We start from the raw sequence: 288,358 nt of genomic DNA on the forward strand, positions 1-288,358 counted from the left end.
CATAGACTGTGAGAGGATCTCTGTGTTGACGTATTAGGTTGTGTGAAAGCACATAGCTGGTTATGGTATGAAGTAGTTTTTGATAAATGCATACTTGAGGGCAGCTGGTTCCTTGCTATGTTAAATGAACGGTATGAATTTAAATGTCTGATGACAGCTAGATTTAATGGCAAGCATTCCAGAATGAAAAACTATCTAAAAACCAATTTCTTATAGAGTGCCACAAGGTTTCTTCAGAAAAAAACTATCAGTAATACACTTTATGATTATCTTTTAACATGTATATATATATATATATATATATATATATATATATAGTAAAATGAGTTTTAAAAAACTGATGTTTCTTGACAAGCAAGATACCTTTTACGCACAACCATCTCAGTAAAAAATTAACTAAGGAATTGTTCACAGTAAAAAAAAAAAAAATCACTGACATGCCAAATCCAGCACAATACACGATACCATATTTGCTGTTGTTTCAAACACAGTGGGACAGGCTATATAAGATGCAACATCTACATCAACATCTGAAATTTATTTTATTATAATGTAAACAAATGTTAATAAAGCAAAACAGAAAATATATTGAATTGAATCTGATGTTATCCTTTCCAGTAGTACTGCAAGATTCAGATGATTGACCAGTTGCAGGATTGAATGACCTTCAGTATAGGCTAATACAAACCGACAACTCAACCGGGAGATGAATTACTCTTAATGAATTACTCTTAGATTGATTAGTCAGTGTTTAGAAAACAGGTCGTACACAGCAGCCAAAGCCAATAAATTAAAATACATTTTTTCAAATTGCATTGTGCAATTTGTGCAAGTAAATAAATAAATAAAAAACCCACAATTCTTAGGTTTATTTTCTTTATTTTGTTTGATTTGTTAAATATGAAATACCATAGGCATGATTTCATTGGTTGATTTATAGATTGCTGCAGAAAACTTATTCCATTATTGCAAATATTGCCATGCCATATTTGTATTGACATATTAGTACAATGTATAGCATGTCCAGTTGATTTGCCACAGGGTCATATCAGCTTTTTCATGACCGTCTGCCTTGAAAAATGGCAAGAACTGGACTCAATCACACGCTAAGATCTCTTACCCCAGTTAAAAAGAATTTGAGGATCTGCTGGGTGGCTCAAGCTTTTAAGGTTCTGTTCTAATGCATGGATGGGCTCCGCATGCTGGTTTTCAAAGCCAGAGTGTGCCAGTGCCAATGGTGGCTGGCAGCCTCACAGGGTGATACAGAACGGAATGGTTGGCTGGGATAACAGCGTCTCATTACTCACTAGTGACCCCCATTGGTTGAACCTAAAAGCTTTCATTTGGGAAAAGCTAAAAAAATATATACACTGAGTAAACACAAAAACATTTAACTTCTTATTTCATTTATTTAATGAAAAATGTATCAAATTTAAGAAATGTGTTTTGTGTTTACTCAGCTTCCCTGTGTCTAATATTACATTTTGAATTACAAACTGAAGTGCAAATTTTAGGTTTATTCAATGAAACTCTCTTTTCAGTGCTATGCTCTCACAGGAGGTTGTAGTAATGTATACACTTGGTGACTTCTATGTCACTAAGTAAGTTTGTATGTGATGTGTCTCCATCACTTCATGACTCTTAATGGAATTTTTTGCAACAGTAATATATGTTCTACCACTGTTCTGCGAATGTTTTCATCTTAACAGAATCTCAAAACAAACTCTTCCCCAGCATTCACGAAGCATTTTACGTTGCCTGGGTTGCAGTAGTTCTGAAATGCAGGGCATTGTGTACTTTTCTCTGGATTTCTCTGAAGTTTATGTTCCACGAGAGACGCAGAGGTTTAGTGTTTGCTCCTGGCCCAGAGACAAAGCTGGATTCCATCTGTGCCATCCAAACATGACCGTGGTACAGGTCGGACAGGTCTCAGCTCTGGGGTCGCGACCCTATTTGGGACCCCTACCCAAAGCCCCATAGAAAATTGCCCCACGGCAGCATCATCATCATTACAACAATATCATATTTTTCCAAAGCAATTAACATTTTGCTAGATAATTCACTCTGCTTGTCAGAAATAGTCAGTGAAATATTCTAGATTTGAGGCTTTTATGTTCCTCTGCTTTTTGCAAATGTCAGGAACATCTTTGAATGTGCTACGGTTTTAATGGCAAATGGTTTGCTAATTAAGGTCTGTCTCATATTAGTTGTGAGCTCTCTCAGTCTCAGGACCACTGCAAAGGAATGAAACTTTCGAGGCATGTGTATCTTTTTGGGTAAAAAACGAAATAATACACTTCCCATGAAGAGAAATAGGCTAAGACACCCCAAATTTAAACTCCCATAGTACTTAAGGTAATGTCTATGCTCCTAATACAAAACTATCTCCAGTTCACTTTAATTCAGTTGCCATTTAAAGCATGTGTTATGATTTTTTCCTATTCATGTAGCTGGCTTGACCTTTGCTTAAAAGCCCCTTTCTTTCCCTTTAAATGCATAGCAGAGTGGCTGCAAAATATTAGCACAGAGGTCAGGGAACCAACATTCCAACTGTAATGACTTAAGAATGTCACAAAAAAGCCCCCGTTTTAAAGGGAACCTATGGCGGTTATTTGAAACATGCTCCATACTTAACCTTTCAATTATCATTCATCACATATATGTAGATTTTCAAAATAATTATGCTTCTTATGGAAAAAGGCCGTCACTAAATGCTTGCTATAGCTAGCAAAACACTTCCCCTGGGTTTCATTCTCTCATAAAACCACCCTGTGGATGTGTGAAGCTGCTGACAAAATGCTCTCCAGTGCTGCTCCATGAAAGAGCATGAGAGTTTGGCCCTCTGGCTTTCTGGAAGAGCAAGACATAATTAACTTTATGTTCACAGTCTCCTCTCAAATACAGCCCTTTCAAGCCTGTTCCCCTTGTCACTGTTTGTTTTCGCGTATTCAGCGGAAAGTGGAGCGGACGTGGAGGGCACCACGTAAACATCATGATTCATTAGTCTGAATCCGCACTGGCCTGGCGAACAGGGGTGCTTTCGGATCCATCAGAGTCCTCGCATTGTTTGAAGTTGGGGGGCACCGATTTCCAAAGAATTGTAGACAATCTGGCGTGTAGAAGGCTATGTTTCCTCTTCTTGTCCCAGTTTGAAATGCCATTTCCCTCCCCTCCCCAGTTCTCATTTCCTCCATCTTCCCCAGGGCATCGACCCCTGGCTTTAAACAGTTTGAGCTCTTGTCTCAAGGGGAGGGTTTGTGGAGCGGCGGGCCAAACCATATATTAGGTGGATTATTGCCTTGTCACAGGGCTTCAGGCAGAACAGGAGTTAAATGATGAACAAAATTCCTAAAAAAGTTGGATCCAACTGATTTTAGGGGCGTCTTCCAGAGGACTAATCTGTTGTTGTCTGTCCATGAGACTGAATTGATTATTCTGTCAGTTATGTCTTTCTTTAAAACACTAAATATTATGTAAAATAGCATTCTGTAATGTTTGTATCTTTACATTTATGGAGGAAATATAAATAATACTAGTTGTATTACATAGAGTAATTGCTGCTGAGGTACTTTGTGTTTTTGATAACAAAACAAATCACTTTCAATATCATTCAATAAATAGACTGTCTTTGATTAAATTGTAAATTTGTGTCATTTGTGAGCATAAAATGCCATTCAGTCCTTTAATGATTGAAAAGCATTTTGTTTTAATATGTAAAAAAATTTATTCAGTTTAATCCAGTATATTTTTATTTTAGCCACTTTAAACACAAGCCACATCATAGAGATGATAATCCCCCTGTTGCTTTGATAACATTCATCATATCAGCAGATGTAATCTCAAGGCAATTTTTGTATGTATGCCAAAAGTCATATACAGTCCCTAAATTTGTCATAAATACAGTATGACTGTCCTTTCTCTTTCCTCCTCCTCTATAAAACAAAATGTTGATTTGCAAGCTTAATAGTGAGTCTAATGTTGGAGCTTGCAGGATGCAGGATGCATCAAGTTATCTCAGTGCAGTTGACCCACAGGAGCAGCCTCATGGAGAACAACCCAGACATCCATCTTAATTAAGGGGCGTACAAATATCCTGTGGAGGTTGCCCCTGTGAAAAAAAGGTTTTCTGGTTGTGCAGGGTCGGCAGACTTTCCTGCATGTTTTGGCTTGTGTGTGACCACATCGCTGGAAACTTGCAATTTGGAAAGAAAAACATTTTTCTTTTTCTTTCCCACTGCACACAACACACAATCAATGGTATTACTTTGGCTCACACTGTGCCATTCAAAGGAATGAATTTCTAAAATTAATCCAAAAGTGCAAAGACATTTATTGGCTGTGAAATGCATTTTGGTGATTCATTGTATCTCAGTTTGTGGAGACAGCCAAATGCATCAAGAACAAAGCCATAGGGTGGGAGTGCATATAAGAGGAATTTGAAAGGGAACCAGATTCACTTTGCTTTCCATTTTAATATAACATCCTGAAATGTGTCAACTGCAGAATAAAATGTTGTTGAGCCCATTAAAATGTTAATTCAAATAATGTCAAATAATTTCTGAACACATTAAAAGAAAGGCAACACATGTGACTCACAGTACAACAGAACAACATCTCTGTAAAGTGCAGCTTTTTGAGTTTAATGTGAAAAAATTGAACGACTACATTTCTCTTGGAATTCTGCTTTATTTTTTCTTTTTAAATTTCAGAATAAATACTCAGCAACTGAACTCCAGAGGTAGAGACAGACTAATACATCTTCATGGGATTGACTTACAAATGCATGGAATGTCCAAACTATCCCATATCCCATCGTTTTGCCCAAAGCAGTTTCCAACAGGTGTCCTTTTATCTTGTTTGAAACGGCATTTAAGCTGAAAATGGCCACTGCTTTTACATTGGTCAGCAAGCATCTGCTGAGGTCTCATGCTGACTAATCAGCAAACTAATCCGCCCTCACATTAAAGATACAGCTTGATAGACTTCCACATCAGCACTTACTGTTATGCAAAAATGGATGAGATAAACTAAGGATTATGATTGAAAAACGAATCCTGTTATTTGGGGGTGCAGACAGTACCTTACTCAGGGGCTCAAAGACGTCCCACTTGGGAGTTCTGCACCCATTTGAGTCTGACCCCCAGAGAGCAGTGCTCTACCAAATAGTAGGCTATTTGGAGTGCTTGACTCCAGAAGTATGGGCATTTCATGTACTTGTCTGCATGTGCTTCAGTCATTTGACCCAGTAACATACTAAGGGATACCTCTGCATTAGCTGTTAATTTTTTGTGCAAAGGGTGTAGGCCTAAATAAATATTCTCTTTCAGTTTACCTAAGGAATGTAGGCTAATTGGTGTAAGCAATTTAGTTTGAAGTGCCCGTGAACGGGTTCATGGTAAACAGGCAATATTTTCTTCCTCACCGCATTCCGAAACAATACCTCAACTAAAAAGAGGTGACTTTGCTAACTTGTTTCTCTCACCAGTGTATCTTTATTGGCCTTTGTTGCTGTGAGGTTTGGGGGTAGGGAGCACGAACGCGTTCCTCGGTTTAGGAATGCGATGCTGAAAAGAACGACTCAGTGGAAGCCCCCAGAAAAGCTGGCTAATGGTATTCAGTCACTTTACTGAGGAAGTTGGCTGGCAACGAGACTGCGAGTCACATGTCTCCCTTTAAAAAATGTTTTCATTCTGCAGAGCCGCTGGGGCAGAGCCGAGTCGAGACACTTGAGGAATGTTTAGTGCTGCAGTGGGGCGGCACACAGCAAGACGACCCCCGCGCACTCACGCACACACATACACATAATCCGCCTCAACTTCAAATTAATTAAAAACGACATGAATTGTCGTTAGAGCAGATGACACTATTTAAAATTTACTTGGAGAAGAAGCGGTGACGTGTAGGGGAGTGTTATATGAGCATGCAACCGAGCAAGCTGTGTGTGTGCGAGAGCGAGGCGGGGGTAATGCCGGAAGGCGGTCTCGGGACTCTGACAGCTAGTTAATAAACACCCGGCCGTCAACAGCTGCTCATGATGTAATGTGGAACTTCTTCCCCCTCCTTCTCCTCCACCCATTCTCCCCCGTATTTACAAGTAGCAGGGTGTTGCAGAGGACCAGTCTGGCAGCTCGGAGTGAGAAAAAGCCGAGTGGCTTTACAGCTCGGTGGGAATTTACGACGGCATGTTTTCAGCTGCCTTCAAAGGAAACAGAGTTACACTATCTCCCAGCAAGAAATACAAATCACATACTTCGAACGTCTTCGCATCAGCAGACCTGTTGCAGGGTTCTCTTCCGAGGACTTGGTAACCAGAAAGTAGGTTTTTGGCAACTTGATTATAGCTCTAACGAGACAAATGATAGAACGTATGCATTTAGCTAGTTGTTTTCTCTCAGAAATGCATGCAGTGACTTGTGTGGACTGAAGGTATCTCACCGGTTTCGAAATAGCAACGGCGTTTTGGGTAAATTATCAGTTGTCGCTCATAACTCGTGCAATTATTTCTTGTCATTATCTCAAATGTGTAGTTTAGCGCACGCGAACGTTAGAAATGCGTGGAACGTTTCTGATTACATGTAAAGCACATGCGAATAATGCGAAGCATTTGGACAGAAGTTGCTAAACTGTCGGCCCTGCGTGACAGTGCCCTAGATATGTACAGTGTGCTGAAAATTACGTTTCCATAACTAGCTGCCATGATGTGCTCATGTGAAATGCAATCTGCTGACTTAAGTGTGCCGTGGTATGTAGGTCTTCAGCGCAGGAAACCCATTTGATCCGGGCCAGGATGCAGCATGGGTTCTTTGGGGCGGGACGGTTGCAGGAATTTTTTAAAAAACCCACTTATGATTCCCATTAGAGCTAGCCTACATGACGTTATGGCAAGTGGTGACAAACTGTTGTTGAACTATCGCCCGACAAAAAATAATGGGTGCACAAACAAACAAACATTAAACATCCTGGTCAGGGCTGGAGGCTATCCCATCATTAATTGGGCGAGAGACAGAAATACACCCTGGATAGGTTGCCAGTCTATTGCAGAAATATTAAACAAACAAATAAACAAACAAACTATTGAGAGTTGTAAAATTCTGAGTACAGGCAGGTATACCACAGAAAGTGAGAGACCTGCTAAAAGTCACCCATGCATTTCAAGACAAGGCTGGTTTCACAGACACAGACTAAGTTTAGTCCTAGATTAAAGTGAGTTTTGTATGGATAATCTCTATTAAAAAATGAATTTAGTTTACGACTATGGTTAATCCATGTCTGTGAAACTGGCCCATACAAAATGAGAGCTATTCATAATTATCACAAATGTAACATTGTGAGTGGAGATTTTACATCGCATTGGGGCGGTTCAATTTAAAAATTATAACCCAGGGGAAGCACTTCCTTTGGTGTTGCCTGTACCAATTCACCAGAGCAAGTGTATCCAAAAGTATTGGGAGATAATTTTGCTGAGTGCTTGGGGGGCTTACTAGGCCCTTAAAAATCAAACCAGAAACTTTGCTGACTACCATGTGCAGGGTGTCACTCAGTGCCCAGCAGAGGCCAAAGTTTACAGGGCATCTATTTTTGAGTGGCATACCCAGTCATTTTAACTTCACCATGCAAATGTTATCTTTCTCCGGGTAAATGATACTCTGTGAATGAGTGTGTGTGTGTTTAAAATTTTGGAATACTGTGGTGTTTTGATAGATGGCATGTATACCTTTCTCGTCTTTTGTGCACTATGCTCTTTGATCAGTGTTGATGGCTACCCTGCTGTGGTGAACCTGCCATGGGATTGGATGCACACAGAGAAAATTGTGCGGTTGTGTAGAAAAAGTTGAAATTTTTCACCATGCGCTGGAGTGGCCTTTTGACACGCCCCCTTGTGATGCTCTTTGCTGTATGCCGCCAGATTGCCTTTGCTGAAGTCCATTATTTCTGCTACTGTTCCCTGCATGTGAACGTCTCTTGTCTGTGAGTGCCCTAAGCTTTATTGACACTACTTCCCCAACTGTCTCCTCTGCTAGCGGCCTTCACTGATATGTCAACACCTGACTCTGCAGACCATTTGAGAGTGTAGACGAGGGGGCGAGGGAGAAGTCTGGGCCAAAGCTTAAGGGCTATGGACTTGGTGGGTCCTTGCTACTCCAATTGAACACTTGCTTGTTGAACAAGCTTTTAGGATCAAAATGTGGATCAAATCTTTACACAAGAAAATCTCCTGGAGAGAAGTCATTAAGTCATTTTGGACTACAAAGACTTTTCAGTAACAGCAATTTACAGTTGGTCTCCAATTGCCTAAATAAGCCCTCTGCTCATAAAAAACATGATTATTGATGCCCCCATGTGCTGAGAATATTGTTCGGTACTGTCAACATGAACAAAGAGAGACCTAAGATTCTATTCTTAGAAAATTCAGTGCCAGAAAATTGGTATGACACTTACTACACTGTATATATCTGCACCGTTTTATAAGGGCTTTGCAAAGAATGATGGATTCTCTTTTCAAAACAAAACACAAGTTCTCCATAATAATGTATTCTCCAGTAAGTGTTATTTTTGCTCTTTAGACATGCCCAGATAACAGCTTGCTGTCCCTGCCAGAAATATTTAATCGGAGTCTCTGCTTTGGCAAGCTTGCAGGTCTTTGTTCCATTCTGTCATTGCAGGTCTTTATTCACTGCTACAGACTGAATGTGTTTAATTCCAAACCTGCTCCATTAAGTGAAGGTAACATCTGCTTTTTTTACAGTTGCCATTGCGATTGTTGTTTTATGTTGCGTGTGCAAAGGGTGAAGCAAGAAATTCCAAGTCATTAGCAAACCGTCCAAGTCAGGCTTTGACAGAAGTCACACCAGCAGTCATTGTTCAGTGAGAAAGTACAGAGGGTCAAGGATTTAATAAGAAATGGTCACCCTAACAGTCGAGATAAGGCAACATTAGAACGTAGCACTTATCTGCAAGTCCATCTCATTGAAGCTCGTTACAGTCGCACGCTATCAATACATACTGCACATTCATCAGCAGTATCATACAGCAGGACCTTTCAGCAGTGTCCTGGAAGCCTGTTCACACTCTGAGATAATTAACAGGGTGTGGGGGGAGTGGGGGTTTGTCTGCCAATTGAATGTTTAGCAGTTGCTTGAGCACAGGTTCCGTGCAACACCATACGTGCAGCTTTGCATATGGGTACTTCAAACATACGAAACATGCATGCACTTTGTTAATCAGTGCTTGTTTATACTGCACACATATGGACTTTAATTTTGCTTTGTTAATATAGTGTAAGAAGTATCTGGCCCTGATGTCATTGCCCCCTCCCCCACTCCTAGGAAAAGTGGTCAAGCCCTTTGGTAAGCATTGCAGAATTTATAATATGTGATTTATAGATATTCTGCCATATTAATTAGCACAGCGCTCCCTCCCTGCCCCCTCCCCTGCCTTTAATTTCCTCTCGCTGCAGCCCTGGCGTCTCTGCGTTTTCCTGTTTGGCTCCTCCCCCTCGTTCGTCGCTCGGCTCTCCCTCCCTCCGCCGTTCAGAAAGAATGGCGCCTGTTTGTTTTTCCAGGTCCCGGCTCGGCCCCGCCAGTGTGTGCACACAGTGCGTTGTGCACCCCAACAGAGGCTTGTCACTTGCTCGCCTTTCATTGGTCGCCGTGTCGTCCAGAGCGCACCCTTTGTCTAACCCGCGATCGAGTGAAAGGCGACTTTGCGAGACCCAGTAGGCACAAAGCCCTCGCAGCCTAATAAATGTGGTTTTAGCTTACGGAAAACAGTGCAGCCCTTTGTCAGATAAAACCGTATTGTTTGTTATAAAAAATTCAAAGCAAAACTTTTATTTAGCAACATTTTATTTTACTCTGTTTTTGAGAGTAGTTTGGAATGACCAGTTGTAATTATGGGCCAGTCTGAATGCTACATTTTCACAGGGTCTGCTGAGACACGCTTACCTGTTGTTGCTTGTGCCACTGGCTCAGATGACCCATACGCACCTGGTTTCCCAGACGGGTAGCTATTGGCTAATGGGGCAGGGCATATCCTATTAGCTGAAATATGGCCAGGTCATGTGTTGACATGGCCAGTTTTGTGTTGCCTGGAAACAGTTTGTGTTTAGGCCAAGACATTTCATTGTGAATCCCTTCCTACAATGCTTTTTTAAAAAATGGCTGTGTAGTATAATCGGTAAGGAACTGGTCTTGTGACCTGAACTTCCTGAAGGTCACAGGTTTGATTTCCAGCTAGGAGCCGTTGTACCCTTGAGCAAAGTATTTAACCTGCATTGCTTCAGTATATATCCGGCTGTATAAATGGATGCAATGTAAATGCTATGTAAGAGTTGTGTAATTTGCTCTGGATAAGAGCGTCTGCTAACCTGCAACTTCTGAGTCACAAGCCCAGCTGCTATAGTATTCTGCAGGTGCATCTGCATAAATGGAGAAGATGCACATCATCCTGGCTCCAAGTGCCTGGTTGACAGTAAATTAATGTAAAGGAATTTGAGGGTAAGGGGACAGTGCGGGGTGGGGAGGGTTTAGTTTGAGGTGGGGATGGGTTAGTGTAGTGTGTGGGTGTGTTAGTGCAGGGTGGGGAGGGGTTAGTGCAGGGTGTGGGTGGGGTTAGTTCAGGGTGGGGAGGGGTTAGTGCAGGGTGTGGGTGTGGGTGTGGTTAGTGCTGGGTGTGGGTAGGTTAGTGTGGGGTGTGGGTTGGGAAACTCTTGTGCCTCGTCATTGTTGTGCTCACAGACAGCGTATCTGGGGACAGGGTCCTACTGGGCCTGAAAGGTCAGCCCGCATTCCACACCCCCCGGGGCGATCCGGACGACTCATTCACAAAAAACAGGCCTACATCAATACCCCCCCACATCCATTCCAGAACACTCCTAGCATGTAGCCCCTGGGGCTTTAGTGCTTTTTCCCGTTTTTTGGGTCCTGTCGATCCGGTTGCGTTTGGGAGCTGCATTGGATCAGGCAGGTTTTTAATGGAGAGCTCTCCTGTGAACTTTTGAACTCTCTGAGTCATATTGTGGCCTTGCTGTGAGCACAGGGTTAGCCTTTCAGCCCAATGAAAAGGAACAGTGTGAAAGGCATTAAGGATGGTAAGCCAAGGTGCTGCAATAAGGGCTTAAACCCTTGCTTTATTTTCCAGAAACACACATGCAGGGAGGATATAATGTGAATTGTATTACTATATTCAGTAGGCTTATTTCTTCACGGAAAAGGCACCACTTGTAATGTGGCTCATAGTGTGGAAATGGTGTCTTTTACTTGTAATGTGGCTCATAGTGTGGAAACTGTGTGGTCATGTGGAAGTGTCTTACTTGTATGTGGCCTATGGGAAAGGTCTTTACTGTTGTGGCTCATAGCGTGGAATGGTTTACTGTAATGGTATAGTGTAATGTTTTTAATTCTTGTTGTTTACTGTAGCGTGGCTCATGGTGCTTCTGTGTAGGAGCAGATTTTGAGTGGGTAACTCCACTACTATGCTCTGCTTGGATTCACAGATTACTCAAGCGCTGTGTCTGTTTGTCAAAAGACCTAATTAAACTAGAGAAACATCAGCGCCCTTAAATTCCCCATGTTTATACCGAGTCTGCTGCCTTTTCTCCAGAGCTTCCTAAAATTCTCTTTGCCAGGATCGCTGTAAGAAGTAACATTTTATTGATTTGATTAATTCAGCTGGCAGTTGAATGCCACCTGGAACAGCAGGGGGTTCACCCACCCAACCGCTGGCTCTGATTAAACTATTTACGCTTGTGTTTGAAAGAAAACCAGAAGCTTCTCCATCTCCAGTGGAGACCACTGTTCTGCGGTTATATTTGTACAGTCAAGATCAATAAAGCTTAGAGTTAAGGAACTGGAAATCACATGGTTAACGGCTGCTTGTAAATACTGTTACCAGACCAAAGGTACGCCGGAAAATGAAAATAAAAGCGAGTAGGTGAATTTCTTTATGCACACCAAGGGCAGGGCAGCAGTCAGCTGTGGCGGTTGGATTGTTGAACTGTGGACCGGAGGGTCACGGTTTCCAGTAGTTTTCGGGTGTGGCATTGTGCTGGTGCCTAACCTCAGGTGCCCCACAAATAAATCTTTCTTTTGAGGAGCAAAAGATTTTATTGATTGACAGAAGGAACATAGCCCATACCTTGGGTTGTCATGAGAGTAAATAGCATAGCTGTGTACTCTGTAACATGCACAAGTTTGAACAGTTTGTTTCAGGCAGGTTGAGAGCAAAGGGCCAAATCATTGATATGCATCCATGTGTCATCAAGGAGCAACAAAGCAACTTTGAAGTTTGCCGGCCGCGCTGAGTGGAGAGGCTCAGGAAGCTGCTTAGAGAAGTGATACCCTCTCTTTGCTTCTCTCTCTTTATCCTCTCCTCTCCTCTCCTCTCCTCTCCTCTCCAGCTGTGCTCCCCAAACCCCCTGTGCTGCGGTCCCTCTCTCTGACCCTGGTGAGAGTTTGTCGTGTATGTCCAGAGCAGCTGACAGGCCTCACCTCTTCTCAGGTGTCTAATCAGCGGCTGCACAAAAGAGGGCTCGCAGATGTCATAATTGTCCGTACCTTTTAATCGCCATCGAGGCTCGCGGGTCACAGGCAGGCCGGCCAGGGTGTCGCCGCATGTCTCCACGGTGAATGGGGCGGCGGTTTTACACATTTGTAATTGGGGTTTCCTGTAAATGCCTCAGTCAGAAACAGTGTGTTTGAGGGGCCTCGCGAGGTGATTGACAATGAGAGAAAGGAGTGTCTGGGACAAAGTGAAAGCGAGAAGAAATTAACTTCTTTTGACTCATTCTGCGCAGACCATGTGTGTAGGCCTCTGACTTCACGGAGGATGAAATTAAATGCAAATTTGCAAAGAGAGAACTTCCAAATGTGTTGGGAATGGTTTTGTTGTGAAAATATTAAGACGTCATTGTGACAACAGTAAGAAGACTGATCCCACCGAACATAGAGAAACTTTGCTGGCGGTGAAGCACTAGTGAGATGAAGTATATAAAGCAAAGGAGTCTGGTAAACCAGCTGACAGAAACTGGATGCGTACAGTGCTTGATCGCTACTAACCGGTAAGACAAATGGTTTAATAGCCTGGTTTATGGCACTGCTCTGCTGATGGGCTGCCATGCCTTGGTAAGCTGTGTAGCTACTGTTTGCTATACGCTATAGAAATAAAATATAGCCAATTGCAGTACGATAATTTCTGCTGTAACTCAAGCACACAGCAGCAGTGCAAAGCATCGTTAAACCGTGTCTGTGAGCGATTTCGGTTTTGGGTCTGGTTTGGGTTTGAAATTTGGCAGTACCAAATTTCACTCTGCAGTAATCAAAGGAAATGTAAATCCTGTTTTAATCTTCCGCTGTGTTACTTACCATAATCCGCTCCAAGAATATACTGAAATGTAATTGCGGTGCAATTTTGGCATGACGGGAACACAGTTGCGCTGCAGTATCTAGATTGACAGGGGTTCGATCAGCCTAAAAGAGGCTTTAGAAGTGAGTGGGACTGCTTGGTGGGGCTTGCACAACCAGGCTCTGCTCTTTCAGCCAATGGGGAGTCAGCAAAGCAGGCAGTGCTGTGTGATTTGGCGGTTCAGTGCTGTACCAGTGTACCATTTCCCTGGGTTGAAGTCTTGAAGTGGTTGTCAGCTCACCCTTAACCACGTTGTATTCTGAATGTTATCTGCTTTGTCATTAAATGAAAGCAGACACTTGTTTCAATCCCAAGGCTCTGAATTGCTGAATGAAGCCCTTTGACTTTTGGGAAGGGGAGTGCAAGGCGATGACATGAATTTATCACCTTTGCGCTGCTTTTCAGCTGGAAGGGTACTTAATCTCTGCCTTTCGGATCGAGAGCAAAAATGTAAGAGGATAGAATGAGCTCAGGACACAAGCACGGTGGATCCTCAGGGCCCTGGCCTTTGACCCCTGACCCCCCATGAGGAAGGTCATTGCTCATGTTGTGGAAAGCGCCGGTGCCGGAGATGGCCGAGCGGGGGGCTTTGTAAAGGAGTAGTATGCGTGAAGTGAAGAGTTTATCTTCTCCTCTCCTCTCCCATTGGCCGGGTCGCCACGGTTCCCAGCGCTGTTTGGAAAAGGCTAGAAAAACAAAGTGCGGGGATGTGGGGGGAGGAAAAGATGAAGGACAGCTTCGGACGGGCGGATGGGTTGACATCCGGCTCCTGACGCCCGGGGCGAGCGGGAGAGCTGAGATAGGGCCGCTGCTGCATGGCAGTGTAGGGCTCAAAGTCCTTTAACCCACCCACCTGCTGCAGGAGCTGAGCCGCGGGGCGGGAACGTGAGCGGGCGGGGCTAACGGCGCGCTCTCTCCCCCCTCCCCCGCAGTGGTTCCCTGGGTCACGGAGCATCGCTGAGGAGACGCGGGAGCCATGATGACAGGGAAGAGTCACCTGCAGAGGAGGGAGCTGCTGAAGAGGCTGTCCCTGGATGGGGGTCTCGTGGTAAGGGCGCCAACACCCCCCCCCCATTTCCCAAAACAATGACTGTAGGAAGGTGGGGGGAGCAGTGGCCTTTGGTAGCACTGTTTTCTGCTGTCATTCGGGGTTATCAGTCTGCGTTTGCCTTAAACGATGGGTCCATGACTTCCTTTGTTTGTCAGCACGGCCTCTGTTTTGGACAGTATAGCACTGGCACTCATAACTGTCCTTATGTGATTGCTTGTATACAGTTCTGAAATAAATGACTGTAATTAATCACATTTAGTAGAACTGTGCTGAATTTTAGGAAGTCTAATATACTGTGTACAGCTGTGTTATGTACAGTGAAATGTAATGCCTGAACTTTCTTTTTCTCGGTAGTAAAAATGTATTGAAGAGAAGTTGAGCATGTCCATAGAATAAACTGATTTATTTGCTACTGTGGAATTATCTTTCCATATGATCTATTGTACTTTACTTTCTGGTTGATGCTTTTATCGTATGTGCCGTTGAGCAGTGATCAAATACACTTATTGACCCTCTCACAAAATAAAAGAACACAAATTATGTTTGGTGTTCTCTGAAGTGTTGGTTTGACAATGGTCCTGGTGGTATGTTGAATGAATGGAGAAATATGATTAATCTATCCACACTGCTTCAACACAATGGCAGATTAAGAGATGCGGAAGTTCTGAAGTGCACTAAATGCTTGTCATAATTTGCAACAGCACAATGGGCATGTCTGCTTCTATAAACAAATCTTCAAAGCATATTATTATCTTGTGTCATACCATGTTATCTTACCTGGTTTTTTTTTTTACAAGTGGCTTGATGTAATTACTTGTTTAGATTTAGGATGTTTTCCCAGCACTTTATATATATGTAATTGCTTGGCTTATCGATTTAAAAAGTGGCTGAACCAAAGTTCACATGGGGCATGGTAATTTGTTTGCGATAGCAAAGATTTATGCATCCTATGCCTGTGGCAGGGTGATATTGCACAAGCAAATTGGGGTCAGCGGCTCGGGTTTGGTAAGCAACATTTATGGGTTTCAGTGGACTTCAAAGTGAATATACAGTACTAAAGGGTAAAGAACTAAGTGTGTATTCTGATGAAAATGGCAGCGACACTGAAACGATACATTCTGAAAAGATCTGCATTTCTGGTTTAGACGGGGTCAACAGGTTCAGAAGTTCTGGCATTTTGCCTTCTTTAGTGGAATGGTGTTATATGCTGTTGTCTTACGTACCTAATTCTACTTCCTCATCACAGCTGTAAGAGCACATTTCTGTTTATGGCTTTTTGAATTTACTGCCACGAGTTAAGTACTTGAAAATAGAGACTGTGATTGGTAATACCTCTCTAATTAGCTTGTATACCTGTGGTGACGCTATAGAGTTGGCTACAGCACTGATTCAGGCAATGTGCTGAACCGTTTTAATCTTTTAGCCTCATCTCAACTAAAGATATCGAGCATGGAGTTTTTCAGAATACGCTTACTTAATTCTTTAGATCTCAGTACATTTGTTTTTTGAATCTAGTTACTGTATTATTTATATCTGTGCACCTCTCATTTTTTAAATTACTGTATTATTTAGATTTATGCACCTCTGGTTTTTGAATGTAGTTACTGAATTCTTTAGATCTATGCACCTCTGGTTTTTGAATGTAGTTACTGAATTCTTTAGATCGATGCCCCTCTGGTTTTTGAATGTAGTTACTGAATTCTTTAGATCGATGCCCCTCTGGTTTTTGAATGTAGTTACTGAATTATTTAGACCGATGCCCCTCTGGATTTTGGATGTAGTTACTGAATTCTTTAGGTCTATGCACCTCTGGCTTTTATCCCAAAAGGCTGAATTTGTTCCGTTTCTACTTAAAGTGCTGAAATTATATCCAGCCATATGGTCTAATGCATGAAATGCAGAGGAGAAAATGGAAGGTGTGTGGTGGAGTTTACGGCCTCCCCCTGCTGACGGATGCCTACACTGCGAGGGCGATCGTATAAAGTCATGTGGCGTCAGCGGGGGGCAGTTGGGGGAAACGCCCCTGGCTACAATGGAATGTGACTTCACCCTGCGAGGATCGCCCCGTTGGCGTGGAAACTGTTGTAAAGCAACAGGCGAGAGCTGGAGATATCATTTACAGTCCTGCATAGTTTTACTCGCAGGCTTAAACTCGAGGATCTGAACCAGTCAGGAGAAACTGAGCACGGCCGTCTTAAGCTGCTGTTTCCGAACCCTCTGAGCCACAGATCGACTTTATTACCCACAGCGTTTTGAATCCTGCTTCTTATTAAACTGCAATAATTGTATTCTTTGCAGTGCTTCTCTTCTTGGCACTCTGTAAAATACAAGTAAAACAGATGGATTGTGGGTAATGAGCTTATACTTCTGCCTAGCGGTTGCATTTGTGTGACATGACTCCTTAATACATGTAACAAACTAATTGGAGGCAAACGTAGCTAATGAGAGACAGACAAATCTGCCACTGATCGCAGATGCTTTACTCGCTAGAAAACCAATTGCTCTCATCCAAATTCGAAACTGAGGTGGGTTATTTTACCTGATTATCTGGGAGGGGGTGATCTGCCTAGACTGGAATCAAACCACATGCTAATGTCTAGAGCTGCAACATGGTCATCAGCATTTTTATGTTCCTGGTGACAATATTTTTTATTCACCATCTGTAATGAAGGTCTGTAATGACCTCATCACCCCCCTGCGGCTGAACTTTCGCGACACGTGTACCGCTTATTGTGCATATTTGAATTTCATTAAGAAAGCTAGCCATTGGAAGTATTCTGTGCTGTACTCTGTATGTCCACATCTGTTTCTGGGATGCAGCAGTCCTTCAGCTGCCACCACGTGACCCTGGCCTCCCTGCATTCTTCCTACTGAAGGGAGATTATTTATGTGCTCAGCAGACACGCCTAGCCAGGGCAGTTTACCTGACATTTAGCGTCACATCTTAACCAGCCTTCCAGCCTTTTACACAGTGCTCTGTTTTCTCGCAGGGTCTGTGGTGAAGCCTCGCATCCACCACTGCTGAGGTCCATCAGCCAGCTCCCTGACTCCCTTCATTTAATGTTGTTACATGCAATAGAACCCAGCACTGTAGAGAATCAATGCTCCATCAATGTACATTTCCGTTTGAAAAGGAATATACTGTACCTTTGAATTCAATAACTCAATGAAGTTCACTACATGCTAACATTAAATACATACAGTATATATTATATACGTTGGTATATACTGGAAAATCTGGCAGTTTCATATATTGATGTAAGGAACAATATATTTTTGAAATTGATCCTGGTGTGTATGTATTTTATCTATGAAAGTGGAAGTTAAATGAAATTTGTTTGTATAGCATCTTAACAATGTTTTAATCTAGTTTTGAAGTCCCTGGGTTTTATGATTTGTTTTGGTGGGGATGGAGCTGAAAGTTGGTCATGCTGTGCTCCAGGGGATGCCCGTAGTTGCGTGCGTGTGTGTGTAGGGGGGGATGGATTTGGTCCTGATGGAGAAAACGCCCTTAAACTGTAAACAAGCCTCTCCCAGGGAGGATATGGGCCAGAGATGCCTTTAATATTCTAGGCATCTGCTGCAACAGGAGGTCCTGCGTCGGACTGCCCTCTAGATACTCACTGGCTGGCGCTCTACAGCCCCACCCCCTTCTGCAATGTTCATTCCCCCCTCCCACAGGAGGACAGATCTGGGGCCATTTTTATGAATGAAAAAGAACCATTCCTCTCTTAAAGCATCATCATGATTATGATGGGACAGTTTTGTAGAACTACCCCTGGACAAGGTTTTTCCCTCTGACACAAAAAGCCCAGGGAAAGCCCTTTGGCCCATGCCAAATGCACTGATTCATTTGTATATTAGACAGTCTGCTTGATTGGTCCTTGTGCAAGTCCAACTTTTTGATTAGTCTGTGTACTTAACCGCATGGACAGTCAGCTGTAAATATTGTCAGTTACTATTAAATGCGGATCGAAACAACGTTGTTGCTTGGGTTTGAGTAGCTCACCAGGTTTCCCCATGAATGTATGTCCCTTGATTTCACTGTTGTGCCCTGTGCTACCTGTTTCACCCGGGGTTCAGCAGTACAAAGGCTTATTATGAACGATTGTGCAATACATAACATTGGCAGTGCTGAATGTTTCTCTTGGATATAGGCATCGTAAAGCCATTAATAATAATAAAAAGCATACTTTGTCTGATATTACCGTCTGATGCTTAAGCTGCCTGAGTGTGTCTGTATGTGTTTAGTGCAGACGCTGCAGCGTTTTCACCTGAGAGATAACGCATTGGAGATTTTCCGCCCCAAAGTTCTGGCTTAACGGCGAGAGAAACGCGGGCGCTCCCAGGCGCCGGGGCGTGCCGTCGTGAGATCATCCGGTACTCGTCTCCCTGCGCCGCCGTGCGCTGCCATTTTGCCGCTGCTTGCGCTCCGTTCTCCGCGGCCTCACATGACGAGGGGGCCTCTCGCTGCGCGCTACGAAAAGGCGACACCAGCTAATGCGGGAAATAATAAGGCCACTTGTCCTTTCGTTTGAAGTTCTTACACAGATTTTCAGCAGTTTCACAACAGAACACCTCCCTCCCCTCACCGCTGCTCTTCCCTCACACCCCCACAACACCTCACCCAAACATCAGTTCCCCAGATCTGGCCAAATCCCCCCTCACCTGCCCTATCAGTGTACATGCTGATGTGTATTTTTTATTTTCTTTTCTGGTCTTCAGTCACAGTGTTTTTTCCCTGTGTGAGGGCCTAATTTAACACCCCCATTGCCAACTCCAGGGTAAATATTTACTGGTCCCATCAAGGTGAGTGATATAATTGAGGTGCTTGGTGTGGGGTGGGGGGTCCAAAGGATCGCGCCGGTATTAATATCAGTTCACTTCACTTCCAGAGAATGATTAAACGCAGCGAGAAGCCCGGGCTTGTTTGTGCTCTCAGCGCAGACGAGACCAGGCAGACCATTGGATTAATGAATTACAGCGTTAAACTGAGCGGGCACCAAGCGCGAAAACACAAGATGGCTTAAAGGACTACCCCGGGGGATTTCTTCTCTTTTCCCTCTCTCCTTGAAAATAGCCGGTAGGATTTGAACACATGGCCCAATGTACTCTGTAGTTGTTGGATTGCAGTGTCCTGTGGCAGGTGGTCCAGTGTGTCCTGTAGCGATTGGCATGTTCTGCCCTGCCAGTTTTGGTATGATGTGCCCCATAGCCACACGCCCCATGTTCCTGGTAACACTGGGACTGCTATGCATAGATTCACTGCATTTCACAGCCTCAAAAACAATTCATTCAGTGTCTGTAAACCATAGAGAATAGGAAGGTTGTAGCCGGGGCACCTGACTGACTATGTGTGGACTGTTCATAAGGGTGTTTTCCCTGTTGGAATGAGGTGATACTACATTGGCTTTAGACTTAATTCAGTTACCAGTAAGATAAAAGATGACATGAGGGGCTAAGTGGCGTTGGCCCCAGATCTGTGCGCTGACTGGCGAGCCGCGGCTGTGGGAACCGCACTGATAAAGCCGCGAGATACGCCCTTCTCGCATCGCCAGCGTTCTCTGTGTCTGCAACGCTTCAGAGGAGGGCAGTTCTGCTTTTCTGGCGCAGTTTGAAAGGGGGGCATGAATGGAGGTATGCTGCCCTGATATGAAAGAGACGTAATCTTCAGAGGTGTGCCCATGGGAGACGAGGCCCTCTGCTTTCACCGCGCCGAAAATATGAAGGCATAGGGCCTACCTGCAGATCATACAAAGAGATTCAATTACATTACTGTGAAATATAGTCATATTTTACTAAATGTATTCGATATATACAGAATATTGCCCTTCCTGCAAGGGAGACGTTCCCTGTGCAACGCTTGTGATTTGTGCACTGTGCACAGACAGAAGGGTGTGTGTGAAAGCCTGAGTAATTGGTGAATGGCTCCTCAGTGGCCATTGTGGCTCCTTTCAGTACAGCTGCAACAAGCGGTCTCCAGTGACCTGCCGCTGGTGTCTTTGCAAGGCCTGATGGGACGTGGGTCACACACTCGGGAGCACCTCCCCTGCCAATTACATCAGCGTTTGCTTAGCGTCTTATTAGAGAGGGGAAAACAGCAGGCGTCCTTGGCTTTTGATGGATGGCGTTCGCGGGTGACATTGCTAACGCGCTGTTGCTAACCACGCCGACCGCTTGGCAGCTGCCTCACCCCCCCCCTCCTTATTCAAACACTACTCTCTGCTCTACTGGATTCTTATGTGTGCACATCATCGTCAAGAGTCGCATTGGTCCCTTGAGTTTTATTTCAGTGTGAAACTGGGACACTAGTGGCCTTTCGGCTGGATTTATGCACATTCCGCCAAGTCTGCTGGAACTAAAGGGAGCCAGCTGAAGGGGTGTAACCGGCTGTCTATGACGGCAAAAGGGCCTGTTCTGATCTGCGTCTTTTACCTCCATACTCTTAACTTTTTCCATTTTATGACTTATTGACTATTATATTGTGAGAAATATAAGGGAGTATGGATCTGTGTGTGCAAGGGTTTGATTATTTACTGGAGTGTGACCTTTTCTGTTGGGTATTTTGAAGATGGGGATTCAGAATCCAGTCCATTCAAGAGTCACATTTAGGTACTTTTTCATTTTTCAGTGCAGAAACTGGGATATTGCTGAATAAATTTAGCCCAGACAAAGGACACATGAATTGGAGGGCGCCCTGGGGTGGGGTGGGCAGAGCAAACATTCTTATGTCACTTATACTATCTGCACTTATCTTCAGCTGTTAGGCTGATACAGTCGTAATGTATCCACGGGGGTATGTGGCATACTGCAGCTCATGTTAGTGCAGGTCTTTTATCCCCATAGTGTAGAAGGCTTCCTCTGTGGACAGCCACCCTTGTAACGCCCGTTTCTCAGCAGAAGGGCACTCGAGAGTCACATGCCATTCTGCAGTGCACTGACCCTCCTCGGTCGAACACGATGACGGTCAGAGAGCGGTTAGTGACATGCCCTTCGGTCATCCGCTGTTAACGCATGTTTTCCGTAGCTGTGCTGCTTTTTCCACCTATTTACACAAACACATGCAAGACTGACGCAGTAGCCCTGATGACATTTATCATTGCTGACCAGCTTCCTGACCAGCGCATTGGTCAGTGCTCATTGCTAATGTGATGACACAGTCCGTAAACGATAACGGATAAATACCTCTGGACGGCTTGGTGTGATTGGTTTTAAAGTGCATCAGCTCACCCTGGGGGACGTGGCTTCCAGTAAATGACAGGCTTCTCGTTGTTTCTGTGTCGTCATGCAGCATTCCTTCACAATGTCATTAGAGCATTGAAAATATGATTAACAGCTCGCTCTAATCCCAGATGAGATCAGCGGAAAGACAGGCGTAGAAAGCTTCACATTTATTGGAGATAATGAAAATGACAATTTTAATTGCATTAATTTTCAAGTCGGTACACATGAATGAAAAGAGACTGTGTGCGTGTGTGTGTGTGTGTATGTGTGTGTGTGTGTGTGTGCGCGTGCGTGTGTGTATGTGTTCGTGATTGAGAGAGAGTATGCGTGATTGTTTGTTTGTGTATGTTTATGTGTATTTGAATGTCTGTGGAGGGAGGGTTTTTTGGACTGCTGTCTAACATCCTGATGGCGTGCAGTGGAATTATGGAAATAGGCCAGAGGAAAAGCCCAGCATAACTGGGGCATGGTGATCCTTTACATGCTTTATATAAGGAGGGCAGTACTGGGCTGCATGTATGTGTACTTCTATGTGAGTCTGCACAATACATGCATGTATGTGTGCGTGTATGTATGTATGTATGTACGTGTGTGTGTGCATGCATAGCTTTGAAAGTATGTACTATATAGTGTGTGTGTGCACTTGTGGGAAGGTCCGTACAGTAGCTGCGTATGACTATGTGTGTGCTTGTGCATGTGCATATCTATATACTGTGCTTGTGTATGTGTGCCTCTGCTGTATATGTTTGCATGATTTTGTGATTTGTGTGCGTGCTTGTGTATGCATTTATTTATGTCTGTTTGAGTCCTCCACAGCTGTGTCACTTAGTCATGAAATTATGCAGCGATGCAGTTGAGTGGATCAGAACGCGCTTCCCCCGGGCCGCCAGCGCAGAACAGCGCCCAAACTAGGTCAGAGTGGAGCGGCACACACGCTTCAGTCACAGTCCTGTGCACTGTGCTCCCCTCCCCTAACCAAACTGCATCCGTCCTGCACTGTGCTCCCCTCCCCTAACCAAACTGCATCTCAGTCCTGCACCTTGCCCTCCTCCCCTAACCAAACTGCATCCCAGTGCCTGCACCTGCTCCCCTCCTAACCAAACTGCATCACATCCTGCACTGTGCCCCCTCCCCTAACCAAACTGCATCTCTGTCCTGCACTGTGCCCCCCTCCCCTATCCAAACTGCATCTCAGTCCTGCACCGTGCTCCCCTCCCCTAACCAAACTGCATCTCAGTCCTGCACTGTGCTCCCCTCCCCTAACCAAACTGCATCTCTGTCCTGCACTGTGCCCCCCTCCCCTAACCAAACTGCATCTCAGTCCTGCACGTGCCCCCTCTCCTACCAAACTGCATCACAGTCCTGCACTGTGCTCCCCTCCCCTAACCAAACTGCATCACAGTCCTGCACCTGTGCCCTCCCTAACCAAACTGCATCTCAGTCCTGCACTGTGCCCCCTCCCTAACCAAACTGCATCCAGTCCTGCACTGTGCCCCCCTCCCCTAACCAAACTGCATCTACAGTCCTGCACCATGCCCCTCCCTAACCAAACTGCATCTCAGTCTGCACCTGGCTCCCTCCCCTAACCAAACTGCATCCAGTCCTGCACCGTGCTCCCCTCCCCTAACCAAACTGCATCTCAGTCCTGCACTGTGCTCCCCTCCCCTAACCAAACTGCATCACAGTCCTGCACTGTGCTCCCCTCCCCTAACCAAACTGCATCCCAGTCCTGCACCATGCTCCCCTCTCCTAACCAAACTGCATCACAGTCCTGCACTGTGCTCCCCTCCCCTAACCAAACTGCAGTCACAGTCCTGCACTGTGCTCCCCTCCCCTAACCAAACTGCATCTCAGTCCTGCACCGTGCTCCCCTCCCCTAACCAAACTGCAGTCACAGTCCTGCACTGTGCTCCCCTCTCCTAACCAAACTGCATCTCAGTCCTGCACCGTGCCCCCCTCTCCTAACCAAACTGCATCTCAGTCCTGCACCATGCTCCCCTCTTCTATCCAAACTGCATCTCAGTCCTGCACCGTGCCCCCCTCCCCTAACCAAACTGAATCTCAGTCCTGCACCATGCTCCCCTCTTCTATCCAAACTGCATCTCAGTCCTGCACTGTGCTCCCCTCCCTAACCAAACTGCATCTCAGTCCTGCACCGTGCCCCCTCCCAAACCAAACTGCATCTCTGTCCTGCACTGTGCTCCCCTCCCCTGACCAAACTAATCCTGTGGGTTCATCACCGACTGTGCAGACACAACGCAAAAAAGCCACGTCATTGTTTCCCAGCATCCGCGATGGCATCAACAGGGAGGCTACTGAGAGAAATGGAGTGTTTGGATTAAAAAAAAGATTCTCATGAAAACTGAAAAATGAGCAACCGCTTTTTAGCGTATCTCGAGCAGGCTATGACTCATTTGATGTATGGTTTGACAGCGTTCCCGTGGAAATGGTGTGGATAGGATGTGGGCCGGGGCTCTGACAGCCCTAACAGTTTATATTATGTGCCGAGTGAGTCAGTGTCGGAACAATGGGCTGTTCCATCAGACGTCTGCTGGGATGCACGGAGGCCGGTCTCTGCCGTACCCAGCGCTCCACATTCACCACGGTGCCTAATGGTGTGTTCATGTTTTAATTTACTCAGTGGTGCGTTCACGCACTGACACAGCCGGTGAAAAGCAATTGAAAACGCTCTCGGGTGGGTGTGTTCGTACCTGCGTGTTTTGGGGCGGGGGCCGTTGTCAGTGGTGTGAGTTAATAATTGAGTTCTCCAGGTCCCTGGTTAAATGTTCTCCATTTAATATAGAATTGTGTTCTGTAAACAAGGTCCCTGCCCGTGCTCCTATTGGGCGTGTTTATTGTGCAGAGTTCCCAGCTGTGGGTTCAGAAAGCCTGTCTTCATGCGTACGTTTTATTATTTTTTTAATGTGTTATTTTTTTACAGGCTCCCGTCTACATGTTGTTTTATTGGTCTGTACAGCCCAGCTCGCTCCCCGCAGGACAGACCATTAAAAAAGCACAGAAACGGGCACCATACCAAATAAAGCCAAATTAGTTTAGTCTACGCTAAATTTAAGTGCAAATGAATTGGAGGATACCCTGGCGCGGGGTCTGCAGAGCAAATGAGCCTTTTCTCCACCCCCGGGCGCCGTGGGTGCCAAGCCGGGCCAGGGTGGGGGTGAGGAGGGGGGGAGGGTAGAAGCGGGGGTTGTGTCTGCATCCTGAAATGCAGATAGCAGCATTGTGACTGCTGCAGTCAGGGGTGCACACACGGAGAGATGTTAATGACTCAACAGACGCGGCAAGAATCAGACCACAGGGCTGTGGAGAGGTCAGCGGCTCCAGGGCCAGGGGGTTGCAGGTTTGAATCTCGGGATGAGACACCGCTGTTCTCTTCTGGTGGCGCATTAGGGAACGTTAGTGGATGGGGGTACCCCTATGTGCTGCTGCTTTGTTGAAGGGGGCAACTATGAAGAAATGGATCCACAGGTTAAACCTGAGTATGCCGCACCCCTTTACTACTGGGGCTGTTCACCAATACAGGATCATTAGATAGACGACCAACCCCAACCCCTAAACAATCTTCATATTATTACTGTATGTTGCACTTTAAAGGCTCGGAGTTAAACAGAGGTTGTGTATTTAGGGAACTGGAGTTATAACCTGAAGGTTGTAAGTTTGAAGCCTCAGAACCTTAATGCCAAGGTGAAAAGGACTGGATGGACTCACTTTCAGAGATGAGCCGGTAATGTGATTGTATGAATAATGGAAACTACGGTAATAAAAAGTGGGGAGTGGGGACTGGTGCAGCTAGCGGGTTAATGTGGGAAGAGGAGAACCGCGGATATTCCTCTGAGTTTGAGCGCGGCGTGGTTTAAATTAAGCTCACTCCAGCGACCGCCTGAAGACAAAACCTTAAAGCCCTCTGAGTGGCAGGTGACGCGTCTGGCATACCTGTCGAGGGTCGCCGTGGGAACGGCAGCAGTCCCGGGGCTTCAAGGTCACAGCCGAGGCTTGTGTGGGAGAAAAAAAAGAAAAAGATCCCCTCGAAAGAAATGCTCAAGGCTCACAGAGAGCAGCCCATCCCCCCCCCCCCCCACACACACACACACACACACCCCCGCCACATCTCCCATAAACCGTAAACAACCTATTACGGCCTTGGCTAGTCATGTGACTCAAGTTTAATAAACTAAATGGCTTTACCCCATCGATGGCCACATGCTGAGGAAACGAGCAGTCAGCTAGCAAAGTTTGCTCATTAAATGAGTTTGATAATCCTAGATGTTCATTTGAGATAAATGGAGTGCATACCCCCCCCCTCCCCCAGATACAATGGTACGTGCCATATGCTCTGCACTGTGTAAACAGTCTGCTAAAGTGATATCACAGCCCTCCCTTGGTAATATGACCTCTTGCAAAGGAATGTTTGATACTCTAATTGTGTCATTTGGTGGAAGTGAACAGTAGGCTGAGTTATTTCACCCTTGACTTCTAAATGCAGATCTTGTGTGACCGTGACCTGTACAGGTCTCTACCTTAGTCCCACTGAATGTTTTCAGACACGACGCTTGGATTCAAGTGATTTTATCACCAAGAAGTATGCAAGTATGTCCTTTCAAATCAAAGGTACAAAAATGTTTACCACCCACCCCACCACCACCACCCCACCCCCCTCCCCCTCCGTGTGGAGAAAACGTGGATGTAAGCGACCGTGAAATAAGGAGCTGCTGGTGACATGCTTGGTGCGCTGGCTGAGTTATGACTTTGGCTCAACCTTGATATGGTTTCAACATCAAATTTCATATCCCAAGTACGCTCCACAGGAATTTATCCAAAAAGGCATTGGCAGGGAGAAAGCGTGAGCAGCACCCCCCCATAACACAGACGCCTCTACTGCCGTGCTTTATCGCTCCAACACAGAACGTTCCAGAAATTGAGAGTGCGACAGGCATGACTGATTCCCAGCTCCAGTCTGCAGGTGTTAGCCTTGGAGGAGCAGTGCTAGAGCACCGGCGTCTCAGCCTCAGGGCCTCTCAGTCTAGTGGCCTTTTCCAGGTGGGCGTGAGGACAGCGTCAATCTACCTGAATAAATAAAGCCACATCGATGGCCTTTTACAGGAAGCTTGCAAGTGAGCCGACATTGTTTTATTTAAAGCAGCGTGAAGCCAAAAATTTTTTCTTTAGAAAAATAACTGCATAAGCATTTATTGAGATGTATCACTTTATTAAACAATAATTGTCTCCCTCGTGTGTAGGCTGTAACAGTATGAGGACATAATGGGTTATATTCGCTGTCATTGTCATAAAGCATGGCTATGTCATATGAATATTTTAATACTGTAAAATAAATTAAATAAAAGGGCACTGTGAATTTGATCAGTTTTTCATAGTTTGACCATGGAAAGGTATTGTAGAATTCTGTAGTTCAAACACCTTAAAAGAGAGAGAGGGGTGTGTTTGACATGCAGTCTGTTATTCACAGGAATGGCTCAGATCTTATCGTAACGACGGAGGGCGAGAGAGTGGGGAAGCGGGGTGAAAAAATGCAGGTGGACTTTCTCATGACCTCATTTTCTCTGCTGGAAAAGCTGAAACAGCTGCTGGTGAGGGTGCTGTTTACGCCGCTCTCCCTCGGAGGTTACCACTGCGGTGTGTTCGGCGAAGAGACGCCCCTGAGCTAGCTGAGAGACGGCGCATGGCATGCGGCCTCAATTTAGAGAGGGCATTCTAGGGCAGCCTTTTTCTTTGTATTGTTCTGCTTTGAACTCTGATGATTGCTCTATGAGGAAATAGGCCTAAAACCCCAGGAGACGTCTCTGGTTGGTGATACCGTGCGTCTCTATGCAAAGTGCTGTTAGGCCAAATGTATTTCACTTGCAAGGCATGCTCACTCAGAAATAAAGACGCAAACTGACAAATCCACATGATGAGGGGTGCCACTACCCCCAAGGAGTTTAACTGACTCAACTTTATGAGGGAAATTATTGGGCAAAGGACATTTGTGTACTTATTTTATGAAAAAATGCAGTTTTAGGATAATCAGGATAAGTCCAGGATTGCTAACATTCCAAGAAAAAATACTTTGGACCTAATGGCTTCAATCCATCTATACAATACCCCTGTGAGGTTTCAGGTTTAAACTAAATGCTTTCCAACAGTTTATTCTCATACTTATGGACTTTTCTCATAATACCTGCATTTATATTTAAGCCATCATTAGCTGTACATGTAAAAACATAATTGCACTGTGGCCCTGCTGATGTGTATAAACATTTTCAGGGAGCAGCCCCGGGTGCCCTGCTGCAGCCCCGGCCTGGGAGACCAGTTGGCTCGCTTTCTGTTCTTTCTTTTGTTTTGATTTGGCAAATTCTTCAGGGAAATGCCTCAGAATTCATCAGAAAACCGTGCGCCTGTGAAATATAACGGTCGTGTTTTTCGATTGGTTGCGGCAGCGCCTTGAGCCAAGCACTACGGCTGACCTGTTTAGTTTACTGTACTGTGTTGGCTTGGCAGCAGGCCGTTCCCCCTCCTCCTCCTCCTCCTCCTCCTCCTCCTCCTCTTGCTTCGGTTCGAGAGGAGCGAGCCCTGCGCACCCTCTGGCTCTCGTTTTTATCGCCGTTTCCTTCAGCACCGAAAGCCGAACGCGGATTTCCAGATAATTCCTTTCGTTAATGCCGTCGTTATGGGCGTCGTTATGGGCGTCGTTAAAGCGCCAGCGCTGGGCTGCGGCGTCCCGCGGCGCGGTGCGGCTGAAAACAGCCCCGCTGCTTCTCGGGAATCGAGCGCACTCAAATGAGCTTGTGCAGGACGAGTAGAACACAAATTTCTCATTAAGCCTGATGGAAGAGGGATGTTAGCAGACGGCGCGGCGGCTAGGCTCCTGGAGTCTTCTGCCTCCTTGCCAAGCAGGATAGGGGCGAGCTGGGGCGAGCTTTGTTTTTAAGGTGAACTGTTGCTCTGATGTTGCCCCGGGGACGTTTGGGCTGTCCTAATTGGAGGATAGGTGCTGTTCCCACAGCTGCGATTGGATGGTGGTTCCCCCTCCCCCGAGTCCAGTGAGGTGTTCCTTTGTGCTCCCCCCACCCCTCCCAAATCCCACCGCTTCCAGTGTCAAGAGGCCCCCAATTAGTCACTTGTTGGCTCTTCCGTCATAGTGAAGATCAAAGCCCTGACTAGCCCGTGGCTCAAACTAACCAGCCCTTCTGCTTAGCCTCCCTGCGGGGGCTTCATCTGCACCCCAGCTGGACCTCCACTTCCCCCAAGGCCTACGGGTGGTCTTTAATCGGCCAGGTATTAGAAGCAGAGGGCGTTCAAGATCAGGCTTGGCAGAGTGCTGGTTATGCTCTGGAGTCTGGACCTGGGGGTCTCTATCCTGGACCTGGAGCTCTGGAGGGTCTGCTGGTTTTCACTCTTACTCAGTACTGATGGTTACCTTTTCTCACCACACCTGGTTTCTTGGGCCTGAATAGAAACCCGTAGATCCTGTTGCTCTCCAGGACCAGGCAGGAGGCAAAGTGGTGTGCCCCGGGGGGATAAATGGTATGTTGCTGTCTTACATTCTACAAGGTCATGTGAGATACCTGTAGATGTGCAAGTTGCAGTCTACAAGTCTGAAATAATGTCAGTAGGAGCATCAGGCTGTAGCACTGGGTAACTTCCCCTGTGCCTGGAAGGCTGCAGGTTTGAATCTCAGGTGGAGCTCTGCTGTTTTATTCTGGAACACGGTACCTGCATATATACCTGTGTAATGTCTGTAAATATCAAATTTATATTTGTGAAATTATACTTTGTGTAGTTATGCTTGAAATGGGTCCGTGGTGAGATGCAAAGGCAACATTTAAATACATAAATATATGCATGTACAGTCATGTTGTTGAAAATGACACTTCAGTGGCTTAGTGACATGGAAGGATGGATAGAAGGAAAGAGAGCATGTTGTACCCTTTGCATAGTAAATGAGTAGTAATGACCTGCATGAAAAACCTTAGGTTGCAGCCCTAGTGCTGGTGCATACCTGTCCAGGGCATTTGCGATTAATAATTGTGGGGTTTGCAGGTTTATGCTTGTTCATGATGTCATCATTTTACTTAATCTGCAACCTGGCACCTTCCCTGCATTTTTAGGAAATGAGTTGGAGAGCACACTGCTGAGCGCTATGTGCTGTCAATTTAGCGTAGGGTGGGTTGGTGGTGGTGCGGGGCTGAAGTTCATGTGTAACCTGACCCTCCCACCCCTAAAGGAAGGTGAGGAGCGGATGTGTGGTGTGCTTGGGCAGCCCGCAGGACGCGTCCGTGGGGGATGAGCGCTTTACGCTGGGGCATGGTTACCGCGCTGCTGCTCAGCCAGCCGCGCGACAGTTAGCGGCGGTTCGTCTCCCATTCCCACACCCCCCATCCAGCACTATGTGGGACAGAGCTGCCAGTGCCTGAGTGAATGAGAGAAACCCAGCTCAGTGAAGGTGACAGGATTGGACATTGGGATTGGGTGTGTGTGTGTGTATGTCTGTATGTATGTGTGTGTGTGTGTGTGTGTGAAAGAGACAAATTTATTTTGGATCTTTTTAGTTAGCATGAAATTGTGTAGTTGTCGAATGTATACTGTGTGTGTGTGTGTGTGAAAGAGAGGAGAGAGAGAGGGAGAGACAGAGAGAGGGGGGGAGAGAGAGAGAGAGAGCTTGCTTACTGGATTCACATAAAAACATTGCTGAGAGTTTTAAAACACGATTATTAGGACACAAGTTGGATGGGATTGTTGAATGTTTCTTGGAGTCACATTTTTTTGATTGATTGGTCCTTCACTTCTTCTTTCACTGAATGATGCAGGTGCTGTAGCACGCAGAGTTTGACGTAGAACCTGCCTTCTGGGGGTGTTCACTGTGAACTTGGAATTTATGTGTCAGAGCAGTAGATCTGAGTCAAAGAGCCTGTAACTGTCCTGATCACACCTGAGCACCTCTCTGTGAGGTGAGTTCCTGCTCCGGGTGTGAGGCCCTACCCTTGGTTTCGCATTGAGGTGTTGGTTGGCGGATGAAACTCAGGACCTGGTACAGTATAGCTACCGCAACAGCATTCAGGTACTGTTCAACATGTGTCTTTATCATTGTATTCCAATTAATTTAAAACAGGTGTGTCTTATGAAGGAGAATCAGCTGAACTTTTGTAAAATTTTGGTCTAAAGAATTTATATTATTTTTTTATAAATCAAAATTTTAAAGATATATAATTTTTAGTCACAGATTCTTGCATCACTCTTTCTTTTGTGTTCTTTCTGTGTTAATTTCATGATACCATTCAGGTTTGTAACTTGATATGACCATGAGTGAATGGAGAAATTCACACGAATGCACTGTGTAATTTAACCCTTGTTTACACGCCTCAGATAACTGCGAAATGTTCTGCTACTTCCTGTTCATTAGTTCTTGGTGTTATTAATGGGCTCTGCTTTTTGGTACTTGAGGTACATGTGGTTCAGGTAGAAGGTAGAGGCTTTTGATACACAATAAAAAAACAGTCTGTCTGCCCTGGGACTAAGAGACAGGTCCGGCTAATGCAGAACATTTTTAGAACGTTAGGGAACATCCTGCTTAGATTCCCATTTGCTTGTGAGAGAACGCTATAATGAGAATGTTCCCAAAACAGCCGCAGGACCTTAAACATTTTCCCTAACCTTTTGGGAAGTGTTGTGGAACGTGACACAGTGAAGGTGAAGGGAGAGAGCAGAGGTACAGAGGCGCTTTAGCGGGTCTCTCCTCCTGGTTTGTTTATGAAATGGCCCAGGGCTCTTCCTGGGCAGCCCTAGCTCCCCTTTTTTGGGCGTTAAGCATGTCAGGCCGACAGACTTGCAGGTGAGTGCCCTTCTCATGTACCTGCTGATGATCGCCACAGACAGAGACAGGTTTTTCGGGGTCAGACAGTTGGAGGAAAGCTCGATCTCACCGATTGCTAGTCACCCCTGCCCAATGCGGACAAGGTCAGTGGGCAGAGAAGGTCATTTGTGTCGTTTTTCCAGCAGCACAGTGGAGATGAGGGCATTTTGCGCATTGGTTTTAGAGCCCGGTGTTGCTTACTGCGTTAAAACCCACGGCACATTTAAAGGGCACATTAGCCCTTCTCTGGAAAACAATCAGCAGTTTACAATTATCCTGTAACAGCTAAGTGGAGCTTGAAATCGTTTTTCGGGGAAAAAGGTGCAAAGTATTTAAAGAATGAACCCTGGGGACAGTATTTAATGGAACGCACCCGGCCCATACCGAGTAAACAACTCTCACAAGTCTGATACAAAATAAATACCTGTTACACCCTACCAAATACTTTCACTTAGAAAACAGCCACACATTACCACCCAGTGTACCAATTCAATGCCACTATTGCATCCATGTTAGTTGCTGATATCCTTACTGTCTTTATATTCTGAATTCTGTCATTAGCATCTGTATGGCCAATCGACATTACATGCCATTGTGTAGCGATAATGTGACATGTATACAGGAGTCACTGAGTGCATATAATTTATGAAACAAGTTAAAGGTTGCCTAATCTAGGTTACGTGTTGGATTCACTGCCAGGGCTGTTTTTAATGGCTATTAACATGGGCGTTTCTGCCTGACGACACAGCGTTACTCACCTCTCGGTTACGGTGAAGACATGCTGGAGGTAGGGTGTGCGTTTCCCGCCGGACTGAGGGAGCATGGCGACAGAGCTGGATTCCTTTGGGCTCGCCGTTCAGGCCTGCTGGCTGACGAGGCGGAACACGACCGCAGGCCAATCCCAGCATCCCCTGCAAGCTTCTGCTCAAGGCAGGGATCTCAGTCAGGCAGAGCCATCAGTCAGACTCAATCAATCAATCGATTTCCTGTGTCTATTTCGTATAGTGCCTATTACAAAACACTATTGACATTGAAATTTTTATTTGCGTTGCATTTATCGCGAATGAAATGGTCACATCTTTGATGTTGTGTGTTTGTGTGGGTTTTAATGTTCATATAAACATGCGTAATATGCTTTAGCATAAATTAATGTTAATCTAGTTGTAACCTTTAGACTCATATCCAGAACTTTAGAAAGGCTCAGCACATGTATTTGTGTGTGCATTAGATACGACTATTGACATAGTTCTGTTGTCTGCATTGCGCAAGGTTTATTTAATGCATAACATCACGTTTTGATAATTTTAATTTTAACAAATGACGGCGGCAAAGAAAATGGCTTACGGCTCTTGTCTGTATAAACAAAAGCCTTCTTTAACATCTTTGTTTCGGTACCCAAGAAACTAAAAGACAAAAGGGAATGGGCGTGGTGTCTGTTACTCACACAAATGGCATTTGCATACTAACTACTGCATACGTGACTGAAGCCCGTTTCATCATTTCCTAAGATATTTTTCCCTAGGCCAGGCAAAGCCTGTTTAATGGGGGGAGGGGGATGCGGCTGATGGAAACTCTCTGTTCACTTCAGAACATGTAGCATTACAGTTTATAATGACCGTATTTAGCTATGCTGACTCCAGATTTGTAGCGCTCCAGTGCCCTTGTGGTTAGACTCTCTGCGGTTTGCTGTGACCCTGCGAGGCTGGGGTTCGGTCCCCAGTTGAGTCACGGCAAAGACTTTCTGCCTCTCTGCTTGTCACTCAGCATTACCGAGCGGTGGACTATGGGTAATGGCCTGCCGATTGGCTGGGGGCGGGGTTGTGTGCTGCTGAAGTCACGATGAGCTGAGACTGTGGAACATTCAGAGGAAGTGTAACAGAAAGCCGCCGCCTGAGAAAACACTGTCACCCTAACGAAGCGCGCCTCTCCAGAAGAAACGTCAAAATCCTGTGACTTAAACCAGCTGGGGGGATTCGTATTTATGCAATTTCATGTCAGAGTGTAGTCGTACTGCACTGCTGGCATCCCCCCCTGGATTTCAGACATTCCAGAGGTCTCTCTCTCTCTCTCTCTCTCTCTCTCTGTTTTAATAACATTCAAAGTCAAATTCAAATGCACTGGCTTTGCATAACAAGAGAACAGCTGAATTTAAAATGGGATTCCATTCTCTTCTCGATCTCTGTCTCTCTGTCTTGTCTCTGCTGGTTGCCTTCTTCACGCAGCCCTACTTGACATCTCCTGTGGCTGTGATCACGGGAGAGAGACGGTGAGAGAGAGCGTGATCACAGAGAGACTGAACTGCAGTCTGTGAGTAGCCAGCAGGGAGCGGAGCTGTTCTGTGAGGGGGGGGGGGGGGCGAGGGGATGGGGCAGGGCGGGGCAGGGCAGGGGGTGCGGGTGTGCTCTGCACATGTTAATGTTTCATATTCCCACTCATCCCCCCTGCCCCCCCCCCCCCCCACACACACTTGCACCGACATGCCTCAAAGTCTGCTGCCTCTAGGGTCCCCAAACAGGTGATTTAATCCAACAAGACAAACTGCTTAAATATTGAGGAGCGGAAGGGAGGGTCCGTCTTGCAAAGGGGGGGGCGGGGGGGGGGGGCGGTGGAGGCAGGGCTTTCTGCATCATCACTACCACCGCTGTCATCATCGTCATCTTCGTCCTCGGCAGCAGCGGCTGCATTCCAGCACGAGCGCTCCCTCTGCACGCAGGGGCGGAGGGGGAGGGAGAGAGAGAGCGGGAGAGGAGAGAGAAAAGAGGAGAGCAGGGGAGGAAGAAGAGGCGGAAGAGGAAAGGCTGGAAGGCGATGAGCCGTTCGGGAGAGCGCGCCTTCGCGTCCGTCCGGGGGAGGCTCCGCGGCGTTCCGCTGCTCCGGCTCCTCGCGGTGAGTCCGTCGGGCGGCTCTTACCGCGCGCTGGCGGGCACCTGCGCGGTTAACCGGAGAGACCGTAGGTGACCGCGCCTGTCTGCCACCCTGTTCTTTATGTAGGTCACCGCCTTCCTCAGACTGCCGCGGAGAACGCCCAAGAACCTGCGCGCTCTTTCACTGTCCCGCGAAAGTCTCGCGGGCGGGGTGACGGGAGGGCGACTTGCCTGTAGCTTTCGGTTTTAAACGGATTTTGATTTGAGGAGGGTCTGCTTGAGAGTTGGACCAGGTTGTTGGTCGTTTTGTGTGCTTGTGGTCTCTGCCCGAATAACGGTGAGCAATGGCTGCTCTGTGCGGGAAAAGCAATGGTTCTGTGATGGGAAAACACCGCAGCGGTTTTACAATGGGGAAACTCTTAGGTGTGGCTACTGTTTTACGTGAAATGTGCGATATAAAACATCTCAGACTGGTGGCAAAGGTGGGGTGGAAAATTAGTTTAAAACAAAAAAAATGCAGAGCAGGAATTCATAAAGTAATAGGAAGGATCTATTCATCAGCCATTCTTTCGTTCTCTCCATCTCTTTCCCTGTACCTTTGTCCCTGGTCAAATCCCACACACGCTGCTGCTTTGAATTATTTACCTGATTGGTTAAAACTGAAGCTGCTGAGTCTGGTGCTGGGAGAGGGACAGACAGAGAATGAGACTCAACATGCGGGCCTGCAGCTTGATTGGTCCCACAGTGCACAGGCAAGCTCCATTTAAAAGAAAGGGGGGAAAAGCCGAAGCCCAGGGATAGCATTCAGGTTGCCGTGCTAAGAGGTCATAAGTCATCCTTCTGCCAGGCCTGTTTCCAGGCACGCGTGGTGTTAGGTACACCTGGCCTTAGCGAAGGGCTTCTTCAAACGTCTGTAGGGTTCTGTCGTAGGGTGGATTATAGAGCCGGCTTTTGAAAAACACCCAATGGCACACAGCTTCAAAGGTGTGATTTCCCAGTGTGGTTTCCTCTGCTCTTTCAGATCGGCTGCTTTCCTGGTCCCTTAGGAAGTAGCCGTGAAAGCGGCTTTGTGCCCGGGTGGCGTCTGGGCAGTGTCACAGACAGCCCGCGATAAGTGCGGTAAATAAACACGGGGGTCCGAGGAACGCGTTGTTTTTCTTCGAAAGATTGCGGCGGGCCGCGGTTGACCTTCAGATCACCGGATAGCCGCGTCCTCCGGGGACTGGCCACACTCGAGGCCACAACTGGACGCTTTGCCCACACGAGATAGACGTGCGGGTTGGATTTAAATCGTTTTTAAACCTTTTATCCCAGGTTTTTCCAGATTCCCTTGTCCAACAATGTAGACTGTCTAGTTGTATTAGTGAGCCTGACTCTTCCCCTGTCTGCTCGGTAGTTTGTGCACTTTCAGAACCCCTGCTGAGCAGCCTTTGTGTGAGAGGAATACACTGCTGAATATGTCCCATCCCTGAAAATGTGCACTTCCTTATGTACGACTGGAGGAAGGCAATGAATGCACTTCCTGCCAATAAAGCACTGGTGGTACAATCGGGGAAGCAGAGAGACGGAGGGGCAGTGATAAGGAGAGAGATATAGGAGATGCTTTAGCATGTCTCTGGTTTGCTTTCTGGCAGGTCTGAACATTAGGGCTTGATTTCTGGCAGCAGGGTGAGAACAGTGTTTAGCTGGGGCTCTGGCTTCGGTCAGGATTTTGACAACATTTTGGATCCGTTTATATGGCTGTAGTTGGCTGAAGTGCGTAGCTCCTAAAGGCCACTCTGTGTACTGCCCAGGCTGCACAGGTGCCATGGATGCTGGGTTGGGAGCACTTCAGCTCGGTGATAAGCTCTGTAGTTAGGCCTTACCCGGTGAGCAGAACCTAGGCTCGGACACACCCTCTTCCTTATCGGCACTGCTACCAGCTGCAGCCAACCCTGATCTAACCCTAACCCCAATCACCCCAATCACATGCTCCACTCCTGCCCTGTACAGCACACATCTATCTGTCCTCACATGTCCCTCACAGCCCACTTCTCAGCTGTGTGTCTGTGCTGCTCTCGGAATGCTGTGCTTCTGCACGTACACTCCCGCCGACTGGGCTGTGTTCTTATTGTTGAATTATTATTAAACATAATAATAATAATTTGTGTCATGTGGGCTGTAGGAATGGGGAAGCTTGAATTTCGTTTGAAGGAAAGTGGTCATTGATTTTTACATTCTTGAAATATTATTCTCCCGACCATAAGCGTTCCGCTGAATCTCGTCCAGCGGTGAAAATCTGTTTCCGCTGCATGCTGTGTAGCAGCGGCCCCAGTAGTGCCTGCGTGTGGCCAGAAATGTGTCTGCTTTGAGACATGGAGCTGTGTTAATGTGCTGTGTTGTAATAAGGTGCTTGTTTCCAGCAGACACGTTCTCTCTGACACGGCTAATGTGTCCTGTCAGAAGCGTTGAGCTCAGGTTTAGTAAAAAAGCACACACTCCAGGACCCCCCCCCCCTTCCTGCACGTTTGCGTAGGGTGTGTTGACCTTTACGTCTGACACACCGCTTTCTCTGTAAACTACGTCTGCAAACAGTGTGTGTGTGTGTGTGCGCGTGCCCGTGTGTGTGCATGTGTTTGCACCTGAATGTGTGTTGGGGGGGGGGGGGGGGGGTGGAGCAGAGTCTTTTTGCTGTCTAACCTCGTTTCCGATGTCAGTTTAATTTTTAATCTAATCTTCAGCATTTTCCAGAATATCAGCCTGGACAGATCTCTAGTGGCAGGAAGTTAATATGTGCTGTAACAAGCTTCAGATCTGAGACATTTAATTAAACTGTTGCCCATGGCTATTTGTATTGCATTAGATTGCATGTATGACTGTCAGTCTTTTTAATCCGGGGGGGTATATTTGCATGCCGGGTGATCCAATGAGAAAATAAAAACCCTGTGAATGTGTTTGGCTGGAAAATCTAAGCAGCTCTAAATCAGACCTGTTGAGGCTACTGAAAATGATATGGGTTTGGTAAGAATGTCCATTTTTATCATGTTAATTAAGCATATATTTCCCTTCAGAAAACAGTGATTCATTTTCAAGCTTAGAGAAGACTGAGACTTTGAAGGTTAATTTTGAGATCAACTGCCGATTATTGTGTTTAGAGACAAGTCCTAGGTGTACTTTAACAGGCTAAATCCCATTGAACCAGTGACCATTCTTGTTATTACAGCCATGCTCTCTGTTGGAAAGAATAATGAATGTTCTCTTAATACCCCTTCCTTAAATTTTCTTTGCCTCTTTGGCTTAAAATATAATACCAGATATATATGCAAGTATATCTGTACCACTATATATGCCTGAAACGCTGTCCGACCCACATCTGCATCGGAGGGAAAGGTATGAAAAGTTCTAATTTCCATTCAGCATAAATTGAACAGGAGATGATGGCTCTGCCTTTTTCAGACTGCCCCAGCCTTAGCCCTGACCCTCCCCCAGCCGTATTTCTGCATGCCACGAGAACAGATTGTGCAACTTGACATTCTTCCCTCTGTTGGCACATTGCAGGTTTTATTTGGGTCACGGCATTGTTCTCCGTAATAAGACATACCGGTCGGAACTCCGCCATCCATTAAGGCTATTAAGTTGCAATGCAGAACGCCCCTCTTTCAGGAAAAAAAGCCAATGGTTTTTCTAAAGTGGCAATGCATTACCCATACGCTCTTTATCAGAGTGTAAATCAGGTTTATGGTCGTGTGCTTGTGGCAGTCAATGATTTCTTAAACCACTTGACGGGGCGCATAAGTGTTATGGGCGCGCTTTATCGGCGAGGGCGGGCGGGCGGACCCCCCTGCAGGTGAACGGGCTCGCATTCTGAGCGGGGGCCCGGGGGCCGGGGGCCGGGGGGCCGGGGGGCTTCCCCTGACCTCCCCGCCATTGTGCGCAGGGCCCGGCGGTCAGCGGCGGCCTTTGTGCGCGGCGATGGCGGTCAGCGCTGGCCATTGTGCCGGGCGGTAGCGGTCAGCGGGCTGCCGCGCTGTGTCCACTCGCTCCATCTGGCTCAGCAGCTGGCCGGCACACGGCCGGGGCCTGGGGCTTTTTGGGAGCCGGTGGGTGGGTGAGTGTGCATGACTCCTCCAAAAAAACGTCCTTTTTTTGCTGCCTTATGAATTTTCTTTCACCTAACATTTTTTTTACGTTCAGTGTAAGTTATAATGGATAAAATGCTAAATTCTATGTCATGTAAAATAATGGTGTGCGCTTCCACACTCTGAGCTAGAGATTAGCGCCGTGGTGACTGACCCTTGACCGCGCACGCGGTGCACGGTTCCGGTTGAACCGGTTGCCTTTTTTTGCAAGCGAGGCCCACGCCCCCTTCATTAAAAAGTACCCGACATCCTGAAGTGTGAAGAAAGAACATAAAAGAGCTTTCAATCACGCGCCGCCGGTTACGCGGAGCGTCGGCAGGTCACCGGAACGGCTGGGAGGCGGCCCCCGGGCTGGCCCAGAACAAACAAAAATATTGTGTGATATTTTGACTTTCTGACAGAGGCTTTGGATCAAAGGCAGAGCCTCACCTTGCAGGTTAAGGACACCTGTTTCTGTTGGCAACAGCGAGGGTAAGCACGGCCCTTCGTTCCGCTGCCCTGCGCTGAAGGTGATTGGTCAGGACACCGGCAGTTTCCTGCCAGGTACTTGGCCTGATTTCTGTGGAGCCGGGGGCCGGGGGTGGCGTGTGAATGCGAAGGGCGTTTGGTTTCTGACCTTGTGGAGCGCTCTGTGAAAACAAGCGCCACGGTTAAAACAATATGGCTTCTCGCGGGCGCGGGCTGACCCCGGGTGTGCTGAGGCGGCCGAGCCAGCCTCCACCGGTGTGAGAGGACTGCTCGGGTTTAGTTCATCTGCCGTCTCTCTTCCAGTTGGCAGCCTCCCCCCCCCCCCCCCTTTATATCTCATGCCGACTCTGCATCCAGCTTTCAGAATTCCCAGACTGTTTTTTTTTTTAGTTTCTGAAGACTCGTTCGCCTTCCGGTGATGAAGAAGGCTGTCTGAAGGCTTCGTCTGGGCACTGACCAAATCCCGAGCTTGTGGTCTCGTCTTTTATTAAATTATTTTGCTCTTTTTGTTTTTTCTCTGTGTTTTTTTTGCCAGTCTCATAGCTAATTTGCTCCCTTCCAGCTATTCTGTTCAATGTTTCTAAAAATAAGATTGGCCCGGGAAACTCTGTCTCAGGAGCACAAGCTAGCAGTTGCGCCTTAGCTGAAGGGAAGAGTGTGTTGTCCGTATGAAACAGGCTCTACCCCTCTCCCCTGTGATCACTGGTCTTCATATCTGCCTCTCCCTACCCCTCCTCTCCATGTGTGAATTCCATTTCGCAAGATGCACACCGTGTCCTCCAGGTAATCCCGGGATATTGAAGATCAGTTTTCCGGGTGTGAATTCTATCCCGACTGCGACAGCATTGACAGGATGAATGAGAAGCATGGAGAGAGGTGGTTATTTCCCCTCCCCTGCTCTGCTTGTACTGCTCCTATGGGCGGTAATAATGCACATTAACTTAAGCCAATGCATTGACTTTGTGAATGAAGCTCTGTGTGTGTGTGTGCGTGTGCGTGCGAAAATGGTGTTTTCAAAGTGACAGAAACAGGAGGTTGTCACTTTGAAAATGAATTCAGTAGCACTGAATATGCCGTGCTGTTGTGCTATGACAGTATGGTGTGTTAGTGTAATATGTTTGCCTAGAGATTGTAAACTTTCTCAAAGCCTAGAGATATTTGGAAGCGTCTCTGTAAGGGCTTTGCATTATGAATAACCCACAATATGCTGTTTAATATTGAAGCTCTGTAGCACCAAATTCTTTTAAGCTGCTTGGAATGTGACAGACTAATATATTTCACTAAAAGGCGCATTTTTTCATTTCTGATTTCAAAGTAGAGGCCACATTCTGCAAACATTTATGGGAGCAGTAGATGGAACAAACAGTGTGCAATGAGCACTTTTGCTGATACATAGCACATGTGAATATATGGTGAACATTTAAATAGCTGCATACATCCAGTTCATGCGAAGAAAAGTATTAAAAGTTCTATCATTGACAGTTTCAAATGTGTCATTTTACAGTGTTCATGTAAAATGTGTTTGCAGGGCATATTGACTTGGATTGTGAAGTTGTGAAGCAATAGGAGGGGGTTACCCAGTGGTGTTACCATAGAGTTCCAAGTTACCGAGTTCTGCTGGGTTTCCCACAGTAGTAACCACAATAACCACACACTCTCAGTGTCACCCGACAAGGCATGCTGTATGGGCATACATTTAGATAAACAGTACCATTTTAATGGTAAATGTGATACATTTTAAGCAAAGCTAAATGTCAGTAATGTAATAAATGCGGGCTTTCTGTGTTGAGCTCGCCGGTTTTATTGCATGGACCGTGAAAGCAGTGTGAGGCAGTGGGGCAGACGTGGCTTTAGCCGATGATTACAGGACTGATCCTCTGCAGAAGGGCCTGGGGGCTTTCCCATAAGGAGGTGCATGCACCCTGCGCCCTTCGTTCAGCCCTCATCGTGGGACAGCCGCACGGATGTGAACAGGACAAACCTGCGTGTCGAGCTCTGCGCTCATGTGGGGTTATTGTTAAAACCTGCTGATGAAACCTCGCATGTGTCAAACATCCTTTTAAAAGCCAGGCATTCTCTTAGCTGTGAGCCAGCAGCCGTGCCTGAAACAGACTTCTGAAACCTGCTTGTTATGAGTGACTCATGTGGGGAAAAAGGCCAGCTTGCCGGAGTGCATGCAGTTCACATCTCTCTCTCTCTCTCTCTTTCTCTCTGTCCCCTCCCCACCCCCCACAAATTTTCATTAGCCTAGTGGCTCCTGACATCCATAATGTTTTTTTTTTTGGAAACGCTGCTGATATAAATGCAGAGTGCTGTGTGCTCCACAGACGTGTGCTAATTCGCTCTGGATGAGAACGTCTGCTAAATGCCTGTAATGTAAAATAATGTAACGCTGCTTTCAGTTGCTTATTCCTCATAACCACGGCGGTGAAGCAGTCAGATGCGATTGTGGTGACCAGCCCCAGCAAAACCTTTCTGGCTACAAACCCGTTGTGCTCCCACGCACCCCAGTGTAGCCCCGCGACCTGCTGTGCCTTTCACTGGCGTGGCACAGGGCCAGCCTCTCTCTGCGCTAACCATATTAGCGGACAATGCCTGCGTGCAATCAGCGTTTCCCAACAGAAGCCTCAAAGCACTGGCGATTGTCAGGTCCCCTCAATGGCCCTGCTGTGACGTGACGAGTCTTTGTCTAACCTGGAGCAACTGAGCGCTAGCAGCATCCGCACTTCCGTCGACACTACTGCATGTAAATTGGCACGGTCATGCCTTTGGAGAACATGTGGGCATTAAGAGTGAGCACCGACAGCTCATCTGAAGCAGTCAGTGGGCTCGTGAATGTTAAATGACACGGTCACTACGTTATGAAGCGGAGTTCGCCAGTACCCATGGAATTTCGTCTAAAATGTTGAGCGTATTTTCTAACGCGCAAAGCATCAGGACGGAGATGGCGTGTTCTGCCATCAGGGTTCCGCTAACCCCCAGCAGTTAATCGTCCCGTCAGATTTAGCGACTGGAACTCATTGCAGCCGCATGACTGAATTTCATTCGATGGCAGCCAACTGCTGTGGCGTGAGAGGTCAGATTACGATAAGAACCAATGGGGATTATGCTGAGAGTTCTCTGAAACCGTTTGATTGTATAATGGGCAAATCTGACACATTTTATGTAAACTGAATTATGAATCCATTTAAAATTACACACACAGTTAAGGCACATTATTTTCTCTATTTGATTTAAACTCCTGTTATTATTGCAATATTGACTGTGAAGTATGTCATTTGTGCTGTGTTGTTAGTGGTAAGTGGTAAGTTTTAAATATTTGTGGAGTTACTGTCTTATTTCACTGATTTTTGACAGCATCACTTTCTGCTCTCTGCTGGTGCTTGTATATAAACTGGTTATTTGCTCTGGCGGTTGTTTTCCACTGTTTCGTTGGAGGAAGCTTTGCACGTCAGTTAAAACATTCTGGCTGATGCAGGGTCAGCATATACTAAAGAACAAAGCTAAAGTAAAAAGCAGGCTGATGCAGGTTCATCTTAGACAAAAGTATAAATATAATGTAACACGGCTTTGCAGTCAGAGGCACATGCTGATCTGCTTGGTTTGGATCCAGTAAGAGGTGTTCTGGTGGAAGTCTTTGTCTCTGTTTGTAGACCTGATCTGAGGATTAAACGGCTTTTATTCACGTGGAGTTAGCATCACGTGCCTTCAAACATTATTAGTCATTTTCATGAAAACAAGTAATGCATGCTGGGAATGCACCCATGCAGAATGTTGCATAGCCTGTGATTAGAGAAAATACCAAGATCCTTATCTTAAGCACCAGCAGGGGTTCAGTTCTAGGTAATTTACAGAAAAAGCCACCTCTAATTTCAGTTCAGGTTCAGTGCTTGAGTTTTGTATTCCACATTCCTGCCATTTATGATATTGTACTAATCACATTTGTATTTCAGATCAAACCAAATACACTGTGTATATTGCCAAATATATAAGCGGTTGCCATTTTAATATACAGTTCCAGCCCCAACCCATAGCGCTTGAGAAAGTGGCTGAAGTGCTGTGGTAGAGACTGTGATTAGATTTATCAAGGTCTAAATTGCTTGTTTGAACAGAAACTTGCCGGCTTGTAGCTTATTTGAACAGTGACCTGCTGGTCTGAAGCTCTCTAGGGCCTGAGTTTTAAACCCTTCTAATAGAATACGGCTGTTGAGCTCCTGCTTCCAAGATTTTTAAAGCTTTTACACATATTTCAGGTCACATTCTTACTTCATTCATTTTGTTTCATTTTTAACTGGATCTCGTTTAGGACTGGTTAATCTTCCAAGAGTCCTTACGATCATTAGAATAACATATTAAATGTTAAAATCATAATATCCTACTGTCTTACCTTCTCTTTGTCTCCCCCATCTCTGTATTTCTCTTCAACCCCCTCTCTATGTTTGTCTCAAAGATTCAAGGATTCAGACTGGCTTTATTAACATGACTGGAGTTATTCAGTACTATTCCAGGGCATTAACATACACAACCAACGTTGCGTCCATTTTGTGTTTCAGTGTGAACTACAGACGTGTATTATGACAAAGAACAAAATCACGAATGAGCTCTGATTAAATACAAATATTTTTAATATGATAACATCTGTCTCTCGCAGACCCCAGCCATCTCTGCATGGTGAACTAGATGAACTATTTGAATAAAGTTTTTTAGCACCACTGACCTACTTTGGTAGGGGCTGGACTGAAGACCCTGGACCACTCAGAGTTAAGAGAGCTTCATTGGTATAGAGTGCGGGAAGTCAGAAGGGCATTTAATTGGTCCAGGCTTAATGAGAATCGTGAGGAGTGATTTCATTGGTCCTGTCTGATCTGCAGTAGGATAGCTCTTTTTAACATCGCAGAGTCGCATTTGACAAACGGACCTTTTCATGAGGTTTCCCAGAATGCTGTGCTCTATAAATAGCAGTTGGATGGGAGCGCATGGTCTGCTTTATATTTAGAAGCCGCGCCGGTGTTTTTGTTGGTCTGTGTTTGTGGCAGTGAGGTTATTGATGGTGTGTTTGTTGGAGGCGCGGTGATACCGCGCTCCTGCGCTCCTCAGAAAGGTCGAAGGGTCAGTGGGAGCTGTGCTCGTCGCCGTGGCTGCGGGTATTTCCTGTGCTCCTGTTCGGTCTGCTCTGTCTCTCGCCGAGGCTCATTTAGAGTGCGGAGTTCTAAGAATGCCCTCCCCTGACATTCTATCACTCTCTATTATTTTATTCACACATGACCTTCTGCAGCCAGCCTCTGCACCTGCAGCATATACCCCGTATTTGTGTATTGGTATTCATATATTCATTGTGTGTTTTTTGTGTTATTTCTATCTACCCATTCCATAACATTTCATCTCTCATTCAATTCATTTTTTGATAAAAGTAGAAATATTTTGTTTATTTTATTTTTTGCATGACTCAATCTTTGTTTTTACTTAAAGCTTAGATTCCAACATGTGGATTTTATTCCTATACAAAATCGAGTTCTACTGACATGCAACAGTGCACTGTTGTTTTTCCTGACCCTACCTTCTGTTTATGCTTTAAATCATGAGAAATCCTCTAAGCCTAAGAAGTCTTTATTCCCCTGTGTTGTTTCTCATACAGGCTGCCAATGGCTGCATCGTAAGACCGGATGTTTATGTTTAATTATTAGAAAAGGAATTTTAAAAAATATATACATATACATATAACCTTTGTAGCTGGCACACCCTGTTATTAACTTATGATTCAGTAAGTGGAAAAATAACCCCCACAATAAAAACGGAGATGTATACACATCTGTACTTTTGGTGAGCGTTGGACATTCGCAGTAACACAGCCAAGACATCACTCAGAGCGAGGCGTGGGGGTCGGCTTCAGCCGGACCTGTCTGAACTGTAGGTGAAGCAAACGGTGCGTGAAACAGGCTCTGTCTTAGGAGACACTCAACACAGTCCGTCCGTCAGGAATTTCCCCCCCAGGCCATCCTGTTCATCCCGTAGCTTCCACAGCACAGCTGTGCGCTGGTTTCTTTTTTACAGTGACAACCGGGATTAGCTCCAGGTGTTGATACCCTGTATTTTACCGGATGGCCAAGCAGCCCAAAGGCACCGCCACTGTAAACTGTGTATTAATGGTTAATGGATTGTGACTGTGAGCTGGAGTAGGTGTGTGAACAATATGGTGGAAAGAGAGGATACGTAAGATTAAAGGTACATTCATATTGTATTTGAGTATTAATTTATCTTTCACCCACTAAGGAGTGGAGAAACTGGGTCTGTAACTGAAAGGCTGTAGGTTTATCTCTCAGGTGTGGCACAGCTATTGAACCTTTGAGGAAATACCTGCAGACCTACCGCAGTTCCAACTGTAGGCATTGGTTATGTATAAACATTTGAAAGCTAATTTTATATGGAAGAATAAAAAATATATTTATTTATTTAGTTAAAATTTATCCTGCACCCTTTTTTATCAGTAGTGCCGTAGGTGAAAGCAATGTCCGATGCCAACAGATCTATCGATTTGCTGATTGACCTTTTGACGGCTGACGTGTGACGTGATGCACCGTTACCCCCATGGCAGGCTGGCGTGAAAGCGCCAGTCACGCCTTTTCACCACGGGAACAACCAGCGCCGCTGGGGCATGAATCCCGTGTAGTTCCCCCTGCCGTGGTAACATCATGTGAACGCTTTCCAGAAAGGATGTAGGATGTTAGCACAGTCATCATCGCTGTGGGCCACCTCTGATAAAGGGGGCTCCACTTAATAAGTAAATAAATAATGATGACGATAACACGTTATCATTGTTTTCTTACGAGGGATAGGTAAGTAAATAATGATAATGGTAATGTGTTATCGCTATTTTCAGAGCAAATAGCAGGTCCAGCTACAGGAAGTGCAGTCCTCCAGGTTTGAGATTTCCCATGATTTCACCCTCTGAGACCTGTGACTGAAAGAAAAAGCGAAAAAACTATTTCACAAAAAAGGAACAGAAAGGAAACAGATGTGAAAAGAAAAATAAAGGATTAGCAGCCGTTGATTTGGTTTATTGGCTGTCTGAAAACATACATTTTTTCATGCTCCTGACGTGTGATTTAAGATGTAATTTGCTTCCTTTACCTTAGTATTAAGAACGTGTTTATATGATGACATGTTTCCTGTGTTACTGCAGCAACAGCATAAACTGATTTAAATGATTTTTCATTTAAACACAGCCTATTTTTATAATTACTAGACGTGCAACTTTTGTCCAAGGTTTGTTTTAACTTGGTATATATGGTATGTTGTCAATTAATTCTTGTGGTGTGTTCATTGACAACATAGCATATATACTAAGTTAAAAGGAACAAGGACACAAGTTGTAAATCCAGTTATAATAATGGACTGTTATAGCTCTTATAATAGATTGATGTGATATTTACTTAATTATTAGTCAGAAAATCCAAGCTTTGTGCGTCATCCATTTCAGTTTTGTTGGATTAGTTGCAGATTTTCTATGGATAGCTGTGTAAATTCAGGGATTCCCCATTGACAGATCAAAGCCTGTTTATCCCAAGACCAAGCGATTCTATTTGGATGTGTTGATGTCACCCGTCTAGCTCTTAATCGGAACCAGAGGTGGCATCCAGTACTTCAGACGGAGAACATCTGGAAGGTGTGGAAAATTGCATTGCTAAAAATAGACCTCCGTCTGTGGTTCTGATAAAAAGAAATCTATTTTAAGCAGTGGCCCAGAACTCTTGACCTGTTGACAACTAGACATGGTCATCTGAGTAGCTTTGTGTAGTTCTTACATTTATTATTCAAATCTACAGAGCTGTAAAAAAGTACTTGCCTCCTTCCTGATCTCCTCTATTATTGCATGTTTTTCACACTGAATAGTTTCAGATCTTTGGAGAAAATGTAATATTAGACTGAGGGAAACAGAGTAAACACAAAACACATTAAAACATTTTTAAAAATGTATTGAAAAAAAAGATTATCTTGAGGCAAAAGCAATTAACAAATGCATCTTAAATCAGTCTGACCTTTTGTTCTGTCCAGTGTAGGAAATCTGCTCAATTAAGTTACGAAAGAAGGTCTTGCACTGGAGTCTTTAAAAGCCTGCCCACTGGTTGAGAATGGTGTGGCTTTGAAACTGAGTGTTGAACATGGGTTTAAAGGCTTTACATAAAGTATGTCTCTTAGTTTTTACAGTCTGGCTCAATAAAACTGCTTTTGTTGCCTGTCTGTTGAATGAAAATATCATTCTACTCAAAGAAGGTTTGTGTTAGTGTGGTGCCGTGTGATCTAATGTCTTCCAGAGGGCCGCTAGATTTTTAGGCAGTCTGTCTGCCTGTCTGTCTGTCTGTCTGCCTGCCTGCCTGTTTGACTGTCTGTCTGTCTGACTGTCTGTATGTCTGTTATTAAAACCCTGTCATTTCTGCTGACAGTGCTTTTTCTTCTCTTTTTCCCCCTGATTTCTTATGGATTATACAGCATTTTCACACAATGTATGATAAGCAGATGTACATATGCACATATTCACACAGTCAGAGGGACTGGTCCAATGGGCTCTTGTTGTCCATCTGTTAGGCTGCAGATTACATGTATTCCTCTGACTGGCGTCTGTGGGAATGGAACTTGTAGACTGCAGTATGAGAGTATCAGCGCTTGGCTTTACCTGCTTCAGAGGAGAGCACATGCTTGTCTGCATTCTCCTGGATTAAAAAAAAAATTGCCTTCCATTGAATCCCAGTTATGCCGTTACTATTAAGAAGCCTTGGAATGAAATCTGACTTTAGATTCTATAGACTGAGGGCATAATTGAATGGGCTGGGCAAACTAATTACCACCATGCCTTGTTCTTAACTTGTGCCAGCATTGCATTTTTTCTCAGTACTTTCTCTATGCCCAATCATTCAGTTCAGCGTATGCTGAAATGAACTCAAACGCTCAAGCAGTTATCACTCGGTGCTCAGGAAGAGGGCATCATGGGAGTGAAATGAAATCCCTCCCCTGCCAGGCCTCTGTGGCTTGTGATTAACGGGAGGAGTCGGTGTTAATTAAATCCCCCTAAGTAGAATAGCAGGTGATGGTTAAATTGATAGATGATTCCTTGTGGAGATCAAGGAGGAGGTTCTCAGCGGTACTCCATCATCCCTCAGCTGAATGCCTGTGCTTGGAACAGAACATGTGCTTTGTTTCAGTTCCTCGTGCTATCCGTCAAACAGCGTCACAGAAAATAACCACACTCTTTACGCTGTAACAAAATTAATTATTGGCCGGGCACGGCTCTTGGCTAGCCTATATTTCAGCGTTTTTTGTTAATGAAGGTATAAGGTTATTTTTGGGCCCTGGAATCCATTGGTCTTCACTGCATAATGCTCTATGCTGTGCTGAGAAACACTGAGCGGTTTGTCTGGCTGAGTGTTATGTAAAGTGATGTCAGCACAGTAGGCACGCACACAGGAAATTGGCACTTTGCAAGGCCCAGTTTAGGCTACTACTCGTTAGGCGGCCCGGTTGTACGTGCATGCAGAGTTTGGGTTGGGGTTGCCGCTAAAGGCACACGGGGTGTAGGCTTCCTGCTGGTGTGAATGACTGTGTTCCTGCCGTTCACCATCTGTGGGTCTGCGATTCGTGGACATTCATTTACGGAACCGCTGACTCCTGACTCACCATTGGTCATCATCGCCCGATGATGCATTTCAAACCCTGTGCTATATGTGGTTGTTCTGTGTCAGGAGCATATTTCCCTTAGCCTTCAAGTCTTCAGTGTTGGAATAGTACAGTGAAATGCAGAACTTGCACATTTTCCAGAACACGTCCTTGGAGAATGGTGAGAATTTGCTGTACTGGCCTCCACAAAGATTAGCCTCCATCTCACCCCTGCACTGATGTGTGGGGACCAGGCTGTTCATTCATTCATTCATTCATTCACTCTGCCTTCAAAATCTCATTCACTTTGAACGCCTTTGACAAGTGCATTTATTTTAGTTTTGGGTGCACAAGCTCCCCCTTCCCCTCCCCCCAACAGAAGACATTTTTGTAGGTCGCTGATTTTTGTAGGTTTGTTTGTTTGTTTAATGACGGGGTGGGGGTTTTCAGCAGGACTGCCAGCCCTCTCCATAATGACTTGCATTAGGATAACTGACAATCAAATGTGCATCCTTACTTCTGTATGCAACACGACTATTTGGCTCAGAGGGAAAGGGATGCACTGTGGAAATGCAGATTTTATTCCAAATACATTATTTATTATCTAAACATGTACCGATTGAAGGGCCTGCAGGCATAGTGTTCAGAATTACAAGGCTTAGATTAGCACATGCCTGCCTTCTATACAAAGATACCATTTGTCATGTTTATATGACACGGCACATTAAAAATGTCACGGTAATGTGATTTCGACTAATGGCGTCCTCGGCTGCATCCCGGCTCGGGGAAAGCATTAAGCGATTGCTGTATGGATAAGAACACCACCGCAGACAGATCGGCACAGAGGTCATGAGCCACGAGCAACTGCACGTCTCCAGTCTCCCCATTTCATATTTCAGGAACAGCTTCAGCAAATCCTCGCCGTTGTTGAGGGGACATGTTAGCCTTGTCGCGCCGCTTGAAAAGAATTGGAATTGGCGCTTATCGCGAATTGGTGAGAACGTGTAAACTATTTGGGGGGAGGGCCTCTGCTCGTCCTCTCGCTCCATTACTCCTCCCCCTGTGGTTCAGTGCCCTTCCCAGCCCTAGCCCGCGGGACACTGTCCGCACCAAAGCGGGCTGAGGATCCCATTTGAACCTCTGTGCATTTTTCTGGAAGAATGCACCGTCTACCTCCACATCTGCTGTGCACATGGTTCGGCCGAAAGGACAGTCGAGTCAATAAATCACCCAACAGATTAAACACTGAACAACAGTAATAAACCTGTAACTGGCCTGAAGACATACAGAAATGTTGGAAAGCCTCCTGACTCCCCCCCTCCTTACCGATCCCCCCACCCCTTGGAAAAAAAGTGAAAATATGCACCTTGGGGGTCGCGAGATTGCCACGGAAAGCCGAAGCAGTATTTTACTGCTCCGCCCCATCGCCGCGACCGTATTCTCCCAACACTTCGCCGTAATTTGACACGAGAAATTTTCGAATTTGGTCGGACACGGCCGTGCTTTACTGTCTTCTGGCCTGTTGCCCCTGTAATAAAACACCTCACTTTAACTCTGCGCGACTGCTGGGGAATTTCGGTCTTGGGTGGGAACATAAATATCTCCCTAAGCCAGCCCCCTCCCCCCGCCCCCCGCCCCCTCCCCCTCCAGCCTACTTACACACCATCAGCATAATTCATTCCGCAAGCACGTGAAATCCAACGTATCGGGGAAAAAAAACCAAAAAACTCCTGCTGACATGGTGCAGGTGTGTGAGTCGGCCTGATTTGCAGCCCAACGAAAAGCAAAAACTTTCTTAGAAGTATGCGATAGACCCCTGGACAGAGTGATGGTGTTGTGTTTTAAAGGAGTCTCCCTGGAGCTGTTTTTTATGAAAAAATATCGGGCGCATACCTCACAGTTTTCTTTTAACACGTGTGCATAATCATCACCAGAAATAGACTCAATGTTTTCTGTTCAGTGCGTGCAATACATTTTTATATTTGAAAACAAGCACCAGGGAGAGTGTAGTCAGTCCAAAACAAATCAATACACCATTGTTACATCCAACAAAATACAATTCCAGGGATTTTGTCTTTTTTTTTTTTGATTAAACAACCCCAGGTGCCTTTTAAATCGCTGCACAGAATACCCACTGAAAGTCTTGATCCATGAGGTGAATGTGCCCATTTTCTATGGGAGCGCGAGAGGAAGTCCAGCAGATTATTGCAGCGGTTATTAATATTTTCGAATGGGGCGCCACATGGCTACATTAGGTGTGGCGTCTGCCTGTCAAAGCCTGAGTAAACAGAAGCTGAGATTCCCTCCAATGAATGAACATCTGTTTAGTGTCAGTGCTCTCCAGAAGGACTCCACTTCCTTTCGTTCCCTCCATCCCTCCTTCCCTCCCCCCCTCTCTTCCTCTTCCCAAGATGGACAAGGAGTCATTGATGTAGCGCTAATCCAGAGGTCAAGGACAATGTACAGACTGGGACTTGATCATCGTTCTTCTGAACTGAATGAGCCAGTATCTTAAGAATAAACTGGGAGTAATGCATAGGTGGTATGTGATGGTTGTGAGGGGGGGCTTTGGTCTTGTTTGGGTCTTGCTCTTGGGAGCGTTAGGCTGTGTGCAGAGCTGCAAATTTTATTTTGTGTTTCCTTCTTGTATTCTTGTCCTTGCGTACTGCATTTCTGACAGCTGTTGAATATTTGAAAATGTACATAATTTTGAAGAGAGGCTCATTTATTCTTTGTCCTGGAGCAGACGATCATGTCCTTTTGGTGCATTTCTGTTTCCAAGGCCCCTCCCATTGTGGTGAACACACCTGGTCTGGTATTAGTCCCCTGCCAGTCACAATGTTGCTGGCTCTGGCCAATGCTGCACCAGAATACCTGAACTGGGCCTTTTCATCGAACCCTGGTTTTACTTGTTTGGAATCGAATAGGTAGGGAATTAATGGCAGGAAACCCTGTTGGAGAGGGTTTTGGTTACTTTGTTTCTTTTCTTTGGCTGAACACGCCACCCTTAACTGTTTTCACTGAGGATTTAAACGGACTGCTTCACGTGCTTTTTGACAAAACACACACACGTACGTCAGAATCCCAGCCGCGAGGTCCGGGCTTACGGTCGGAGGAAAACCGTGCAAATTAAAACGGCGGACCCATCGCACGTTTATTTAACTTCAGATTAATCGCCGCGTTCCCCAACAGCCTCGGCTCTGTTTCTCGCGGGGCTGAATGCTCGCGCTGTGAGGCGCTCCATGTTTTGATGGATTATCCGGAGGATCGCGGACGCGAGCGGCGCGCCGCGCCATCGTACAGCCGGGCTCGGTTAGGGCGGATAACCGGGCCAGAGGGAAACCGAATCAGGCCGGCAGACAGGCCTCCTTTTGTGCCGCCGGTAGCGCGTATTCAGGAACGAGCCCCGTTCGTCCGAGGTGCGCGAGGGCAAGGAAACACACCGGAGACGCGCTTGTTTGTTTGTTTTTTCCTCCTCTCGTTTCCGAGCCGGTGTTCTTGGGGGACTGGGGGAGAGCCGGGAGCCAGCCTGATGTTTCCCATCTTTGTACAGCTGAGTGAGAGGCATGCATATATTAACCAGAGGCGGGTGTAGGCGTGACGAGGATGGTAACCTACAGTACACACTTTGTATGAGAGCCCATTGGTTGGTGGGGGGAGTATTCATGCAGGACACAGTATCTGTCTGTCACTTTCACAAATACTGTAAGGGTTTCGATTAAAGCTTTTTGTCATAAAGAGATATTGTTGTTTTCTTAACATTCATTGCAAATCACTTTTTTATATTGAGTTTTGGTGTGCTTGACTAGAAAGCAAATGGGGTTTGGGTTGGGAGTTAGAGTGCACTAATTAAGCGCACTGTGGTAGCCTCGCTACTTAACATACCCAAACAGTCTAGTCACAGATGGCCCTTTCCTACCATTTTATTTTGCATCAGGCTTCAAACAAATTGAATGTGCTAATAATAAAATAAATGTACAAATGTTTTTGAAAATGTACCAATTTTCTGTTCTGTCTCAACAGATTTAACGTTTAATGATGAATTGCAGGCATGTGGAGAAAGAGCATGAAAAAAAAAATTATACCCCCCTCCTGCTCGGTATGTAGCCCAAGGTTATCTGAAGATGTTAGCAGGTATCTGTGTGCTGATGAGTAACCCTGCCATAGCACAGGCTTACTAGTCTAAAAAGAGGTTACAATAATGTCACTGAACACAGAAACTTGCTATTGCCTGGAGCCAATCAAAGCCTTTTGCTGTTGATAGCAGGGTGTTTTGATTGGTTTAAACAAGGTCATGGTTGACAGTACAGGCCTGTCTGTTGTGAGGGTTAGTGGAGTCTCTCTCTGGCAGCTGTAGAGATGCAGCCTACCCTGAGAATGGAGGCAATCAGTGAGCCAGTACAGCAGGCTTATGCATGGCATGGAGACCTGGGTCATGTCATGTGCCTAGTCCCTTGTAATTGTCATAGCAACGCTCCCCCCCACATACACACACACACACACACACACACAAACTCAGATATGAAAGGAAAAAGTGCCCAGCTTGGTGTGGTGATGTGAATGTCATCCGGGGCGATGTTGGATATAGATATGAGAGGTAGATGGGGTGGAGGGGGTAAGCAGAGGGGGTGGCTGTTTGCAGTTAGGAAAAGGAAGCAGAGCTAAAGGTGATGTGTGCTGTGCTGGAGAAATCTGATTAAAAAGGTCTGCTTAGATCAGGAACTGGACGCCTGACTGCTCTCCAGCAAGACTGAACTGAAATGACCCAGGCGGGATCCCCATGGCCAATGACATGTGTGAACCTCCATGAGAAAGTACAGCTCAGTTACTGAGGACTGTCCTCGCCCCCCCTTCCCCACCAATGCTGTCCTCACAGCTCGCCCCCTCAACCCCACAGACACAACCCCCTCCGCTCCACCCCGCAACGCTGTCCTCACTGCCCCCTAACTCCCCTGCAATGCTGAACTAACTCCACAAGCAGTGAGGTCAGCCCCCTCTGGCTCATTGTGAAGTTCAACCACAGACACAGGCCTTGATTCAGTCAACATGCGCCTCTAACATTGCCTTACAAATACATGCTTTTACTTCACGGTTTGCCAAGCTAATTTTGTTTTTGTTGAATTCTGCCAAATTATGTTTATGAACAAAGAAACAAGCGCTTGCATTTAGTTGAAGACAAATGTTGATTGAATCCAAGCCATGGAGTTGGAGCCGTGGGGTGGAGGGGGAGGCTGGGTGAGGAAGTCATAACCTGGTTTGTGGTAACTTTTGCTCCCAGAACACAGTGGGCCCCTTTCATTACATTAGGTTACATTCGTTTAGAAGACACTCTTATCAAGAGCTGCTTTCCAGCCAGTTGTCCTCCATGCATACACCCACAACTTGACGCTAACCTTCATATTCTTGCTACGTATCTATTTAAATAGACATGCTTACTCAGTGTTCATGTTTCAGTAAACTTTTTGGTGGAGGTCAGTGGTCTCCATTCAGCCCCTCCCCTCCTTGTTACTCCTGCTCTGCTATGTATCTGCTTCTGTCCTTACTGTAAGTCCTGAGATACAGAGTGGTACCTGTATGGAAACAGGTCTGTTAAATGGTCCAGTGCGTGAGCAGTTTATTTGCAAGTGCCTTACCGTGATGCATTTAACATGGTTTCAAGCAGACGTTTTTCAGTGTATTTAGCGGGCTTGCCCTGTCAGTTACTGTCAGTTACAGTTGTGACAGACATCATGCTATGTGGAAAATGAACACTGCTGCACAGAACCATACATTTTAAGGATTCCCAATGATGCTCTCCTACCACCCCCTCCTCCCCAAACTGACTCTCTGCTACAAAAAACCCCAGTCCCCTGAGTGGTTTTAATGATCCAAAGGAATAATTCAGAGCAGAAACCAAAATTCAAGGTATTTCCCATAAGGTTAAAACGACTTTGTGTCTCTTTTCACATTTGCATTAGGCCACGCCCACATGCTGTTTGTGGGGGGTGATGTGTTCTGTAATGTCTAAGCCTTGGATCTGTCATTTTCCCGACACCACGGAAACTGAGACCCTCTTGGGAAAAGTGCGTTTTTCATACACATCGTTAAAAAAACTCCAAAAACTATGAATACGCACCCCTGCCACCCTTAGGAGTTGTCTTAACAGCCTTAAATCTAAGCTTTGCTTTCTGATCCCAAAGGCACCCATTTCATAAGATTTCCCCAAATCCATCCATAAATCTGTCACTCATTCTGTTCACCACCTGACAGACAGACAGACGCTCAGTGGAGAGCACGTTAGAGGTCTGCTCTGTGGAGGAGTGAAAACAAAGTGAAAACACAAGGCAGTGGCATGCTTGGCATAGCGCACAAGGGTTAGCTACTAAATCTATTCTGTGAGGACCCCCTCATTACCTTTTACAACCGACACGCTACATTTCTCAAATTCCTTTGTGCGTATGCAATACATTTTTTAAAAAGACAGTATGGTTGTAAGGGACCCAAGCACACGACAGCATCTGAGCTCTTCTCTCAGCAGGATGTAACTATTTGAGCTACGGTGTGCACTGTGCATCATGAAAGTTGGCTAACCTTTTTGTACAGAACTAATTGCGATGCTGTACTGGTGGAAGAGGTCAGATGGCTTGAAATGAATCACATTCATGTCCCTGAGCAACAGTCTTGCTATCCAGTAGATTTATATTTTCCTATTGTTTTAGAATGCATTCTGTGTATTTGCTCTCTCAAGTAATATTTTCTAAGTCTCACTCTCTATTAACGTAAACTAAATAATATATTCCAGTATCTCTCTCCTAAATAAAACTGGTCTCCCTACCAAAATAACATAAATTCTACTTTCCTCTTACTGCCTGCTATATAATGTGCTGTAAGAAATTCTTATCCCCTACTAAAATTTTCTCGACTGAGTTATGTGATGTATATTATTACTAAATAATTGGTTTCTGCCTAGTTTCTGTATAAAGTTAAACATATCTTGTTCCTTTAGTATTGTGATTTGATTCAAACTTTATATAAATTATAAACACATACGCATGATCAGCGTACATATGAAATACCATTTTATACCATAAAGGATGCCACTCACAGGTTTATTTCAGAACTATTGCGCTGTACTATTCACATTTTCCCATTGGTTCAGACAAAAGGTTTGCTAAATTCATTCATCTTTCCATTGTCTTCGGAGCGCGGCGATTATGCAGATTCTTATCGTGCGTGTATTAATCAGACGCCACAGTGGAAGCTTAGAGGCTGCGGGATTGCGGGAGTGCGGTGTCTGAAACGTGGGTTTACTGCAGGCCCGTGTTGACGCTTTGATTTTTCAGGGAGCCGGGGTGAACTATCAGACAAAGGAGAGTTTCTTCTTTGTTTGCGGACCTGCATCAGGGGAATTCGCGCGCGGAGATGGAAACTTGGCTCAGAACAGCTTTTACATTAAAGTGCCCTACAGTCAAAGGAAAAAAAAAGGAAATGTGTTGTTCTCTTTCTCTCGCAGACTGACATATTGATTGCAGTTGGTCTTGCATGTGGAAAATGGAGTCTTGGCCACTTTCCTCACGCCTTAATGGTCACCTAACGTGCGGTGCTGGCCGCGTCTACCCCCCCTTCACCCCCCCTTGGTACTCGGTCACCACTTTGTGTGACTGTTCCAAAGGAACATACCTATTAAGGGTTGGCTTGTGCTATTCTAAAGCAAAGGGGAATTTCATTGTTCAATGGAGCAAGTTTGAATGATGACAAATCCTTACAGTTGGTTGAGACAAAAGCATAAAACTGTACAAATGATTATTTCCCTTTACCTTATTATTCTAGAGGTCTCAGGATGTGGATACAGTCTCAAAAGTATTCTTTTATAGAACCAACTAAATTTATATATTGAATTATATGTAACTATAATGCAATTCTGTTACTTTTTTATCCAATCCTAATTGTTTTCAGGGGTAAGATGTCCTGCAGGCTTGCAGGCCTCTTCAAAACTTTTTGTTTTTGTTCTTTCTTTTGCAAAAAATGTTTCTTTCAAGTATCGAGATGACAGCCGAACACATTGTCTCTAACCCTTAGGTCAGGGCTAGTACTGTCTGTTTAGACATACTATTTTGTATGCATCTGAAAAAAGTCCAGCTCTAATAACCCTAAGATGTTTGAGAAACCTGAAAGGCTATCTTTTCATGGTCATGAACAGGTCAGTGAGTTTGTTTTCTTGGCTGAGCTATCGATCGCTGTTCGGTGCTGTACACTGAGATTTGGCAACCTTTCCGCACCCTTAATGGTCACCCGGCATGCCTTTGCCTGGCACCCCAGCGGGTGCCCTGGGCCCATCGCCATGCTCAGGTGGCACAAGGGGTGATTCTGGGTGGGTGGGCTTGGAGCAGCGGGTAAATGGGCTAATTGGCTGAGCATCAACAGTGGGAGAGATGCACCGCCCCAAATCTGGGGGTGTGGTCTTCGTGTAGGACATGGTCCAGAGGCGAAGAAGGGGGAGGGGGTTATTCACACTGCCTGTAGAAGGCATGAGTCAAAATGCATATTGCATGTTCGGCAAGCGCTGATGTGCCATGGCCTTTCCTCTGTCAGAACGGGCTGTGATTGTGTGCTGTAAACATTACATTACCGGTACTTAACAGTCTTATCCAGAGTGACTGCACAACTCTTGTAATATGCAAATGGCTATGTAGTATACTGAAGCAATTTAGGTTTAGTACCTTGCTCAAGGATAAAAGGGCAGTGTCCTGCCTGGGAATTGAACCTGCAGCCTTTAGGTTATGAGTCCAGTTCTTTACGCAGTATACTACACCACAGCTGTTACTAATGGGTAAGGAACTGGGTTTGGATGCAGGTTCTACTTTGTATTCAGTACTTGATACATAAGCTACCGTAGATAGGCTAATTACAATAAATGTACATTTGTTAACGTGGTCGATTTCCTGTTATTGATTTAATCTTTTCATCTGTGTCACTCCGCCAAGTCCCTTTTTCCATCGTCCTTTCTCAGTGGAGGGTTTTTACTCACCTCATTCATTTGATTCTCTGAAAACCCTGACCGTCTCCACCACCCCCTTATGTTTTGACATTTCATTTATTTGTTTACTCCAGAAATGTCACCGCTGGCCGTGTGAAGGGATGACCCCGGGGGCGGGGGTCTGAGCCGGTGCATCCCTGTCACTCTTCCTCTTCCTTGCTGCCACTGCCGCTTTCCTTGAGAGAGAAAATTGGTCTGGATTGTCAGGACATGGCACTACCTTGTGAAATGACATTTGTTCAAGAAAAAAAGTCTGCTCAGCCCTGCCCTCTTCACCCAATAAATGCATAAATACATTTTTATTTTATTTCTACAGGTTTTTTTTGCCACATGTTTCTTTGGGCAGAAGAACAAACAGTCAAAAGAAACCCTGATGATACTTGATACTAAGCACAAATTATTATTTCTAGGGTACCAGGTTGTCTGTAATGGCTTTTTGTCCCCTATTACCTTGGCTGTGTTGGATGTACAGTGGCAAATATGCATTTGGGATAAAAGCTGTATCTCTCAGTGAAAATAAGATGGAGAAGTGCTGCGAGGCTCTTATGATTTGAATAGCTCTGCCCGGTCGCAGACACGTCGGCGGGAATCGGGGAGCCGGGCCGGCGCTTGCTCGTTTCGCGTGCCCCGCCGTCTCCGCGCTCTATAAATATCCCGCGAGGTCTCTGTCGTCTCCTGTCAGCCGCACACTCCGAGTCGCTCTTGTAATGCGCCTTTTCTGTTCCCCCCCTTGAGTGATTTCTCTGATCTGCGGTTGCAAAGAGGGAGCTTACTGGCTCTAACAGCAGTTAGTGGGGGCTCCTCAGCCGCCTCCTCGCTTTTTAGTGTTCAAAGTGCGCCTTGTTACACCTTCACCAATGAGACACCGAGCCGAAATTCCGTTTATCGTATTACGCGAGGCGCGACGAACTAGGCGGCGTGCGAGTATCGCATGTGCAAACGTCCCTGCAGATTTAAACGCTGTGAAATCCCAGGGAGGACAAGATTTCTATCCGGTGGAAGAAGATAAGCAAGCAAAGCACGCATCATTACCACCCCCTTTAACCGAAAATTTGTTGTAGCTTGCATTTTTCTCCGTGAAGTCACATACATAAATATACGTCTGGCGACATTACAGACGCTCCACAGGAGATGAAATATTCAAATACACAAGTGTTTTCTCTGAATGTATTCTTGGCAGTTGTATGAAATCCAGACACCATGATGCAAGATTTGGCTGCTTTCGCACAGAAGGGCAAGAAATGTGTTTTTGTTTAAGACCGTGATGCATCATCAGCTAAAACATATTTGTGCTAAAAGCCTCAATTGCTGGTGTATGGATTTCATAGGTCTTTATTAATCCAGTCACAATAATATAGCCTCTGGGAATGAGGAACTGGGATATGATGAGCGGCTCATTTCTCTGTTCAAATGAGTCCTACATTAAACTATACCTGTGCAGGGCAAAACAAATTGGCATGTGGCATTCATGGACTTGACATATACAATGTGCTAAATGCGACTTGGTAAACATGATGCCAGTCCGGTCTGTCATCAGTCTTCATCGACCAAGAAAGGGCCTGTCAGTTGTTTGCATCCGACCGTTTGTTTGCATCCGACCGTTTGTTTGCATTCGGCTGTTTGTTTCCATTCAGCTATTTTCTTGCATTTGGCCATTTGTTTGCATTTGCCGTTTGTTTGCATTAGTCTGTTTGTTTGCTTTCAGCGGACGTTCGCCTGCCCAAAAGACCGCCCACGCATCTCCCGTCGCTGTCTGGAAGCAGCCAGAGTAACAGCTGCTGGAATGAAATATTTAATTGTTTTCCCCGTGTCGTCGCAGGGGCGAACCGTTACAGAGCGAGTCATTAGGCAGACAGGGCAACCCGAATAAGCGGAGCATCTGTTTGGCTTCCTGGCTCTCCGAGGCCATTCGTTTCATCTTCTGCAGCAGCGCAGTGGGAGAGGGAGACTGTGTTCCCTCTCTGTGCGGAACAGCCCGGAACAGCTGGCCCCTGCTTGGCAACCTACGGGTGCCTTCGGCCTTCTTTCCACACCGCTTTCCAATGGAAAGAGAAATCTCGTTTTAATTCATCTCATCCTTGTAGGAAGCACGCTAACTACATGCTTAAGCACTCCGTGCACTTGGTAGCCTTGTTTTAAGGAAATAAAGTTTAACCAATAAAATGCCGCAAATATGCTCAAACGATGAATAAAGAAGTGAAGAACTGTTTCGCACTCGTGTTTTCATGTCCGCACTTATTTTCAGATTGCCTCTGTTGGGGGTCCGCGGTCCCGTTCCAGCAAAATCATTCCAGCATGCTGTTTTCTTTTTTTTTAAGTCCCTGTAAATTATTAGCTAAACAACCTTGAGCCACAAGGTTGGTTGGGCAAATCTAGCCTTAATTGCGACAAGCAATTGGTCAGGACTGAGCATAAATCACAGCATTGAGGCTCTCAGGTCTTACTGCGCCCCACTGGCTTTCCATCACTGTAAATCTAGGCAGGCAGAGAAGGCGAGGCTCTCTAAGCCCGGCTCATAAGCCTGAGTGAGTTTCCTGCACAACCATCGCCCCTCTGCAGGGAGGAAAAGTGCGATGCTAAGTGGAAAATTAGTTGTATGATTAATACATGTTATTGAAATCTGCTAATGATAGCGCTTCTGTGTTTTTTTTTTTTTTTTCCTTCTCTGCAGGAGTATATGGATTCTAATAAATGCATCGAGGAGTTGCTCAAACAGCTGGAGGAGGAAAGGCGTAACGTTCGAAGGCAAGTGGCAGCTCTCGAGCAGGTTTACTGCATGGCTTGTTTTTTGTTACAAGGAAGTGCAATTCATTTGGGACAAAAGCATGCCAAGAGACGGCAGTTCACTTCTTGACTCAGAAATTAAAGCAAATCCCAGATTTATAGATTCTTGTTCACCAATTTTGTGCCTGAGATTAAAATCCATTGGTGAATAATTTAGTTTGTTTTGGTTTTGTTCATTTGGTTTCTTGCGCAAGCTAAGAAACCATGAATTAAGACATGTATATAGTGGACTTTTTAGTATCAGACTCTTCTGTAGCTTTTGATATAGTAAGAGGGTCAGGAAATAATAAATGGGAATGAGGACATATGTATGGTATCTGGTGTGAGTACAGTTTACTGGGCAGGGAGACAATGAAAAATATTTGGCAAAGAATTGTATTGTGACCAGAAATTTTACCACTGGGGAATTTCTCATGGAACTTTCTCCATTTGAAAAGATAAAATAGAAAGGGACAAAAGTCCAGGGTGGAGATTGCCCTGATGAGAGATTCATGACCCTGGCCCGTAGTGAATCCGATGCTCTCTCAAACCATAAAGCGCTGCATTGTCCTGGGGAAGGAGGCCATTTTTTAAACTTCACCCCCATTATATCTGAGTTTACATTTCAATGGGGCTGTGGTCCCTCCATCCACGGCCAATTTTCCCCCTCACTGGACAGTGAGGCCCGAGAGTGAGAGTCTGCGTATGTGTGTGTGTGTGTGTGTGTGTGTGTGTGTACCTGTGTGTGTGCGTGTATTTGCATGTTTGTGTGTGTGTGTGTGTGTGCGTAATTGTGTGTGTGTCTGTGTGTCTGTGAGTGTGTGTAAAGGCACACAAAGGTAGGTGTGCTGGCAGAGTCGGGAAGTGGCATGTAAGAGTGCTGCCGTCTCTCTTCCCTTGTCCCATGGAAAAGCCCTTTCCTCTCCCACACCCAGAGTGACCCTGCAGCCCCGCGGTGCCCGCCCTGCCCCCCACGCTGTGAACAGGACCTCATCCACATCTCGGGCTGCCGTTTGCAAACCATGAACTTGCACGCTCCCAGAGAGGCTTAGAGTGGTTGCAGTAGCTTTTGGCTCACTTAGCAGCTTATCTTAAATGTTGGAGGAATAGTTAACTTTCAGAATGTGTTTGATATTTGTCAAAACAGTCGACATTCGTTAGACAGCGCATTCAGTTTTCATCACTTTCAGAACCGAGATTTATGCAGATATTTAGAAAAATAAACATTCAAGCACACATCACACAAGTAAGGACTGAATTTTTACTGTAAATATCTGCAGTGTATTTTGTCATGTACTACACTATGATTCACTTGAAGCCTCCATTATTTTTATTATTTTGAAGTTATATAAATCCAGCACCAAATAAAACAGTTTTATTTCAATGTAAGGATGGGGATAGAGATCTAACACAATCTTATTGCAGTGTTTTGTTTGAAACTGATAGGAAAGGTTTTTTTATTTTATTTTATTTATTTTCTATCGATTCACTGGAAATCAAGTGGGAAGGCAAAGCAATTGCTAAAGTACTTTAAAAAGCCGAAGTGTTTGATTAGAACAGTGGTTGTCCGGCGGTCAGTGACTGTGACGGTCTATTAGGAGAGTGGCAGGGAAATCGGGACTGTGTGACCTTTCACCCCAATAATGAACCCAGGGACGCTGTACATTAAGGAATTTTATTCATTGTCACTCTGTAGCCCACTCTTACTGAAATAACCTTGCATATCTGGAATTCCTGGAACTGATTTTGGTATTATTCAGGGTCAGCTTGTCTGCGCTCTCAAAGGCTTCTTAACCTTGTCCCAGAGGTCTGTTCCCTAGCATTAGAGAGGACGGTGAGGGAGCCTCAGCATATCTGTGCTGTGGAATGTGCGCTGGTCCCGCCTCTGCCCTTCAGAGAGCTGATAACCAGCCCGGCTGCCAGGGACCAATGACAGCAGCCACAGCAATGCTACACTAAAGATATAATTACATTAATAACCCGTACGATGTCATAGAAAAAGTATGACTTTTACAGTGTGTGCATGTGTGTGCGCTCAACCCTTATATGAACACTGTGAAATAATAGCCCAATTGTTAGACCATATTTTGTGCTAATGTATTTATTATTATTTTTGTCAGCAGCATATACAGTACATGGGCACTATGGTATTCAGGTGATATTTCATTTATGGTTTTGCTGATCTATGTGTGTGTGTGTGTGTGTGTGTGTGTGTTTGGGTGCCTATCTAACAGATCACATTCAGTGCACTCTCAGCCTGCAGTGGGACAGATGTTCTCATAGATCATATCAGGGGTGGCTATCGCTGTTTGGTTGCTGTGGTGATTGGAGACCACCTCAGTCTCTCCCCGCTGGGGTCGCTCGATTCCACACCTGACAATGACAGATTACCCCCCAAATGTACTTTTGTCTGGCTCAGGATGTGATGAAGCCCTTTTCTCAGGCGTATGGAGAGACGCCTCTGAGGTCCTCGCTCACAGGGGATTAGTGCCTTCCTCCAGGGATGTGAAACACATCTGAAATGAAGCGATGCACTCCATCATAATGAGAAAGGGAAACACTCAGATACACACACACACGCATGCACACACCCATATAAGGTGCAATATGCAATACGTTCTTTAATTTAGACACATGTCTAATAATAATCATTTAAAATGGGGTTAAAAGCAAAGCCCAAGATTTCTAAGTATATGTCTAATCTATGCAGTTCTCCATTTTGGGAACAAAACCGTTTAATTTTTGAATGAAAATTCAATGTAAGATTATTGGAATATACAGTAATGTCTTCTGAACAATCAGAGCCTAGCACTGAATTATGAAATTGAATAGGCAAGATTAATTTTATACAAGTAGCACGAAAGACAATAGCAAATGAGCTCATGAATCAAACTCGAACTTGAACTAGCACAAAAGGGTAAACTGTCACAAAGACGTTGACCTCTGTTTTCTTCTGCCTTTTGTGGAGCGTTTAATGAAAACTCTAATTCTGTGTGAAGATGATGAGCTACTGGGTTGGTACCACACCTCTGCCTCTTCCAATGGTCTTTCTTCAAACAGCCAATCAAAATGTAGGATTGAGCCCTGTTTTTGAGTCAGAGCCCGGCCTTAGATCCTGGGTGCGATGCTGCTTTCTGACAGCTCACCTGGAGACTAATCCCATAACACAGTGGTACTGCTGGCCCAAACGCAGCTGTGCTCTGGGCCTTGGTGCCAGCCTATTAGCAGCTAACATTCACCTCACAGGTCATTGTGCTGACAGTCTGGAATTGCAACGTTTACTGCTGTGATACACTTGCAATGAGTCTAAGCGGGGGGGGGGACTAGCGCCCTCCCCAAATGAGTTACACTTCCAATGTTACCCCAGTCACCGAGACTCCAAACTTGGCAGGTACCTCTTGACAGGGGACCAGTTAATGTCAGTCTCACAACGTTTATAAGGCTATAAGTATCCATTTATGGCTAATAATTTGTAAACTGTGCAGCTAATAGGAAATTGAGCGGTTCTGTCCCACTGCTAATGGAGGAGTAGCAAGGTCCTACTAGTGGCTCTGGCTGAGCCAGACTAGTTTACAAATGAATGGGACTGTGCTCTATATGAGGCATAGAATGCTACTATTGTATGCTCTATCTTCTGTGCTTCAGTCGATTGGGTGTGTCTTGCTATGTGAGGAGAAAATAAAAGTAAATACTTTTATGCGTAAAGAATAATATTTTGTCCCAGGGCTGTGGGGGAAAGCTTTTAAGACACTTTCCTGGTTTCTGTGCAGAAGCTGGGCCCGGTGCTTAAATGAAAGGTAAACACTGGTGCGTACAGCCCTGGATTGTGCTCTCTGTTTTGGCCAGGGCTCTATTTTACGCGGCGAACTCCTTGCCCTCCCGAGGCTAGCACCGTAGCTGACGGACGCGGGGCGGGGTTTCTACGGGAACATATGGATGCTTTCGGTCGCTAAGTAGCGTGACAGAGGAGGAGAGGGGCCGTCCACTCGTTCTGAATGGCAGCTGTGTCGGATGGATGGAAATGCCTGTAGTTTGAAGCAGCGCACGGGTGTGTGTGCGCGTGTGTGTGTGTGTGTGTGCACATGTCCTGCAGTGTGTGGGCTCTGTGCAGTGACAGAGCTGACCTTGGTAAGGGCCTGGAATGACATGGCTGCCTGGGAATTGCTTGGCTCGGGCTTTGGTTTGGGGTTGAGCCAGGCTCACCTGTGCCCCACAACAGATGGTGCAGGGCAGTGTGGGGTGACGGGGTGGAGGAGGCACAGGGTATGGCCTCTGTCTGGCCCCAGGAGCGGAGCCCCCGGGATGGGAGGGGTGAAGGAGAGTTACTCAGGATGAGGTAGAGCTGCCACCTCTGGCCTTGCCTGTGATTCTGTGCTTGCTGCTTCATAGGAGGAATAGTTTTTTTGTCTTAATTCCTCACTGGGGTTCAAATTAAAATATTAATTTCAGAGTATAAATCATTCAGAGTAGGTGGGATGGGTGTTTATGTGTGTGTGTTTGGGTGCATGTGCACGTATACTCAATGTTATGTGTCAGTGCTGTGTGCTCATTGTGTTAGTTTAATATGTTAGTGCTGTGTGATCACACAGTGTTAGTTTAATGTGTCAGTGCTGTGTGCTCATAGTGTAACTGTAATATGTTAGTGCTTTGTGATCACAGTGTTAGTTTAATGTGTCAGTGCTGTTTGCTCAGTTTTAGTTTAGTGTGTCAGTGCTGTTTGCTCAGTTTTAGTTTAATGTGTCAGTGCTGTTTGCTCAGTTTTAGTTGCATGTGTCAGTGCTGTTTGTGCAAGGATGAAGCCTCAGTGATGCTTCTGTGCTTTCATCGTTCTTTTTTGAAAGGCTCAGCTGTGGGGGTGGGGGTAGCCTAATCCCTTTTTTGATGATGGAGATAGGTTTGAGGCCGCAGGAGATACAGTCCCGTCCGGGTGAAGGCCACGCGTTTCATAGCTTTAATGGGATAAGATGACCGCTCTCTAATTCCATAATTTGATAAGGCTAAGCTCTGCTGAGACCTAATACCTTCAATTGTATATTTATGAGCCGTCCCGAGAGAGGGACGAGTAGATAGAGAGAGAGAGAGAGAGGAGTGGAGAGAGAGAGAAAGGAGTGTAGAGGGAGAGCGAGAGGGAGGAGTGGAGAGAGAGAGAGAAAGAGAGAGAGGAGTTGATAGAGAGAGAGGAGTGGCGAGAGAGAAAGAAGTGGAACGAGAGAGAGAGAGATAGATAGAGTTGAGTTGAAGGAGATTTGGTATTTATAATCCATTGATTAAAAAAATCCATTTGCTGGATGAGTTGGGATGTGCAATAAATATTCATTCCAGTTATTTCTGAATAGCTCTTGATGCTTTTTTGAAGTTCCATTGAGAAGGATGATCTCTTTTAGCATAAGAACAAAGTGCTCTCTCTTGAGGTTTTTGAACACTGTTTATTCCGCACCACAATGGGGCTGAGGAGGAGCGTGGCATTTCTGTGATGAACAGAAGAGGATTCATGCAGGTCTCGCATGTGTTGCGCTCCGACACAGAGCCCAACACCCAACGCCTGACAACATTGAATGGGGAATACCGGGTACTCATAACCGGGAGGTTGCCAGTTTGAATCTTGAGGTAGTGCTGCATGGTGCTGTACATGAGCAGCATTGCTTAGTGTATCCCCTTGTATTCATGGGTTTTAAGCCAGTCTGGCTAAATACATCTAATAGTAACATAAATCATGAAATGTTTCTCATTCGATGCACCTGCACAAACATGCCTTTTATTCTGAGCAGAAAGGGGGAAAAAGGTTTTGCGATCGTATAGCAAATCATGTTGTACACAATATTTCCTGGTGATTTATGAAATATGGGATTCATTTTGAGTTGGAAAGTCACCAAAAATGTTGGGGTCTGGTGAATTTGCCTTACGAAGCCCAGCTAATGAAGCGGCGAGCTATATAAGGAGCGTCTAGACCCCGTCTCATTTCTGTGCATTCCTTCTGCCTCCCTGTAAATAAACGTCTTTTACACCGGCCTCAGATGGGCTGACGGGACCGCTCGGGGCAGCCGTTAAATCCCCGGGGCATCGGCCAGGCGGATTCCGAGGCCCCGTGCCACCCGACCCCTGCCCGAAGCGCGTAAATCTCCGGGATTAAGGACCTGGCGACGGCGACGCCCGCTCCCCTCCTCAGCTCTCTCCTCGTTTGGCCTCCTGCGTGTTTTAATTCCCAGAATTCCGCCGTTCCGTCCCGGCGTTCCCAGAGTCAGCAGATTCCTGACGGGGGAGCGCGTGCCGCAGGAACGCCACCTGGGTTCCGCGGGGACGTCTGGGGCCGAGGCCCGGGTCCAGACCTCATAACCACCGGTTACGGTTAGGGATTTATTCATGTTGTATTTTATGTGTCTTTATAAGGAATATGTTCAGTATCGTGGTCACATTTTTATTTATATACATGCAAATGATTTTGCACTGCAGTTGATAAGTACTGTTATGGAAAATTACTGTTAGTGCCAGTACTGCGTATCAGTATGATAATAGCGTGTATGTGTCTATGTGTCTGCTTGGATGTGCAGGTTTTAGCTATGTGACCTGGCAAACATCAGATGTGGTCATATTATAAATGACTGCATTAGTTTAATCACAAACACCATTACACCAAGTACCTCACGCAATCATACATATTTTATCATAAATATTTTACCACCCCTAAATCTGAATCATAATCTATGAGGGCGCACTCTGTGAATACCCAGTCTTGCAGCGGGTCTTTAATTAATTGACGTGCGTCACACTCGGGCCCCCAGTCGTTTCGGTTTGCAGGGTGAGCGCCTTCATGCGCCCATCGCTCACTGCCCCCGGCCGCGCGGGGAAACGGGCGCACCCCGCGGCGCACCTGTGATGGAGCGCCTCTTAGCCCCAGCGCCGCGGCGGATTTATGGACCCTGCCGGTCCCACTTAGCGCGCGCCGCCCTTTTCACGGCGCTCGGGAGAGGAGGGGGAGGTTAATCCGGCGGGTTAATGAAGCCTTTTATCGGTGCGTCCTCAAGGTCGCCGCTTATTTAATGTTTGGGCTGCCGCGCGCCGGAGCGGACGTGCCGTTTGAGCGCGCTCCCTGCGCCCCGCTCGGGTTCAGCACCGCACGGGCTCCTCTGTCACACGCGCTAAAATGCACTCGTGGTGTGGTGCCCAAGTCAGCCATCTTGGCTCCTCTTTTATACTATTTTTCATTGGCAGTACTCTGGCATTAAATTTCTCATGGCAAAATGAAATCCGGTTTATATAAACATAAAAACATCTCATGGTCAAAAGCGGAGGAGTATTATTACATCATCAGTTTTGTTCAGGTCAGAAAATCAGTGTTTTATACATTTTCCTCACCACAGGAGGAGATAGAGACCTGCTTTTTGATCGATTATATGGGTATAATGTGAATTATGTTAAACATCACCTTTGCCCAGCAGGCCCCAACCCCCCACCCCCAAAAAAAAAAATAAAAAACCAGCAGGGCCCCAGGAAATTGCCTGTGTTCCCTAATAGCTAAACACACCCCTTACAATTAAATGCAGCGAGTGTAACACTTGCATTTATTTGAAAGCCAAAGCTGAGGATAGGTGTTTATTGAATACAGGGTTATAAGAGCGACATTCACTTATTTCATATTCCCAGGGGGGCTCAGTGTTGTGAAAGCACAGTGCACATTGTGTACTACATGGACTATGTTTGGTTCACCTTCTGTGTGACCTTCCGTGATGGGACTCTGTGAGAAGTGTACTGTGAGCCCCTCTTTTAGGATGCAAGGCAAAGTCTGAACAGGTGTGTTTGCAGTCAGTTTGGGAAAGATGAGAGCGATCTCTCTTTCCACACCTCCGAATGTTATGACTGTGCGCCTTAATCGCAAAAATCTGGTGTTTACCACAATCTGTTCCACCTCTGTAATCTCATCCGTGGTATTCCAAACACAGGATTTGGCTCCGATTTTGAAGTAATGTAAAAACAACGTTTTGTTGCCTGTTTATGTTTTTTTTTTTTTTTTTCCCTTGCCGCTGTTGTACACTTGAGGGTTTAAATTTAGCATCATGGGTGATTGCTGGCGTTCCTGAGGTGTGCACGTCTTTTTCAAAAAGACTTAAAAACAAGGGGAAGCAGACCGTTAAAAAATCCACCGGGCCGGATGTCAGCTCTTTTGTGTTCCGTGAAGCTCATGATAGTTTTCAGTGTCTTGCCTGTGGGTTGCCTTAACAATCTTGAAAACATCTCTCAGTTTGAGATCTAGGAAGAGATCTATAACCAATCCTGGCTTTTACATACGCGGGCAAAAGTCAGAGGTGACTAAATTTGAACCGTTAAGTTTGCATTATTATAAACCGCTCCGGTTTCCTGTGTCTGGACTTTAAAGGAGCAGTGTGGGAAGCTCGGGTTATCGCTGTGTTTCACAGGGTGAAATGAACGACCGCGGGGGTGTTTGACTAGAACGCCGTTTTATTGGTCCATTGGAAAGGAATCAAATGCTCTGTTAATTTGCGGATTTATTTCGGTCTCTGCGCCTCTCCCCAGTGGTTGGTATCCCAGAGGCGGATCCTCAGGGGGCGTGGCCCAGGACCATCATCCCCTGGGCGCAACGCAGCATGACAGGCCTGCATTGTGACACGCGGCAGCGTCCTCCGCACTCCTCGGGGGGTGTATAATTGCATTAGCTCGTGGGGCCAGAGATCACACGGCGACCGGGGGGCGAGTCCGCGCGCGGTTCCAGAAAGATCCGCGGGAAGGGGAATCTCCGGCGGGGCTGGCTGACCTTGCGCCCCAAATTCTCCACGGCAACCGTAATCCCAACGGCACCCACCGCGCCGCGCGGAGACGCCCGGGGGACGGCGGAGCGGATGCTTTTAGTCACCTTGCAGTCACCTTTTCGCAGGATGGTGGTCCTATAAAAGAAGGTGACAATGAGTTAACTAAAAATGTCTCATGCGAATGACACCAGCCCCTCGGGGGAGTGTTATATACAGAGCCTGCCGTAAATTCTGTTCTGTTTACTACCACATGTCACATCGGTGCTATTTTTTATTGGAAGGTGCCAGCACTCCCTGGTACATTCACCGTTCCTGTTTTGATTCATTTTGAGTTTTATATCTTGGCCTGTACACTATCCCTGTGTTTTTGTCTGTCAGGCCTTTCCACTTGTAACTGTGAGATGCTCGTTGTCTTTTTGTATATAGTAATATAGTAATGATTGTCGTAGTAGAAGGAGGTCTAGTAAAGCCAACTAGGGCCCAGTGCCTTTCACAGAAGGCACACCAGTACTGGCACACAGGGTGCCAGGCAGACACTGGAGAACTTGTTTGATTTTTCTTTGGTGCCCCTCTGTGTTTAACAGCAGTGTTAACGGAGGGGAACTGATATCGCAATCTGATTGGTTTAGAGCTGAGGGCAGGGTACAGGGTCCCCGTCCTCCGGCTCTCCCCCCGTCCTCCGGCTCTCCCCCCACGCTGCCCTCTGAAACTCGCGCAGTACTGATGTGGAGCGCAGGGCCTGCAGTGGTCTTTGGAGGGCCGCACACCCCGCTCCATTTCAGCTGTAAAATATGAGCCGCGGCGCGGAGCTGGAGCCACCGTCAGAGCTGCCCGATCCGCGCCGTTTGAAAGCACCGTCACCCGTGTCCTTTGACGGCGCGGCTCTCTATGAGATGCCATGAAAAAAACAGCCAAAGTAAACACAGCGAGGCTAAGATGGCAAGGTCGTCGTGTGCGTGCGGTTTTTTTGTCAGACGTGATTTAAACATGAAGAAACGCACAGGGCCGTTGGTACGGTCGGATCTGAGGAACTTCAGCCAGTGAAAATGGCTGCCTGTACATATTCTATTTCCATTCCTCACCTGTGCTCAAAGCGTCCAAACTTTGGTGTCTTTAATGTTTCTGTGCTTTGTTCCCTCTGGCTCAAAGAGTACTTTTTCAGAGAGCCTTCGTCCTTCCGTGTCTATGCGGCTCAGGGCTAGCAGTGAAATAAAAAGCAAGGCTGAGTCTCCATATTTCTTGATTATGTCAGTAATGTGTCCCGCAAGTCTGGTTTGTGGCACATTGGTATATTTCATCAATATTTAATCTATTTCCTTCAATAGGAAGATGGAAGCTAATTGGGAACCACCTGCTTTGGAAATCAAATTAGTCTCACCCCCGATTATTGATTGTGGCACAAAGCAGCTGCATTTATGTTTAATTTAACTTTTCAGTGTAGTGAAGCAGACACATGCCTAACATTTCACTTTCAAGAGAGTTTTCTAGCTCCCAAGTCTAGATGGGGAGGTGCTTTAAAAACCAAGAAGACGTTGAAATAATTGTTTGATTGATTGTTGGACTGTTAATATCTACTTTATTTGCAAGCATGTGAAAATGATAAAATGTTAGACTTTTCCACTAATGGAAAAACAAAGTACGAAAAAACCATGGAATCAATCAACAAAGCTCCTGAAGCAAAGTAAAAAAAAAAAAACAGTTTTGGGTAACTCATTTCTAGTTATCTCCACATTACCACAGGGGAAGCCCCTTCCCTTCCACCTCTCCCTGGCCTCTCCCTGCAGAATGACTAATGTGATTAGAGTAATTGTTTATTTAGTACATTAGCGCTGTGATTGGGTAGGCTGAGGCTGGGGGGAAAGGCTCTCTTTTTGAACCCAGGGTCTCCGTATCCTGGAGCCATTTATAGCCCCCTTTCACCTCTCTGCTACACGCCCCCTTTTCATGGTGGCCCTCTTTGGGGGGAGACAATAGGCAGATCCCCCCCCGACACACACACATACACACACTCTCTCTCTCACACACATACACACACTCTCTCTCTCACATACACACACACACTCTCTCTCACACATACTCCATCTCTCTCTACACACATCTCTCTCTCTCACATACACACACACACATCCCATCTACTCTTCACACACGCACCTAAAACACACACACCACACACACACACACACGCACACACACACATGCACACACATTCTCTCTCTGTCACACATGCACATACACACATTCTCTCTCTCTGTCACAAACACATGCACACTCGCACACACATACATACACACACATTCTTTCTCTCTCTCTGTCACACACACACACACACCACACGCACTTCTCGCTGTCGGCTAGGTCTCTTCTCAGCAGCATTCTGATTGTGATATCAGCAACTAAAGCTACCTCTGCCCTCCCTACACACACACACACACGCGCACACACACATGCACACACATTCTCTCTCTGTCACACATGCACACATGCACATACACACATTCTGTCTGTCACACACACATGCACACTCGCACACACATACATACACACACATTCTTTCTCTCTCTCTGTCACACACACACACACACACACACACACACACACACACACGCAGGGCTCGCAGTCAGGGCTGTCGGCTGGGGTTCCTGCTTGTCAGGAGCGTTCAGTTGAGACTGATTGTGATTGCAGCAGATGGGCTGAAGCTGTGTCGTCCGTCCTGGGCCCTCCCTCCCTTTCCCCCCTCCCATTTCCCCCTCCATCTCCCCCTCCTCTCTCTCTCTCTCTCTCCTACTCTCTCGCCCCACAGTCACCACCCCCCCACCCTCCCTCAGAGAAAAGTGGCACCTTCAAAGCCTGCAGCCCTCCCTCCCTCAACACGTTACACCTCCTCACGGCTGTGAGGGAGAGAGAGGAGAGAGAGAGAGAGAGAGGGAGAGAGAGGGAAAGAGGGAGAGAGAGAGAGGGTAGTCCGTGCGAGAGAGAGAGCGGCACAGAGAGGGGAAGAGGGACAGGGTATACACACAGAGCGCAAGAGAGAGCGAGAGACAGAGTGCTTGCAGAGTCACAGAGAGGGAGGGAGCCAGCGAGAGACAGACAGAGACCGGGTACTTAGCAAGAGAGAGAGAGAAGTCAGAGAGAAAGGCAGGAAGGCAACGAGAGCGAGAGCGAGAGAGAGAGAGAGAGAGAGAGAGAGAGAGAGAGAGCGAGAGCGAGAGCATGTGCATGTGCACAGTGTGAATGAGACACAGACAGGGAGAGAGAGAAAGAGCTTAGAGAGAGAGAGACAGAGAGAGGAAGGGAGAGTGAGAGAAAGTGGCAAAGACAGTGTGAAGCAGACGGAGAAAGGCAGCGTGAGCGGAGAGAGTGGGACGGGACGGAGAGACGAGGTGGGGGGAGAAAGCCTGTTGTGACAGGCTGAGCTGTGTGGACGTTAACTTTATCTGTGGCCGGCCGGGGGATTACCATGCTCGCTGTGTGAAGAGACCCTCCTTCAGGATGGACTGCCCCGGTCTGGGTAAGCGCACGCCGCGGGGGGCGGGGGGTCTGGTTATGGGAATTCGGGGACGCCCTGAGCAGCGGTCCTTCCTGCCTGCTCGCTGCTCGCAGTCGTTCTGTCAGGGCAGGGAGCCTGGTAAAGCCATGTCATTTAAGGGCAGAGGCAGGGGCAGACACGATCCCCTACCCGCTGTTGCTGCCGTGTCGGAGAGGGTGGTAAGGATGGCGCGGGGTTCCAGGGGCGGGATCGGACCCAGCAGCGTGCTGTAGCATGGCTTCTGCAGGAGTCAGCACCCAGCGCCCGTGCGCGTGGAGACCGCTGCTGTCACCTCGCTGACACTCCGAACGAAGCCGTGCCCGAGTGCGGGGTCCGTGCCCGAGTGCGGGTTTTGTTTGCTTCGTGTGCGCACGTGCAGGCGTGAGTTTGCGTGCGTGAGCTCGGCGGGGGGCAGCTTAGGCAGGGCACCCTGCTGCTGAGGGGGAAGGGGGGGGGGGGGGTTTCCAGCCTGGTCCAGTGTTTGCGTCTCCGAGACAGAGCGTTCTCTCCTGAGCTGTGCCATTTCCTCGCTTCCGCGTGAACCGCGCTGTGCGGCTGCCAGCTCCTGTACCCAGCCGCTCCGGGGAGATTACACTCGACAGCCTTTCCTCTGGAGCGCTAGCCGTGTTTCAGAAACGCTTCGCTGAGAGCGCCTGGAAGCCGGCGTCCGTGGCGTCTCAGAGTATCGCTCTCAATGCCACTCATGTATAAAGGTCGTAAACATCGCTCGATGCTTTTCAGGAGTGTCACCGCTAAGGAAGACAGAACCGTAATAACCATGAATACAGAGTGGCTGGACTTCCCTGTAGCGCTGCTTGGGAAAATGCACGCGGTCCATAAGGATTTGCCTGAGTGTGCTACAAGGCGGCAGCTGAGAACTTTTTAAAAATGAAGCTTCTGCTTCTGTTCTTGCACACCTCGGAGAGTTGCGGCGTTTCGCTGACCAACGCCGTCACGTGTAAATGTGTAAGGGGGTGAGGGTGAAGGGGGGGAACCGGGCCACAGCTGTGTTTGAAACACTCCCAAACGGCAGAAGTCTCGCTGTCTGGACGCCTCCGACAGGGTTTGACTTTACAGCTTAACTGCCGTTCATTAGACGAGCCGGGGGAGGGGAGGCGGGGAGCGGGTTATATTTCCTCACGCATGGCTTGAGGGGCAGTTTCCTGGCCATTTAAACTTTTTTTTTAACAAGCAGCGTAACCTCCACGCTGAAGGGGCTGGGGCCTGTGGGCTGCAGACGCATGCAAATGACAGCAGTGCAACAAGGAACAATGGGGCTTTTTAACTCCTCTAAAAGAGTCACCCCAATCACTTACCACAGACACCTGCATTTACTGTGCTTCAGTACAATTCATTAAAAGGTGCATTCAAGTGGTCTATTGCACAAGATCATTTATTTTACCTATTTTAATTCTAATTTTAAAAAAGCAACCAACTTGTGTTTATATTTGTGTTCTTGCGGCACTGTCTGATATTGAGGTCTATACCCTCCGCATTAGAAATTGTGTGCTGGCAATGCCCGGTCTGCTCCAGACAAACCTGATTGGCCATTCCATGTGTAATGAAATGTAACTGCTGCTCTGATCCAATCATTGCTCACCTCTGAATCACAGTGCTCCAGGCTGAGATCTACAGGTAGGGAATGAACACACTTCCAGAGTATTTGACTGTTTGGCACATTGATCACGCCGAGGGTTCCAGCTTTTTGAAAAGAAACCGCTGCCAAAAAATTCTCTACCATTTTTATGGGCTTTCGCCTGCTTTTACTGAACACATCTTGGCCTGAATGTCTGATAGAAGTGTGCAGAATAAGCTCGTAAGGCACAAAGCATGTTCTTTATACATACAAAGAGCCTGGAGACATCTCAAAGAACTTGGAGACAAACCTTTATGTGATAGGTCCACTAAATAGAGAGAAAAGCCGTCCTCATTAGCTCACTGTAAGCATGACCGCCAAAAGCGTTTGAGGGCCTCAGATGTGCTCAGACTGCTGCGTGTGGTCGCTAAGAGAGAGAGTGTGACGAGACGTACCTGAGGCTTAGAGTAAGAGGATTGGAAGAGAAAGGATTTCATGGTGTGGAATTAAAAATGGAAATGTCCATCCGCATCACAGTGGGATTGGAGAAATGTCTGTCTTGGTGGTGTTCCCCCCTCCTCACCCCCCACAGAGCCTGCATACTTCCCCTTTTTATAGAGAAGTTTGGATGCTGGCCTATATTACCAGTGGAATTTGCTGTGCTTTGTGTGTTCATAGCCAGGGGTCAGAGAGTTGATGAAAAGGACATTCAGAGATGTAAATGTACACTGATTTAATAAAAGAAAACCCTGGGATGTTTTGACTGAGACTGCACGTTTGCGGAGAGCGTCAGTCAGGAAATCACGCCCCCGATCGGCCGGCCTCACCTGCGCCCACAGGTAGCGGTCGAGCTGAAAAAATGCAGCGGGGGTTTTTTTTGTACCGTAGCCAAATTCTCATTATTGAGTTTCTTGGGTCAAATACCAACTCAAAAAAAGAAATGCCAGGCATTCCAGAGCCGTTACTGACAGACAGCGTTGACAGGGGGGCAGACAGAGGCTGGGGACGGAGGGCCCGGTCAGAGCCGGGGGTTAAGGAGCTGGGTTAGCACCCTGATGATCGCAGGCTCCACAGCCGAGCGGGGAGGGGGTGGACACTGGAGCTCAGTGCTAATTAGAGCGCTGTGTAACTGGATGAGAATATGCGCTAAGCTAATAAACTGCGTGATGGGGAGCATGGGTAGTCTGTGTGCCAGAGGCTGCCCGTGGGAACCGCTGGCCTGCCCCGCCATTGGCTCGCAGGGGCGGCCGCTCTCCGCGAGGGCCACTGCGTTCCCTGACCCCCAGCCGCATATTTTAGCATTCTTCCCAGAGGAACGGACCCGGGGTCTTTCGCCCCCGTCCCCACAGAAAGACAGGCGGTATTCTGTCCCTCTTCTCCCTGAAGAAAGGGATGATCTAAGCTCCTTTCAACAAAATGAGAGCGGAGAGTCTCTGCTTCTTCCAAAAAAAACTGAGAGGGATGGTCTCGGCCTGTTCCCCAGAAAACAAGAGGGACGGTCCCGGCCTCTTTCAGCAGACTGACAGGGGCAATCTCCGCTTGTGAAAATTTCCTGAGCGCCTCCCTGTCTTTTCCCGCTGGGCCGTTTTAATTAGCCTCGGAGCCGCATCTCCGGGGAGTCTTATCAGCCCCCCCCACCCCCCCCAAACGGCGTTCGGCAGAGAGAGAGGCAGGGGAAACCGGAGTGATCAAACGCCTTGGTGGGGAAGCCAGAGCTAACGCCGTACGCCGCCGCCCGCGCCTCGCCCCGATGGATATCTGCACTTAATTTCGCTCTGCAGATAGCGATCAGGAAGTCCGTCCTCTCTGCCCGCACGCAGGAACCACAGGGCAGCGCGTCGGGTTTAAACTCTCTGCTGCTCAGAGGACATGAGTGCCACTGATAGATTTCAGATGCAGAAAGTGAAGATAGTTGGAGACCATTGTTTTGTTATCCATTTCTACGCCACAAAATTTGAATGACTTCAAAGGGCTGTGAAGAGCAAGCAGGGAGGCACTGCTCTGTTTTCCTCGGGGCTGATTGCGAATGTGACGATAGGGCCGGGACTGCCAGTGCGCTCACTGAAGCCACATCCAAGTTCTGAAGGTGACCCGAAGCTAAAAGTGTTTAAGCGTTTCTCTTTTTTTAACATGCTGAAATGCATTGCCTTTCAACAGCCGAGTCTCCTGCGTTAAACCCTATTACGGTTTCGCCTGGAGTCTCAGATTATCCCTGCCCAATTGTCAGTCAACTGCTGCTATGAAGCCAGCGCCTATTAGTGGTTTCTGTGTCTGGCCCTTTGCCCTGTGTGATTTCACCCGTGTGCAAGCCTTTCTTTTATTCTTCTTTCAAAAATGAAATACTAATTTGTTAATTATTATTTACAAGTTATGGCTTGCTCTGCCAGATGGTTCGAACAATGGATTATTTTTTTCTGTTCAATGCAAAGACACTTTCTTGGGTCTTCCTTATTACATTCAGTGTTGGCCTCACCATTATTATGTTCTTGGCAGTAACCCCTATTCTATGAGACCTACAGAGCTTCCTTTTTTGTACAGGTTGTCAGTTTGTGCAACTCTCCAATACAACTGGGATGAAGTGCCTTACTATAGGGCACCATCGCAGTTCCCCCTCATGGCCATGGACCGTGCACCCTTCTGATTACTCACCAAGATCTGTGTTCCCTACACTGCACCACTGCTCTAGAGAGATGAATTAAAGATTAATAAAGCCTGTGAATATGAATGTTCTTGGATCAAGATCGAAAGTGGATATTGTTTTAAGACACTGACAATATGGGGGTCACAGATTTAGATAAGCACCCTGACATGGGTGCTGATATTTAGTGATACAGCAGGCACTTACTTATTCGATTTTCAAGGAAAGTACACACGAGGCATGTCAAGGCTTCCATGCCTAACACTGCACCATTTTCCCAAAAAGCAATTTCCCAAAAACGTCACAAATGCAGACCTTGCAGTCACTATGTAGCGTTGCTGTTTGAAGGGTATTTGAACTATGCGTTGATCCCTGACTGCGGAAATCTCCTTAGAGAATCACGCGTTTGCGGCAGGAGCATATACTGGATTTATGTTGAGGTTCAAGAGAGAGAGAGTGGACGAGTGTCCGCAAACAAACATAAATCACCCGGCCACCTAAATCTTTAATTGTGGCGTAATTGTGGGAAAAGCGAACAGCCCCTGGCCGCCTTTGGTGCTGCTGTTTGTCTTTGCTGGGAAGACTGTGGCTCTCCTCTCACTGCATGTTGAAACATCGTGTTTGTAACGTTTCCCCAGGGAGACTCCAAACACTGGAGGCCGTGTTTACCGTCTCTCAAATTCTTGAGGTGGAATGTCACCTAGAACACCAAACCGCTTGGCTGGTGCCGTCTAACGGGCCATTCTGCTTGTGTTGGAACGTGAGAGCCAGCAGTGATGGGTAGCCTGCCATTAAATACCCCACAGTGGCTTTGAGAAGGCCTTCTGGAGGACAAAGGTTTCATTTCTCAAGGACAGGAACGATAAGAATTCTACAGAACGTTAGATCTGAGAAGATGCCCTTACCTAAGGCAACAGTACATGTTGTTGACCTCTTGTGCTGCCAGATATTTACTGAAGGTGAGGTCAAGTACCTAGCTCAAGGGAAGAACACTAACAGCTCCATGTCTGCAACCCTAAGGTTGTGACTACACTTGTTTTTTTTGGGGGGGGTGGGGGGGGGTGTTGGTGGCACATCCCTCATGTTTTGCAGAACGCTGTCCCTGGCCCTGGCCCTGTCTTGGTGGCAGCAGCCATATGGCACATCTGGTCCATCATTGTGCACCGGTTTGTGCTCTGGAAGGAATGTTTTTGGACCGCAGTTGAGCGCGGAGGTGAAATGAGCTGGCGAAACCGTGGGCGGGGGGTGGGAATCCGTGTGCACTTAGCGCATTCCACGGCTCGCCGGTTGCAGGTTGCTAGGCTTCTGAATGAAAGAAATCTTTCATAGCGGTTAAAATGCCATCCTGTAATAAAAGATACCTTCTTTAAATACCTCGACTGTTCATTAACCGCAAGCCGCCTTTAAAACACACTCCCCCCTTGAAAAAAGATCTGGTTTTTCGCCATGGAGACGGGGAGCGTGACATGCCTTAATTAAGAGTTTTGCTCAGGAGCGAGTGTAAATTGTATTTCACGTTCTAATCAGGGGGTGTAGGTTCTGTTGAGTTCGTATTTTTGTCCTGCACATTACGAGCAGTGCTACTGAATTTCGAAGGCTGATACAATGAAGTTTGTACACAGTCTTCCTGGCTATTGGTGTGAGTTAAGAATTTGGATTGATTAAACAGGGTCTTGTTACAATAAAGGAATCTTGTTACAGCAAGAAGATTTGGATTGGATGAACGAGGTTTGATTGTAATAAAAAGATTGGAAGTTTAATTTATTTCAAAACCAGCTTTTAAACAAGTTGGGACGATTCATATATGCTCGCGCGCTTGCCAATCTTGATAAGTGAACGATCAGGAACAAGTTTACTAAATAAATACACGCTCTCTGACTCCTCTGCCCGTGGCTCACACACTGTCATCAATGATTTAGGGGGAACGTGACGTGCACCGCCCGCATCCCAGGAATCCTCATCACATTAGCGCCGGTTAATTATTCATGCCCACGCTGCCAGGTATTGTTGTTTGGAAGGAGCTTTTCAGCAGTTTGCTGTGTCGCGGTGCCTTTGTTCCGCTTATCTCTCCTGTCTCCGAGCCCCTCTTTGTTCCCAGCTTGATCAAAGCCAGATCAAAAGAGAAATTCTGTTCCCAAATCGCGGGTTGGCCGCCCGTAGTAAACGTTATTACCGTGACGGCGGTGGCAGGCACCGACAAGTTTGACGAGAGGGATGGAGAGCGCTACACAGTTTCTCTAAGCCTGAAGGATGTGTTTACCTGTGGAGCAGTGGGACGGTTTGGCTAAGAGCAGCCTTAAAATAGTGACAACTTGTCTCATAACATAACATAACATAACAGGCTGTGCCATGTTTAAGTCCATTCAAAGTGCGATTGGGTGACTCTTAGGGCTCAGGTAAGCCTTGAGCTCAGCTGACTTGACCACAGCTCAAAGCTCAGCAGCCCAGTTGGTCCAAAACTTAGGTTTTGAGCTCTTGCTAACCTCATCGCGATTGGCCTACAGTGTTCTGCGGTCAGCTCTCTTGCAGTTCCCCAGCACGTTGCATAGTTTCTGACCTATACACCTCAGAGAGAAAGTAGCGGCACTGTTAGAGGTGGCAGATTAACAAATGGAATGTTTGTCTCATGATTAGCCCAAGATTATTCACCGTGGGTGGAGCAAAAGGAGGCATGCTCCATAGGCGTGGTCAAACTCAGTTTCAGTCGGTACAAACTGACATTGTTGCGCAAGTACAAACAGCACTGTGAATGTCTGGAAATGGCTAGCCATGACCAGACCAGGCAACATCATGCACATGCTCACGTCTGTATGTCTTCCATCATGATGAATAGTTTCCCCTGAGGCTGTCTCAGGGTTGCCATATTGTGTGTAGCTGTAGAAGGCAGCTTCTCCTCTGAGAGGAGTGGAGCCCTCGATGCCCAGATGTGGGTGGAAGTAGCTACCGAAGGTTACCGGTTTCACCCCAGAGAAAATCTGGTCTGCCAGGGCCAGATAGTTTCCATGGCTACTGTCCTTTGCGGTGAAGTAGGACTGGGGGGTTTGGGGGGATGCCGAGAGAGACATTTTTTCTCCTGTCCGTATCTGCTTCCCACACTTACTGGCTCCAGCCCTTGCGTGAGCTGCAACTGTAAATTTCCCCCCATCATCCCAGCACAGCTACGAACTTGCAGTCCGAGCTGGAATGACCTATTTGTGGACTGATGCAGCTCAGTGAATATTCAATCGTACACTGCTCTCTGAGCAGTCTTCGGTTACATGCCTGTAATGGAATAGCGCTGTGTGACTTACCAACCGTACTGCCATTTTCCACAGTGCCTCCCATGGAGGCCCCCATGGATTTATGGCATCCATAAAGGACTCTAATGGCCCTCTAAAGAACAAGTAAAATACCATTTACCTTAAGCTGTTCATTTAAAATCTAAGCATGCTGTGAAACTTTGTTGATATTCTCTGGAAAAAGTCGATAAACGTTTAAAAACGATCCCCAGAGAAAATGTTTGGCCGGACGTTTGGTGGTGGAACTCAACACCGTTTCTAAAATGGTGGGCTTTCCAAACCCTTTCCCTAAACTGTATCTTCTTACTGAGCTATACTCTTCCAGTGCTGGCTAATTTATCTTACCTGACACCTCTAAATTTGCCCTTTGTCCAACTGTCTGCCTAAGACTCTGCAATAGATGATCACCGATGCATTCCCAAGACAGAGCTGATTGGTTTATATGCAGTAACCTCAGTAGCTGCTTTATGCTTGGATGGAGATGTTCCCGGATCAACGGCAGGATTGCAGTAAGCGAACAGTGTACTGGAGCAATGCTCAGCTGGGTGGAAGCTAACTGGAATGAACTGAAAATTAAATGCTATTTAAGGGAATCTCAGCTGGTTCGTCAATGTCTTGTTTTCAGTGAATTGTGTGCATTGAGATATTTACGATTGAAAGAGCACCCTGGAAGATGAATCGTGTTTATAAATTTGATGTAATGTTCTTGTTTTATTTTTAGTCCTGGCTGCATGCTGTTAATAATGTGGAGAACGATAGAAATGGACTGGAGCTCAGAGATGGCAGGAGAAATAAACAGTGATCTGGCATACCTCCATGGCTGAGGCTCATCTGGATAACTGCTCCTTGTGATAGCCGATTGGCCAGCCCTCCGTGGATCGCTGTCACCTTGTTTAAGAAATCACTGTCCCCTTCAGAGGCACAAAACTACACTTGCGCTGTCAAAAAAGGCGTTTGTCACAAACTAAAGGGTCATTTGAGTTCCCTTTTCACTTGATGAAAGATTTGGATGTGTCCCAAGCTGTCAGAAGAGCCCAGGAGTACGCTAAGTAATAATTAGCTCAGATTAAATGAGGAAATGATCAGTAATACGCGTGTGAGCTGAGTGCACTTAGCGGACAGGTGCCTGACAGCTGTGTTTTCCACTTTTTCAGCTGCTGTGATGTTTAAATACCTCTGCTCAGAACCGCTAGGAAAAATGAAGCTGTTCAACATCTCAAGAAACGTGGCCACCGTATTTGTAGCTCATATGCAGCAGATACATTTTTTGGTGGTTAGTTTACTGAGAAGGTGTGCCTCTGATATCACCTGGATGTTATTTTCTCATAGGTGGGTGGAGTTTCCGCTTGGCTGCAGTCACATTAAAGATGTAGCAGCGCTCATAGTGTAGCTGCACAGGCAGCAGTGTTCTGTGAGCGAGAGGCTCGGTTTAATGATGTGGGCGGAGTGATGCTGATATAGAGCTTCGGTGCGGGGTGCTCCCCTTTGACGTTTCGGTTCGCCCTCCCCGGCGCGGGCGTGGGAAGCAGGGTGATGTTAGCGGGTGGTGCGCTCCACTGAAGCGTAGCCCCGGGCCGTTGGTTCTCCCTCCCTGGCACACAGCTCCGGGAGCCAGCACTGCCAGGCCATTCCACTCCAGTGAGAACAGCTGGAGCCCAGCACCATGCCAGTCTTTATTTGTTGATTGTTTTGATTGGCCTAATCGAGTTTACCCACTGAGTTCCGCTAATCACTGGGAAACAAGATGGAAGTGGGGGGTGAGTGCTCACACGGGCACACACACACATGCACAAACACGCACACACACATGCAGACCTACACACACACACGCAGACCTACACACACACACACACACAGACCTACGCACACACACACACACACACACATGCAGACCTACACACACGCAGACCTACACACACACACACACGCACACACACGCAGACCTACACACACACACAAACACACACACACACACCCACATGCATACGCACCACACACACACTCAGACCTACCACACACACACACACCACACACGCAGACCTCGCACACACACACACACACACACACACACGACACACACACACACACACACATGCACACACACACAGACCTACGCACACACACACACACACATGCACACACACACAGACCTACGCACACACACACACACACACACACATGCACACACACACAACTACGCCACACACACCACACACGCCAGACACACACACACACACACACACACGCAGACCTACACACACGCACGCACACACACACACACACACACACACACACACACGCAGACCTACACACACACACGCACACACACGCAGACCTACACACACACACACACGCACACACACGCAGACCTACACACAAACACACATATACACACACACACACACACCCACGTGCATACGCATGCACACACACACACTCAGACCTAAACACACACACACACATGTATACACATACAATACAAACGCATTCATGCAGGCACACATGGGTAGACACACATTTACACATGCATGCACACACAGACACGCACAGGCACACACTGTCGTATTCTGTATCTTCCTGTTAATCCTAGCAGTGATATGGGTCTGGAGAAGAGGAGCCACTGCCTCTAGCCAAGGACATCATGCCGGGAAACCCCCTCCCCATCTCCGGGCAACAAGGCAATCACAGCGGCCCCACCTTCTTCCCTGGGAAATCTTCAGACAGGCAGCCAGCTCTAATCAACGGTCCCCTAACCAGTGACTAACTGCTGACTCCTTCAGTTTGCGCTGGTCACGTGACCGCACATAACTGGCTGTTTGCGCTGGGCCCCTAACGCTGATTAAAGGGTGGGGCTGGCGTGTTCGTTTAATTCCGGGAGAGCTCCCAGACACTTCCAGCTAATCAGCGGCGCATCATAACAGTCCTCAGCGTGCCTTCCGAGCCCCCGGCTGCCAGCTCCAAACAGCCGGGCGCAGACGCTGGCTGCAGCGGCTGATTACGCGCCGGGCCGGGAGAGAAGCGACAGAGCCTCCCATCAACGCCTGCACATTCACCGGCTTTGTTTCGCAGACGTGATGTGAGGGAAAAGCCAAACCGATCTCACGGCTTGTGAGGAAACTTAAGTGTAATTAGGATGCTTTTCTCCGCCTGTCCTTCCGGCTTCCCGTTACGCAAATGCTCTGTCTGTATTGCAGCATTATTTAGTCACATGGACAGACTCCGGGGGTTGAATTTCGAAGGAGAAAAGGAAGTCAATACTTCCCTTCAGACGCCATGAAGCGCTAACTTATTTCTAGACTTAAATTTGCGCTATTAACGTACCCATTTGCCGTTCCCCTCGAGGAACTGAAATCAGATACCCGATGTTACTTTAAATGGGCTGCAGAGAAACTTTGTTTTGACTGCTGGTTAAATATGTACCAATTACTATAATTATGTTTTATACAGAATGTCAGATGATGTCTTTTTGGCAATGATTCTCTGTGGCGCATGAAGCATTTTTCCTTTCATGTTTGGCTTCTCTGGGTCGTGTCTGCGCATAAGCGCGCTGAAAGCCCGCTCTAATGGACAGGGCCTGGAGAAGGGGCCCCGAAGGCCCCGGGGCCGGCTGTGCGAGAACAGAGAAACCCAGGGCTAGTGATTGGTGGGACAAACTGGCGCTCGCAAGGGTGTTTGAGCGAGCTCTTTCTCCTCGGCATCTGTTCACAGTGTGCTCTCTGTGGTTTTGTGTCTTTGGTCTTTGGCGGCTCCCCAGCTGGGTCTCAGCTGCTGTGGGTGCTTTGTGAGGTGGCCAGTCTTGTGAGAAAAAGCTCTCAGAATGTGCTGATGTCAAAATGGGCATTTTTCATTGGCCAGAATGTTGCTTTGCCAGATGCTCATTTGTCACTCCATGTAACATTTTATGGTCATTTGTTGATTTTTCATACACTGTCATGTAATGCTACAGAATTGGTAAGCTTTTCATCATCTAAAATGCTCATTTGCTAAATGGTCATTTTCAGAAGCTGTAGCATTACGCTTGCCATTTACTGTGGCAGTTGCTCAATTGGCATTTTTCATCAGCCGGACTGCTATGTTGTCAAATGGTCAGTTTTCATTGGCTGATTGCAGTCCCTGTTTTAAGCTTAGCCCATTACATTTCAGCCTCTTTATATAATGTTCTGTGTCTCGGAAGAAAGTGAATTACAGTTCTCTGCCTCTAAGCCGACGGAGCTGTTTTCAGCTCTGAGATAAGAATAATCCCACCAAATGCACAGTGGCTATTATCTGGACCAAAATAGCACTGCGTACTCTAAGCTTGACTGTCATTTAAAAGAAAACCTTTAATTAATTTCATCCTCCAACTGATTATACTTGTTAAGTTATATTTGTAAATGGAAATCACTGATGATTGGCTTCTTAGACAGCTGCCCTAGATACCCTTTAAGTAAGGACAGTATCGCAACCTGATTATAAGAATGTCAACGTGGGACATGTCAAACGACATCTTTGGCCATCTTTGACTCCATGACCAATCAGATTTTGGCTCCACTAGCAGCAGAATGTCAAAGGTAGCAGGAAAAGGTTGACTGAAGTGGACAGGAATGTGTCTGCATTGGATGCGTGAGTCTTTATCCCCTGGAATCGAGGTGCTGGGTCATGGGCCAACAGCTTCAGCGTCTCTCATGTATACACTCTGTATGTTTTTACCACTGGCTTTCCCTCCACTCCATTATGGCTCCCCATACAGCATGTGCATGACTTGGCAATGCCTCATTGCACGTTAGCGTGGCGGATAATGCGTGCGCTCAACACATAAACACCCAGATGTAGGCTATACACAGCATTATTCATACCTGTGACTGTTTCTCTTCTCGAGTCTGTTTTTATTTTTTATTAATATTACTAGTACATTTTCCCTATTGAAGGCGGTACTTTTGAAATCCCACTCAATGGGGATTCAGCATTTGTGCTCGGTCTGCATTTTGCAGAATAAATGACTAAAGGGGAAAGTGCCATTTGCACACAACCTTGAGTTGAATGTTTTGTTTAAGGCTGAATGAGAAGCGTCACATATTTCAAGCCGATAAGCGAGATGTAATTCAGTCTGCTCGCCTGTTCCACGCCGACAGTGGGGCGAGAGTTAAACCGCGGTGTTAATTCTGGTCTGTTTCTTCCAGACATCAGACTATGAAAGGTATGCGTGCCTACAAGTAGCTGCCACTCAACAAACTGGAAGAAGCTGCACAGAGCGGTGTCTGTGTTAGCACATCAAAGCGAAAATGCTTAAGGCTTTTCATCAGATAGGCAGACGATGCGTGTACGTCTGTCTGCGTCTGTGTTTGTGTGTAGAGGGTGTCTGTGTGGGTAAGTAAGTGTGCGTGTGCGCATGTGTGTGTATGTGTGTGCATGTGTATGTGCGTGCGTGCACGCGTGCGTGTGTGTGTATGTGTGTGTGTATGTGTGTGCATATGTATGTGCGTGCATGCGTGCGTGCGTGTGTGTGTGTGTGTGTGTGTGTGTTTGTGTGTATGTATGTTTATGTGTATGTATGTGTGTGTGGAGTTGAACTCCAGCACACTGAAAGTAACATTAAGTGACCCTTTCTGTTCTCCCGGAAGTTGTGGCTCTCTGTAAACAGTGTATCAGGATCCTGTCGCGGTGTCTCAGGGAGAGTGTTGTCCTGACCTTGTGAGGACGTGGTGCTGAAAGTCACAAGCGGCTCACTCCCCTTGTTTTTTTCCCTCTGTCATCCAGGGAGAAACTGGCCGTGGCTCGTCTGCAGAGAGAAGTCACACGAAGCAAGAGCGAGGGAACAATGGTACCGTTTCCTCTGATTTTCTCTCCGATTTTATCCCTCTCTGCTTGAACATTTGCTCTTTATTTTCTCTGCCTGTCTCTTTCACATGTTTTCCATGCCTTTCTGTCTCTGTCTGGCCTTGTGCCTGCATTTTTATCTCTTTATCTCTCAAGTGTTTGAAAGGTCTTTCCCTTAACCTCAGTGGGACTTCCCTGGTCAGAGTGTTCCGCAGATGGATTTAAATAGCCACTGTTTACTTTGTTTTCTGAAAAATGACATGAAACTTTACAGTTAATCTGGGTCATCCAAAGCTCTGTTCAACCAATCTCCAAAGACTGGAATTTCACATCCCTGGTTTGTTTGTCTAATCGGAGCTCAAAATGAATTGCAGGCTCTTCTGGGAGGCATCAGCATTTTGGGTATGTAAGCAGGTTTGGCCGTCGGTAAGGGTTTTTACTGTAGGGTTATTTCCGCATGTCCGATTCTCGGGTGGCGAGGCCAAGAAGCTGATCTACGAGCTCGCACAAAGCGTCATTGTAAGAACTGCGGGGGGGGGGGGGCAGGCATTGGAGCCGGCCGCACATGAGGGAGACTCACAGCGATGGGGGGCGGGCGGGGGGTAGGGGAATTTCAGCTGGGGGGGAATCAGCTGACCGTGTCCGCGTGACGACCTGGCTGTGGATGCAGCCCCGCTCCGGCCGCAGGGCTAAAGCCCCCACGTGGGAACCACGCGGTTAGCGCGGCCTCCACCGCTGGTGTTAGCATTAGCGCCGCTAACTTTAGCACGGGGACAGAGGGGCCCTCGTGGGGCACGGGCGACGCATGGGCTGCAGACGAGGGGCGGAAATTCCTCACGCAGGTGACGCTGGGTATTTGGCAGGCGGGGTGTTTTTGCCATGCCGTGTGTGGCGCTGCAGGGTGGGTGTATAGTACGCGGGCTGAGATGAAAGCTGTGCTGTCAGGACCACGCGGGTCCGCGGGAGCTCTTGAGTGCCGCTTGGTGGGTGGGGAGAGGGGATCGCTTTTACCCATGATGCTCCTGAGCCTGTTCTTCTCCATGCTCTGGCTTACCAGTTTTGAAACAGGTTCAAGGGCTGTTGCATCTCACTCTCATGCCCCTCACATCATGTAAGCTTACCATATCAAAGATTGCCTTAAAACGCTTTGATCATAAGACCATATATTAGATTATTTAATAGCTCATCCATAACAGTGCAACAAAATAAAATAACTTACAGCTGCAATGATTTCTGCTAAATGCCTGTAATGTAATGTAATTTCACAAAAAGCATATATAGACCAGTGGGTGGGCTAATCAAAACAAAAAAATCAAAATCAAAATCATTTTCTCTCACTTGTTTATTGTGCAAGATGAGCAAAAATGGTTTTAGGAAAATTAAGAAATAAAGGGAAATTATCCTTTCCTTTCTCAAGCTCAGCAGCTTCTATTGATGCAGTCTAGCCAATCATAGCATTCCTCAAGGGATTGACTGGCTAATTACTGGCACATGAATATTGTGAGTTAAAGCTAATCCTTCCACCAAACCTGGGGGTTTACCTGAATCAGGGACATATGAAGTGGTATGTGGATCATTGCATTTTCCCCCACTTTCCTGTAACATCACAGAAATGGGGATTGCCTCTATTGACCAAGCTTGACCGAGTACCAGGGTTATTCTGAACGGGGGGGACGGTGTGCAGCACTGTGGGTCAAACACTGGGCTTAAAATCAGTGGGTGATGGGTCTGCAGCATGGATCACCTTCCCTTTAGCTCAGGTACCGTTCCAAGAATCACCCCAGCTAGGCTCCAGAACAGTCAGCAAGCCAAGCAGTTTGTGGAAGGGGTTGGTGTGAATTTGGAGTGGTGTTCTCTGGAAGAGAGATGTGTACTGGAAGCAGCTGTTGTGAGTTTAGGCAGATGTTGTTTTGGAGAGATTTGGTTTGGTGGTTTTGCAGAAGGAGTTGGTGTTAATTGTGAGACATGTTGTTTTGGAGAGACTGGTGTGTGACAGACACGAGCGACTGACTGAGAGACAGACATGCAAAGCAGCCATACTGCGATATGCATAACACATCCATATACAGGCTCTGGAATATAATGGCAGAAACACTGACACAAACTGTCTGTACTGAGGCTCAGACACACATACTGTCTGTACTGAGGCACAGACACACAGTGGCTGTACTGAGGCTCAGGCACACATACTGTCTGTACTGACGTACAGATACACACACTGTACTGAGGTTCAGATATACGTTGTCTGTGTGGAGCCACAGACACATACTGTTTATACTGGGACACAGACACTAAAACTGTCTGTGCTGAGGCTCAGACACACACTGTGGGGACAAGAAGCTGTCCGTCATAGAGAGGGGAGGGATTTTATCCAAGAATTAAGTGACTTCTGTGGGCTCATCCTAATGGCCCTTGTATGTCTTCCTTGCGTCCTTTCCTTGCGTGTGGAGTGAGGAAAGGAGATGAGGCAGAGATACAAGGAGTGAAAATGCTTTATTATCACGATGTGCAGTCATACAAATGCGTCTGTTGACGAACACACGCAGTTTTTTTTTGAAGGTGCTCATGTTAGCGGTAGTTCTGCTTCTTTTGATGTTTACTGGTGGTTGGCAAACATTTGAGAATTTGCGAACAACTTTGGATAATTTGCAGACCACCTGAAACCCTGCTCATTGCACACCTGGTCTATCACTAAGACTTAAACACACATACTGTCTGTACTGAGGCACTGACACACGAGGCACTGGGTTCCCTCTCTCTGCAGCTGTGCAGTCTCTCTACCAGTGATGCCACTCAGGCTCCTGCGAGTGGAGTCCATGCTAATTAGCGCCCAGAGTAGGGGCTTTACGGGCGACTTATCAGTGCCAGACAGAGGGAGAAGGGCGGGTGGGAGTGGGAGGGGGGGCCCATTGTGATTCGGGATTATCCTACTGGAGTCTCCACGGCGACTCTACGAAGCCGCTCTCAGAAAAGCTTATGGACTCGTTCTCCGAGGGTGGGAGTTAATAAAAAAGGGGGAAAAATGGATGCTGCTTCGGGGAGATAATTATCAAAGTGCTGGCAGAGCAACTCCCATCCCCGTCTGGCAGAGAAACCCCGAAAACCACATTGGGGGGGTGGTGGTATGAGGGGGGTACCCTTTGAAGTGCACGTCCTTCGGTTTGTCCGCTACCCCCTAAATTAGTCCCCATCCCAGCCCGAAGCTTGCCTTTTATACCCGTCCGCTTGCGCTAGATAGGCTATATTTAACTGGATTCTGGGAGCAGAAATGGGATTTCAGAGCATTGGTGTATCCCAGCTCAGATTTGTGGGGTGGGGTGGGGGGTTGTAACGCTGCCGCTGGATTATTCCAGATGGAAACGTATCCAGCCAGCTCTTTATTACTGGGTGAGGGCTGGGCTCAATGGTGGGGGATTGGATCCAGCCGGCTCTTTATTACTGGGTGAGGGCTGGGCTCAGCGGTGGGGGATTGGATCCAGCCCTTTTTAAAGGCCCGTTTTACAGCGGGCTTGATACCGGTAATTTGTAGGTTGGACCCATTTGCTTTTTCACTTTTATGGATCTTGTGAAGGAATACCTTTCTTGGCCTCTTTTTTTTCTTTCTCTCTCCCTTCTCTTTCATTTCCCTTCCAGTCTGTATCTTGTTACTGAGGGAAAATGATAAAATGGTTTATTTGTGAGGTGCAGATATCAGGAGCAGATGAAGGAAATATGTCAGTGTTTCAGATATGGTGTTGGCTCTGGGTCACCTGGACAGAGAATGGGGTGAGATCAGCCCTGTAAATTCCACTAGCTCCCTATTCCTCCCCTATAAATTGAATGGACAGATGAGTCCATTGATTAGTGCCAAACTGTTAATTAACAGTCTTATTCCCCCCAGGGTGGTCTGCTCAAACCAGCACCTTGCTATGTGATGAGCGGGCAGGCTCATAAAAGCCTTGGTTTGTGTTTACTTCCCATTTTTAATAAACGGCAATAATAAGAGGCAACAGTGAGGCTCTTGTTAGGTTGTGGCTGTCTGTGTCATGTGACCTTGCCGTGTGTGCTTTTTAGCCAACAGGTTTGGAGGAATGTTCCTCCGGTGCCTGCTCCAGAACAAGCCTCCCCTGTAGCTTTTACCCGTCGAGGAATTTAACGCCCACAAATCAATGCGTTTCCCTGATTGCACCCAGGTGATCCCGTTGAATTTCCCAGAAGGTGTTCGATTGCGATGCTCGCTCTGTTTGTTTTTTCTTCTGTGGTTTTTCCTAGTGAAAGGTGAAAAGGGAGAACACAGGCCGCAGTCTCTCCCCAGCGCAGCGAGCGTCGCGCAGGTTCCCCACCCTGGTTTCAACCCAAGCACATGACCAGGCGGCCGCAAGGTGTACCCCACGCCCGTGCGTTTCTTTCCAAACACCCACCAGAAAACCTCATAGCACTGTCAACCGCGCTAGGGCCGGGCCGCCTAAGAGCGCGCTCGCAGCGCCGTTCTCAAACAGCGCTTTGACAGGCTCTCCGGCAGGATGCGGGGTTTCCTGTTCCAAAAAGACCGGCCGCTGTAACGCCGCGAGCTGTAGCGAGGGAAAGTGGATTTTCCTGTGAAACAGGTAGGGGAATTCGAGCGTGAGGCTGTCACGCGCGTGAAATGAAGGCCGCGCTGCGGTGAGGCGCGCCTGCTTCCACCTGGCTGCTCGCAGCCTGATTGGGTCAACCGCGCAGTCGCCGCCCTGTATGCGCGCGGCGAGCGTGTTAGCGCACTGCGAGCGTGTTAGCGCGCCGCGAGCGTGTCAGCGCACAGTGAGTGTGTTAGCGCACTGTGAGCGTGTTAGCGCACTGTGAGTGTGTTAGCACACTGCGAGCGCGTTAGCGCACTGCAAGCGCGTTAGCGCAGCTCGTCTACTGATTGAAAATCAGAAAATCAACCCTTCTTAAAGGAAAGCACATAGTCCACCCTCCTTTGGTATCTTTTGCTTTTCTTAGACGGGTAGGAAGCAGAGGGGGTATCAGTTAGAAGGGACCACAGCTGGGAATGTGGAGGAACTGCATATGGCAGAGATTCAGCAGCCCTACAGACTGCACCACACGTCTCTCCTAACTGACACTTTCTGATTGGACCAGTGACAGTTTGGCAGAATGGCACACCATGAAGCATGGAAGGAAAAATGGAAGAGTGATGGCAGTGGGGGCAAACGGATGGGGTTATTGGGATCTCCGTGCCCCCCCCCCCCCCATCACGTCTGATCCCATGATTGGTGACAGTCCTGAGTGCCGTATCAGCGGACCACAGGTGCCCCGTCTGTGAGCTGCTCTTTATCAGGCCCCTCCAGCGCAGGACTGACAGGTCCCAGAACAACACCGCACGCTCAGAGGGCCTGATGGCTCCTGACAGCATAGTCTAAATTCTATCTGTGTGTGTGTGTGTGTGTGTGTGTGTGCGTGTGTGCGTGTGTGGTGTGTGTGTGTGTGTGTGTGTGTGTGTGCGTGCTTGGTGTGGCGGTGTGTGTGTGTGTGCTGTGTGGTGTGTGCGTGTGTGTGTGTGTGTGTGTGTGCGTGGTGGTTGTGTGGTGTGTTGTTGTGTGTGGTGTGTGTGTGTGGTGTGTGTGCGTGATATGGTGTGTGTGTGTGTGTGTGTGTGTGTGCATGTGTGTTTTGGGGGGGGGGGGGGGGGGTTGAATTCTCATGGCATTGATAAATGGGCTGCTCTACTGGTTTACCATATGCCTATTCCCTAGGTGTGTGCGATGCACACGGTTACTCTGGGTAAGAGATTGCTCTCTTACCGTAATGCTCTGCACTAATGATTATATTTTCCCAGACACATCAAAAGACAGCTCATATCAGATAATATATAATTTGTGGAGATTAATAATTTAACAGGGCTGTCTAGTATGTGTGCATACATTTAAATATTAAACGGCTGAGAACTACTCCATAAACTGCACATTCAAACATCTATTAACGATATTTCTCTACTTTATTTGATTTTGACTGTCTTTATTTTAGGGCTGGAATATCACTCCTGTCACATCTTTATTGCTGAATGGGCTCTGTAATGTTGTAACATCACACACTGAACCAGAGCACTGGACTTAACAGTATAACTGCGACAAACTGCACAGTTAAGCACATTGTGTGGACATTTTTGTCATTGGTCATGATTGCAACAATGAGCCTTGTAGATGATTGACAGTCGCAGGTGGAGCACGTGTACCTCCAACCACAGTCTGTGATGCTGTGTAGTGACTCTGAATGCACTTCCTCCGGGTCTCTCCACTGTTTCTACAGCCACTGGCTCAATTCAATTGTGTTAGAGCGCTGTTCTGAGGCAAACAAAGGCATTGATCCGCCACAAAAAGACTATAACAGGATTACATTCTCTTTTCTTTCTTTCTCTTTTCTCTTTCCTTTACTCTTTCTATCTCTCTTGTCTTTGTGCCCGAGTGCCTCTCTCCTCCCTCCCTTTTTTCAGCCGCTGTGGAGAAGCGTGCCGCAATCTCTCCATCTAGCGCCGCCGCTACGCTCAGCAGCCTTCCTTATCGCCGGGCGCTGCTTTTCAGCTCCGCCAAGTTCGCCGGAACCAGTGGCGTCTGGGGAGGGCGTGTTTATTAACTGTATCCCCTGAGCCCGTGTGCCCGGGCTGGGGGGCTACGCCGGGGGCTTTGATACAGAAGCGCCCCCACTGGGGCTTTAGCGTGTAATGAAGAGATTATGAACCCCCCCGGCTCCACTTCACACCTGCAGTCCTCCATCGCCCACGCACCACAGTGCAAACACTGGGCCCTCCCCAGAGACTCCGGCTCTAATTAATTTAAAGTCCCTCTACAGCCAATCAGAAAGCGCACTTGGGAAAGGGGTGGGGCTTGGGTCAGGGGGGCTGGAATGGGGGGGGGGGGGGGTTGGTAGGCAGGACTACAGAATGGCAGGGTAATGGAAACCCACAGCGATTAGCCGAAAGTGACCTGGCTGAATTTTATGACTTCAATATACAGTTTCCATGTAATGCCATTGTGACCGCAGTTACAGCGTGGCGAACCACATGTGGTAGAATGATGATGCAGTGTAGACATTAATTTTATTGTGTGTGCTTGCATGCATCGCTTGTTGCTTGGGGCCGCTCTTAAATCAATTTTTGGAAACTTTATTTGTGTAATCAAAGCAGATAAGATGAATGGGAAATGAAAGTCTACATGTATGCATGTGTATATTACACACTCCATTATATATATACACACACACACACACATATATGTATATATATCAGACACTGAGCTTGAAAACATATATCTAATGGCTGTTTTCCATTCAGATTTTCCAGCAGTGAACATAATAGTTTGACCTCACCGTAGGCTTGTATAGCAAATACAGAAACAGAATTATCTATCATAATCCTGCCCCCAAAAACTGATATCAGATTAATCCCCACCCTACAGCCACAGCTAGACATTGTGTGCGGAGGCAGGCAGTGGGGGAGCTGAAGCTGATTTGGGGTCAGTGCTTGAGGGACAGAATGACTCTGTAGCATTTACTCAGGATGAGAAGGCCATCTACAGGACAAACTGTGGAACAGGCTCCAGTCCAGGCTGCGTGTGATAGAGGAGGAATCACTCTTCATTTCTCACTGCCGCGTCACAATTCATAATTCATAATACAGTCTACTGTATTATTATTAAATTGAAAATATTACTAAATGGCACCATATGACATAGTAACTCAGTCCTAGTGTTGGATTTTGTTATATGTTTCCTGATTTAACCTTTCCATCCTACTTTTTTTTAATGGCATTTGCTGACCACCACCCCATTGAATTAAGAAACACGCTCGAAATGACTTATATTGAGTATGGTTCCAGTTAAAGAAGACCCAGTCCATTGTGATATGTAAATATTTCAGCTGTTTAACAGTATCTCAGGGCTACAGAAAAAAATTAATGTGGAGATTTAATAAGGCCAGTCTAATTAAAGGGTTTACATTTTTTAAATTAAAACAGTAGTGCATTTTAACACATTGTAAAAGTGCAGTGTTACTGAAGCTTTTGGCCTCGCTGTGCGTCTGCAACAGGTTTAAGGTTTTATGGTTGTGGGTTTGCAGCCCAGGGTGTGTTTAAAACCCCTGGGATTAGACCAGAGCAGCACCGCGGCTACTGTTACATTCCCCATCGCGGGCCAAACACGTTAACAATGCCACTGATTCGGCAACTAGGACCAGCCATCTTTAATGCTCTGTGTTGCTTACTGCTGGGATGTCAATCAGCTGGCTGCCATAGCTACGCTGAGTTTGGGGCGTAAAGTGCATCTGTTGCAAAGATCTCCGCGCGACGGCTTCGGAGACAGGATGTGAAATATAATTGAGGGTTATGTTCACTTCCATTAGTGGTTATGGGAGATTTTCCTTTTAGTGAAGTGTAATTATCCCAAAATATGGTTCTGTGCAAAAAAAGGTTATGGGATTCCTAATGTCCTTTAAGAGTTTTCCTCCTTGTTTTTTGAGATTAGATTTTTTTTTTGGATTTGATTCCCGAATTTGCATGGACTATTACACAGTGGATTAAATTTGATACTTAATAAGCTTTTTGTTGTTTTTTCCACCAGTTTAGGTTTGTAACTGCACCCATTAGTGCATGGAGCATTGGCTCTGCTATGCATTTACTGTACATGTCACTGATCTAACCATTCTGCTGTAAGGTTTCAGGTTAAGCAGGCATTACTTGTGCTCTTACTTATATTGGAACTGCAGCATCTCTCACTGTTATGGAACTGAATCTATAGCCAGAGGGTTGCATGTTTGAATCCTGGGAACTGAGGCTGCATTTTAAACAAGGGATTTTGAGCGTACTGTCACTGTGTCCATCATGTGTAAGCAATTTACATGCAAAGAACAAATGAAAGCTGTAATGGAACAAAGCAAGGAAAGAATGCGCTGTGGTGATGCATGGCCTGGAATGGGGGGGATGGGGAGGATGGGGGGTGAGGTGGGGGGGTTGAGTCTGGGAACCATAGCTGTAGGGGAATTCCTGTGAGCCTGTGATGACTGAGGCATGTTCTGCAAGCTGTACTGTATGCTGCATTACACGTACTTCAGTCCCTGCCTCTCTAAGGCTGGCTTCTGACAGGGCTGGTGTGATGGCGTAATAAGATTCAGCCCTAAAGCACTGACCCAGGATCAGTTTAATCTTACTCTTCATAATGTCAGAGGTTGGGATAAGGGCTGGGTATGCTGACCCTGAATCAGTTATTGGCAGTTAAAACCTCTTCAGCAGCACGTGAGCTACAGTAACTCTAAATGCTGGGCGTGGCAATGAATTGATTTCACCCTAAAGTGTTTTACAGGAAATCACTAAAACACAACAGGGAAGTAGTAATCCAGACATTATGACTGCTGTGCTGTCACTGTCATTCCTGTAGGTTGTGTTCTCAAGGCCTGTGACATGCCTCGGGAATTTGATGCTTCTCAGATATGCATCCGTGTAAAATTGTTTGATCAAACTCGTTGCGGTAAGAACTGTAAGCTGCAGCATACATTCATGTGCAGTTTTGTAAGAACTTTCTAGTGCAAAAATGTATGCCACTCTCAAAAGAAGTGTGATATCATCCTATAATGTGTGTGTGTGTGTGTTTGTGCATGCATGTGTGTGTGTGTGCATTTATGTGTGTAATTCCATGGCCTCCACTGTTCAGTTTTGCTGGCCTAAGACAGTCTTAGCTGAATTGTCTCCTTCTAGAGGGCGTTAAACGGGCCTTTATTTGAAGGCGCACATGTGGCCGGTTGGAATCCAGATGTTCTTCTCGCACTCGGGATGCCAGAGGAGGTTTATGTCACTGCGGCGGTAAATTTATAGCTGCCATTATGTCTCGCAAGGAGTCTCCCTGGAAAACCGTAAATGCGGGCTCGCCGAGCGCCCCGCGATTTACAGCCGTCTCGAAGACCGCGAGTCGTTTTAGTGGCGACTCGGGTTCATTGAGGTCCGGCTGCCCGCTCCACATAATAAAACCGCTGTTTGCTGGAATGTCAGCCGGAGCCGGAGCAAAGTACGGTCGTTCGCGGCGGCGAACGTCTCGCGCGGTTGCTCTTCAGCTCAGGCCAGAGGAAAATGGATGAGAGGGACCGGTGGAAATGAGGGAGACCCCACGCAAACGCACGTGTGCGCACAAAGTGTCCGGGTCGCTGTTCTTGTTGGTGTCCTTCTGTTCTTGAATTCTGTGCCCTTTTTAGACTGGTCGTGATATCTTGTTCTGGAAATCGTTGGTATAAATGGGCGATTTTTTATTTCACGTATCCTTTGGTGAGAGGGAAAAACTTCTATAATTTATTTTTTAATGAATCTTTTAACCATGATGTGGTGATGCAAGTGGTTAAATATGTTCTCATAGTTGTGTTATCAAAATAATCATAGAGCTCGGCCACCACAGTATTTAAATGTACAGTGTGTTAATCGTAGCATTAAAATTAAATTTTTTATTGCATCAACTGCTATTTCTACTTTTTAGCCAAGTGGAATGCCAGAAGCTATAATTGGCACTGCTATGATTTAATTTTAGGTATATTGCAGTACTTCATTTAATTTGCATTACTGTGTTTAAGGAGCGCGTGACTCCTTCATGCAGGACCCCCGGGGGTACCCGGAGCCCAGGTTTCAGACTGCAGCTGTGATCAGTTTGATCCTTCACTTTGATATAGAATGTGTTACAAAGTGGCCCCTGGCAATGAATTGGTTGGGAGTCACTTCTTAAATGCATTTTATGTCTAGGGTTTTCTGTGATGCCTTGAGGTTTATGCTTTGGTATGGATCTTGCTGAGGGTTTGATGAGCTGTTCCTGCCACTAGATGGCAGTGTTGGATCTGTGTGTAAATTCTTCCTCTGCAAAAGCCTCCTGGCTGCTGGAGGCCATCTCTAAATGCATTAACTATGGATGTGCTAATATATTTATTACACGCTGCAGAATTATGTAGATATAAAATTATGCACCAACGTTTGTCTGAGATTTTTCAGCAAGTACCTTAAATGCAATAACTGTTCTCAAAGTAGGATAATGTGCAAGTCATTCTACAGATACTACTAACAATGGTATTACTTTGATGAATACTGCTTCTATTACTGTTACTTCCACACACAAAATTACTGTTCTTACCCATGCTATTATTACTAGCAAAAATAAAAGTTAGTAATGTCATTACATGCGAGGCTGAGACCTTAAATTGTATTCTTCATTTATTGTTTAAATGTTGACCTTTAAAAGCTCACTCACATGTTCTCCATTTATACTTGAGGATGTTAAGTGAAGAAGTTCCTGCTTGCATGTCATTTTCAGCCACTTTAACTGTAGTTTTATATGAGAAAGATAGAGAGAGGTTCTTTCTTCAACAGAGATAGCAGATCATGAGAGAAAGTGGGACAGAGGGGCATACTGATATAGAGATTGATAGAAAGATGGCAAAAGAGAAGGAGAGAGAGAGGGAAAGAGACTGAATATGCATCTGTGGAATTTCCATAGCCATTTTGTCATTGGTAGCTGAACATACTCTCACCTTGACCTATGTCTCAATGTCCTGGTAAACTTCTGAACACTTTCTCTCAATGACACCTTTTAAAGGCAACAGAACAGTCAAGGAATCGACACATTGTTTTTGGTGTTTTTATTAGTATTATTATCATTATTATTATACCCGTATCCAATGTTCCCTCTAATTTTTCATGTATCTGGGCATACACACAAGCTCCCTGAGCAAACTGAGGACTACTGTGAGCAACATTAGATATGCACGCTTTATTTTTAAATAAGTAATTTGGTCCACTTAAAAAAAGACAAAAATCTGAAAAATGGGATGTGTAGATGTTATACAGTATGTGAGAGTCCTGCTTTGGCCATGGGAAGAGTCCTGCTTTGCCTGGCTGAGGGTCCTGTTCTGGAAGATATGAGACATATACACCTTTCAGACATAACATTTTGCTTACATTAAAACATTCACATTTTGCACAATGACTTGTGCTGTAGCTTGTGATACAGTGCAATTTCCTGTAACACTTTGTCTGTAAAATATCTAATTACACAGTTTTTCTTGGCATTTCTACTACCCATAAATGATCTAATAGTAACAACATTTAATGATTAATATCCATAAAGACAAAATCTTAATAACCGTCACTAGAATATGCACAAATCTGACTTAAATTTTACCTTATTTTTCACGTCTGTCCTTCTCACTTCTCCAATGGTTGTACACTTTGTCCAGGTTGATGGCTTCGTCTGCTTCTTGCTTTGACTTTATGCGCATCAGCTGGTCCAAATGTGTCACTTCAAGACGATTTCTGGATTTTGTTTTGATATGATTCATTAAACTAAATCCTCTTTCACAGTCGGCACTGGAAGCTTGAAATGTAGCACAAATATCCACAAGCTGTGAGATCTCCTTTAGCTCCTCACATCTAAGTGTTGCAGCAACCATATCTGAGAATGTGCTGATTGACCTCTGTTTAAGTTTTTGCTTCATTATGTACTTGAATTCAGCATACTGACTGTTAATGGTCTCCATAGACTGTGGTGGGTGGTGGAGAATGGCCTCATACTTCTTTGCCAGTGTGGCAATGTCTGCTGATCCATAGTCAAAACTGATGTCTGAGCTCAATGTTTCAATGTCAAATGCAGACCACTCCTTTAATTCATCCTCTGGAAAACGAGCATCCATGTGATCACACAGCTTACTAATAAAAAGAGTAATCTCACCAGTATTTCTGCCATCAGCTGATGAGGTCCCCATTGCCTCTTTGACACGGTCGCTCCACTGTACATCCTTCTCTTTCAAGTATTGGGAACGCAACTTCTCAATTTTTGCTCTAGCAAAGCAGTGTCCTTCCATCACAGTCAGGTTGCGTCTTTGTAAAGTGAGGCAGAGTTGTGCTAGCTCACCCAAAACATCTCCCAGAGCAGTGATAGTAACCTTGAATTTTGAATCACTCAGCTTTTTGTAGCAGTACTTTGCCACTGGATCTCTGTTATCGGTGAATTCTCTTTTACAGAATTCTGTAAGCACAGTGTAGTTCCTCAGAACAGCATTGACAGCTTGGTGCCGCGACAGCCATCGCACTTCGTTCAGAGGCCTGAATGACAGTGCATCTTCATCAAGAATCTTTGCCAGGTCCTCCATTTTGCCCCTCTTCACAGCGGACCGAGAGAAAGTGGAATAGACAGTTCTAAGAAGAGCTTCAACATCTCGCATCGAAGGCACATTTTTCCAGGCATCATCAATGCCCAAGTCCTCTCTGTGGGCCACACAATGTTGTTCAGTTAGGTGTGGTATTTGGCGCTTTAACAAAGCTGCAACTCCGTTGTGTTTTCCTAGCATTACTGAGGCACCATCGGAGGTCAGCATCACCATTTTCTGCATGTCCAGTCCATGTTTGGAGTAAAACTGAGTTATTCCTTGCACAATATCCTGAGCAGTGCATGCTGTCAGCTGGATGATGCCACCAAACACAGTTTTGTAGTTAACATCATTTTCCTCCCTGTATTTAATATATATGACTAGCATTTTGTGTACTGATATGTCTGTGCTCTCATCTACTATCAGGGTATGCCAGGGTGCATTTTTAATACTGCACATAGTCTCATTCTGCACTATCTCATTGATTGAGTTCACAAATTCAAAGGCATAGTTTTTGCTTCGCCAGCTTTCTGGTATACTCACATACTTTGCCATGTGATCGTGGATTTGTTGAACTGACAGAATTGATGCATTCATTTTGATGGCAAGTAAAATATTGTCAATGAGAACTTTAACTTGTTCAGGGTCCGATTTTGTTTTGTGTGACAGCTCGTTCCTTTTCTCTCGCTCTTTTGCGCTCTCCCGCAATAATGTACCAATCCCCTGTCCCATCTTGAGTCTTCGTACAGTTTCGACAGCTTTTAAATGACTTTTATGCTGAACGTGACGCTTGAGATAGTCCAGCTTCCATTCAGTCCACATTTTTCCCTCTGAAAACTCACTTGCTACTTTGGCATCGCTGCATGTTTTGCAGAGTAGACCTTTCTCACTTGAAAAAGAAAAAATCTCACCCAATTTCACCGCTTTTTCTTCAATTTGCACATACTCCGACAGCCATTCCATCTTAAAAGAACTGCATTTCTTTTTTACTGTGGCTTGCTGAGTGGATGTGTCGCTGCCTGTTCGTTTCGCCATGATGCGGGGTTTGTATTAGCATCTATTAACCTGCTAGCTAACCTGCACGGCGCATATAGACGGTTTCATCAGTGGCACGCGCGTTGCCAAGGTTGTGCGCTTGGCCCTAAGTTAACTTCCGGTCTGTGTTTGTTTATTATTGGGTTTGTGTTTACTGGCTAATATGGCACCGATTACAAATGGAGTGAAAGTTAAACTGATGAACAGACTGATGTTGGGCTCAGGTTGTTGTGCTGTGGGGTGCAACCTGACCTCAGGAACAAACTATATTTCGAAAATTAGTAAAAATACATAATTTAACTTTGTAACCTCACTAGGAAATTGTGAAACGAATTGATGAATCCCTGCGATTATCATAGCTGGTGCTTGCCCGTTGTTACTTCGTATTTTAGAGAAATAACTGGACATGGGGTGGTCGATACACGTCCCCTTAGCAACCAAATGCTAGCGCTGGACCACGTCTGACTTATTTGCTGGCACACAAAAAAACGTGAAAGTACTGAAAAAATAACCACAGGAGGATAACAAGGATATTTTTCCTACATAACTAGGTACAGGTTGTTACCGATATTTCGCCTATTTCATATATAGTTGCGAATCAGTTTACGCTTTCCTGTCTGTCGAACGAAGGTGGTCGAATAGGTGCTCTCACTCTAGCACTTTGTTTCAGGTAACAAACTCATAATAAGCGATAACTAAGCTGACCAGTAACACGCCTGAAATAGTTATGAATTAGCTAACTAAATTGATTGTAGCTTAATTAATTCATTCTAGTTAGCTAGCCAACTAGCTAGCTAGCTAAACGTAGCTACCATTTTATAAATTATGCACAGTAACGTTAGCTCAATGCTAGTAGTTCATACGCTTTAGCTACGTTTTTTACTAACGTTATGATACCTGTTTCCAATGACTTGACAGCGTTACATTGCCTGATCATTTTTGTTGTGGTAACCTAGCAAGATGACCCAAACTATAAGAGCCACGATGTTTTCCCATAAAACATCTAGGTTAAATAAATAACCTACAGTAATTGCATTGGCTACACATGCTGCCCACTAGCCCCAGTTTGTGCTTCTAATCATCGTTTTTAAGCAACATCATAGAAAGAGTGCACTTTTTATACAGGAATGAATGTGCATGTAACCCAGAACAGTTATGGATTATGTAAGGAATGTATGATGCTCAGCAAGGTGCAATACTGTGAACAGTTATCTGTCACTTGATTTTCTGGTAATGTAACATTGTCGCATTTCAGTTTGGCCAAGTAACGGTTCTTTTCTTCGACTGGTAACCCCAAATAATACGGACTAGACATAGTTTTAACTAGCTAGCTAACGTAATTTACTTGTTATTTACTTTGCTTGTTATCAGAAATAGTCTGGAGGGACTCTGTTGTTATTGATTGTTTGCGGAAGTCTGCCGGAAGTCAAGTTAGGGCCAGAACAACGCACATGCGCAGTAACGTTTGTTTATGTTGTTACCGTTGAAACCGTCTATAGGCAGGGCCCAGACGCAAGCACCGCCAATGCCATGATTGGCTTCGTACCGTAAGTGAACCGTATCGTATCATTGGCTGGACACCTGTCACTCACTGAGTGAGAAACAAAAAAACAATATTATTGGGCGAATTAATTAGATTAGATTAGGTCTAATATTAGATATGAATTAATACGTTATGTTGATGTTGTTTATGCGCTGGATAGATTTTCTTGTGCGCTGAGAATGTGCGGGCAGTGCGCGATTGCGCACGCGCGCAGCTTAGAGGGAACATTGCCCGTATCACAGCAAGAAGAGCAGTAACCTGGCTACAGAACAAATTACAACTGATTGGTGTAATGCTAAAAAATTCTGCTGTGATGGTGCCCAACAAATACCCTGAAGAATAATGTATAGCACTGCATTTGCTACTACTGCTAATATATGACCATTGCTGCTGCTATTATTATTATTATTATTTCTGGGAAAAAATGTCTTGGTTAAGATAAAACCTTGTCATTCTTGAGTCTGTCTCCACACAGAGCTGTGTTACTCCCTGCAGCCATTGCTGTGGCTGGTGGAGGTAGGCGTGTGTGTGGAGTGGGCGTTCAGAGAAGTGCGGGCATGAGCAGTGGGTTGGGTTCACTGCCTCTGTGCACCTGAGCTAGACGCCTGCGGCTACTTGTCTGAAGCGCACAGCATGCAGGAATAAATATACAGTACGAGGCCCACGAGCACCCTGTGAGATTTACAGATTTATAGATTGTAAAGTAAGTGTTAATATGTAAATCACGCCTCAAAAAACAATTTCCCACAAACTAATTCTTATGTGTTTCGGCAGCATTATGCTGAGAGGCGCGTTTCCTGTTGTGTCTCAGGCAAGGCCGTGGTTCTGTGAACTTCTGGCTCTGTACTGAAATGCACATGGATTTTTTTAACTTCAGGCTGGCTTTACTCAGGTGAGAGTATGCTTCATGAAAGCAGAGATGTGTATTACGTTGCCGCCGTTTCAGTGACATCAAATTAGCATAGCTTGTTTGATAAATTACAGTCATGAGTAGTTAACACAATACTCAATCCAGTAGCTGGTGAATAATTCATAATTAAGGGTGCATCGGTGAGAATGCTGAAGGCAGCTTAATTGTTCTGCAGTCTGTCATTGGGGAACTTGTCACATAGACCGGTGTTTTTGAATAAAGGAAACTCCTTCATCTTATCTCCGATTGATAAAATATACAGAATTCACAGTGGATGATATCTGTGTATCATACGTTGCAGGTTTCTCCTGCTCAGCTTTTGTTAATTGTGCAAGGTACCACAAAGCCTCTGTTGTATAGGCATGTGTTGCAAGTTGTATAGCAGTATTGAGCAGTTACACGGCAACCGAACAGCTATCGTGCTGCTGCTTCTGCTGCTGTTGCTGCAGCACAAATGCGTTCGCACTATAAGATCTGGTTTCCAGCTTTACTGTTAAGTTCCCCGTGCCTTATCATATCCCCTGAGATAGCATCAACACCACCTGCCTTGCATTCTGTGTCCAGTAGGTGCTAACTTAATATCAATGACCAGTGTCTGCAAACGGGAGGTTTCTCCGACTCCAGCTCCCGTGTCCCGTTTTAACAAGTTTTTTTTTTTTTTTTTGCTCTTGTTTGTTTACTTTCAAGCAGATAGTCCATCCAGTTCCCAGCTTCCCTCCATCCATCATTCTCAGGAGCAGCGTGGTGTGGGCCAAGCGGCAGAGATAACCGGTGAAATATAGGTTCATTAGTGAAAACCTGAAACGGCTCCAGCCCCGCCCTCACGCCGCGCGTGTCCCAAAACTACGCGCTCTCCAGCTGCTGGGCTTAAAAAGGTTCCTCTGTGATCAGTTTGCGATGAGCCAAACGGGCGCTGAGATTTCCCGCTCTTTTCAACGTTGCGGTTTGTATTGGGATGTATGTCCAACCGCCAGAGTAGCTTCAAATGCCTGGCAGCACAGGTTGCTTGTGCTGATATTCTGGAGCACTGCCCGCATTTCCTCCTGCTGGTGACTGTGGCGAATTGGTCTTAAACTTGCTCACTTAAAATCACTTTTAGGAATTGTGGGCGAGTAATGTTTCTCCCAAATACGATGCAAAATTGTGAAATTAATAAAAACAAACTATACTGTAAATAATAATTACATAATATTTAATTAATATAAAAATGAAATGTCTTACAAAATATATCAGTTATGTATTAGTTGTGCTTTGATCTCTGTGGCAGCAGACTGGTTTCCCGCACATTCTTTTTGGCCCCTCTCAGTTTGAAGCAACTGCTGTGCCATCTGCACCAATGCAAGGAGTATTAAGCTAATGGCTTCTGCACTATGTGAGCCAGAGACCATTTTACGCCATACTGGCACCACTGTACTACAGGACAATTGGCACTGATGGGAAGTGAGCCGTATCTCTGACTGACGACAGCTGGTAGGCTGTTGACTCCTGGGGCAATGCAGGAACTAATGGAGCAGGAGCCCGATGAGGCATGGCTGACCTAGACCTACCCCGTTCCTGGTAGGGTGAGGGCCACCGTGTTTCTCCAACTCAGACTCTGGGCTGCATGTTGAAGGCATGTTGTTTCTCAGCACTCTTACAGCATGCCTGTGTATTTTTTGTTATACAAAAATGTTCATGTTGGTTTGTTGGCTTCACGGTATAAAGGGCACTGAGATCTCAACAATAAATGGGAAATGGGTTTATGGGGCACATTCACTCTGAAGTGATCTGGTCAGTGTTGGAATGACGGGCTGTCAAAATGATCGACGTGATAACAGTCCTGGTAATGGGATGTCTGCAGGAAGAATGAATAGCTGTGATTGACATGCTCCTGTGAGCGTGTATGTGGGGCAGTGGGGGAGGGGGGGTTGGGCTCTAAGGCTTTAGAGGAGAATTTGATATAATTGTCTGAGTTTAAAAGGAAACCAATATTGAAGTTCAGGGAGAATGGAGTGAGTCCATTTTTTAGCTGAAAGTTTGCTGTCCAATTTAATTTGTTGCAGTTATATTTTTTTATTATATACATAGTATGTTTAGTGGTATTAGTTGTGGTATCTATTATTATTATTATTATTATTATCACCACTGCTACTACTAAAAACAGTATGTGTCATTGCCCTACAATAGCTGTGAAGTGAGCAGTACTGCACCTCATAGTAGTGTATGAATGGCACTTTTCTCAGGGTGATTCTTACTCCCTTCTTTCCCGTAGAACAGGTTGCGTAATGAGCTCGCACATGCAGGTGTGAAGCTGAGCTGAAGCTTGTGAAGCCGAGTTCGTGCGCGCTCAGACTCGTATTCCAGCCCGTCCACGCAATGTGAAGGGCAGCGATTAAAAACAAAAGGCCCTTGTGTGTGGCGTGCTGGAATCTGCCCTGTTAAACGCACGCGGAGTTCAGGGACAGCCCGTGCGTCTTTAAGCAAAGGGCATCTTTACACGGAACCAGCAACGCGGCACGCTTTGAGCTCTTCACCCTAGTTTACATATTATAATTACAAAGGGCTAATTACCGATTAGCACATTTCCCCTGTGTGCGGGATGGCTGTTTAAATTATTCTGAGGTTTCTTTTGCATATTTCATTATGGAGGGAGGCAACCTGTTTCAGAGCGCAGCATCTTTTCCCGTATTTCACATGAAGAAAAAAGGAAAATTGGCTGCAAACAGACAAGGTTCACATTCATTGTCCAGTTATTTCATTCCAAAATATGGATCATTTTAACAAGCATGAGAAGGTTATTTTTCTCTTTATCTGCATGACTCATACGAGATGTTAATTGTTACCCCAAAATGAGAAAGCATAATTGAAAGAGGCAATTAAAAAACAAGAATGAGTTCGACAACTTGTCTCCATTCTGCTAGACTCTCATTTCAAGATCCTTTGAAGCTACTGTATACAGTACAAAACCTGCAATAAAGTACAACATTATATATAAATATAAATAATATTTAAATATATGAGACTTTAAAAAAGCATCCTTCATAGGTTGTGATGCACTGTGGAGGATTCTTGAATTTCTTAATATATAAAAATCCTTTGAATTGGAATGTATTTCATTATTTTTTTCACCTTTTTCACCTTGAAGTTCTTTTTCCAGTGTGAAATTGGCAATATTGCAGCACAGATTTAAAAGCAAGTTACATCTCAGGTCCACGTAACAAATGGAGGTAGAAAGCACAAACTTATAAATACAGTACCGAAGCACAGTTTAAAAAGGGTGTATCATCATGGGTTAGAAACAAGAACTCATATCTTATAGCAAGTTTTGATAAAATGATGTATTTCTTACATTTATTTCATAGTGAGTAGGCCTGTTTGAGTGGTGGCCCACAGAAAATGCACTTGTTCTGGAAACCACTGCTGGGGTTTGTCAGTCTCCACTAGAGATCCACAGGATCCTGGTCTTTATTCCATCTCAGCACCTGTTTGTAAGATCCAATGGAAACTTGAGTCACCAGTTTTTCAATGAGTCAATCAACCACTTGTTAAGTGGTGTGCTAGCCCCCCCACCTTTCTGGACTGTGGGTCTCTGGGTACAGGTGTTCTTTTTGATGTAGTCTGTGCCGTTGAAATTTCAGATTTACTTCAGACAGCCCCTTCACACAGTGCTAGGAGCAGGTTCAGCTGGAAATCATTTCTGATTGGCTGCGGGAGGAAGAGAGAAGTCCAGTTAAAAAGCACAGAAGTAGTCAAATTAGCCAGGGTTCAGGAAGTCACACTGTTCTTCCTGGGCTATTTTCTGAAAGAAACTGACTTCTCCTTGGCAACCGGGAAGGTTACCATGGTTTTTGAAAGTGATCCGTGACCCGATATTTTCATTTTCGTCAAACAACTTTCTCGAGGCTTTTTTAAGTCTAGCTTCTGTTGCATTTATTACACTATGAAGTTTGAACCCCCCCTTGTGAACCCCCCCTTGTGAGTGCTTTTGGTGATGTTACTGGTACTTTTTAAAATGTGCATCTTATTGGCCTCTGTGGTGATGCCTGTTGTGGCGTGAAAATGTGTCCCTTACGGTTAAAAAAGTGGGTCATTTTGTGTGCCAAAAATGCCACCACAACCCCCCCCCCCCTACACGGAATAGGAAGGCTTACCGATGAGGTCACTTCTCTAGTGGACCATGAGCAGGACAGAGGAGGGCAGAGAAGTGACCTTTAAACCAATAATTATCCTGAACCGGTTTTTGATTGTGATTAATGAGCTTCTAAATTTAAATTAGGATTGGCCATCAGCAGACCGTTCCTTTCTGCTGATGCTATAATGTTATGCTGCCCTTTGCAATTAAAATCATTTTGATTGAAATTATTTTAATTATGGCAAAGACAATGGGGCTACTTTAAATGCCTTTAATTGTAATAAGAGGCAGGCAATCAAACAGGTGAAAAACTGGTTCCAGGCGATTAAATAAAGATCACCAAGACTATGACACATCTGTAATGCCAGTCTCTTTCCCCTGTGTTTTTTACGTCTGTAACACTGCTGTAACGCCCTCTGTTTTAAGGCCGTAGCAGCCCTGTAACGCCCCCTCCCCGTGTCTCCGCAGCGAGAGAAGCTGATGCAGGAGCTGGAGGAAGAGCGGGGACTGAGACTGCAGAGCGAGAGGCGTCTGCGGGAGGTGGCGGAGGAGTCGGAGCTGGGCCGGGCGCAGATGCTGTCCTTACAGCAGCACTTCTCCAGGTAACCCACAGTTAAAGGAGTCCTACCCACCCTGACCTGATTAATGGCAGCCAAGAAGCTGTACAAGTGGACAATGTGTAAAAATGTTAACCTATCTGGACAAGCGAGTCTGCTGGGTAGATATACGCAAGTCATTACTGCATCACATATCATCCCCTGATCTCAATGGCCCAGTGCTTTATGCTGGCTTGTATTATTACTGTCCTTTACTGTCTCAGTCTTATGGCACAGCATATACTAATGCAGACACGTATGAACCACGATTGTCAAACTGCAGTACTGGGCACTGCCAAGGTTGATTTAATGTGTTGAAGACTGAATGTGTCCTTCCCACTTACTGCTCGGCAATCTAGATGTGATTACACGGATCTGCTTTGTTCTGGTTGGAAACCAGTAAGGGAATATGCTGCCGACTGTTTGCTTCATGGCACGTTGACTTGACGTGACGTCGTTCAGATCTGGCAACAGTCCTATCCAATAAGCTGCTGGCACCACGATGTCGTAAAACCGGGAGAAAGCGTCGAAGGTTTGTGGACGCAGTCCTCCAGCCACAGAGGATAGAAACCGTGGCAAACGGAAACGAGCGCCCGCCTGGGAGAGAAGTCTCAGGCAGAGGTGTCATTCACGCGCAGATGGCGTGGGGATTTCTGGGTACGCCGGGCCCACTGCCTGCGCATGCACAGAGGGCTCACTGATCCCACCGCTTTATCCGACAGGGGAACGGTTTATCTTGCGTACGGTGGCCCGGCGTGTCCAATCTGGTGGGGACTCCGCCCCCCAGCCGGCCGGCTTGCTTCGTGGCGATGTGCGGTCTGGCACTTCCAAGTTGCAAAGCTTTTTAAAATGAAGCCGCTCAGCCCGCTTACTTTGGAGCAGAGCTATTGCATGGGGTTCTCAGGCTTTTATGTCAATGGATCTCTCGGCACCTTCCGTAATGTCCCTCCGTAAATAAGACTGTCATTTCATTTCCCTCTTGGGCCTCTTTCATGGGGAAAGCAGGCATGTCATCGGCCTGCTGGTGAGAAGGTGTGTCACTGCTGAGAGTGACTTTGCAAGGTGTAGCTTACTGTTTACTCTTCACCTGTGACTCTGACGTGTGTAAATCTGGTTTAGTATCTCTGGGTTCAGCTGTAAGGACATTAACTGAAGATGTGTTGTATTAAAGATGTTTCTTTTTTGTTCTTGTACATTACTCTGCCTTTCTGTGCTCATTGTGGGATATGTAAGCTGTCCCCTACTGCTTCCTGGCTTTTTTGCATACTGTAAGTAATGCGTGTCTGTTGCCGCTGCGCATTGTAATACACTCTGTGTTAAATGACTTAGCGGTACATTTCCCTTTATTGTCATTTCATTGCGCCGCCCGTATCGCTGCTTCCAGAACGTTCCGTGATCGGCCAGCCTTCGACAGGACACACTTCATTTTCCTGTGTTCATTGCATAGCTCTACCTTTTCACCTCTCCTCCCTCTGTATTTTGCGCAAGACACGCATGTGATTCTCAAGTAATGGCCTTGTCAGCTTACCGACGGCTAAAGACGAGTCCTGCTTTGAGAGTCAAATTCTGGCCATACGTGTTCAGCCGGGTGTGACATTAAGTGGAGAGATTCCCTTGTTCGGCTTGAGAGCGAGTTCATCGTCGATTCAAATTGGATCCATAATTAGATTGCAATTTAAGACCCCTTTGTGAGTAGCACTTACGGAAGTTTTTTCTTTTTTAAAAAAGGACACTTATATTGCTAATTCTTCAAAAACCAGCTTTAAGACTGCTCTTGAAAGAAGCTCATAAAATCAAATACAGTAGCAACAACTGATTGCAGTGGCTTGCGGTCTAGGTATGTGTGCATTTCTACCAAAAACACTATAATAAACTACAAAACACACACTACAGACTCCCTGGAAGTGCCATCCCCTAACTCTTCCCTAGATTGTGTCATTTTAATTAAATGTTGTATTTTCCATTTCATATTCCATATCCCACACCTGGATTTAGTCTAACAAGAATTACACTTGGGCCCCCTTAACAAATTAACCAAGTGTTACATTTTTGCAGCATGCATTATTTTTAATGAAACTTAGAGTTGAACAGACAGCGTACTCCCAAACCAAAGGGAAGATGTAGCTATAAATTCATCACTTCTGCTTTGCGTGACTAAAGCTGGTTCCAGTCTGCCCGACTCCCATTAGCAGCTGTACATTCAACACAAGCACAGTGCACATGTGCAAGCATTCAGCAAAACGTCAACACCGTCAAACCGAACTTCTACAACAAACCGGGCAATAAACTTCTTCACTGTGGGGAGGGGGCGTGCCTCTTGGACGCAATGACACTGCAGCTTGTTCCTCAAAAACCAGGAAAGGTGCATGTGGGATATGTGTGTGTGACCCTAATCCCAGTTACAGTCATTTTCTGCCTTAGTCCTGCCCTGGTCTCAAGAGGTTTAGCACAAGGGGAAACTGCATTCAGTCAACATTAGTGCGTAACTTTGACTTGCATGTAAACACAACTTTTTATGTTCAATTTGGTGTTCACTCAACTCTGTAAACTGGGCCTGTGAATAAAAGTCTTGGAAAATGTTTCCCTCGAGAAAGACTGGCGCAATAGTCCTCAGAAGATGTTGTCATCTCTGTTTCTTATGATTTCTTACCAGAATCTACTCCATTGAGAATGGCTTTATGTGAAAATGCAGAGACTTCACAAGACAGCCAAGTACACAAACAAAATCAAACAACGGATAAAATATTGGTTAAAAACATGATGTTTTTAGTGAGAAACATATTCTCTCTTAGATCGAAATGAAAGTGCCATTTGCTGTCATAACAGAAGGGGTCATGTGAGTTTAGTAATACCTATAGTGCTATCCCAGTCTGATTACAAGTTTCTAAGAGCTGTCACCCAATCTGCTGCTTTGAAACTCAGATTTGGTGCAAGTTTAGAACAGTAAGCATTGAACATTGTTCATTGGATTGTTTTAAATGGTAATGATGTAAATAGAATTTCCATCCCTGGACTTGAAATAGCCAAATGAAAATGAATAGTTATGCTAAAAAAAGAAGAAAGAAGAAAAAACTTTGAAAACTTTTTTGAAATAAAAAAAAACCGATAATGCAATCGGAGGCAAACTTTACGGCAATATTCCGCAGCAACTTCAAAAACCAAATAATTCAACAGGACGACATCTATCACCCCTCTCTCATTCAGAGAGGTTTCTCTCCGGAGGGCGCTCTGATTAATGCTGGGAAAAAGTGGAACCAAAGATGCGTGATGGGATTTGATGGAAACACGGCGATATGCTCGACGCATTGAGATGCCGGGCATTTTGCTTTCAGTTCCTGGTGATCAGGCCACCGGGTTCACAGGCCTTTTCTGAAAAAGGTCCCTTTTATAGAGCGAGGAAACTTTTGTGGGAAAGATATGAGGTGTAACCAATCTGGATCAAAGGGACTTTTACGGGCGCCCTCTCTGCACCCGCGCGCCCCTCTCTCGCCGTGCTCGTCCCACCATTGTGTGCGCGGTGGCTGCGGGCTCTGCGTTCAGCCTCACCACGGACGACCTTTGTCCTTCTTTATCAGTTAAAAACATTTTAAGTTTAGTTTCCTCTTTTTTTAGCACAGCGACATTTTCAGTCCATTTCACCGCCGACAAGCTGAGATTTTGGGTGAGCATCAAAAGAAGTGCAGAAAGGGTGATGCTGAGTGGCTCGTCCTGCTAATGCGTGGGCTTTGATGCATCCTGACCTCACTGGCAGGCTCGCTGCGCTAAGCTGTGACTGGTGGTGTGATTGCAAGCAGTAGGAGCTGGGTTGTCCCTGTCACTGGTCGCTGGCTATATTGCAGTCGTGAGTGTGAATGGATACAGAGAGGGATCACCTGGCAACATGTGGCCAATAGGAATGAAGCAAGCCTCAAACCTGTTGGCTGTCAATATGCTCGCACTGATTGCGCTCCCCTAACTGTTGCTCGAGTGAGATGCTAATGATCCTCCGCGTTAACAAAATTAACGGTATTGCCGTGGCGACAAGCCCATTGAGAGGTGGCCCATGCCATCGGTCTGAATAACTGCAGTAGAAGAGGGGTATAAAATGCGTGTGTGATTACTGTTCGCAGTTAGCACACTTGACAGATGCTTGTTTCTAGCTCTCCCCCCACATGCACACGCATCCGGACAGACCGACTGGCTCGCCAGAGAAGGCTTTGACCCGACCAGTCCGCAGAGAGATGACGGGGGGGCGACTGGCACGCGCAGAAGCTCTATTAAGATTGGGAGGGGCCGTAGGGAGAGGAGTGGTCCTGCCAGAAAGCCCTCGGCTGAAACGAAACGTTAGCATGTGGAGAGGAAGGGGGGGGGGGGTGCCCACAGCAGGAGAGCCCTTGCCCGATGTTCATTAATCTTGCTAAGTACGCTACGCATGATGCTTAGCGCCGGCTCCACTCGGTTTATCGCTCAGCTTCATCACCTAGTGCTGTTGTTCCGGCCCATTCCACAGTGACCACAAGGATACTTTTTGCATTTTGCTGGCGTTTCCAACCCAACTGCTTTTTTGTTTTGCATGTCGATGCAGTTATTTAGTTGAAGGATTTTGCTTGACTGAGCAGGAACAGCTGTTCGAGATTAGCATTTGTGATTCTGCAGAGCCATTTAAATTACTGGCCCTTTGTATACACTGACTACAGTAACTACGGCTCCCATTGGTCTAACCCTGATTAACCAAACACAAACTCTCATATGTCTTGATGTATTTCAGTGGTTAGGTCATAGTTGTCACTTCAAAGTGCGTAACTTCATGTGTGTATTGAAAAATGAGTACTGTAGAAAAGTAGAGTAAAATAAAGCTGTGATTTAAGTGTGATCGTCGCATTTGCACTTGTGTGTTTGCCCTAATAGAAGTTGGAATGCTATAGTGTGTGTGAAAGTGTCCCTGCATGTGTGTGTGCGTACCTGTGTGTGTTTAATAATATCCTAATTATCACAGGAGCAGAGGTGAACATCTGGCCAATCAGTGTAATTACAAGCTCCAGGTGCTAGTGTGCAACATCATCGCCATGGTGACAGCTCAGTCATCTCATGGGGCCCACAACTGGTGGCTCTGGCACTGCCGCCTCCACCCCCTTTCCTAAGACGCTAAAATCCAGGAAAGTGTTTGATTGGACAAACCGAGAGTTTATGATCAGCCATATAAGCGCGGTCCACTGGTTGACTGGTTGCTTTGTCTTGTCAGGCTCATTTCTTATACACTCTCTGAAATGGAAAAGCGCATACATGCACTTATTTCTCTCAGATATGCACCTTTTAATCATGTACCTTTTATCAGTACAAACACAGTCACACACACATGCACACATACACACGCATGCGCGCACACACACGCGCGCACACACACGCACACACTTCCTGAGTAGACTAACTGGCGCGGTGATTTAGTGAGAAGGCTGGAAACCCTGCTCATTGACTTCTCAGATGGTGAGGGCAGCTTCATCAAAGCAGTGAGTAAGTGACATGTTTAAGCTCTGTGAGTAACCATGTCCCTCCAGAGACTGAGGCAGATGAATCTCAGCTGAGTGGCAGCTAACGTTTCAAAATGGCCCACGGGCTCATTGCTGTTTCAGAGAATATACTGTGTCTCATTAGACAAAACAACAGCTATTTTAATTATGCCACACTGCTTGCAGTAAGCAGTAGGGACTCTTAGTAGCACGCGTATATTTTCTTTAGTAACCCTCTTTAACAGTGAAAGCGTGATAGTTAACTGCGTGTCCTCGTGGTCGCAGGCGTTTAACAAGTCTCTTATGTGTTCTTATGTGCAATTTGGTCAGGACCATGAAACTGTAAGACTGTAATATGTGCCAGAGTGCCACCCTTTACTGCTGAGTCATCATATTTCCTGACACAACAACAGCGTCTCTGTCGTAGGACACAGACTGACTCCAGGGTGCAGATTCATCTCAGATCTGAGTGTGTGTGCATGTATCCGTGTGTGTGTGTGCATGTGTCTGTGTGAGAGACAGTGTGTGTATGTGCTGATATGAGAGTGTGTTTTTTCATTGTCCCTTGCATGCTTACCACACACACATACACAGAAACTCTTTCAACATTTCCCTCTCCCCATCCCTCCCCTGTGCCAAGCGCCAAGCCAGTTGAAAGGGAGGAGCCGAAACCCTTTTCAACCCCTCCGACCCCCAAGGTCATGTGACCTGTGTATGGCTCAGGGCAGCCCTGGAAACTCCACAGTGTCTGTCAGTAAACTCTGGGATTACTGCAAGTCTCTGACCCCTGAGAGAGAGCGAATGAGAGAGAGAGAATGAAAGTGGTAGAAAGTGAGAGAAAGTGGGAGAAAGAGAAGAGACAGTGAAATGGGGTAAGGAAAAGGGACGAGAAAAAGAAAGAGAGAGCAAAAGAGAGTGAGAGAGAGGGGAGAGGTAGAGACTTGCTCTGTAATGGGCCTGTATTTAATTAGGGGAAGTGTTTGGTCCAGGTGGCTGGTTTGAACTGCGGTGGCCGTGCGTGTTTGAAGCACCATGGGGCAGCTGTGTGCGAGATCCCCACAGCCAGTCAGCCTCAGAGCAGGGCCCAACTAGCACCTGGGTCCCAGCCTACAGATCCAGTGCGCTGGACAAGATATGCAGGGGATGCCCTGATACAGGTGGAAGATGAGAGAAGCAGTAAGCAGGTACTGAACCCTCCGATCGTCCTCCCGTTCCCTCTTTCTTTCTCTCGCTCTCCATCCATCTCTTCATGGGGTCTACTCCCCTCTGCTTCCACCAGCGTAAATGACTGTGGAGAGAGAGTAGCACTCAGGCCTGGTTGCCTTTTCACCGAAGTCATTTTGCATTGCTGTGTGTATGTGTGTGTGCATGTGTGTGTGCATGTGTGTGTGCGCGAGTGTACATGTGCGTGTGCTTGTACATGTATCTGTGAGAGAGGGAGAGAAATCGCAGTGTGCTCCAAGAAATATTGCTGTTCCAGACATTGCAAGCTGTACCCTTGAACAAGGTACTTAACCTGAAGTTCTTCAGTAAATGTCCAGCTGGATGAATGCATTGCATGTAAAGTGTAAGCGGTGTTAGTCCTTCTGGATAAGAGCATCTGATAAATGCCAGGATGTAAATGTATGTGTTATTTATAAGGACACCGAGTGATGCAGATTCAGGCTCTCACTGATCTCCTGGTACTCTGCCAGACAGGTCTGGTCAGGCAGAATTTACCGGTGATTTCCGAGCGCATGCGCTAGCATTCGATAACGGACTCAGTTCCTCAGTACTGGCCCGTGACGCGCGGCTGAGGCGGTGGCTCCTGCTAACGGACTGGATAAATGCATTTGACCTTTGCCAGGTCAGGCTCTTTCTGGGGACCAGAGCCTTCTCGCACATCGAAATCCCCCCTCCTCCTGTTGCACCAAACTGTTTAATTGGAATGATTTAAAGAGCTTCCTGGCGCAGCAGCTGTGGAGTTAATTGAGGTTAATTTAGGCTGGCTGGGGAAAGAGTGTATTACTCCCCACTGTTACATCTATGTGTCTTAAAAAAGTGCTTAGTTTAAAATCCTTTTGAAGCCGTCCCACTGGTATAGTCATCAAACAGAGTGACTAGACAGTTAAATAAATAACATAAAGCTACAGTTCCTATATTTTAGATCCTGGCTATACATTTATAATGGCTGACTAATATTTTGCAGGGCTGCAGTATATTCAAACAAATTGATTGATGGCTGTTATCGGCACGTGCATTTCGGTTCTGAGGCCTATTTTTAAATAATATGTAAATATGCTTTGCCCTTCGGACCCAAATGTAGTGTTATTTTTCCTAGCTGAAGCCAATATCTTTACAGTTCTGTTACTATGTTGAGTGAGTCTGGTGATAAGTGAATGCTTTCTTTGATCTAACACTACAGCATTAGGGTGAAGTGTGTTACTGTTTGACTGAAGAGTCTTAGTTTGAAATTAGTTATTTTTCTTTTCATCATCTCAAGATCCTGATCCTGCTTTACTGGATTCCATATTTTCACATATATTGACATAGAGTCTGATGCACTTCCTCATGGCATTTACCCTGTGCATCAGCAAATAATTGCTTCACTGTGAGAAAGGTCTATTAGTGTCCCTTTTCCACAGAAAATGATGGGTAGCTCTGTTTCCAGTAGATGGGTGCGTTTCGTTTTCAGGTGAACGCTCACTGCTTTGTGACAATGTCATTGTGTGACACTGGGAGGGTGTGGTGGTCACCCTCACGGGACTGACCCTGACCAGGCACGGTCCATTTACGGTCATTATCTGCAGATGCATAATAGTTCTGCTCAAGCCCAGGGCTTTCAAACTGCTAATCCGAGGCAGTTTTTTTAGGCGCTGATCTAGTGTAAACCCTGAAGGCACAGATCCAGTTCAGATGCGCACACTTTGGGTTTATAAAGGGACCCTAAAGGGGCCTGTGAGTCTGAAGGCGTAAAGTGGGCGTGACACCCACCTTGACCCTAACATTTCCCTAGTTGTCTCTCCTGTTACCAAGTGCATCAAATTCCTCAGTCTTTCAGGGAAATCCAGCCTTTAATTGGGAAGCACAAAGGGGGAAAGAAAGCATCTGTGTCAAGGGTAACCGTGTTCTCCTTTTTAGCCAATTCCTGCCTGTGGATAAGTGTACTCGTGGGCCCACAGCGACTGCTGAAGACGTGCCGGGTGGTAGTGCATTAAGGAAACTGTAGCGGTAATTAAAAGCCTGGGGGGGGGGGGGTCACTCGACCGCAGACCGCTGCATTGTGGCCTGGGGCTGTGAAGCGGCTTCCGTCCTGGATTAAACAGCCTTGTTATAGTCCTTTATGTGTGCTGTAAAAGGGGTCAGATTATTGCCTTTCTGTGAAAGTAGGCCAGTCATTCACACATCATAGAGGCTAGCCTGGCTCTGCAAAAGGCTGTCATTGACAGGAGCCACACGCAGCAGAATGTTCTGGACTAGCGGCCGGGGAGCCGGCCGGATGAGGATAGTGAATAGTTTTGCTTTGAACTGCTGGGAAAACAAGACACACACACACACACACATACATACATGCACCCATGCACACACACACACATACATGCACCCATGCATACACACACACACATGCACACATATCCTGACACTCAGATGCTCACATTTAAAAACCACAGCTGGACACAAGTATTTTAGTCTGTCTGCCCCTCTGCCTGCATATAGGCTTGTCTGTGGGAACCTGTGTCTATAAAAGGCTGATTCATGGCTTTAATCATGCGTTGTTCAGATAGTCTGCAGCTTGTCACACGTGAAGTCTGGAGAACGTGCATTTTTCCACCTCGAGAGACTGGAGTAACGCCTCGGGCTGGCGGGGACCGCCCTCCCCCCTTCAGGGACCCGTCACCACAGCAGAGCCGGGGGCTCCGCAGGTTCGATGTGCCCGTCGAGGCGGCCAGGCGCAGGTTTGGCGCTTAGATCTGGCTCGGCAGATAACCGGATCTGACGGTCTGTACCGCGTCTGACGGGGACCGGAATGGAAGTTCGCGAGGGAAAGATGAATCTGCAGCGAGCCCTTGCTCACAGCACAGGTTGTCCAGGATATGGGTGACCAGGTGACCAGAATGGGACGCCACCACTATTACCCATGAGCTCACTGGCTGAGGTGATGCCTCACATACTGAATGCACACACTCTTCTGGGTCACAGAACAGCATCTGATCCAGACATTAATATGGTTCCTGTCCTCTTAAGTCTTTTGTGAAAGCATGCTGGGCAACATTTGTATCCCACATGTTTTATAATCCATTTTTGTCCCTTCATTGGCAGTAGCAGAATTAATTTGCAATCGCACTCACATTTGTATTCATTGGAAGTAACCTGCAGATTTATAATTGTGGCATCGCTTTTAAAAATGAAAGGGGGGAACCAGTGGTGTGTGAGAGGAAGGTCCCCCATCCCACGTCCCACATGGTCCATTTTTCACCATCTATTTCCCACGCGTGTCTCCTGAAGGGGAGATCAAAGTTCAACCAGAAAAGCTATTAGAGACCCACTTAAAAAGCCTGATGATAGCAGAGCACTAACAAGCGAGGCGGTCCGCCCTGGGGTTTTATGGCACTTTCAGAAGGCGACGCGACTTGAAACGGGCCGGGATGTGTATCCTGCGGCAGGACCAGAGCGCTCGGGAGCGCGTAACCCGGGAGACTCACGTCATTGGCAGTGGAACGGGAGCCGTCGTTCACAATGGCACATTTAGGGGGAAAAAAACTTTTAAGAGGATTAAGAGCTTAGTGTACTCAAGCTATTGGTCGCATGGGCAATTGTGCGCTCTTACAGTGGAAAGAGAGAGGGAGGAAAAGAGCATGAGGGCAGGGAATAATGAAGCTCTGAGTCGCTGAAGTGTATTTAGGATCCGGGGCAAAAAATAAGTCAATAATATTTATCCTGTCAACTGACGGTCACGCGTGGGGGTCCGGGTGACCCCAATCCCAGGACACAAGCGACCCTCTGTTCCAGCTCTGATGCCTGCTCCCCCCCCCCTCCCCACCCCCCCTTCTTGGGTTTTAAATTCTGACGGTGTGCCGTGTGAGTGATAGGCTCCTGGGAGAGCCGAGCTCGTGGGGCTGACAGGAATGTGGGCGTAGCCGCGCCGGCTGAAGCGCTGCCTGCGCTGTTGCCAGGCGATGGCCAGGTCGGTCATCACCAGCAGTGCAGCTGACCCGCTTTTCAGACGGAAATATCGGCCCTCTGTCCGTGATCTGCAAGCACACAGGATGACCACGTTCAGACCGTGCATCCGGTCGTCCTTACCGCTCCAGTCACGTGTCCTTTGCTGGATGAGCCAAGGTAGGCAGGCAAGACCCTTCATGTTCGGATAGTGAAAGGTGCTAAAACAGCTTTGTGACGCGTACATGGACCGGAAATTCTATTGCACACCATTCTATTGAGTCAATAACCATTCGTTACAATGACAGCAGAGTCCATACAGTGACCTTGAGTGGATCAGGGAGGGGGGCATCTTCTAATCTTCCCTGGTTGGGAGTCGTATTGCGCCAGAATCAAACACATCGTCCATGATGGCGGAAGTAAGTCTAAAGTGTGATCTGGCAGCCAGCATGGTCTACATGCAGGGGCAAGCACAATCTGATTACATAGGAAGGGCGTTGTAGATTTGTGAAAGCTGCTTTGATTTCTCCCTGGTTCCAGCTAGCGTCTGCGTGCGCGCTTGCTGTGGGAACACGCTGCCTGCCATTCAGCTCACTTGATTACAGGCAGCGCGTGTATCCCCCGGGTCCCCCGGGCTGAGCCTTCTCCAGGCCCCGTTTACGGCACCGCACATGACTGCTCGCGCAAGAGCCTCTGCACCCGTGAGCGAAAGCGCAGATTTATCACGAGATTTCATGTGCAGCTTTTTTTTCTTTCAGCCATAAATCAGGCAAACCATCTCCTCCGTGGTTACAGTTAATAACACCCAGTTACATTACACAAAATATGTGTCATCATTCATATCAAACTGAAAACAGTTTTCACATTGATAAGATGGATGACATTAGTGCACCTCTTACTGACTGGGTAAAATATCATAGCAGTGATTTTATTTACTAATTTTTTGTTTTTAATTTTAAGGGTACATGCAGTACATGGTATCCCTGTGTAATGCCTGGCATGTAATAATAAATGGTAAAATGGTAAATGGACTGCATTTATATAGCCATGGGCTTGCCCTGGAACCTGCGAGCAGGAAGAGTCAGTGCTGGGTTTGGTGATGGGTGGGGGGGTGTGGTTGAGGAACGCCTGTCCTGGTGTCTCTTAGCCTGGGCTCCTCATCTGACTGCCTGGCTTAGCATGGGACATCTGGGTAAGGCTGGGGCAAATATCGCTAGGTGGCAGTTTATGTGCATACCGCAGTGATCTAGCTTAGTGGTGGTTTACAGTATGTCCATACCATCGGTTTAGAAGTGCTAGAGTGTTTGTTGGATAGTGAAAAAATTCATGAAAATAAAAAAAATCTCAGGCTGTCTTCACCAGTGTTGCAAACCAGCGATTTAAACAAGAGGCCTTGTGAACGTAAGGAAAAGATGGCATTTGCAAGTTCTTCTTCTAAAAAAAAGCTTCAGTAAAAAAATCATGTTGCAGGGCTGGCCGGGTGTGCTTATGTTGAACTGATTCATTAGCAGATTTTTTACAGGTCTGTCATTAATCCACATTGTGGGCAGACAGGGCTGGTTCGTGTCTGTCAGCATGCAGTAAGATTTCAGTTCAGGTCTGGTGCTGAATGTGTCGGTGGCTTTAATGACAGGACGCGTCAGGTCTGTGGGTCTGAAAAGCCCACCGCCACTTCAAAGGCAGCGGCATGAGTAATGACCCGAGGTCCACCCAGGCCCCGCCCCGCCCCGCCCTCTTACAGCCGGACCCGTCAAAGGCACCTTTTAAAACGCTCAACAACGGAAGGCCCCGCCTCCCCCACCGCCCCGACATCAAAGCGCAGGGGAGCGTGTCTGAGCGCTCGGCAGGCGAGGGGTTAATTCCGCCCGAGTGCGTCTGGCGCTCCTACCTGAGGCTGAAATTGATCGGTGACATAATTACATTTCCTGTCTGCTCCCAGACGCTGTTAAAATTCAAAGTGTGCCGGGTGGCGGTGCAGGGGAGCCTCATCTAGGGTTTCTCTGCAGACTGCCGTTTAGGCTAATCAGGACTTTCAAAGCGAGGCGTGTACATTTTCACTGCATGTTTTCATTTATTTGGGGAAAGGGTTCAGTGTTTTGTAAATACGAGACCCACCTCTAAGCTGTCTTAACTCTTAAGTCGTTTGGCCTGCTCCCGTTTTCCTGTAATTACAGCTCTGCCTTTAGCCACTGGTATGGAACACATTTGTTAAGTGAGCAGAATAGATTAATCAGACAATGGCACCATTGAGTGCGCTTACATAGCCCTGAATGCAGCCCCAGCGCTCAGTGGGATGTACAGTGAGAATCACGGTTTTGTTTCATAGTGAAATCAGACAGGCTGGTGAACAAATCAAAGCGCTTTATCGCCTGCATTGTCTGATTAAAAGCAACTAATGTTATTAATGCTTGCACAGTCACTATCATATCTGCATGGACATGGTGCAGTGGAGTACATATTCTGTGTTCAAGCTTCACAATAATTTGATTCTGCATTTGATTGGATATCTGGGAGAAAATGTGAAATAGCATTACACACAAAAAATAACTTCTCTTCCCCTCAGTAATTGCTCTGGTAAACAGCTTCAGAAATTTGTTAGAATTTAGGATCACTGCACCATCAAAATGCGATTATTTGGGGGTAATTATCCGTGGCATTCCTATTTGCAGCGTTCCACCACATAAATCACGGTTGAGAATGCGATGGGAATTAATTGAAAACTCGGGCCCTTTTAAAGACGCCGCTGATTTGAAAGTAAAGGCGCTGAGTCGTCTCTTCAGGTTTGCCAGGACGCATCTCACACACGTGATGGAAAACTGATGGAACTGCTGCTCTCATCTCTCAGCACAGTTTCGTAACTTTATGGGACAAATTCACATTGATATATTCAGTGTCAAATATCCATAAGCTTTGGTTTGTTGTCTTTGAAGGGCACCTGGAGTGGTTTTCTGAACATTTATAGGTCTTGTACAGATTTATAAACGTATAAAGATGGCACAGTAATGGCCAGCTTTACCTGGCCATTACTCGACACAGCCCATATAAATATATTTCCTTGACATTCATTTTAAGGCTTTGTTCAAGTTAAAAATTAGAATGCCTAACTCTCTTGACCGCAATAACTAATAAATACCTGGCTATTTTGAGTTCTGCATTTATTGCCAAGTAGATCGCTGGTAGTCTTTCTCGGGGAACAGCAGTGGGCTTTGTTTTAAGCTGCTCCTGACTGGCCTGGTCGGGCCCGGCCCATCCTGCCATGTCTGCCTGTAAGGCTGGGTGATTACAGGATGCAGCAGTGGCAGGTTGGCGCACGTGACCTATGACGTGCCCGCTGAGGCCGCCGTCCTGGAACGGGTCTGGGCCAGTCGACCGGTCGTCCAGCCACCTGAGGGTGTGGTTAGGGGAGGGTGAGGTTGCCAAGTGCCTGCCTAATAAGGAATAATGAGTTGGGTGCACAGGAAGTGGCCCAGGAATGAGGAAGTAAAGCACAGCGCCTGCTGTCTTATTCTTGTCCACTGTACCACTGGCTCGGCAGCAGTGGAAGCCCTGACTGCGACCCACTGTGAGGGAACTTGCTGCGAGGAACTTGCTGATGAAAAGGAGGGATTTGCTGTGGGGAGACAGCTGTGGGTGTTGCTTGGCCTGTCGCAGTGGGGAGGAGATTGAAAGAGATGTTGTGAGCGCGTGCAGATGCCCGTCCCTCTGCCCAATCGTGTATCGGCAGCGCAGAGATGGAGGGTCTGCTTCTCGAAATCAGCACGCGCTGAGATTGTCCTTTCAGTCGTCCCGTTCAGTCATCAGATCTAGACAATGTTACAGAGGCACACACACAATCGCACACATACACACACACGCCGGCACGCACACGCACTCACACACGTATGCACGCACACACACACTTTCCTGATACGAGAACACACCATCAAAGAGCCAAAGGTATTGCTGTTGCTAAGCACCATGAGGTCAAAGGGGTCATTCTCAATAAGGGCGGTGTATCGGAGTGTGCAGAGGGTGTTGTGCGTGCTCTAACTCTCCTGAACTGTATCCCTTTAATTTGTGCCTTCACAGGCTGCTAAGAACTCATTCAAGCAATCAAGGAGTGGTCTCACGGCTGAAAAACAGCATTCCTAGGATAATGGCCGCTCTGGATGGCCACTCCGCAGACTGCACCGGGCATCGTGCCTGTGAGCAGGCAGCAGGCTTAGACAGTGGGGATCAGCGCTGGTCCTGCTCCGCTCCGAGGGCAATGAGCTCAGAGTGCGGTCACACAGACACCGAGCCCAGCACACGCGCCAAGCAGGAGATCGTAAAACAGGGGAAAAACACCCCAAATGTCACTGGGCATCGTGCGGTGGGATAAAAAAACCTCATTCCACACCCCCCCCCACAGCTCGAGGCGCCGAAGCGAAACCCGCAGCCGAATAAATAAGGGGGATGATTCTAAATAAGGGGAATTAGCGGAAATGTCACCGGCCGCACCGGCTGTTCGGAAAGGTCCCCGCGTCCTGGGTCTCGGGGCGCGTTTGACGCTGCCGTGGAGATGGAGCGTCGCCGTCTCACCTGATGAAATATCCCTGCGGCTCCGGTCTCCCGCCTTTCTGCGGCTCGTAGCCGGCCGTGCCGCGGCGAGGCGGCTTCGTCTCCGCAGCGCCGCCTGAAGCGAGGCGGCTAACGAGCCGGCGATGAAAGCGTGGAGCTGAGGCTGCCGCTGGGCGGCTCGGTCAGGCCGCGCTTCGGACACGTCTGCCCGTGTCCGGGGTTTAGCCTCCATGTCTGAACAGAGACGGCCGCATGCCATGCGCCACACACTGCACACCGCACACCGCACGCCGCACGGGCCCACCCTCCCCAGGAAGAGCCTCGCAGAGAGCTCCTTTTATTCATCTTCCAGGCCGGCCCATAAATTTAGCCAGCTGTGAAAAATGAACATAAAAAATACTTATTGTTCCGCTGGGCTATGATCATAACTTCAGATCTGCAGCGAGTTAAGTTGTGTTTGAAATGGTGGGAAGGGGGGTGATCCAGATTTGATTATTATTTGACCCACAAGATGGTATTTCTCCCTTCGGATTTCGGCGCACGTTTCGCTGCTACTTTTGTGCCACGCGGACCTTGGATTGCCAACGCAAGAACAAACAAGCTGTGCTGGCCCGGTTATATTTTTATCCTTCGTAGGGCTGGACGGATGCACGTGCTAGTTGGCTGGTTCCTGTTATTTTTCCTGTCCTGCTGTGGTTCTGACCCGGTTTCTGTGCCCTGCAGGATGGAAGAGACGGTGCGGAGCCTGCTGCAGAACCAGGGGGCGCTGGAGCACACCCCCCTGGACACTGTGGATCTCATGAAGGCCTACAAGGTGAGCTTTTATTGTATCTTGCTGTCAGTCACAATGTGTGTGTGTGTGTGTGTATGTGTGAGTGAGTGTGTGCATGCGTGTGCACTGTACATAAATGTATGAAAATGTACGCTTGTGTGTAAACTGGAGTTAAAACAAGAAATATTGTCATGCAGATTTTGTCGTAAGTTTGTTAATGCGCCACCATCAGCCCATACACTCCTTGAGGCTGATCCTTGTTTGGTCATTTGTGAAGCTACTCATCCTGCAGTTGTCACAGTAACAATATCTGTTGCCATGGACATGGTCCCAGGTGTGAACAGCAAGTTGTTTCAGCAGATGTTGACTCTTACATAAAACTTACTGTGTCACAAAAACCAGAACTAATTTCATGGGGAAACATGAGTGCTGCAGTTACCCTGGGAAATTCATATGCAGACGTTTATGGTGCCATGACTTTGTCACTTTGTGTGTTATTCTGGCCAAAGAAAAGGTACATATAATACCATTTAACTCTACATTATTATTCAAGGCTACACAGACACATATATAAAGTGCGTACATGTAGTAGCTGTAGTTTCTGAAGCTCGACTGTGGTTTTTCAGAACAAAGCAGAACTTGCACTTGCCTCAGACAGAATATTATATGCACTCAAAGTATACGCTTAAACATTGTGTCTATATAGCTATACAGTTATGCATACTGTGACTAATTACCATCAGCACTACCTAGGAGTCGTACATAAGTGAATAAACATTGATAGTAGTAGTTGTTGGTGTTGTTTTGTGGTTATCATAACAATTTGGTATACTTCTATAATTCACAGTGCATGGCACAGCTTGCAGTCACCACAAGCAGAATATTCTATGCATTATGTCACAATGGCTGTATAAATAGCACACAAGTAAGCAGAGTCACAGTCACCCAATGATTGACCAGATATAAATCCTGCTGTATTCTGGGAAATTTCTAGAAAAAAAAAACTGGATCAGGAGAGGTTCCAAAGCAGGAGGCAATGGTGGATCTTGCCTCACGGGCACTGAGAGGTTTTTCCAAACCATTTTCTCTGGATGTTAAACAGCCTTGCACTGCTTTGTTTGGGGAACACCTCTTCTTGCTGTTTTTCTGCTAATTGTTTGCTTGGAAGTAATTGAGATTGATAAAAAAAAAAATAAACACTGTTTGGAGTGCTTTGCCTAATTGATTTGTGTTGACCATTGTGTTGACTATTGCAAGGCAGAGCAGCCCCTCCTCCACTCCCCCACCCCTCCAACACTGAGTCACGTCCCACAATGCAGTTCGGTTTTTTCACATTCATGGACACCTTGCAATCGATCCGTCAGTCTGACGTGCTGCTGTCAGAAGATGCAAATGAGGGAGCAGCGAGGAGACAAAAATGTTGCAGGCCGTTAATGAATGATGGAATAGGGAGGGGGGGGGGACGATGTTGTATTACACATGCAAATTAGACTGGAGAGCCCTAATGCATATTTAATTAGCTGAAATATCACAGAGGCTTTTAAAGAGGGCCTGCGGGCCCCGTCGGGGCTGTTAGTGTCATCCCGGGACGTGGCTGCGAGCTGCCGGGGGAGATTTAGGGTGTCTGCCAGCCGTGATTACTTAAATGATGGCTTTGAGAGGGATAGCGGCCGGAGCCTGATCATCCTGAGTGGATTACAAAGGCCCGGCAGCCGCAGCGCGACGGCCAGCGGCCAGGTGGGCCACCTCACCCAGCCGCCCAGCGCGGCTGAGCCCGCGGGCGTGGCCCGCCCGTCGCCCGCTTCTTCATCACTCTTATTTACTCTTCTTCACTGTTTCTCTGCAGTGCCCACACCACTTTGCAGGGTTTGGCGAATGTTTTCATGGGAAAAGCTGGTCCAAGTGAAATAATTGTGCTGTTGTAACGAGATAACCAGTATGGGTCAACTGGCAATGTTATCAGTAAAATAGAAAATGCTTTTAATTAAAACGAATTTACGTGCAAGAGTATACTTATGAATGCTCTCAGTGATTAAGTTTTTTCTTCCCATAATGGAACTGTTTTTGCTTTGCTATTACTGATAATTTCAAATTAAGTGTTTTTTATAAGTACTGTAGAAAATGAACCCAAATGAAATTCAGCGAAGGCAGCCCAAGCACCATCTAGTGGTGGGGGTTCTCTGGAACATGAAATAAACGTGCTGCGCTAAGGTAGCGAAAGCAAACAAAAACCACACAAATCTCAGCAGTGAAGTCGCTGGTCTGTTACATCCATGATTGAGTAGGAAGTGTCACATTTCCACCCTCTGTGACTGACACACAGTTCACACTGTGACACATTAACTAGACATCTCAGCCCCGTTGGTCGGTACATGGAAGCACTTGTGAGTAGAAAACACCCAAATAACACGAGCTCTCTGTGCACCTGTCGAAAGGATTGCTACTATACACCTCTTAACAGGTGGCGCTTACACTTTTCTAGATGCTGTGAACTTTTAATTAGTTTGTGCAGCCTGGACTTCTGTTCGGTTGTAAAGGAGTGCTGCCAAACAGCCATTCAGGTGCTGCTGCGTACTTACAGAATTTCTCACGTCTGACTCCCTGGGGCAGTGTAATTTTCCCCAGAAGAGATCATGTTCTTAAATTGTACATACGCAGGCACATAAGATTGCTCATTGAGGTGCTGTCACGAAACACTTTGGCTCTATCTTGAGTTAATTGGAGCTCATAAGTTGAAAGCGCTGAAGTCATCCTGAAGAAACATTGTGCTGATGCCAAGGTTAAGAGTCGTCCTTCTCTGGAGAAAGAGGCCCAATAAAAGGACAGTTTCAAAGATTTCTCGCTGCGATTACCGCCAAGTGCCCACCCTTTAACTGCTTATTGTGAAACAGGTCATAAGTAAGAAGCAAAATGTTTTCTTTACCTCCCCTATCGAGTTTAAGATAAAATGTATAATGCATTTATATGAGGGAAAAGACTACTTTCAATTCATTAAATACTGCCTGGCGGAGCCCGACTCATCCATCATTGTTGTGAGCCGTGAAGCCAAACATCGTTTTACAGTGAAAGGAGTAATCACACTTGACAATTAAGCGTCAGTTAGAGGGAGGAATGAAAAATGTGGGGAGGTTTGCAGCCATGCAACCGCCAGCAGCCTCTGCTAACGCCTGGGCGGCCTGGAGAAAGGGGGAGAAGCATCCCCAAAAGTTCTCTGGGAAGCCCTGTGTGTGGTGCAGTCCAGAGAGAGGTTTCCAGCACCGTGGGTGATGAACTGCTGCTGCTTTTTCTGGCTTCACTGCTGGAAGCCGTATTTTTCATCCATTCTCACAGCATCGGAATAGTATCAGAACTATAAAGTTTCCTTCTACTTAATTTGTGATATTTTTGTGATACAGTAAGTAAATCGCACTGGGGATCTGATAAATACCAGAAAGTAAATTTTAACTAAAATCTCTTTAATGAGACATTTTCTGTACTGTGTGTGGTTTCATCATGGTTTCTCTAGTTCTGATGCAGTGGGCTTTCATACCTAATTAATATTTCACAGAGAGAGTTTTTCTGTCTTGTCCAGCAATGATTTATACTGTATTGCCTTTGTTGCAGTACCTAGTACCTCTTGTACCTCCTCATCACTGTTTCTATGCTTAGAGCTTAGGCCCTATTCACCACCTCACAAGATTTCATTTGCCCTCCTCTCTGTACGTTTATAAGAAGCGTGGGAACTGTGAGTTGGTACTTCCTTCACAGGGTGGAGAATGGACTGGAAAAAGGCTTATAGAAAGGAGCACAGATTCAGTCCTACAAGTAAAACAGTGGTCGGCATGGTGATGCGCCATGACTCGCTACTTCGTGGCTCAGCAGGATTTTTTCACAACTCACAAGATGGCTGCTGTAACACGTCCTTCGCGGTGGCGGCGGTTGGGTATTGGGCCGCACGATCGCACTGGGACTGGCAGCAGGTCCGAGAGGGTGGGGGGCTGGAGGGGGGACTGCACATGGCAGCCCTCTTCGCTTCTCACCCGCGGAAAGCGGGCACCCAAGGTCCCTTCAAGTCAGCAGCAAGACTAATGAGACGTGACTAGGGATCAACGGATGGTTTCATCTCTCTCTCTCTCTCTCTCTCTCTCTCTCTCAGGACAAACTCTCGGAGGAGGTGAAGAAGCAGCGGGAAGGCCTGGAGAACCCTGGGCCGCCAGCGCGCGAGGCGAAGCCGCTGAGCGAGGGTGACGTTGGCGCGGACGCAGACGCGGGCGATGATGGCAGCGGAGCGGAGGGAGACAGAGACAAAGAGACCCGGCTGCTGATGGAGCGACTGCGGACCCTGGAGGTATTCTCCTTCCTCCGCCATCCTCCTCTTCCTCTGCAGCGCTAATCCTCCCCTACCTCCATTTATTCTGTCTGTCTGCGCTCTGTTGTTGCCGTTGTTGTGTGAAGCAAGTCGTTCTCTGGAGCCGGACCCCACCCGTCCTTTCATATGGGAAACAGGCATGGTCCGGAGGGGGAGGTTAGCTCTCTGTCTCCATCTCTGTCTCTCCCGCAAGCCTCCGAATCGCTGCGGAACACAGACTCGATTGTCCCCGCTCAAATCACTCTCATGTCAGAAACGTATTAAACGTCATTATTCCTGATTCCTTCCAGCTGCAGCCATCAGACGGCACTCTTCAGATCTCCAGTAGCATTTTAATTCTGTCTGAATCAAATCCAGTTTCAAACTAATTACACCCGGGGCCTCGCTAGTCAAATACCAATTACAAAGCCAAGGTCTGTAATGGCCAAATCCTCTCGATCAAGAAAGAAATGAAAGGAGAAACAATAAAAACCCACATACTCGCAGCCCAGACGGGCCGCGCGGCCGTAACGACAGACCCGCAGTGCATTGTGGGAAGGAAGGGTCAGCCACCGGACAGCAGGCGGAGGTGCCGATACGCCGGCGTTGAGGCCGTCCGTACGGCACGGACAACTCCCACACCTCCCGCACAATATCACTGCAGGCAGTGCCGGAATCAATCTTCGCTGACACCCAGGGACATTAACCACAACACTGACAGTAATGGCGCCTGGAGGATAATTAGAACAAAGTGCTGGTAATTGCATGTTGCCTCGCGTTATCTCACCGGGAGTAAATCTCTCCCGGCCGCCCGGGGAATCGGTGAGGTAAGAGCCCGTTATCCGGGCGCTACATATTCGATGACTTTATCAAACGCTATCTGCCGCTCCGCTCTACATGGCGGTGCCGGTGATGAATGGCGGCTGTAGAAAAGCGAAGGAAAGGGAGGAGGAGCAATACATCACTGCCTCTGAGCTCATGTATAAACCGCATCCACATTACTTAGGCGTGCCGGCGTCGTCTTCCCTGTCAAACAGATACAATCCAAAAAAATATGTGCGACAGCCCCGGGCTAATAAATGGCCTAAACCTAAAACTTATTAAACCTAAAACTTATAAAAAGTGCATTCAGCCATGTTCAAGTATTTATTTATTTATTTATTTATTTATACTAAAATGAGGTGTATAATTTTTGATAGCTTGTATGGGAAGTGAAAAACAGAGTTTGAAATGAATCTGCAGCGTTTGATTGATGATGAGAGGCTCCCTGTGCAATCCACCCCAGAAAGCAATGTGGGATCTGTTTGCTGAGCTGTGATTACATCCCCCAGTCATTATCTGGCAAAACAGCTGTAACTGATCCCAGTTCAGTGCTTGGAGGCAGACCGCAAAAAGAGAGGGAGAGCCAGACTCAAGTACTGATCTTAAGTCAGTCAAGTGACTCTGTAGTGTAAGAAGTGGGGCCAGTGGGGTTATCAGCTTTGTTGCCTGAGCTTGTTGGAATGTCAAAAGTGTCAAGTACTTTTGTTTCCAACTTCAAACCTATATTGTAGGTGTCTTTCAAAGACAAAAAACAAGCAATGTTTTGAGTTTTTTCTATTCATGAAGACTATCAAGAGGAGGACTGACTCCGCAGTCACAGTGCGTTTTGTTCCTCCCCATAGAAGGTTGTATATCAAGGTTTGAGCACGTTTGAACCAGGACCACATTCTGAGCATTGCTGTAGATATCAGCTTCTCCCCAATTTGGGAGAGCAGACAAGCGAACACTCTCTTCCAAGAGTGTTGCCAAGCCCCCTCCCCCTGGTTATGGCCTGCCCTGTAGACCATTGCCCACAGCCAGCCCTGGACTCCATAGCAGGCCCCGGGGGTGGCTGCACCCTGGAACGGCATCAGTCTGATTAGCCTCACAGCAGCCCTGCATGCTGAGAGACTGGGCATCATGCCCCTGGGGAGACTGTAGGTTGGCATGGCAGTAGATGCAGAGCTTGCCTCAGAGCCCAACCTCTTTAGACTGGGCCCTGGTAGAGGCCTGGACTGGGGGGTGGGGTGGGGCGTCCTCAGATTGCTATCTCCGCCAGGGAAAGAGAAAGAGAACCCCTGATGTTGCTCATCTGTGACTTGGTATTTACTGTGTTCCCCTGTCAGGTGGATCCAGGGACCACCCCAAAGACAAGTACTGAAGGCAGGATGGGTGGGGTTGGATTATGATGGGTGTGGTTTTACATCCAACCCCACCCATCAACACGTGCAGTTGATTAACAACAGTTCTGCCTGTCAGAGCTCAGGATTGGTGGCTGTGAGCATGGGGGAGGGGCCAGCAGCGCTGAGGTCAGCTGAGGCACGAATCACTGTGGGAATCGCAGTGTGAAATATGTCATCTCGAAATGCTGGCATCATCTGATTTACAGCTGGTGAACAATTTCATTTGGTTGGCTGGTTTATACAGTTCACTGAGCTCAGGTGGGCTGGTTTCTGTAGTTCACTGGGCTCAGGTAAGGTTGTTTTTGTAGTTTTGCTGGGCTTGAATACATTGACTCTTATAGTTCATAAAGTTGATTTATGTTGTCCTGAACTCAGATGAGAGAGTGCATGTAGTTCAATGAGCTCAGATGAGTGAGTCTATATAGTTCACTGAGCTCAATTGAGTTGGCTAGTTCTTCAGACCTGAATACATTGCTTCATAAAATTAACAACCTCTGATGAGTGTGCTTTTGCAACTCTTGCACTGAAACAGTACCCTCTGATATTGAAAGATGTCACTAATTTTGTTTGTTGGACTCACTCAGATAATTTGTTTTACCTTTGATTTGATTTCAGGGACCTCTCTGTTGGCAGTAGGATTTAGACGTCTGTGACTTTACTATTAAATTAAGAAAAATTTAAATATTAAACGAATGTTCATGTTAAAATGTTATTTTTTGGATAGCTTATATGAATGTTACTGCCGTCATCTACATTGGAAATTACCTATGAGGTTTTTTTAGGCAACCTGACACAATGATTGGCAGTGAGCAGAGATTAGGTCTTGTTTTAGTAAGGGGCTGACTGCAGATTCACGGTCAAGGAAATTTTATCAGGCATGTGAACATCCTGTTTGTCCACCTAAATGAGCGAGGTGACGTGATGGAACAGAACAGAACCTCATTACCGGTGCAAGCGAGCAGCGAAATCTCCGCCGCCCCTCTGTTATCTGAAAACGTACACGGCTGCTGAGGCACAGAGACGGGTCGACACTCGACACTCAAAAATATCCTCAGCATGTCGAGGAGAGCCGCTGAATGTGCCAGTTAGCGAGCGGAGGGCCTTGTGATACATTCTGTGGGTGACTGGCAGCCCAAACGAAGCCCTAATGAACTCTTACACAAAAGCAGTCTCTCCCCGTGTGGGCTCCTTCTCGGTTGCTCCTCTTTGGTGATCAGTGAATAGCCAATTGTTGGGAAGTTTTTATGTTAATTAACTGCAGACACAAAAATTTCTTTGTCTTCGGCGAAAGTAATTTGTGTGCAAACAAAAAAAAAAAGAACGAAAGGACCATTTGCTGCCTCAGATCTCGGACCGCCGCTGGGCTAAGACAGCCTAGCCGGGCATCAAAGGCCTGCCGGTTTGGAGGCAGCATCGAATCAATGCGAGGGTTCCTGGCCAACTGCACCCTCTCAGGCGCAGAGCGCTGTAAATGCTAACGTTCGCCGCAAGCGGCTTGCCTCTCTGTAGTTAACGACGCTGTTCCTCATTAGTCCATCAGTGACGTCAGCGCTCAGTTCACCGGGGTGTGTGAAGTGTTTCTTTTGATTTCTTTCGGCTGTGTTCGGCAAGGAACGAGATCAAAACTGTGACCCATATCGCTGCCTTTCCAGCGGCCCCTTTAGATCCACCGGGCCTAATCGCTAACTCCTCTCAAGCTCAGATTCTTGCGTGCAGGGGTCAGGGATCATCATTATTCTTTTATTGGAATCGCCTCGACTTCGATCAGCGCGAGGGGACGCGTAGGTGTTCTAATAAAAGCACATACATTAACAAGCAAGAGAGCAGGGGGGTTCACTTTCCCTGAGCGGATTTACAGTGTGAAATATAAATGTAAAAAAGGGGGAGCTCTGGTCTGGCAGACAGTCAGGCAGGTTTCTGTAGCGTCTCTGTCTTTCTGTCACATTCACTCTTTCCATGCCTGAGTGCAGTTAGGAGCTCCATCCCAAGGTAGAGATATCAAGTACTGGCAGGGCTCCTCGTTATGAGTCTCTATCGGAGTCTGCCTTCACGGCTTGATGCATCATAATCTACTTCTTGCCATCACCAGAGGATTCTCCCCAAATGAAAATGGATTTCATTTAGCTGTCGGAAATAATGGACCTCAGCCTTCCGCATTTATTAAGCCTCTAATGATGCTGTTAGCTGGGAGAGTAGTCCGGAAATAAGTTCGAGACAATATTTTCCTTTGGAGCACTCCCAAAAGAGAGCCCCTATTCAGGCCTAGATTCTGCGGGAGATGTTTGCTCTTATTGGCGTACATGTGTAATTTTGATGCATTAAAAATCTTCAGCATGGGGTTGCTGGGTGGTAACAGGCTGCTCCAGTGCATGGCGAGGCTCTCTATAGTTTGATGTCATATCCTGGCTTTGATCAGCAGCACTGCGGAGCGGCACATAATTGGCCACATGACGTCACGCTTTTCATAGTAGAGCACATGCTTGCCTGCGCTATCTCTAATCAATAGAGGAGGTAGGAATGGTGGACGTAAACATGCACTAATTCAGTCCAAGTTTTGTGAAAATGGAGTGAAATTATTGATTAATTAAGGACCCAGGAAACTGAAATCTGTGAATTATTTACTGATATGTTGTTATTCAGAAATGTTCAGTAATATCATTAACGTACCATCATAACATATCGTGAGAACAAAATGTTTGGATTTCACTTTGGCTCTCAGCGTGAAGCGCTAAGATTCGCGGTTTTCAGTGTGTCTTCCATTCGATTGAATCACTAAGGGCTTCCGTCTGTTACTTAGACCCAACATCTGAAAAGTGAGAATGAATTTTTTGGCAAATAACCAATGGTGTTATGCATTATAAAAAAAGGTGCTTTGATTCTAACCAATGCTTTGAGCTGTAAAAAAAAAAAAAAAAGCGAAAGGAAATTGAAATTCATTTGCAGGGCATTAAAGGGGGATAATGAGGAAGGCTGGCGTACAGTTATGTTATCCATGTTTAAATGAAGAGCGGATGGATCGGCGAGCGGGTTGGAGGCGAAGCGCCGCGGCAGTTGGGACGAGTCTGGCAGGCGCTAATGCGCCACGCTCCGGCTGACAAACGAGGGCCGCTGTAAATCAATAGGCCGCACCCTTAAAGGTGAAGTAATATCACACCAATAACAAGGAAATATTCACATCCGTCTGTCTTCTAAAAAGCCCGCCGTGCCTTAAAGTTCAGCCTCATAACTTGGATCTCCTTGACCTTTTAAGAGGAGACGTTTTCGGAAGATTCTGATTGGGCTGCGTCTGCGGGCTGACACGTGGCCTTTGAAGACCGAAACTTCACCTTTCTCATCGCCGCTGCCAAATGCCCCCACTAACTCTTGTTCGCCGCGCGAGACATTCATGGCATTCGCCTCCGGGTTTGATTTCACCCCACCCCCTGCCAGGTGCACCAGCTCAGGAAACGAGGGGCATCTTTACATTCTCAGCATGAACAGAAAAGCAAAACTTCATGCCCCCATGCGATATGAATGATTGGCACTATCACCGGTCATCGATGTCTGACTTAAAATAATCACAGACTGGGATTCAATCAACATTTCTCCTGAACTTTGACAAGCAATTAAAAGCAATTATTATTATTATTTTTCAACAGACACAGTTTGGCGAGGTGTGCGATCACTAAGCCAACCTGAGTCTGCAAAGAAAAAGTGTAACTCTTACTTGCCTTATGGGGGTTTGGGGAGGGGGGCATGTGAGGTGTGATTGCCTAATTGGGTGCATGTCCGTATATGGAGCTTACCAGCTTAGCAGCATGAGCCATCCAGGATCCCTGAAGAAACAATGCTGTGCTCTGTAATGGCAAGCAAAGTTTTTTGATTGGTTCCCAGGAGCCAGCTTTTGATTGGGTCCCAGGAGCTAATGACGGACAGTACACAGAAGGCTTATTGGTACACACTGCGGCATCTGGCAGTCACTGTTTCCAGAGAGTGGCGTATACAGTATTGGAAGTGAGGCCCAGGATGTGGGCGGTCCCAGGTGAAATGTTCTTGTTGCCGGCGGCTGTGTGTCGGCTCCAGCCCGTGCCACATGAGCGCAGAATGCCGCGGGGTTGCCACGGTCACCAGGGACCAGAACAGGCACAGATGTTTACACAGACAACTATTTTAACATTTTCTGAGAAATTACTGAGAACCCTATCAATCTTAGCCAATCGCACACATCATTTTATCCTTTTCTAATAGCGGTTGCACTCATAGCTAATGAGGCCTATTATGTAAAATGACCTGATAATAATTAGTACTGCTAGTACAACTGATACCCCCCACCCCATTGAGAATATAATGTGGAAAAACCATGGCTGGAAACCCCAGTTGGGTAGTGTAATGAGTACAGTGTAGTGTGCTTTGTGTAATATCTTTGTTACAGATATGTATGCATATGCCACAGCCTTGCTTCTTGTGATTTTATCACCAAACGCGCAGTGACTTGACATGAAATATAACTGCTCATTAGATTCTCATAGCTGCATAAATTAGGTTATCGATCAGGATGACAGAGCAGTATCACATCGCATAGTTAATGGTAAAAACCAAATAAAACAATATAACACTGATGTGTGTTGGTGTACGTACTGTAATGCCAGCTAGTTAGGACAGGTATGCCAACTGCATGACGAACAGCGGGGTACATGAAAAGGACTGTGAGCAAAGGTTCTGCATAATCAGGTTTCTTATGTGCTAGCCTCTTATAAAGACATTAGTGTAAAGCCTACGGGGGAATGCAAAGCGAAGGAGCCCTGAATGTGGGCCCATGTCTTTAGTGAGTTTATAATGCGTGCTGCAGTAGCTGACACTTACTGGTGTAAAACACCCATGCTGCTCGACACAGGTGTGTTCTGCCTCTCAGGGCTGTTTGACACAGTAGGCTCTCTGCCGTGGTCAGTTGTGAACTGGGTCCTCGTTTAAAAAGTATCCGTTTTCCTCTCACAGCTGTGACCTGCAAACATATATATTTTCTGTTTCCAGGCGTGGTTTGTTGCATCATCCGTTTCAGACCCTGCGGTGTTACTGTACTCTTGGAATTGCTGGCCGCTGATTGATTTAGCCCGGGGACACCGTCTCCACAAATATCCAGGGCCGGCCGGCCCCGAGCCGCAATCGGGGAGAAAAACGGAAGGTGTTTTTTTTTTCTTTTTTTTTCTCAAGCACAGCCATTGATAGCGTGGGCTCCGGAGACCGGCTGAGTCTCGCTCCACTGAAGCTCTCTCACAGCACAGAGCTGCTCCATTCCCCTGCCTAAAAGGCAATTTAACATTTACATTGCAGCACTCTGTCTCTATTGGGCGTCTACGGGAGCCGGTGTGAAGGATGCAGGTCGATCGTAAGAACCAGGTTAAGACTTTAACACAGGCACTGACTGAGGCACTAAAGACAATTTCATTTTTATCAAAAAACTGTTGCCAGTTTATCATTTGTGGGTCTTAAGGTCGAGAACACTTGAGATGAGTGCTTTTATGCTTTCACGTAGCTGTCTGCTCTGGCACGGGAAAAAACAACTTTCTGTTGGTGTCATTAACACCTGATAATAACTGCAAATTGCGTGCATGTATTGCAATTTCATTTTCTCTCAATTTAGCTGTATTGTATTATTCATCAAAATAGATTGCACACATTCAGTCTACATTTACAACTTTGCTTCCTGCTTGGAGACAGAAAGACATTTGAAGAACTGCTGAATTTATGGATGGATGGGTGGAAAGATTTATTGATTGATTGGTTGGTTGCCTAATTGATTGATTGATTGATTGATTGATTGACCTGACTGCCGACTGTTTTATCTCTTGACGCAGGCAGAGAACTCCGCCCTGGCGATGGAGAATGAGAGCCAGAGGGAGCAGTACGAGCGCTGTCTGGATGAGGTGAGCTGGCCTTCCTCTCCCCTTTCATCCTCCCAGCAGACCCCAGTACCCGCGGCTGCGCCGTCGCCCGGGGAATCCCGCGCGCACAGCTGCTCTCATTGTTCTTTTGTCTGATGCCTCGCTCAAGGCTACAGTGGCAGATATTCGCCCTCATCAAACCTGTTCCATCCCACGCTGTAAAACAGCCGCCCACCGAGCCCGTGCCCGCCGGGCTTTAACAGCCTGATCCGCCGGCCTCTGTCAACCCCAGAGAACCCAGAGCGCCAACACGCTTCTCAGAAATGCATCTTCTGACTGCCTTTGCCTGCTGCTGCTGCCTGGCTCGAAAGCCTCAGGGTCTGCTGGTTATTACACTCACCATAATATCAGCAGCCAGGTTAGACTGGAGAACTGAGGTGCCTTATGCAATCGCCTGCTTTAATCATTTAAAGCCAAGTAACAATGAAGACCAGCGCCCTTTACAGCTCTCCAGAACACGGGCTGGTCAGCACTGCACTCGATTTTCTGACTGAACATTCCAGGTAGAACGCGCCCTGAAAGGATTTCCAAGCCCTCAGATTAAAGCTCGTCTGATACATCAGCGTATTACAAGTTAAAGCTGCGATGAAAGGAGAAGATGAAAGACTCCAGTCTCCCATCTCTCCCAAAGACAAGAAAACATTCAGCCGGTCTGAATCCAAAACGGCACCATTAGGCTCGGTGCGGACGGGGGAATGGATTTATTCTTTAGAAAAAGAGTTTGTTTTTCTCCGACCTACTTCAGGACTTTCCGTTCAGTCAACAGGCTGGGAGCCTCCTAACCGCCTTCACAATTAGCGTTTTTTCTGCCTCAGAGAGCGAGCGCCTCGGCGTAGCGGCTACCACGCCAGCGCGCGGCGCTTAATCTCAGCGAGGGGCGCCGCGCGTTCTGTGAGACAGCCCGCGTTCTCTCTGTTTACTCCTGCAGAGGGCATGACACATAATGAGCCATGTTCCCCGCTTGTCTGAACAAAAAAATAAAATCTCCCGTTTCTTTTTTCTTTTTTTTTAAAACCAACCTGCTTTCACAGAGTGTTGCCAGCTGATCAGGGGGTTCTTTCTGTACCTTGTTGGTTGTTATTTTGGTTTCACAAAATGTACACCTTTATACATATCATTTGAATGAAAATCTGAAAGTATGTAGGAAATTGTAAGAATGGGCTTGCCTATAAGAAGTTCACCAGTGTGAGGAGTCTAATTGGTGGATTCTTAAATAAAGTTTCCTTATCAGAGAAATGTAAAATGAGTGCATACAAAAGCCTGCCCCTTAATGCCCTGGATGTTCAAAAACAGTTTTGTTTACTTTTTGTTGATGGAAAGAAGGTGAAGATCAGGGCTGCCCAATCCTGTTCCTGGAGTTCTACCTGTAGGTTTTCATTTCTCAGTTTGGCACACTAGAGTCTACTAATTAACAGCTCAATGAGATCTCTAGCCATTGAATGTGGTGTGCTTTGATAGGGTTGGAGTGAAAATCTACAGGATGGTAGATCTTCAGGAACAGGCCTGGGCAGCCCTGGTGTATGTGATACTCATTAAACAGAAACAGGGGTAGGTGGAGTACAGTGGTGGATGGTGATACTCAGTGAGAGGCAAAAGGAATATGATTGCCTGAGGGGAGAGGACAGACTCTTTCCCGGCTCCTGTTTGCCGAGTCTCTCAGCTGAAGAGAGTGGACTCCGGCTGGCTCTCCTGCCTTCCTCCGGACCCAGGGCGCTCTGTTGTAACTGAATTTTGTGGCCGTCATTTCCAGGCTTGCAGCGCCTGGGGTGCTCTGTGATTCGTTAAAGCTGGCGGAGATGCAGGCTCAAATCCCGCTAAAGCTCGGCGGACAGCAGCTGCTGTGTGCTGTCTGGTACCGTGCGGATCCATGGGCCTCATAAAACAGCACTGCGGCCCTCATGCCCTCTGTGGCCTCGGCCTTTCACCACTGAGTCATTACCACCATCTCACTGGCTCACACAATTAAAATATCTGTGTGTTTTGTGCTGTTTGTCTTAGGCAAAGCTAATTTGAAATGTGCCCATCCACACACACACACACACACACACACACACACACAATCAAACACAAATGAAATCTCACTGACCTCGGGGACGTGGTTGCTGCTACCTGATAGCTGAGAAGGCTTTATTGAAAATGGGCCTAATTGCTTGACCGCAGTCCTCTGAAAGGGGATATGAGCAGCACGCAGTCGGTTTCCGCTAATGCCCCGCATTAAACAAATATATATCACATTCACACCCCAGCCACTCACCCCCCTCTCCCTGTGCATTTGTAGCCAGTGCAAGCTTACAGTGTATAAATGACTAATCAATGCGCTGTAACCCGATCGCGAGTCAATTATGCTCCGCGGCCTAAACCGCGCCGCGAAACATCACCGAGACCATCGCCCAGACACAACAGAGGGTCATCACCACATCTCTCCCCGATACCCTTACAAGAGCCAACACTTTGTCAATAGAGGATCAGAAAACAATTAAACACCGCCAGAATCTCGGCAGTCTAATCTGTTCTGCGTGGCTACACCCCCCCCCATCCCCCCCCACTACCACCCCCCCGTTAGCCTCCACCCTCCTCTCCTGTCTCGAGGGGGGGAGTTATTATTATTGCACCCATTAGAAACCAGCTCCACACCTTCCCGCTGAAGTGATGCATTGTCCTGTCCTATTGACAAAGCCTGTAATGTGTTTGTCAGCAAGGGCCCTTGGGTTATTTTAAAACTGGGAATCCAGGGGAAGGAGGCAGTGGGGGTTGGGGGAGGAGGTGGTTGGGGGGTGGGGCAATAGCAACATCAGCTGCAGAAACTGAGAGGCCATTTTGGTGAACCAAACTAACAGGCACATTCACTCCAGCTGAGATTTACTCATGGAAGGTGTTTCACTGATGTTTCTCTCTGTGCGTTTTAGAGTAGCCTGTGGTGTTCTTCTCATAATGGGGTGTGTGTGAAGGGCTATGAGCTGAAATTGAAACTGTGCTTTTTTGTGTTGTTTTTTTTCTCTTACAGGTTGCCAATCAGGTTGTGCAGGCCCTGCTCACTCAGAAGGTTTGTTTCTAACCTCTCAATGTAATACCAGTTTCCACCACATGGCAGCACCTTTTGCATGAGGCATAATAGAAATTGTGCAGCTTGGAAGTGTGCATATACCACACCTGTTTTCCTCAGCTGTGGTTTGCTTTGCCTTTTTTGAGTCACACTATAAGTGCATATTTAAACTGCTCCATATACTTATCACTGTGACTGCATCAATGGTTAAAAGTGTACCGTGTAGAGAAATCTCAACGTGAACAGAACCTGACCTCTACATGGTATAAAGGTAATTGTGACTTTCCACATGTTAAAGCATTCAAATAAACAAAACTATTCAGAACATTTCACTGATGTGAATATGGAATGTGCAAAAGTCACCCTGTTCACCCTGTCAGTCAGTAATGCTTCCCATGGCAGATATATCACAGCTTCCAAACATTTTCGGTGGCTTTTTCTTTGTTCATTTTGGAATTTCCCCCCCTCTTCCTTGTAGAACTCTTCTAGTTTAGTATGTTCTAAGGAGTCCTTGCATGCACTGCATGTTTAAGATCATCCCTCAGATTTTCAATCATATCCAAGTCTGGGAACTGTGACAGCCATTCTAAAACCTTCATCTTCCATTCCTCTCAGTACATCATGGTCTATTTTTAGGTATGCTTGGGATCATTGTCTTACTGGAAGATCCATTCGCTGCCAAGTTTGAGCTTCTGGGTGTGGGGATACTGGGTTTCTGTGTGAAATGATTCAGTGCTCACGATTCCACTGACAAGAGCCCCAGGACTAGCAGAACAACTCGCGAACATCCAGTACTAACTTTCACTGTATATATATATATTCTGATGCTAACGGCCAGTTTCTGTTCACTAAGAGACTCAAAGTACCATACACTTTGACCAAGAGTTCCAAGCTTTTGCATACAGCTGTGTTCTAGCATCATGTTAGTACACGCCAACAAGTCAAATGTACAGCTAGGACAAGATTTCCCCAGCTTTTGGAATCACAATTTGTACTATACTATTATATCACCATTACACCCCCCTGTGTGGACAGGACTGATGGGCTTGCCCATTAGCCACCAGTGTCTAGGCCAGTGAATATTACAGCATAGCTGCACTTCTCACTGCTGACAACTGGTCGCCTTTAAACTCCTTTGGAGAAGTCGGGGGTTGCTAATGCAGGGGTAACCCAAAGAATCCTGGTCAATGTAGTTGCGCACCACCCCTGCAGGATTAAGCCGTAGGAGTCCTGCAGGTGGTCACAGCAGGCTAATGAAATAGCTCAGACTTCCCAGGCTTAAGATCTGCTGGCTAAAAGGCTCAATCTGTGCTCATGCCAAGAACCTTTACTGGCCAAGCTGGAATGCACATTATAACAAAGATTTATTGTACATTATTTTCTACCTGGTTACTTCCCATTTTCCACTACCTAAAAAGATGTATGTTTAATAAATGTTTAATAGCCAGTCATTGCCGTGTATTAATCATGTTTTTTTTTTCTTTTATAAAGTTCTAAAGAGGTCATGTTAAAAACTTCTCTTGAGGACGTTTTATCTAAAGGTTGTGTTTCAAATTTATACAGGTACAAATTATAGTACGTTTCTATAGTTTGTGAGGGTGGATAAGCCGCTATGGCAAAGTTATTATATATCATGATATTTTCCCCCCTATAAAAGTCAGTGGAAAGGTTTTTCAAGTCTGAGAAAATGCCTTTTAGGCAATTGGCTTTTGAGTTTTTAAAAAAAAACTTAAAATGAAGTGCTGAAAGCAAGGTATTTGTCCTGAACTCTTTCTCATGTAAGGTAATGTGTAATGTATTTTCACGCATTAGGAACCACTTTTCTAAAAAAAAAAGAAAAAAAGAAATGTAACCCACTCAGTATCACACTTTACAGCACATTTCAGACTTGGATTTGGTTCATTAGTAAGCAGTGGTACCTTTTGAAAGTTCCATCCTCACCTCCAGCCATCTCTAGCTACATTTAAAAAACTAGTCCAGGCTTTAATCTTAGAATGGAAATCATCATCTAATGCTTTGCTTAACTTATCAACAAGAAGAACTGTTAACATAAAACAGATAATTTTATACAAGTCATTTTTGCGTAAATGTAGCCTTCACTGCTGCACAATTTCTTTTTTTAATTGCAATTATTCTCAAAACAGAAGTAGTTACATGGCAGAACAACAGATTCTTATGACATTTGCCCAAAAACGTTTTTACATAACTATGATTATTTGAATTAGGCTTTCAGAAATGACTTGAGAGCTAAAAGTGTTTCTCAAAAGAGAGGATTTTAAATGTCTCCATAATTTCATTTTTGAGAACAGTACATAGCTCTTTTCTCCTTTATGCTCCTTTCCTAGCTCCTTTCTCCTTTTATGTGTGACCTTCGCAGTTTTTCATGTGAATGGCTCTGATTATGTTTCCATTAGTACACGCATGTGCTGAACCGTGAAGCTGGTATATGTTAAGAATGAAATCCGGCTGAAGGATTATCAGGAGTGCCATATCTGTGCAGTATCAGTAGTTCATAGTTTTTTCGGCCTCTTGCACAAAAAAAACTGCAATGACCACGAGACCTCATACTTTTGCGCCATCTGACCTCGGCGCAACAAACTGACAACGTGAATACGACCTCACGAGCCCAGACAGTAAACGCAATACCCCCGACTGCTGTGCACTGTTTTCCCCCTTATCTTAGTATTCACCATCTTCTTTCCATCTTAACACTGCCAATTGCACAACCCGCAACCCAGTGTATGTTACAAGGGTCACAGTGGACCCCCAGCTTTCCTCAAGTGCATTTACAAAGTATGAAAGTATAACATAATGAATACTTTCATTACAAAATCAGCACTAGCCGCATTTCTATTCAATAACTGTTAACAATTCAACAGTTACGGAAACCTAAATGGTAAAATATAAGGAAAAAAAGTTTTATTTCTTGTGTTTATTCAAGTTGATGAAACTTGGTATGACAACTTACAACAAATAATTTTCAGTACAGGACCTCAGGCTGAGGCACTGTTCCAAACAGTTGTTACCCAGTGCTTCCCCTGTCCCTTTATGTACTTTAACTTGGCGCTGTTTTCTCATTTCCCATCTGAACACTGTTCTCTTAGAAAATGCATGTCCTCTGCAAGACATTGAGTACAGAAAATGTCCTGGGAGCTGGGACAGTTTTCAGTGAATATAATACCGGAGAATATGTGATTTGTATATGAGAGCAAGCTTTCATTTGTATTTGCTGAAAGTGGATTTTGTTGAGATATTGAACACTTGAGGGAAGACGCCTTCAAAAAAGGACATCTGAAATAAAAAGAACGTGTTCAGGAAATGTAGCATAAAATCAACTGTATAAGTAACATCTGTGTAGCAGTTCCCCCCTAATAAATACAGGGTGTTTTGGGAGGCTAAAAAACTAAATATAAACTTGCTGGTGCATTAGCGACTAGTACCTTTATATTCCACTGAAAACGGGCAGGGAATAGACTTAAGCCAATTACACGGCACACAGCTTTTGCTTTGGCGTGATTTCCCAATGGTTCCAAGATGGATTTTGTCATCATAACACCCTAGCGCCGTACACGCCATGCAACATTTCAACGAGGGTAAAAATACCAGAAATCACACAACCGCAAATACTGCATGACATGCAATTGATTTGAATGTCATCTGCCCCCCCACCCTACCAATAGCTGCTGGCTGAGGTTGCCAGTGTCATATGCCTCAAAACTGGCAACCTCTTCTGAGCTGTACTGTACTGGGATATGAAGGCTCTGTTTGTTTGGGGCTGGGGATGAGGTTTGGGAAAGGCTGGCATTTGCTTCAGCGGGCACAGATTGTACTGATAACTCACCTCTAAATGAGGCCGGTCATCAGTGCAGTCAGCTGCTTTAACTGATGATGAGCGATGAGCCCTTAGTTTGCCTGCCTTCAGCAACACCATTCTTGTGCTCACATCGATTCTGCACCCTGATTATTTGTTTCGTTTGGTTCTTCTGACTTTGGCCTTTGTCTGGGGCCCGGAGTGCACAGCGCATCAATGCCTGTTCCCCTGTTATTCTCCCAGGACCTGAGGGAGGAGTGCCTTAAGCTGCGGACCCGCGTCTTCGACCTGGAGCAGCAGAACCGGACCCTGAGCGTCCTGTTTCAGCAGCGGGTCCGCCCCGCCTCCGACCTGCTTCTCCAGGTGAGTCCACGTCGACGCCCTCGTCCACATGCCCCGCCTTCATTTCCCCTTCTTTCTCATTAGATTTTCTTGCAGCAGCCCTCAGGCTGTGCTCTACAGTGGACCCACAGTCCTTTAAACAGGAATGGCAAAAATAGGAACTGTGCTACAGATTTAGCTTCAGGAAGGTTCTGAGCTGAACACACACTGCCTCAGGTCCTGCATAATTCACAGGTCCCCTTTCTGAATAAAAAGGAAATAATGATGAAGTGTGCACCCATAGACAGATGTGCGTCTGACTCACAGGTCAAAGAGCAGCATTTACTCAACCCCGTCAATCATCGCGTCAAGGCATACACGTGTACCCTACGGCCTGCCCAGAGAGCTGTGGCATACACGTGTACCCTACGGCCTGCCCAGAGAGCTGTGGCATACACGCGTGTTTCCGGCGTGTGCGTGTCACCACTGAAGAAGTGACTCAGCGAGCTCCTGGCTCCTGCTAATGGAGAAACGATTTGCCGCAGAGCCTGAAAATCCATTCTGATGGACGCGCTAGACCTTATTACCATAACGTGCTGTGTAGAGGTTGCACCTGGGAATTTGTGCGACAGCGTGTCGCTCTGCTGCTGAACGTCAGCCCGGTTTTTATTGCTCTTTAAAAATGACTAGGGGTCAGGCGTAGCTTCCGTGCTCCAATTTGCCACAGGCTGCTGATTGTCTAATGCCCCGCTGTTCTGCTGGAGAGCTCAAACCAGGCCAGCGCACACGACCGCCGCATTGCCCTCAGCAACCCCAGCTGCAGCTCATGGCGTCACACTGAGCTGGTGGAAGCAACTGCTTGGCCCCTCGAGGCCAAAGTTCTCCCCCATGAATCCAGATTACTCCTCTATACCGTACATCTGGTTGCCTGCTGTGAGCCACTGGTGACACTGAGCTGCTGCCTCTAAAAATAATACTGATGATCACACAAAAAGGTCAAGGAAGAATTGATAATGAAAGTTTCAAACATTTCTATCCTCACTTTGTGAGCCCTCCAAGTGCTATGGCCTCATTCATAGCGATGCAGAGCAGAGACCTTTTATTGGTTAACACACGTGAGGGGTTGACATGGGTCAGGGTAGTTCCACCTGTTTTTGGGATTGTAGAGGCTCCCTCCCGTTGCTGCTGAGAGCAGTCCCATCGAGCCATTGCACAGTTAATTCCCAGAGGAGTCATAGAGCTATGCATGTCAGTCATGATTTAAAAAACCTTTCGTAAGTGGGCCTAGTTCTAATGAGACAAAGACGCTCTGTCACATTTGAGCGGGTTGTGCCTCAATTTGAATTTGAAATTGATGGTAGTTATTCATTAAACAGTGTTTGCTCCAATGGCTTAGGAAGTACAACAGTGCCTCTGTAATCACAGGGATTATCAGGGCCATTTGAGAGAAAACAAGCACTTCAGTAACCTGGTGAGAACCAATATACAAAGTTCTCCCAAGGACAGCCTCAAAATAGGCCTGTTTAAGCTGCTCTTCCCGTAAGGCAGTGGTTCTCAAACTCGGTCCTGGGGGACCCCTGGTTTTCATTCCAACCTCAACAGCAATCCCAGAATTTTAACAAGTTGTTAATTTTTCTTAATTAGGTGCTTTTCATGTTTTAGAGCTGGGGTTCCAGAAAGTGCCAGTGTGGGTACACACACCTGATTCTACTAATCAATCACTAGAGTCATTGCTAAGCACCTCGATTAGTAGAATCAGGATCAGGTGCGTGTACCCACATTGGCCCTTTCTGGAACCCGAGCTCTAAAACATGAAAAGCACCTAATTAAGAAAAATGAACAGCTTGTTAAAATTCTGGGATTGCTGTTGAGGTTGGAATGAAAACCAGCATACACAGGGGTCCCGCAGGACTGAGTTTGAGAACCACTGCCTTAAAGGGATCCTTCACCTTATTATTTCTAAAGTATTTTTTACGTTTTAGCGGATATTCTGGATTGGCCCAGGTAGCTTTTAAGTGCAGTGGAGGATATATTAGTTACTTACAGCCAACTGGCTTTACGTTAGCAGGTATAGGGGCATTCAGGGTATGTGGTCTAAAGAAATAAAAACACTTGAGGTAACTCCGGAACAGCTTGTACTGCAGTGTTATGCCGCCATTATTCATATGCATTTTACCTGATTTTTCTTCAAAAAGTTACGTTTTTGAAGATCAAGAATCCAAAGAAGTATCTAAAACTCCCAGAAATCGCATTATCCTTTTAAGATACTTTACCAGATACTTTTTGTGCTGGGCATTGGAGTAAGTCTCACTGCTCTCATTTTCAGGTTTAAATCTGATTTAAAAGTTGTTATATCCGCAAGCTGAGAGATGGATGGATAATGCAACTTCAAATAAATGTGTTGCTAGTGTCCAAAAACACATGGGAAATAACACAGGTCAGATTATATTTGCATGTCCAGCAGGGGGCTCCACCACGCTCTGGGGTTTGTGCAGAGCTGAAAATATGCAGTTTGTAATTTTTTTATTTTTTATTTATGTAAACCTTTATTTGACCAGCTAAAATTCTCATTGATATTAAAAATCTCTTTTGCAAGAGAGACCTGACTAAGGGGGTAGCAGAGAAGGCATCCAGCAAAGTTTCCTACGAGGACAACAAAAAAAAACACGCTTGGTTAAATATCAGAAATAAAATCTAAATTAATAGTATCAATAAAATAAAAATATAGTATTAAAAATAAACTGTGCAGAAACATTAACCCATAAGTTACTTGCTAGATTCTTTAAAATTGATGAGAATTCACCAGCATAAATCATACCGGTCAGTTTTAAGTCCTTTTGTAGTGTGTTCCATGTAGAGAGGGCTAGGAATATGGCTTTTTAGAATGTGGGACCAATGTTATCTGCTAAGAGTTTAATTAACACTGGACATTTTACTGTGCAGGGTACGTTGGGGTGTAAGAACTTTACACCCAATATTAAACTGTACACACAATGATAGACAGAATCTAACATCCGTAAACATCGGGCTAATGCTTCCCTTTAAGCAGATGCTCATAATAAAGAAATGGCAAGAATGTGTGTTTATAGTCTGATGCTGTAGTCGCCTCTGCAGACATGTCCAACAATGAGGAAATTATTGGTACCAAAATTGTCCAGATGCTGAACTTCCTAATCTTTTTTTTTGTTGTGGTTGTTGTTTTCAATGCTACAATAGCAACGCCACAGTGAGAATAAATATGTGGTTTCTTTGCAGCGTCATTAATTCAACTGAGAGCTCGTAATGTGGTTTCACGCTGTGTGATTTCAACAATATATTTACTGTCGGCCGTACAGGATTTTCCTCCTGATCGAGTTTCTCTGTGGAGGTCGAACGAGGTTCAGAGCACAAACAGTTCAGGTGTTTGATTCCATGGGCTTTTGCACAGCTGCTAATCGTAACTGGCTTTATATGAGTGAATTATTAGCTTGTCCTCGCACTCTTACTCATACTCTTATGGTGATGTGCGTGCTACTGGCGTAGCTTCTTTACCCTCGATATCCTCTGCATTAATGAACTGGCCTGTCATTCATCAAAACGGGCTTCTGCGCTGTCACTCTAAAGGGACACTGTGCTCCTGTGGATTGGAATAAAAACGTGATCAGACACAGCACGTGCGTCTTACTGTTTGATCAGACATCCTCCTTTTTCCCATACATGTTGTTGTTTTTTGGAACCAAAAATATCAGTCCAGCCAGGATTTCTAAATTCCTGAAAAGGTACATTCATGTTTGTTCATTCCATAGACCATATATAAATAAACAATTAGCCTATTATTTTCCTGATGCCTATCCACCCTATCCTCTTTTTCTGAAAGCCAAAATATGGACACCCTAGTTACTGCTGGCAAGGACGCCTCATTTGCTTTGCCTTTCAGTGAGATGCTTGTGAAACCTTATTAATTAGGGTACATTTATTTGTTTCCAAGGTGGCTGTTGTGATTTTCTGTAGTGAAGACTCTCACATAGCTTTGGAGGTTAGCAACGCTACCAGAATGCTGTTGCGTTTGCAGCAGGTCCACCATGTCAGTTTAGGGAAGCTGAATTAGCCCAGGTGTTCATGAAAGTGCATTAAATCGCTGAGTCGCTTTATGCCAGCTCATTAAAAGCACAGCTGCTTGGTGAATGGTGGTGTCACTTGGCAGGAAATGTAGGCCCGAGTCCATTTTTTTGTTCTTTCTCTGCTGAGATTTCTTCTTTGTTAATATTTTTTATGGCATCTATTGTTCCAGTGCTTCCTAGACGTACTTTTGTTTGTGTTAGCTTTGTGTGGGAGTCATCCTCGTTCCCATCATGCTCGTCAGCCTGATTCAATTGCAGTGCTTCAAAAAGAATTTTAAGTTTGTTTTCTCTGTTCTTTTAAGTATTTTTTCAAAAAACACGTCGAGCATACAGAAAGCATATCAGTTTGTCTGGTGTTGTGCCACACCGGCTGCTGAGCTGAAGCATCACGGGCCAGTCCACAGTTTTGATTGTCCGTTTTCAAAATTTTATATCTTGTTTTGAACATGAACCGTGAAAGGTCCTGAGGGCTGGGTGTCACGCCTTCACACCCCCTCCCCAACCAAACCCCCCACTCCCACTCCCCCCCCCCACCTCCAAATCCCCCCACCCCCACTCAAGGCCCCCGTGGCACTATTGACTAAATCATTGATGACTGTGCTGAGACGGTGAAATGCTGCACCCCATGATAAGATCGCCCTCCCTGTGACCGCGTGGTCCATTAGCGCATTAACCGTGTCCGGCTGCTGCCACGTGACTCAGATAGGCTAAAGGACACAGAAGAGGGTGTCGCTGGGACGCAGAATGACTCATGGTCTGCCAGGACCTCCTGGGATGGTTGATCATTTTCCAAAACAGACTAATCTGAATTTGCACTCTTTTTTAAAGGTGCGTCCCCAGGAGGTGGTGATGGTGTACACTAGCGCAGGCTCGTAAGCGAAGTTTAGCACGATAGCTGCGGTGTCTTCCTGGTCTGGGTGCGTTTGCTGTTTTGGAGTTGACGGCAGGCCTCTCTCCGAAGGCCTATGTGCGCGCGCAAGCCGCTCGTTTAGATGAGGACCCACGTCGCGGTTATTTACAGCTACCACTGGGGGGGAATTAGCAGAAATAAAAGGAAAGCATTACCTGCATGTTTGCCCCGAGGCAGAACCATTCCGTTTTAATGATCCTTTTTTTCTTAAGACGGAGCAGAGCAAACTCAAAAAGAGGGGTATGCCAGGGGGGACCCCGACACACACACGTCTGTGGGGGGTGGGTATTTGTATCAGAAGAAACGCCCGTGGACATTGTCAGGCGAAAACATAAAACAGATGCTTATTCATTAAAGGGAGACATTGATATCAGAGCAATTTGTGTTCAGGAGAGTAAATCAACTGAAGGGAACTTACAGAAAGCCCCAAAGCTTTACATAAACAATATAACAAACTGAATTACAAAATTAAAATGTTTATGAAGTGAAATATTATATATTATTATTATGTGTCAGTTGAGACTATATATTCAGGACATATGAGTTTCATTTGCATCTGCTTTTTGTTTACTTGTGGACTGGAATACTTGAGAAAGCATTGTGTAAAATATATTCTACATTAAATATACTGTATGAAACTGCACATTTGAGCTAGTAATAATTGACAGTAGGTCTTATTGTTATATTGTTTGGAGGAATGTTTTAAGGATAGAATATGTATTTCCTAGTTTGATGCAATATCTTCCCATACAATAAAATCTTTCATCAGGAACTGGAGCTCAGAGCATTTTTCAGTGTGCCCGTGGTGAAAAAGGAGCAGGTCATAGGGTGAAGTATCACTGTGGAAATCTGACCCATTAAAAGTCCAGAGGGCTGCTACAGTGACCCAGTCGGGCTCCGAGTTTCCCTGGCGACGGTCTGAGCCTGCGGTTGGCTTTTTCTTGCTGATGCCACACGGACATTTTCCCTGTACTTGAGGGCAGTGAATTGTCAGTCAGTCCAGATTTGTCTTACTGTGTGTTCAACTGAATGTATATTCGTAACTGGATCATCAGAACATCTTTCTGTTTTACAATTAATTCATCCCTTTACGACATAGAATGTCTGTGTGTGTGTGCGTGTGTGTGTGTGTGTTTCACATGGGATGCAAACACCACTAATACATATTATTAATTATTAGTGATGTTTCTGTGGTCATATATTTTATTATATAAGCATATATTATTAGTTGTAGTGCCATGAGTTGCCTGCCTCCAGACCTGTGAGGTAAAGGGAGAGATGTATTAGTTGTTTTTAAGAACAGCAGGGCAGTGTGCCCTCCTTTCATATCTCTGCTGCATTCAGGCGGGTAAAAAGGGGAGAGGGCACCGCAGAGACGGGCGCAGCGCTGAGAAAGTGCCGTGGCAGGGCATCGGACGCCCGCCTACTCTGGGAGACGGCTGCCCTGCGGACTGCGCCCAGGGTTAGGCTTTTAAAAAGCCACTGCGTTGAGGTGCAGTCTGAAAAGGGTTTTTTTAAGACCTCAGTGAATGTGACTTCCTGACTGATTCGGCCGTCGGGGGACGAGCGCAGGGAAGGAGCTGGGGGTCCGAGGAGGCGGGGCTTTCGGTGTGCAGAGGCACTTTAGCCCGGTGCATTTCAGCCCGGAACTTTCTCTTTCAATATCTCCTGCGTTCATGAGTACATTAGCCAGCCCGGCACGTTCCTTTCCTCTACCGCATCGACCGGCGACAGAGAATGGAGCGAAGCGCGGATTCCTTTACCAGCGTGACCCCACTGCTCTCCCAACTTCCCAGAATAGCGAGAGCAGCGGTCTCATCCGAAGCGCATCGACGCGGACATCCGACTCCCTGCCCCGCTCCCCGCTCAGCCCGGAGCAGAAAGGGCAGGGCATAACCGCGCCGTTTATTCGACACGACACCCCAAAAAAGCTTTTATTAGCGTAGCGAAAAGCTCCGGAGGGGCATTTACCGCCTGGGACAGCCTTCAGCCCGGGGATGACTTATGACCGCAGCAGGACGAAACCGTCTCAGAGTGCAGTCTGCAGTAAAGCCCGAGTCCAGACACTTCCTTTTAATGGACCGTGAATGGACCGTGTGCTCATCATATTTCAAATTACAGGAAAATATAGTAGTACGGGGTCAAGAATATCAATTATAAATTTTGAAAAGTCCGAAAAAAGGCTTGATTTGTCCCCCCGAATAAAACTGCTTTTGAATAATTGAATGCTGCTCCAGACCAGAGAGAAGCCACTTAAGCAGGATACATTTGTTACTATGTATCATTAGTGTTGCAATATAGCCATGTAATGTGAATTAACGGTTCCATTTTTCACCCCTTCAGACTGGGCGTATTAATTATAAACAGGAACAGTATTTCGGAGGACACATGAAACAATACAGTTTGTTTTTGGCTGAATAAGATTATTATGGTTATTTTAACATATTTGTGCTGTTTTCATGAATAAGTGGACATGGTCAGCTTTCACAGTCTTGGCTGTGTGAAACCTTAAATCAGCAGCCAACATTACAGACTTAAAGCTTTACGGACATTGTTTGAAGTAGTTATTGCAATCACTGAAAGGTAAATTACAGGATTATTATTATTATTATTACATCAGAGGGCAGTCCTGGGGGCCTTTACAGTGCATTTTTATTGTTGAATAAAATTGGAGATTGAGAGCTAACTCTATTTTAAGTTGCGTGCGTATGCACTTGCATGCGTGTGAGTTCCTGTTTGTGTGTGTCTGTGTGTCATTTACACCGTCCTGCTAGGTCTGTTTGCTCTTTTGTGATGTCAAACCTCAGTGAATGACAGCTTTGCTGTCGCAAAACACACTTCAATGAATTTTCATGTCAGATTATCTTTGCATGAGACTGTGCAGCATCTTTGCCTAGTGGCCTACAGATCTATCAGTTGGTGTCAATTTTCTGCCCATGTTATTTAATAAAATATGATTTTCAGGGGGCATTTGTATTCATGAATGTTTTTTTCTTTAAAAAATCAAAAAAAAAAAGGGAAAAAGAAGACAACTTAAAGTTAAGTTTCAGTTCTTAGGTTTCATTTTTTTAAAATTGTGGAAAAAAGTATATTTTGTTGTCAAAAGAACTTTCATTTTTATAAATGATTTGCATTACATGCATGGAGTTATGCATACTTATAAAATAAATCATTTTTTGGGGAGTTGTGGACCATTCCTTGCGTGTTAGAGGAGAGTGGTGTCTCGCTGGCAGTAACGCGACGAGGCAGCCTCTGATAGCAGCAGGCTATGTGATGAAATGATCATGGCAGGGGTGAGAACGGAACTAATCATGAGAATTGATCCGCTGCCTCCAATTCTGTTACCGCCGGCATCAATCAGTATTTCTGCCAATAGGCACAGCATGATTATTCAAGAGCTACCGTGCATTCACCAAGTTCTGGTTCCCCATGATATTGAACAGACAGCAACATATATTATTAATAATAATAATAATAAGAAGAAGAAGAAGAAGAATAAGATGGTAAATGGTAAATGGACTGCATTTATATAGCGCTTTTATCCAAAGCGCTTTACAATTGATGCCTCTCAAGAAGAAGAAGAAGAAGAAGAAGAAGAAGAAGAAAGTGTTTCTGCTGTTATTGTTATTATTTCCCTTGTTTTGTTCCACACATTTTAAAATCCCTTCTTCCGACGCTGCTGACACTATATTCCCTACAGGATTTGAACCCACAGCCCCCATTTCTGGAGCCTTAAAGCACATTCCTGTCTGGGATTTGGAGCACAGGGGGCCCAAACCGTGTCTTTTTAATGATGGAACAGGAGGCACTGCCTCCCTCCTCCACAAGGCCACGCTGGCTTTGCTTGTTCCAGACTGTGTCCAAAGGCTAAGTGTGGGCAGTGAGTTACTGTCTCTGAGGGGGTGTTACAGGGGAGAATAAGCATTTCTTAATCTCAGTTTGACTGAATGTATCCCCCCTTTATCTCTTTACCTCATGTCAGTTAAAGCCAAAATCATAAAAAATTAGCTTATTATTTATTTATTTATTTATTTATTCAGGAGAGAGCACTATTGTGAGAGCTGCTAACTCCCGCATGCTTCCTGTTATATCCTAAACATGTTCAGTGTGAGTGATGCCATCAGTCCATCGCGGTCAGACTGGCATTGCCCAGGGGCAGAGAGAACTACAGCGGCCTCGGCTCTCTTACAGACGCAGTGTGCCCACTTCAGCAGGTCTCAGCCATGGCTGTTTCCAGAAAGAAGTGTTATGGTAGCAAGCATTCAGCATCACCCTTTTTCAAAAGTAATAACATAGATAATATAGAATAAAACAAAGGATATATTTAAAGCACGCACTGTCTGCGTGTTACAATTCTATAAAAAAAATTATGACAAAAGGTTAAAAAATAATTACGGAAAAACGTTTATATAATTACAGCAATCATAATTCTAATGATAGAGAACTTTCAGAAGTCGATTTGTGAAAAGAAGATTCTGGGAAAAAATGGTTGTATAAAAAATGAATGTAAGGAAAATGAGACAGAAAATTCTGTGTTTTAGAATGCATATAATTCTACACAATTCTGCACAAAAATAATGCATATATACAATGAGTTGGACTATTCACAGAATGTCTGTTAACTCAAGCTAGCCATTCAGGAAAGCTCAGCCATACTCTTTTTGAGCCTTGACCCTTGGCTGCTTTTACGTAGCATTCAGTCCAGTGTTTATGAGAATAGTTCACTCTTGTATAAGATGTTATAAGATGAGGCTCTTGATCTGTTTTAAAAGAGGCTATCTGTGTGACTTTGGCCTTTCCACACATTTCTAGATTCCCTGATCATTACAAAGATTTCAAAGTGTGTGTGTGTGTGTGTGTGTTAAAACCCCCTGATAACATTGTTGAAATCAGCTGACATATGTAGCAGTTGTTGTAATAAAAAGCTGAGATTCTTCTTAGGCCCAAAACACATCACCCGCCTGCCTGTCAAGACTTGTCATCAGCAACCAACCAACCACAGAACCTAAGGACGGTTTCCGAACTGCCAGTGGATTCACCTAGTTAGCCGGCATTCACCTCACCGCAATACCGCAACCGCGCCGGCATGCAGCGGACGTTCGACTGCGGTCCTGATGATTTAATCCTCTCAGAGCGCCGCGAAAAAGAACCGTGTCTGAGGACACTGCGTGGATCCGAATCATTCCTCAAAGCTGACGAGGCTCATTCACTGGAGCGTCATCGGCACCCTGGAGTGGGTGTGGTTTTGGGCGGGGCTGTCTCCACTGGCGTATCGTCTGGAGGAACGCCCTCTGAACTGCCTCAGGGAAACGGCCAGGTGTGATGCGCAGGGCGCCGGACTGTGAGGCTCTGCTCTGTGTAAGGGTGGTAACGGTCGTTAAGCAGATGACTGATCCCTTTAATGGCCTGTTTCAGCGGGGGGTGGAGCTGCTGCACATGGAGCCGGCAGGGCGTTTTGAGCAGAGGAACCGCGTCCCCAGCCTCAGCCATTTCAGGCTCCCCACGTAGCAGGATCTGTCCCAGGGTCCATCCCATTTGAGTCATCAATTATATGAATGTCTGAAACCCTGCAGATATCTTACCATGGCCTTTCCCCTTTCCAGGAGTAATCCAGTGCCCTGGAGTATATTAAATGTTCTTGCTGTAACGCAGGGGCTTATGCTTTACTAAAAATACCCTGGCCAATAAGGGCTGATGTATTTGCCTAATGCCGCAAACTAATGGCTCTTAGCTAGTCTTAACGAGAAGGCTAGTAGGAAATAAATATTTGAAGGAGTCCAGGGGAGGAGGTTAAAGGGCGGTGTTAGGTAGTCACATGCGCTGTGTGGCCCCCAGCTCGGCCCCACACGCCACTGCGCCAGTGGGCTTTAATGGCAGCACCACAGTCACTCAAGGTGACATTCACTTATTTCATCCTCTGCAATATAACACACGAAATTCATCTTTTCGGCCTGCATACCCAGGCAAAAAAAAGGATTTTTTTTTTTTTTTTAATGAGTAGAGCAGAAATGTAACGGGCTTATTGTGTGCTAAAGATCTTTCGGCGCGCGATAGATATGAAAGCGAGAGAACGGGGTCCCCGAGCCGGCATTAAAGTTGCCCTCTGTGGGGACTGGTGTCATAAATCTAGTGTCCTATTGTAGCACATTTGTAGAGATCCAACAAGACCACTCTGAGAAACGCAGAGGTAATTAGCTCACAGATTAATAGGAGGAAATGCATTCAGTTAAGCATCCTTCCCCAGCGCACTAAAAAAATAAAGAACGGAACAGAGTATAAAGTCATGGGTGAATATTAATGACCGAGGAAAAAAATCAGCCGAGTCCCCAGCTCCCCAATGAAATTATTTTCCATTCACATTAATTATTCCTAACAGATGACATTAATGACTTTGAGTCTTTAAGCTATGGAGGAAGACCCTTATTGGGCCTCTGTTCTCAGCTGTTAAAAAAAGGTCACTTTTAAAATGGCTGTTTGAGTCCATTTTAATTTTACAGGAATTTTGGGCCTCTCAGTATCAGGAATTGAAATTTGCATGGACCGGTATAATGAGGCTTTGCTTACAAATGCCTAAGAGCGTGACAATAGATTGGATTTTTTAAAAGATATACACTACAGCTGTGGATGAAAGATGATTACAAAAATGTAAAGCATTTTTTTCATTGATTACTCAATATATTTTAATGATGCTGCTGAATTGTTTTTGTGAAATTCTTAATATCCAAGAATTTATCCACAATTTGTCTCCTAATTTAAAATACCCAGTCAGTCCGATTTGTACTGTAGATCTGCTCCAATGCTGCACTGGGAGTTCAGACACATGCCCGTCCCCCTCCAGAGCACGTCCCTCAGCCGCAGCTGCTGCCCATTCTCCACTCCATTGGCTGAGCCGCACTGATTGTTCATTTGCAGCCAATGGCCATTCAGGCTGCAGCTGTCAATCAACCTACATAGCCCTGATGATTGAAACCCTCCCTCCCTGGGCCTTAGCAACGGGAGGTCTTGTACTGTAGGTTGCTGGTCTCAGTCTGCACTGGCTTGGTTAGAACTTTGCGTTTGTTGTATCTCTTGGGACTAAACTTTCCTCCTCTGGGGAATTGCTGCACTTTGATCCCTGATCTTTGCACTTCTTTCTTCAGGAGTGTCTGCTAAACGCTAAATGAAAATGAAAAGGATTCAGAGCTTGTATGGGGGTGCTTCCTCTGGCTTTTGATGTTTTTGGGAGAATGTGGATGTGCGTCTTATTGGGCGGGGCTCTTCAGCTCAGGGCGGATGGATCCCTGCTGCTCGCACGTCTGACTCCCATGCTTTGCATATCTCCTCTTTTTCAGAAGCTCCACTCGAAAATCATGGGCCTGTCTTTGGGGGACCTGTCCCTGGAGCCGGAGAGGAGCAAGAGCTTCCTGCTGCCTCGGAACGCGGACTCGCCCCCACACGTGAGAATTCACCTCCCTAAATTCATGGATGAACAGGGATAAATACATAAGAGAACATGTTAGTGCATGAAAAAATGTCTTTGCTGTTCGTCCTCTGTCCTAACACGATCTTGGTCAGTTTATCTTAACTGAAGAAGGGCACCAAATTTCTTTTTTTTAATGTCCCTGCTGCACTGAAATTCAATCCCATGCTGCATCGCCTTAGGGGCCAAGAGTAAGGAAAAAAGATATGCTCGTCATATTCCTGCAACAGGGGAGTATTGATTACGGCTCAACCTAAGACGGAGGAGAGGATATTGTAGCTTTATACTCATTGGACATTTATGATATATTATGCATGAACTTTTGAAAAATGAATGCAATCTTTAAACCCAATAGGGAGAGGGAGTAAAGGGTCGTGCATATTATGTTGTGGTGATAGCAAGTGAGCTAATAAAAGTATTTTGGAAGCCAGTGTACTATGGCTTAAAGCTGACTGAATGTCCCGTTACTGAATCTTCTGATTCAGTGATGTTACCAAGCCTTGCACTGTTGTGCAGGTTTTGAAACAGCATAATCAAGGTTCACACGGTACACCTAGCCAGCCAATATGGGAACACAGAAATCGTATAAAATTAAATGCCCTCATTAATTCATTGTAAAAGAGGGGCCCTGTTTTGTGGTATTAGGTATTGCATTTGATTCCTCAGCTGGCCAGCGGAAGAAGAAAGTACACATTCTGATGTGATTTTTCTTCTTGCTTTCGGGCAACCGTCTGCTGAAATTGTTCTGGCGAATGAAAACGCAAAGCTGCTGAAAGCCCGTCCTTTCACCCCATGGTCAGGTTTAAAAGGCAGAACTCTATTTACGGTCCTGAATTACAGAGTGTAATGGAATCTGGGCTCTCTGACTGGCTTAACAACAGAGTGGAATGTCAAGCCCAGCCCAGTAAAGAGCGTCGACCGGCCACCTCTCACATCTGAGCTTGGAGCTCGCCGCATTCACCCCAGATCTGCTTCCCTGAGTGTAATTACCACGCTTCCAGGCGCTAGCGCTAGAGTGTCAATAAGCCGCAGTAAACTCAGCCATCCGGCTCTGACGGCCAGAAGAATCGGGCTTCGTCTGAACAGCTTTTATATAAAGAGCCGCCTCTGACAGGGCTGCCAGCGGTTGGGCTGCCATTGCGCGCTCTCCCAGCATGGGCCTCGGCCGAGGTTCTGAGTTAATCTACCTTGACTGGGCTGCAGGGTCCCGCCAGTCCTGAATGCGCTCTGAAATTAGTCCGCATCACTGCTGTGACTCCAGTCAGAGAAGACCAGGGCAGGGGTACAGAGAGACAGCACTACAAGAGCAGCCGTATCGCACTCCTGCCAAATCAAAGAGATCATCCTCACTTTTACTTTAAAACTGCAACTCTGCCTGTTTTCTCTCATTTTAGTTTCTTTTAAATTATCAATGGCAATGAGAAGTTCTATTCCTCAAGAAATTAAAAAAACCAATTAAAAGCAGGAGCAACCCACAGAGACTGTGGGGGTTGTTTTTTTATGGGAGTGTGCAAGTGCTGTAACTTCCATATCGATTCCTATGCAGCGGAAAGCTGTTCCACTGCCCTGGCTTCTGACAGACTGCCGTTCATTTGCTTCTTTCTCAAAAAAAAAGCCTGGCTTTTTTCTTAGCTGCGGCAGGGTGGAATTAATGTTTCAATTTTCTTTTTAAAACCACTATACTCTTAGCAGACCGAGACAAGTAGATTTTCATCTTGCATTTCTTACATTTAACATTAGTCATGCACTCGCCTGGCCTCGTTCTCTAGGATTTGCTGGGGTTTTTAATATGGAAATAACTGGGTTCATGCTAAGGACTCTAATGTTGTATCATGTAATCACACATACAGTGCAATGTTGATACAGGACATCTGTGTTGGCATGCACTTTCTTTCAGCTGTCTTAACTGAATTACCAGTGCTATGTCTATTGTAATATTACAATTTCACACCACTGTTTGTGTTAAATCTCCCTAAATCTGCCTACATGCATGCACACGAACACACACACACACACACACCAACAGTGGTTGCTGTCACTTTTTTTTTTTTACACATTTTGGGGATGTGTACCTTGCCCAAGTTTACAGCAGCAGTGCCCCAGCCGAGCTGTTGTTACGGTGCAGATTGAAGATTACGCCAGACTGCCCAGTGATTGTGGCAGAAAAAGCATGGAGATTACTGTTAGCCGTCTTCTCGCCGGAGTGTAAGCTGTTCGCCATCGATCCAGCAGTAAACATTCTGGCAGTGTCCTCACTGTAAGCGTGCCCCTGTCTGCCTTTCACAAACGGATCTGAAACAGTGACGCATGCCATTTGCGCGTGATCCTGAACAGCGAGAGGGGAGCATTGCTGGGTAGTGCTGGGAAAACCCTGCCGAAGCGCCTTTGGCTAAATGTTTGGATGGGTGAGGAAGCAGCTGTTAGAGCATACAGGGAATGAGGGAATGAACAGCACGTTTAGCGATGGTGTTGCTCACCCCGAGTGACCTCGCACATAACCCTAATCTGGCTGACCCCCCCCCCCCACCCCTCTCCACCAGCTGTCCAATCGAAGCTCCTTCTCTGCTGTCGGGGGTTATTTTGATGGACCCCCCCCCCCCCCAGCTGGCTCCCACCACCCTAAAAGCAGGGTGTAAACGCAGATATGAGACCGGACAGGCGTCTGGAGCGGGGGATCAGAGAGCACAAACACTCGCTCCCCAGCCGCAGGCGGCCTTGCGGAGAGGAGTCCAGTTAATTGTAAGCTGCCGCGCCACTGCAGTGTTCCCAGAGACCGCTACGCCGCTACCGTTACCCTCACTCTCTGTGCTGGAGCCGGCTGCTGCCGGGCATCCATCCCACCCAAGTCTGTATTTGACATTGCTAAAATGCTCCCTTGAAATTTCCACCGATTAGCCTTGAAGGGCTTGCTATTTTTACTGTTTTTTTCCCCCTCTGCCCTAAGAGTTCCCATTCCAAACGAAAGGCCCTGAAAAAATGAACTGTGATGCAACAAAAAGGTTTGAAATTAGAGGAGGACATATAATGGAGGAAGGAGAGGTCTTTTTTATGCTGTAAAAATATGAAATTGTGTAGAGGAACTGCCAATATGAACTGCACTGTGTATGAATGTACCACAAGCAGAGCTAAGTTTCGCAGGAATTTTCCAATTATGCATAAATGCCAGTGTTCCCAGAACACACTTGAACCCGGTCCTTTGTCCTGTATGAGGTGAAGGGAAAATGACAGTGACCATTCTGTAATAGTTCTCCCTCCATCTGGTACATTTATGCAGCCTTTCTTTGGCTAATGAATGACCGGGAAAGGAACTCAAGTCTTATTCTCAGAGTACATCGCATTCAGACTGCTGGTAACACAGGCAACTTGGACACACTGTCAGTAAAGTATATTCATCATATAGTTCATCTGTCAATGCATTATAATTACTTGGGAGCTACAAAAAGTACTGTACTGCTTAACTGAAGCACATATTTATTGAAGCGGATGTGTAGGGGCTGAGGTTAGCTTTAAGGTTAATGTTGGGTTTGGGGTTGGCGTTTTGCATTGGGGTAAAGGTTTTGGTTGGCATTGAGGCTAATTTTAGATTTGGGATTGTCGTTTGCCTTGTGGTCAGGGTTGGTTTCAGCATTGAGGTTAATGTTGGGTTTGGGGTTGACGTTTCGTATTGAGATAAGCTTTGCGGTTGAGACTAAATTATTTTGTGTTGCGGTTTGGGTTAAGGGTTGCCCCTGTAGTCAGCTACTGGGATTACAGATCTTGTGGTCAGTACAGATGTAAGAATTACATGCGACATGCGCACATAACACAGATACATGGTGGTACCAGCTGCTAAATGAAATAGTTGGCGCTGTTTTTGTACAGTAATACTGTTTGGGCATCTGCTACATCTGTGGTCCGGTGGGAACGGACAGTCCCCCGCCAGATTTAACAGCGTGTGTGTGTCTGTGCGTTGGCAGGACTCCCAGTTGAACGGGAAGGCGGGACTTCCTGCGGGAAAGTGCCTGGGCCAGCTGAGCGTGACGGTGCCGCTGGCGGCCTATCCCAGGAGCAGCTGCAGCAGCAGCGAGCTGTCCATCTCCAGCGCCTGCAGCGACTTCTCCAACAGCTCCTGCACCTGGAACGAGGGCAAGCCGGTAACGCCACGGCTCGTCCGCTGTCCCCCGCTCCCAGCTCGGTCTCCCTCGCGTCTTTCTGTCTTCCTCTCGGGGTTTTGTGCATTTCTCTTTTTTTGTCTTTCTTTTGCAAGCTGGCAACTGCCTGCTCACTTATTGTGCCCACCACTGGGGTTCCTCTCTACTCTTTTCTGTTTGTTTTTTTCAATTATCTCTTCCTTTCCTTTCTCTCATCCTTTTTTTACCCCTTTCTGTGTCTCCCTCATGCTCAAGCTTTTTTCTTTTTAATTCTCTGTCACTATTTTCCTCATATTCTCTTTTATCTTATGTTCTACATCCTCTGTTCCTCATCCTCTTTGTCGTTTTTCATGATTACATCCTGTCTGGATCTCCCTCTATCTTATTCAGTCTCACACTATTACTCCTCCTTACCTTTTATCCTTTTTGAAAACACCCCTTTTCGGAAATCTGAATTGACCCTGTTTGTTTAACAGTCTGTTAAATTCAACAGTGGGATCTAACAGGGCTCTCCTGGAATGTAAATCAAGAAGGATTTATCTGTGTCCACTAATTAGGGAAAAAAGTTTCAGTGGATTCAATTAACAGACAACCACACAGGCATTACGTACTGAAGCATGTGCAATGTGATGCCATGGCGAATGCAGGAGAGAATTTATATTCACTCCCCTTTGCTCCGGGTGGCGCACTCTGAATGAGCTATGTAGCTTCATATTCAAAGGCATTTTAGATGTCACAAATGGCACACTGGCTATTGGCTTTATCTGAACACAGTGCTTGTTATAACAATAACTAGGCACCAGCATCTGTGCTTAGCCTGTGAGATCTTATATAGACAAATCTCCACTGAGAAAACCTGCTTGGTTCGCTGAACGGCCTGGTCCTTCTCTGTAAAGGGGTTGGTCCTTTTATGTAAAGGGGCTGAACCTTTTGTGTATAGGGGCAGGTCCTGCTGTGTGAGGAGTTGGCTGCCCTGTGGATTGCACCACCCATCTCGCCTGAAAAAATGTTTAATTTTTAAAACAAATTTGAATTCAGAACATTATTTATTATAGAAATCTAATTTGATAAATTATTAAAATCATAATTATTGAAATCTTTACATATTTTATTATTGCACAATTACACAGCTCCACGGTGCAGAAGCGCAATAACCCATGAATGGAACCTGCAACCGCGGGGGTTATGATCCCTTTTCCTTATTCACTGCACCACACCAGCCACTGCACTCGTCCACCACACACGTCCCTTTTCTTCCTCCCCTCTTCCCCCGGTGCTTTATTACTTCAGCTGAAGATTAATTGGCAGATTTCTGAGGTTCCCAGTCCCTCCTGAAGGGTGAACCTGACACATTAGCATTGCCACCGTGATGCTTGTGGAGAGACAATTTGAAAAAATTCAACGTTACTGCTAAGCATTGGGTAGTTCATGTTACCAGGCTTATTCTCTCTCTCTCTCTTTCTCTCTCTCTCTCTCTCTCTGGCGTGATTTCAGATGATGCGACAGCCTGTCAAATTATTCATTTCAATCTTTAAAACCAGCTCTACAATTACAGTTGGAAAGAGTAGGGTGGGGGAATGGGATTGGGAATGGGCCAGGACGCCATCCTGGCTCACCACAGCTGAACCGCAGTCTGTTTCCCAACTACTGTTAAGCTCATGAGGGTAATCAGGTTGTCATTTAGGATTGAATTACATGCTGCATTTTTGGTGACTGAAGCCAGCAGGTGTGTAACTCTCTCCCTGCCTCTGCTCCGCAGTCTTCCCTGACCTGGGAGAAGAGGGGCACCCTGGGGTCTTCCACTCCCAGCAACATCTGTGCCCCGCCCGAGGAGCAGCCCCCCACCCGGAGGAAGGAGTGTCACATCCTGGAGGGCCTGAAGAGGCTGCAGAGGCACCGTCCCAAGGAGGCACCCCCCTTAATCTCAAAGTCGGGTTACAAGGACTGCATGAACTCCAACGAGGGCATTTATTCCCTGGGCCTCAAGTGCAGGGGCCAGGGGGCCCCCAAAGTCCCGGCCACGGGCACGCCCGCAGGGGCAGGCGCGGGCTCGGCAGGCGGCAGGAAGTTTTCCTATGACTCGGACGATGCGGACGACGAGTCGTCACGTGCCCCCCCGGGTCGGGACCGCTGGACGTACTCCAAGAGGCTGACCCACAGCCTTTCCGACAGCCTGTGCAGCTGGGAGGGGGGTTCGGGGGGCGGAGATGTGGCCCAGCACCCCCAAGCCACTGCCTATGACTCCAAGGAGCAGCCCGAGAAGCTTGTTCCCACTGGTGTCGGTGGCTTCCTGTATGACGGGAGGACTCGGGCTGCCCCCGGCTCCTTCCCACTGCCCTTTGAGGTGAGTCCCTCGGAGGCTGACCGTGCCTCGCTCCGCCTCTCAGACACAGATGAAGCGGACAGCTACGGTGACGGCTGTGAGCGGCCGGAGAGGGACGGCAGGTGCCCGGCAGACCCCCGGTGCGAGAAACGGAGCTACGGTAGGGCGCGTTCAGCTGACAGCAGGCCCCGGCCCCTCAGCCTGCTCTGGCAGCAGACAGCCGCCAAGAGCGCACAGTCAGAGGAGTCCATTGCTGCCGTTTGTGATGCAAATGGGGAGCCCATAGAGCTCAGCTCACAGTGTGCCCCCAAACCCATCGTCCCTGTGAGCAGCTCCCCTGCCACCGAGTACACCGAGCTAGTGCCCCAGGAGGCACCCGGCTCACAGGGCAACACCAGGAACTATTCTGTCCTAGAGTCCCCTGAAAATCCAGCCAATCTCCAATCCCAAGACACGGTGACCAAAACTGATGTTGGGGAGGGGTCTGCCTACAACTCACAGCATTTGCAGGCCCCCATGCCCCCTCAGCAGAAGCTAATAAAGACCCCCCACAGCCGTGCCCAGAAAGTCCACTCTGTTCCTCCCATGCACAGCATCTATACCTCGAAGACTAACTTCAGCAAGATTCCTGGCCGGGGGAGGGGGTCGCCGGTGAAGGTGGCGAAGGGCCCCATGGCAGAGACCCCCTCCGCCCCCTTGGGCCAGGAGCACTCACCCTCCTCCCCGCCAGTCAAACTGTCCCGCTTCATCAAAGCTCCAGGAGGTGGTGGCAGTGGTGGGTGCTCCCAGAGCTCCAAAGCTGCTCAAGCCAGCTCCCGGCTACCCAGCAGGACTGACTGGGCCAAAAGCCCCTCCTCCAACATTCCAGGGTCCCCGGTCCTACCCAGGAGGCACCTGGAGCACATGGACATTGGGGAACAGCCGACTCGGGATGGGCCACAACCGGAGGTGAGGTCCCCCTCCCCACCTCCACCTCCCGGCCGCACCACCTCCCTGCTCATTAGACCAAACTATGATGGCTCACCTCAGGCACCCAAAGCTGGGATCCACCCCCCAGTGGCCAGCACTGTGAGGGGAAACCCCCCCGTTTCCCAGACACACCCCCACCATCCGCTGACTGCACTTAAGGCCCAGGATGTTGCTGACTCAGACCAAAGCCACAGCTTGGAGCCCACTCCCCAGAAACAAGTGGACAGCTGTGGACACCACCAGCAGAAGTCCCCTGCTGCCTTGCCTCAGACTCCCACAAGGGGGTCCCCAAAGCGGGGTCCCATAAAACTCTTCCACCCTTCCCTGGCCACAGGGCATACCGCAGACCCCCATGAGTCTGGTGCCAAAGGTTCAAAAAACATCCTGCAGAAGGGCTCCTCCCTCCAGAGCACACTTAGCGGTAAGAAGGTGGGGCCGGAGCGGGAGGGTGGGCACCCAATGCTGCAAAAAACATCCGGCAGCCTGCCTACAACCCTGCAGGGGCAGACACCATGTACCCTGGAACCACACGTGCAAACGTTGCAAGTGGCTCCCAGCTATTCCGGCCTCAGGGTCAGCCCACAGAACTCTGCAGAGAGAGTTGCCAAGGTGACTCGTATCCCGATGGGGTTCAAGGCCCTGGTCAAGTCCCCACCCACCCAGAAAGAGAGCACTTTGGCTTCGGCTAAGCAAGAGAAAGAACATGTTCCCACAGCCTTCAAAGGGACTTCTATGCCTGCCACTCCTGATCCACTAACTCCCTTTGGCCCCGAGGCAGCAGGAGGGTGTTCCAAACCTGAAGGGAAACCCGAAACTCATTCTGGCTCCATGGAACAGGAGCCACTATCAACTCTGGTCAGTGAACACAATGTAGCCTGCGAGCGACTGGATGGCGGGAGCAGGCTGTTCAAGCGCTCAATTTCTGTTACGACTAAGCCCCACTTAAAGCCCGCCCTGGGGATGAACGGGGCCAAAGCACGTAGCCAGAGCTTTAGCACAAACTACATGGAGAGGCCCAACATCGGGGTGTCAGATGGACCTGGGAAGATCCGGACACAGATCATCACCAACACAGGCGAGAGGGGGAACTCACTCACCCGACAGAGTTCGCTAAGCGATGGCTTCCAGCTGAAACCTGCCGCTGGACTGGGGGAGACCTCGCCCCTTTCCGCCTTCAGTCGTGCAGGTCAACCTGGGGCCTCCAGCAACTACAGCAGCCCAACTGGTGCACCTGGCAAAGCTGCCACCAAAACAGTCCCCAAAGTCGACACGGCCCGAGCTATGCCCAGAGGTGAAGCCTGCGGTTTGGCACCCCAGAAGGCGGGCAGGAGCCTGTCCCTCACTGACCGGTTTGGTCTCAAGAGCTCTCGCCAGCCTCAGTCCGAGTCGCCGCACTCTCCGGTCTGCAGCCCCAGCTTGCTGGCAGAGGGCACGGCAGGAAGGTTGCCGATGAAGAGCGGCCTGAAACAGGGCCAGGCAAAAGCAACAGAGGGGGCGGAGAAACTCGCCAGCCCTACTACCTGTACCATCGAGGAGAAAGTGATGATGGGAATCCAAGAGAACGTGCAGAAGGGCCAGGTGCAGGACAGGTCCCAGGCACCCGAGCCCAAGCAGAAGTCCAGCTCGTCCCTGGCTAACTGGTTCGGCTTCCGGAAGACCAAGCTACCAGCCATGGGCAGCAAGAAGGTGGATGGAGCCAAGGGAAAAGAGGAAAAGAAGGAGCTGAAGATGGGGTCAGTGCTGGGAGGCGGCAAGCAGCCCAAACCCGATAAAAAGAAAGAGAAGAGAAAAAATGAGACGCAACGCAAAGACGGCCTGGAGCAGGCCGCCACAGAGAGCAGCGATAAGCTTAGCTTGATAATGGATCGCTGCAGCATCCAGGTGGGACAGCTGACGAATCAGATCCAGCATTCTACATCCTGCGTTGGGAAAGATCTGTTTATGAAGGAGCTCCTGAACAGGTAAGCATTGTTTTCCTGGTAGACGACATTGTTGCCCATGTCACAAACAACTGATATGACCAGCTAACATGATTGTTGGTTGCCAAATGCAATAACCTAGATAAAAAATAACTTTCCATATGGATAACTGTATTCAACCCTTTATAGAAATTGTGTACTGATATTATGTTCATTACCTTCTTGCTGTTCTCTATTAATGTCTACCCCTGCTGAATAGATACTAGTAAACAATAATATAGAAGGCAGGGTAGGACCTTTTAAAATGAAAATATTGACTGTTGCAGAGGAGATCTTTAAACTGGTTAATGTTTGTCCCCTGATGCTCACCGTTCTAATTGTTGCTATGACCAGATCCTACCTGGTGTTAATAGTGTTACTAGAACATGATTCTCAGAGGGCCTCTAGGTATAATGCTTTTCTTTTGAAAGGGAAATAAAACAACAGCAGCAGCCTGTTTGAGACACCATTAAAATTAAGCGATTGAACTCGTTGGCTTGAGCAAGCAAAAGCCACCAAACCAGTCGGCTCGACTTGATCCATGCCTCACATCTGTAGTCCTGAGGTTTCCCTGGCTGGGAAAACTATATCATTACCTCTCCTCCAATAAATTGATATACTAGCGCAAATTGTAACCAGAAGATTTTTATCAAGACTAGTTGGAAACATTTATCACTTGAAGGCATCCTGAGACAGAGAGATAGCGAGAGGTTATTTCAGCCGTTATGGTGTAGCGAGAAGCCGGGAGGATCGAAGAAGGACAAAGTCATTTATCAGCTCGATCGCTCTCAACCTGCAGAGTTGATATGGACGTGATGCGACAGACAGCAAACTGATCAGATCGTGTTTCCCACAGGAGTGCAGCAAAGGGTGATTCCCATGGTGCACCTCTTCCCGGCATTCCTGCCAGTGCCCAAGGCACCCCCAAGAATAACGGCGGGATGACGGGAGATTCAGGGACCCGCGTCGATACTGCAGTAAGTGAGCTGGTGCCCATTATAAACGTGACTGCCCCAGGGCTTTTTTTTCCGTCATACACACTGGTACATTTAATTTCCTCAGTGTGCTGTGGAGGTATATATGATATAGTATGCAATATAGAATGTGGTATCGAACTCATTCTCATTTTCTGCCTCACGTTTGTCTTATCTGAGTAACCTTTTAGAATTAGGTTTGGATTAATCCCTGTGCCCCTAGCCTTTTTTTTTTGGTCGCATGTTGGTTTCTTAATATATGCATGTACCTTACTTGTCAGAATTCTTTGGAAGCTTGCTCTCGATGCATAAAAAGGTCTGCTTCTCAGTTCAACACACTTACTAACTCTGGGACTGGTAGTCATTAGCACTGGATTTATGGGGTCTGAAAATGGCTGGATGTATTTGCTATGCCGAATTTTAAATGCGGGGTCATGAGGTATGCATGGAAACCCTTGAGCCTTTACTGTTCTACTGTTGGTGGAACTGGAGATCAGCCTGTCCAACCTGACTGTTAACACCATGAAGCACCGCCTTTCTCTGTGAGCTGTAATGCAATGGACCCTGATGTTAGTCACCAAGATACAAGCACTGACTTCCTCAGTAACACCGATTTCTTCCTCCTCTGTACAGATTTGTTCCGTAACGGTGTCCCTCGGTTCCGACGTTTCTCAAGGTCACTGTAAACCGTTTTCGTTTCGCTGCTCGTCAGCGATGTTGGCTTTGTGCTTTACATGCAGCTCTCGGGGAAGGGGGGGGGGGGGAAGAATGGCTCTCGCCTTGTTCCCGCAAAGACCCCGTTCTGTGCTGCGAGGAGAAAGCACATTCCACGAGACCCGTAATCTCACCGCTGACCTTGCAGGGTCTCAAAGTACAGCTGATGAATAAGGGAGAGGGTGAGAGAGACAGAGAGAGAAAGGAGTGGAGAGAGAGAGAGAGAAAGACAGAGAGAAAGGAGTGGAGAGAGAGAGAGAAAGGAGTTGAGAGAGAGTGAGAGAGAGAAGGGGGGCATGTGAGAGTGAGTGAGGGAGAGAAGAAGCTCGAAAGTGTACAGCTGCAATATGCAGGAAATTCAATCCAGGCTGATGTGGAACTCCGATAGTGAGGCGCAGGGCCCTTATCAGAAACACTCAATTCAACAAAGACCCCCATTTTATACAGCCCTGACAGGCCTTTCCTGTATCTCCCCCTTACAGGGACACAACAAAAGAACAGTGCCTTCGTCATTTGCTCTTTCCTCTTGTACCTGCAGGGGCAATCATTTATGAGGCTCTAGTTTCTCACATTGGAGGAAGGAAAAAAATTGTATATGAGATCTATTACTACACCCGGTATTTTCTGCATTTAAAGGTGGGGCTGGCATTTAATGCAGAACCAGGAGATGTTTGCTGTTGCTTTGTTTTTTTCTGTTTTTTTTGCCTTTGCTTGCAAATCTTGAAAGTCTTCTAAGGCAATTGTGGGCTTTTTTTGGATTCTGAGGCCAGTTTGATTCATCAGAGGCGTCACACCGAATTTCTGTCACACCGGATTTATTCAGTCTTAAACGGCAACCGTGAGGCAGGGGCACAAGAGGTTGTTTATTCCTGATGTGAATTGCTAGTGTGAATCACGTGGGGGGGGAGACGCGCAGTAAATCTATTCTGCAAATCTTTCGCTTCACTGGGTACCGTGTTTTCACAGGACCTCTGGTTGCGCTGCCCTCTCATACAAGGGTTATTTGTTTTTCCTCCCTACACCCTGTTCACGCACAGCTCTCAGTTTGCCTAAGACATAAGAACCAGCTTTGATATCACACATGACTTGGAGACCGAGTGCTGTTCTTTCGCTGAATGTATCCACAAGGGAAGATACAAAATCCATGCAGCAGAAATGAAGCCAATTTGCTACCGAGAGAGAGTGAGAGAGCGTTAGAGTGCAGAGGCTGTCATCTCGTTGCCAAATCTTATGTTGCCGTTTTTCAATCCGCTTGTTAAATTTAAAGGAGGGAATTTAAAACAAAGAAGCATAGCAAACTGTAACGTATTACGAAAAATACATTTTGTATGGTTCAATATGGACTCCAAAATAAGAAGACTACGTAAGATTACTCAAACGTATGCTGCATGCATTAATGGATGAGTTTTCATTCATATACTCTGGTATGGAATTATGTACTGTATGTACATGTCTGTCTGTGTGCGCATAATTATTTTCTTCCCTTAAAGTAATTGTTACATTGTATACCCCTAGGTCCAAGGTAGAAGCACATGCGTTCTCCTGTGATAAGAACCTGAAGCTAGACTGAAATGCAGCTCATTGGCTGTGGAGACCTTAAGCATAATGACCCCCCGATCATGTTTTAATTTAACTCCAGTGAATATTGTTTACTCGACACCACCCATAAATCAGCCACATTTCCACACGCCGAAAAAGGTCAATCGAATTAAGCCTCGTTGGCCCCGCTGCGAAACTGTCGTTCCAGCAATAACCCTCATGTCCTAAATGTTCCCCTCTGACGATAATTAACATCGAAAAGCATCAACCTTCTCCGTTTGTTCCCACATTTTTAAAGAACCCTTTCCCTTTGGTTGTAAGAAGAAAAGAAATCTTGTGCCTGGGTCTGCTACATTTTAGCTTTCTGTCAAATGTTTCAGAGAAAATTTTAATGTAATGAAGTAAATGTGAACTTGCCCTTGGCAATCGGTGGCTGCCACCTCCTTTGCTGGGTTCATTCTAGCTGCTTTCATGTGGGGTTTATAATGGATTTATACCATTCTGGTCAGGACAAAAAAAGTAAAATTGAAGCTAAAGTCTTAATCAACACTTAAAAAATTAAACAGCGCTGTTGGTATTTATTATGCAAAAAAGCTATTTATTTTTCTGGAGAAAGAGATATGGATTGAAGTTTGCGTGAGGTCACATCAATTTGTATATTATGCTCATTAGTTTTAATGAAACTCCAATTTCTCTGTTTAACTGAAAACCTGCATGAAAAACAGACCAGTTATTCAATTCTCACCCTCTATTTTGACTCTCATTGTAACTGCACACGTGCATGAGTTGCTTCAGTGATCAACCATCTGTTTTTGCTACTCAGACCAAGATCACCCAGAAAAGCAACCCCAAGGCTGAGAATGAAGACGACACCGTCCCGGAGGCCGTCTGCCAGGATCACATGATCGGTAAGGCCTTTTAGTGTGGGACGCACATCCTGTCAGCTCTAAAGTCGACGCGCCATCACCATCCAACCAACTCGTTGTCACTATTCACAAATTCCATCTCGCCTGACCTGATCTCAGCGTCAGCATTAGTGCTTTGGAGTGATAGAGAACAGAAGTGTGAAATGAAATTACTTTGGAAAGAAGGTTTGAGAGACACTTTGTACTGGTTTTCCCGTTACATTGCCTTTCGAAGTTAACCCCCCTTCCTCACTGAGGGATGTAATTAGTCTGAGAGCTAATTTGGCAGGGCAGCAGCGGCCACACGTTCTCTCATCAACGGATTATTTAGATGTTATCGAAGCCGCACCGAGCGTGGAAAAATGAAGAGTCCCAACTGAAGGCGTTTCGAGAAGACATGAAAAAGTTCTTCAATTTAAAAGCGATTACTATGCGAAAGCAAATCTCTCCCCCCCCCCCCCCCAATGAGACGGAACGCTTTCCGCTCGCCGCCCGTTCGACGGGGGCGTACTGACGGTCTCCTCTCAGATAGGACTGCCGCACGAGCGGCTTGCTGTTCCTCCATCCCAACAGCAGCCGTACGTATGGGGCAGCCCGAGGGCGGATAAAATAACCTGCAGCCGCATAAAGGAAGTGGGTCACGTGCCCTTCCTCACTCGCTCCACCTCTTTCTGCTGCTTTTTAATCTATAATTAATTGATTGTATTTATTTCTAATTATAATTAAAAGTAAGCTTAAATATCTGCACACTGGTCCGGAAGTAAGTCATTAATAATGACATAAACACTTCTTCAATGGCGCTGTTACTTAGGAAGTGTTTTTAAAAAAAATATTTTATTAATTTTTTTGTTGTTTATCTAGCCTGTTTATTTTTTGATGGTGAGTGTAGCAGTGGGAGAGCTTGATCCAAAATGCCATATTGACAAATTGCCTCTGGTGGCCCGCTAATTAAAGTGTTAAACATTTCTACATGGGTCGAGAGGCCGGCGTCCCGCTCAGTAGTTGCTTACTCCTCATTTTCCCGTAATTGAACGGCCTTGTCTGTGGCTGCTGTTCCCAGTCTTTAATGACTCCAGTAGATTAATGAATCAACAGATTAGTCAAGCGCGAAGGAGCCTGATGTGCTTTTTTTTACTTGTTGAGACCTTCAGTGGGAACAAATTATTTCATTGTTTTTTCTGTATATGTATATATATATATATATATATATATATATATATATATATATACACACAGATATACAGTATTTTTTTCCCTCTGCATGGCCGAGGAATTAGAAGTGTATTATTCTTATTATGTCTGATGCCAATAAAAGTGCCCTCTACTTACAGAACTGAAATTGCTTTGACTTGAGTTTTCCCAGGCCGTACAGAAATTAGTTGGGAGCTACATACAATGAAGAGAAGCATGAAATAAGACACCTAATTGTTTCTGTATTGTAATAACCTTGATGGAATTTTTAATTCTGCCAGCTAATCACATTCATCCCACACTCTCTTCTGCATTAAATGGATGTCTCATAAAGATTTAAGACACAGTCTAGTTTTAGCTCCTGGGATCGTTCTCTTTGTGCGCAGTGCGTGCAGTGAGTTATGCTGTGCCGTACCTCATCGCCAAGTCGCCCTTTGGTTTCAGACCCTTGTGCATTGTCACTATTTTGCTCACAAAGCCATTCGTGAAATAAATGTTGGTGTCATTGGCCATAATTTCACATAATAACCGCCTGTTTGCAATGAAGAATCTAATTCAGGATAAATCTCATGGAGCTCGTTCTTACTTTGTTTAGAATGAGGTTGTTGCTTTTTATTAATGCAGAATCTCTCTGAATTTGTTGATCTGATTTCTGAGACTAAGTTGAGCGCAAATGTTGACCGAATGCAAGGTTTGCTCGGTGGGTTCTCATCAGGTGCATTCTGGGAACAGCAGTCTGAGCAACGGCATGAGAGACCCTGCCACTTTACCGCGGTAATAGAAAAGCACACTTGTAGCAGTTGGCAGACACTTTTTTACAGAGTCACTAAGCTATCTCCGCTAAAATAGCAGCCACAAGTTAGCTCCTGCGACTGGGCAACAGTGTTTTTTTAAAGACTGTTGCGCTATCATCTAATAAACGGCTGCTTGGGCGCACCGGTTTTTTCTGCTGCTGATTGGATTATGGGGTTACATCACCTCTCTGAGGTTTTCATCAGCCACAAAGACTTCCACGCCCCGAAGGTTCGGTCTTAAACAGACGGTGGATAAGAATAACAGCCAGCACAGAGGACCGTGGAACAAAATCAATGTTCAATCTCTCCCTCTCTCTGGAACCGACTTCTCCCCATCGCCGTGAGGTAGCTTTACCTTGGACCTAATTATGCTCGGGACACAAAGACAGGCACTCCAAACGACAGTCCAGGAGTGATAAATGAACAGCGCTGGCTGGGTTCTCTGCTTCCCTTGCACGCGGTTTTTGTTCTCCAGACGGGCATGGGATTTCTTTTTTTCCCCCTCCCCTGCCTTTCGGTCTGTGGAAGAAAGGGTGGCTACCGCTTTATCGGCGTCCACTAATAGAGTCCTCCACCGGGGATAGCCACGTGTTTGAAATCAGCGAGCGTGCCGGAGGAAGACCAAAAGGAGACAGGGCAGAAATCAAAAGCAGTGACGTGGTTCAAAGATGAGGAATTTCCTTTTGTCTGGACCTCTAATCGGTTCTTCCCCCCCGCATCAGTTAAGTGGCTAGAAATGTCACCGCAGAGCAACCTCGCGTACTGGGTGCCAGCCACAGAAGTTTGAATTCTATATGAGAAGTCCAACATGGCTTTATGGGGGGGGATGAATGGGGGTAGCAATCTTCCAGCTCCCCTTGTGCAACTGAAGGGAGCAAGGCAACCAGAGCCCGTGTTCTGTATCGTGCTTTGCGTATCAAAGCCAATTTCTGAGATGGATATGGATTCCTCAGAATTTCCCCTCCCCCCCTGCATGCCACAGATCATTCTGGGTTCATCTGTTGAGCTGACTGAGCCGGGCCGTTTCTCTGCAGTCGCCATCTGTCGCGCCCGCGTCCCGCGTGCTCCGGGGCCGCGGGGCCCCTGCGGCGTCGCTCACTCCACATGCCGGCGGCGTGGGAGGCGAGAGGCATCGGCCATTTGTGACCGCAGTGGTGAACTGGAGGTGGGCTGACGGTGGCCGGGTGCCATCGAATGCCGGCGTGCTTGGAGCAGGGCACATCTGTCACCGATGCCGCATTCCCACCTGCTGAAATCGACAGGGTGGGTGGACCCCCAGCTGCACCCCTAACCCGCTTGCTTGGCTTGCATGACGTGTACATTCATGTGTAAGGTGAACCCGCATTCTTCCCGTGAATGCAAGAGCTGGAATACATTTTTAAGGTCTATATGCGCTGCAATGCGATGTTTAAAAGCTTTAGCTTTATTGTTCTACGTTGGCCTGTGAGCTTGTGACCACGGATGTATCTGCCTTTGCTATTTGGTACAACTCCTGATGTTGTTTTGCAGACATATGAGTTTATATAATGGGAGAGAGGAATACAAGAAGGTGAGAGTACACATGACTGAGTCCCCAGGCTTGTCTGCACCTTCGATAGCATGTTTCCCATGGCTAGGTATCACACCCAGTGGAGATTAAAGGAAAATCTTGAGAGGTTACTGCCAAAGGGAGACATAAACACGGGGGGTTCTGACAGAATGCGATTAAAAGCCCAGTGTCTGTGTTTTGATCTTACTGTAGATCTATCTGCACTATAACCTTCCCTGGGGTAAAGTGATCTGAGCAAAGAAAGAAAGGGTGAGCAAAGCTCCATGATAGCACAGACACTGGTCTATAATTCTGTGCTCTCCAAAGACTAAGGAAATGTAGAAAAGTTTTGTCAGTGTAATAGTGTTCTGTTAGCATTGTTCCATATTAACAAGTATACCTGCAGTATTCATTTGTTCACAATGAATTGGGAGGGGGATTCGTCTAACAACTGACTAATTATTCCGGAAGAGTTCTAAAGTGGTTAAGCATGGTACAGTAGTTTGGGTCGCACCTGCTCAAGTATGATAATTTGATCAGAAAGTGCATCACCATCGCTCTTTCTCTCACATCTTTCACTGCATCCCATAACTTCACCATTGCAATTCTATATTTTATACATAATTATAAAAATATCAATATCATAAAAAAGGGTTTTGAATGGCGGTGTCTTGATTGGGCATGAAAAGAATGCAGGAAAAGCTTGCTGATTGAGGACTCAAGACAATAAAGAGCCCATCTGTGTCAAATGGGAAATTGTATTCAAGGGGATTGTAAAAAACGATTTTACTTCCTTGATTTATGTTTACATGCTTGAAAAATAAGTGAAAAGAAGTCCTTGAAACTTTGTGGAAGCATCTCCACCCATATGTGAGATTTCAAATATATATGGAGTAGTTCTAGTGGCTTAAACGTTTAAATCAATTTTGTAATGAAGTGTTTCACTGTGGGCTGGTAGACGCTTGCCAAACCACTATTTCAGTATGAATAACAATGATACATCAATATTTACTATAATGCAGCCTTTGTTTTTTTCTTCATTTTTATTTAATACCTGGAACATTAAATACAATGTAATGTTTAATATCAGGAAATTTATACCAGGAATATCCTTATTCCCATTTTAGTTTGCTCTGAATGAGCAGTACAGTAGACTTTGTGAGTGATATGGCCCAAATGGATTATTGGAAATATGGATCTGACAACTTTTGGCCGTAAAAAAACTTATCTTTGGTGCAACTTGGTACAACTTCCATTTTAAGTTACCAATTAAGTGTCAGAATATGAAGTAGTGCCTATGCCATTGCTGGGGGAAATTGTGTTAATATATCCACTTGTACTAGACTTTTTTGACTTGAGCTTCTTGGCAGAATGTAGCGGCTCTTCATCAGCTGTGCAGAAGATATAGGGACCTATTGAGCTCTGTTGGGACAATTATATTGGGAGGCATTTTGGCAGGAAGGCCCTAGTTGAAAAAGAAATCTTACATAAAAATGCTGAATTGGTTGACAGTGTAAAAATGATTAGCTCTGACTTAGTTTTCTGCTCAAAATATATGGCAGGTGAAGAAGGTTTGCAAGTAGTTGAATTAATATATTTTCAAAATTTTAGTATATACACTACATGGCCAAAAGTATATGGATACCTGACACCCAACATCTCATCCAAAATTATGGGCATTAATAAGAAGTTGTTCCACCCTTTGCTGCTATAACAACCTCCACTCTTCTGGGAAGGCTTTATACTAGATGAGCGATTAGGCCTGACTTGCTTTCCAATTGATCCCGAAGGTGTTGGATGGGGTTGAGGTCAAGGCTATGTGCAGGCTAGTCAAGTTCTTCCAAACTGTTCTTGACAAAATCATTTCTATATTGACCTTGCTGTGTGTCTGGGGGGCATTGTCATGCTGAAACAGTAAAGGGTTCTCCCCAAAATGTTGGGGAAGCACAGAATCATCTAGAATATAGAATGTTATTATATGCTGTAGTATTAAGATTGCCTTCACTGGAACTAAGGGTCCTAGCCCAGACCTTGAAAAACAGCCCAGACCAAGGGCTGTTCAGATACTTTTGTTCATATATTCTCAAGCCAATTCAGTGCAACTAATAATCTTACCTTTATTATTGTGTCACAGGTGGGAAACTGGTATGTATACCACCATAGAAATAAATTAGAATGTGATGCTGACTTTGTGTTGCTACTTAATAGAATTATCTCTCATCTTTTCCATCCAGGCTTTTTCATTTTTATTATTCATTGTCATTCAATCCCATCCGCTCTGTTCTTTTTTATGTCTTTTATCTGCCTTGTTGATATGATACTCTACCAATATATGTAGTGTTTTCCTTTTCAGTTTTGGCTATTATGCAGCAATTAGCAAGGAATCGTTAGCCAGCATCATTCATGGTTACAAATAATTGGATCATAGTGAATGGCAATCCATCTGTTTCGCTCTGAGAAGGATCCTTCAAAACAGCAGAATGAAAAATAAGGAAAAAGAGAGCCATCTGTTGCGTAAATGCCCTTAAATTACCACACAGTGTGGAACATTTTTGAGTGCAAAATCTGTTTGTCTCCCCTGCGTATCATAATTACAATGTAGGAGTGAAGAGAAAATCAGGGACAGATTGACATTCGTGACCATGCTGAGGACTAAATGAGGGAGATGAGATTAGGAACATATCTTCTCTGAATTGGAAAAAAAAGATATCATCAGGATCCTCATGATTCAAATCAACATCATTGTGTTGAGTTAATGAAGTAAAATAATTCTTTTTCAAATTGGTCAGACATTTTTTTTTTAAAAATAATTTCTGATTTTTGATAATACTCTGTGAGGCTTGGGTGCCCTGTCAGTCAGTACTTAATGACACCTTCTTTGGGAGAATTCTCAGCTTCCAGATCTAAGTGGGCTAGAATCACCCAGGTGCATTCACAGTCTGGTAGTTCAGCCAAGATAAATGGGTGGGCCAGGCTACAATTTAGGTGACTGTGGCCCACCGTAGACCATACATCCATACATGGTTGTGCTTCCTTGAAAATCCTTCTAATTCAGAAAATAGAAATATTTTCAGGTCTTCCTGCATGCAATGCATGTTCGACATCTCCCTGCTGTTTCTAAATAATATCCAAGTCAGAGGACAGTGAGGGCCATTCTAAAACCTTACTCTGGCATTCCTTTTAGTTGTGGTTGATTCTGTAGTGTTTTGGATCATTATCTTATTGAAATATCCAAACTCTTTTCAGCTTCAACTTCCTCACTGACTCTGGGACATGAGCTTCTAGGATTTGTTGATATTTAGTTGAATCTATTATTTTTTCCACTTGCACAATATTTCCTGTGAAACTGGCTGCCACACAACTCCAAAGCGTAATAATTCTACTGTCTTGCTTAATGGTTGGTAAGGTGTTCTTTTCTGAAAATGTTATTTTTCGGTTTTCCTTCAAATGGACCTTTTGTGGTTGTGGCCACACAGTACTTTCAGTACTTTTCAGTACTTTTTTACCAAACATCTCTGGCTTATGTAAGTGTTGTATACTTTAGACATTGACTTTTGTGGTGAGATCACAAGAAAGGTTTCCTCCTGAAGGCTCTTCCATGCAGATTTTTTCTATGTAAGCAACACTGCACAGTGAACCAGTGAATCACTATTTCAGTGTCACTAAACCTTTATGCAGTTCCTTTGTATTGATACGTGGGCTTTGCTCTGCATACCTGAAAAGTCTTACAGGCAGTTCTGAGAAATTTTTCTCGATCTTCCCGATCTTGCCTTGCCTATAACGTTCCACATAAGTTTGTAAAAGACTTATCTTTATTTTCACGTCCTCAGTCAGCTGTCAGGAAGAGCCCATGGTTGTTGAGTACACCAAACATCCTGAGAGCTCAGAAGGGTCAGAGTATTTTATTAAGCTCTTATTTAAGTTGTCTTCACCTGCCTTCATTTAAGACCGAATCAAGTTTTGAGTCCTTTTTTTTTTTTTTAAGTATTAGTGGGTCAACCACAAACGAATTGTTATTGGGCATTAAAATCTTCAGAAATACATAAAGATGTCATTTTATATATATATATGTGTGTGTGTGTGTGTGTGTGTGTGTGTATATATATATATATATATATATATAAAACCTTACATGACTGGTCTGGATTGAGTGGTCATGTTGAGCATTAAGAGAAAAACCAGATCACATGCTTATGTGCTTTGCTCATGTGCTTTACTACTGTCTGCAAAGTAATGCTTTACTACTGTCTTGTTTCCTGTGTCTTTTCCTGTGTTTTTCTCTGTGTTATTTGAACCCTTCCAAGATGGCCTGTTTTCCCACAATCCCTTTCGTTGCTTGTGACTCCAGTGGTCCCTTGTTTCTCCGCCCCTCCTCCTCCATCACGTGACTTCTCCTCTACCTCAGGCTCCAGCTGCCAGACGCGAACTTTGGACAGCGGCATCGGGACCTTTCCCCTCCCCGATTCTGTTGCCCGGGCAACCGGTCGGCACCTCACCAAATCTGCGTCCACTCCCGAGCGGGCCCTGGCCACGCCCGTTGAAGCCCCTCAGGATCCTGTCCCGACCCTGCTGCCCAGGTGGAAAGTGCCTTCTCGTCCTGAAACACGCTCCCGCCCCCACAGCGGCGTGGGCGTGTCTCTCTCCGACCCCACTATGACCGGGAGCAAGGACCTGCCTGACCCACAGAGCCGGCTGCCCAAACCCAGCACCTCAGGTAAGGCCCAAAGCACCTACCTGACAACTGCGGTGTGCCATGGGAGCGAGCTGGTGAAGTGCGATTGGCTGAAGGAAGAAATGTGGGAGTGTCCATTGAGTTGAACATGCAATAGCTCTTGAACTACATGCGATAATTTTGAATCAGTTCTTTAAATCTGTTTTGAAAAAATATATATGCACTTATTGGCAATTGTTGAAGACAGTATCATACTGGCATGGCTGGTTATAACATGCTACATCATTTTATGAGAGTAAAGGTAGGCTTTATTGCATATCAATCAAGTGGGACAAAAACATCTTGCTGTGGGTATTACGGCACCTGGTATGGAGAGGTCAAATGTGACATCATTACAAATTGAAAGTGTATGAGTGTGCACTGGTTTGATTTAGATTTGTGTTATTTCAGATTGATTTTAAACCCTTAAAGAACATGTGAAATGTTGTGAAAGCAGTATGGAAGGATGTTCAGTCACATACATGTACCCAGGAATATCCTATTTTTTTTATTGTACAGAGCTAAAAAACACTGTGAATTTAATAAGCCATTGTAATTGATTCACATTTATATTCTCCGACCGGGTGAGAAGCATTTTGTGTAGAGGCCAGCGTTAGTTGGTTTTTGATCTCAGTCCAATGCTAAAAATATGCGTTCGACAAAAAGCTGAAAACAAGTCCTCTTGTTGCTCACAATGTGTTTTTCTGCATGCCTGCCAAGGCGCGTTTGTATTTAACGTGCGCTGAAAGGGGTTGGAGCGGACCGGAGCGAGCAGCAGGGGCTTGACATGCTCCTTTTTACATCTTGGCAGGCTCCCCCGTGCCACAGACGGCTCGCTCATTGCCAGATCCCCCCCTCCCCCCAACCACCATACTTACCTCCCTACGGTTTTCACCTTGCCTCATTTAATCGGAAAACTACCACGCAACCACCCCCCCCCCAAAAAAAAAAAAAAGCAAAACACCCCCTCCCCCCTTGCAAAGCGTTCTTACATCGTTTCAACGGGGGACCCAGCACGATTTACCCTGCAACGGCGGTCCCGATCTCTAAACGCGGCACGTGGCATTCCGCAGCTAGAGGCCGCTTCGGGAGATCGTGCGGAGATCGACGGGGGGGGGGGGGGATGACCGGCCTGGTAATTACGGGTAGCAACCCCCGCCTCACGGAACGGAGCGATTGCAGCCAGACGATATGCGGCCCCGTGCGCGGTGAATGCCTCCTTCCCTGACCTCAATTCCGCCTCTCACCACAGCCGTGATTAGGGCCTGTCATTATAACAAATCGGGGCGAAACATTACAGCAACAGATCACCTAATAAGTGCGGGATAAGATGAAAAAGAACACCCCTGATCTCCATGCAAATTTCTCCCACCGCTGCCAAAAGAGACGCAGTTAATTATACTGTCAGAGAATGCGGTTTTTTTTACATCGAGGAGTGAAAAAGAGCGGTGGAGGAAAAAAAGGATAATCATTGAAATTCTTGGCCGTGATTATGGATGGTGCTTTGTCACTCAAGGTGACAGTGGGCTGCTGCGTATTTGTTTTGCTTGAGTTTTTTTTTTTTTTTTTTTCCCCCGATCCTGTTGCATGCCTAAGACGCCAAGCTGATGTGAGCTATGGACAAACAGGTTCCTAGCAACAGGTCATAAGTGGATGCAGTGGGTTGGGGGTCAAACGGGCCCAAGCGTTGCTTTCCTGATGAACGCCTCCATCCATGGCTGCTTGTTGCTGTGTTTTCCCATGGCTGCTTCTGTATGGGGTCAATATTAGGATCTCATGTCCTGGAAAATCATCCTTTAAGGACACCTTAGTCTGTTCTCTGGAGATCAATATGGTCTGTTTGGGTTTTCTTTTCACCATAAAATCAGAAAATCATTTAGACCCACTAAACCAGCTAAGATGAATTAACTTGACTGTAACCAGCTGCTTAATTGATTGATTAAGTTGTGCGTAGCAGTGAAAAGCAGCAAGCCCTGGGGTTCCTGGAGGACCTGGGCTGGCGGCCCAAGTTACAGTCACTTAATATGTACGTCTAATTCTGGCTTATCCGCAATGAGTCTGAAAGTGTTTGAAATTGGACCCCAGGGACAGTATTTAGTTGGCTGCTCTATACTCAGAACACATCAAGCAAACCATTCTTACAAGTCTGATTCATGAACACTTGTTCAGACACTTTCCCCTTGGTGCGTTTCAGCATGTGAATGGATGAAGAGCTGGTGTTGCTGATTCAGTGTTGCTGCTTGCTCTGAAATGAACCCAGGTGATTTGTTTTTTTACTGACGCCACAGGTTTAATGAACCCGAAGAGGCGGACCCAGAGCGAATCGCAATCAAGCCCCACCCAGACCCCTGGAATCCATGACAACCAGACAGACAAGGGAAAGACCAGCAAGGACCACGCCTTGTCCTCTGTAAGAGCCAATCCCATTCCCCATTCTTTGGGTGTGTCCCTCGTGCTCCTCAGCCACTTTCTGCACTCAGTCAGCAGGTTGGGTGCCACGATCATCCTGGGTTACGAGTTTAAATTATCATGTGTTCAGTAAAATACACTAGTTCATGTATGGCACTACATATGTGCCCAAATGAGAATTTAGCCTGGTTCAACTCTTTGCAGATCACAATACTGTAAACATACATTGAAAAATGTATGTTTTTCAACCAGAATGAAGCGCCATTTTATATTAAGTCAATTTTTTATTTAAACACCAAAATTGTGTTTGGTTTAGATTTAGGATCTTACTGACTGTTTGGTACACACTTGTGAAGGGCCATTTTAATTTAATGTACAATGAATATGTATAAATACATAGACTTATAAACAAAATGTAAATATTTTGAAATAATTTCTCCCCCTCTCTTTTAGAAGGTAAATTGAAGACTGGACTAGTTCTCCCTGCACATTCCTAAGTGCACATTCCTTTGAATTATGACACATGTAGTCTGAAAGATGTAGAGTTTAGCTTTATCAGTGATATGTATATTTAGTAAATGTAATATCATCCATCTTTATTACATTACATAGACTGAGAACTTGAATAAGAACTGGTAGTTTTAACACTAAACAAGATTTGCATTAGCATTCCAGAATATTCTCTCCTTCACTTTATATATGTTGGTGAAAATACGTGTGATTTTATGACTTTGTAAATTGACTTTGCAATTATTTTTATATGCCTGTGACACATTATGAAAGTTCATGATTTTTTTAAAGTGAAATGTCCGCTTTTTTAACAAATTGCTGCAATTAATGAAAATAACTCTTAGACGCATAGCAGCAAGGATCAGTGTGAGTGTGTGTTTGGTAGTAGAGGGGCTCATAGCAGGATCAGTGTCAGTGTGCTTTTGGTGAGTTAATTTCTGTTGAACACGTGGCATTTAGCAGGGGGAGAGAGGGGAGTTGGCATCAGTATTGAAGCCTCTGTCTCCCCAAAGGGTAGGTATATTGTATAAAGCCGGTCTTAAAGTCCCTTGTCTTGTCTGGTGTGTGGAACAGGACCGGGCTCTCCACGTGTGCACGTACTCCGGCAGCAGCGGCAGTGAGGTGGAAACCGGCCCCGAGGACGACACCTCTGTGACACGCCCCTCCCGTGAGACTCCGCCCCCGAAACCCAAGAACAACAAACCAGGTGGGTCAGTGAGATTGTATTGCTGAATGCACGTCCATGCATTTGAACCTGTGAGGTTTTTCTGTTCTGTTCTCCCTTGGTTACATAAGCCTCTTTCTGAAGGAAATGACTATAATTGAGATGTTTTTGCTCACATTTTGTCCCTTAAGGCCATGATTTTCAAATGATTAGGACTGCTCAGAATAAGACATTGTGTATAATGTAAAGATAATCTACCACCAAAATATTGCATCTGTCTTACTACCTTCAGGCAGCTGAATGCATTCCAAGTTTTACATAACACACCTGCAGGTTAAGTTCTGAAGTCTTGGTGGCTCATCCGGCTAAGGCACTGTTCCGGTGCATGGACGGGCCCCACGCTCTGGTGTAGACTGTGGCCGGCAGCCCCGCAGGGTGACACACAGCTGGCTCTAGTGTCACCCAGGGCTGGGAGTGTTGTAGTCTACCAGCATGTCTCCTATAACCCTCATCACAGCTCCCAGTGGGGGTCGCTGGTGAGTCTCATCACTCGCCAGCAACCCCCACTGGTCAATCACAACCCACATGTTCTTTTCTGGATTTAAACTCTAGGTGTCTTCCTCCAGCTCAACTCATGGCATGAGCCTGACTTGTGAACTGTGGGGCAATAAGAAGTCGCAGCTTATGTCTGTGCTGACAGGAATCGACAGCTTAAGTTTCAATGAACATGATTGGACATTCCAAATTGTAGAAAAAAAGGAGGGGAAAAAACACATTTAAAATAAAAATCTATGGATTATAATTGATATTGTAATGAGCTGTAGAATGTAATTTTCTGTCATCATTAGCATTGTATTTCAGCCCTTCACTGATTTTATCCCTATTTATTCTTCCTTTTGAGTAAATTGAAAAACTTTTTCACAAGACTTTTTCTTTGCGTCATTTTGATTGATTTTTTTTTCATTTGTAATGAAATGTTTTCAGCAATTCCACTGTAAATACTGTGTACAGAACACGTCACAGCTTTTGTATAACTTAGTTTCTGGTGAGCCAAGAGCAAGATTCAGTGAGGCTGGGCTGAATTTTTGGCCAATCATTCTCTGCAGTTGACCAGGAGGGGATGAAGAGGAGCAGCGTGGGTAACCGGCTGTCAATCATGGACTACTACCAACAGGAAGTGTTCTCGCATTTTGAGGAGGAGCAAACAGCCGTCCCGCAGTACAGCTCGCCAGGCACTGAGGGCAACGCTGGAGATCCCCAAAGTGTGAGTCTTGTGTCCTTGTGTCCTACCACCATACGATGCGCTGATTGTTCCTCCCACTCTCACACGAATGTGCCATTTTAGCCTGATGCGTGTGCTTTCTGCACTGGCACACAAAGGCATCCAATCAGGTTTCGTTTGTCATTAATCTGAATCTTAACCTACACACGTTAGTGAACGTTTGCTTAAAAAATGGGGAACTTAGATTTGATTTAATCTGAGCCTGAAGTGTGGGGAAGAGTCACTGGCTTGTGTAGGGACAGGTGTATTGGAGCATAATTGATGATTCTTCAGATGGCTGACCAGCTGGTCTAGGATCCATCACATTGTCTGTTCGTCAAATGGCGTGACGCACTTCCTTATGACAGCTTGCAGAACAGGCATTTTTATGGAATGTCAAGAAAGAACAGTAGTCTTATCAGTGGAATGTATTTAAAGCTGAAAAAGGCTAATCTAATTGTGTCCACCCCGTGAATAGACCGTCTCAGAGCTCTTAGGCTTATTAGCTTGGCAGCCAGTCAGAAATATTGAAAAAGGTCCATCCCAAATCTCCATTAAACGTTGTTTATATTATCAAAATGTATGCACGCGTTCGGCGCACTGCATAAAAAATTATCATGTGTTTACGTCTGATTCAATCAATTCATGTCTGATCCCAGTAGCTCCATTAGCGAGAGACTTCTTAGACTACTGCTGAGGAAAATGTCCTTGTGGTGGAGAGCATTTCCCACTTCCGTCTATGCATTATTTTAGCGCTCGTGCGTATCTGCAAACAGGCCCGGTGGGGCCGTGTCAGGGCCCTGGTGTTTATTAACTTTTCAGTGAGGCGGAGGGCAGTTTGTTTGTGCGTGGGGACCGGACCCGGTCACACGAGAGCACAGTGCCAGCTGCATGATTTATGGCCTTCCCTGGAAACAGCGGGGGAAGATGTCTCCACAAAACGGCTCACTTTAGAATATGTGGAATACATACTTCTGCTCAGTAGGAAATATCTAAGTGAATGTGGAGTGGAGCACTAACCTGATCTCCTTTTTCAGGTGTTCAGAGGGGACAGTTCAACTAATTCAATAATTAACTATGTGATTACATTGTAGCAATTCTATATTTGCAGATAGTTACCGTTATGGAATATTAATAGCATGAAGCTTGCAGAATTATTCGTGTCATTTGAATAACCCCAGCACCTCCCTGAACCAAGCCTGAACCTTTCAGTATAATCGCATTAGTTATGCAGCAATTGCTTCTTGAAAAACAGTGAGGCTGTTTGTTTACATTTGCAGAACCCTTACTTTTCCGCATACTGTCTAATTACAGTGCATTACACTGTAATCACAAGGTCATCTTACCTGCGCTGTACACAAAGTGTGCTGATCTCAGGTGCTGACAGACTGCCGTGGCAGTCACAATGAGAAATTTCTGGGTTTTTTTCCACCACAGGATGGCTTTGTTTGCACTGCGGAGGCGAATTGTCCCAACCGGAATTTTCCGTAGCGAAAGCCGCGTAATTGCATAAGATTCCCTGTCCCCGCTGCGTCACATGACATTTACCGGCACGTAGCTAACTTCACAGTAACAGCACGGGGTGGGGGGGGGGTCGAAGCGTGCACATGCAGAAAACGTCTCTCCACTCAGGGGACCAAGAGGAAGCTGCTGTGATGTTAAAACAGCAGAAAAGGGGGGCGGATTAAATGGTCATTTAGACAACTGGAGCTTTTCTCTCTAAAGTAACAGTACGAATTATCATAACAGTGTTTTCAAGGGGAGCTGCAGACCTTTTATCCAATCATGTATCCAAAAACCGTTTTTGACAGTATTGTGCAATTAAACAAGAATGCTCATGTAAATTATTTTGAGCCACTAGCAACAGAAATCTTTTTAATTCTCTTGAAAGAAACATTTGTTTCATGATTTAAAAAAAAACCCACCATCAATGTATTTGACAGTCATAATTACTGAATATAATCAGAATTATTTCTTACAATATAAAATGACTAAATGTGGAATGCACCGATAAAGCTATTGTTTGTCACAGTTACGGAAAATGGGCCGATCCCTATTAAAATTGGCAAGCTTGTTAAACCAGGATGTACAGGCTCATGATTGTGATCAGTTCATCAGAAACTTCTTGGTCTTCTCTGTTTATAGCTTGCTGCTCCTCATTAACCAATTTGAAGAGGTGGGTGGGGTGTGTTGGAGGGGGAAGGGGCAAAGTCATCCTGTCTGCTAAGCCAGGGTAATTGTCAGAGACTTGCTAGTTGTATGCAACCCAAACAGCCCTTTTTTGGAGCCGAATTGAAATGCACAGCCATGCTGGAGGATTCTCAGTAGGTAGAGTAATTGCCCAGGGCTGTGTGTCTGCCCAGCATTCAGTCTGTGTGCTGTGTGTGTGTGTGCTTGTGCCTGCGTGTGTGTATGCATGTGTGTGTGTGTGTGCTTGTGCCTGCGTGTGTGTATGCATGTGTGTGGTGTGCATGCATGTTGATGTGTGTGTGTGCACGCGTGCGTGTGTGTGTGGGTATGTGTTGTGTGCATGTGCGTGCACATTCACACACACGCAGACCACACGCGCATGCACATAACTAAAAACGCAAACCTAAATAAGTACGCACACATCGACACTGACACGTGCACGGATACACACACGCACATACACACACGCACACACAGACACACTTGCATGCGCGCACACACATGCACACACACACTTAAGGATGCTGTCTGTCTGTGATGTTTATGGTAGGGCATGTTCCCATAGTAAGGCTGATGGGCATTTTGGCAAAGACTGGGCTCAGGTCACAGTCTGTTCCTTATCAGCCCAGCCTGTCCACAGTAGAATTGCCACATTACATACAGTCAGTGTAGTGGGGTGCCACATGTCCCACTGTTTTTCTTCTCACCAGGGCAAAATGAGAATAGAAACACTGATTTAAAAATTGCACAGAGGCGAAATCAATGAGCTTGTTGCAGACAAAACTCAAGTACAACAGGTTTGGTTTCCTTCAAGAAAGTCGAAGGAACAAGTAGCGTGTGTGTGTGCATGTGTATGCACATGTCTGTGCGTGTGCCTGTGTGCATGTGTGTGTGTGTGCATGGGTGTGTGTGTTTGTGTGTGCATGTCTGTGTGCATGTGTGTGGAAGCATGTTTTAGTATTTTGGTATTTGTGTGTCTATTTGAGGGAAGAATGGAGGAAGGGGAAATGATTTTGAGGTCAAAGCTGTGCAAAAGAAGCTACATATTGAAGGTGAAGGATCAGAGGTTTGAGAGTAGAGATCACGCCTGCATCAAAGAAAAACCTTTGAAAATAGGGAATGACAGCATGGCTAACCATTAGAATAATGATGTGCAATGATGGAATGGTTTCAGTGTAAATTCTTAAAATATGATCAGAATGATTTTAACCATGGATGAACATTTCCAAGATTGTTATTTTTAGCTGAACTCATATTAAAACTACCATTTTCTCTTCAGCGAGTTGATATTAAATCGATGAATCTGCTTGAAATTACCTTTTACGAGCAAGGGTGCAAGATTCCACAATACGCCCTGAACAGTTATGAATAATAAAGGCTTGTCATGCTCTGTAATTAAGTAACTGCATCAATGCTTAATGCAGATTATTAATATCTCACTATTTAAAGCACAACTGTCTTCCAGTAGTACTGTGACATATTGCAGGTTACCAACTTCTCATGTTCATCCCACCGCAAGCACTTCCAGGAAATCAGGAAGGTGTGTGTGAATGCGTGTGTAAGTGTGAGTTTGAGTGTGTGTGTGTTTGAATGTGAGTGTGAGTGTGCATGTGACTGAGTGTGAGTGTCAGTGTGCATGTGACTGAGTGTGAGTGTCAGTGTGCATGTGACTGAGTGTGAGTGTCAGTGTGCATGTGCGTGTGTGAGTGTCAGTGTGCATGTGACTGAGTGTGAGTGTCAGTGTGCATGTGCGTGTGTGAGTGTCAGTGTGCATGTGACTGAGTGTGAGTGTCAGTGTGCATGTGCGCATGTGAGTGTCAGTGTGCATGTGCGAGTGTCAGTGTGCATGTGACTGAGTGTCAGTGTGCATGTGCGCGTGCGCGTATTGAGTGCTTATCAGTGATGCTGCTGGCTGGTTCAGGCAGTTTGGGAAGGGGCCGGCGGTGTGATTTAAGTGCCTTTAATAACCTTTCACAAGCACTCAGGAGAGTGATGTGAACTTTGGCGGTTCCCATCAGTGGTCCCCTCGGCCCACGCTGGCCCCCATTCATCATCCCGACACCTCCTGACAGCTCCGCTAGCGGCCGTCCTCCTCTTCCTCACCCCCCTCCCCTCCCCCCGCTTCCCTCCTGTCCCGTGCCTGATCTGTAATAAAGATTGGCCCCGCCCCAGGAATGACTGGGGGAAACTGCCTGGCTCCGCCCTTTCTGTGGCAGGGGTCAAGGAGGGGAAAAGAGATGTGTCCCTCTGCCTCTCATTCCTCCTTACCTGGATGTTTAGTTTTCCTGTGATTGGAGGAAGCTGGACCCCAATACAATAGCATGACTGTCTGACTGACTTGCTTGCTGTAGTACTTCACGAGTAAGTGATTTTTCTGACCAACTAGCTGATTGACTCATTGGCCCACTGACTGTCTCACTCACTGGTCAAGTGACCAGCTCCCGCAGTAGCGGCATTCCACCACTAGAGCCCAGTAAAGCACTCGCAAGAGGATTTAGCATTGGCTGCATTCTGTTGTGTACACACATGACCCTGTCAATTAAGAATGTTCCATTGCCTTGCACTGGACCTATATTCAGTCACAAATCATCCTTAACTGTAAGTCATGATTAAACACATTTTATTTCTCCCACAATTACAGTTTCGTGAGTTCAGCAATCATCAGCACTAATTAAAATTAAGCCTAACCCTAATGCAGTTCTGTCCAGATGACAAGAGTTTCTGACATTATTTGTGTACCAAATTTTCCCTGCAGTAATGTCCTTACATTCCAGACATTGCCAGTCCTCAGCAGTACAGAATGATATGGATGTTCAGAAGCTGTCTGCCATTAAGGAGAAGGCAAACTAAAAACAGCATTATATTTTAAATATAATGAAAACCTTTGCTCTGTAGTCCACTCTATGTGTTGATTCAGACCTTGTCCCTGATTGGAGCATGTTTTTGCTTGTAGTCCTGCGTAGCGAGTTGCCAGACTGATAGTGCTGTTTGGCTGCTCCCCCGGCTCCCCCTCGCTGTGTGTGAATGGTGGCTGGCACTTTCCCCTTGCTGGAAAGCCAAGCTGAGCCGAAGAGAATGCCGTTATGGAGTGAATGGCGAAGGCAGCCAGTTGGCTCGCCAGCCTCTTCCTCCTCCTCCGCTGCCTGTCGCCTGGCTCCCTCGCTCCCGCACCGTGAAAACACCCCCTCTCTCCAAACCGCGGTGACTCGCAGCGGCACACAGAAATCCGTTAATGCGTGGCGCGATAACGCGTAGCCGATCCACTGGGTGAATGGAGCATGCGGTCGCAAACTGTGCTGCAAATAGAGATTTTACACTTTTAACAGTGGATGAGCTGGGCATGCCACCATACCATTTAGTGTGGTGGTGGGAAATGTCCTATGCATAATGATTTTTTTCTGTGTAGTTTATCCGTCCATTAACATAAAATGTAATTCCATTTGATAACGTGCCCGCATCTCAATTTTGACGATGGGAGTCTCTTGCCTTTTGCAAAGAAAGGCAAAGGGCTGTTGTTTTAACCCTTCTGCCTGGCATATGCAAGATATGCTACAGTAGATGTTACCATAGAGATAACAGCATTTATGTTGTTCATTTCTTCATATGAAATCATCTTTCTTCCCTGTAGATTTTATAACCATCCTTTAGAAGGTAGATGGACCAAAAATTGCATGTCTTTTGGCAGATAGTCTTTCCCAAATGGTTGTAAATTTATTTTCCCTTTCAGATTGTTGAATCTAAAATCCCACCATTATCCAATCTTTATTCTTTTGTGTTGAACTTAGATTCAGCAGTCTACAGTTTTTAGTTGAGGTAATTTTTTATTGCCTTACAATTTTATCTCTTCCTGTCTCCCCCTGACAATCTGCATATGCGTGTTGTGGGTTCATGTGTTTGACGTGTCTTTGTGGTGTGTGTGTGTGTGTGTGTGTAAGTACTTTGTGTCATGAACAATGGTAGCTTTCTCCTTGGTGCCATAGCTCGTGAAGACAATTTAAAACATGTTTTAGAAATCCCCTCTGGTTTACTTCACGTTTATTAAGTCATATGTCCCACATGTCAGGTTCTTCTCCTGTGGATTCATACATCATCGTCTCTGGGTCTTACCCCGCCCCTGTCTTCAGAGGAGCAAAACATTTCATTATTTGCCACCGAACCTTTGCATCCAGAAGCCTTTTTTACGGCGTTCTGCAGAATGAAGTCGATCGTTGGAAAGGTTCTCAGATACAGCCCCCTCCCAGGCTGCTCCCCTCACCCAAGTAATTGTGTTTTGCGGAATCAAGCCCAATCAGAGATAAGGACCTCTCTCCCACCGTAAGAGAATAGATCCCTGTGCTGTCTGGAAAACAGGAGGGGCGCCAGTTGTCATTCCTCAGCGTCACTGGCTGCGCACACTAATCACCGCTCACAATCACGCACAACAAGCTGCTGCCCCCGCGTTCGCTCCTGCAACGCAAATCACCGCCAGCAAAGCGCACAGAACGGCTTCTGCCCTGTCAACACAACTTAATAGAAGCCAGATACCTTCTCGCTCTCTGTCATTATTTTGTCATGTTTTTCTCTTTTTTTTTTTTTACTGTTTTTTAAATGAAATACAGTCAGTATCTCACATTTTTTACCTGGAGGTGCAGCATTCTGTGGTAAAAACACACATTTCTCTAATGGGACATGATTGCTTTAAATGTTTGATGCTTTTGTAGTTTTTTATCTTTTACTCTTGTCGTCAGTGTTTCGATCATTACGGTTCATTAATAAGCCTGTTATGAAGAGCTTGGCGCATTGTGCATATATTTTGCAGTCATTACACTGGAAGGAGACACTTTGGGATGTAGATTTTGATGCTGACATAGAATGTACATGGATGTGCTTTGTTCTCCGAGTTGAATCGTACCCGAACACCGGCAGCGGCAGATTTCATCCGTCCCAGCGATCAGCAATCACTCGGTCAGCCACCGCACAAAACATCTCAACTGTGAGCGCCTCACATCAACTGACAAGCCAATCTCTTAGCAGAGAAACAGAAAGGAGCACAGCAACAAAAGAGAAGCGCAAATTAAGGTGCTCTCAAGGTCAAATGTTACCCAACGACGAATGGCAAAGTCCCACAATCTGTAAAAGCACGAGGCGCCAAAAAAAGAGAAGTACATAGCATCGTATTTTCCATGTTACTCTCGATATTGCTTCGGGCTAGCATCGCCTCCATTAATGTACGGGGAGGGCTGTAAATATGCGGTTGTTCCTCATTTCAGTCTTTGACCCCCTTTGACCCTCGTCGTAAGCATTTGGAGGTGCTTATTTCTGCGGGAGAATAAGCTCCCGCCTCAGGTATTGACTTTTTGAGGTGGATATCAGATCAGATCAAGATGAGTTCACCGCTGTTTAGCGACTCCCCCCCCCCCCCCCCCCCATCACCAAATCAGTGCATTTCTGATCGTCTCACCCACCCCCACCTCCACCATTTGCAGCCAGAAGAAGAAGGTTATTGATAAGGTCCCAGTGTATCCCAGACATATGCATGCTCTTGTCATGTGATTATGGGCGGGGGAGGGGAGGGGTGGTGTAGGGGAATCCGATCACTTGTATTATCACAGAATGATGCAGGTGATCGGAGTATCCTGAATTTGAAGAAAGGAAGATAGGGTGGGTAGTGGGAATTGCCAGCAAATTTCACTGCTACCTATTTGATGATTTGCCAACAAGTCCAAATCCTTGCATGTTTGGCTATTGGTTTTCCTTGGAAAATGGTGGAATTCTATCAAGAGGGAAACACAGCACAAAAAGTGTAATAATGCCATTACCTGGGAAAGTGGTCTATGTAATGTTCCCATCGACACTGACAGAGCTGTGGTTTGACATTGGGTCCTGCAGGTAATCTCAGGATTACAGTTGCTGTGGTGTGATTTGAGAGAAAAAGAAAAGCATGCATGTCTGAGGGCTGTTAAATGAGAATGTAGCAGGTTGAGGGTGGACTCAAGGCTTGTGCTTTCAACGTTTGCATTATTTGTTGCCAACTGAAGTTAAAGTTCAGATTCAAGACAGGCAGTTTAGCTTGGAGGTGTTTTTCTCCTTATTTTCCTTGATGAGCAGCTACTGAAAATGCTTCTCTGACCTCATACATAACAGCCCTCTGGAGAGGTACATTTATTTTTTCTTTTCTTGGAATGGTATATTTTCAGGGGCTACCTGGGTCATTGTAGCTTAGCTCTGTAATAAAAATCAGAATCATTAGTAATTGGTGGTTGTGAATTCAGAAGCCCCCCAATGTGATGTCAGATGGTTTGAAATGGGTCATCAACTAAGGCCAAGTTTTGGATAAAAGTGGCCGTGTTTTCGTTTTGGATAAAAGCGTCTGCCAAATAAATGTCATGAAAATGTAATGTAAGTTATTTCAGTGGATGGACTTTGACCATAAACCAGTAAAACATGTTTTGATAATAAAACACACACGCATGCACGCACACACCCACACACACAAAAACTGCTGTTGTTTGGGAACAGGTTTTGGAGGCTCAGAGGTAATTTCTGACAGCAGTCATTTCTTACAGAGTGACTCATTATTCTTTTAACATTAGGATTCCACCAGAGAGGTTGGCCAAACATATCCATTTATCATTTTTTGTTTTTATTAGTGGCAGTTGTCAAAACATTCCACAGTGTTTAATTCCCTATGGTAGAATGGGGAACAATTTGTGGTTGGAAAACGGGACAAGAGATTTACTGTATGAGAACTTCATAAAGCTTCCAAAACTCTCAACAAATAATAAACAAACTTTAGGAAACACACATTTCATTTGACATACTTTACTAAATGGCACTGTATAATCATCTATATCATAACTAACACTGCTATGACGTGATGTTAAGTCTTATTTGACATGTAAGACTGTGACAATCTTTTGATTGTTTAAAGTGCTTATTAATATAAAGGTCTTATGAATGTGTTATGAAAGTGTATGTATGTATTTTATGAAAAGTGTTAAAATGTTTTTTTTACCATATTGTTTAAAAATATCGTTTATAAAAATTTTGCAGCTTTCTCTCACATCATTTTACAAAGTTGGTAGTCTTTTGTAATCAATAATTCTCTACAGTGTGTAATTAAGTATAATTAAATAGAATTCTAATTAGACTTTGCGGAATGGTTGGTTCAATTTTCATTTTGGCAATGAGGAAATAAATGGAATGCATGAACAATATTCTACTTTGCTTTAATATTTTGTAGAATGCTTGAAGAATATTCTACTTCATTTTAATATTTTGCGGGATAAAATTAGCTTGAGTTTCCTTTCTTTTTGGTCTTGTTGCAGTTGTCTGCTCAGTTAAGTTTATGCCGGTGACCATTAAATTACAAGTGTTTATTTGTTTTTTTCATTTCTACATTTAGATTGCTGTTTTAAATTACCCATATGGCCCCATTCCCCATATCTGAAGGAGTGCCAAGTCCAATCCTTTGTATATATATTGGAGGCAAGTGTACATTTTCAAGTTTTTGCTTGGGCGGTTATGCAACTTTCTAACAAAACAGTGGGCATAAATACGATGCATGCACTAAAAAACAGTCTGATTGCAACGAAAGCTCTCAGGCGTATGAGGCATTACGTCTTTAAAATCAAGCTGAGTGCTTCTAGTGTTTGCCCTTCTCATTTAGTAGCCTTTACTGTAGCTCTGAGTGCTGAATAAATGAATAACACCAGGCTTCGTCTCCTCCCCCTGCAGAAAACCAAGGGGCCGGACGAGACCACGGGCACGAAGAAGAGGACGCGTTTCTCCAGAGTCTCCCTGGAGTCTCTCAACAAGCTGAACAGCAACGGCGGGGGGGTCGTCCCAGACGGTCAGAGGAGGGCCGGCGAGGAGAAACCCCCCAGGGACGGGGTGGAGCGGGGCCAAACCGGCACGGCCCCGTCCAGAGTGGACAACCTGGGGTCCCTGAGCGACTCCCTGTACGACAGCTTCTCTTCCTGCACCAGCCAGGGGTCCAACGACGTGTAGAGCCACCCGGACACCTCATCTGTCCCGCCAACGAAGCACTTAAACCGAGAGCAGCGCAGACTCTGTGAGGACAACATGTCCACGCTGAACAGAGAGGAGCATGCTGGGGGGAGAAAGGACAACACTACATGAAATCTGCCAGGTTAATGCGGTTTTTAATCTCGATCCCGTTTGGGGATTCATTACCGTTGCACTGTAATAAATACTGTACAATGTTTCCTTGGAATTGTAAGTGAAATATAGTTGTAGCAACTATGACCACAAGGAACAGAAAGCAATACAAATGGACCACCCGGTGCCGACGCCCACATTTGCAAATTAGAACATCTGAAGTGACATGAAAAAATGCCTTATTTTCCCTCCCTTTATTAGTTTATGTGAATTTACATAAGTACATTGAGGGCAAATGTTACTGTTGAATGCGGTACTACGGAAGCTACAGAATCTTATGAGATATGAAGAGCAGGAAATGTAGATGTGTGCTATTGACTGGTGGAATGGTGTCAAGATGTGCATATCTGCATAGCTATGAGAAGACATAAACAGCTCTCCAACCCTCCCCATATTCTTCTTAACTTTGTTGAGCAGACTTGAACGAGCACTATTGGTTTTTATGACTTACCCTACAGATTTAGCCATTCACAAAGGCATTAACCACACAATGCTGTGTGAATAACAAAAGTTAAAGACTAAGCAGGAGTTTTATACTAGCCCCCTTAATCTGTTTAATGTTCACATAGTTGTGATTGTGCTTCCATTCCATTCCAGTTTGCTAAGAAAACACAAAATAACTACACAACACTACCAATTTAAAACAGTGAGCAACCACAAGAATAACTAAAAAACAATAGCCCTCACAGTCACACATTATTGTGACTCTTGCACCTGTGTAATTACACTGTCATTGACATAAGCAAGTACTCTGTAATACCTAATTACTCATGAACTCATATAACGCACCACTTATGCACTTTCTGTACGTACAGGGGAAGTTTCAGGTGGTGTTGGAGTAAGAAGAATGGCATAAACATTTGATAATGCTGTGAACCAGCATTGATAATAACTATGTGTTTACATAGTATGCTCTTTGAGCAATTTATGTGTAGGTACATGGGTATTACAAAATGTTATTTTTTAGACTCCCCAATACACTGTGGTCTCCAGGTAATGCATTAACATAAGGCCTTATGAGTTTTTGTGTTCCTTTCTTAAACAACACAATGTGCCATTACACATTCAGCTAAAATGCTTTGGTAATTACAGCTATTCATTCTTGTGTAAGAAATGCATTCATATTTGCTTTGAATTCTACTCTTGCATAAATACATAATTTGAGAATTTGAAGTTATGGCATAAGTGTGATTAAAGTACAATTTGTGACAAATAGGGGAAAAAAGCATCCCCTTTTTCCCTAGAATAATTTACTCCAAGTTTAGGTTGCTATGATATGGAACCTGAGCCTTAATATTAATCTTGTGAACATAAAATAAGATCACAGAACCGTACCGCACCTGGCCCCTGTGAATACTTACACAGCATTCTGTGGAAAGACAGGGCCATGTTTGTAGCTCAGGGAAAATTAACCAACAACAGATTTAAATGTGATTAACTAGTAATTATGAAGAAAAATGGTTTGCCTCATGTGAAAGACAAATATGAAATAGTGAAAACAAATGACATCACCAGAATGCACAGACTGCACAGCTAACCACAAACTTTGTGTCATCTCACAACACTAGTACTTTCATTCCAGTCTTATACATAATCTAACTAAATGCAGACATCTGTTTTCGTCATTTGGAACATACTTTTACGTTATTTGTTTCTGTTTTTTTTTTTTGTTGTTGTTCATATAAATATGAAGTGTTTGGTTTGAATGTTTCAGAAATATCTCTCGGGGTGGGCTCAGTCACAGTATCCGAACAGGCAATGCTGACTGACAAATGCAATTAAGTGTCTCAAAATATCAGTAGGACTATAGTTACATTATTAAATGTTTTACTCTGGAAAAAGGCTTCCTTATTTGAAATGTGTCTGTGCTCCCATGTGTGACAGTGTGTAGATATTTTAGCATAAAATGTTTTATTGTTCTTATTTTTAAATCTACTACTGCAACCATCATCTTAACTCAGTGTAGGGTCTGGGAGCATCATGCTAAATTTCCAAAATCTCACACATCTTAATGGGTGCTAATCAAAAAACAATACTGTGTTTCTTTGTCTCAATTTTTCTACAAAACTGTTCATATGTATGGAGAGTCTATTTCAAAGGACAAGTGTATTTTTCTAGCTGTTATGTATTTATACCTACCTTTTGTACATGAAACTGTATAGTGGTGTAATTGTATTATTTCTGATTTCTCCTCCGTTGTTCCATTTTAAAGAGAATCTGATACCAACAGTGTTACTTTGGTAATGATTTGTGCAATTTTGGCTGTTACACTAGACTTTTATGCTATATTTTATGCAATGACATTGTCAGAAAGAAATAAAACTATTTCCATTTTTAAGTTTTAAAATGGGTTTATGTTTATGATCCTCATCAGTACGTTCCTTTCTCAAATACTCCACTGTTTGTTATGTTTATGGTGTGTACAGTGGTGGTTGCTGCATTTACAAAGGTATGGTTTATTACCTCCTGAATGAAAAGTTTTTTGTTTTGCAAAAGAAAAAGAATGCGTATGTTTTAATATAAAAAAAATATATATATATATATATTTAAATCCCATGTTAAACTAGAATGTTCAGTATACATTCATGCTCATAATCAATATCTCAAAAAGGCTTAGATGTGGTCTATCAGCAGGAATGCTCCCATATAAAGTACTGCAACATTGAAAATTGAATCCAGAATCAATTTGATGTGATATTCAATACATTGCGATACTGCTGATGTTTCCTCAACAGGTATTGTCTTTTCTTTTAAAAGCGAATGACGCACTTATCTATTTACGCGTTGCCGTCCGTGCGCCTCGCTCATTTCCGAACCGCCCCGCAGCCGAGAGAAGGCACTCCTCAGTTAAAAGGTCAGTTTTTTCACTCGGTGTGATATTTCACGCTTAGATGATAACACGGGTTTAGTTGAGACAGGAGATCCGTTTCGTTTGTTAAATTTTTTTCCTGCTCCAGACTGCAAAGGCCACGTTGCATTGATTGGCGCATTCAGGGTCAGTCGTGCGTTTCCTCGAGCCTCTCCTGGCGCGGACGGCGCCGGGGATGTGGGAGCTGTTCTGTTTCTCGGTCTGCGAGAGCCTCGGGTCTTTTATTGCAGGTGGTCCGGGGGTATCTTGGCACAGACGTCTTTTCCCTGAGTCAAACAGACTAGAGGCTGTGTGCTGATTTTAATGAAGCAACACATCCAGACCTAGCTGAGGACCAACCTTGGCTGCACCAGCACCATCGTTATTACTGTTTACCTGGCAGCTGCCTTCATCAAACACACATGAAGGCAGTTGGGTTTATGTAAATCACATTCTGAATATCTTACATGGTTTCTGTTCAGGTATCATAATTATCATATTTATGGTACAGTATAATAATGAATCACATATAATCATAATTATCATTATTATCATTATTTTAAGATACTTATCATTACATTACATTACATTACAGGCATTTAGCAGACGCTCTTATCCAGAGCGACTTACACAACTTTTTTTACATAGCATTTTACATTGTATCCATTTATACAGCTGGATATATACTGAAGCAATTTCGGTTAAGTACTTTGCTCAAGGGTACAACAGCAGTGTCCTGCCCGGGAATCGAACCTGCAATCTTTCGGTTACAAGTTCAGTTCCTTACACACTGTGCTACACTCCGTCCTATAATTATCAAACCCTGCTTACTGAAGGTTGAGGTTTTTTAGGGTATGTTGTCATTTAAGTCTACCATTCAAACCCACAGCCCTTCAGTTTTTATACCCATGTTGATTGATACATACTTTAGATCAGGAGAGGAAAGCCATAGCATCTGCTGGTTTTTGTTTCCACCTTTAAACGCCCACCAATTCAGACTCAAAAAACAGCTGAGGTAACTTTGTAATCAACTACTTTAATTGGTTAATTAAGTGCTTATTAACATCGGAATGCAGCAGAACCAGCAGTCCTCCAGCAACAGAGTTGCATACCTCTGTGAGTTTACTACTGCAGACAGTCTAAATGATCACAGTATACTGCAGCATTACTAGTTTTAGCATTATCAGCAGATACCCTTACACTCACAGAATGAATCTATTATGTCTTACATCTATGGTGCTGCACTTCAAGAGGAGAAAACCTATTTGAGCACCCAGGTAGGCTATTATTGTCTGATTTTGGATTCAAACTCAAAACCTCCTTGACTGGAGAACAGCACTCTTTTGTATTCCCTCTCTGTTCCTCTTTGTGAGCCAACCCATGCAGAGCTGACACCAGAATGCATCTTCCTTTTGCACACTGCTGTTTCTAGCGAAGCTCCAGTCTGGTGTATTAGTAAAGGGTGGTTTGTGTGATCCAGACTTCTGGCTGGTTGCAGGGTTGCAGGTTTAAACATCCCCAGGGTTTAAACCTGCAGGTTCAGACTGTGCTGTTGTACCCTTGAACGTACTTGTTGTGTCAAAATGCCTCATGAAAATAGCCTGCTTTGTACATGGGTAGTAACCTACTGAATGTAAATGGACTGGACAGGAAAATATCACAGACTAAGAAATACTGGACTGAAAAGTTTAGCTTATTATTTCTGGTATTTACCAGTTGTAATACATAATTGGAGGGGATACATAAGCATGGACATATGTTAACCATGTATTATGTTAACTACTGTCAATGACAAAGCACAATTTCAAAAGAAATCTCTATATCAAAAATATTTCCAACTATACTTTCACCAATATGTTTCACAGAAACTAAACCAAAGCAATGCTATTCTGATATATACTACAATATAATTATTTTCTTCATTTTTCCATCAGTTTTAAATAATTTATTATCACTTTGATATGAGTGTCTGATTATGAATTATGCTTTTCACAGATGTATAGCAAGTGTTTGTGTAAGTAAGTGACATGGCCTTTTCACTTTGAAAAAGTTTTGTTGAGATATTGCTGCTTTTTTAGTGTAATGTAGCCTGCATAAATAATAATTATTCAGGGCATAACACATACAGTACGTTCAACAAGTTTAAAAGGTAATTTTAGAACGCCTTCTGCAGATCAACAGTAGTGTTATAAGGGATGATTTCACACAGTTATTTTAAAACCAGTCCATCTGTGCGTTTAACGGTGTTTTTGATTTTGTCTGTGCACTTTCATCTAAAACTAACAGCAGTTGGCAGAACTGACAGCAAATTAAGAAGACATTGCCGGCATTTAACAAAAGTGTGTAATACAGTAGCTTACATGGAATCAGAAATCATACTGTGTATTCTCTGTGAGTCAGTTCAACACATGAACATGGGTTCTATTATGTACCTTATATAGTCATACACTGGCCATCTACTTAGCTTCACACATTGATTGTGGTAGACAGTGTTACTTAAGTCAATCTTTACTAAAGGAGAATACAGCTAATAATTCTTTCCAGGTGACCACATTGCATTTGTTTTCTGCATAACGATAATTAAAATAAAAGTGCAATTTTTAAATGAGATGGTTTTTTTTCTCTCTGTTTTAGGAATAATTAGCCGTCCTTCCTACTCAAGTCTATTATAAGAACAGCCTACCTAGCTGATAGTAAGCAGAGAAAACCTCTAGCTAGCCACGTGTTGCGTTCAATAGTCCCAGTTTTTGTAACTGAACTCTTGGCAGATATTCAAATGAATGTGTCATTTTGAAGTGAATTGTTCTTTTGAACTGTAACGTATTTCATTTGGAAATGAAGAGCTATCCGTCCTACTTTAAGTCCAAAACATGTAGCAATTTAGCCTATTAAGAGCTATGTAGCCTACTATTGAATGATGACATAAGTGATGTGATAGCTGGCTAAACTTCAGTAGTTTTATTGTACAGTATTTTGGTTTCCATGTGACAAGAGGATAGCAAGCTAAAAGTTATCGAGCCAGCTGTTTCCAACTTTTTCTACCCAATTTGAAATGACGAAACATGAGCTATTTTATGCCCTGTTCAAGTGGATTCTGGAGAGCTCAGACAAATGTTTCCACCTCCTCTGAAGCATGCAATATCAGCTGCCTGATATCAATTTGTTTGGCAGGTTTGCACAGGCAAGAATATGAGGAAAATGCTTCTTGTACAGCGGAACGGGTGACCATTAGCATAAACCCGTCTTCCACATAGAGGCTGCCCAATCATACCTTAGCAACAGTAGGCCTACAACCCAACTTTTGTGCCATGAAGTACTATGTAGAAGTAGACTGTCATAGCTACTGTATGACAATTTGTGTCTGATTTTTAAAGATTGTGAAATGTGAGCTAATGTAATAGTCATAATGGCCATGGTAACATTTCAGCAACACTTGAACTTGTTGTCAATATATTTTTTAATTGCCAATAGCAATGATAATTTCAGATGTGTTACAAGTGTCAACATGTAACCTTCATGTATATGATTAACACAATCAAAATATTTTCCAAAAACATCCCATCCAATAAAAATAGATACAATCTTACAGGGAAACATTCGTCCTCTTTAAAAATTCTATCAAAGCAGTCATAGCATGACAAGGGGCAGTCTACTTAAAGGTAATACTGAAACAAGACAAGCAGATAAGGACAAGTACTCATTGGTTCCCAGGATATAACTGTGAGCTCCCATGTTAGGCTTGAGAGCAAACTCTTTCCATTCTCATATTGTGTCTTCACAGCACTGAATTCAGTTACTTATTTTGGCAATCATCAGGGGCAGCAGTCGTGATTAGAGTTGGTAGCTAATGCATGTAGTGGATCCAGTAAGGGCTAGCTTATGTGTTATCAAAACACCAGAGTATTGTGTATTGCGTTTCGGAACTAGTCTAACCTCACTGAAGGTTGATTGTCATGAGTAAGGTTAATATAACTTACCCTGCAGTGTGAGGAGTAGGCCATGGCCATAATTCTTCCATTTTTGCTTGCTTGGCACAACTTTGCATCCTGGATGTTACCTTCCATTGCATATTGCAGATGCTTTTGACAACTACTAGTTGACACTAGTGAGTATTCAATAGTTGTCTAAGGCTTGTGGTAGCATATAGACAAATGGTGACTTGATTGTTTTTCTGAGTTGGCAGCAGTAACTAAAGGGATGGGGACTTTGGGAAAGGCCAACTGTGTGTTGCACTGCAGGGCTGCTGGGGACAGTAGGCATTCGCACAGTCTGAAATACTAATCAATCAGGGGACCTCTCTGCACTTCTGTAGGCCTGTCTATGCACCAAAACAGTGCCTTAACAGGATGAGACACCTATAGAGGAAGCTCTCTCTACAGCTATTTTGAATATGCAGCTAAACATCTAACCAGCTTGAATGGGGATTTCCAGCTGGCCACACCAATGGGTGAAAAGCATAATTTTCATATCCTTACATTAAAAAATACATTTTCACCTGTGTTTCCTGCAAGGAGCAACTATGACAGGATGTTCTTATTCGTATTCTTGTTGAAGTGGATCTGAACGAATATTGTATTTGATTAAATCAGATATGTTGTGAAGAATGTTAATAATTGTTGGTTTGGATCAATCGCGGTGATGCAATTTGAAGGAAAATTAAGAAGGAGAAAGACAAGATGAAAATGGTTAAGAAGAAGAAGCAGATAAGAAAGTTAAGAAACCAACAGAAAATAACAAAATTACCCAGGTTTGAAAGAAGAAGACGAAAAGAAGAGCAATTAGACAAGGATGAATTGCAAAATAGCTTGGTGGATTGAATACCTGCTGTCCCAATTACAATTTGCAGGAGAAACGCAGTGTAACAAAGCACACTTCATGTATCACTGTACGATTTAAGTACTCTACTGTCATGGAGCCTGACATGAATGAAATATTCTGTAGGCACCTTGTCATTTCTGTCTCTCTCTAAATGTATACCTTGTGGGAGAACAAGTAATTCTTCCAAGGCAAAGGTCTCTTTAACCTTGAGGAGTGACAAGCTGTCAGTGCTAATGACTAGAGTCCTGGCTCCCGGCCGCTATGAAATATGTCTCCCCTTGATGAATTTGTGTCAATACAGCGCTGAAAAAGAACAAGCACCGAGGGTTTCTGGGTCTTGCTCAACTTTTTTTTATAATGAGTAAAATTTGTTAAGTGCTGGTGATATAAATGTCCATCTAAAAAAAACAAAAATGAAAAGCTGATGCCCTAATTTCCTATCAAGATCGCTTGATGAATTAAATATATTTTTGGGGATGTAAATGCAAAGTAATGGATCAATGTTTCGAGGACACGTAATAGCACTCCAAAGGTGATTGCTTCCTGCCTAGAGACCTGGGTCCTTTGCCTAGATAGGTGATAGTGTTATTTGGCTAGAGCTGTGCTTGAAAATCTGCTGCAGATCTACCTCTGTTACTATATGTCTATGGCTACACAAGTATCAGTCACTTGTGTGATTGCTTGGTGATTATCAGATGACTAAATGTTTATGCAAGTAAGAAGGTGTCAGACCAGACAAAGAACCCAGGAATATTTTTATATCCTTATTTATATTTCCAATATAAAAGAGCAAATATTGTACAAGACTAAATTCAAGCGTATGACGAGTGTATGTAAAAAGGTGTAAATGATTCTGGCAACACCTGACACAAACTTGTCACTGTTCACTTACAGTTTGCATGTATATCTAATGTATATAATTTATTTTAAGTTGCTTTTGCAGAATGGGGAAAAGAGCACATATCAACAGCTCCTAGTATGTGCAAATATCAGACCATTCATGCGATTTCTAAAACTGAAATCATTGATACTCTTGGGTACCTTCAACCTTATGACAAAGTTCCTCAGCACGGGTGGTGTACAACAGATTGCAATTAAAGTGTATGTAATAGAAATTCAGAAGGAAATTCCACAGCCAGGAACCAAGACCAAAGAGCTGTACTGAATGATGAGTAGGCAATTTACCAAAATGATCTGTCTGATGTATGAGCCATTATCTTTATTTTGAATATGACATGATGGCATAGTCATGCATATAACAGCATAGGCTATATTACCAAAATTATCTTAGTTGCTTCTTGGATCTGCTTGTGGGTCTCATGCATCATAATTTCACAATCTGCATATCAACAGACTTTGTCGTCCTGTATGGATATCTGAGCTAATGCATACGTGGTAGAATTTGTGAAGTGATTATAAATGCAATGCACATTCTAGCATTCGATCAAGAAAATGCTGAACTCTTCCTCCAAGGGATTATGAAGTAGATTTAGCTGTGTAGTGAAGTACAGCTTGCTTATATCTCTGTTCACTGACTTCTTATCATGCAGGTTGGTGTCTGTCAAGGGGAAATCTAATTGGTTTATCGACCAGAGTGAAAATAAAGCATGTTAGGATTACTGACAACCCATCTTCCCCAACAAGGATTTCTTGTGTGTGTGTGTGTGTGTGTGTGTGTGTCTGTGAGTGAGACAGACAGAGAGAAAGGGAAACACTGTGCCCTCCAAAATTATTCACACCCTTGATAAAGATTAATGAATTATAATCTTGTGCTTTCTTGATGTTCATATGTTTTGAATTTATTAAGGATTTAAGCATAGTTGTTGTACAATCAATCATGATTCAGTGTTGGTCACGGTGAAGATATTGGTGCTATTTCTGGATCTCAATAACAAAAAAGAAAAAGTAGAAACAAGAAAGTGGTTAGGCTGTCCTCTTGGTGATGAGCAGGGTGGTTGTTTTCATGATGTTTGTACTTACCAGGAGAGGAAGTGACCTGAAGAGTTCAGTGTTTCTCTGCATACATAATTCGAGAAATAAATAAGGAAGGAAAGGAATGCAAAATATAAAGGAAGACGAGTTTAAAAGTTTAGTTTAGAAGAAGACAATTTTAGAAATTTACTTTAGAAGACAAGTTTTGTTAAACTTTAGTTTCAGTCATTTAGTTAATAACTGGCTTCTCAAAAGCATGTTGGTAAACTGGCCTGTTCCCATTCACTGTGCCATAGAGGGTGCCAGTGGACAATTCAGTGATATTTCTTTCCTCAAGTTGAACTTTTCTCTGGGAAAAGAAGAACGCGTTTGTGTCTGTGCTCGACTACGGCAAAAAGGAGCAATGAAACGCTGGGTTACAGATTACAGGAAACTGAAAATTGATAGAGACAAATCACCTCCAGTTAAAAGGACAAAATAACTCTTCCACTTTTTGGTGCCTTAGCAAGTGTTGGAGCACATCGACCATATTGATCATGATTATTTTATGGTTGTACAGTTGGCGAAAGAGATGCTGACAGGTCCCACAATACTACAACTATTCATTATGCTTTACGTAATTCAGTGCATAATTAATATCTGCACTACAGCCGATTCAGCAAACCAGCTTGAGCTGTGAACTGGGCTTCCTACCAGAAAGATGCTCAGTCCTATGCAGAACACTGCTGACGATAACTATTATACTAAAGGCACTCTTTTGAGTTTCTCTAGAGAAGGGCATCTTCTAAACAAATGACAATGATAATAATTGCACCATAAAGAAGAAGGCTTTGATTCATAGAATCCATCAGGAATCTGGAACATGAGTCATTACAGCTTTTATTGTGATTCATTATATTAATTTATGGTGATGCATTGTGAGCTGAAACTTGTGAGCCATTGCTGTTGTTTTGCAGAGGCAGTAAAACAGTGTTTTATTTACCTTTTGTTACCCTTAATCGCACGCAGAGAAGAGAAGGCAGATTCACCATCGGCACCAACTGAAGCGCAAAGTGGGCAGACTGGATCTTGTGGCGATGCAGATGATCTGAGGTCAGATCTGACAGACCTGGTGATAAGACAAGCTTGAACAGCCTGTGATTTGTGGGGCCGGATGTGCAGCCACTTATCTGAGGTCAGATCTGTACAGACGGACCAGCTGATAAAGGTACACTGACAACAAATGTAGTTGAATCCCTGAATTGACTGAGAGAGACCCAAAGAGGATAAGGACGAGTAGGCAGGCGTTAGGCATAGCGACTGAGGATGAAGGACACAGATCTGGAGCAACATCATCACCATTTCTCAGAACTTTGACATATGACACATCTGAAAGGTGCCTGTTATCTGGAGGGTTACTGGCAGAATTAAAATGTCACGATGTCGGCAACGTTCATGTGATGGCAGAACAAACAGCCAACCCTCCAACCGCTTCTACGGCTGTACCCACGCGTTAGTCAGCCGATGCTGCACTTTGTTGCACTGACAGCACAGATCAGCTCAGATCGTCAGTCTGAGGCATCAGTCAGAAACGCCTCCATTTGCTACTGCTCTCTAAAAGAAGCAGGACCCCCTCCATACATACCCAGCCCCCCCCCCCCTCCACACATACACACTGTCCTAAGCAGAACCACAAATTACTGGGCACTGTGCATAAAGCTGCTGTCTGACGTTATCACACAATTCAAGAATTCATAACCTTGCAGCAAAGAAGGGCAATACTAATGTCTGTCTAAATAATGATGAATTTTCAAATTGGAATTGGCACTAATGAAAGCAATAATATGCATGTGCTCTGAGCTACTAACAGTAGCTGTGATCAGTTCATTAGTCAGAGCATGTCCCCACTTCCCAGTATTGTAATCTAGATCAGTTTCTCATAACCATTTGTGCAAAGGTTTGATGGAGCACGGTCAGTGCTTGGGGTGGGATCAATCTACTACGACATAGCTGCAAGGCATGTCATGTTTAAAATCTTTAGTACTGTACATACAATAATCTCTCTTTCATAATGGTCTGTAAGGTATTGCTGACATGCTCTGCATACTTACATTCAATATATGGCAGCGCACTACTGGGGGAAGTGCATTGTGGTTTACTGGGCTTAAAAGAAACTTGTAAATGGTGTATGTAAAGACGTGTGTTTCAAGAAGATATAGCATGCATTACAAGTGGCCTTCATGTGAACGTGTGACTAAAGCCTTTTCACTCTTTTTCCATAGATAGGCAATGATAGAAGTCTTTCAACCTGCAGAACTTTCGGAATCTATAACAGTATGTACTTACTGAGGGCAATTAACTTACTGTGAGCATTGCGGTCTTACAAAGCAGGGGATTTATAACAATTAGAGTCTCTTGATGGGCAATTATAGGAGTATAAATAAAGCTAATTAATTCAGCTAGTCAAGAGTGACTTTTAAAGATGCTGCTCTCGCTTTGTCTCCAAACGTGCTTTAAGCAAGCCGAGGGAAAAGGCGTCACAGCAGCGACTTGTCTTTCTTGGGAATGTTACATGTTAGACTAGCCCGTGTGTGGGGCCCTTGTTGAGTTATCAAAAACAATGATGAAATTGACAATTAATTTTTTTTTAAGCTTTAGATGACAATCAAATGTTATGTGCGATATAGCAACATACATCTATTACGGATAGTAAAATTATTTGTTCCTGGAATCAATGGTCGTTAAAAACGGAAGGAAACGAGAGATTTCCAAGTGTCCCACCTCGTTTTTACACCTCTCTGGGTGGTGGCGGAGAAATATAGGAGGATAAATACCGCTCTTATTCATAGCTTTATTTAGTACTGAATATACTTTTGGTGGAGAATGGAACAAGGAAAAAAGTTTTAGTCAACATTTTGGTAAATTATCCTAACCATCTGGAAAATACAGTTGGGCATGTATTTTGAATTTAATAAATATCAATAGTGAGAATATAGGCTACCTTTCTGTAACCACTCTAATGCAATGTTAATAGTATATATTAAAAAAAAACAACAATTTATATATATATATATATATATATATATAATTGAAATGAGTAGGCATACCGTTACCATGGATTTTCCGTTATGTCTTGCATATAGACGTTTATGAGAAGCTCGGTGGGGCCATATGAATGTGAATTTCTTGTAGACTTGTGACGACTAGTGTTTGTCACGTGCTTTTATGCCTCCTGCTCCTGTATTTCGGTCTGGACCCTGCCTGTCACTTCACAGTGAGAATTCCGAAATCACAGCCTGCGCGACACAGCACACGGCATGTACGCTCACAAACCGATGTCACGGATCCTGTTAAGAGCTTTGCGTTCCTAGTAAGTCTACGGGTCTGATGTTTTCTCTACAATCGACATCTGGGCGAGAATGCGGTTTCTTATTTACACAACTTTCTTTGGATTTTTCCTCAGAACAGGTAGGTTAAACTGCACACTTGCGGACTGTCCATATTGGAACTGTCATGGTCTTAACATTAAGCTATGATTATTTTTTTTATTTTTTTGCCGATCTCAATTGTCTATTTTTTAAGTCTACTGTGAACTATTGTAGGCTCCTGTTAAACAGTGATGAGCAACAACTGCCTTGCTTGCAGCGTGCTGTGCGTTGATTTACGTACAGGTAGGCTAGTTTAGAGCGGAGTGATTGCTTATCATTAGTATTTTGAAACGGCCAGAACTATAAAATTTAGGCTTTTGCATGAGCATGTTAAGCTATCAAACTCGAGAACACAGAAATTGTGTAGTGTGAGTGCGTTTATCGAATTATTGAGCTCACTGCCGGCTATACAACTGTAGTTTATCGTTTCCAAATTCCAAAGAACGTAAGTCTGTCTCCATAACTGCGCATGTTGTCAGTTCGATTTAGTAAAGCAACATGTAGCTTTACAAGTGTTCATTGTAAGGTGGCGTGCAACATTGAGGCAATGCGTTAAATAACGCGCTGTTTGAAATTTTGGAAGCATGTAGAAACCCAGGCAGTAGGAAATATTGGACATATTGTGGTCATTTCTATTTTTGCTTGTTTTAAGCGATCCTCCTTTGCAATACGTCGATAAAGCAAACACGTTGCTCGTGCAGCAAATCTCAGAAATGCCGCACTCAGGTATAGGCGCAGAATCTCTGAAACGTGTGACAACCTCAATCTTGACTGAAATCGGCGTTATTCAAACATTGGACAGTTTTGTCATCATATTTATCTAGATTTATATAGTTATCGATGACCAGCCACAAATCTCTATCATCTCTGAATTTAAGAGTATTTTCCTGTCATCCTCAAAAATGAAACCTGAGTATTGCAGTTTATTTTGAAATGATATTTCCCACTTCTGTTCTGATGTCGAAGCAAAGTAACTAGGGAAACAACTGATAATTTATGAGGCTGATAAAGGTACAGATTTCTGTCACATACTAGACTGCACCGCAGTGCATGGTAAAATAAACCTTCATTGAGGTAAAAAAATAAAATAAAAAATAAATAAAAACAATTCTTATTAATGCCGTGATATTTACTTATACATTTTTTCATAATTTGAGTTTGAATAATTGACATGTTTTTAATGTAATGTGATAATTACCAGTCATGCTTGGTGGCTTAAAAATAAAACTCTATACCACCTCAAACTTGTGAAGGTTCTGTAGTACTGCATTACTAACTTTTAAAAACTTTTTTTTGTTTACACTTAACGTAAACGTATGACGTTTTGTAGATGGGTAAACCATTAGAATAGCCTTGTCATTACCGAGAACACCACGAATACATATTTCGTTGCGTAAAGGGATACTTTTTACAGTGATGGAGCTAGTCAAAAAAAAAAAAACTCCAAAGTATTTGCAAACTTTTCTCTCAAATATTTATCCTTCGTCTCTCTGTGGTGTTCGGGAATTATATGAATTTTCTTGTCAAAAGGGCATGTACAGGACAGTCGGCTTATGAACAAATCGACATTTGGCTTCTTGTTTGAAAGTGTGAGCAATGGATAATCTGAGAGTCATTACTGTCTTTCTCAGGATGTTGGTATCAAACAACTAGGAAGTGTTGACTGTGTGGTCAGTAATTGTGCGCTTAGTGCTTCAGATGACATGGCTGATGCCAGGTCTGAAATGGTCATTTTGCAGTACAGATTTCAGGGCTTACTGATCCATACAACTGTTCTTAGGAACACAAAAGTGGAACCAATAAATAGCCATGTTTTCCAGTGAGTCCTGAACGGAGGGTTCAGTGCATTTCTTTAATCCCACCCACATTTCTGCTACACACCTTAAAGTGGTCTAACACTGTGCCCTAAAACAATCTGTGACTCACTGAAATGGCCTTGGTTAGTAGGGCAGGGATTAGAATGATTCTCCAGACCTGCTTCAAAGGGCCAGCTCCTAAATCTTGCTCTAGCTCTGAACCAGCCAGCCAGTCATCTCTCTTTGACCAACTCAGAAACTTTCCAGTGTGCAGCACTGCCATATATATAGTGCCTTTTCATAAAGGGGCACCACACATGGTGTGGAATTTATGTCTTGTCATTTCAGACATCTGCTTTTTGCGTGTACCCTAAAGCTTTAGTGTAAATCTGGGTTGGATAATTTAACATGCAGCCTTGTGCCAAGTGCTGGTGCATTGTGGGTGTTTCTCTGATGGATGCTCACCTGTTTGTTTTTTTATTATATATAACTGCGGCTTGCATCCTGTGATGGATGGATGTTTTAACGGGGGGTGGGTTGAAAAGAATTAATGCTTGATTTTGTTTTTCAGAAATGGAATTAGAATTTGGCAGCGCATGTCAAACTTATGAATGAGTGAATACCACCGTTTTTAACGAGTAAATCTGCAGCACCTGTCAGCCAGGCCTAAAAGGCTGAAGAATGGCATTGAAGTAGAAAGATTGCCTTCACTTCACAGTATGCTGTATATTTTGTGGGGAGACATTTTAAGCACTGTCACAGCTTGTTTCTTCTGAGTGAATATGTAATTGGTTTTGAGCAATTGCACCAGGTGTACTAATTATATTAACTGGCTCCAAATTTGCATTAATATTACATACACTATTACTCAGAATATTTTTACTGCCATTTTGAATACCATAACATATGTCAACATGTATAATTGGAACATAATTGAAATACATAGTTGTCATTGACAAATCACATATTTAATGCACAAGAGCATTCTCTGACAGTCCACTGAAAGATTGGTTTTTCTATTTAGTTTTAAATGGTATGAAACCGCAGTTGTTTGCGCCATCAAATATGAGAAAAAACTAAGCTGCACTTTTTATTTCATATTCAGATGGAGGCAAACAATTCTGATTATGTGTGGCTTCTCTACATTTGTTTGCATGAGTGCTCCTTTGCTCTCCTCCTCCAATAAGACTGCAGCAAGACTCCTCATGTACTTGTTAGTCACAAAGTCTTAATCTTGCTTAGTTTCCCTGCATTTCTCTGACTCTGTGATGTTTTTCTTTCTCTCTTATTTTCTTCCAAATGTCCCAGCATTTGTCTTGCTTCAGATGCCACTCACTGCCAATAAAGTTGAGTTACACCTCATGGGAGTGCCATCAAACTAGCATTTCCTGTCAAAATCAGGGATTTTCTCAAACTACAGAAGTGATTTACAGCATTTTTAAGGATTCACATGTGGTTAATATGAAATAAAGCATCTATTTCTGATCCAGGAAGAGGAAGAGATTATTCTGAAAGACACTCGACTGCACTTGCGAAGTGAATGGTCAATTTACGTATGTTCCTTCATTTTGTCTGTGTTAACCCTACAGGGCTGGCACTGCAGATCCAGTGCTATCAGTGCGAGGAGGTTAAGCACAATGACTGCTCCACCCCAGAGTTCATCGTCAACTGCACCGTCAACGTACAGGACATGTGCCAAAAGGAGGTGCTCGTGAAGGAGGATGGTAAGAGGAAACTGTGTGGGTGTTGCGAGTCCGCCCATTCCCCTCCCCCATCTCCCGTCCTTCGGGTCAGTTAGGCCATGCTGCATGAGGGTGATATGCTGCTTGGGATCAGGCTAGGGTCGGTCAGAGATCATGGCAGCCTGCAAGGTCCTGACCCAGCATTAGCTCATTGTGCCAGAGTAGAGAAACCTAGCACTGCCTCTGGTGAGCTCCAGTGGCTATTGGGCTACTCAGCCTTTATTATGGAGGGCTCCTGTTCCTCTGGGGCTAGTCAGCCCAGCTCCTGGAGGGCCACACAACTCTGAGCGGTTGGACCAACAGGATCTGCAGGCTTTAATTTAAGCATGGCTTTTAATTACCTCATTAAAACACATTGTTTTTCTTGAATGAAGCAATTTAGCTACCTTCCCCTGTTCCGAGACTGCTCGTTTAGTGGATTAAGTAGAGCTGTTTAATTTTGTTACTTCAGGATTCGATCTGAGAAGCTGAGAAGCATCGCTGTAAAAGCTGCTATGGTAGATAATACAAGGGCTGTCAAAGATATACAATATCTCTATAAGTCCAAGGTACAGTAACTTATAATAGTACTCTCATTGTGAGCACATTCGCGTTTTTGTCTGAGAATGAAGTTCAGCAATGGAGGCTAACGAGAGTTAACCTTGGAATTGTTTTTCCTCGGTGGGGTCAGCTGAAGTTCGCCAAGGGGATTAAAAGAGATGAGCAGTTGGCTGGTATTCTGTTACACCTGTAAGCAATGTTACTGGCAATGTGAAGCTAGTGACAATAAGGACTATCTGCGACGGTCTGAAATTGGCAAATTGAAAGTTTCAACGATAAAACCACTATTATGTTCAACATAATTGAATTAAGCAATAATCAAACCTGCCTTCTTACTGTCGCTCACGGTCACTCATTTCACACTACCTATAGCTATCCAGCGATCTACATTAAGTGGAGTAGCTTACTTGGCATGAATGGGTGGGGTTGAGATTGATTGTAAACACAGGCTAAGAAATCCTGCGTAGTATGCCTTTAAAACTAAATAAGGAATGCTTTGTGTGATGATACACTGTATACTCAAGTGAACATGTTGGACTTATTCTCTCCATGTGCGGCTAAAATCGGGCACGTTAATACTTTAAGAACACAATTGCAGTCTAGTTATGCATATTTATGCTGTAACAGCTAATAGATGACAATATGGCTGCAACCAGTCAAACTGACTGAAATTTAGCATTCCACCTGGCTCTCCAGCTTTTGTCTGATTTGTGTTTTTGTTTTGCGTACGCACTCACAGTTTGAACGAAAAAGCATGCAACTTCAAATCAGCCCTTCATTTGACATTTCTGCTGTTGTTTAGGCTCTTTGTGTGCTTTTTGCATGTTGGATAAGTTGACGCAGTCTTCATCAATACATCTGTTTCCCAGCACACTGGCTTAGTCAATCAATACAGACACCTTTGAACTTGAAACTCGAACTGATAGCAACACCAGCGTTTTTAGAATGCACCACGTTTTTTCTGCACATTTTTTCCTTTGTCATAATTATTGTTCTTGAAGTGAAACATTCCTTTCATCAGCACCACTATCCACTGCCATAGAATTATTTTTCATTTCTTTTAGTGGCTAGACCACTATTGCCTCACAGCAAGAAGGTCCTGGGTTCAAATCCTCTATGTGGCCTTTCTGTGTGGAATTTGCACGTTCTCCCCATATCTACATGGGTTTCCTCCCAATGTCCAAAGACATGTAGGTAGGCTAACTGGAGAGTCTAAATTCCCTGTAGGTATGAGTGTGTGAGTGAATGGTGCATGCGCCCTGTGATGGATTTGTCCATCTCTTTAGCCTCTCCTCCAATGCATGCTGGGATAGACTCTAGCCTCCTCCTGACCCAAACTAAGAATAAGTGAGTTGATAATGGATGAATGGATGGATAGTGGCTAGGCTCTATGTGATGATACATTGCCATACCATAGGTTTTGCTGAAATGATACCACTGGGAATTTGAATGTAATAAACTTGTTGTGTGGTAAATAGCACTACACAAATGAAGTTGAATTCATTGATTCTTCTAATGATGCATAATAATCACTTCTTTTTTAACTGCTGCCTGAATTTGACACATCTAGCTTGAATCAGTTCCCCCTGATAGTCTTTGAGTTGTATTTTGATCAAATTTGTTTAATAGTTGAATCTCACTATTAATTTGAGTAATAAACTGATTGCACATTTACTTAGCCATTAACATTATTTACGATTGCGTTTTGGGTGATCAGACGTCCCATTTTTTCCCCAGGACAGCCCCGTATTTCAGGCCTTTTTAATGTGCAAAAACTTGTTTTTTATATTTTGGTCTTACCATATTTCAATGAGTTTTCTGACCATAATAGCCATTGTTTTAGGCTGGCATTACCCCAGATGTTTTAATGTCCTGTCAATCATTAACACCACCTTTTAAACTCTTTTTGTTGAAAAACACGAGAAAATTATTAACTGTTGCATTAGCATTGTATTAATTTTATTCTTTAAACAAGTACATTGAAATGTAATATGGCATCTATTCTAATATGTATCCATTGAGGATGCACATTCATTAACCATTTGTCAAAAGTCTGTGGTACACACATACACCCCCACCTGCACAAGTTCAAGGAAAGGCGCTTTGCTATGCCAGTTTTGGAGTTGCCAGATGGAGTTGCCAGATCAATGACTAATCATACAATTGAGTTTCTAATCGAGACGTTAATTAAAACAATTCGTTGATCTAATATGGGGAGAGTCAGGAAGGAAAACGAACATGGATGGAATGCTATGATAAGCATGTGTTTGAGCCAGTGGCCCTCACTTTGCATTGTCTGCTGGCTTTCGATGTTACTCAGCACTTGAGTAGCACAGCAATTGATAAGATAAAATGGTTGATTACACAGTTAACTCAGGTCACCTGGTTTCTTGGACCTGAATCGGTAACTGATCTTAAGAAAAAAATTAAAATCCAGCTGACTCTGTGGCTCTCCAGGACCAGGATTGAGTATCGCTGCAGTAAAAAAAAAAAATGCAACCATATAAAGCAGGAGTGTCCAGTCTTATCTGAAAAAGGCTGGTGTGCGTGCAGGTTTTTGTTTTAGTCTAGCACTAAGACATCTGATTCTACTTAGTCTTAATTGAAGAACTCATAATCGAAGACCATGATTTGTTAATTGGTTGAGTCATGAGTTAAATTCTTTTAGTTAACTTTTTTGTGCAAGTTAAGTGTTATATAACTGCTCTCATCATCCACTGTACGACACTTGAAAATACTGCAGCATGTCCATGGTAGTAAATAATCAAACCAAATTTAACATGTGAGTGTTTCTTGTAAACATCACTGTCAATCATTATCCATGCTTAATGGATGGCAATTACTTTATCAACTTAGATTATTGAGATGGTGTGTGATAATTCATCCTATAACTTAATTGATCTATCACTGTTCAGATAACCTATTGTTTGCTGATGAAATGACATGAAGAGAGCATCGGGTGATCAAATATGCTGGCCATGTTCTCAGTGGAAGCTTGTCAGATTGAGTTGAAAATGGCACCTGACTAAGCAAACAGCATTAGTTTGAATACAAGCAGAGGCATTTCGGATGTAATGAAAGTGAATACAGTGTAAGTACATTGCACATGAACATTTAAAAGTTTTTTTCTTAATGGCTGGAGGGAAAGGGCAACACAAACATATGTTAATACAATGTAGGTTTGGCTTTTTGATTGCCCAGGTATTCACACTTTCAGTAATCACAACCAACTTATTTCACCTGTGAGCCAATAATCATAATTGGTTAAAAAAGGGAACCTCTTTGTAACCGAATCATTTCCCGTGTTACAGAAAATGAAAGCATTAGACTAACATCTGACTCGGATGTAAATATGGGAAATGTATTGTTCATGGCTTGCATAGTTATTTTTGAAAGAACGTAGCTCAATAAGATAAATCATTCACTGGACACTAAAAGAGCTATTGGCAGCCTTTTCAGGGGTCGACAATGTGGTTGGAAAAAACACCATCAAAGACAGACCCGCAGTGCAGGTGGAAAATGGGCTGGATTATGCTGAATATATTGTCACTGGGTGTGCTGTACCTGGATTTATTCAAAGTCAATCAAATTACCTCTTTTCATTTCACTTAAGTGCACTGCCAATTTCCATGGTCCACCACTGTGATGGAAAATGGGGATAAGCATATACTAATCAGAGCTTTCTCTCAAGGTGTTCTTTTGCTGAAGAGTTTCTAAAAATGTACAATTGAACAATCTATTGAATTGGTTAAAATTTTCGTCCATCAAAAGTCATATAAAACACTGCCTTAACATTTAATTTCCTGTTAAACTAGCTAAATATCTTAAACATATTATGCTATTACTATGAAATTATGACAAGAATATCTAATTTTATTAAACAAAATAAAATAAATAGGGAACATTATAATGTCAGTGATCCTGTTCAAAGCAGTAAATGAATTAGTATTGCTAAAACGAAATAAAGAAAAATTGTAACACAAATCTGTTCATTCATAGCAATGGCCTAACTGAACTAGGTCGGATTGGATGAGTTGTGGTTTTGTTATGTTTCAGTAAACTTATTTCAACAATTTATCTCCTGGTTCCAAATCTGCGTAGGTTTGACTTGTATTGCTTACGCACAGACATTGCTATGCACAAAACAAGTCTGTCCCCATGTGGCATGGTGGTAACATCTACCCTAAAACATACATATTGAAGGGTAAAGAGGTAAAACCTGGTTTTGACCTCACACATGATGAATAACAGGCCAGCAAACTGACTGAAAAAGGTTTCTTTACTCTCTCCTATTGACTTGACTACATACACAAAATAAATGTTTTAAAACATGACAAAACCACAACTCATCCAATTCTTGGACAGTCCCCTTGAAGTGTCCTGGTAAGGAGTTTTTTTTTACTCCTGCATACGTTCTGTTTTTTGGCAATAAAGGGAAAAAAATGTCCTCTTTAACGGGCTCCTGATTTAAATATCCATGCACAGTATGTTCTTTTGAACCCGCCAGTGCATTGTCCTGGAAATGTCGATATTGACAATGTATGCAGTTATTATTTGTTGTTACAACTGCACCACACCTCTGTTACAACTGGCCCGCACATACTTTGCAATTGTAACATCAGACTACGTTAATGTTTGTTTAAATTTTACATGAACCGTTTGTGATCACCTCAAACCTAATGTGACTTATTGTAGCAGACAAGTGTATGCTCTTTGTAGTGAAATCACAGCTTTATTTCTAAGTGAGTTTTACTTCTAAGTACTGTAATTCAGTAAAAAAAAGTTTTTTGTGAAATTTGTGAAAATTTTACAATTCTGCTGGTTTTCCCCTATTAAAATTATCTCCTTGTCCATGAGTGGTAATGACATTCTGTGAGCATCAGTAATTTTAAAATCAAATCTTTTTTTTTTTCTTAGCACAAATATTATAATTGTATGTAGAAAAATACTGGACAAAGCAATACATGTTCAAGCTGATTGTATAATTTCCAACAGTAAGATCAGTACATTAGACTGCTTAATTATGTTGTTATGAACTGATACATATAAACATGTATAATGGTTATTACTTGTTTAACACAAATGCTAATTATTTCTACCTTTTTGTTTTATGTTGATATTACATATTACATGTATTAGATTATAACATGTATTATTCCAAAAAGAGATATTGTTGCAAAATATTGCATCAATTGTAAAACTGTTTATAATGCAGTCTATCCATATTTTTTCCGGTATTGTAGCTATCATTTTAACTACAGTAAATTAAAATGAAATGATTGTTGCATTGATTGTAATTCTTCTCATTATAAATGGGTGTAAGAAAAAGAACAAAATACAATACCTCAGGGACCAACAATGCAGTATAAGAACAGCCATAAACAATAAAAAATAGAAATAAATACAGGAATTAAAATGAGAAAAAAAGAAATAAAAAGACAATAAACAATAAATGCAAAGTGCATTTTTCCTGCTTCTGGGATTCATATCAAAGTCAATTTGGGCAGCATATGATTCACGAAAACTGTTGATTGGCTTTTGAATCATTGAATGGGATTTCAATGACCTGCTTGAACTTGACTGACACACCTCCAGCAGTGGCTCTGCTTCCACTTTGGTGCAGGTTTTGGCACAAAATTATCAAAAGGCTCCGACATGTCTAAATCAATGGCGAAAATATCACTTTGCCAGTGTGACAGCTTGCAACACACCATGCGCTGGCCAGACAATAGACCCCATAATGTCACTGTTACATCACACGGCACATCACACAACCTGCTTAAGCAAAGGCATTAATTGGTTAAAGAATCTGCTCACCTTCTTACCAAAGCCTAAATTAATTGCTGAGTGAAAGGAGACCTCATAAACCTGCAGACAGTGTGGGCCTGCAGGACTGAAGTTTGAGACCCCTGATCAAGATGTTGACCATATGTTAATCTCAAATACATTTCTTGCATGTGCGTGTGTGTGTGTGTGTGTGTGTGTGAGTTGCATTTTCAGACACAGAAACAGACATTCATGGGTTCATGAGACTGGAAGAGCTTGTTAACGGACCCCAAATGGTTTGTGCTGTTGAACACAGAACCTTGTTTCAGTCGTCATTTACAGCTCTGTGGACAATAGCTAAGGAGGAAAGAAAAGCAAACCATTTTTTTCAGCCCTTTCGTAGCTCTCCCTGCGGTAATAGCCTCTCCAGTTTTGATGACAGAGATGGTCGGCGGCGGGCTTATTTTCAGGTGTTTGGATGGCTTTTTAAAAAAATGTTATCACTTTCTCTGATCAATTCTGTAAGTCCTTGCCTCCTTACTTTAAAGGAGGCGTACGCTGGGAGACAGACTGCGCCAGCGTGCGCTAAGAGCTAAGTGGTTATTGGCCCGATGTAAACGCGGGCTCGGATTGAGGAGAAATAAACAGCGCCTTCTCAACGGTGCCTCTGTACCGCTGAAATGACTTTTCCAGCGCTTAGTTGTTTTAACGGTAGTGCCAGTGTCGAGTGCCTCTCTGGTTACTGTCTGTTTAATAGGCCCCATAGGACTGCTCTCAAAAAGTGCCAAAAGTCACCACACAGTTATGATTTGATATGTGTTGTATAATTGGAGCTTGAGTGTTATGAAGCGTTCTGTCAGTAAGCACTGTATTTGGAAACAAACCCTCGGGAAGGTTTTTAGCTGGAAGCATAAAGTATTGTGGCACTACCAAGCCAAAGATCCTCACTGAATAAGTAGGCTTGATAAATTGTTGATATGGCCAATCAAGTGCTTTCCCTGAGTTTTATTTTTCATAGAACAGCATGTTGACACACGTTCATGTGGAGAGAGGTCTTAAAGTCATTTTTTGCTTTTGATAAATGAATAAAATTTCATTGGCAAAAAAGGTAGATAAATGTGTTTTTGGCACGCTGTGCCTGACTCCCAGTAGTCATTTTACTACAACTTTGAAATGCTTCAGAAGAGTAAGCACGCACACACATGCGTGTTTGTGTGTGAGAATGTGTGAAGACAGACGTGCGTGCACCATTTCTCACCATATCTCAAATGGTAACATTGCTACAGCATGAGAACATTAAAGTCAAGTTCAGGGGTCCAATATGTCTTTTGTTATGGCTGCCCTTCGTTTATGAAGAAGATGAGACTATTTCCACAGATGCGTTTGTGCTACATGTGGTTAATGCTGCTGAAGGCAGTGCCATTTTAAACTGCTGTGAGGCCCAAGCGGAACATACAGTATATTAGCCACAGGTGGATAGTATATAACAAAAACTAGCTCTGTCATTTTCGGATAACTTTTAAATTGAGTACATGTCTCACCGAGATTGCAGGGGAACGTTCTGGACAGAACAATAGTGGCCCACATCCCTCGTAAACACACTAAATATATTGTAGAGCACCAAGATATGTATCCTCAAACACAGACTGGTGCCAGTGTAACGGTTCCTGGTGTAGATCACCCAGGATAAGCCCCTACAGCAGGGCCAAAATGACTTTCAGCTCTTGAACAACATCTATTATTCAGGGTGCAGTGCGGACCGACTCTTTCCTCAGAGGACCTGACAATGACAGCTTGCTGAAGGGGTTGCATCGAAATGCCGTATTTTTCCGTATGTCTGCTGCCCTCGACGTCCGCGTTCTCCGACTGGTCGTAGCTCACTCCAGATCATTTTGGACCTCTGCGAGAATCAAAGGAAAACAAAACAAACAAAAAAAAAAACAAAACGTGACAGCCGTTTCAGAACTCGGGGAAAAATATTACCTGCAGTCATTGATGTCATGTCGCCGTTCCCCAGAAAGGACTGAAATTACAGTGGCAATCATACCACTTTCTTGTTGACATATCTTCCACGTTTGAGGACAGAACACACTGCAGGTGCGGACATTAATGTTTAAAGTGTGGCTGTAATCCTGAATGTTCTGGTGATTTTTATTTTTCCTTTTTTTTCAAAATCTTTAGAGCAGAGCATGGATTATAAGATCATCTACAGTGCGTTGGAACCTGCACATGCAGAAGTTGCGTGCATGTCTCTTGTTATTATAAGGGGTATAAACTAAAGGGTAGGATAACCTGTATGGTGTAAAGCCAGGAAGGAGGAAACATTCTTGCTCTGTGGGTTAGTCTCTCACCTGAATCAGGCCTGTCACTTCAACATTTTGTCACCGACTGATCGGATGGCGGTTTGTTCTTAATGAGAAATGTCTGCAGGACAGCATGGATCGGTGGTGCTCGTCTGTGACAAATAAATTCAGCTACCTCCCCACAGGAATTAATTATCCAGCAAAAGGCATGGCGAGGAACAGCAGTGGCCACTGAAAAGCAGCAAGGTCCTGTTGGTCTCATCTTATCAATGGTGCAAGCAGAGGAACCTGTACAGTAAAATCACTGTGTCCAATAATAATCACCAAATTAACAACGTCATATGGTATGTCACTGGCAGATACAAATTTCTCTCTCTAAGCATTACACTTCCATGGAAGTTTTGGCAGTGAATCTGATGTGTTTTTGTTCAGAATAGAATGCTTATCACATGTTGTGCATTGTAACATCTTAACCAACTACTCTTACCTGGGGGGGGGGGGGGGGGATGTGGATCTTTTTGAAGCTTGAGTGGTCTTTAGATCAGTATTCTCACACCCTCTGCTAATTTTTCACAGCACAACCTGGTTGTTGATCCATGTCCTTTCCTTTTAGCTTATCACATATTGTATGGAATTGCTTTCACAAGACAGACCACATTTACAGCTATTAATAATATTTACTGGTTTTCAACAGAGAGGTTTGTTTGATTAACTCTTTAGTCATGAAAATTTTCAGATGTTAAGAGATGTGTCAAAAATAAAATTGAGAGTCTTGTCTGCATCATATTAGAAAAGCTTTACATTAAATGCACACAAAACCAGATTGTAAGCAATATATGAAATGGCATTACCATTTCTCAAAGGGTGTGAGGCACAGAGAAAGGGTAAAGAGGTGAAAACAGAGGGGGGGGGAGAGGAAAGAGCTGAATGCAGAAGGAGGGAGTGAGGGAGGGTTGTGTTGAAAACAGAGGGAGTGAGGGACAAAGAGGTACTGAACTGAACCCCAAAAGTTGCCGGTTTGATTCCCCAGGTATGGCACTGTCATTACACCCTTGAGCTAGGCACTTAACCTGAATGACTCCAGTGTATATACAGCTGTCTAAATGGGTACTATATTTTTAAAAAAGAAAAATTGTGTGCTCTGGGTAAATGGCAGTAATTTTTATGGAAGGTAATATATAGTAAGAACTGAGAAAAGCGAGAGTGGGAGGGAAGAACTAAGAGCAGGGAAAGGAAAAAGTGCGCGGAACACAGTAGGAGGGAGCCATAACTGCCTTTGCTGTTGGTAACGTGACCTTCATCACATCAGCCTAAAGGGACTTAAGATTTCAGTTTTTTTTTTTTTGTTTCCCAAGAGGTGGCCATTTATGATTCTACCCACAGCGAGTAAAGAAAAGGTGGCAGCTTTGATAATTATACATTTCAGCTGATTAATATGGAATGCAACTGCAAGTTTTGGCCAAATTATACCGTGTAACATTTAAGAAAACTGTGTCGAAAGCTACAGCCAGAGCTTTTAATGTAAAAATAGTCTGAAGGGTTCAATCAGCTATACCTCCCAGATAATGTCGCACATAATAGCTGGAACTGAACAAAAGGTTCCTGATTGCATGTTCCAACCCGTGTCAAAGAATTTTACTAGATTAAAGAATTTAATTGCAGACAAGCAGAATTAAGCTCTACTACAATTATAATCTACCTTTTCCCATATGGTTATTATAGATATATAGAGGTATATTTATCGGCTTCTATATTGCTGAAATATCTAAATAAATGTTCCATCTGTCCTTTAACAGAAGACTAGTTATGGCCTGTGTGTCCTGCCCTCTGAAGAAGCAGCAGTATTATATTAGTATATTTTTGGGCTGGAGTGGCCCTGCCCTGCTGTTTATCCACTGTATTTCATTTGAACAGTTTTGAAGTACGTGATATTTGTTGATGTGATTTCTAATTCTTTGGTAGTCACCCTGCTTAAGAGAGCCTTCCAAAAAAAGAACAAAGATGAATTAGTTTGTCTGAAATATTGGTGTTAGCGATACATTTATACTGCCTTTCATTTCAGTCACACATTTTGAACCTGTTCTCTGGTTATTGTGTGCCCACTTGGAAAGGGAAGCCAAGTGTGACATTTGGTTTATTAATTTCCAGGAATGAAACTGGACAGATGGTTTTTATTTGAAAATAACTGAATTGAAAATGAGAGGACAATGTATGGGACAGTGGAGTGGTATAAAGGACAGGGGGACTGTCTTTGTTTGGAGACTGAGGAGATGATTTTGGCGGACAATAGCGTAACGTTGCAGAGATGCATTGTTTGCCACTGTCAGCTGCAAAATACCGTAAAATGTTGCTGAGGTGCACCGTAAGCCGGACAATACCATAAGGTTGCTGGGGCAGATCTCTCGGCATCATAAGTCAGACCAGAGGATGGATGTTTAGCAGGAACACTGCTGAAAACAAGACTAGGGAGAATCCATCAAACCTGTAATGGGGCAGCCTCCTATGTGCTGTCAATCATAACTTCTTTGAACCAGCTGAAAGGCTGCATTCACAGCAAAGATGCTGTTGATTGGTTGATTCAAATCAGTGAGTCACTGAAAACACATGATGGCTCCACCAATATTTTAGACTCTGTAAGCCATGTGCGGGTAGGGTGTGAATGAGTGATGTTTATGACATGTCATTATACTATTCATAGTTTAAAGCCCTATTCAGCCCTGTTCGAGCTGCATTTATTTTACAATGGGTTGTGCTGTAATAAGGTTTTCAAGATGTTTTGTCTGGTCTATTTGTATGGGAGTATTGTCTGGTCTATTTGTATGAGAGTAACAATTTCTGTAATTCCTCCAAAATTACCGGAGATAGCCCAGATGTAAATTTTACTAGCTTCACTTCTATGAGAAAAAAATGAGACTGCAAGCAGCTCGTTCAAATCTGCCAAAAAGTGAAGGCAAATACTTTCCATACACAATTACATCGATCAGCCACAACATTAAATCCACCTACCTAATATTGTGTAGGTCCCCCTCGTGCTGCCAAAACAGCTCTGACCCGTCGAGGCATGGACTCCACCTCTGAAGGTGTCCTCTGGTATATTTGGATTTCTGTATATATTTGTATCTGATATTTTGTATCTACAGTAAATTTGTATCTGATTGTGTTACTTTGTTGTCTTTGATGCTGCAACAGTGAAAATTCCCCCCGGGAATCAATAAAATACAGTACTACTACTACTACTACTACTTATTACATTATTGGTTTTTATTACATAAAAAATTTGAAATGGATTACATTATTCGAAGTTATTACACTATTGGTAGTTTATTACATTATTAGTTGCTACAAGGCTATAAAAGGCTAAGATATTGTTAGAGGGTGAATTATTTCCACATGATTTAAAAAACTCTCGTCGGGTCAGAGCTGTTTTGGCGGTTCGGGGGGGACCTACACAATGTTAGGCAGGTGGTTTTAGTGTTGTGGCTGATCAGTGTGCATTACTGCAGTGTCCATTCGAACTGGATTGCAATTGTTGAAGGACATCTGGTTTTTGTGAAACAGAAAATAATTTGCACAGGTGTTTTTACATTCTGGACTTTTCCTACTGGAAAAATCATGCATCCTGTCAGTAATCACTTAAATCATATCAGTTAACCTCCCTTGGTGAAACGAATCCAGCTTGAATAGGGTTGAAGTGTACATCGAATTGAGGTTCAGTAGAACCATTAGTACATAGAGTGCAGAAGCGTCTATCCACTGGGTTATTTCTATATTTGCCGGTTTGAATTGCTAGAGGTGCGACTCCACATATAAATTCTGCAAGAGTGCTTCTGTGTTGTCTTGACAAGATACTCTCGACATAGGATTCTGTTTCAAATGTGTTCTTTAACTTACGGTACGTGCACAATTTCTTTCCCTCTGGTCTATTAGCTGAAACCACTTCTGTTCCTTCCTCTCTGACAATGCAAGATAACTCCTTTGGTCATTTTCTGAATAGAGACTGTCCTTACATGCGAGGTGTGACATATTGAAAAAGAAAAAAAGGCTTTTTATCTACTAGTTCTTTATGTTCAGCTGGGAAGCCCAAAAAAGCATTCACTGGGAGATTCAATCATCAGCCATGCTTCAGAGTCTCTGCCAATTCCTAAAAATATAGAGCCACTGGCATTACCGTAATGTTTTACATCTCATATCACCTTGTATAGCAGTATTTTGGGTGTATTTACACACCCCCAAATAATATCTGCATGCCAAATTAAGTGCATTGAGACAGGATTAGGCTTTGTATCCATGCACTCCACCACCTTAGTTTGCTACACATTTATGTTCAGTTTACATTTCTGACACCAGCCGTATACTAGGTCCAGCATCACCTGTATGGATGTACAGAATTGTGAAAGTGTAATAGGGAGAGCCTGGGAGCTACCATTTCTCAAATATTAATTTAAAGCTCATACACCCCCCCCCCCATCCTTTTGTTTAACCAAATTTGAAATGACAAATTCCTCTACCAATTCAGGAGGGTGTATACTATCGCACGCACTCTGCAGAACTGAGGTTCTTGTTTTCACTCTGCAGTCTATCCCCTGAGCTACTGCAGTTGCAGTGGCGGAAGAATATGCAATTGACGCAGCTTTTGCAGGCACAGTGTAGGCACCTAATTAACCAGAGGGGTCACGATTGAGCAGCAAGGCGGAGTTGTACCCTATTGATGGAACACCTTTCTCCCCTGGGTGGCACTTTGGCAAAGTATACGAGACTCCCAGCCAAAATCAGGAACGGTGCAGTGTGGATTTAACCCTGGCTGTAGGGTTACTAGTTGCAGGTGACTCAAAGGGGCATGCCAATCTGGAAGTCTACTACTCCAACTCGCGTGATAACTTTTTAAAGAAAATAATGACCCAGCTGGGGCCTGGGTTAATGCGGTCCTCCTCCGCGAGTTTTTAAGGCTATATTTTGACTCAAACACTGATATTCCCTTGTGTATCTTGTTCAGATGAGAGTTGCAAAAAGCCCCATGATCTCAGCCATTGCTGTACAGGAACTTTATACAGCCATATCTGTTCAAGGATAAGTCGACCTCATGTTTAATTGCCCCCTGCCCCCACCAACTGCCTCAAATGTATGGTCTAAACGTGGGTAAGGATTAGCTGTAACACAAGTCTTATCAAACATCAGAGTATGAATTATTAACTTGAGAAAATAATACACCCAGCTGCATACTTTGATACAGAACACTTTGCCTGAAAACTGAAACGTAGCTTCCTTGATTTAGCTTAGATTGCTAATGCTCAGCGGTGACTTCATGGCGAGTCATTGGCAGATAAGGGAAGTTCTCGCTATCATATGAAAGCCTATGGGAGCTTGCCTCAAAAAGCCCAGCTCCAAGTTAACAAAACCCAACTTCATTTACTCTGGCTAGTAGTGATGTAAAATTATGAACCTGCTCTTCCTATACATAATACCCGCTTGACAGCAATTTTCAGGCGCTAATTTCTTGTTCATAAGAAATATGATTGCATTTATATAAATAGAATGACATCAGCTAATTGCTTCTTTGTTTCTTCATTGCTTCCTCTGAAACACAGAAAGAACCTTGGAAACACAGCCGAGCGGTTTAGTCTATCTGTAGAACACTACAATGAGTTGTGTGATTTGAATGTAATTCTTCTCAAAGTAAAAATTAATTTGAACATTGAAATTGAATTCCAAAAACAGTATTTTATGTGGAAGAAGTGACTTGTTTCCTGGCATAAAATGATGCTATTTAAGGTAGCATGTTATCATTCAACAATGTACATGGTGTGTATATGTGTGTGCATGGGGGGTTGATGGTAGGCCTACTTATTTATACATTAATACAGTTTAGTAGTCTGTAGATGTGTACAGCTCTGTGTAAAATCAGAAAATAAATTAAATAAATGACTAGTAAAAGCTATTTATATATGGTTTTACCTGTGTATATTTTGTATTATATAAATGTATATTTCATGAGAAAAAAATGTGAATCAAACTCTTTAAACTACACGATGAGATTAACAAATTATTTGTGTGTTAACAGCTGGAGTACAAACTGAAATAATTTAACATAAAATCTTAAGATCAATGTTCTGTAATACAGCAGAGAATTCAAATGTATACAGCACACATGGTTGACCAGTAGCATGTGTTCTGAGAGATCATTCAGTTGAAAGCTCACGTAGTTTCAAACCTTCTCTTCTCTAAATTATGTGTGAAAATGTGAAAATTGTCACTTTACCACCTCTCATCCATTCGGTTTTCTCTGGATAAACACATCTAATAAGATAATTGCGTAATCACGTGAAGGCATTTCCCACTCATCCCTATTATGGGGTTAATGCCCTACGGTGAAATGTCTAACCCACTGACACCAAAGCTTCTCCTTGGTTGGAGCACATGAACGCTGCCTGATAAAAGCAGGCCTACTGATGGACAATGTCAAAGGGACACATGGCTGAGAAGGACCCCTGAGGGTATCCTGGATTGGAGAATGACAGTCAAAAATGAATCAGTTGATACTAGATGACCGACTGGCATTGAGTATTTTTGTGTCAACAGCACTGATTTAATGAACTTCAAAACAATGGATAAACTCTCCTTTATGTTTAGTTAATATACTTCTGTTACAGATTGTAGTTTAATGGTGAAGTGCTTGAACACCACCATCACCATTTCCCATATTTATATTCCATTTGTTTATTTATATGTGGAAACCCGTTGGCTTTATTAAATATTACAGAAACTGAGCTATGATTTGAGAACGCCGTCATCGGCATAAATAAAATATGAAAATCATCTCATTTAGATTAATCAAACCGTCCGACCATCAGAATTGTCTGGCATGGTTTTCATCTCTATAAATCCCACAAGCACATTTCCCACATTTCCACTTCGGGTTAAACTCCCAGAGGTGGATCAAAGGAAGACTGACAGTGATGTCTACCCAAAATTTTAGTCGATATTTCCCTCGTTTTTTATTCTGATTATGGAGATGTGCACTTGCGCAAGATACTTTTCACGTGCCTATAAATGTGTGTAGTATTTGTAAATGCATTTATTTATGTAAACTCATGTAAGGACATTATTATTTCATGTAGCCTACATCATGCTTCTTCTTTTTTTAAGTAGGCCTACGGCTTAATTTCGACATAATTCCTTTAGTTGAAAATCAAATGACAGACTATGCGGCACTATTATCGGCTTTTTCGTTAGTAGCCTATACATTGTTTTCCCCCGACGTTCTTAATTCAACGTGAAATTATTGGTCATCGAATGATCAAAATATGGACATTAGGCTATGTGTCTGATTCTAATAATATTTAATTGGCTTTTGATGCTGTGCCGCGACATCGTTTTTTGTAACCTACTGTTCTGATGTGGGTAATTAACGTTGTCTCTTGGACTGCGAACAATTATGCCGGAGTCGATTCGTTATGGTGTCAAATAGAACTTTATTTAAAAGTTAAATCGAACTTCAGTTCGTGATCCTGGACCCTAAATGCCGACAGCCATCCGCGGGCGTTTTCATAATATATCCGCTGATTTGAATGTTTGCCGCTTACACACCAGAAAACAAACATTGACTGCAGGAATGCTGGCTCACGGAAGCGATTCAGCTGATTTGCGCACACAAATAAAGGCCAAATATTCTTTCCCCTCTCCCATTTGCCAACGCCTGCAAGGCAGTAATATCAGAGATCCTGGATTTAGTTTTTAATTACGGCGAAGGCTACTTCTACGTTTAATGTGATGTCAGCCTGCGCACAACAGCAGAGGTAATTATTTTTATTTGCGGGAAATCCTATGCATCAATAATGAATTTATGAATTGCTACGGCATTGGAAGTGAGATGGAACACCGGCACAATTTGTCAATGAAATAGGCAGGCTTTCGTTTCATGTTATTTCTGAATTCCAAGGGAAAAGATGGCTGTGCATCAGAATGCGCCTCACTTCTCGGCAAAGTGTAGCTATTTATTTTGCATTAACGTGTTGCCATTGGTACAGTTGTAATGCAATTTCCTCCCGCCCGGATAAATAAATTCAGTATTCATCCTATTACTGAAAACGTATCATGTCGGCTTCAATGCTGTATGCAAAATGGGGATACTTCTGGAATAATGTGGCTGGTTTATGAGGCCAAACAGAAAAAAAAAAATGTGCTCAATGAGTATTTTGGTAAGTGTAGTAGGTCTACGTAATTTGGTAGCTGCAAAGGTTAGTATTGTTAAATTGTATTATAAAGGTGTGCACATGTGTTGGGGCGTTAAACCTGAAGTTTTAAATAATTAAATAGATCAGCCAATTAATTTTGTGTCACAGGTCAATACTTAATTGCTTGCTGGTTCAGTTCCTTATGAATTTGTATATTTATTAATAAATTGTATTAATATTGCTAGCCAAGGGCTCTCTCAAATTGATAAATACCCTGGTTTCATTTCTGTAAAGAAATGCCTACCATTTTCCTCCAAATGTGGCATCCAGATTAGTGTCAACATAGTGTTTAGTTTGTGTAAACACATACATGAAAGACACTGTGCTGCTGTAGGTTTGGGCAGGGGTGCCGTGCTGTTTGGGGTTGGGCGGTTTGAAATGTTCCACGGGCCCTGACTGATAGGGGCCCTCAAAAAAATATTAGAACATAGGATTTTCTGGGGTGCTGGAGCTCAATTCATCATTTAAGATGATTGTTCATTGTAGGAAAAATGTGCTTAAAGTATTTGATAAATTCTGTAATTAAGCTACACTCTTGGTATAGCACTTATAGAAGGGGAAAATATGATTGTCGTTAACTGATATGAAGTAGACACATAATCGAGATGGAACAGTAGTTGTAAGTCATGATTTGAGGGTGTTTCTAGATAGACTAGTTTGATAAGATTGTGGACACCAGTGTTTAAGTGCAGTTTTTGGTCTGATATCAAAATCCTTACCTCGGCAGTGCTGACTGTGGATGGAAGCTCCACAGGGCAGTGTTTAATTGACCGTAGCAGCACAGATCACAGAAGATCTGGGTTGGTTGTGTGGCTGCAGGTTGTTGTAAAGAGACAGGCCTATGAACACAATTCTAAAAGGTAATGCATTTAGGTTCAGATCATATCACTTTGAAAATTAAAGATCTGTGAGAGAGAAAAGTTCATTTTTATGGTTTTAATTATTTCTGAATATTAACCATCCATCCCTTAAAGAAGTAACTTTTTGAGCTGGAGGATTGTTTGACTGAAAGCTGGAGGCTGAAAAGGAACAACTGTGTGTAAAAAAAAATATATATATATATAAATTATTATTATTAATAATAATAATAATAATAATAATAATAATAATAATAATAATAATAATAGCAATAATAATAAACTGTGGGGTTTCAAAAACCACTACAAAAACACAATAACTACATAATTTTCCTTTATTTTCTGATTTATTGCCATTATGAAATTTCCATTATTTGATATGTTGGTTCATTGTAGTAAATGACAGCGTGATAATTCTGGAAGGATCCTACTATGTGAGATGACATCATTTAGGGGGATAATCAGTATAAAGGTAACGCATGATAAATCTAACGTGGTCAATAACTTTTTGTTACTGCTGCTACATTACCCATTTCAGGTTTGTCCACATGTAATTCAGTCCTCTACCACATGCCAAAGATACAGAGCAATTTGACAACCTTCTTGGGAAATATTTTTGTAAAACTGTTTTTGAGTGAGATAAGTAAAAAAAAGGTTCCAGAAGTAATTTTTAGATATGTTATAATTTTTATTTAAAATAAATCAAATCATACTTTTTTTTTAATGCAGTCATCTGCCCTTCAAAATTTAATATGATTTTCTGTGGGACTTTTTGCAGGAATTGTTTGCTATGTCATCAAAAACATGATGGCCCCCGTCTGTAACAGCTGTAACAGATATGCCACCTCTGTGTGAGAGGCTGTAACAAATAATGTGCTTTTCGCTGTTGTATGTTTACAGGATGCCTTCTAAAGAGAAAAGGAGAGGGTTGGTACCCAGGGAGGTCATGGAGAGGGCTACAGATTTGTAGATTAAGGACACTAGATGGTGCTGAAAACCACCTACATGTAGTGTCCTTTTGGGGAGACATTAGGCATTTTAAATAGTGTTTGATATTTGCTAAATAAATTAATTGTACTCATCAATGTGTTTGACTTTCAAGTTAGTTCAGTGTTTAATGTTAAATGTGTTCAGCTAATTTGCTTGCTGTGTTTGCATGGCATTAGCTTCTGGATGCTCCAAATTATTAATGGAAAAGATACAGCCATTTATAATAAGCACATACCAGATTGGCCTGTATAGTAGGCTATTTGTTTTGTAAAAGTGTAACTAGGTCTTGGGAAACAAATAAAAGCAGCTTTCCTCATCGTTTAGGACATTACCACAACTCACTTCAGTTGAATGTCTTTTTTTTCATAAATAAAGCGCCATGCTTTGTAATCTGAGGATGTGACAGACACCACAGACACTACAGTCCAAAAGTATTAGGCCATCTGCAGTGTTTTTTTAAACCTTAGGTAGAAAATAATTCAGTTTAATATATGTGCATTCATTGAATAACAAATCAAAGTATAAACATTCTTTTTTTTATTTCTACCTGCAATAATATATGAAGATGAGGATTACTTAAAAATAATCTTAGACATGACTTTCCTCAAAAGAGCATATTTGGCTTTAAATACAATTAAATTGCAATTAAATTACTGGAAAACGTAAGCTTCTTTGCAATTTCTTACTGGGAATAACCTTTTTGCCTCAATGTTTCCTTGGCCCTGCACATCTAAGCCTAACTCCTTCATCTTGGCTGTATTTTTTGCAACTTAAGTGCCTATTTTACTTGCACTACAGGCAAAACGTTGTAAAAAAACAATATACTGTATATATATTTGAGATGAGAGAATTCTCGCAAGGACATTTTTTGCTGTGAATGTGTCTGGAAGGATTTTAGTTTGCCTGACAAATGATCCTGCCATGTCTATTATACATGTGTGCATGAAAGCAAGTGCCTTTATAATATCTAGCGATTTTAGATGGGCATTTTTGCAACCTATTCGAAAACAAGACTTCATAATAATGAATATACAAATATACATATGCTATACACAGAAGATTGGATTAGGTTAAAAAAGGAATTGTATCCGTGTGCTTTGTTTGTGCTTATAAACTTTTTCTCAACAAAAGCAGCTGTCTTGATCTTGCATCATTAGATTTTTCTTGAAATGTATTTTTCATCTGAATAAAGAAGAATCATCTCTTACTCAATAAAGATGAAACAAATCTCTTAGGCTAATCAACACAATTACAGCTGTTCATCATGCTGAATAGGCCTATTTGGATAGTAGACGATGCATCAATCGGCTTTAGCCTGCAGTGCAGAATTATGCATTTAACAAGACGACAATAAAACGTCTATTTGCTGATCATATCAAGCTCATCTTTAGTTCATCAAGTTTTGACAGAGTGAAAATGGTCAGTTCGTAACAGACAAACAATAACATTTGGTTATGATAACCAACCACCACCTTTTTTAGGGTGTGTCCTTTAATTTACAATGATACTTTGTGGCACAGAAGTGGGCAGCTGCTAACTTTAGTGCATCCTAAGATTCACGTTGTCTGTACAACCTTCTCCTCCTTTAGGCAGCTTCTCTCTCCAGTTTTGATCCCATATAATTTGTTGCTTCATTCCTACAGAGCCTACCAGCCTGCTGGGGGGAGATTTGGGGTAATAACAATGATCGATGATAAGTTGCTGTGCTTTTGAGACAAAATAAGTGGAATAGACTTGGAATACGGGGACTTGGCACATTGAATGGCATTGTTGTAATATAGTTCAATGTCTGTTTAGAACACATAAAATAAATGCAGTGAATTTTGCCTCATAGTTATTGTTTGATTTGAAATACAAATTTGATTGATATGGATGAAAAGCAACCAATTTTACGCAACTTTCCCAATACTTTGTAATTTTAACTGTATTCTGTATATGTTCAGTGGGTTCTTTCTGACATACAGACTACGTGGGTTGATTGCAGTGTAACCGATTTCCTTACTAGCATAATAACTTAGATTTACCTGTGTATCAAGTCTAAGAAAACGTGATTGCAATGCAAAAGTGCTGTTGTGTATCATGGGATTACAGCAAATCTCCCACTCGATAAAATCCAAGGACTTGTGACCTTAACATTTTTTTCTTTGTCATCACTAAAAATGTGCCCAGAACTAGGTTTTGGGCATACACAACTTAAGTATGCCATTGATGGCATTGTAAGAGATGGTAGACTCAATAGGTAGAAAGCATTAACATTTTTCACATTTTTATACAGAAGAGTAGCTTTATATTCTTCCTTTTGTCATACTTTTTGATACCTCTGTACAGTGTATGAGTACTGGGGAGTATTTGTAAATAATTGTAGAAGAGCAGCTGATGATTGAGGTAATTAAAAGCAAAGGTGAAGCTTTATGTAAAACCAAGGTGTGCAGACCAGGTTAGGCTAGTTAAAAAGGTAATTGGTAGTTTCCGGGCCATTACCTTTGACCAGGACATTATTAATTGATTTTAGATGTTGTCTATAAAAAGATTAAATCGTGTCCACTCATGGTTTCAGCCCACATATGTACAGTGCCAAAAGTTCAATAGAACTGCAGGCTTGTCAGTTTAACTTGTATCTCATGTACAATACTTGAAACTATCATTAAATAATTGTGCTAGCAGGCTACACGGGTCATCAAGATTTACAGAATCTTGAAGGGGGAGGAAAAGTTCTAAATGTGGGAAATAAAAATGTAATGTAGGACTACTTTATGGGATGGGATCGATGAAATGAATAATGTGGTCAGTTTGAAAAAATATATGGGATTAGTGATTGGCATTAGAACAAATCCCTATTAGGGTCTGGACATGCTGTAGAAAATGGCCAACAGGAGGTTGGAATTTAAAGAGTATAAATCTAAGGAATGTATATTGACATTATGCAATGTTGTTATCAGACTGTGGTTAAGTATTTTGTGCAGTTCTGGACACAAAACTAAAATCAAAGACATAGAAGGACTGGAACAAGTTCAAAGAAGGGCACCTAAATTGGTTCCTGGTTTGAAATGTAAAAAGTTATGAGAAAACACTTACTGTAAGATACTTATTCTCTTCATGTTTGGTAAAAGAAGACTAAGTAGGATTTAATTGAGGATTCATTAAAAGTGTTAACAGAAGTTAACTGCATTGGATTTTTCTGGTTGAGTTCTGTCAGTAGAGCAAGGTGGAAAAAAGGATAGGTGATCAAAAGAAAAAGCCTGCACTTCTTTGTGCAGACTTGTAATGTAGCAGAGACCCAAATGGTGTTCAATCCATGCTTGATGCAGTGTTAGTCTCTCTAGGTAAATGGGCAGTGCTGGATATTCAGTTGTTGGTACATTACATTACATTACATTACAGGCATTTAGCAGACACTCTTATCCAGAGCGACGTACAACAAGTGCATTAGTTCAAGGTGCAGAGGTGCAAAAGAAACACACTACAGTAGGTAAATGGTGAGAACTGATTAGCTGAATGGCCTTTTCTCATGATGATATGTCCTTATGTTTTTTTTTTTCTCTTTTTTTGCTTAAGAAAAGTTTGTTTCCTTGGAGATGTTCTTTATATCACCATGGTGATACAGGAATAATCTCTGCTCTACACAAAGGGCAGCAGCATAGCTAGAAATGCTTTATAATGTTGTTCTTTCTATTGACAAAGCCTGTTTTAGTTATTGTACTCATCTTTTGCATCATCACTTGTCACTTGGTCAGGATTGAGAGCTTTTGATCCATTTAGTGATCACATTTATCTCATTGTGGAAACATGAAATGGAAACATTTTTATAATGAAAGTTCCAAATTCAAAGTTTATTAATAGTACAATCTCAGAAATGAACTTCATAATTACGCACTGACCGGTCAACTGAATGGATATAATAAGCAATTCCATACATCTCCTAATTATACAAAACATTAATTATCTTTCTTTTTATGAAAGAAACTGGGTATCAAACAGAAATTATTCACATGTTGATAAAAACAGTAAAAACACCTCTCCTTTTATAACTGCTGGTTGGGTTCATCTGAAATCAGTAAGTCGGTAAGAAGTATCTGAGGAGCAGCACAATGAAACAAAACAATGGAACCTTGTTGTCTACTGTAAAACATGCATTTTAATGTTTTGCTTGACACAATGACAGATGCTTTCATTAAGTAAAAGTGCTAGAAGCAATTTAAGTTGAGCGGGGTAGTTAAAAGCAGCCTACTCGTCAGCACATTGCTGTGCCCCCAGGAGTATTCTGTCACTGATGCTGCGTCTTTTATGATATGGCTAGAATCATCCCTTGCTTGTGTTGAGCTCACAGTTCATTTTCTGTTCACAATCTTGCTCTTAGTTTTCAGTTTCTCTTTAAACTACTTTTTTTTTGACATTCGGACGTACAGGCTGTGTTGTTTTCATTTTTGAGAAAGCAATAGAGGTAGCATTTTTTTTACAACAGTTGTGAACTTATAACAGTTATGGTGATGTCCAACCTGCCCTTTTTTACAAAGCATTGTGTCTGGACAATGTATAGGTCCCCATGCAAGTCCATTAATCAATTAATCTCTTTTTTTTTGTATAGCACATTTTGTACTGTAAATCCAGCCTGGGCCTTTCTGTGTGTGGTTTGCATGTTCCCCCCGTGTCCGCATGGGTTTCCTTCGGGTACTCCAGTTTCCTCCCACAGTCCAAACACATGCTGGTAGGGTAATTGGAGACTCTAAATTGGCCATAGGTATGAGTTTGTGAATGAATGGTGATTGAATGGTATGTGTGCCCTGCAATAGAATGGCGGCCTGTCCAGGGTGTATTTCTGCCTCTCGCCCAATGCTTGCTGGGATAGGCTCCAGCACCCCCTGCGACCCTGCATAAGGTAAGTGGGTATAGATAATTGATGGATGGATTTCTACATAGGCACGCAATGAGCTTCACAATAAAATAGAAGTAATTTAAAATTAATAAAATAAATCAAACATGGCAAAAGCATAAAAGACATGGTAAAAAAAAAAAACAGAAGACAATGAAATTAAGCAACTGTCAGCATAGATGAAAACGAGGCTAAAAATGTAAGTTTAGAGTTTTCATGGCAGAGTCATCTGCCTCTACTGCTCTCAGATCTTCTAGTAGACTTTTCAAGAGACCAGAGCCATTGTGACTAAAATCTGGCTCTTCATAGCTTTCGGTTCTTGTTTTCAGTATGAATAACAAACCAGTACCAGAGGATCTGAAGGGCCTGCTGGGAACATGCGTGATTGTGGACAGTTAGACAAAAACAGATCAGGTTTAACAAAAAAAGAAACATTGGGCCAGATGTGTGATATGTATGTATGAGGTTTGGAAAAAAAAACTGTTTTTCTGTAGTTTTCAGTTCAGATGGGACTGAAAAAAACAGACACTGGGCAATCAACTGCCTCTGTTCATCAGCTCACCAACCAGTGGGTCAGTCCCCATGCTGCAGCCTATCTGCTGCCTGAGCTTAGAGAAATGGCTCCCAGCTCCCGTGTGGTCGTTTTTGTTTTGTAAAAATTGTAAAATAAAATAAAAAATATTGAAATGAGGCTTAAATGGGATGCAAATGAGGAGAGATATTGAATAAAACTCAAGCCTAGAGACACTGAAGAGAAACAGGGCAGGCAAGATGAAAGGGAGTGTGGGCACACTGTGGAGAGTGTTGTGAGTGAGGGGATTGGTGAACCCAGCGAACCATAGGTAGTAAATGGGAGTAAATAGTAAATTATTTTTTTTACTAACTTTACACAGGATGGTAACTAGATAAAAAGACAAATTCATGTAAACTTATAACAATCTGTTTACACAAGAAACTAAATGTTAAAATTTGACAAAAAAAGAAGTTTTTCTTTTAAAATGCAACACAAACTCTGCCCAAATGATACATACATGCCTTCTCGGACTGTAAAGAAGTAGCCAATCTCTGGAAACAATTAGAGGCAAGGTTATCAACAGTCTTGTAGTGCTTCGAGACTGTTGTATTTTTCCCTTTCTGTGCCTCTTTCTGGACTCTGAGGTGGCTTCTAATAGCAACTATAGAATTAAATGTATATACCACTCTTAATGCTAAATTTTCTCATCATATACCGTAAGAGAGTTTCAAATCCTCCACCATTACAGTGTTGGGAAAAAATATTTTTATTTATACCCTTTATACTCTGTGGTGTCAAAATAAGGACATTTAATTCGCAGTCGTGCTTATATGTGGATTATCTGCTTGATATGAGGTTTGAGAACCTCAAACCCCTTTGATTTCAGTGATTTGTGTTTCTCCCTAGCTAAGCCCTGTTGTATCTGTCCTGTCGTATCATTTTTCTTTCTTTCTGTGGAGCTTTAGCTCCCTCTCTGTATGACTGGCTGACTGGAGGCTGAAAACACTGGGGAGGGCAGGTTCAGCGTGCATGTGTTCTGTACATGTTACTATTGTCTTTTCAGTTTTTATTGCTAATTCTAGTGTTATGATTGTCATTTATTGTTGTGTTTATTATTGAAATTCTGTATATTATCAATACTATTGTAACTATAGAAATTAAAAGAGATTTTGAATATTGTCAGAATAATGGATCAGCGGGTTGGTGGCGGATACTGGTGGGGTGAATCAGTGTCTGTAAAATACAGGAAGATATTCCAGAGCAAAAACAAAGTTCTCCTCCACACAAGTCCAATAGGGACCATATGTACTCTGTAAGAGTTGATTTAAAAAAAAAAAAAAAAAAAATTAGTTACAGTAACGGCTAGGCTAGACAGCCAATGTACATTGTACTTTGCCAAGTGGCTAACTGTGGGGCTGTAATGCCCAACAGCTAAAATTCCCACTGCTGCTGATAACATTGCAGCAAGTACTCGGGCAGCACAGTACATCATGAAGGTGGCCCGCTGGAGGGTTAAAGCATAATTAACTAACTAAAAATCAAGAGGGGAAGAGGAGAGCGCGAGCCGAAAAGACCCTACGAGCCGGAGCTGTAGGCTGAAGAGAGCGATAGCCTAGGATTGCGAATACAATGCCACTTAACGGAACATACATCTGCACCCCCCTTCCCCAGCCCCCCTCTTCTGCACGCCAAATCCTTGTCAGCAGCGAACTTCTGGAGCAGGGCGTTTGGAAAAACAGGGCCTTTTTTCCCTCAGAATTAGCAGACAGAAGTATTGTTGCCTCTGTCACAGCGGACAGCAGTAATCTGAAGCAGTAATTGCCTGCTAACTCAGGCTGTCTCCTACCAGCGCAGGAAGGCAGAGGAAGACATTGTCTCGCCTTTACCAATTGTCACACCGTTTGACAGCTCAAAAAGGAATTTAGTACGCCTAGGGTTTCCGAAGACAGGGAGGGCAGGGGACAAAAATGCTTATGCAGCTACCGTCCACTGCTAAAAACAACTCTCAATTTTCAGTCTTCCATCTCTCCATATTGAATTTATTTGATTTCTATTTAGTTTCCCAACATGAAGGGTTCACTGAGCCCTTGGCATTAATCAGAGGGAGGATCCTGACTTTGCGTCTATGTGTTGAGTTTTTGTTCTCTGAAGACGTGACTTCTAGATTTTTCTTTTTTTCTTTTTAGCCTTTCTGTATGAAGCTTTAAAGGGATGTTACAAACGTATGCCAAATTTATCATTAATTAGAAAATGTGTGTTATTTTTGCTTTAATATATACAGGGGTGTTATGCAGTTTACAGATAATAGCTCTGAAAGGTTATTTATTGCATTGTGTTCTCTGGCTATAATTACATATTAATTTGAAGCATGGGTCAGGAGTCTTAACAGTATAACAAAGGCAATAAATTAAAAACCGTGTTTTTGTCCCTGCCGAAAATTTTGCACAGTATTTACTAAGTCTGGTTATGTAAATGAACATGGCCACAGTGAGTTCATTTAAATGAACTGTTGGAATTTAAGATGCAGCTTGCACATGGCAGGAAAGCAGCACTGTTGTACCGCTCAATCTCTGATGAAGTTTAGTTTTGGACAGGTGTCAGGATCCATGGATGCAATGGATAGGCAGTGTCACCTTTAAATGTTAACACATCTCATTAGTAAAGATGTCAGAACAGTTTTAATATGTCAAGTTGTTCAATTCCATACCCAATGGCCAACCACCTCCTGAGTCACCATCTCTCAACTTCTCTTACAGGCAACTGTCCCTAAAGATGAAGGAGCCATGCATTTAAAAGCATATTTTAAAGATGATCTATTTTCGCAAACGTAGTCACAAATGTAACATAAGTAGTAACATAAGTAGTCATAAGTAGTCATAAATGTAACACATCAGAAATGTAAGAAGGTCAATAAGTGAATGTACACTGTGGCTACGGCACCATTTCAGGTTTGTACATGTTTGTACATTTTTGTCCTCTATCACTTCCCAAATGCAATGTGATAGCTATATTATATTTCCAAAAAAACCTTTTTGAGCGAGCTAAGTAAAAACTGTTCAGGTAATCATTTTTGGGTATAAGGGTTTATTTCTATTTGCAGTAAATCAAATCATCAGTCATTTAAAAAGTTATCTTTCATTGAAAAGAAAAGTATTAGGGTTCACTGATCTTGAATTAAAAAAAAAAAAGTCAAATTGGCCGATTTCCAATTACGATGGCTGAAGTAAAAAAAAAAAAAAAAATAAATATATATATATATATATATATATATATATATATATATATATATCTAATAATAATAATTATTATTATTATAAAGCAATAGGGAACAAAAGGAAACATAATATTGTTTATTTGCTCTCTAGGATACCAATACATTCAGATACTTTCATCATTATTATTATTATAATAATTATTAACAACATTATTGTTATATTGCTGTCCTAAACACACAGTGAAGGAGCTCTGATTCAATGTGGCTGCTTCTGGAAGAGTTCGTGTTCATGGCTTCACACCTTGATCTGCGCCAGCACTTTATTTTAGGAGACGTTTCAGTGCAACAATAGACAAAATGACATCTGCCGCATTCGCTGCGGAAGCATCGGTTTCTCTAGTAAGCTCCAAAAAAGGGAGTAGAGTCAACGTGTTTTACGTTTAACATGAATTACCTTTATAAAATAATTCTGAAAATCCAAATCCTGAATGTATTGCACTAGCTAATTATTCATCAGACTATTATGAGGATATGAAGAGCCTCTTCACTTTAATGGCCGATTATATTTATTTGAACCGGAATATACAAACAAAGAGCTAAATTAAATTTGTGTGTACACAGAATAGTGTAGGTTATGGTCAATTCTGTAAGTTCAGACAGAATTATTTTTAATTTCGACACATTTTAACATTCATTTTCACTTCCCAATAAATAGGTGTAGATAAGCTAGACTTGCCTGAAGGTACATTGAAGCTGTGGCCTATCTTGATATGCCCCATAAAAACCATGGTGAAGCTAATGGCATAGAGAAGAAAAAAAAACCTCCACTGCGACACCTTAGTAAATATGGAAAAATGCCCTTAATGTCAGTAGGAACCCTTTTCACCTTTTGATAAAAAAAGAAACCATTAACTGTTGTGTTGTGCAGCTGCTATAGGGAGTCCAGTATGCATGGTCAAAGGTATCTAAGGGAATTTTTCACATGATAATTAATGTGCAGCAACTTGTAACAACCATGTAGTGAAGAATGGCAGGGAGCCAGTTGCAGTCCCTGCTTGGCATTGACATTCAGAGGTTTGGTTTAAGCATGAAGTTTTCTTTATCCTTTATTTGACAGGGACAGCGCACATCCACTTGGCTGTCCCAGTTATCAAGCTAAATTTGATCTGTTATCCCTGGGCAAATTATGCCCAGTTAATGAGGATTCTGGAAAGTGCTTCACAGTGACTGCAGTGTGGTGCTGTCCAGTAAGCAGGACCTGGTCTGAGAGGAAAAGAACATTCTGGATGTGTTGGGTTGTTGTAGAACTCTGTGGTGTTGGCCGCAGCCATCCTTAAATGCTGGAGTTCAGGAGCTTTAATGGGGCATTTAAAGGACAGACTCAGATTGTTCATTTGCAGCAATGCGACAGATGTGATAGACAGGTTTGCCTTGGCCTTAAATGACTAAAGTCACACCTCCCAAATGCTTTAGTTCAATACAAAGTGGGTCTGAGGACAATGAACAGAAGGACAGTTACACTTCACATTCTGAAGAGTGCACTCTGCTTCTGTTGTTTTTTAGTCAAAAACTGATTTTTGTTCCTGTTCTCCATAATAGTATGTCATTACCTGCATTTGACAAATGACACATTAGTTTTGAGTAATTAATTCATTACAAATACATGACAATTAAATCTTGAATTAAATCAAACTGACACATATTTATCCACTGTTATTATTGTTACAGATTGCCACATTGCTTTCCATATTATTTTTGAAGGCATTATTCTATTTTCAGCTTTGTCGATATTTATCTTATTTTTACTTTCTGTTCTTCAATTTCGGAAGGAAAAAGAAATGGAGGGAATGCACTTTGTCTTCTTCTTCTTTGTCTTATCATTGTTATCTTTACAGAGGTGAAAGATCCAGATTCGGAAAGCAAAAGTCCTCCCACAAGTCACAGCACAGTTCTTCAGCCAGGTGGTGGAACTAATTAGTGAAATTAGCTGGCTGAGTTCACGGGTGGAAGAAACACACGGCAAGATTTTTACTTTCTGAGCCCTGGACTTCCCACCTCTGTAGGGATTGAGGGGTTTTTCTGTTTAGGGGTCACTGAACCATTGCTCTGTGTCCTCGGCAGGTGTGCATTACCGGAAGTCCTGCGCCTCCTCGGGCGCGTGCCTCATTGCCTCGTCGGGCTATCAGCAGTTCTGCACGGGCAAGCTGCACTCCGTCTGCATCAGCTGCTGCAACACGCCCCTCTGCAACGGACCCCGCCTAAAAAAGCGCCCTGTCCCATCTGCCACGCCCCCTGCCATGCCCCGCACCCCCCTCAGCCTCCTACTCCTTTTTCTACCGCCCCTCCTGCTGACGTAGGGCCTACCCCATCCCGGACCCAATCAATGGGGAGGTGTTTTCTGACAGAACTCTTCATTTACAGCGCTGAAGATACGTGTTGATTTTTATTATTAATTCGTAGTTTTTTTGTTTCCTTAAATTTGTTGGCTTTACAGATACTAGGATGGAGTCCCAGCCATGTCAACAGTTAGTGTTCCACAAGTACCTTTAGCCTTTGTGTACGGTGACCGCTCCGCTAGCTTATAGATGTTCAGTGGTCCTGGTGTTTAGTATACAGCTGGAGAGGAAAAGGTAGCCCGCCCTTGAGCCCTTGAACGATCTCCTGGGACAGATCGACAGGAACAGAACACTGAAAACGACCGCAATGACTTCTGGCTGTTGTGTTTTTCTGATGGTTTCACAGAAGCCCTTTCACAGTCACTGATGGTGGTGAACAGTGACAACGAGGAGAAAAAGAGAAAAGTGGAGATTTAACAGCAGACAGGCACGGTGGAGACACAGCAGAGTAATAAAACCGATAGAGACTGCTGCTCTCACTGAACACACCTTTTTAATATTGTTGTCGCATTGATATTTTTTGAAAATATGATAAAACCAAGCAGATAACAATTGAAGTACAAATCATTTATTACAAATAGTATTATAAAGAATAATATAAACAAGGGGTTCAGTGCAATGCAATTTGTAAAATAAATCTATTTAGTGAAAGTCATTGCTAACAGAATGCATGCCATTTTTCATAAGCCACTTCAAGAGCCTTATAATCATGTCTGACAGTGTGACAAGCGCTGTGATAAACGCTGCAAGATGGAGGGGCCCTGATAGCGTTTAATCATTTTACGCACAATCCTATAGAGAACAAAAGCGACAGGTTTGAGGCTGTCTCTAGGAAACCGGAGCATCATACAGCTGCTTTTCATTCCCTTGCATTTGGATCCGTCCTTCTTTGTCTTTTAAATGTAAAGAATATAGAAATTAGGCTCCCAACAAGGGGCTGACCATTGGCAATTCCCACCCAAATTTGGAATGGCCAATCATCTACAACCGCAGCCACATTTATGCTGCTAACCCCGCTGCTGATTTAGTGTAGATACCCCAACGTCCACCTCTGAAACTTGTGGTGTCGCCAGATGTTTTTTTTCACAGCGCATATTACAGCTAAGCTTGCTGAAAGCGCAGTCAGAGGAAGGCCTTTCATATATGGCTTCATACACGTCGATTGACGTTCACTAGATGGCAATGAATGCAGATTCCAATCGAATTAACCCTCTCATACCCTGGGCGACGCAATCTCCAATTGCCCCTTGCATTATGGAGCTGCCAGCCACTGTCACGGCCACAGCATTGTCACAGTCGCTCCCTTTTCAAATTGCTGTCAATATTATTTAAACGTTGATGTCGTTAAAATTGCTACATTTACCTCAGGAGATCAGACAAGATCTCTTACATTACCAGATACTGCACTGGCTTAAACAGCTTGAAAGCATTTTTATTGTCATGATTATTAACATGAAATTATTTATAAATTATTATATTTTTCTATATTATTTACAGTGTTCATCCTGCACTTTGTTTCCTTCATGGACAGTATCCAGGGGAAGACATGCTATAGAGTGGTATGGTTCAACAGAGCACTTTCTATCGCTCCAGGACACACAGAGTAGCCTGTTAAACTCACGGGCTATTCCCACCCATATATCATGGCTCTGTTGTTTGCAATGGCAGCTTTTTGTGGCTGGATTGAATAAACCCTCACGCTCCAGAGCACAGTAATGCCCTCATCTGTCCAGAGCTCATTTCCAGTGTAGCCCTCACCACCTTGTATTTTTTCATTTTTTCCTGTCTGTGGCCCTTAGCTGCTTTTGTGCAGTGGCTCGACAGGAAACACTTGACTGCTTTAAAAAGAATCTGGGTTTTGTTGCTGTTGCTGTCACCACATTCATGAATGATTATTCCTCCCATTGGTTGGTGGTAACCACTTAATGGCCTAACACTGAAAATTTCAGAGTGACATGCAGCTCATAAAGCAGGGATTCTCGTTATTTGGGCCTGTAACACTGCACCGGACAAATTTAAACAAGAAACGTGACTAACTAAAAAATAAAATAATTGTTACATATGATATAATTCACTTTGGTGTTAAAAGCCAGTCCAGCACTGTTCTTCGAGGACCGCATCCATTCCAGGCAGCCATGCATTGGCAAAATCTAAATGATTGATACATTCCTTTATGTATAACATAACAAGCAAATAAACACAAATAATGCATAGAATTGCTGGAGGAAATGTTTGCTGCAACCAGCTGACATATACTGTGTCCACATATTTTCAACCTTGGAGACAATGCATTTCATTTGTGACTCCTTGGAGAAACGGCACATCTCCTTGGATACTCCTTGGAGAAACCAATGTTTCCTCGGTAGCTCCATAGTGAGACTGCACATCACCTTGGATGCTCCTCGGGGAAACAATGCATCACCTTGGCATTTCCTCTGGGAAACAGCTCCTTGGAGAGACCTACTCTGTACATCTTCAGCAGGACTCAGATTTCACCTAGTGATGTCTGCACCGTGCTTTGCTCAGAAGACTCTGAGGGTGTCACCAAATCCTTGTGGTGAGGTGCAGTGTGGCCTTCCATCTGGGAAGTGGCACAAGTCTTGGGGTCATCCTTGGCCACGGTGGGCTGGCTGCGCCGAAGGGACCTAAGCAGCAGGGGGCGCACCAAACGGGCAGAGGTGCCGTCCGGAGTGTTCAGGGTCCTCTTGTTGATGTGCTCGATGGTCAGCCGGCAGCGCAGCACCTGCACAAAGACTCGGCGAAACTTGCGGGAGGAGAGGTTGTAGAGGAAGGGGTTGATCACAGAGCTGAGGTAGAAAAAGGTGTCGGCGATAGGGTGGAGGGTGACGTAGGCCCTGAAGTAGGACAAAGTCCACTCGGATTTGGGCTTGGCCGCCGACATCAGCCGACGGATCTGATTGGGTATCCAGCATCCTGCAAGAGCTACCACAATTAAACCTGCGAGAATGAGGAAGAGGGAGGGAAAAGGGAAGAGGGAGAGAGAAGGAGAAAGTATTAATTGTTGAATTATTTTAATAAAAAGTTTTTTCAGTTTTGGATTCGGTTAACATGAATTTAATTTATTTATGCAGTCACAACTGCCAGCACAGAATTATTAAGATGTTTTATGTATTTATGATATTTAAAGAATTAAGTTTTACTTCCTATTTGCAGGCTTTGATTCAATCTCATTTCAAAATATTTTTTTCAGATGAACTGAAGCTGAACTGAAGTGCTTGTTGCTTAAGCGTTCAACTATTACTATTGTGGCTGCTGAAATTATGGGAAGAAAATTAAGAAGCTATTATATTATGCTTATTTAATCATTTTAGATTTAGGTTTGGTACACAATTCCAGTAAAACTTAAACCATGTGCTAAAAGTGAAGAATGAAGCCTGTTGCAGTCAGATTTAATCTCAAACCATTTATTTTCTTGGTGTTAATTTTTCTTGCTTTTTCTTCTGTGTGCCATAGTTATTAAGACATGTATTCAGTGATTCACAATACACAACAATGTCAGTTATTCTCAGTATAATTTTTGCTTTTTGTTAAAAAATAATGAAATCTTACTTGTGTTTAATTATTTTCTGAGCTGAAAGGCTGACATTTCTGACAGGTCTAAAACAAAAGAAAATAAAGTTGATGTATGTCAGTCCTGAGAACTGAGCATTAAAGTCAGTAATATATTTATGAAATTCCATTGTACTTGAGTTTTGAGGTTGATATTTTACATGCACTAATGATTAATTTGTCTCACATTTGCAAGCCTGAGAATATCAAAAATAAACCTATTACACATTGACTTAAGGTGGAAAACAAATTAAAAGTAATAAAAAATATGTTTAATGAATCTTCAGCTTGATCAGCTTGATCGATTCAATTTGTGTCTTGGGATTGATTACATATTTCAGTGGTTTTAATGACTGTCTAGAAAATGTCAGCTCATGAATGTCAGTGCTCCTCAAAATAGAAACTAGACAATACTTGTTTTGTAGGAAATGTTTTTTTTTTTTTTTTTTTTTTTAATGAAGGGTTTCCAGGATTGGTCTTCTGTGAAGAGAATTCAATGAATATGAAATAAAACTACATACAAATTACGTATAAATAAAGAATTGTTGCAAAAAATCTTTTAATTGTTTTCATTCTTTATTATTGCATGACAATTTATTAAAATGCACTCATACTTATGAACTTGTATTGGTTCATTTTATATTAGTATAATATATTAAATATACAATTGCCTCTCTTGAAATTCTTGAATACATGGACATAGTGAAAATAAGCACTTAAATATGAACAGATTAGGGACCAACACAGTTGTGTGTTTATTTAAAAACCTATAGCCTGTAAATCTGGTAACTAGATCAAACATTGAATAGCATATTCATTTGTGGTCTCCAAATTTAAGTTTCTTTGCATTGTCTGAATAAGGCTGACGTAGGACTGTGTAGCTTGTCTCCAAACGTTTTCCTGCGCTGAAGAGAAAACTTTAGGTTGAACATGGCTGTAGTACAAGCCTGGCAGAGCATCAACAGAGAATTTACTCGGTGCCTGGTGACGTCTATGGGTCACAGACTTCAAGCAGTCATTGCTTGCAAAGAATATGCAACAATTACTAAACATGACAACTTTCATTTTCATAACATCAATATGTCTCAAACATTATGGTGCCCTAAAAAGAAGGAATATGTGGGGAAAGTGCAGTAATTTCTACATGGTAAAACCAAACTGTATAAAAAATACTCTTAAATTAAAGCTAAGAATTACAAATAAAAAATTGTGTAGGAGTGCAGAGCCAAAAAATAACATGTCCCAAATATTATTAAGCCCACTGTATATTTGACAATACAGTTTTACTTTTGCAGATGCTTTCATAGAACATAAAGTCTGATAAATAGTGGATTTTGTACGCCAGGCAGCATACATGTAAACAACTGTATATATTTTCTGACAATGATTTTGACATTTAAAATGTATTCATTGTATTTCGTGTTTAATTTATCAATATGTTGATGATGTATGTTTTCATAAGCATTTCACTACCACAGTTTTTCACCGCTTATGGACAACAATCTTTTTTGTCTATAAATCTTTCTTTCATAATACAAATTGAACAAGGACCATGCTAAGCAACAGAAATAACCTGGTTGCATGTGGCTGGGTTAGTTATCACATAATCGCAGTCATAAATCAAAAATATGAAAAGTCACTTCAGGAGATCCAAATCTTGTAAACAAAAAATGGAAAAAAAGTTTGGAAATGGGAAAAGCTTCTCTCTTGCCATGTTTTATTTATCACATATGTATCCCATGACAACACACTCAGGCAGAACAGTGTAAAAAGCAATGAGAGGGAAAGCCTTTAGAAAAAAACAAGTGTTAATGGTTTATGAAATACACAGTATGAAAGACAATGAAACAGCTTATTTTCACTGTTTACTTGAATATCCATTTAAAAATGATTCAACATGTTGCAGTTTCTTCATGTTACAGTATTCACTGGTACTATTCCCAGAAAAATCATACACAGTGGCTACTTAATAAAGTGTGTACTGGGTAGGATCCCCTTTTGCCTCCAGAATTGCGTGACTTTTTGTGGCATGCATTCAATGAGGTTCTGAAAACATTCTTTCGGGATTTTGGTACATGCTGGCTTGATAGCATCGTGCAGGTACTGTATATTTTTCAGCAATACATTCATGCTGCAAACCTCCCTTTCCATCTCATCCCAAAGGTGCTCTATTGGATGATCTATTGGAGATCTGGGGATCGTGCAGTTCATTGGACTAAACTGAGTTTACTGTCATATCTGTGGAACCAGCTTGAATTAATGTATGCTTTGTGGCGTATTGTTTTGCTGGAAGTAGACTGCGGCCATAAAGGGATGCACTTGGTTAGCAACAATGCTTAGGTATGTTGTGGCATTCAAATGATGCTCAATTGGTATTAAGGGGGAACACAAGCCGGCATTGTTGACACAAGGCAGGATGGATCCATGGATTCATGCTGTTTACACAAAACTCTGCATCTTCATGTTGCAGTGGAAATCAAGATTTGTCAGACCAGGCAATGTTTTTCCCATCTTCAATCATCCACTTATGTTGATTACATAACAACTGTAGCCCAGCTTTCTGTTCTTAGTTGACAGGAGTGTAACCATGGTCTTCTTCTGCTGTAACCCATCCGTTTCACGGTTCAATGTGTTGTGCCTTCAGAGATACGCATCTGTGCACCACTGCTGTAGACGGCTTTTATTTGAGCATTTGTGTATGCATGTGTGTGTGTGTGTGTGTGTGTGCTAAAAACTACATTTACAAAAGTATATGGAAGCCCCTTCAAATTAGTGTTTTTTTCCTATATCAGACACACCCATTGCTAACAGGTGCATACAATCAAGCATACAGCCATGCAACCTCAACTGACAAACATTGGCAGTAGAATGGCTTGTACTGAAGAGCTCAGTGACTTTCAAAGTGGTGCTGTCATAGGATTGCACCTTTCCAACAAGTCAATTCATCAACTGTCTGCCCTCACTCAACTATAAGTGCTGTTATTATGAAGTGGAAATGTACAGGAGCAGTAACAGCTCAGCTGCAAAGTGGTAGGCCACACAAGCTCACAGAACTGCAAGTGCTGAAGTGTGTAGTGCGTAAAAATAATTTGTCCTCTGTTGCAACACTCACTACAGACTCACTTCCAAACTACCTCTGGAAACAACATTAGCACAAGAACTGTTCATCAAGAGCTTCATGAAATGGGTTTCCATGGCTGAGCAGCCATAAACAAGACTAAGACCACCATGTGCAATGCCAAGCATCAGCTGGAGTGGTGTAAAGCACACTGCCATTTGACTATGGAGCAGTGGAAACGTGTTCTCAGGAGTGATGAATCACACTTCACTATCTGTCTGACAGACAAATCTGAGTTTGGCAGATTACATAGTGCTAACTGTACTGGCCCAAATAGTGTCAACTGTAAAGTTTGATGGAGGAGGAATAATGCTTTAGGGCTGTTTTTCATGGTTTGGGCTAGGCCCCTTAGTTCCAGTGAAGGGAAATCTTAATGCGACAGCATACAGTGACATTCTAAAGAATTGTGTGCCTATGACAACAGTTTGGGGAAGGCCTTTTCCTGTTTCAGAATGACAATTCCCCTGTGCACAAAGCAAGGTCCATAAATAAATGGTTTGCTGAGTTTGGTGGGGAAGAACTTGACTGACCTGCACAGAGCCTTGATCTCTACCCCATCAAACACCTTCGGGATGAATAGCCGACGGTGAGCCAGGCCTCACGCCCAACATCAGTGCTCAACTTTACTAATGCTTTTGTGGCTGAATGGAACCGAATCCACACAGCCATGTTCCAAAATCTACTGGAAAGCCTTCCCAGAAGAGTGGGGGCTATTACAGCAGCAAAGGGGGTCCAGCTCCATATTAATGCCCATGGTATTGAAATGAGATGTTCAGCATATGGCTGTGATCTTCAGGTGTCCACATACTTTTGAAAAAGTGGTGTATATTTTTATTTAATCTTTGCTTTCATTTGTTTTCATAATAAATACTTTTTCAGAAAACTATACAGTTCTGTCAGATTAATTCTATACTTAATAGATATGTGCTGTTAAAAATAAGTCTGTTATATTATTTTGACTTTCATGCACTTATTGATTTTACTTTTCATGATGACAAATGTCTGATGATGGAACCACAGTGGTAATTTGACTATAAATAATACATCTGTCTGCTCAATCGCAATACAGATAAGGAAGAAACTGTGCTTTGTGCTGTGATTTCTATTGAAAGTGAACTTTACTGTTTGAGTCTTTTTAGATCAGTTCCAATTTATTCATGTGCCATTGTTCTTCTCTTATAGTGTACAGCGTAAATAAATAAAAAATGTAATGTAATGTGTACCAGAGGATGTGATTAAAAACAAAACACTGCATAAATAAGCACTGGTTGTTCACAGATTCATTTCCACATTTCACAAGTTTTGTAAAGTTCCAATTCAGGTGTTTTCGTTAAATATGTAATATGCAGTACTATAGTTAAATGGCTAATTTGGTAATATAATGGATAGAATGTTTCTCATCCTAAAAGATTTTCAATAGTCCTGGATAACTGTGCATATTTAACCCCCTCCCTATTGCTCCCTTTTAAAAAAAAAAAAAAAGAAGCCTGAAAATTGTCATGGGTTTGGGGTGCAGTTCCGTTTTTGGCCTCCCGGCCTGATTATTTCCTCATTGGATGCACCTGTTTCCAATTATTCCTCCCTATGCCATAATTTCGGCCACCTGCGTCATGCAAAGCTATTTAAGACGCTGTCTGACTTTCAGTCCTTGCTTCAGTGTCGACTTACGTTCACATTGAGCCGGTAAGGTATTTCAGAGCCTGTTCAATGAACCTCCTGTTCTCTCGCTTCTGAAGAAGTGTTTCCCCCTTAGAAGGTTTGTATTTTGGTCTGTGTATCTGGGCTTCGTGCCGGCAGACTATTAAGGCTTTACCTTTTCGTTTTCCTAAGCTGCGTCTTAGGTTCTTGGGTATCTCGGTGTTCGACCCCAACTTTTCCTTTTTGTTTTGGATCTGAGCTGCGACTCAGTTACGTTGGGTTTCCCTGATTTCTATCCCAACTATTTTTCGTTCCTGAGCGGTGCTCAGTGTTTTTATTTCTGTTCATCGCCCTTGTTTTTACAGGGTTGTTTTCTGTTTGGCTGTTTTTTAAGGCTTGACAGGGAGTTTGAGTTTTCACTCCTGTCAGTCTGTTTTATTTTTTCCCTTCCTCGTTTCCTCTAGCCTCAGTGGCTTATCACCTCGGGGATAAGCTTTTCGAGTCCCTGTACCGTTGCGTGTGGTCCTCCGACACTCCTCCCTCCCTCACAGAAAATGACATACCCAAAAATGTAAAATGTTACTATTACTATTCTTGAGCTCTTTTGACTACAGGCATGATTCGAGTCTATTTTGAAATGTAATGTTTGCTTTCCAAGACTCTAAATATTACCAAAACAAAGAATCACAAGTTCAAACACAGAGGAAATGGAAGTTTTTTTTCTGAACTTTTCGTTTTCCTAAGCTGCGTCTTAGGTTCTTGGGTATCTCGGTGTTCGACCCCGACTTTTCCTTTTTGTTTTGGGTCTGAGCTGCGACTCAGTTACGTTGGGTTTCCCTGATTTCTATCCCAACTATTTTTCGTTCCTGAGCGGTGCTCAGTGTTTTTATTTCTGTTCATCGCCCTTGTTTTTACAGGGTTGTTTTCTGTTTGGCTGTTTTTTAAGGCTTGACAGGGAGTTTGAGTTTTCACTCCTGTCAGTCTGTTTTATTTTTTCCCTTCCTCGTTTCCTCTAGCCTCAATGGCTTATCACCTCAGGGATAAGCTTTTCGAGTCCCTGTACCGTTGCGTGTGGTCCTCCGACACTCCCCCCTCCCTCACAGAAAATGACATACCCAAAAATGTAAAATGTTACTATTTCTATTCTTGAGCTCTTTTGACGACAGGCATGATTCAAGTCTATTTTGAAATGTAATGTTTGCTTTCCAAGACTCTAAATATTACCAAAACAAAGAATCACAAGTTCAAACACAGAGGAAATGGAAGTTTTTTTTCTGAACTAAAATATTTCTTTGAGTAGAAACAGATGCTTGAGGCTGTCCCTGATGGGCTTAGACACAATGGAGACAAGGCCACAATACTGGACAATTTCTGGTTCAAACATGATGACAAAACCATGAAAAATTAAAGTTCTGTTTTTTTCTGAGCCATGTCGAGGCAGGTTTTCAAAAATATGGAAACTCCAAAAAGACACTTGGTAACCAAATGATATTATGGGTTATTTGAGGTGTAAAATTGCATATACAATATGCTATATGCTTGTGGAAGTAGTAGTAGCTTGCTTTTCCCCAGCCTGTCACCCTCCCCTTCTCTCTCCCTCCTGTCTCCCCCTCTCCTTGCTCTTGACCTGCAACCACTGACAGCCACTGGTCTGGAAGATTGTAGAAAATAAATTCATTAGCAAAATAGTTGACAAATCCATTGACTGAGGTCCATTGATTGAAGTTCGTCAAATACCCAACTCGCATCAACATGTTCAATTCTCAGTATTCTCAATATTTTTATTATTGTTCAGGATGCCTACTTAGCACTGAATATTAAAAAACATTTTGAATGTATTTAGATGCACAACGATATAAAATGGGATCAAGTCCTTCATTGAACATGCCCTCTGTTGTGGAGCCAAAGCCGTTTTCACTGTCCAGAAATATTCACTTAGAACAGTAATGCTGAGTCTTCTGTTTAGAAACTATTTTTGTAGGCATGAAGTTCCAAGTTTGAGGCTCATGTGAAATGTTTTCAACATGCAAACTGAAAAAGATATTGTTTGTTTGTGCAGAAGAACCAATGCGTGTCTTCTTATGCAAGCCTAACAACCGATACACCGTTAAAAACATAACTTCTTTATCTAAAATGCTTCTCAGTCATCGCTAGCTTGTCACTGGCTGGCAGTGTACTGTACAGAAATTATACTGTCCATGTTGAGTCGTTGCATACCCCATTGGCTATACTGAGGGACTGTTTGTCTAGTACTGGTCAGAGAAACTTTTAAGTGGGCTCATTTTGTTAAAGAGAATCTATAAAAACCGAAGATAATATTCTTTTTTACACAATATTTTCAGCGAGCAAGCAACGGCAAAACGAACTACAATAATAATTCATCAGGAGAATTTCTAAGTAAACATTCTATTGAGGTTTCTCTGAATTAGCGCACATTTGGGACTGACAATGACCATGGATTTTGTTTGCTGCGACAATCATACCAACTTTTTTGTGATGTGTGTTGTCTGTGGATTTCATTCACGCAAAAAAGGTGAGGACCCTCAAGCTTGTTTTACCACCTCACATGTTACAATATAAGGAATGCTGTCACTAAAACATTGGCATCATAAAATAGTTTATAGATACAGATCTGTGAGTTTTAACACTTTCAAATGGTGTATCGTGTGACCAGATTGATTGAAAACAGTAAAAAAACAGAATGAATGCAATTGAATCCACTACAGCCTAAATATGGGCTGGTGTGACTTATTAAGTTAACTAAAACAACATTTTCCTCAGACAAAATACTGCTGTTGGTAGATTTAAAATTGTGACTGGCTTCACCAAACTTGTGAAAAGTGGAAATGAATCTAGGAAAAATTAACACATGTTATTATTTCTGTGTCTAATCTCAGTGAAAGTGTTCACACTTTGGCAGTATCGGGGTCCATCTGCTTGCTGTGTGCGATCGTGATCACCAACTGATTGCTTTCTTGGTGATTAATTGTATCATTGTTTTCCTGACAAATTAAGATTAATTTCAGGATACAGTTAGATACTGGTCTTTTTCATTTTATATCATGTCTTCCCCCTATTCATTCTAAGAACCATTTATATAGACAAGCTACAGTTACAAGTCTCTCGTTGCTTTCAATGGTTGCCAGCAATAATGTGAATAGTGAGCTTTGCATAAGAGCTACTCTCAATAGGTCCATCTGTGGCAATGCTATGGTCACCATGGGGCCTTGAAATGACTGCAGTCCTAGAGCATTACTTAGTATGGACCGCAAAAGTTTTTTGCTCAGAAAAGATAATCCTTTACTGCCTGCATGTCACACCAAATGTATCTGATTACCATAGGGGGGGAGTTAGAACTGTTGGCATGGCCCCATGTGATCCCACTTGCACTGGAGAGGTGATTATAACTGAAGCGCAGTCCGGGTGTGCAAGGTTCTCAGGAGTCTTCAGAACTTTGTGCGCTCACCCCACAATTGATTGAACCTTCCCCTGTCTGTCTGCCATCGTTGTTAACAAGGGACACAGATCATTGAGCCTTCCCTGGTATTGTGCGTGAGGGGAAGGAGATTACTGCTCCTACGCTGTAGGAAGAGAAGAGGGCTGTTGGAACTACTGCAGTGGAAGAGGCTGCCTTTCCCCTCGTATAGAAATGAGGGAACAGAGCATTATGGGATGGAGGCTATGGTAATCCAGGCAAACTGTTTTGATTAACAGAGAGAGAGAGCAAGAGGATTCTCATGGTTCAGCTTTGACGCTAGCTCTTGTGCTCACACGGGGGTAAATATTTAGTCTTTTACTAACAAACATGGGCCAGATTTAGTTTTCTTTGTGTGAGCTCTTTCTGTTCTGACAGAGATGGACAACCCCAACAATGGCTGAACAGCACAGCATGCAACTGTGTCGTGCTAATTTGTTTTGTTTATTGCTTCCCTCAACTAAGTGTAGTTAAAAAAAAAAAAAAAAATTATACTAGTCATACATACTAAACCTTAAACACCACTCTCCATTTCTAAAGCCAATGATAACTTCCCCCCACCGACCCACATACAAAACGTTAATTTTCTGCGACTGTGTTGTGATATTCAGTCCATCTTAACTGTGAGAGAAAAACATAAGCCGGAGCACAGTTCTGCAGCATATGCACGAGAGCCCGAAACACCCCACAAATGTTGCAACGTATTAACAAAATTTCAACCATTGCTGACACAAATCAAATCTTGCCCTCAAGTAAAGGCTGTCTCCAGGAATATTCACAAATGCCATTTCTTTGCAAACACAAAGAAATGGCATTTGTGTACATCACCTGTACAGTAGCTAGTTGACTGTGCAATATGATAGACATTGGGTCAGTGAAATGGTTTGTCTTGTGCTATTCAGATGAGTGTGAGATGCAACAGGACAGGTAAATAAAGCCTTATTCTGCCAGTTTTTGTGCATTTTCCAGACAATGAAATTCTTAAATGGATCACTCCCACAAACATAGAAAAGGAATTCTTCACAGGTAAATAAAAAATGTTAGCTTTTCAAATGAGCAGTCCTTAAGGAAGTGTACACTCTTCACAAATGATTTAGCAATAAACACTCTGTGACTTCATTTGTAGCCTGTGGGGCTCTGAATTAATATTGCAAACAATATTGACCTGGGGAGTGACTGATGAGAATGAAACATGCACACAATCTGACTAAGCATACTATCAGAGAGCTATAAATTGATAACTGAGGTGGCACATAAAACATTAACATTTTGTACATCAGAAGAGCTCGTGTTTGAGAGCATAGGCGAGGCTAATGAAATGGAAATCTTCCTCCAATATGACATTCTTCAAAAACATGAACTATGCATGTAGTTGCAGTTAAATTCATGCAGGTAATTAAAATAATGTTTAAGAAATATATCCACAAGTGGCAATTAAAAGGGTCCAAGCAGTCTGGGGCAATGCTGCAATATGAATAAATTAAAGAAAACAGAACTATTGTAACGGGTGGAAACGATATCCCAGACTTGTTAAATAAAGGTATAGTGAGCATATAGAGCTGAGAATTTTGTAAAATTGACATTAGAACAGTTAAATTGGCTCCATCTAGCCTCGTATCAATGGATTTGTATGAAACCAGGAATGAATGTTCCAAACAGCGTGTCTGGTGAGCCCATCAAATTTTGTATGAGTTGTCCAATCATATGTAATTATATAATTGAAAATATAAAATACTATGATGTAATACACAATGTTTTATTCAGTGGTGCTTTTGGTTTTTTATTCTGATAGTCACAAAATTATTATATTTCCCTCTTCAGGAGGATTTAATATTCACTATTTAAAAACCATGCTTATTACATAATTAGCATGGAATTTTAATTTGAAACAATGAGTAGTGAGGATTGTTTTATCGGCTTGAAAATGCATGATGCACTACCTGTCTTGATTTTATGAAGTCTACTCTTTGTTGTTAATAGTCAACCGCATTCTGCTCCTGTCGATCCCTTGAATTGCATATTTAATGCCATTAGCTAAGTAATTTCACCTGTAAATAACTTGCCATCTACAGCCACATGGCACTCCCCATACTTTGGACCGCTTATTTTTTGTCACGGTAGTCAGGACATGTGAACTTGTACAAGGTTGAGTGGCCAGAAACTGTAACGACCAACGTTTCTTCCATTTTCTTTATTTACAGCAGTAGCTACCAGCAGAATCAAGGCCCGCCTCTATTTCCATGTGATTGGACTGCAGAGAAAAGAATGACAGTGGCATAGGCCGCCTTTTTCTCAGAGCGCAACAAAATAGGATCATTTTCAGCTCCATGCGCACCTACAAAGCACCCCGGATGGTGACCCTGGTGTGAAAGCTAACACACAAAGGGGGCCGCAGCTGGTGTGACAAAGCAGCGATAGGAAAACGTTTCAAACTCATTGACAATAATTTAAAAAAGAAATGGTGCCATCACCAGCTGTTAAACAAAACATCCGGTGTGACGTAGTTAGACTGCCAATTCAGATGGGGGAATGAGTAGCTGGCTGGATTTCCTGTCGACGGATGGGGTCGTGGGGTGGTTTGGGTGTTGGATTCTGTCGAGCGGGGAGGAGGGGAGTGGTTCGCTTGGTAAAATCCTTCTTACATTACATTGTTATGAAATATTTGGTTGCCATTCCGTTTAAAATTTGTACCGCTAGTTCCGCGATATGGCATGAATAATGTAATAGCGAAAATACCGTTATTTACCTTAGATAAACATTGGAACGTGTGGCCCCCCCTCATGGTCGTGTGGCCCCCCCTAGCGGTTGTGGCCCTAAACAACCACATAGACCGTTTATGCCATGGGCCAGTCCTGCGCAGAAATATATATATAGAAACAGCTGTTAATGATTCACCAGCCACGAATAAAAGAGCTATAGTTGTATCGATAAAAACTTTCATTTTGAGGGATGTGAAATGGATGTAGGCCCAGCAATTTCTGGCCATTCACTTCCAACTACAACATTGAATATTTATTGCCATCTTGTGCTTTTAGTGAAACAGGCTTCGGGCCACTAAACATGGTTCCTAAAAGCAGACTATATGCTGGAGTTCTTGTTTCATATGACCCTGCTGTGACCTGCTCTCTCTCCGTATGTCCGTGTGCAGTCACCTATAAAATTGCTCCTGCAAAAGAATGGGTCTATGATCGATAAAATGGAGCATAACTGCTGCATTACACAGAGTCAAAGTCCTTTCAGTCTGTATAATGATAGTTTCTCAGTCAGTAAAACACCGCCAATACATTTGGCACTGGTAATTTTATTTACAGACGTCAATGAATATAAAAGAGCATGAGATCAATATTCGCCTGCTGAAGTAGCAAGTAGTTGCCCAGGCACTGCACAGCAATTGTGAGGAAAGTTAGGCGCTAGTTTTTCTTGTTACGATCTCGGACAGGATTGACCCATTTTCCTCAATAGGAAAGATTTCTCAATAAGACTTAATTTAACGGCATATGACTGATTTGTTTAGCCATAGAAATTGGCCAAATGAATGAAGTGATTTTATGTCAGTTCTCATTTAGGTCTTTCTCACCCTTCAAATTAATCATGCAACTGATGGACATGAGTTACACAGAAATTCAGAATAACAGAACATGTCTAAAAGATTATGTTATGTACTTCATTTTCACGAAGGATTTTACACACAAGTAGCACACCGTCCTGAATTCAGTATAATGAATGGAACTAGCCCTTCCTCAACATTGCACATTCATATAAAGGTTAGGCAAAGGCTGTGTAAATTGCTTTTCTATTTTCTCACAGGTGCTGAATGGATGAGTTTTTGCATTGGCTGAATACACGTAAATGACTCCTGCACACTATCTTGCAGACATCTCATATTGTTTAGCATTTTTTAAATTCTGGTTTTTCCTTGTGCATGTGTATGTTTATGTGTGTGTCTGTGTGTGTACGCACTTTTGCATGTACACGATTAGCTGTTGCAGAGATATTAAAAATTAATATACATTGTGTTTTTTGGTTTTGGAATTCATTTTGGTTTTGCTATTGATGAAACATCATTCAGAGTGTGTTTTTTTCCAGCAGGTTTTAAAGAGGTACTGTAGATCTGAAAAGCCTTGTGTATTAAGCCACAGTTGTTGTGCTTATAAAACAACAGTACTGACCCAATCATGTATTTTGCAAGAGCTTTAGGACCAACCAAATCCTTAATGATTCCTTGTCCTAACTTGAGCTCAATAAAATTAGTAATTATATAGTATTAAAGGAGATTTATGTAATTTCACAGAATTTCTGTAATGTGTTTGATTTTATCTGGTGCATGCAACACATACTTAACTCATGGCAAATCCAATAATATCCTGTGGTGTTCCTCTCAGCCACACCTACAGGTGGAGAGCAGTCGCACCTGGATTGTGTTAACTCATCAGCCCAGGTGCTTATAGGCGGGTCCCTCTCCACAGTACGGGGCTGTGCCTGGGAGCACATGCCCAAAGAACGAGAGTCTGTTTGTTTGGCTCAGCACTAAAATCCAAGTGTAAGAAAATGCTGTTGAAAAGTTGCACGGCCATTTGGAATGAGCAGAGAGCAGTACAGACTTCTGCTGTATTCGGTTTTGATTTCTCTTGTCCTTATTTTAGTTTGTTGTTTTTGCCTGAAACCCGTGAGGGGGAAGGGTGAAGTTGTTTGTTTTTCGTGTTAGTGTGGGTGTGGGTGTGTGCTTTCTCTCTCCATGTGGCAAACTAAAGCATGGTGCAATCATGGACCTGCTGCATCTCCCTCCCAGGGCTGTCACATGTGGAAGGAATGAAATTCAATAACTACATTCAGATCTACATTCAAGATGTATTTCAGCACATCACCCACATCAGTTGAATGATTATATGCGTATTAATATTGCCAGCCTGAAAATAGAAGCTCCGAATGGTAGTTCCCCCCTAATAGGCTTGTACACCTGTGATGGCATTAGTGTTGGGTATATAAGATTGCCATCAGCGCACACCACCATTTCACTGAAGGCAGTGTTCTGAACTGTTTCAATCTTTTAATCTCATGTTTTTAAAAAGTGTTGAGTGGCTTTTTTCCTATACTTAGGTGTCTGATTCAGGGGTTTTCAGACTTTGGCTGCACTCAATTTAAAAGGCCACCCTTACTTCCTTCCTTGTCTCCTTGTGATCCAGAAGTAAGGCTGAAAAATGTTAGTATGTACTATATAAGGATGGAAGGAATCAAGGATGGGTGTGTTTTATAAAAGTAAATTGCAATTACTACAGAATTTAGGTGCTAAATGATTTTATAACATGAACAGCTTGTCGAGACTGAAAGGTCTCCTCAGAAATGACATTGAATGAAGAGGTCTGAATTCTTGTGAACTTATTTCCTAATTGCCTCACTTCTTCCTCTTTCTTTGTTCTGAAGTGTTTTAATGGCATGAGGAAACCTTTAAAACAAAAATGTTAACTCAACCTTAACAGCACAAGATTAGTTATCGAAAACAGCTGTACATTTTTTTCCCCCGCTCAAACTGAACACTGCTCATTCTGATTCATCATTTAATTTCAATGACCAGGTATACACACTTAATAATTCGGACCTGCCTAAGATGTCTATTATAAGCAGCCATTACACGTTACATAAAATGAAAACATAGCTTGATTTGACTGAGTAAAAGGCCTGGGATGAGGATATGCAAGATATATTCTTTGTGGCATGCACAGTAATGGTAAATAACAGGAGCCCACCAGAACTATGATCGTGCCATTCACCTTAAGGAATGATAAAGAAAAAAAAGCTATATCCCCTTGCTGCACACAGAAGGGGGTCCAAGGCTCCTAGAAGTAGTCTATTCGGTGAAATGGAAGTGGTGAATGAGTTTATGTTCAACGATGCAAGGCCGGACACAAGGGCTAAGGTACCAGTGACACAGAATGACACCAGAGCGAGGGAGAATAAAAATAAGTTCAGATTCTCCTGTGGAGGACATTCAGGTGAAGAAGCGGTGGCTAACCTATATTTGGTGAAGATGTTGTTGCCTGTTCTCTCAAGAACATTTTCATTTTCAGTGCTCTGTGAGGACAATACCTCTCACAGCATCTCCTGTCCAGGCCAGTTCAGAAATGTTTTTTTTTTTTCCCCCAGTTCAGTACATCTTGTCTGAAGACCTCCTGTCTTCACCCTGTGACCTTTGATCTACGCCACTCAAAAAGCACTCAAAGGGCAATGAGTTTGGTGCCCTAAATGAAACCTGAATTATCTCATTAAAATCACCTGCTCACATGATTGAGTAACATCAGTATTTCTGTGTGAGGCTGGCAGTTAAGAAGTCAATACCTCTGTACTGTAGAGTGAATCTCCAAATTTGAATGTGTGCATAAATGTTTGGAGAGTGGGAGGGGTGTCATTTTTTTGAACCAACATTAGCATAACATTTCACTTGTAATGGCTTTAACTATATTTAGAGATGTATTGGCAGGAACAAACATACCATGTTTTATTTGCAGAAATGGAGAGGTCTAGTCATGATAAAGCAATGTTACTGGGTTATATGCAAAAATTCTCTGTTGTAAAAATCACCTTGAGACGTCTTAGCATTGCACAGTTAGAGTATGGATCGAGACACATCAGAGATTCAGAATTAAATTTGGTTTTAAAATGGCAAAGCTGGGCCAGCATGTTTTTATATGTTTATTCATGAGTCTCTGTACCCTCAATCATGTTTCTATACAAACAGCAGGTGAGTTCTGCTAATGTCAAAACTATTAAGTTAAAAAAGGTACAGATACATTTTTTTGCCATTTTCCTTGGAACAAAAGCAAACAAGCAGTTGTAACTCCACAGTCCTCAGGGACAGCATGCAAATATTTATCTTAGATTCTCGATTGTGTCATGTTTAAAAGGCAAACTGTGCAGTACTGCGTTTGGTGTGCTGAGTCAATTCTGCAGAGGAAGTTTTCGGTCATTAATTGTCACTGACCACGCTTCACCACTCACGCGCGGATGAGTCGCTAATCTGCCAGCCCTTGTGGAGCGTGAGGGGGGTAAAATTATGGGACAAAGGAGAAACTGTCAGAAAAGCGTTGACAGGCCTCAACTTATCTACCGGAAAGAACAATGCGGACCGTGGAGGGGTAGGCCTACAAAATGCACGACAAAAGGAACAATGAACTTCGACAACTCATAATTGACGTTAGCATTTGTCACACTTCACATGTAATAATTTTCTCTTCCTCAGATGTGGGATGCTGTGCAGATACTATGGAAACAATAAGCTTCATTGTATTTTTTGATTATCCATAATTTATTTATTTTTTTATTTTTTTGGCGCTGCTTCCGGTTTAGGTTAGTCAACTCCTGCTGCTTGTTGGTTGTAATGTCACTGCGATTATGGGTTTTTGTGCAGGATTATTCTGACTGGCATTGTCTCTTACCTCCAACCGCAGAGCACATACAGTGTACGGCCAGATCAGTTTTACAGGTGCCTGCTTCACTCTTGAGTTCACACCGTACGTTTTATTTTTTATTCATTTTGGCCTCTGCTCATGCTATGCCTCAGTATAAGCGAATTGCATTTTTCTTTTGACTTGGGGCTATGCATTCAAGCAAGAGTGATATCTATTTTGGTTCCAGGTGAGTTTTTGTCAGCTTCAGAAACTTATCTGTAAAACTTAATGTGGTACAAAAGAGCACGGTAGCACTTAAACCTGTTGCTTTTAATGTGTAGTAGGCCTATTTGCATTGTGGTCACACTCAATGGATGGACATTTTATGATGTTAACTTCAAACACTTTTGGCGAGTTTGGCCTGTGAGACTGGCTCGGATTGTGGGACCCGTGCCAGCTGGGTCTGCAGTGTCTGTGAAAGTCCAGAAATTAAATTTGAGGAATGTGTCATTCACCACTTATTTAATTTGTCTGTTTATAATATACCGCTGCAAACTATTTTATTATTACTAAAACAATTTATTTTTAACCTTTTTAAAAACTTTTTATTCTGCTTTATTTTTTGTGGGAATTTCCCACTGCTTCTGACAAAAACTGACTTGTCCCTGCCTGTACGACATTATAAAAACACTGCAGCATAGTAGTGAAAAATTAAACTGAATTTAACATGTGAGTGCCGCTTGTAGACATTGCTGTCAGTCTTGGTCTGTGTTTAATTAGTGTCAATTACTTTATCAACTAGATGATTGAGGTGGTGCAAATAATAATTGGATAATTGTTTGAGAATTGGCATGATAAAGAAGCTATCGCAACCTCCAGCTGGCGGAGGACTGAAGTATCATGTGAGAAAACAAGGGGAGGTAAATTGGTGGCCATAATCATGAGCAATACATGATTCTACCATACACAATGCCTTTAAGGACAGGCAAAATATTCAGTGTTTCTCCCAGATAATGTTTTAGGGTGGGCACTGACTGGGTAGTTGGGGGTGATTGCTGAAAAAATGGAAGTGCTCATATGGGGGGGGGGGACCAGATTCACTATAAGTAGCGACAGTATCAGTTTGTTGCAAAAGCATTCAACTGAAACAGGATACATGATGCAAGTTTTGCCCAAGAAACACCTGAAGATGGCATCAAAGGCTTCCATATTTTAGGAACTGTGGTCACGCAAAACAGTAAGAAAAACTTACTTTAATACTCATTTTAGACCACTCGTTTAATTGGACTTACTCAGGAGACTGACATCTAAAGTGTTACCAACTACGTTATTCAAAAAGTACATTTTTGTCGTCCATTTGTGGCTTTCTGAGTTCCTCTTTCTCTCCCCTGTCCTTTTTAATTTTGACACTTCCCTCTCTCCTCCTCAGATAACTTTGAATGCTGCCCTTTTTCTCAGAGGTTTCGGTGGGGGGACTTATCTCACTGTAGATTTGGCCAGGCTCCCAACAGTGCCCCTGCCAGCTCATTAAGAGGTCGCGCAGAGCTCCGCGGCTGCACGACCCAAATAAAAGTGGGCAAAAGAGCCAAGAGATTATGGCCACCAGGCTATGAATAAAAACATTATTGTGGGAAGGGGGATACAAAGCGGAAATGATTGTGGATAGCCTGGGTCAGGCCTGCTTTTATTCTGTCATGCGTTCAATCTGTCTTCAGAGGGTTTTTGAGAATAATACAGAATACTGGATCCTCAAGTGCTCGGCAGAGGAGACAAAGACCCTAAGAATATCAGCTAAGGCAAGGTTAAAGCCCTTCATTAAAATCAAAACTTGCCAATTACTTTTATCTTTTTAAAGCAGAGGGTGAGATCTGAGATCCATTAACTTTTTTGTTATGGTCACTAGCCGGTCTATAAGCTATGTTTTTTTTTTTACCAGTAAAGTTCCATTATTTTTTCCAGTTTTTCTTTTTACATACACACACACACACACACATATATATATATATATATATATATATGTACTGTATGCAAATATGTATAGGTTTGTATACATAAGGTATTATACATGACTTGTATAAGATAGGAAAGAAGAATGTGATTTCTTATACTGTGGAATTAAGTTTTTCTACTTCCTGGGCAAATATGAACCAGCTGTGTTGTTTTGGTGACATTTCAGAGGATTGAGCTGTGATAAGCAATTGCAGAGAGCAATTAAGAGTTTAGAGGATCCCTTGTAGACCACGCATATGCTTTAATTGTGGATGAATAACGATATTCTCAATTAAATGATTGAATCACTTCAGGGAAGAGTATATTACATATACACAATGAAATCAAAAACCTGTTTGAGCCTCACCAGTCTGGCTTTCAAAACGGACACTCAGCCGAGACGCACAGCCCTCCTGGCCACTGCAAGAGCCTCATCCCTCTCCTCTGTCCTGATCCACATCATAGTCCTGCAGATTCCTCCTGTTCAACATCAGGAGGATTTGACCACCCCTGCATATCTGACCATGTACTCGTCCAGGCTATGTTGATCTCCCATCTAGATTACTGCAACTCCCTCCTTGCAAGCCTGCCAGTCTGTTCCATACAGCCACTGCAAATGATTCAGAATGCTGCTGCCTGACTTGTCTTCAACCCTCCTAAGTTCTCACGTCACTCCTTTGCTGAGGTTACTCCAGTTGTTACCGGTTGCCATCATGATCTGGTTCAAAGTCCTGACCCTGGCCTACACTGCCCCCACCTATCTACAGGACCAGATTCAATCCTACACACCAGCTCAACCACTCCGCTCTGCTGCAGCAGGGCGACTTGCACTCCCTGCCATCCGGGTGAATGGTTCATGGCTATGAATAACTGTTACATGATGAGTATTGTACCTTATTGGACCTGGGTGTTGTAGTTGTTCCAATGACCTTCAGTATACACTTATTGTACATTGCTTTGAATAAAAGCATCTGCCAAATAAATGTAATGTCTATGCTATGTAAAGCATCACTGAGTGATTTAACATAATCTTACTCAACATTGTGTGCCTGGCACATTTCAGTGTCACAGGTCTTCACAGCACTCAGAAGTTCATATGTTTCTCTGCCTTGCCCTTTATTCTCGGATACTGTTCAATATTTTCTGAAATGATGTTCTGCTCTTCTTGCTGAAGAATGTCAGGTGCCTCTTGATAAGTTCAACGGGAGAAAATAAATCACTTTGTGGAGAGTTAAGGTGTTTCCACAAATGATGAAGAAGGGATGTGTGATTATACTTATAGGCAAAGGGATTGCATAATCATACTTACAGTAAAAGAGATTGTGCAATTATATGTACAGGCAAAGGGGTTATGTGATTATACTAACAGGCAGAGTGGTTATGTGATTATACTTGCAGGTGAAGGGACTGTGTGGTCATACTTTCACACAGGGTCTCCAAAGGCTGTCAGACAGAACATCAGGCTTAGCACTCATTCTCACTGCACTGACTGTCCACAAACATGCTCTGACTGCATATAATTAGCCATTGTGTCACCAAAATACACTGTCGGATTCTCTCAGCCTTATTGTGCAATTGACTCCTCTGAACCAATCAGAGGAGTTGTTTTCATCACCTGCCTACTCCAATGGGTGTTGTTCCAAGACAGCAGGCTTGCTGATGTGCCTGGGCATAATTATTTTGTGAAAAAAGGAATAAATAAAAGACTTTCTATCATTACCCACAAAACGCTGATAAGAAGATTGCACACTGACACAGCCATTGAACACCTACCTCAATGGCTAGAGCACTTATCCATGGAAGACAAGATGAAAGCAGTATGAAAAAGCCACATGTGATTTTTCTACCTTTGCCCACCATGAACGAGCATTAGTTATTGACTTATCTGTCCCTCCTGCAGTCCTTTAAGGTTTAATTGACTCAACATTAATGGGTTGTTATTTGCCTTGGATTTAAAAAAAAAAATGAAATTCAGGTACAGGCAAGACAAACTGAGGAAAATGTCCATGGTAGTAAATAGTAATGGCAGAAAGGCCTGCATTTTATCACCAAGTAGAAGCAACCATCGGCATCTTAGAGATGCATCATCGACACGTCAGAACGCCTCACTGCATCCACATATCTCAGTCAGCATAGATTCTTCAAGGCAAATGGGTCCCTTCAATAAAACTCAAAGAACCAAAACCAAGGGTTTTTTTTAACTCACAATCTGTAAGGGACATCAGCACTATCAGAATTAGGCTGATAAAGCTAAGATATTTTTATTGTTTTTATAGTACTATAGATGGTTATCACATCGGCATCACAGTTGCTCATCAAGTGAATCGTCTTATAGCCCAACCTGTATCGAGGTGATGAGGTCATAAATTAACCAACTATAGGTTAACAAAGTGCACTATATTACTATGAACTATATTAAGTGACTGGTTTATTTAAGGTGACGGGCAATGCTTTATTATTTTTTCATTATTCATTATTATTATTATGATGTGTGGCTGCTTGAAGTCCACTGGTTGAGTAGATCTGGATTCAGACCTTTCAGTCCCTCTGCTGTTGTTTTACACATTGGTAATGTGTCAGGACAACTCACATATTCAGAGTAAATATATTAATGAATATGCAATGTAATTATTTTGGTTTGGCGCTGAATGGATTTGCTTTATGTACTTCTGTGCATGCACCAGTGCGCACGAACCTATCAAATAGGGAGCACGATACGTCTCCCCTACTAAACAGGAGAAATATCAAAAACTCCCTCAGTACTTAGAAACAGATCCAAACAACAGGTGGAAGCTGGGGTGGTGGAGGGTGAGCGTAATTCTGTGAGTAGCAGTAAGCAAAGCATGCAAAGAGCTCTGATTGTCAGTTTAAAAAAAGGTCTCCATTAGTGATATGTGGATGTGATTGGTTGAGTATCAGCACATGTAATGATGTTTGTATGTGATTTGTTGAGTACAATAACATGTAGTTGCAGAGTCCGGCCAGTGGTTGGCTGCCCGACCAATCTTTCTCTACGCTTTTCATGTGCAACACTGATTTCAGTCAGGACAACTCACATATTTATATGAAATATATTAATGAATATGTGATGTAATTATTTTAGTTGGCTGCTGAATGGATCTGCTTTAGGTACTTCTGTGTGCACACCAGCGTGCACTATCAAACAGAGAGCACAATGCTCCTCCCCTAATAACAGGATAAATATCAAAAACCCCAAAACAGAAGATCACCCTAAATCTATGTGTACAGCAGAGCGCCTGCTTTCTCTTGAAAGATCAGGGGACCATACCAAAATGTGGGCAAACGCATAAATGTGCATGGCTCTTCACACCTAACTTTGGCACAGTTCAGCGCTAAATTCTTCTGACCAGCAGATGCCACTGGTGCACACTGTGCTAGTCAAAGCAAAAAGTAATGAACCCATTTTCAACATAATGGGCATGAAAGTTTTGCTACTGCAGAAAGATTCATTTCCCCATAAAGAGTTTTGACTGTTGGTTTAAAAACATTAGTGATGTTTGCATGTGATTGGTTGAGGTATGAGAACATGTGGTGGTGTGTGTATGTAATTGGTTGAGAATGAGAGCATGTAGTTGCTGGGGCTGGCTCGGTTGCAGGAAGAGTTTCCTGACTGAACTTCCTCTGCAAATTTCATGCGCAAAGCTCATGTCTGCATTAATGAGTATTATTAAGGACCCAGCTTCCATGGTGCTCAAACACAAGGCAGGGAGAGGGAGGAAACCCAAACGGGGCCTCTACATAGGGAATCACAGTTTTAACATAAATGCTGGGTCTCATTATTGAGAGGGAAGAAAAGAAAAAGTTGCATCAAAAAGAAAAATTTCAACCATTTTTTTTAATGGTCTTCAGGCTATAAGTGTAGAAAAAGTGATGGAGATGATTGCAAGGCATTGTGAGGTGTGTGTGCGTGTGTGAGAAAGAAAGAACCAAAGGAATGAGAGGTGTAAAGCATACACAGGTCTCAAGACTTACAAAGCAGAAAAAGCACTTCAAAAAAAGATTATTGAAAATGGTAAGGGCCTGCCAAGGGACTTACAGTGTAGCTCCTTAATGATCTATCTGTGAAATAGTCACTCCGGGTGCTGAGCGTGGAGACTCATAAGATGCCAAGAGACCACTGAACACCGAGCTTGTTTACGGAATTGGTGTATTTACGATGAAGGCAAAATTATTAATATTATGGTGGGAGGTGGGAAAAGCATTTCATAATCAGACATTTGGCTTGTAGCAGCTCGGGAAAAGTGCACCAGTCCGCCGGGATTTAGTTAGCGTAGCGCCGTTTGTGCTGCATAAGACTAAGGAGGTAATATTTTTTGAGAAAAGGGAAGTGCTGTGCTGCTGCTTTCCCTAAATGCATGTGCTTTTTCACTAGATGGTTCATGCAGTATCGGTCGGCCCTGAAGAGTGAGCCGCAGGATTACCGCCAAATCCACAGAGGTGGCAATGCTGGGGACTTACAAAAATGCCTAGGCAAAGATCGGGGCCTTGGCTCCCGAGACACCTGGCCAGTAAAGGTCCAAGTGCAGTCCAGGCCCTATGGCTAAAACCGCAGGTTTGAGCCTGGGCTCTTCAGCCAATTATGACTGGGGGCCTGCTGAGGTGGGACACTGTTGGCTACTTAACCCCACCCTGCCTGTTGGGTGAAGTGAGCCAGGGTTCCTCAGGTTACATCTGTATTGGCTCAGCCCCACAATGTTCTAGGATCTCACAATGGTGAAAACTAATGGTCATCACTTGTTGTCATGTAGAACTGTGTGGCGCACCAGGTGTAAAATGGACGCTGGCTTACAGCCAGTTTAATCTTTGGAGTGAACACTCCTTGAACGGGTGAAATTGGCAGTAATTCGAAGCACACATAGTGGCAGTGCATTGATGAAAGAAATGGGGGGGAAAAAAAAACATAAAATAATCACACTTGAGCTGATATTCACTCTGTGATACAGACAGAGCTCTACTTTTGTTGATTTTCCTCTCATGCTTTACCACAGTGAACAGTTTTGTACTGACCCACATGGGAATCAGTGGGTGGATTTATGGATTTCTGTAAGACTTACCCACGAGTACAAATCGCCCCTCAAACATACACAGGCATGTCGCCCACATGCCCTGATCGTAAAACCTCCAGTACATTCCAGCATGCTTTGTGAATTCACATTGATTTTCTTCAGCTAAACAGCAGTCGTGAAAATGCCAACCCGTGCTTCCAATTGAGTTATCTATCACTGATCATTGTGATTAATACTTGTATGCTTCTGAAAAAAAAAACTAAGGTATAATGTCTGAATATTCACAAGGGAGAACCACAAGAACCATGCAGAATATTTTTTTTTTTGAGACTAAAGAGAATAATTGATAATTATTGATTTTTAAATATTTTTTTTTACCTAAAAGCATTCGTCAGCACAGATTTCCGTACAGCCAAACATTATGAGAAGTGGAGCTTGGATTATACAAACATTCTTTCAAGGAAGAAGAGAATATTTAAATATTAAATTGATCAAAAGACAAATCTATAATTTTAGGTTTAAATCTGTAATTTAGTTTACAGCCCTGAATGTTTAGGCATCCACTGGGATGTTGGAGTGTAAATGCCATCATTCACTCTTTCCCTTTTGACTAACTTCAGTGTAAGACGCCAAGTAAATTAAACTGAGAGGGAGTTTTTAGTTTGAAAGATTGAAGAATAAACAGCATCTACATTTCAAAAGGTTTTTCAGGAGCCAGGAAAAAAAAAACCTTAAATGCCAGAGTGAAACTTGAAGTGAATTCTTCAGTTTTCTAGAAAAATTCAACTGATAAAAGTGAACCCCAGGGGAAGAGTGTTTAGTGGGACTTTTCATGCCACAAGTGTACAGGACCTCACAAGGCAGATTCATGCATCAGGTGTTCTACACTCTGTCCAACCTTCCTGCGCTCCACTTTCTCGGTGACTTCCTCCACGGAGGTCAGTGCAAATGCATGCTCTGCCAAGCAAGGAATCGACTATCTCTCCAAGGAGGCCAGCCATAATGAAACATGATCAATCATTCAGTAAAGGGAGTTATCGACTGACCGACGTATGGCGTAAAACTGACATCCCTCCGTATTTAAAGCTGCCAGCTGTTTGCTATTGATCTTATGCATGTGCCGTGCAGAGCTTGCAAAACTTTTGTAGTAGCACAATGAGGTGATGATTTAAATACACTCATTTCATATGTTCACTCTTTGGCTAAACCCTCTGTAGGTGTCAACTGTTTAATTAAGTAAAAAACTTGCCAACCAAAACCACAAAAATGATTCTATTTGGATCTGATTAAAAACATGAGTGTCCTTTTTGGTTACAGCCTGATAACTGCAATTCAGCTGGAGCACCCACAAATTAATTTATTACTTGAGAATCCTAAAGCCATTAAGCCACCCAAGCAGCTTATTTAGTTCATAGAGGATATCAGTCACTTACAGCTAATACCATTTTAGAAATGATTTCCTATCCAATCAGAATTGGTTTATTTAGATTGATCGTCACTTTTTCTCACCCCTGTTCTGTTCCTGCTTGGCTTACTCAGAGTGGCATTATGGTTAGATGGATGAGCTAGGGAAAGTGTCCAGAGTACCATTAGTCATATGCAGGTGTAAGTCTCATAAGAGCATACCACAACCACACTGCAACGTTTTTAAGTTGAAAACCTCTGTAGATACGATAGATTGAGGCAGAAACCTAAAGAGTTTTACATTTACTAGACACATAGTCGTGCAAGCAGGTTCAGGAGAGAAGTTGTGAAACCCATGCTGATCTTCCATGCAGAGACCAGGGCATTTAGCATGGTGTATCGAACATCTCCCACTCCTGGCATTATTTCAGGATTAAAACGATGGCCGTACTTTATATAATATTTTTTGCAGCAATGTTTTATTGCTCTTGCACTTTTCCTGCCTTATTGACAGATCACAGGCAGGTGACCTCGCGCATGTTTTGGTTAGTTATGTCTCCCCCTGTGGCAGACCTAGCCATGTTAGCACTGGCACAGACAAGCATTTGATTCCACGGGGCACATCTTTGCACTTTGTCCAATGATAGTAATGTGACCTGTGATGTTTCAAAAAACAATACATGCATTAGGAAAAACAAATCGACAGCAAACAAGCTGCAAAGTAAACAAGACTGCCTGTAGCACAAGTAAACTAACCCGCTAAATAGACATAACTTGGTTCAAGGTAATTAAAGTTTCATCGCAACTTTAACAATATTCTGGGGACACATAAACAATGTCTTATCAGCTGAAGGTCAGGGCCCTAATAAACTAAATGGAACTTAATAAAAAGGAGTTTTGATAGATTCGACTGCATTATAGGGGGCAAGGGAGAGAGGGAATCTATATCCACTGACCAAGAGCCATATTAACAAGCACCAGGCTGAGGCTGAATACATCATGCCTCCAGAAGAACAAAGAAGATAAAGAGTCAGTATTAATCACAATAACGCCAGCCAGAAACCCGGGGTGCGATGTCTCCTAGTTTTTACACTGATTAAAATGGAGGGGAGAGCAGGGAAACCAATAATGATGCTTTATGGAAGGAATGATTGAAGACCTTCGGGTCTCTTCCCCTCACTGAAGGAGCGTGCCACATTCATCTTTTGAAGTGAGGTGCTGCGAACTCCAAAGGATCTCACAGTAGAGGAATAATTAAAAAAAAACAAACAGTTTCTTTCTTTTGGGTCGTCTTAGGCTCGAGAGAGAATGGACGCTGCAAAATAAATGTGGAATGGCGGAAACTAAAGCTAATGACTGAATGTCTGAATTATGATTCAGCACAGCCTCACAATTATCTATTTCAGCCCTTTTCTGTACTATAGTCGTCTCAGGGCGTATGCAGTGTTATAAGCCTCTTGGGCAGTACTGCGGTTTTGGTGATAAGAGAAACCAAGGGTTTGTATTGAAATGAGTTCTTACTTATTTCCTGCAGTGGTTAAATTTTTACAAAATAAAAACAAAAGATTCTGGTGGCACATAATTATTAGGGAGCATCTGGTGGCTGCCCATCTCGGGTCAGGCAGCAGAGGTCACTTTTGGACATGGACGCATTCCGGGGGCAAGGTTCCAAATCTTTTCCATTTGGAAAAAGCTTTTCTGTCTCCCCTTGGAACTGCTGTAATTCTGAAAATGCACATAGAAATCTGGCTCGTGCTAGTAAATAGTTTGGCTGGAATTTTGTGATTTCGCTTCACTCTGTCCAAGGTTCCCAAAATGGAATGGCATCAAGTGAATGCTGCTCATTTGTGTGAACTCTTTGGAGAGGTTTAGAGTCCTGACAAAGCCCAGCCTGCCATTGCCATTAATCCATGCTGGCAATCCACAGCCAGCACTGCAAGCCAAAATCTCAGTTAGTAGATATGTCATTATCAGCATGCCATTAAGTTGGCCACCTAATTACTGGTGGTACTGGCTTTGTAATCGGCATTGTATTAATGCATGTTGTGCTTTGTCACACAGGTTCTAGGAAAGAATTTCACAGTGCAATGTCAATACAGAAGTCCCCATTCCAATCTGATCATTAGTAAGCATGTCTGTGTTTAACCCCACCAGTCTGCCCTGTGCTCGGGTTCCTCAAGCCAGGGAGAAGGTGCCCTAGTCTTAAATCAGACACCATTGAATGCAGGAGCAAGGGCCCAAAGAGTGTCTGAAAAAATCTTTTCAAATTGCAAGACTACTACTCTGAGCATAATGATAGGCAGATAATCTGCACACCTCTGTTCAAAGGCAAGTGTGTTTCCAACCAAGAAACTGTCTTCATACAGTAGGTACTGAAAAGTTCTGCAGAATTCTGCTGTTAAGTGCTTGACAGACCCCTCAAGGACTCCCACTATATGTACTTTTGTACTACATGGCAAGCATTTTGCACCGCACATACTACTTAAAGCATAATAAGTGAAGTCTTTCATTCCTCTGCCTCCAGCTGCAGCCTATTTGATAAATGCACAATGCATGTTACAGCAGGAGTCCGTCCATTTGCAGAATAACCTTTGCTGTTTTCTGAATTGTTCCTTCAAAGTTGAATCATACCAACACGGGCCTATTTTGAAAAAAAAAAAAAAACATCTGCAATCCAAGACTATGAGCAATTGAATGTCTGCTTCTACAAGTTATTTTTTTTCAATTCACTGCCTTTGTCCAGAGCATGAAGGTTCAATTCTTGGCCATTGAAAGAACATTACAATAAGCATTAAACCATTAACCTCAACACAAAATTTGAATAACTTCACGTTGTCAGTAGTACATAATAAAAATTATGTGCTTAAGCAGTGTACTAACAGCCAACACGGTTTGGAGGTTCTGAGAGAGAATCCCCACAGCGTTAATGTCACATTATTTTGATAAAGTCCCTCCTTCTGCCAGGCTTGTCCATGCCAGTACCATGTTTTAATTGAATGACTCTGTTATCATTTTCACTCGATTTATGGACTGACTAATTGGCTTATATTTGTCAAAAAAGGACAGGACTCACAGTTTACCACATTGATCATTGTACATTTTATCTAATTATACAAAAACTCACTGACTGATGTCATGCAGATTAACTGTTTACCTTGGATAATACAGCAATGCCTATTTATAATTTAAGCTGATGCTTCTGGTTTGGAGCACAGATCCTTTCTCTTTGAATGCATGTGAACATATTGGGTTGTACAAAATTCTATGCAAAACGAGCTTATCTTTGCTACTTGAGGACTGGCTGATAAGTAGTCGAATAGCAAAAAGGGATGGTAGTTTAATGATCAGTGAATATTTGCAGAAGTTCGTGCAACATAACCACAGCCTCTCCTGTGTTATATTATGGCTTTAGGGACCATCTAAGCCACTTTCTCTGTCATTGAGCAATCATGTATTTAATATTAAATATGCCAACTTGGCTTGGAATTGCAATTTGTAGCTTGAAAACAGTCACATGATGTACCTGGGTGCAGGTGCCCGAGGCATTATGTAAAGCGGTTCATGGGGTTTCAGTGATTAAATAAAACATGAAACAATAATTTCCATGGCTTCAGGGAGAAATCCAGTGCATGAATACATGTGTACGCTATGCAGATATTAGTGGCTACTTTCTTTTCTCGGGCAACTTAAGTACAAAATCTGTGGAGAAAAAAAAAATGCCGTTATGAACTATGGTTACTTAATCGCAATATTTATTATTTAACTCAAACACAGATGTCCAGTCTTTTCCAAAAACGGCCAATGCGGTTGCACATTTTTTTTGTTTTAGCCAAGCCACCATGACCCTTGATTTGATTAATTAACTAATCTGTCTTCAGTCAAGACCTTGATTAGTTGAATCAGTGTGTCTTAGTGCTGCGCTAAAACAAAACCAGCACCCACACCGGCCATTTTTGGATTAGATAGCACATCCCTTAGAACCTAATCACTGTTTTGGGCACTTGTGTACATTTTTGTTGCATTATTTACATACTTGCATTATAAATTTCCTGCATGTAGCTAAATGTTCACTGGGAAGCAGCAACATTGTCCCAGTTAAGATTCAAATTTGCAACAAAAACAAAAACACAAAGAAAACAAGACTGGTTGTACCATTTTGTCAATTGTATTCTGGGAATTTAGCTGTCAGGACTAGTTTAGCAGCCTGTAATCAGATTTGGGCAAATCATGGATCCATGTGGTAGTTTAAAACCTACATTTCATAAATTCAAGCTTTTCCTCTGCTGTAAAAATGCTTTTTTAGTGATCTGTGCAATCAGGAACGCCCCACTACTACCTACCTAATCAACTGGAGCTCTCCTGACAAAAATGACTCATAACTTAGCCAAAAAGATTTTTTATTTTTTGTAAACTATTCACCAAGGACCAGGAGAATGTGGGAGTACATAGCTCACATAGTACGGGGGCGACATAGCTCAGGAGGTAAGACCGATTGTCTGGCAGTCAGAGGGTTGCCGGTTCAAACCCCGCCCTGGGCGTGTCGAAGTGTCCTTGAGCAAAGCACCTAATCCTCAACTGCTCTGGCGAATGAGAGGCATCAATTGTAAAGTGCTTTGGTTAGAAGCGCTATATAAATGCAGTCCATTTACATTTGGGAGGCCAGAATGTAAAAATGGTTGTCCTAGGCTTCCAGACTATAAATTTGCCCACCGCTAATATTCAAGAACTTGAATATAATTAGCTTTAAGTAGACTGGAAGACTGATTAATATCAAACATCTCATAACCTATTTGACTTTGGACAGTTCATATTTATGGCTGCCATGGAAATGAAGTTCATAAATTCAGCTACAATTACCAACCTTTACTTTTCTGCTTAGTTTAAATTCTTGTTTTTTAAGGGCATCATATCGGGTATCTGCTCCAGTATCTCATTTTATTCCCCTGTGTAGTGACTGAGATTGATCAGCTTTGCATTAAAAATATCTTCACGGTCTATTCAAACTCTGGCGATACCTTTGTAATTTGCTCATGGTGTTGTACGCAGTAATGGCCTGGGACAACTTTTCCAGTCACTTTTGACAAGCACCTACGAAATGAATACATGTAGACGTAAAGCATGTGATTAATCAGTGTTTCAGTTCAGTCACGGTCAGCTTGCTGTTGTCGCTTTGTGTCACATTTGCAGCCTGTTGTCCACACAGTCAATGACAGCTTGCACACCACATTGCGTGGTTGGGAAAGCACCTGTTGCCTTTGTGAAAAAAGCACCTGTTGTCTAAGGGGGACATGGACACCACAAGAAGGACTCTGCTTGTGAAACTTGTATCCTTGTATCCCACCATTCTTTACACAATTTGTTCAGAAGATTACATGTCCAGTACTTCAATGTCTAGAGAGATTGCAGTCTATCCAAAACCTGTATGAGTTTCTTGTGAGTCCTCAGCTGTGTGCATTGTCTCTTAATCTAGGGGCTGTTTAACTCTAAACTGCAGCTAAAGTTTGTGTTCATAGCCCAAAGTATTTTACTTTTTTATTCTGGCCGTAAATAGGCACCCTTTTTAGGTCACATGAGCCTACCTAGGACAGCTTTGGACTGAGCAATGCTATCTGTTAATGAGTTTATTATAGTTTTCGAACATCTGCTATTAATCAGCGGGGGTAACTAGAGAGCGACATAACACTGATCCCCAACCTTCTGAACCCTCCCATACCGTGGGTGACTCAGTCACCAGTTGCACGTTGGCCTATGAACTACCAGTCATAGTCAGCACGGGAACAGTCCAGATTCGATCTGAGACTGTGGGGCTCATCCATGCACCACAGTGTAGTGCCTTAACCAAATGATCCGCCTAGCAGCCCCCTAAACATCTGGATGTTTAATATTTTGGAAACATTTTTCAATCACCACGGTTTAGCACTGCAGGACCTATATTTGATTGATTAATCATACACTTAATGACTAAAATTTAACTTAATTGAATTTTAACAACAAACACTTATTCTTCATTATGTTGTGACAATGTCAGTGTGTGAGAGTCATTTATTAGCTGCTTATCCTGGGCAGTATATCATGTCAGCTAATGAGCTGTTTTTTATGTCCGTTTTGGTTTTTTTTTTTTTGGCTGGCAAAGATAACGATACCACAGCCTCTATACTTAACAAGAAAAAAAGATTGGCCCAATTGTGTTTTAAAAATTAATTATGCTGTTGAGCTTAGTATAAACGGAAAGGCGGTGGGCTCTACGTCCATCTCCTGTTAGGCACACATATGCTTCCAGAAGCTTCTTCGGCAATGAAATGCAACAGCATTTTCCTTTTTGCTTTTTCAAACAGCACACAGCAAAATATCTCCAGGCTCCCCATCCCCTCCCCCCTCCACCCTGCACCCTCAACCCCTTTTGTCTCATTCCCACAACGTCTGCCATCCCTCCTTCAAATGCCAGTCTCTGAAACGTATCCCCCAGTCAGCCTCGGGAGAAGATGTGATCGACTCTAAACGGAGGCTCTTCCCCTCGGCGCACACTCCAAGGCCCCAGACCTCATCACCGTGTTTTTCCAACAATAAATACACCTTCCACCCACTCCCCGATATGCAGCAAATTCGACTGGAGCTCATCCTCGCTGCGATGTACCTGGGGCTCGAAGATGAGAGGGAACCGTCGGAGGAATAAGAAAAAGGAAGAAAAAAATTGAGGGGAAAGAGTTCAAAATTGAGTTGCGATTCACACAGGGAACACCTGCAGGTTTTCATATATATATAAAAAATATATATATATAAAAAACGGTGTTTCAAGGACATTTGTGTTCAGCGTGAGCAGGGAAAGAAAAGTCCTATTTGCTGCATCCGCAGAAAACAACTCGGACGATTAGGAGAGATTCCATAATAAAGAACACAGAATCAAGACAACCAATGCAAAATCAGCCTAATTTCATCAATAAACAATTGATAATGAGTGAAAGGCTGATTAAGGAATTTCCTCAGAGAAGAGCAGGAACCTTGAACAAACAGATGAGTAACCACCTGTTGTATATGTGCACTGAAGACGTGCAATGGGACATGCCTTTGCAATAAAAAAGAAGTTCTTTAATGGCATTGTTATCTCATTCTTTTAAAGAAGGTAGACTGCCGGTTCAGGTTTGAAAAGACTTTTTTTAACCAGGGTATTGTCAAAATGTGAACGATACCCATCCCTAGCCATGAACCAATATTATGTTGGGTTTGCATGTGAAATTATAGAGAATGGGCTGTCACTTGGACTGATGCAGCTGTCTGGCAGGCACTCCATGGCCTGCAGGGTCCTTGGTGAGGGGTAAGGGGGTGTTGGGCATAGAGCTGAGTATCTTGATGCGATCTTGGATTACTTATTTCTGTGCGGGACTCTCAACTAAAGCAAGCGCTGGAATGATCCAGACTCAGTCCTGGCTGTGGGGGTCTGTTCCTGTGCTCTACACTGGTGTGTCAACTGTGCACCACTTTGGAGCTCCCATTGTTCTATAGTTCTTACAAAAACAGTAATTACAGTCAACGTTTAAATTATAGTAGGGGTCTGCTACAAGGAGATATCGTGGCTTTCCAGGGCCAAGCTTATAGGGTTGCAGGCCACTGGCTTATAGCTGATACAAAAATAGTCACAGTGTGTATCGTGTCACAGAATGCATACAGACACACACACACAGTCACACCCACTCTCTCTCTCACACACACACACACACACATTTAATATACATTCATTTTAAAATGGATGGAATCCTGCCTCAGCTTGATTGCTGCACACTTTAAAGACAAAAACAAATGGATGGCAAAAATGCTCAGTTGATGCTCAGTCTGTTCTCAATTTTTTGATCAAGTCAGAAGCCACTAATATTCATAATCATACTCGACCCAGTTTTCTTGTCCTGGACCTCTGTGACTTCAAAGTTTTCCCTCGTAATCTGCCATCGTGATTGCATTCCAAATCCAGCTCTAAACACTGTCTGGCCTCATGCCGGTGTCTTCCATTGGCACTCAGGTAAAAACTGCATCAAGGTATCAAAAAAAAAAAAAAAATCCCATTTCTTAGCCTGCTGGGAGGTGATGGTCTGGCCTGCGGGAGTCCGGTCAACCTGGGAGGACTCTATTGGATTGCGTGTAAAAAACATCAGGTGGCCTTTTTCACCTTTGAAACATTATAAATCTTAAGATTTTGCCCATCCCTGCCTCTCATAAGATAAGATGCAGAGAAACTCGCCCACGCTTTATTTATTTATTTTTCGGCTCCTCTAGGCTATGCTGTTGCAATGCCTTGTGGTTTCCCAGTTCAAACCCGATGAATTTATTATTCAGTATCATCCCTTTGGCCCTTGTGGTGTCAGGCAGTTGGCTACCTTTGCTTCCTCTAAAATTGCACAAGATAAAATATGAATTTGGCTGATGGAAATGATGGAATGGCTTGAATTCTCAGACTCGCAATGTTTAGATCCAGGTTGAAAACCTCTCTCTTAAAGCTCTCTAAACGGCAGTAATCTTTATCTCTTTGTAACTGTAGTCATCCAGAGCCATTCTGCTGCAGTCAAGGTTTACCCTGGTGTGCGCTAAATCACAACGAAACCCTCACAACAACGACGTCGGCCCCCCTCCACACAGGCTGTTGAGAGAACTGTACTTCGTTGATGGAGCCTCTACTAAGGCAGTCTGGGCCACTCCTTGGCTATTCATCTCCAGTGCCGACAATCCACAGACTCCGCCAACGGGTGGTCAGGTCGCCCTTGGTCTTCGCTGATACTTCAGAAAAGAGGGCCCCAAACACGGGTCATAAAATGACGCTTGGCGGATGTGGCAGGAAAGGGACTCTGACACAGGTCGGCGTGCCCACTGGGTGGAGATGTGACTCTGCCTGCGAATCGTGTTTCTCTCCATGGAGCAGGAGGGACGAGGGAGGGAGGGAAAGAGAGAGAGAGGGAGAGAGGGAGAGAGGGAGCTGCAGGGACTCTGTGATCTCTGGCCAGCCGTGATAAATGAACCCCATCTCTCCTGTGGACGTGAATGAAGAGCCATCTGGAGGGGGGCCTGGCGGCGGCGTTGGTGTTGGAGGAATTATTTCAACCCAAGTTTAAATTGATTCTAACTTAATGAATGCAAAAAAATGAAGCATGATTGCAGTCTTTGAGCTCAGGAGATCTTTAACCCTTTCAGTTACAATTCTGTATGTGCTGATTTGAACTTTATATTTTTGAGAACTCTAGGAACATTGAGGTATTGTTCATTGTTACATTTGAAAAATATAAAAAAGATTTAAAAAAGAGAGGAGTCTGTTTGGGGAGTCTGTTTTGGCAAACAGGTGAAATTGGTAGTCTCAGGTGATCCTGTCCTTCACAACTACCGTAACCCTGAATTATGACTTTAATTCTAATGCTAATACTGTAATCATGACCCTAATTAGGTAGCTAACCACAACTTTAAAGCTGACACCGTAAATGTTACAGGCAACCAGGAAAGTGCAAGTGCCAAGTTCAACTCACAGGACACCCCGAGCAACATAGAATTAGAATATGTCAGGGTTTGCTCTCTCACCCTCTCTCCTGTACACTCACTCAGCCAACAAACTCATGTTTCCAGGACTCCATTTTCAACTTAGGGGCATGCCACAATTCTGTTTTGTTGTATTCCAAGTTCAGAATCACCTTTCTGCCACTGGAAATGGATGATTCCAGTGAGTGGAGTGGAAATGCTGGGTATGGTGCCTGGTGCGTGTACAGTGCCTTCAGAAAATATTTACCCCATTTGAACTTAACTTTTTGTCCTATTACACCTTAAAATGTCAAAAGGTTTCCATTCACCAATACCAAATAAAACATTTTCTAGAAATTAATGACTTGATTTGACATTAAAATTTACTGTATTGCAACCCCCCCCCCCCCCATAAGTAGGTATAGGTAAGTCATGCATTTGTGGTTTTTACCGTGTGCTTTGGGTCATTGTCCTGTTGGAACTGAGATCTTTTGCATACTGAAACAAGTTGCCTGTATTTGGCTGTATTAGCTTCCCAGTCCCTTCTGCTGAAAGGCAACCCCAGAGAATGATTCTGCCACCACCATGCTTGACAGTAGAGAGAGTGTTACCTGGGTGATGGGCTGTGTTAGACTTGCGCCTAACATAGCTCTTTGCTTTCAGGCTGAAGAGCTCAACTTTAGCACGATCTGTCAAGAAAAGAGAATTTACCTGGCCCAATCTATATTGTTTATACAACTGGGGTAAATATGAATTAATTAAGTAATTTTAATGTTTTCATTTGTAATGTAATTTTGAATACATCTAAATATTTTAATTTAATTTTGACATTATAGAGTTAAATATATGGAAATTCTAAAAAAATAAATCTATTTAAATATGTTTTAATTATTACTTTGCAACACATCCAAATGATCAATGAGGGGTGAAAACTTTCTGAAGGCACTGCCGAAATGGATTTGAACTTTGCTTTGCCCCACTTTCATTAAAGTAATGGACATAAAATGCTGGTTCACTGCGTTTCTCTGAGCATCTGGAAGACAGCGGTCATCTAATACTCAATAGCACCGTACAGACCAGCGGAGAAAGGGTCAGAGAATATCGATTTCTTTTTTTCTCTGCACAATTGTTATTCGTCTAAGAGCAAAGTCCTGCAGCCGAAGTTCCACATTGTATTCTGCTGAGAGGATTTGGAGGGCAGCTTGTAGGAGACGAGGAGAAAGCATTTGACTCCCAAGTTAACAGTATAGGGCGCAAGTCCAATGCCAAAGGCGGGAAAACAAAATTACTATGCGCTCACAAAAGCACAACAGAGAAGGAATATCTAAAGCAATTAACCTTCTGTCCTGATCAGAAGTTTAGAGAACATAGCCAGTTGAAATTCAGGGCTAATTATGCACCAAAGTCACCGGAAAGTACCCCCTTTTAAAAGTTTTGATAATTTAAGATGATGGGGGCAAGACAAAGCCAGGATTCAGTCACACAGGCAAGGGTAATTACCACTGGTTACATTGGATTAAGCCATTAAGATTAACTTCATTTTTAACATTGTTTCTCGATTTGTGTAATTTGAAAAAGAAAATTATATATATATATATATAGTCGTAATGAGGCTTTGTTAAAAGAAAGAGACTATATTACTGAGTTGTTATATTATTATCACCTAAAACCAATAATGATTTGCTCTCTCCCCCTCTCTCACACATGCGCATACGCACGCACGCGCGCGTGCACACACACAAACACACCGTTACAGAGTAACAGTACATGCATATCAAAATGAAAGCCTTCAGATGAAAACAAGAAAATGATAGTTGATGTTCTCATTTTACTAAACAGTCCTTATTAAAGTCATTTATGATATTCTTGTTGCAAAACTACACCTGTTCGATGAGGCCACAAGACCTCAGTAGACCCTTTTAGCAGCAGAATCTGAAAATAATTTTTGAATAACTAGCAATCCAAGCAGTCTGTCCAACACAGCTGCTAACTGCCAAAATAAAAGATAGGTCAAGGCTTGCTGATTTCTTTCTTTTTTGTTATGCAGAGCTGATTTGATGAGCAAAAGCCCAGGTACTGATGGGAGGTGAAGTCCTGAACACAGTAATTTGACACTACAGCCTCATGGTCTGAGGTGAATTTAGCTGTGCAACCATTTACAGCCAACTGTATCGTCTTTAATTAAGATCTACTGTCCTGTAGGTTTTCATTCTAACCCCAACAAAGCCCACCTCATTCGCCAGCTAGAGATATTGTTCAGCTGCTAATTAGTAGAGTCAAGTGTCCCAAATTAGGGTTGAAATGAAAACCTACAGGATGGCAGATTTCCAGGAGCAGGGTTGGTTACCAATGTGTTAATGAGTATGAGGTTGCATGTCAGGAAGAGTCCGTTTCAGCCTTCATAATACTCTGTGCTTTGTGATGGTTTAACTGTAGCTATATCTGGCATACATGCACACCAATGTGCTTATTTTTTATGAGAATAAAGTACTACATTTAAAAGCAGACAAAGCTGCAGTTAAAGTAATATAAAATGTGATTTTCATTCTGACCTTGGTGTTCCTTATAGCAATCAAAGAAGGGGCTTATTTAAAGGCTTTTCAGATCTGCAGAACCTCTGTTATTCCTACTGAAAGGACACTCTGCATGACATGTCAGAACTTATTAAACCTACATAACACCTTATAATGCAGAGGTGGGCAAGGAGGCCCAAATCTGTTTCTGGTTTTCATGCCAACTTAATTACATAAAGCTCTGCCCTTAATTACATAAAGCTCTAACATTTACGCCACCTGACATTTTATCTACTTTACTTGATGAAAAGCACTATGAATGGCAGCCAAAGACTGTTTTGTGTCTCTGTATGAAATGTTTTACTATGATCAAATCTAAGAGTGAACCAGTGTTGCCGTATACAACCAATTGGCTCATTTACCCTGGGTAATTAATGGAAACAAAAACCTGCATACACACCTGTCTTCCAGGACTGGAATTTCCCACCCCTGTTACGATGAATAATCTCACTGACTGCAATAGATCATGTACCCGCAAACGTGTGCACACTCACAAACATGCACATACACACACACAAACACACACGCACGCACGCACACATGCACATAGAATGTATGTTGCATGGCTCAGAAATATTCACCGCTGGCCAATTCAATAATGGGAAGATTATTACCATTACCTACATATGAATGTACATGGTAATTGCTTGCCTGGAGGATATTGGACTGTGTGCATTTATTTCCCATTGTTCCCAAGTGATCATTGCCACCTGCTGGTGAAACAAGGAATGGACTCCTAAGTAATCCCATGTGTCTGAGCCGAAAACTCCTTGATATGCTTTCACATGCTCACTGCATTTACCTTTAATTATTCTGAAAGAAAAAGGTATATGAAATGAACATTTGCTATACTTGCAGAATTGCACAATGAAAACAAGTAGAAAACATAAAACAAACTAAATTGTATGTGGTTTCATGTCAGTGTGAAGGAAACACCTTTTTGCTTGTTAGACTGCAGTTTGGCTGGAGAATAAAAGCAGCCACTTGCAATATGTTATCTACTGAACTGAGTAGATCAATGTTCTCTGAATTTAATTTAATGTTAAACTGAGAAAAGTTTAACATTGAAGTTTTCCATGGAAAGCACGTGGGTGAACAGTCCAAGAGCTGTGTCCCACAGAGAATCCAAACCACAGCTTCCCCTCAGGCAAAAAAAAACAGGGGCTGCGAAGATGCCAAACAGTCTAGCATACTTTTTCACCTCTCTCCACCATTCTTCCTAGCTGGAGGGTGTTCACTTCTGATGCGTTTCATCCCAGCTGAAGCAACCCTGGACTCCACCATCTGAAGCATGAGAGGAATGGAGCCTGCAACTGGAGTCTGTGTCTCACACTCTTCATGCATGCCCACCACCACGTTCTGAAGCTTTTTTTCAGCTGACCTGCAGTTCGACACTTTGGTTATTGGGAGTGTGAAGGCAGATTTCACTTGGCCAGTACCTCATTAGAATGTATTCTAGCCTGGGTGCCTGGAGTGAAGAAGAACCAATTTATGCCCCATAAAGAGGATTTGTTTGGAGGGAATTTTTTATGATGGATGGTGAATATGTAATTATGTACATTGTCAGCAAATCTACAGTTTAAAAGCATTGTACAAATATCTTTGGGACAAATAATTTCACAACTGTGTGGGATTTATGAATTGAGTTTTTCATGTGAAACACTCACATCAATGGCTGCCATAATTTGTTGGTATTTTTAGGAAATACAATATCTGCAATCCTTCAAGTCCTAGCAATAGATAGACTCTAAAATACGAAGACAACTGACATATTTTTATATACTTACTTGCTGCTGCCAGACAACTGTTATATTCATGCAGATTGTCCTGACTGACACCTTGACCTAAATCTGGGTCACAATCTTTATCACAATCCATTACAATCCCACAGGACCTAACTCAAACTGCCAATGTACACCTTTACGGTGGCAAACCTACATGCATGTACACACAAATCAAGAAAATATAACCAAATAAGTTTCCCAGAGCCAGCAAACAGCAGATGCTATATGATCAGAAGAACAATGGTGTTTTGGGAAGAGAAAAATGGTTTGCCTAAAGCAGAGGTTCCGGAAGCAGAGAGGTGCCACCAGAGTAGGTTTGGTAAGACAGGGGTCATAAATGAACAGGCCAATGGGGTCAGCTTTTTTACACCATGGAACAAATAGTCTTTTAGCAATAGTATTTTCTTGCATTATTGTATTTTCAAGCCCCTTAATTGTGCAGAGAGAGCAAGTTAATATGGCAGTGGAGCAGATGAGTTTCTCTCTCGCGCTCTCTCTCTCTGTCTCTCACTCTCTCTCTATAGAAGACTATATAAACTATAGAAATACAATTGAAAATGGCCCATGCTGAGCATTCACCTGGGCCGTACCTGATTTTGTTGTCAGTTTAGGCCCCTATGTATTATCCTAATGGAGAGTAGCAAAACCCAAGTCTAACCTGGCATGCCCTGAAAGTACACAGTGCTGAAATCTACCATTTAAACTGCTAATGAAAAGCGCTGCAGTAAAGCCATTTTACCAATCCATTTTAGCTATCAGAAACACTGAGGGGACTGTGTGCGCTATCCGGCTGGGAAATGGAAAAGCAGGCAACAGTCATGAAATACTCCAGATCTGTTCTCTGCCTGACTCTGAGGAGCCCGGGCACAGGTCCAGTGCGTTTCCTAGCTGATTCATTACGCACAGTTGGAGCGCTGCTTTTAAATGAATGGGCCCCATTTGCTCCGGCTCGGGACAGATTCCAGCAAATTCTGCCGTGATGCAAAGCAGGAGCCACAAACTTTAACAAAGCGTTAGTACCTCACAGTTCTACACTTCTCTCTTCAAAGGCTCCCACAAGGCGACTTTTTTTCTGACCAAATTTCCAGCATTTTCTCTGTGTCGACCACTCTCTTTTATTGGTCAGGCACATTAACGCAACACATTCTAGCCCAATAAGAGGAGTGCGTATTGTGTGCGTGGAGCAACAATGATCTGTGAAATGAACTGTCCTAAATATAAGGAACATTATAGCTCCTTATTTAGCTTAGCATTACATTTCCTGATATTTAGTTTCCCTATGTCTTTATTTAGTTTATCTATGCATTTAAAAATATTTCACACCTCATTTTACGCACAATCACCACATCAGAAGATGATGGGCTATAATATGAATGCCACATGTGGAAGGTCACATCAGGTCACCACAGTTTAACTGGGGTTTAAAAGTTGGTACCTCTTAGTTAGTGCTCATCTTAGCCTTTGTGTACAGGTATAATTATGGCATGACCCAGAGGGACACCGAATGGCACAGGTATTATAGAACTGATTCAGAGCTCCATGAAAATTGTATGTCTTGGCAATACACAAAAAACTTCCCTTTAATTCTTTCAAAATTGCCATTCATTTACACATATTTTTTTAAATGTAGAATCAACGTTTGATGTGAGGTACTCACTGTTACATAATCGCAATAGAACATTTTGACAGCCAGGACTGAAAAGTGCACCTTACTGGCCATTAATGTGAAGATGTGTGTACAGACTCTACTTTTATACATTTTCAGAAGTGAAATAACTGACAGTGCTGTAATTGTCAGTTGCATGTTTTCAATTTACTTTACAAATATAACAGACAGCTTCTCGCATTAGGACTTCCTGACACAAAGTCCACTGACATGAAACGCTGAAGACATGTTGGCTTATCTCTTTCACAGGAAGCAGACAACTTGGCAGGTTACCACGTTACTGATAAATTGCTGGATTTCCCCAAATGACACAATGGCTAATTATTCAGATGCTCTATTTAAAAAATTACAGCCATACAATGCCATTCTCCGGACGGTGAGACCTTAAATATGTAAATGAGCAAATATCAGTCACAGTGTTTTTTTACTCACAGATTAATGCATTACACGCTTGATTAAAACAAGTGAACAGTGAATAAAGCAAATAAAATGATATTCCATGGTTTAGATATTCTTTTTTCCTCTCATGTGGCATAGTCAGAGAGAAATGGTTTAGGTACATAAACAACAAATATATAGTCTTTCTTATTATTGTCACTAGATCCACAGATCATATTTATCAAAAGCCAAATACAGTATCTGTGGTGAAACGAACCTTGACTGAAAAAGGGTTTCCAGCTAAGGAAATTAAAATGATATGGAATAGGTTAATTACAATCCACAAATGTTTCCCTGTTTTATAATGAAGGATTCCACTTCGTCAACTGGGAGATTTAATCTTACGTAGTATTGCTAGCTACTTTCCAAGTCAGCATTATTACATATGTAATATTGCTCCCTTGTAATTTAGATACACCTAAACAATGAGCTCACTTCTGCTGTAGACCAATCTGAAATCCAAAATGTAACCTGTGCTTACATAGTATAAACATGGTAGCATACATAAACATGGAATTATACTACATGTTACATACTAATGCAATTCATTTGGCAGTCATTCATTAATTTGGCACGAGCCTGATCACAGTTTGTTTTTGTTTGTTTTGTGTTTTTTTTTTGGGGGGGGGGGGGGCTTAATAATCAGATTTTTTCATTTTGGTGATAGCCCTGTATCGTTTTTATGAAGAAAGAGCTCTCAGGGGCAGAGTGAGTTCTGCAAAAGGTCAGATAAATTGAGAAAGGTCCAGAATGTGGCTTTTGAACTAACAGTCGTCCAGGACTGGATCAAAATCACAGCCCATTACCTGGAAGGGGCTTGGGTTTGAGCCATAACAGGTCACATTGCCAGAACTCCTTGTTCCTGTGGCGTAGAAGAGTTGTATTATCATGTTCCCTAAAATAACACAAATATGGAGCATCGCGTAGTTCTGGCAGGCCACGAGAGTCAAGCGCTCCGGCTGAATCAGCTGATGGCTCAGCTGAGTGATGTTCACCTATCACAGTACATTCACTTAACAGGGCGGTCTACTTAAACAGCCTCCCTCTACTCATTTGGCTGCTTCTCCTGCATGCAAGCTGCTGCACGTTGCTTTGTAAATCCCCTCCACCACCAAGAATTTGCATTTCTCCATTCCTATGTGTTAAGAATTTGTATTGTTCCATCCCTATGTGTTAAGAAATTGCATTGCTCCATCCCTATGTGTCAAGAACTTGCTTTGCTGCTGGATCTGTTCTGTGTGTACCCCTCTAGGGGGGTTTGGCTGCTGGCCTCTCAACCTTATCCACGCGGGCTGCGTGGTTGGCGGGAGAGCTCGAGAACAGAGCCATACCGCCAAACATAACTGTATTGCCTTCTTGATCTTCAATAAAGATCTACTTTGATGACAGTGGTCCTGACAGAAGTTTCCGTTATACGAGCTTCATCTTACAAGCTTTGCCTAAATGTGACACATTAACACCATTGTAGCTCTTGTTCTTTTTAAATAGGTTATTCTGTAATGTCATTAAATGGCCTAAACAGGCTTTTAAAATGCTGTTGTAGTGTCCCCAGTCACTTTGTTGGACCTTTTTAATCGGTGTGAAGATTGCAGAGACACGTGTGCAGCAAATACATTTTTCGGGGTCCATAGTGGAAGATTATGTACCACTACTCAGCAGCCGTGAAAGTGCGGCCTCGTCCCCATTTTCTACTGTGCGAGAATTTGGACTCTTGGTCAAAGGCCAATCAATAATGCTCCACATCCCCTGTGTTGAATGTTACCTTTACCCCATTATGTAGCACGGCTTCACTGGTTAGTGGAGCTAAATAGCACTGCAGAAAACAAATGATACATAAAGACTGGCAGCATACTGCCACCTGCCACTTGCCAAGAAGCGGTGTAGCCGTTAAGGACCGAAATCAATATTTTGCAATCAGTTTGATCGCAGTCTTCAAAGCGATAGTCGGCCTGTTTTTGTTTCAAGTGATTGGAGTATTGCCGGGGGACGGGGAGTTGAGGTTTGAAATTGCAATGCAATTTCTTTTGGAGAGCCATTGCAAATCAGAAAAAAAGCAGTTTTTTCTTCTCGATGGGATAATAAAGCACACTGATTTACAAGGTGATAGACAACTGTTGTGCGGAATTTCACGTCCGAAACATTCCTGCATTTGCAGAGACAAATTTCAGCCAGAGGAACTGAATACCATATACATCATAGTAAGTAAAAAATGAAAAATAAAAAAAACATTAGCAACATTTAAGTAACATGCTAGAAATATTGATTCATAATCTGCTTAAGACATGTACTTGCATCTTTCTGAATTTCTGTGAAAAACATGGAAAATTCATGAAAAATTGAAAGGTGCAGGCACAATGTTCTGATTTTTTAATTTTGCTGTGGTACTGACTGCAAAACGTTGGTATTTATTTATTTATTTATTTATTATTATTATTATTATTATTATTATTATTATTATTATTATATATTTAGCAGAGACCCTTAAGCACAGAAATGGTACATGCAAATCTAGACAAATACTGAAATTCACAAAAGTTATTAAATATTAAATTATAAAATATTTACATAATTGACGCTGTCAGTAACATTGTTAGTGAAAACTTGCTTGTCTGGTAATAAATAAGATTTTTTTTCATAAGAATAAATAAGAAAGGCAAAACGACATACTTCCTGCACAATTAGTGCTAAGTGTACTCCCAGGGGAACTCCTGGGATCATTATTTTTGGTGTCTTCATAGATGGGCCGTTAAACCGCAGTGCTGAACGTTTGCTGATTAATTATTCATTGGGTTTGCAGATTCCCTAATCCAGCAAGATTCATACAGTTCAAATTTCACCCATTGTTATTCAGTTATGTGCTGTAGCTGGATATTCACCGGAGGAATTTGGTGCCTTGCTCAAGGGTACAGTGCCTGACTGGGGATTCAAATCTGCAAATCTATTCTAAAACCAGCTAATGTGATTAAAAAAGTGAGCTCCTTCGCCACTTCACCACACCACTCTCCTAATGAATCACAAATACTGAGATGCAATGATTATAAACATACAAATTCAGTTGCTTGGCTTACTTAGGGCACGCTTGGCGCTATAGCAGACAGATAACAGGTAACCAATGCAAACTTGTGATGTTGTTGTAAGGTTTAAACCCTGTTACAGCATCCTGGTGATGTTTACACACACAATCCCCCAGAATTCACTTTCAAGTATTGCCAAAATTTATTTATTTACTTTTTAAAATCTCCCATCTCCCCCTCTGTGTATTACACGGTGAATAAATGGTAACAGAATTGTAAATGAATGCCCTCTCATCATTACTGCAGTGGGCTTGCTAGCAGTTTCCATGCAGCTTTCCAGAGGCAAGAGCATCATGCCGAACGGGTCCTCATCTGGGCATATTCCGCAGGAGACCCACAGGTTGAACACAACTGAATAAATCAACTTGGTTTTCAAGCAAAGTGCGGGCATTGTCCAGACCAGACTCTCCGCTGGATTTCTTCAAGCCCGCGCCAAAAAACAGGCCAGTCCCATTCGTTCAGGCTTGCATTTATCACGCCACACTGTATTTCCCTATAGCAGCAGACACTACGGAATCTGCCTAGATAACATCATGTAAATGCATTAAATAAATCCTGCATACGTTTCAGGCTGGAAAAATAGATGCCAAATGTTCATGCCACATGAGTAAGATGCTCCATTTAAAGCTTCATAAGACTTCCAAATGTTTTCAATATCTTTCTAGGCAGGGAACCTCAGCATGGGTAATATTTCCAATTTTAAGTAAACAGTCAAGTGGCAGAGCTGATAGAAATGGATCTCAGCAGTGTACTCATGTGCTAACAGGTCCCGCTGGCATCAGTTTACCTTGAAAGCCTCTGGGAAAGTTACCAATGAGCAGACATCACTGAAATGCTTGAATGTGTGTAGGTGGGTAATGAATCTGTGCTGAGTCTCCAAGGGAATGGAATGTGTGCATTATGAGAGGCACTGCAGTGTAGTGTTAGAGCCACTGGACTTGCGCCACAGAGGTTGCTGGTATCAATCCTGCTCGTACCGCTTGGCTGCTTGAACTGGCTCCGCATAACCAGATGGATAATATACAAACATTTGAATCCGTAAAAAAATAAGTGTTTATATGCTGTTAAACGGTATCATGTTCAATAGCAACCACGTGCAGTGCTAAATAAAGTTCTAACAGCTGTACAGGCTCTTTCAGTGACCACACTCAGCATGCAGTGCTAATGATATATAATGGCTGGTGGACAGTTTCCATTTTCCATTAAACGGTAAGGAATGCACTTGACTACGTTTTTGAAATTAGCTAGATGCAAGTAGAACACATGCTGCCAGTAAAGAATAATATTAATACCACCCAAGATAGACAATATAGATATTATTGGTAGTATTCAGCATAAGACCCTTACTGTATTTTGTCATGAACACAAAATGGAAACGCCACAGCATTTTAATTGCAGGTCTGAGGAGAAATGTGGTTCCCCTTTTGAACCCACGTTAGTGCTACAATAGAACGCTGAAAAAGGAACAACTCAGTATCTCAGAAAGCAAAAAGATAAATGTCCCTTAGGCATTTAACCTCCAAAAACAAACATTCACTGTGGTTATCGGACAAAAATATAAATTAAAATAAGCAGCCAGTGCACCGAAACTAAACAGTGTACCTTTACCTGTAAATATAAAATGACTATGTTCCAATTAATGTGATGTTCCAATATTTCTTTTCGCATTTATGTGAATTTATGCAATCATCATTTCAATATAATTATTTGAACACCCTCCTGTGAAAATCCCTCTTGTATAATGAGTCACTGTGTAATTAACGTACATCACTCTTTCCAGACATATTATAGCATCACATGCATCATTGTTTGCAGTGATGGACCACATTAAAGTAATATGTTTATTATAGAAAGGCGTTCTTACCTAAAAACACAATCGTCTGCTTCCTGGTAGCTTTGACCTTTGAACTCTGCTTGGGAAGGGCTATCGTGCTGTTGCCGTCCCGCTCTCCCGATCTGACCTCGGTTCCCGCTAGCACCCGGATCATGCTCCGGCACATGAAGCCCACGCTGGCCAGGATGACGACATAGACAGCAAATGCCACAAAGACGCTGGACCTGTACACGCCCCACTTTCCCCTGAGGTTGGTGCAGAACGTGAGGTTCCGCACGTTGACTGCCAGGGAAGTCTCGTTCTTCACCCCCAGGATGCCGACCGGGTCCTCGGCGCCGATGGCAAAGAGCAGCGGCAGGGCCACCAGCGCCGAGGCTATCCAGACGAAGACGATGAGCCGGACAGTGCGGGAGCCCGACAGGGACTTGAACCTGAAAGGATGGCAGACGGCGATGTAGCGCTCGAAGCTGAGCGTGGCCACATTCAGGATGGTGGCGTAGCTGCAGGCCTCGAACAGGAAGTTGTAGGTCTTGCAGACAGCGTTGCATGAAGAGGAGGAGAAGGGAAACCAAATGGCATCGTGGAGCTCTGCAGGGAGGCCTATGAGCAGCACCAGGATGTCGGAACATGCCAGGCTCACCATGTGGTCCGTCACGCTCTTCTGCAGGTAGCCCTTCCTCCACAGAACCTGGCTGACCCTGATGGTGATGCTGTTGCCCACAATCCCCATCATCAGCATGGCACTGTAGAGGACGGTCAGGAACACCTTAATTCCGCATGGCTGCTCCAGCTCCTTCCAGTGCTCCAGCTTCAGCTCGTCTGTGTTCTCGTTCTTCATCTCCACCCACTAAACAGGTATTTTTTTTTTTTTTAAATGGTGGTGAGGATTGAAATAAGATATTAAGATAATAAGATAAGCAGCGCAGAGACGTGGCTATAAAGTTGAACGAACTCAAGCGGTTAAGCCAGCCAGAAGAGTACTTTCCTTTTTTCCTGGTGTAGCGTAGGTTGATATGAGTAGTAGCTAAGAGGGTCCCACCTTTATCTCTCTCTCACTGCCTCCTCCTTCTTGTTCTTGCCCATGGTGCCTCTTGACCCCGACTGAAACCTCTCCAAGTGCTCCCAATGATCCCTTCTTCCACTTCCTGGTTCCAGATACGACGCCCAACACAACGCAGGCTGTGTTTCTCCTCTGACAGTCAGCAGGCAGCAGTGATACAGCCGGGACTCTCAGCCTGTACTGGAGACGAGCAAGTTAAGCATTAAACCAAAAAAAAAGAAAAAAAACCCATAAAAGGAGAGGTTGCGTATGCGTACTTTATCACTGCGGAGGTCTGACCTCTGTAAGTTTAACAGGAGAGCCCATTGTGGGTGAGTCGCAGCAGTAGTATACTGCTTACCATAAA

General features: G+C 43.8%; 3 protein-coding genes and 1 long non-coding RNA gene across 8 annotated transcripts in view; 2 read left to right on the plus strand and 2 right to left on the minus strand.

The window, feature by feature from the left end:
- Positions 1-5,681: 5,681 nt before the first annotated feature.
- Positions 5,682-192,205, plus strand: LOC135240391 (nck-associated protein 5-like). 5 transcript variants are annotated; one of them, XM_064309802.1, is made up of 20 exons: positions 5,682-6,315; positions 14,334-14,449; positions 60,327-60,404; positions 85,939-85,998; positions 107,178-107,311; positions 123,193-123,283; positions 127,377-127,568; positions 135,607-135,675; positions 138,698-138,736; positions 142,791-142,910; positions 155,210-155,314; positions 159,294-159,470; positions 161,227-164,720; positions 165,574-165,694; positions 168,768-168,852; positions 176,768-177,076; positions 179,362-179,483; positions 180,566-180,698; positions 181,763-181,920; positions 191,824-192,205. In XM_064309802.1, exons 2-20 carry the CDS (start codon positions 14,378-14,380, stop codon positions 192,094-192,096), a joined length of 5,832 nt encoding a protein of 1,943 aa, XP_064165872.1. In that variant the 5' UTR covers positions 5,682-6,315; positions 14,334-14,377; the 3' UTR covers positions 192,097-192,205. The 5 variants fall into 5 exon arrangements, 4 of the variants coding, with proteins under 4 accessions (XP_064165872.1, XP_064165871.1, XP_064165874.1 ...); XM_064309801.1 differs by lacking the exons at positions 5,682-6,315; positions 14,334-14,449 and adding an exon at positions 34,186-34,427; XM_064309804.1 differs by lacking the exons at positions 5,682-6,315; positions 14,334-14,449; positions 191,824-192,205 and adding exons at positions 34,186-34,427; positions 191,492-191,574.
- LOC135241081 (uncharacterized) lies at positions 97,716-100,198 on the minus strand. Its single transcript, XR_010325883.1, has 2 exons — positions 98,147-100,198; positions 97,716-97,874 (listed from the first exon to the last, which is right to left on the minus strand). It is a non-coding gene; the product is annotated as an uncharacterized LOC135241081 (long non-coding RNA).
- A 12,898-nt stretch (positions 192,206-205,103) lies between the features above and the next one.
- LOC135240757 (ly6/PLAUR domain-containing protein 1-like) lies at positions 205,104-241,548 on the plus strand. Its single transcript, XM_064310656.1, has 3 exons — positions 205,104-205,312; positions 208,658-208,792; positions 238,217-241,548. Exons 1-3 carry the CDS (start codon positions 205,264-205,266, stop codon positions 238,450-238,452), a joined length of 420 nt encoding a protein of 139 aa, XP_064166726.1. The 5' UTR covers positions 205,104-205,263; the 3' UTR covers positions 238,453-241,548.
- LOC135240756 (G-protein coupled receptor 39-like) overlaps positions 239,044-288,358 on the minus strand; it is a 50,490-nt gene continuing 1,175 nt past the window's right edge. The window contains exons 1-2 of the mRNA XM_064310654.1: positions 286,983-288,358; positions 239,044-241,449 (exon numbers count right to left, since the gene is read on the minus strand). The exon at positions 286,983-288,358 is cut by the window's right edge and continues 1,175 nt beyond it. Coding sequence (XP_064166724.1) covers positions 240,977-241,449; positions 286,983-287,790 — 1,281 coding nt within the window. The 5' untranslated portion in view covers positions 287,791-288,358 and the 3' untranslated portion in view covers positions 239,044-240,976. The remainder of the gene's footprint in view (positions 241,450-286,982) is intronic.

Source organism: Anguilla rostrata, chromosome 15 (assembly GCF_018555375.3).
Source record: "Anguilla rostrata isolate EN2019 chromosome 15, ASM1855537v3, whole genome shotgun sequence".
Lineage (NCBI taxonomy): Eukaryota > Metazoa > Chordata > Actinopteri > Anguilliformes > Anguillidae > Anguilla > Anguilla rostrata.

Coding starts and splice junctions, on each gene's coding strand:
- LOC135240391 (XM_064309801.1), top strand. CDS start 34,350: ATGAGCCGTTCGGGAGAGCGCGCCTTCGCGTCCGTCCGGGGGAGGCTC. Junction 107,312..123,192: donor TTACAGCAGCACTTCTCCAG/GTAACCCACAGT, acceptor TGTGCCCTGCAG/GATGGAAGAGACGGTGCGGA. Junction 177,077..179,361: donor GCCCAAACCCAGCACCTCAG/GTAAGGCCCAAA, acceptor CTGACGCCACAG/GTTTAATGAACCCGAAGAGG.
- LOC135240757 (XM_064310656.1), top strand. CDS start 205,264: ATGCGGTTTCTTATTTACACAACTTTCTTTGGATTTTTCCTCAGAACA. Junction 205,313..208,657: donor TGGATTTTTCCTCAGAACAG/GTAGGTTAAACT, acceptor TTAACCCTACAG/GGCTGGCACTGCAGATCCAG. Junction 208,793..238,216: donor GGTGCTCGTGAAGGAGGATG/GTAAGAGGAAAC, acceptor TGTCCTCGGCAG/GTGTGCATTACCGGAAGTCC.